We start from the raw sequence: 284,842 nt of genomic DNA on the forward strand, positions 1-284,842 counted from the left end.
TTTTAATTTTTAAAAATTTTTTAAATTTTTTAATTTTTTTAAAATTTTTTGTCTTTTTACCATTTCTTGGGCCGCTCCCGCGGCATATGGAGGTTCCCAGGCTAGGGGTCCAATCGGAGCTGTAGCTGCCAGCCTACGCCAGAGCCACAGCAACGTGGGATCCGAGCCGCGTTTGCGACCTACACCACAGCTCATGGCAACGCCAGATTGTTAACCCACTGAGCAAGGCCAGGGATCAAACCCGCAACCTCATGGTTCCTATTCGGATTCGTTAACCACTGCTCCACGACGGGAACTCCCCACTGTGATTATTTAACTCAGCCTTTTTACATATATACCAACATGCAAACACACAACACACACAAATAAAAACACTCACAAACACAGCTGTGCAGACACAAGCTCACGCACAAACACACCTGAAGCAAATCCCTTGTTTTTGAGACAAAATCAATACAATCAGAAGGTACTGGTAAAACCTGTTTCTCAGGGAAGAAAATCACTATTTTATCCTTTGTTTGTTTTTTTAGGGCTGCACTCTCGGCATATGGAAGGCCCCAGGCTAGGGTTTGAATCAGAGTTGCAGCTGCCAGCCTACACCCACAGCAATGCAGGATCCAAGCCGCGTCTGCAAACTACACCACAGCTCACAGCAGTGCTGGATCCTTAGCCCACTGAGTGAGGCCTGGGATCAAACCCGAGTCCTCATGGATGCTGGTCAGATTTGTTTCTGTTGAGCCACGAAGGGAACTCCATCACTATTTTGTTCTTAAAAAAAAAAAAGTACGTGTTTAAAATGGTAAAAAAAAAATCTGTTTTACTAGCAGAGGGGAGGGGAGGGAAGCTGAGGAGGGTTTCGTGGAGCGGCCGGCAGAATCAGGAGCTCAGCCTCCGTCTTCAGGGCAGCCTGATTGGGGCAAGGGTGAGGAGGAGTGGGGGGTTGGGGTTTGGGTAGGGAAAGGGGGTGGAGGCGGGGGATGGGGGCGGTCTCAGAGGCCCTTGTTTACCACTTGCTTGGTGGGCAATTTGATTGGAAAAAGAAAAGCATAGCATCAGTCTATACATAGAGACTGATGATAGAAGAGACCAAAGAAAGGAAAAATGAGGGCGTCAGAGAGCCAAGAACAGTGACAGTGGCTGTGGGGACTTCTGGGGGGGGAGAGTGCAGGGGAAATGGAGACCCAAGGCTGGGAGGAAAAAAAGAAGTGAGACGCACGGAAACATTTACACATCCTGAAACCGGTGGGGAGACGTCAACACGGAATGAAGTCTGTCCTCCGTGGGACACGGGATGTACAGGTGATAACAGTGAGGTGAGAGAAATGCTCAGAAATATTCAGGGGTTGTACGCTTAAGAGTGAGCCCCTTCCGGGAGCAGCCTGCAGAGGCCGTGGGAAAAGGGGAGACCCTCTTTTCTCTGGGGAAGTTCGAGCCCGCTTGCTTCCTCTTGACACCATCGGTCCCCAGCCCAGAGCCCCTTCCTTCACCCTAAGGTGGAAATGATGAAAGAAGAGCATACAGCTCTCCTGTCCCAGGGGTATCTGCACCTACTCAGGCCCCCACCCTTCCATTTCCTCCCCTCCCTTCTCAGGGCTAAATCCCACTTTCTTCTGGGACTCAGCTTAAAGGGCTCTGCCTCCAGGAAGCCTTCCCTGACGCTCCAACCTTCAAGACTCCTCCTGTGGCCCCCAGTCCTTCCCTCGGGACCTCATCCTGGGTGCAAATGGCCCTGAAGGACCCCCCTCTTCCCTCATGAGTTTGGGAGCCCCTTGGAATGGGGGTTGTGTCTTACTTTCCAGAGTATCCCCCAGTTCCTAGCTCAGGACCTGACACACCTAGACACTCAGCAAACCTAGTGAAGAAAGGGAGGACGGAAGGCCAAAGATCTTCTCGGGGCAGGCCAGGGGGCGGGTGACAGCGCACAGAGAATTGCTCTTCCCGGGGACTCCTGCTTTGCTTGAAAGGCTTATTTTAGGCTTGGGGATGTGGTGCTGGGAGATGAGACGGTATTTCTAGTGCCAGTAGCTGATGCACGGGAAAGATTAGGGAAGGAGGCAAGGGACAAGGAAGGTGACATTCTTGCATCCTTTGTGGGTATTCTCCCATCTGTAATTATCGACAGTCTTCACCAGAGACTCCAGAAGTGAGGGAGAGAAAAAAGGAGTAGGAAGAGGAGGCCAAAAGAGCGGTAGGAATTTGCTCCTCAGCAGCTCATCCTCCATAAGCATCCCTTGGAAAACAAGGAATGGTGGGCCCTTCTATTCTGCTGAGGGTCTCGGTCTGTTCATGTCACCAATATTTATGGAGCATCCACTATGTGTCAGGTGTTGTTCTAGGTGCTGGGAAAATAGCAATGAAGAAAATATGGTGCTTTGGAGTTCCTGTTGTGGCTCAGCAGGTCAGGTTAAGAACCTGACATAGACTCTGGGAGGATGCGGGTTCGATTTCTGGCCTCGCTCAGTGAGTTAAGGATGCTGCATCGCTGCAAGCTGTGGTCCAGGTGTGGTTTAGATCCTGTATGCCGGCCGCTGCAGCTCTCATTCTACCCCCTAGCCTGGGAATTCCATATGTCACAGGCATGGCCGTCCAAAAAAAAAAAAAAAAAAAGAAAGAAAGAAAGAAAATAGGTGCTTATATCTTGGGGGAGATTGCTATATGCAGTAAGCCAGGTGAAAATATATATTAAGGGGAAAAAACCCAGCAGGGTAAGTGGTTTAGAGAGGGGGGAGGGAGAGGCTGCTTCCCACAGGTTGGGAGGGAAGACCTCTGCCAGGGCTTGTGAGCAGACACTTGAAAGAAATGAGCGGAAATCAGTGGACACCTGGAGTGGCAACATTCCAGGCTGAAGGGACAAGTGCAAAGGCCTCCCCGAGGCTGTGCTGGGTAAGAGGAACTGCAGAGGCCAGCACAAGTGGGGCAGAGGGAGGGAGGACGAAGGGGTTAGGAAGGAGACTGGAGCGTGACATGCACTGGATCACTCAGCAGCCAGCAGGGCACGGCGAGGACTGGGGATTTTTCCTCTGAGTGTGGTGTGAAGGCCTGGGGAGGATGCGCAGCAGAGTAGAGGAGGGCCTTGAGCTGCCTAAGGTTTCACCAGGATCCCTCTAGCTGCTGGATGGAGAAGTGACTGCAGAGGGAATAGGGGTGGGTCCCGGAGACCCATTAGGATGCTGCTATTGGTGGTGGCAGGGGAGGTGATGAGAAGTGGCAGGATCTAGGAGTTCCCTTCGTGGCTCAGCTGTTAACAAACCCAAGTAGGATGTGTAAGGATGTGGGCTTGATCCCTGGCCTCACTCAGTGGGTTAAGGATCTGGCATTGTCACAAGCTGTGGTGTAAGTCACAGACTCGGCTCAGATCCTGTGTTGCTGTGGCTGTCACATAGGCTGGCGGCTGTAGCTCTGATTCAACCCTTAGCCCAGGAGCTTCCATATGCCACAGGTGCCGCCTTAAAAGAGGTTTCTGGCAGCTGGTAACTTTTTTTTTTTTTTTTTTTTGCCCCAACATGTGGAAATTCCCAGGCAGGGATCAAACCCCCTCCACAGCAGTGACCCAACCCGCTGCAGTGAAAACACCAGATCCCTAACCCCCTGAGCTACCAGGGAACTGGTAGGGAACTCCTAGTTGAGCTAATTCTCAGAGCTCTGCTCTCCCTCCACCTCTTCTTACATGAAGGTCCATGGCCACCCCAGCTGGGAAGGGGATTCGAACCCTGAAGTTGGCCTGTTTTATTTATTTTTTCTGGTTCCAAATCATACCTTGTGAGACTAGGACAGAGACAGACGATATTAATTCTCCATCATCAGCTAGAGGTGCCCTAAATCCTAAATCAGTCACCCCTAGAGGAGCTGGTTGAGAGGGCGGTGCAAAGCCAAAGCTTGTTGCAGACTGCCATCTGCTGGTCATTCTGGGACCTGGCTTGGATCTAAATCTATGCCTCACCAGGCAGTGAGAACTCGGTGGATTGTTAGAATAGTACCTGGCACCCACTGTGTTCAGTAAAAGTGGGCTGTCATCATTATGCCCATGGTTTGGAGGAGCATGGTCAAAACAAACAGTTTTCTCTGACTTCACACCCAACATTTATTTATTTATTGTCTTTTTAGGGCCACATCCAAGGCATACAGAAGTTCCTAGGCTAGGGGTCAAATCAAAGCTACAGCTGCTGGCCCACCCTACAGCTCGTGGCAACACCAGATCCTTAGCCCACTGAGTGAGGACAGGGATTGAGCCCGACTCCTCATGGATACTAGTCGAGTTCATCACTGAGCCACAACAGGAACTCTCAAATGGCGATTATTCTTGCCATGTTATGAGCCAACATGAGGAACTGCTTTCTGATCATTATGAGAGAAGCCAAGTGATCCATGAAGCTGGAAAGGGGGTCTATGGTTACACACAGGAGTAAGAGGAGTCTCCAGAGAACTGCGTCCTCCGGTATGGTAGCCACAAGCCAGCTGCATGAGGCTCTTGAAGTGGAAATAATTAAAATGGAATTAAATTTTTTTTTTGTCTTTTTTTAGGGCTATACCCGTGGCATATGGAAGTTCCCAGGATAGGGGTCCAATCAGAGCTGTTGCTGCTGGCCTCCGCCAGAGCCATCGCAACACCAGATCCGAGCTGCATCTGCAACCCACACCACAGCCCATGGCAACGCCAGATCCCCAACCCATTGATCAAGGCCAGGGATGGAACTGGCAACCCCATGGTTCCTAGTCTGATTCACTTCCCTCTGTGCCATGACGGGAACTCCAAATGGAATTAAATTTAAAATTTGTTTCCTGGATTGTCATGGCCACATCCCAAGTACTCAATAGCCACAGGTGGCTCGTGGACGGCATAGATGTAAAACAGTTCCATTAAGCACAGAAATTTCTGTTGGACAGCACTGCTCATCAAGGACTCAGCAGAACTAGGCATCATTGGAGAGATCCACAAGAGAAAAATTAGAAACCAAAGTTGTGGAGTTCCCATCGTGGCTCAGTGGTTAACGAATCCGTCTAGGAACCATGAGGTTTCGGGTTCAATCCCTGCCCTTGCTCAGTGGGTTAACGATCCAGCATTGCTGCAAGCTGTGGTGTAGGTTGCAGACAAGGCTTGGATCCCGCATTGCTGTGGCCCTGGTGCAGGCCGGCAGCTACAGCTCCAATTAGACCCCTAGCCTGGGAACCTCCATATGCTGCGGGAGCGGCCCTAGAAATGGCAAAAAGACAAAAAAAAAAAAAAAAAAAAAAAAGAGAGAGAGAGATAAACCAAAGTTGTGCTGGAGTTCCTTGGTGGCTCAGCAGGGTAAGAATTTGGTGTGTCACTGCTGTGGTTTGGGTTCAATTCCTGGTCTAGGAACTTCTGCATGCCACGGACACAGCCAAAAAAATAAAAATAAAATTAAAAAAAGGAGTTCCCATTGTGGCTCAGCAGGTGAAGAACCTGTTGTCTCTGTGAGGATCCGGGATCAATCGCTGGCCTTGCTCAGTCGCTTAAGGATCCGACATCGCTGCAAGCTGTGGTGTAGTTTGCAGCTGCAGCTCAGATCTGGTGTGGCTGTGGCATAGGCTGGCAGCTGCAGCTCCCATTCGACCCCTAGCCTGGGACCTTCCTTATGGTGCAGGTGTGGCCTTAAAAAGGGAAAAAAGAGGAGTTCCCATCGTGACTCGGAGGTTAATGAACCCGACTAGCATCCATGAGGACATGGGTTCAATTCCTGACCTCTCTCAGTGGGTTAAAGATCCAGCGTTGCCGTGAGCTGTGGTATAGGTTGCAGATACTGCTCGGATCCCGCGTTGCTGTGGCTGTGGTGTAGGCTGGCAGCTGTAGCTTGGATTCGACCCCTAGCCTGGGAACCTCCATATGCCACAGGTGCAGCCCTAAAGAGACAAAAGACCAAAAAAGGGGGGGGGGGAGAATGTGTAAGGATGTGCAGAGAGGGGGTACCATGTGAAATAACAGCACATACCAATGAGATGGTTAGATGAGCACAAATGCAGTCTATAATTAAATGCCAAAAGAAGTCACAAACGCACGCATGCACAATAATTGGTCCATGCAACCCTCCCTCCCCTGCAAGAGCCATCAAACTTGAGAATCCCCAAAAGGAAGCAGAATCAACAGAAGGCCGTCAGGGAAGGGGGAGCCACCGCTGGGGAGCACTGGGCCTCTTTCTGCCTTCTTCCTGGCATGGTTCAGTTTAACTTGTGGTACAAGTTTCCCAGTCTGACAGGGGGCCAGGAGGTAACGGTACTGACAGAGGAGTGTCTGCGATGGCCTAACTTGCTTAGCATCCTGGGGTACTTGTAAAGGGTGTATATGTGCTTGGTGAGGAAGGGCAGGCAGCAAAAGTGCAGGAGCATCCGGGAGATTTGGAAGACCAAGTGCAGGTAACCCAGCTCCTTGAACTGCTCTTTGATGGCCCCGTAGGTGAGCAGGACCACGGTGAAGCTGAGGAGCTCATAGGTGATGATCCACACAGCATAGCACAGCAGCCCCACGTAGTTGTTGACGTGGATGCAGCCAAGGAGCACGGAGCTGAGCACGATGGTGATGGTTGATAGGCAGATGTTGATGCTACTCTCGTAGGTCAGGACCCAAGAGACCAGCTTAAGGTTTGTCACCTTGTAGATGCTGAACTGGTCCTCGTAGCCAATGGATCTAACCTCATTCATTTCAAAGATGAGGAACTGGATGGTGTTGAGGAGGGAGAAGATGCCCAGCATGAAGGAGAACTTTTTGTCATTCATTTTGTAGGTGTTTTGCCAGAGTATCTGCTGCAGGGGACAAAAAAGTCATGGAGACACATGAGAAGATGACGGAGCTAGGAGTTCCCATTGCAGCTCCGCAGGTGATGAACCTGACTAGTATCCATGAGGATGTGGGTTTGATCCTTGGCCGTGCTCAGGGAGTTAAGGATCCTGAGTGGCTGTGGTGTAGACTGGCAGCTGTAGCTCCAAGTCAGCCCCTAGCCTGGGAACTTCCATATACCATGGGTGCGGTTGTGAAAAAGAAAAAAAATGATGACAGAGGCAGGCCTAGATGAATTTCTCTCAAGCCACTAGATGTAAGTGGAAGAGCTGTGGGTAAGAATGCCATATGGACAGGCCATGGGCTGGAAGTCCAGGGACATGGGCTCTGGTCCCTGCTCCGGCCTTGCCAGCTTCAGGTGAGCACATCACTGGGAGCCGTGGGCCTCGTCCCAAGGTACCATTGGATGGTCCTCAGGTAGCTCTGCGGTGCTTTAAGGTGGCGCAAAGAGCGCTCCTGCTGATTTACTCCCTGGGTCTCATCCAGAGTTGTCCCAAGTCACAGGCTTCCGTGAGCAGAGAAAGGAATGGGGGAGGCTGTGAGGGACAGTGGGGAACAGTCACACACAAGGGGACACGTGCAGTCCTCCGGCTGCTCTGTTTCCCATGAGGGGCTGTGGCCTCCTTCCGCTTTCTCCTCCTCACTTGCTCAATCAACCCCAAATATTCTTCTTCTCCTTTTTTAAAAATTAAATTACATTTTATTATTATTATTACTACTATTGGCTGCACCTGTGGCATGCGGAAATTCCCAGGCTAGGGTTTGAACCTGAGCCACGACAGTGACAACACCGTATCCCTGGATCCGTGGAGCCACCAGGGAACTCCTTTTTTTTTTTTTTTTTGTCAGTAGCAACAGTTTTATTGCTGTGGCAAAATGTATATAATATACATCGTCCCGTTTAACTCTTTTTTAGTGTACGATTCCGTGGCATTATGGATATTCACATTGTTGTGCAACCATCACCAGCACCCATCTCAACTTTTTCATATTCTCAAAAAAAAAAAAAAGGAATTTCCCATTGTGGTTCAGTGGCAATAAGCCCAACCAGTATCCCTGAGGATGTGGGTTTGATCCCTGGCCTCGCTTAGTGGGTTAAGGATCCAGCGCTGCCATGAGCTGTGGTCTAGGTTGCAGATACATCTCCGATTTGACCCCGAGCGTGGAAACTTCCATATGCCGCAAGCACAGCCCCGAAAAGCAAAAAACAAAAACAAAAACCACACACACAAAAAAAACCTCCTGTACTCATCAAACACTGATTTTTCCTCTTGCCTTTGTTAGTTCTACTTTCCGTCTCTATGAATCTGATTACTCTAAGCACCTCATATAAATGGCATCAAATAGTATTTGTCCTTTTGTCCTTTTGCATCTGGCTTACTTCACAGCATATTTTCTTTTCTTTTTTTTTTTTTTTGTCTTTTCTAGGGCCACACCTGGAGCATATGGAGGTTCCCAGGCTAGGGGTCTAATTGGAGCTGTAGCAGCAAGGCTACACCAGAGCCAACACAGGATCCAAGCCACATTTGCAACTTACACCACAGCTCACGGCAACCCTGGATCCTTAACCCACTGAGTGAGGCCAGAGATCGAACCCCAAACCTCATGATTCCTAGTCGGATTTGTTAACCACTGCGCCACGACGGGAACTCCCACAACATATTTTCAAGGTTCATCCCAAATATTTTTACACCTTATTCCTTACTTACTCCCCCAGCTGTGTGTGACTCCATAGTTTACTCCTTGATACACAAACCTTTCATTGCCCCCCAGGCTCGGAAGCGTCGAAGATGGGGTGACCGAGGTAGTGTGCTGGCTGGTGGAGAGCTGCACTGACACTTTCCTGTCCCCAGTAACCACACCTCACCTCATCCCTACTCACAGAGCCATTTCTTTTTTTTTGCTTTTTACTTTTATTTGCATTTATTTTTGTGAAATTTATTCCCTGGCCATAAATTTTTGTTTCTTTAGTTTCTTCTGGGATCTTTTTCTTCTGGTGCAACCTCCTCTTCTGGCTTAGGAACAATGTGCTCTTTTTCAGTCGGGATCATCTCAGTGGGACAGGGGGAGCTCATGTAAGGGTTGATCTGACCGTGACCATGAGGTCTGTTAGGTCCTTCGCTGTGTATCTTAGGAGCTTTGTTCACCTGGATGTGCTCAATGACCACAGAATCTGCATCAGGCCCTTAAATTTAACATTACTCTCTGCATTTTTGAGCACATGCAATAAAAATCAGCACTCTTTTTGGGCCACCAACCCTGAGTCCAGCCCCACTGTTTGGCCTGGGGCACATAACCAACTCCGCCACTGTTACGATGGACTGGCACACTTTGCTTCCGTAGAGGGACATCCTTCAGATGCTTGGTGGCTTTTCGAATACGCATACTCTTAATGGCCTGGGCAGTTTCATGAGGGTTCTTCAGGTGAACATGAAGATTTGAACCTCTTGATTTGCATGATCTTGTGGGGTTTTCTGGGTCCTGTACATAGCGAACCATTTTTAGAGATCACCTCAGGCTGCTTACCGGAAAAGCCACACACAGGGCAGTTTCTAGAGCATTTTTGCTTGTTTGTTTTTTAGGGTCACATGTGCTGCATATGGAAGTTCCCAGGCTAGGGGTCAAATCGGAACTGCAGCTGCCGGCCTACACCAGAGCCACAGCAACGCCATATCCAAGCCTCATCTGCGACCTACACCACAGCTCCTGGCAACACTGGATCCTTAACCTGCCAAGTGAGGCCAGGAATGGAACCCATATCCTCATGGATACTAGTCAGATTTGTTACTACTGAGCCACGGGGGGAACTCCCAATTTAATTTATTTTAATTGAATGTCAATGAGTTTCTTGGATGTGTTTTCAATAAACCTGAGAAGATTTCAGCCACTTTTTTCTTCAAATTTTTTTCAGTTCTTTTCTCTATCTCCTCTTCCAAGACTCCCATTACGCCGAGTTGGTTAGTATGCTTAATCACGCTCCACATTTCTCTTTGGGTCTGTTTATTTTTCTTTGTCTTTTTTCTCTCTGTTCAGATTGCATAATCTCTAGCCCTGGGGGAAAGGGAAGACAGGGGTCTGAGGTCTTGGTTTGCCTCTCCTGTTATTAGAACCACCAGCTTAACCTGGGGCAAAGGCAACTGGAGCACCCCAATTCTCAGTGGTGCCACACCTAAGGTAATGCCTCCATCCCATGAGAAGGGGCCAGGCATCAGAAGGGAGTCCCCGGCTCTTAGCCTCAGCGACAGGTTCCTGGCAGATGGGATACGAAATACCAGTGTCTGCTCCTCCTGGGAAGAAAACCCAGACTGCAGGGTGAGGGAAAGGGACCCCCATTTCTTGGCTGCACCAGTCTGGAGTAGAGTTTCTGCCAGGCTGAGCTGGGAGAGGAGAGGAAGGAAGTGGTTTGGGTTCAAATACCACAGAATCTCACTTTTCTTACCAAATCTCCATTGATTTTTCTAAAGAGATGTCTCTTCATTTGCTGCATACCCTTAGGGCCATTTCCAGAGGCTTTACAAGGGTGTGTGTGTTTAATAATTGTTATCAGTTTTACTGGGGAGGAGGTCCATGGATCTCCTTATACTGTCATACCAGAAATTGATCTCTCCATAATGCTTATTTTTTTTTTTTTTGTCTTTTGTCTTTTGTCTGTTGTTGTTGTTGTTGTTGCTATTTCTTGGGCCGATCCCGCGGCATATGGAGATTCCCAGGCTAGGGGTCTAATCGGAGCTGTAGCCACCGGCCTACGCCAGAGCCACAGCAACGCGGGATCCGAGCCGCGTCTGCAACCTACACCACAGCTCATGGCAACGCCGGATCGTTAACCCACTGAGCAAGGGCAGGGACCGAACCCGAAACCTCATGGTTCCTAGTCGGATTCGTTAACCACTGCGCCACAATGGGAACTCCTTTTTTTTTTTTTTCATAATGCTTATTGACAAAGGCTTATCTTTTTAAAATATGCATTGTATGTCCATTTATTTATTTTTGATTTTTTTGAGTTTTTAAAATTTTTTCTACTGTAGTTGATTTACAACTCTGTCAATTTCTGCTGTATGTATGTCCATTTATTTTTTACTTTGTTTTGGCTTTGTAGGGTCACACCTGTGGCATGTGGAGGTTCCCAGGCTAGGGATCAAACCGGAGGTATAGCTGCCAGCCTACACCACAGCCACAGCAACGCCAGATCTGAGTTGCATCTGCAACCTACACCACAGCTCATGGCAACTCCAGATCCTTAACCCACTGAGCGAGGCCAGGGATGGAAACTGCATCCTCATGGATGCTCGTCAGATTCGTTTCCACTGCGCCACAATAGGAACTCCTGTATGTCCATTTAAATGCAACTTAAAACATAAATTTGGAGGGAGGAAGCAAGGAGGGCAAAGTTTTATTATTTATTATGACTATTAATATCACATTTTTTTTAAATCCAAGAGAAAGCAAAGTCTCTTTACAATTTTCTTTGTCAGGTATATCCTAGTAAAGCTGGAAAAAATAAAATAAAAAGCAAAGCCTAAGGATCGGTGACCCCTGGTGGCTGTGATGTTTCGGTCCATCATGAATGCTGTGTGGAGTACTGTCTTGGCTCTTTGTCACATGTTAAAATCATACTTACCTTTCAAGAGATATCAAATCTGATCTCCTTATTGAAGTCATTAGTGACTATTGTGATCCTGACTTCTTAGGCAGACATCTTCCCCAACACCCCTTTAAAAACTCCTATTCGTGAGGTTTCGGGTTCGATCCCTGGACTCGCTCAGTGGGTTAAGGATGAAGCATTGCCGTGAGCTGTGGTGTATGTCACAGACATGGCTCGGATCCAGCATTGCTGTGGCTGTGTCTGTGGCTGGTGGCTACAGCTCCGATTAGACCCCTAGCCTGGGAACCACCATATGCCATGAGTGCGGCCCAAGAAAAGGCAAAAAAAAAAAAAAAAAAAAAAAAAAAAGGAACCATAAAAACTCCTATTGCAGGAGTTCCCATTGCGGCTCAGCAGTAATAAACTCCATTAGTATCCATAAGGACAAGGGTTCTATCCCTGGCCCCACTCAGTGGGTTAAGGATCCAGCATTGCTGTGTGCCGTGGTGTAGGTCACAAATACGGCTCAGATCTGGCGTGCTGTGGCTGTGGCGTAGACCAACAGCTACAGCTCTGATTCAACTGCTAGCCTGAGAACTTCACTAAGCTGAGGATGAGGCCCTAAAAAAAGCAAACAAGAAAACAACAACAACAAAAAATTTATCAAAATGTATTCTTTAAATATGTGCAGAGTTCCCATCATGGCTCAGCAGAAACGAATCTGACTAGCATCCATGAGGACACAGGTTCAATTCCTGGCCTTGCTCAGTGGGTTAAGGATCCAGCATTGCCATGAGCTATGGTGTAGGCTCCGATTCAACCCCTAACCTGGGAACTTCCATATGCTGCGGATGGGGCCCTTAAAAAAAAGTGCAATTTATCATATGTCAACTATACTTCAAAAAATCTATTAAATAAATGAATGCCTAACCTAATGTCTAATGTTAGAAGGAGAGGTTTGCCCAGTTTGTCTTCCACCCTGGCCTAAACTACTTCTGACAGTTTTTGAACCTGAATTCAAAGTGACGTTTGTTTTTATGTGATAACGTGTAATCTGGTAATCTCTTATGCAGCTGGCTAATTGATTCATAAGCAGGATTTAGTCTCTCCCACTAAACTGCAAAATCCTCAAGGTCAGGCTTCACATCTACTTTTTTGGTGTCCTCTTGCAGTGTCCAACACAATGACAGAAAAATTTACCAAACACCTTTTGATTAACCAAGTGCCTTTATGCTCCTTAACAAATTTGGGGGAGTTCCCGTCATGGCGCAGTGGTTAATGAATCCGACTAGGAACCATGAGGTTGCGGGTTCGATCCTTGGCCTTGCTCAGTGGGTTAAGGATCTGGCATTGCTGTGAGCTGTGGTGTAGGTTACAGAGGCAGCTCGGATCCCATGTTGCTGTGGCTCTGGTGTAGGCTGGCAGCTACAGCTCTGATTAGACCCCTAGCCTGGGAACCTCCATATGCTGTGGGAGTATGGCTCAAGAAAAGGCAAAAAGACAAAAAAAAAAAAAAGAAGAAGAAGAAGAAAAGAAAAGCATGGTGGATGCCACCTCAAAACACTTAGAAATAAAGGAAGAAAAATCATTAAAAAAAAAAATTGGGGAGAGGGGCAGGGGGTCAGGGGAGGGTGGGGTCAAGTCAGAGAATGAAGTCTGATTTTCCTCTAGTTTTATTCTGGAATATAATTTAGAGGACATAGGGTGAAAACCCATAGCACAAGGGCACATCAAGGCACCAACAATACTCTTTGTGTTACAATCTGAAATATAAATACAGATTTGCCTGTCCCAGCGTTAAGCCAGAGAGCTGTGGGTTGAAGGCTGATGAAGATATACCAAGATGAAAGAATGGCCAGGCTGCGATTCAGCTTCACTTCATTACTTGCCCTCTTCATTTTGACCAGTAAGGTGGCACTGACAAGAAAAGGAAAGGGGAAAGCAAGGAGCACTTGATAAAGAACCATGTCCTTTAAACGTCCTCAAGGAGCAGGATGTTCCAGTTGTGACCATGATCACATTTCTCTCCGTATTCCCTCCTAAGAGCGGCGGCGGTAGAGTCTCTACTTGCTGAAAAGTAAAAGAGATGGAAACTGAACCATGAGAACCGGGGAGATCTACCCCTCAGGGGAAAGAAAAGGGCCAACATCATTCATTATACTGGCGGGTCAAGTTGATTATCTTTGCTTTCCGCCATGAGAACTCTCCACTGCCCGTCGAAATCCGTCTATTGTAGGAAATGATATTGCTGGGGCTTTGATTTTTGTAGATCACGTAGGCATAGGTAATGACAAAGAACATCCAGAAACAGTGCATCAGTGTACGGGATACCAAACCAAACCAGCGCAGGATTCTGACCTCTTCCGGGTTAGAGTCATCGTTGGTGTGGATTTGTATTACAATGTTTACGGTTTCGTAGAAAAAGATCCAGATGATATAGATGAGCAAGCCCCTGTATATCTGGGTGTATATTGAGTAGAGGAGCAAGCAGCTGATGATGAGAGTGATGAAAGAAAGGCAGAAGACGATTGTCCAACTCCAGCAGATGATGGCTTGCTTTGCCAGCATCCCTGTACCCTTGATCTGTGAGGATAACTCAGTGCAATTGCCTTTCATTAAGTACTTGCGTTCAAAGATGAGGTACAAGTCGATGGCCATGATGGTAAAGACCCCTGATAACACGGAGCCCATTTTGGCGGTCATCCCACACCAGTGCTGCTGTCTCATGCTGAGACCTCCTGTGAAGACAAACTGTGGGGGGGACCTTTGCCATATACCTGAAACTAACACAACATTGTAAATCAACTGTGTTTTAATCAGAAAACAAGACAAAACAAAGTGGGGGGAGAATTCTGGCTCCTGCCAAGGTGGTAAATTACCAGGGTTTCTGCTGCCTCCCCCCGCCCCCCCAGCGCCAATTCACCTGAAGAAACAATAAAGAGAGAGATGGAAACCAGGCAGTAACAGCTTTAGGAAGACAGAAGTCTGTTTAAAATGGATTTGGGGAGTTCCCGTTGTAGCTCAATGGCTAACGAATTTGTCTAGGAACCATGAGGTTGCGGGTTCAGTCCCTGGCCTCACTCAGTGGGTTAAGGATCTGGCATTGCCGTGAGCTGTGGTGTAGGTCGAAGATGCAGCTCGGATCCCTTGTTTTTGTGGCTGTGGTGTAGGCCGGTGGCTACAGCTCCAATTGGACCCCTAGCCTGGGAACTTCCATATGCCTCGGGTGCGGCCCTAAAAAAGATAAAAAATAAAAATAAAATGAAATAAAATGGATTCGGGAGTGTGAGTGGGGAGGCAGGAGGATGCAGTCTGGGGCTGGTGGCAGTGAGCAGATAAATTTGGCGAAGCTCAACCCGGGCTTCACATTACAGTGACTGAAAGTTCTGGGGCCCCACCCTACAGCCATGAGAACATTCTCTGGGTGGGACCCAGATAGCAGTATTTTACTTTTTATTTTATTTTTTGGAGTTCCCGTTGTGGCTCAGCAGGTTAAGAACCTGGCTAATATCCATGAGAGCATGGGTTTGATCCCTGGCCTCACTCAGGGGTTAAGGATCCATCCTTGCCATGAGTTGTGGTGTAGGTCACAGATGCGTCTCAGATCCCATGTTGCTGTGGCTGTGGCAAGGGCCAGCAGCTATATATAGCTCTGATTCGATCCCTGTCCTGGGAACTTCAATATGTCATGGGTACGGCCCTAAAAAGACCAAAAGAAAACAAACAAACAAACAAACAAAACAAAAACCCAAACCCCAAAACCACTGTACCTTTAATCCACTGTGCCAAGTCAGGGATCAAACCCATGACACCACAGAGACAACTCGGATTCTTAACCTGCTGCACCACAGCAGGAACTCCTCTAACCCTCAGGTATTAAGGAGAAAGACAAGTGTTCCCCTTTTTTCCCTCTTCAATGGCTGAAAGGTGTATGAGTAGGGAGTCATCTCAGACCAACTGGGCAAGGACCTGATAAACAGAAGGAGTCCAGGCCTCTGAAAATGTACAGAGCAGAGATTTACATAGGCTCTTACATGAGAGAGGAAAGCTGTAAACTTCTATCATGTTTAAAGCACTGTTATCTTGGAGCCAAACTTATACGCTAATAAATACAATCGCCTGCACTCTTATAAGCATGCTTGAGGCGCTCCCAGTTCAAACAATCTCTCCTTTGACCCTGCGTTTTTCTCTCTAATTCATATTCAGTGTTTCTCTATTGTTAGAGCAATCAACAGATCCCAGCTCTTGGCTGACTTAAAGCAGAACAGTCGGGGCTCATAGACTCGTGGAGACGGCCAGTTATCTATGCCACAACAATGCTACATAAACAACCACAAAACCTCAGGGGCACAGAACAATGACCATTGCTTAGTTCATAAGTCTGTGGGGTTCAGCTTATCTGGGGCTGGGCTGAGCTGGGCTGATTTCAGCTGGACTCAACTGAGTGTCTGGGGTCAACTCTTGGTTGGCTAGACAGTTCTGTTGATTTTGGCTGAGCTCATTGATATGCCTGAGGGTCAACTGGCTGTTGGCTGATCTAGGATGGCCTCAGCTGGGATAACTCAGGGAGACTGGGCCTTGCGCCACATGTTTGTCATCATCCAACAGGCTAGCCTAGACATGTTGTAATGGCAGTGGCAGAGGGCAACAAGAGTGCTACAGATCGAATGTTTTTGTCCTTGCAAAATTCCTCCGTTGAAAACCTAATGCCTGAGGTGATAGCATTAGAAGGTAGAGGGTTTGTGTTTTGTTTTAGGTTTTGGTTTTGTTTTTTTTATGGCCGAACCCGAGGCATATGGAAGTTCCCAAGCCAGGGACTGAATATAAGCCACAGCAGCAACCTATGTCACAGCTGTGGGAACACTGGATCCTTTAACCCACTGCACCAGGCCAAGGATCAGACCAGCACCTCCGCAGCAACCCAAACCCCTGCAGTTGAATTCTTTTTTTTTTTCCTCTTCTTTTTAGAGCTGTACCCTGGGCACATGGAAGTTGCCTACGCCACAGCCACAGCAAAGTCAGATCCAAGCCACATCTGTGATCTACACCACAGCTTGCAGCAATGCTGGATCCTTAACCCACGGAGCAAGGCCAGGGATTGAACCTGCATCTTCATGGATACTAGTCGGGTTCTCAACCGGCTGAGCCACGATGGAAACTCCAAAGAGGAATATTTAGAAAGTGATTAGATCATGGGGGTGGAGCCCTCCCAAATGAAATTAGTGCCTTTATAAAAGAGGTCGAAGAGGAGTTCTCTGGTGGCCTAGCGGGTTACCAGGATCTGGCATTGTCACTGCTGTGGCTCAGGTTGCTGCAGTGGTGTGGGTTTGGTCCCTAGTCCAGGAACTTCTGTATGCTGCAGGCATGGCCCAGACAAAACAAAACAAAGGTCCCAGAAAGATCCTTTGCTACTTTCACAGAGAAGGTGGCAGTCTGAAACCCAGAAGATGACCTTTGCCAGAACCCTGATCTTAGATCTCCAGCCTCAACAACCGTGAGAAAATTCTGTTGTTTACAAGCCACTCAAGTTCCCTTCATGACTCAGCGGTTAAGGAACCCGACTAGCATTCATGAGGACTCGGGTTTGATTCCTGGCCCTGCTCAGTGGGTTAAGAATCTGGCGTTGCCGCGAGCTCTGGTGTAGGTCGCAAACACGGCTTGGATCTCGTGTTGCTGTGGCTGTGGTGTAGGCCAGCGGCTACAGCTCCGATTCAACCCCTAGCCTGTAGGTGCAGCCCTGAAAAGGACAAAAAAATAAAAATAAAAAATAAATAAAACAATCCTCTCAGCCTATAGTATTTTGTTATAGCAGTACGAACAGACTAAGAGAGCAAGTTGTAGTCACATGGATGCTTTTCAAACATCTGCCTATGTAATGCTTGCTAACATCCACTGATCAAAACACACAGAAGAGTGAGTCCAGGGTTAGAATGAGAAGGTCCCACAAGATAACACAGACACAGGGAGAGGCAAAGAAGGGGGGTATTAATGCAGTCAGTCTCCTACACCATGTCCAGAGGTTTTGCTTGCAGTAGGGTAGCCAGTGTCACAGAGCTGGGCCACTGAAGACTCTGCCACAGCCAGTGATGAGCGTTTGATGCCACAGGTGCACTGGGAGGCCTTCAAGTCCCGGACTCTATATGTTGCTGCTGCCACAGCTATTCCCCCACATTGCATACTGCTGTCACACCTGGCACTACCCAACATCAGAATGGATTCTCCTGTTTTATTTTTTCTTTGCATCACAAGCTCCTCCTGATTCAAAGCCTAGTTGGGAAATTTTTATTAACAGAGCCCATGACAGGTGCACATGACTTAGGTCACAAGGAAGATGGGAAAGTAAGAAGCTGCCATTTTATCTACAATACAGGCAGGTGGGCTCTGCTTCCTCCAAGGTTTCACAGAGTGAAAAATTCTCCACACATGGGAAAGGGGCTTATATTATAGGCAGCTAAAGAACTAAAACAGAACAACAATGATGAGAGAGAAGAGGAGGAGGAAGAGGAGACGGAGGAAGAGCAGACAATCTCTTTGCAGCTAAGCTTCTTGAAAGAGTACTCCAAGTACTCTTTCTTGAGTATTTCTTGAAAAGTACTCACTTTTCTCCTTTTCTTCCATTTCACTTCTGTTAACAATCAGTTATTGCCACACTAATGATGCAAAATACAGTGGTTTACAATCACAAGCATCTGTTTTTCTCACTCATGCTTCAGGCTGCAGGTCATCCTGAAACAACTAAATGCTCACCAGTAGTAACACAGATAAACTGTGCTACTTATAAAATGGAATATTACACAGCAATGCAAAATGAGTGAACTATAGCTATTATTAACATGGGCAAACCTCAAACCATACTGTTGTCTACAAGAAGCAGGCAACAGGAGACAGGATACAATACAATATCATTCATATAAACCATACATTATTTACGGTTACAAGCATAGATTGAAAAATATAAACAGAGGATGATTAATATAAAATCCTGCACAGAGGTTACACCTGAAGAAAGGAGAAGGGGGGATGCCCATAGGAAGGGACCTCCCAAAAGGTGTCTAAGATACAGGTGATCTTATATGTATCTTAGATACATTATTTATTGAACTATGCATACTGTTTTTCTTTCTTGGCTGCCCCACCGCATACGGAGTCCCCAGGCTAGGGATCACATCTGAGTCACAGCTGTGACATAAGCCACGGCTATGGCAATGCTGGATCCCCAACCCACAGTGCAGGGCTAGAGATTGAACCCAATGTGCCAGCATTCCCAAGACACCACCAACCCCATCGTGGGAACTCCCCAAACTATGCATATTTTATATTCTTTTGTGCATGTGATATATTTAACATCCCATGAGAATGACCGACTATGGGTGAGGATGTGAAGCAGTAGAAACTCTCAATCATTGCCATGAGGACCAATATAAACTGGGAAAACCATTTTGCAGAGCATTTTTTTTTTTTGTCTTTTTAGGGCCTATACTACAGCCACAGCAACACAGGGTCTGAGTCGAATCTGCCACCTATGCTGCAGCTCACAGCAAAGCCAGATCCTTAACCCACTAAGCAAGGCCGGGGATTGAACCTGCATCCTCATGGATACTAGTTGGGTTCTTAACCCACTGAGTCACAACAGGAACTCCTTGGAGAACATTTTGCAGTATCTAGTTAAGAGGAAATTGTGCATATTCTGTGATGCAGCAATGTTTTCCCTGAGTAGTCCTTGGTACCGTAAAGCAGTAATTTTTCAAACTTTCAAACTTTCAGAAAATTTGAAAAATTCTTTACTAAGAAATGCATTTTACATAACAATCAAGTATACACCTATATAAACACACCTATGTATAAGTGCATATAAAGTGGAAATAAAAATAAAAATTTTGCACAATGCTTTTTCCTGTTATATGATCTCTTCTATTTATCTTATTATTATTTTTTATTTTTAGGACCTCACCTGTGGCATATGGAAGTCAAGTGGGAGTTGCAGCTGCCAGCCCACACCACAGACATGCAACACTAGATCAGAGCCGCATCTACAAACTACACTGCAGCTCACGGCAACTCCGGAATCTTAACCCACTGAGCAAGGTCAGGGATTGAACTCTCATCCTCATGGATACTAGTTGGGTTCTTAATCCACTGAGCCACAGTGGGAACCCACTCTGACTCTTCTAATCATGTCTATTCTTTTTTTTTTTTTTCCAAGATGAGATATCATTGCCACAACATTGCATAACTTTAAGGTATAAATGTTCCCATCTATTCTATTTCTTTCAAGGGCCCAACCTTTACATTTATTTCAACTCATTAATAGTTGACAAACTGTACTTTTTTTTTTTTTTTGTCTTTTTGTTTAGGGCCGCATCCCTCGGCACAGGGAGTTTCCCAGGCTAGGGGTCAAATTGGAGCTGCAGCTGCTGGCCTATGCCACAGCCACAGCAACATGGGATCTGAGCTGAGTCTGTGACCTACACCACGGCTCACGGCAACACTGAATCTTTAACCGACTGAGCAGGGCCAGGGATCAAACCTGCATCCTCATGGTTGCTAGTGGGGTTCCTTTACTGCTGAGCCATGATGGGAACTCCAACAAACTATACTTTGAAACACACCACACTAGAGAAAATTTTGCACATGGTAATATGTAAAAGAATGTTAAGTGAACACTGTTCAGAATAAAAATATCTGGAGATGACAACTGAATATTTACATAGTGGGACACAATAGGGCAGTTAAGAGATGATCAAACTAGAGCTCCTGTATTGACAGAAGGCAGAGTGAAAACAGCCAGTTGCTGAAGCATATGTACAGTGTGTTGCTATTTATAAAGTTTCAAAACATGAAAAACATGTTGTTCACAAATACACGCATATATAGTAATCTCATCTCTTGGATGAGAGTGGATGGAGGTTTCCACGGGAGAGAGGGAGGAGTATGGGGTCAAGGAGAGGTGAAAGGAAACTTGAATTGTACTGCAAGGTTTTCTGTTTCTTCACCTTGTTCTTATACGTTATTTATTTATATTTATTTTTTGCCACCCTAAGGCACGTGGAGTTCTCAGCCTAGGGATCAATTCCAAGCTGCAGTTGGAACCTATGGCAAAACTGGATCCTTTAACCCACTGTGCCAGGTCGGGGATCCACCTGTGTCCTGGCCCTGTAGAAACACTGATCCCATTGCGCCACAGCTGAAATTCCTGTTATTTATTCTTCGTTCTTTACCGCAGGGGTTGGCAAACTACCATCCATGAGCCAAATCTGGTGCACTGTTTTTGTGTGGTCTGGAAACCAAGAATGTTTCTGTTTGTTTGTTTGTGTTTTCTTTTTGGCCCCATCGGAGGCATGCCAGGAATCAAACTCATGCCACAGCAGCAATTCAAGCTACAGCAGTGACCACACTGACTCTTAACCTGCTGAGCCAACAGGGAGTTCCACATTTTTTTAAATATTGGGGAAAAAAATGAAAGAAGAATGGTATTTTACACATGTGAAAATCATAAAATTTGAATTTTTGTGGTTACCAATGAAGTTTTATTGGAACACAGCTTTGCTAGGTTTACAAAGCCGTAAATGATTTGCAGACTGGCCCTTTACAGAAAAAAGTTTGCCAGGGGGTGGGGGGATGCACTGGGTGTTTGGGATGGAAATGCTATAAAATGGGGTTGTGATGATTATTGTACAACTATAAATGTAATAAAATTTATTAAAAAAGGAAAAAAGTTTGCCATCTGATAATTTTTTGTGTGACATATACTTCATAACAATACAAATGTACCATTACAGAAAAATCCTGGAAATAAAAAGATGTATAATTCTATTATCAAACAAAATTTGCTAAAGTTTTCCATGTTTTCTCCCACTCCTTGACAAAACCCATACCCATATATTTTTATTGAAATTAGGCAAAGATGTTTTACATTCTGCTTTTCTTCCTACCGCGCATCATTTCGTAAACTTTTTGATGCACTGTGTAGCATTCAAATTTGCATGATTTGATGACACAGCATGGTTCAAGTTTATAAACCTCATGTCATAATTTGTCTAACTGCCTTTTCATGTTTAAATTTATATTCTTTTGATTTGTCCCCTGTTTATCATTGGTTACAAGGCAAAGAACAACTTGGTACACAGAGGTTTTTTTCCCTCTCCTTTTGACTTACTTTCTTCTAATAAACTCCTAGGAAAGAAATATTTTTTTCTTTTTTGGCCACCCCGAGGCACATGGAGTTCCAGGGCCAGGAATCTCCTGTGGTAAAGCCAGATCCTTTAAGCCACTATGCCAGGCCAGGAATCCAACATGTGTCCTGGCACTGCAGAGATGCAGCTGATCCCATTGCGCCACAGTGGGAACTCCTAGAAAAGAAATTCTTAATCTTCCCTCCACCCCTTCAAACTCTACTCTCTCTTCCTTTTTTTTCTTTTCTTTTTTTCTTTCTTTTTAGGGCTGCACCTGCAGCATGTGGATGTTCTCAGGATAGGGGTCAAATCGGAGCTACGGATGGCATCCTACAACACAGCCATAGCAACGAAAGATCTGAGCCATGTCCAAGACCCACACCACAGCTCACGGCAATGGTAGATCCTTAACCTAATGAGTGAGGCCAGGGATCAAGCCTGTGCCTTCATGGATATGAGTTGGATTAATTTCCGCTGAGCCACAAGGGAAACTCCTCTCTCTTCCTTTCTTGACTCCTATAATCTCTTGCTTCTTCAATCTTTTTGCTTAGCCCTTTGCCTTCCCTAACAAAACTGATCTCTCTCAGTTGGCTCCTTCTACTGGTTGTTTAGGTTGTTTTGGTATAGAACAAGCTCTCCCACCTTCAGATCCCAGTCTGACCTCACCATCCCTTTTGTGGACCTGCCAGAGGCCAGCTCTGGCGGCCAGGGAGTGTACACTTTTCCGAAGAAGATGGACAGATGTCGGCTTTTGCATCAGAGACAGCCTCTTTGTCCCTTCTTTCAGGGCGCTGGACTGCTCAAACTTTATTGGCAACAGTGGTTGATTATATAGACAGTTTTTTACTACAGATTACATCACAGTGTTAAAAGTACATTGGTTAACTATTACATGGTATAGCAGCTATACATCATGTTTTAAGATCTCTATCTTAACTAAACTTAGTATTTTGAAGAGGCCATAGACACAAGAATTTGGCATTCACAAACCTTGTTTGTAGACTGGTGCTTATCTTCAAAGCGTTATGGCAGGGAGATAGTGTAAGTAAATATAAACCAACTTAACTAAACTAGCTATCACTTAAAAGCTTTTAAAATCAAAGACAAAACTCACAGCTAGGTTTTTTGGATAATATATGTCTAACTTTTATGAACCTCATTAAGATCCTAACTCTGAAGTTTACTATATAACTAGTTAATAAATAAACACTATGTTTTAACTAAGTTGGATTTAAATAGGGGAAAGTCCTTCAGGATGAAATTCTTATTATATTATTGTTGTAACTTTGTTAAATCACAAATCACCACAGGAAAATAAGAATGGAAAATAAGAATAATAAGTAAATAATCAGGAAAGACGGGGGAAAACTGAGTAACAAAACAACAGGAAAGACTAGGTCACCCAAGAAACAATCCATGTTCTCCAGTGCAAACATGGAAATTGTTTTCCCAGGGGAGCCCCAATTCTTCCCCATCAACATCAAAATGAGAGCTGTGTAACCTGAGGCCTGCCCTCGGCTTGTACCGAACAGGCAGGCTTTCATCCTGACCAGAAGCCCACCTTCGGCTTGTACCATTCAGGTGAGTTCCCTTCTTTGGTTAGGAACCTGCCATCAGGGTTTTTTTTTTTGCCATCAGGCAAGGTCCTTGTTTTGAGTCCCTGCATTTTCTCGGCTCCCCACATGGACCAACACACAGCAGTGCATTATGAGGGCTGCTTTCTGCTCTTCTTCCTTTAGTCCTTCCACTCAGCACAGGGTCCACTCCACTCCTACGGGGAGGTTAAAGTCTGCTAGCTATCTCCTTGTAACTAAGTCCAAAGGCCTTTTTCTTGATTTTTATCTCTCCCTGGAGCTGCTGCTCTGAAAGGACCTCCCTATGGTCCTTCAGGTCTTTCTCATTCCTTTCCTGCATGTCTCCACTCAGGGTTTATCTCTTCCATAGAGCTTTAGCTAAGGACTGGGATACGCCCACCTCTTTTGAGTCCACAGTCAACCCAGACACAACTCATTCCCTTTGCTCCACACTCTGCTCCAATCTAAGCTGTTTCACGCTCCTTCGAGGATTCAGTCAAAGAGAGAAAAGTTAAAAACTTGCTGGCAGATAGATGACACTGGGATCCTTCTACTTCAGTTTCAAAATAATCAAACGTTTGATGGAAGTTCCGGGTGTGGGTCAATGGTAACCAACCCAACGAGTATCCATGAATGCAGTTTCCATCTGAGCCTTGCTCGGTGGAAGAAGGATCCAGCATTGCCATGAGCTGTGGTGCAGGTCACAGATAAGGCTCAGATCTGGCGTGGCTGTAGCTGTGGCTGAGGCTGGTAGCTGCAGCTCCGATGTGACCCCTAGCCTGGGAAATTCCATGTGCCTCAGCTGCAGCCCTAAAAAGGCAAAAATGAAAAAATTTAAAAAGTGCTTCAAAGGAGTTCTCGCCTTGGCTCAGCAGAAAAGAATCTGACTAGGAACCATGAGATTTGTGGGTTCAATCCCTGGCCTCGCTCAGTGGGTTAAGGATCTGGCATTGCCATGAGCTGTGGTGTAGGTCAGAGATGTGGCTCGGATCCTGTGTTGCTGTGGCTGTGGCGTAGGCTGGCAGCTGCAGCTCTGATTTGACCCCTAGCTTGAGAACCTCCATGTACCGTGGGTGTGGCCCTAAAAAAAAGAAGAAAAAAAAAAGTGCTCCAAGGACCCCTTGGGAACCTCAAACCAAAGATTTTTTTTTTTTTTTTGGTCTTTTTAGGGCCACACTGCAGCACAGGAATTTCCCAGGCAAGCTGTAGCAGCCAGCCTACACCATGGCCACAGAGATGCCAGATCCGAGCTGTGTCTGTGACCTACACCACAGCTCACAGCAATCCCAGATCCCTGACCCACTGAGCAAGGCCAGGGATACTAGCTGGGTTCATTACTGCTGAGCCACAACAGGAACTCCAACAAAGACTATTTTAAAAAGTTATCACCAGACAACTAAAAAAAATTTTTCTGGCCATGCCTATAGAATGTGGAAGTCCCTGGGGCTGGGGATCAAACCTTTGTCACAGCAGCGACTTAAGCCACTATAGTGACAATGCCAGATCCTTAACTTGCTATGCCACGAGAGAACTCCTAGACTCTTTTTTTTTTTAATCTTGGATGGGAAACTGGCTTAGGAGTAGAAAATAAAGAGTAGGAATATTAACAGCTTCTCTGGGTTGAACAGTGTTAACAGTATCCCCTGGGAATCTGTGTTATTTAACATTTCATAAATGATTAAGAAAAAGGAATACTTTGAGACATTTTTAGGTATAACAGATTACACTCTGCTTTCCACATAGTGAAATGTCAAGTCAATAGGGAGCATCTTCTGGAACATTTCTAAAGTTATGTGAGGAGGCTAGAAAGTCACAGGTGATTTGCCATGTGGACACATGTAAGGCAGCTCACACAGAGGGGACAATTCAGGTGACACCTTTAAGACAATGAACTCTGAACTGCCAGCTTCCACTGAGGAAAGGGATCAGAAGTTGCTGTAGATGATCCCTTCAAGATATCAGCTCCTCAGTGTTCCTGTTGTGGCTCAGTGGTTAATGAATCCGACTAGGAACCATGAGGTGGCGGGTTCGATCCCTGGCCTTGCTCAGTGGGTTAAGAATCCGGCGTTGCTGTGAGCTGTTGTGTAGGTCATAGACGTGGTTCGGATCCCGAGTTGCTGTGGCTCTGCTGTAGGCCAGTGGCTACAGCTCTGATTTGACCCCTAGCCTGGGAAACTCCACATGCCATGGCAGCAGCCCAAGAAATGGCAAAAAGGAAAAAAAAAAAAAAAAAAAGAAAAAAGACATCAGCTCCTGTAAAATCCAAAGTGCCAGCAAAAGTTCTGGTGGTCCAGAAGGAAGACAAAACACCAACTTCAACGCAAACCTAAGGAAATGCCTTTTGGAGCTCAGTATGCAATGCTAGGCACTGCATCATAAGAAAAAGAGCCAAAGAAAGGCAGCTATAATGATTAAAAGGATAGAGGGGATTTTGTGTGATGGAGTAAATACCCATAAGGGTGACTCTGAGACAAGATAGGATGAAAATCAATGAAAACATGGGAAATTCAGAGCAAATTAAAATAGCCCTTTTTATATTGTGAAATTAGGGGACAAAAGAAGCTTGAAAATGGGCTTATGTCTATGTAGAAGTAGACCGTTAGAGGGCATATAAAAGAAGTTCCTTTAGACCTCCCAATATGATGTAGGACTGTGCTAGTACCAAGAGTGGAGAACATCAGCCTATCTCAACAGACCTTTGAGATAAAAAAAAAAAAAAACTATCTGGACTAGGGTGTCCTCCCTGTCCCCTCTACCCTCCCCCCATCACTGTGGCATACAACCACAGAAACTCAAAAGAGCAAAAACACCAACAAGATATGCGATAAAGAATTCAAAATGCTAGGAGTTCCTGTCGTGGCTCAGCGGAAATGAATCCTACTAGGAACCATGAGGTTGTGGGTTTGATCCCTGGCCTTGCTCAGTGGGTTAAGGATCTGGCATTGCAGTGAACTGTGGTGTAGGTTGCAGACGTAGCTTGGATCCCACATTGCTGTGGCTGTGGTACTGGCCAGAGGCTACAGCTCTGATTAGATCCCTAGCCTGGGAACCGCCATATGCCGTGGGTGTGGCCCTAAAAGGACAAAAATAAATAAATAAATTTAATTAAAGAATTCAAAATGCTAATATTAAATCTCATTCTGAGGATTTCCTGTGTGGCTCAGTGGGTTGAGTGGGTTGAATTCAGCCACTGTCACTGAAGTGTCTCTGGTCACTGCAGTGGCACTTTCCTGGCCTGGGAACTTCTGCATGCCATGGATGCTGCTAAAAAGAACCAAAACAAAACAAAACAAAAAACAAACTCTCATTCTGAGCCAAAAGTAGATTGAAAGTAAGGTCAAGGGTGAAAGATTTATAATGGATTAATAAGAGAAAATAAGGATGTTTCGGGGGTACATTATCTTTTTTTTTCTTTTTTTGCATCCTGCGGCATATGGAGCTCCTGGTCCAAGGATCAGATCCAAGCCGCAGTTGTGAGCTACACAGCAGCTGTGACAATGCTGGATCCTTAACTCACTGGGCCAGGTGAGGGATTGAACCTGCATCCCAGCGCTCCAGCTGCTGATCCTGTGGCACTACAGCAGGAGTGGGAACTCCGTTTGGGGGTACATTCTTAATATTTGTGATTCATGCCTTGGGGATGTGCTTTGTCCTCTCAGGAAATGTTACTTGGTATTCTGAATTGGATGGATAAAATAAGAATATTTCCTAAACAGTTTGTCAGCATCTGGATTCTCATGGTCAGAAAGTGGCAGTTATTGGTTGAAACAGAGGTTTGATCATTTGAATTTCATCCACAGCACAAGTCCTTTAATAGTGATCAATTACCTTAGGAGAGAGAGGCTCTTTTGAACCAACCGTTACTCATGTGTTGAACAGTTGGCAGCTCTGAGCCATCAGATCAGTATTGATCTTCCTCCATAGTTTACAAAATATCAGGGTACCAGGGCAACCGGGACGGGGAAAGTAATAACCAGAGTGTTGTTGAGTTGGGAGACGTTAAAAATGGGCTGCAACCCACTCGTGTGCCCTTATTTTTAGGTCAAGGATGTATGTATGTTCATATAATATGCTCTCTCTTTCCCCAAAATACTACACTCAGGAACCTCATTACTGCCCCCTCCCCCAAAGAAAACAGAACCCTCTCCTCCTTCCCGTAGGTCTCTTTCTTTACCTGCTTCTTCCCCAGCTTGGGTTAAGAACTTTCGGCCCCGCCTCCCTGTTCGTCCAAGCTCCGCCTTCCCGGTTCACCTGTGTGCCCCGCCCCTGACGTTACAGTTCGGCATCAGCGGCGTGCAGGATTCCAGCTCCCGATTGGCTCATCTGACCACGGCCAGCGCAGCCCACCAATGGCAGCGGTACTGGATGGGGGGTGGTGGTGCCCACATCCAAGATGGCGCTCCCGGGAGCTGGGAGCGGGTGACCGGCGGCTGGGAAGCGGCCTGGGCTGGCCCTGCGATTGCGGGGTCTTGGGGGCATCTGCTGGGTAGCACCCCCACCCCCCCGGCCCACCTACAAGGCCTTCCCCGGGCTGGAGCAATGGCCGCCGAGAACAGCAAGCAGTTTTGGAAGAGAAGCGCCAAGCTGCCGGGGAGGTGAGCCCAGGACGCTGAAAGGAAGAGGGGATTGGACCAAACCCTTCCAGATCCTAAACCCTAAATCCCGCGGGCCTGGGGTGCCACCGACCCCAGAAGGCTGGTTTGGGGGACCTGGGAGAAGGAGGTTGGGGCTGCCTGGTGGCGGCAAGACAGCTGTCAGGCAAAGGAGCCGGCAGCGAGCTTTGGAGATGGCTGGGTGTGGGAGCAGACCCGGGTCTGGGGGCGTAGGGCTTTGGAGGGGCTGCCCTCAGCCGGGAGGGGGCCGGTGGCTGGAGTTCTGGCATAAGGGACAGTGGAGTTGGGTGAGTAACTAGTGTCGGTCCTGGGTTCGGAAAGCCACCACAAGAGCTGCTTCTCACTTTAAACAGAACTCCTTCTTGCGGGGGGTGGTCTCCACCTCGCACAGGTGGTTGTTTGCTCGTGGGTGGCCCCTTCCCTTGCTCCACCAGCTCTGCACGTATGAATTTTTCTTCTAGACTCCTAAGAGGTTCTGATGAGAGCTTGGGACCGTCTGTAGGGGGACAAAAAAAGTGAGGAAAATTCTTAAGCACGATCTCACTTTATCCAGAGTTGGCTCTTTCCCATTGGGAATAATTACAGGGTGACCTAGAATCGAGATTATTTCTTTAGCATTTTATAAGGGTTTGTTCAAACTCAAGTAACCTTTTCCCCTCTGCCTGGTAGTGTACTTCTTGTGCAAATGCACTAAATTCTTTAAAGTTGTTTAGTTGGAGAGCAGACTTTTAAGTTACTCTCCACTCCCACCCCGACCCCCTTTTAGGCGTTTCTTGAGACTCTTAGCAACTCTACATTCATCAGTCTGTTGTTGGTTTAGTTTCAATTTGTTTGCAGTCCTGAGAAGTAAAAGGAGTGTATGTTTCAAATCTTAAATTTAAGATTTTTGCTATTCACAGTCCACTTGATGATGAAATTCATGTTTAGTTGTGCCCCCACGTGCTACCCTTTCTAATTGATTCAGGGATAGTAATCTTTTAAACCTGTGGCTTGTTTGTTTAATAGCAAGAGAGAAATGAGGGTCATTGGTGGCTATATGGCAGTCTTATTTCTGTTAGGATGCTGTTAAACATTTGGGAATCAGCTTTTGGTAATTTAGTAAAAATAGTGCAAGGGAATGCAGAAATAGCTTCAGATTAAAGTGTTGTGGAATCACAGTGTTAATAGGAATGCTGAAGACCTCTATGTTTTTAGACAGGCACCACTTCCTGCCAACTGATTCCTTTTCCTTCCTGGTCTAGGGAGCTCTCCAGTCTTGCTAACTGCTGTTCTCTGGGGTTTTCCATGGTGAGATCATTAAATTTTGAAGGTCTGAAGGGGTTATAATCAGAATCTATGGGAAAACTGTTAAATCAGGAAGTGGGGTTTAAGAGGTGGGACAAAACCTGATCTTTTGTGCCTACTGACTGCTGTGAGTTCATTTGAGTTTGAGTTTTAATACTTTTTTTTTTTTTCAGAGCCACACCCATGGCATGTGGAGGTTCCCAGGCTAGGAGTTTAATCAGAGCTACAGCTGCCAGCCTACGCCACAGCCATAGCAACACAGGATCCGAGCCGCCTCTGCGACCTACACCACAGCTCATGGCAACACTGGATCCTTAACCCACTGAGCAAGGCCAGGGATCGAACCCACAACCTCATAGTTCCTAGTCGGATTTGTTTCCGCTGCGCCACGACAGGAACTCCTCAGTATTAACAATTTTTGTTTTTTATGTTTCCTTTTTTGGACTGTAGGAACAGCCAACTTTTTGCAAAGCAGTACTTTTGTGAGATGGGGAGAGAAATCTTTGCAGTTTCCTCAAGTTTCTGGCTTCCTTTTTCATTTTGAAGAGGAATATTGAAGGAAAGGAGAGAACATTTGAGTTCAGAAAGACATTATTGGACAATTATCTGTATGATCAAGGACAGCCGATTTAATCTCTTTAGGCCTTAGTCTCCTTATCTGTGAAATAAGGGTAAAAATACTTTCCTCAAGGTCCCTGTGAGAACTGAATTAAACATCCTATTTGTGAAGAACCTAGGACAGTGTTTATTTAGCACATTAGAGCTGCTCAGTATATTCTAGTTATTAGTATTACTGTTATTATTATAGAAAGTAAACATTGAAAAGAACACTTCTCTGATCTTACTCCAGTATTATATTAACGTTCATCGCTTATCTTTTTTTTTCTTTTTTTTTTGTCTTTTTGCCTTTATGTGAGCCACTCCCGCAGCATATGGAGGTTCCCAGGCTAGGGGTCTAATCGGAGCTGTAGCTGCCACCCTATGCCAGAGCCACAGCAACTCGGGATCCGAGCCGCGTCTGCAACCTACACCACAGCTCATGGCAACGCCGGATCGTTAACCCACTGAGCAAGGGCAGGGACTGAACCCGAAACCTCATGGTTCCTAGTCGATTCGTTAACTTCTGCACCACGACGCCATGACGGGAACTCCCATTGCTTATCTTAAGGCATTAAAATGTTGCCCCAACTCATAATAGTTTTGAGCACCTTGCTTGTTGGTGAGAAATAATTGTTCAGCTGTGTGTTTTTAGCAGGGGTGCCCTAGGAGCCCCTGGTTATGGGATAAAACTCAAGTTCTAAAAAACTATTTTCTCTAGTACTTCAAGTTAGATAAAAAGGGGAAAAAGGTGCTTTGATTTAAGGAAAATGTTAGGACATTTTCTTGAGAATAGCAACTTTGTGCTCTTTCAGTCTTAGTGAAGAAAAACCTTCTCTGGGTGGGGAAGTGACACAGATAACGGTGTCGAGGTCCATGGCAACCAAGAAGTGAAACTAGTTTACTCTTTGCAAATTGGAAGGTAAAAATTCAAAGCCATGGCAGATTACTTTCAGTTTCTTTTGGTCATGATCCAGCAACCTTAATTACAACAACTAGCAATTTTATCAGGTAAAATAGCCTCAGTTCAAGATGAATTCAACAGCCTTTTGCAAAATAAGAGCCTTGTTGAGATTATGATTCACATATCATAACAGTTCACCCTTAAAGTGTACAATTCGGTGGTATTTAGCATATTCTTTAGAGTATAAATGATTGCAACCCCTCCCCACAAATTTCAGAGCACTTTCATCACTCCCAAAAGAAACCTTGTATCCATTAGTAGTTGCTCTCCATCCTGCCCTCTCTCTGGCCCCTGGCAACCACTAATCTTTCTGTTTCTATGGATTTACCTCTACTGAACATTTCATATAAATAGAATAATGTGATATGGAGCCTTTTGTGACTGACTTCTTGTATTAAACAGAATGTTTTCAAGGCTTGTTTATGTTGCAGCCTTTATCAGTATTCCATTCCTTTTAGGGCCAGATCCGATTCCATTGTAAGGATGTACCTCAGTTTGTTCACCCATTCATCAGTTGACCAACATGAGGGTGGTTTCCATTTTTTGGCTATTATGATGAGTAATGCTATGAAATTTATGTGCAGGTTTTTGTGTGAATGTATGTTTTCCATTCTTTTGAGTATATGTAGGACCGGAATTGCTGGGTCATATGGTAATTTGTTAGGATTAAATATCTTTTTAAGTTCTCTCAGTTATTCTTAAGAGCCATGTACTTAATACATTGAATGGTCCTTATGTGGATGCCTAGTAAGACAGGGGGATGCATGTACCACGTTGAGAACACAGGCTCTGCAAACTGGTAGATAAAGTTCTGGAGTGCTAATGGACAGCATAGTGATTACAGTCAACAACACTATATTATGAACTTCAAAGTTGCTAAGATACTGGATTTTTTTTTTTTTTTTTTTTTTTTTGCTTTTTAAGGCTGCACTCAGAGTTCCCATCACGGTGCAGTGGTTAAGGAATCCGACTAGGAACCATGAGGTTGCGGGTTCGGTCCCTGCCCTTGCTCAGTGGGTTAAGGATCTGGCGTTGCTGTGAGCTGTGGTGTAGGTGGAAGACACGGCTCAGATCCCGCATTGCTGTGACTCTGGCGTAGGCTGGTGGCTACAGCTCTGATTAGACCCCTAGCCTGGGAACCTCCATATGCCGTGGGAGGGGCTCAAGAAAAGGCAAAAAAAAAGGCTGCACTCAGGCATATGGAGGTTCCCAGGCTAGGGGTCAAATCAGAGCTACAGCTGCTGGCCTACGCCACAGCCACAGCAACACCAGATCTGAGCCATGTCTTCAGCCTACACCACAGCTCACAGCAACGCCAGATCCTTAACCCACTGAGCGAGGCCAGGGATTGAACCTGCAACCTCATGGTTCCTAATCGGATTTGTTTCTTCTGTGCCACGATGGGCACTCCAAGACCACATCTTAATTGTCCTCACTACAAAGAAGAAATGGTAATTATGTGACACAGTAGGGTTAGTGTTAACCAATGCTACAGTGGTAATCATATTGCAATATAGTCATCCCTTGGTGTCTGTGGAGGATTGGCTGCAGGACCCCCTTTGATACCAAAATCGGCAGATGCTCAAGTCCCTTATATAAAATACTGAGGGCAGTATGGTTGACCCTCCATATCTGTGAGTTCCGTATGCAACTGCAGATTCAACCAACTGTGGATCAAACTTCAGACTTTGGAGGGCCAACTATAAAGGTATAGGAACAACTCAATGTACCTCTTAAGCTTACATAATGCTATAGGTCAAATTATTTCTCCAAAAAGGAGGGGGGGGAACATGCAGGCTTTGGAACCTGACTGCCTTGTTTCACATCTCAGCTCTGTCACTTTCTAGCTGTGTGACTTTGGGCAACTCACCTAACCTCTCTGTGCCTTAGTTTCCTCATTTGTATAATGGGGACAGAGTGTCTACCTTACAAGGCTGCTATGAGATTAAATGAGATAATGCATAGAAGGTACTCAGTAGTATTAGCCATTATGAAAATGATAAGTTCAGATTACAGTATAAGTCCTATTTTTATTTGTTTCTCCTATTTGCTCTAAGTTCTAAAACTGAAACTGAAAAACAATGGTATGTCTGGAGCCCCCAGTGAGTCCTGAGGAGAAAATCACCACCTGTTATTAACTAGGCAGAGGGTTTATGGAAGCACAGAGAAGCCATAGAGTGGCTGTGGCTGTCAGGTGTTCATTAGCGATTAGGAGTATGGTTTTTAGCAATGGTTCTCAAACTTTAGTGAGCCACTTGGAAGGCTCATTAAAACATAGATTGCCAGTCTCCACTTTCAGAGTTTCTAACATAGATCTGAGGTGGGACCTGAGAAGTTAAGCTTCTGAGAAGTTCCCAGGGGTGCTGCTGCTGCTAATCTGGAAATGGGTATGGAGAACTACTGAGAAAAGAGCCTTGAATTTCGTTGAAAGAAGCCTGATTTCTGGTGCTGGAAGCATTTGCCACTGGATAAGGAGCAATTAAGGCATCTCCACTTTGCTGTTTGATAGGCACCTCTCCCTTACCATGTCCAAGGAGAACTCTTGATTTCTACATCTGCTCCCTCCTGCAAAGCTATGCTTTCCAGTTCACTTACTGGTCCCACCATTCACTAAGTTCCTCAGACCAAAAATCCTGACGTCTTTGATTCTTTTTTTTTTTTTTTTTTTTGTCTTTTTGCCATTTCTCGGGCCGCTCTCGCGGCATATGGAGGTTCCCAGGCTAGGGGTCTAATCAGAGCTGTAACCACCGGCCTACACTAGAGCCACAGCATCGCAGGATCTGAGCCGCGTCTGCAACCTACACCACAGCTCACGGCAACGCCGGATTGTTAACCCACTGAGCAAGGGCAGGGACCGAACCCGCAACCTCATGGTTCCTAGTCGGATTGGTTAACCACTGCGCCACGACGGGAACTTCTGATTCTTTTTCTCTTCTGGCCGCATCCAGTTCATCAGCAAGTCCTGTTGGCTCATCACCATGCATCCTGAATCTGAGCTCTTCTTACCACTTCTACCCCTACTGCCAGGATCAAACCGAGTCCTCTCTTGCCGGGACTACTGCTGTACCTTCCTAATTGGTCCTTCTAGCTTCTCTTCTTGCCCCTGCATAGACCTCTCATTTGTAATTAGTGGAAAATCCAAACTATCCAGGCCCTTCATTGTTGGAAAGATAGGCCAAGTTAAGGCCTGATCTTCTTTTTGACTGCACGCATGGCATACAGAAATTCCTGGGCCAGGGATCGAACCCGAACCACAGCAGTGACAACTTCATAGTCCTTAACCCACTGAGCTACCAAGGGAGCTCCTTGGTTCTGATCTTTATCCCAAGAGCAGTGGGATGCCATTTGGAGGTTGGTGAGGCTGTGACATGATCAGATTTGCATGTATAAAAATATTACTTTGGGAGTTCCCATCGTGGCTCAGTGGTTAACATATCTGACTAGGAACCACGAGGTTGCGGGTTCGATTGCTGGCCTTTCTCATTGGTTTAAGGATCTGGCATTGCCGTGAGCTGTGATGTAGCTCGGATCCTGAGTTGCTATGGCTGTGGTGCAGGCCAGCAGCTGCAGCTCCACTTCAACCCCTAGCCTGGGAACTTCCATGTGCTGTAGGTGTGGCCATTAAAAAAATATATAACTTTGGTTGCCCTGAGGGAAATGGCTTAGACCAATGTTTTCAACAGCTAGGGACACAGTTGGTGTTTCGGGTGGGTGAATTCTGGGTTGTACTAGAATCCAGGCAAATACCCTTTCCACGTATACCTACACATTTCCAAGCACTCAATCCCCTTTTCCCCCATCAGAGTGAGTATCAGTTGACACAGATTTGAACTACATGGGTCCACCTCTACACAGAATTTGTGCTGTGGTACTGCACCGTCTCTGATTGGTTGACTCCTTGGATGCAGGACCACAAATATGGAGGGCTGACTATAAAGTTATACCTGGATTTTCAACTGGGAATAGAGTCAGTGCCCACCCCTATTGTTCAGGGATCAGCTAGTTAGTTGAAGGCTACTGCAATTAGTAGAGAAAGAGGCCATGATGGCTTGGACTAGGGCAATGACAATAGAGGACAATTTGGGGAATATCTATAGGACTTGGTAAATCACTTGGGGAGTAAGGGAGAAGGAGGTGCCAAGGAGGTGTCACTCAGGTTTCTGGCCTAGGTGGTCATATCCTTAGAGAAAAGGCCACATTTTCAGGACAAAGTACTAGTTTCTCCATGCTAAATTTCTGTTTTTTTTTTTTAATTGGGTTTTTTTTTGTTTTTTTTTGTCTTTTTGCCTGGGGTGGTTCCCAGGCTAGGGGTCTAATTGGAGCTGTAGCCGCTGGCCTACGCCAGAGCCACAGCAACTCGGAATCCCAGCTGTGTCTGCAACCTACACCACAGCTCACGACCACGCCGGATCCTTAAGTGAGGGATCCCAGGAATCGAAACCACAACTTCATGGTTCCTAGTCAGATTCGTTAACCACTGACCCACGATGGGAACTCCTCAATTTCCATATCTATGAAATGAGAGGTTTGGGTTAAGTGAGCTCTGAGACTCTTAACCAGTTCTGAAGGTGAGTGTTAACATTTAAACTTAACCAACTCAGACTTGTATGGTGGCTAAGTCTGTTGCCCGTCACTCACAAAGGCACGATTGACAGGTAAGAGTAGATGGGAAGGGTGCTAAAGCTGGGCTTGTGCTCTTGAAAGTAAGTGAATTGCTGACCCCGCTGAACATCAGGAATGTTAAAAATTGTAGCCTGGGGAGTTCTCGTCGTGGCGCAGTGGTTAACGAATCTGACTAGGAACCATGAGGTTGCTGGTTCAGTCCCTGGCTTTGCTCAGTGGGTTAATGATCCGGCGTTGCCATGAGCTGTGGTGTAGGTCACAGACATGGCTCGGATCCCAAGTTGCTGTGGCCCTGGCATAGGCTGGTGGTTACAGCTCCGATTCGACCCCTAGCCTGGGAACCTCCCACATGCCGCGGGAGCGGCCCAAGAAATGGCAAAAAGACAAAAAAAAAAAAAAAAAAAATTGTAGCCTGTTAGTATTTGACTCTAAGAGCACTGCTGGTGAGGAAATTGAAACTGAAGCCAGAGAGGGAACGTGATGTGCCCCAAATCACACTGCAGATTTCCTGGCTCCTGGTTCATATTCGGCTACTGCTTTCCCTTCCCTCAGTCTCTGCTAAGATTAAGACACCCTCTGCCCAAGCACCTCATCCAGTCAAAGGGTGTGGACACTTTCAGTAAAAAGATGTGGATGAGGAGTTCCCTCTGCAGCACAGTGGGTTGAGGACCTGACTGCAGCAGCTAGGGTTGCTGTAGAGGTTTGGGTTTAATTCCTGGCCTGGCGCAGTGGGTTGGGTTAAGGATCCTGCATTACTGCAGCTGTGGCGTAGGTTGCAGCTATAGCTCAGATTTGATCCCTGGCCAGAGAACTTCCACATGCTTTGGGTGCAGCCAAAAAAAAAAAGGGATGTGGATGAGATTTGTAATAGGCAAACAAATGTGAGCCAAAGCCTGGCCCGTTTCCCACAATCTTATTTCCAGTCCTTCTGGATGGGCTTCTCCCTCTTTTTAAGCAACAGTGTTTATTGTTAAAGCCAAGGAGCTCTTTTCACATCCAGTGAAGTTGAAAAAAGTGTCTAATTACTTGAATGACTTAGGAGCGCATAGATTTTTAACTGAAACCTTCTCTGTCATTTGTTGTTTTTTTTTAATAACATTAATGATCTGATCGTAGACTTGGTGTGATAGTCCCAGCCTGTCTGGGCAGGTACGTCACACTCTATTCTTAGAGTGGAAATGCTGTACTGATAAAGTCAGTGACTAGGAGATACTAAATTTTCACTGGAACAGCGTCGTAGATCCCAGTTCTGAGAGACTTCCATTCCACCTAGTGTGTGAACCTGCATTGATTGCCAGCGTATTTGACTTTAAATTGGAAAGCTCTGTTACCATGTTTGCTTTAGCTCCTCTCTCAGTGCTGAGCAAACACCTGTTGACTTTTCCTTCCACGCGTTTTGCACTGTTCCGACTTACATAAACCAGCTCTGCCAAGACATTGTTTGGTTTGTTAAAGAGAATGACAGAGGTTGACTGAGACTTTTGCTTCATTTTCCCTTAGTTACAGTTCAGCTCATGACATTCTTTTTTCTCTGGGATGCAATGTGATTGCCTCTTTTTTTTTTTAGGTCCGGCTAGACCGGAGTCAGCTTCAACAGAGGCCTGGGTTTTGTATAGTTTTAGCCTTGACTCACTAAGTATTGTTAAGTGCCTGCTGATGTGTGTCACGCTCTGCCCCTCCGTGGTATGGGGACTACAGAAAAAGACATGGTGTCACCACTGCTCTCTAGAAGCTGAAAATCTGCCTGGCACTGCAGCTTCCTCTGGTGAGGATGCTGTGTAGTATTGTCTTTCTGGTTTTTCCACATAGCATATGTTATTTTTGTAATCAGGAAAACTTAAAAGCAGAGCTGGGTGAAAATTCATTGTGAGAAAAGCAAGATGTAGACCGATATGCCCAGTGTGTAGTCTTTTATGTAAAGTTTTAAAACAAGAAAATTGTATGTTTATGGATAACATGCGTATGTGTAAAAGTATACAAACATGGAGTTCCCGTTGTGGCTCAGCAGAAACGAATCCGACTAGGAACCATAAGGTTTCGGGTTCAATCCCTGGCCTCACTCTGGGTTAAGTAAGGATCCGGCGTTGCCATGAGCTGTGGTGTAGGTGGCAGACGCGGCTCAGATCCCGAGTTGCTGTGGCTGTGGCGTAGGCCGGCAGATACAGCTTCGATTGGACCCCTAGCCTGGGAACCTCCATATGCTGAAGGTGCGGCCCTAAAAAGACAAAAAGACCAAAAAAAAAAAAAAAAAGTATGCAAACAGATGGGAAAGGATTCATACCCACTTCAGGATAGTGGTTACCTCTTCAGGATAGAAAGGGGAACAAGGACTAGGGACTGCAGTTGGACTTCAGAAGTCTCTCTAATGCTCTATTTTCTTTAAAAAAAAAAAAAAAGAGAGAGAGAGAAAGAAATATGACAGAGTTCCTGCTGTGGCTTAGCAGGTTCAGGATCTAGCCTTGTCTCTGCAGCAGTTGGGGTTTGATCCCCAGCCTGGCACAGTGAGTTGAGGATCTGACATAGCTGCAGCTGTGGCTTGGATTTGATCCCTGGCCTGGGAGCTTCCGTATGCCTTGGGTGCAGCTGCAAAATAAAAATGTGACAAGTGTTAACATTTGTTAAATCAGATTGATGGGTTAATAGATGTTTGCTATATTTTTCTTTGTACTTCATGTTTGAAAATGTGAATCAAATGTCTTTTGCTCTTATTTTTTTTTTTTTTGTCTTTTGTCTTTTTAGGGCCACACCCATGGCATATGGAGGTTCCCAGCCTAGGGGTCTAATTGGAGCTGTAGCCGCCAGCCTACACCACAGCCACAGCAACGCCAGATCCGAGCCACATCTGCAACCTACATCACAGCTCAGGGCAACACCAGATCCTTAACCCACTGAGCAAGGCCAGAGATCGAACCGGCAACCCCATGGTTCCTAGTCGGATTGTTTCCCCTGCACCACAATGGGAACTGCAAATGTCTTTTACTCTTGTGGTAGAACAAATGTGTTTTGTTTTTATTTTTAAAATAAATTTTACTGAAGTATAATTGACTTTACAAAGTTGTGTTAGTTTCAGGTGCATAGCAAAGTAAATCAGTTAAACATATAATTCCTTTTCAGATTCTTTTCCCATATAGCTTAGAGCAGATGTATTTTAAATTTGTGTTGGAGAGATCAGTCAGCCAGCCATGGAATTAAATAATACTCCAAGTAGCATTTATGATTTAGCATCAAAGTCAGTCATAAATATAGTGTGATACCATTTATATAAAGTTTTTAAAGCTTGCAAAACAATACCATGTATTGTTTAGGGATACATACCTAGAAAATGTAAAAACAAAAATGAGCGTGAAAAATGCCAGATTCAGTAAAATGGTTTCCTGGGAAGGGAGAGAGGGTTGTGCCAGGGTTTCAATTCCATAATGTCTTCCTTTTTGCTCCCTCCTTGCCTCCCTTTCTTCCTTTCTTTTTTAAGGCTGCATACATATGGAAGTTCCCTGGGCTAGGGGTTGAATCAGAGCTGCAGCTGCAGCCATGGCAACACCTGATCCAAGCCGTATCTACAACCTACCCCACAGCTCAAGGCAACGTGGGATCCTTAACTCACTGAGCAAGGCCAGGGACTCAACTGAATCCTCACAGACACTGTAGGATTCTTAACCTGCTGAGCCGCAACAGGAACTCCATAATATCTTATTTCTAATGTAGGTGTTGAGCATCTACCTGGTGTTATCATAATACACCTTATATTATGGTCTAAATTTGGTTAATTTTTTTTGAGTTTTTGTTTTTTTGCCTTTTTTTAGGACTGCACCTTCGGCATATGGAGGTTCCCAGGCTAGGGGTCGAATTGGAGCCACAGCCAGCCACAGCAATGCTGGATCCTTAACCTACTGAGCGAGGCCAGGGATAAAACCCACAACCTCATGGTTCTTAGTCAGATTTGTTTCCGCTGTGCCATGACAAGAACTCCCTAGAGTTTATTTTTAAAATGCAATGTAAGCCCTGATTAGAAGGCATGGGCTAGTGAATGCCGAGGCTCAGAGAAAGTCCCATTGGAGAGAATGTGAAGGGAACGTTTCAGGAGGGATATATGTGGTTTTGAAAAGGAGAAGAGAGATGAGCCCAGTTTAGTATTTAAGGTACATTTGGAAGGTGAAGTGGAGACTGGCCTGCTCTAGAGTTGGGTTTGGGTTTGGGAGGAGATGATGGTGCAGGTTGATAAGTGAATTATTACCAGGAAATTGAGCACCTTTGTCACCAGGCTCTTTCAGTCTGTTTTCATTTTGTCTCTGTGATCATCTGGGTTTCTCTTCCTTTTCTAACTCCTTGCCTCTCCTTTTTGAGATTCCATAAACTGATAAATTATACAAAGTGTTCCAAGTACAGATACTTCGTGGTTTAGTTGAAGAATATGTTAGGTCAGTTTAGGCTCTGATAACCTTTGCTGATAAAGTCAATCATTTATTTTGGCCTTTCTGGCTGTGCCAGTACATTGGGCTGACTTTTTTTGGGTTTTTTGTTTTTGTTTTTTTGACCACAGCATACATTGGCCTGATGTGGATTCTTAGTTCCCAGATTGGGGATTGAACCCAGGCTGCAGGGGTGAAAGCACCGACTTCTTTTTTTTTTTTTTTTTTTTTTGACTTTTGCCATTTCTTGGGCCACTCCCGCATAATATGGAGGTTCCCAGGCTAGGGGTCGAATCGGAGCTGTAGCCGCCAGCCTACGCCAGAGCCACAGCAACGCAGGATCCGAGCCGCGACTGCGACCTACACCACAGCTCACAGCAATGCTGGATCGTTAACCCACTGAGCAAGGGCAGGGATCAAACCCGCAACCTCATGGTTCCTAGTCGGATTCGTTAACTACTGAGTCAAGACAGGAACTCCAGCACCAACTTCTAACCACCGACTTCTAACCAGGGACTCCCCTGGGCTGACGTCTTTAAAAAATATTCTGCCGTAATGTTAAGATCCTTTTCCTGGGTGGTTATTGATGGCTTTGGCCCTTAAACCTGCACAGTCAGGATTTTTTTTTTCTGCATGGATTACTGGCAGGTGGTAATACACTCTCTCTCTCTCTCTCTCTGTCTCTCTCTCTGTCTCTCTCTCTCTTTTTTTTTTTTTTTTTTTTAAATAAGGTAGTACTCTTTATGGAGAGAATCTAAGCATTCTTATTTTTCTACCTAGTCACCCAACCAACCCAGCTTGCCCACTGAGATCTTCCTGCAGAGTTAATTCTCTGATCTTTATATTTTACTAACGTAGAAGCTTGTGGACTTGGAGAGTTCAAGTGTACTCATCTTAGAGTATTTGCAAACATTAAAATATAAATCAGTGGCCCTTTGGATTTTCTAGTTTGTGTTTTTTGCTTTGTTTAAACTTTCTCTAAGGCAAACTTTCCTATATTTTCTTCTTCTTTTTTTTTTTTTCTTTTTAGGGTCGTACCTGCAGCACATGGAGGTTCCCAGGCTAAGAGTTGAATCGGAGCTGTAGTCGCCAGCCTATACCACAGCCACAGCAATGCCAGATCTAAGCCACATCTGTGACCTACACCACAGCTTACAGCAACGCCAGATCCTAAGCCCACTGAGGCCAGGGATCAAACCTGCATCCTCATGGACTCTAGTCAGATTCATTTCTGCTGTGCCACAGTGGGAGCTCTCTACTATATTCTTTGTTCCTCCTATTTTCCTCTTCTTCTTCTTTTTTTTTTTTTTTTTTTTTTTTTTGCTTTTTAGGCCCGCACCCACAGCATATGGAGGTTCCCAGGCTAGAGGTCGCATAGGAGTTACAGCTGCCAGCCTACTACACCATAGCCACAGCAACACCAGATCTGAGCCGTGTCTGTGACCTACACCACAGCTCACGGCAGCGTCAGATCCTTAACCCGTTGAGTGAGGCCAGGGGTCAAACCCACATCCTCATGATCCTAGTTGGGTTCGTTAACCACTGAGCAACGATAAGAATGCCTTATTTTCTCTTCTTTTCCTCTGCCTGGGAAACTCTAAACATGTTCAAGTAGTATTTGTATTTCTGTAATGTTTGTTTACAAGTTACTTAGCCTTTCAGAGAAGTTTAGGGAGTAGAGATTCTTAAAGCTACAAAAGTCAGGACCATTATCCGTAACTAAAGATCATACATAAGAATATTCCATTTGGAATCTTAGTAGAAATGAATGTGAAATGATTGAATTGGTTTAGTAGAAATGAATGTGAAAATGATTGAATTGGCTACATTTTTATTTAAAAGCAATCTTAGGATCACATCTGTTAGGTTAAAGAAGGTACTTGGTAAACTTGTTTTATTTTCTAAATGTTGGGTAAAGAGTAAATTACAAAAATGGGAGGGAAGATGAAAACCAGCATTTCATGGGCACTGAGTTTGTGCCAGGCAGTGTTCACCTCACCACCTGCTAGTGTTACTACCTGCATGAATTGTGCTAAAGGGCTTTTTACACATTGTTCTGTTTAAACCTCCCAACTCTCTTAAGATTGTGTAATTTCTTATAAAGGTGATCATGTACACAATACTAATTCGGAAAGGTACAAAAAGGTTTGCACTGAAAACTAAGTTTCTGCCACGGGGCCGTTCTTCCTAATCACTGCTGCCGGTGTCGTGTGTGTTCTTTTAGAGATACTGTATGAGTACATAGTCCTGATCCGATATAAATATGTGGATATGGTTTGTTTTTGTTTTTGCTTTTTTTAGGGCACCCACAGCATATGGAAGTTCTCAGGTTAAGGGTGGAATCGGGGCTGTAGATGCTGGCCTATGCCACAACCTCAGCCATGTCAGATCTGAGCTGAGTCTGCCCCCTGCACCACTGAGCAAGGCTAGGGATTGAACCTGCATCCTCATGGGTACTAGTCAGATTCGTTCTGCTGCACTACGAGGGAACTCCCCCTCTTTCTTTTTAATTGTGAACTTTTTTTTGGTGGGGGGCCACACCTGCTGCATGAGGAATTTCTCAGGCCAATGCTTGCCAAACAATGCCAGATCCTTAACCCATGGAGCCCCCAGGGAACTTCTTCTTCTCCCCCTCCCCTGCTTTTGGCCACCCCCATAGGATATGGAAGTTCCTAGGCCAGGGATTGAATCCAAGCCAGAGCTGCAATCTGTGCCACAGCTATGGCAATATAAGATCTTTAACCCACTACACCAGGCCAGGCTAGGGATCAAACTGGTGCCTCCACAGAGACAAGCTGGATTATTAACCCACTGTACCACAGCAGAACTCCACCAGGGAACTCCTAATTGTGAAGTAGTACAGAAAAAAAAAAGTACATAAAGCAATTGTGTGGTACAACTTGATAAGTAATCACAAAGCAAACACCCCAGAAGCCACCTGTGTCTGTTCTCTATCACACCGCCTTCCTTCCTTATAGAGATAACCACATCCTATTATGTTAATCGCTCCTTGCTTTTTTTTAAATATTGTTACTAATATGGGGCATTGCATTCCTAAACAATAGAAATCATTTTTGCCATTTTTTCCCTATATATAAAAATAGAATTATACAGTATTTACTCTTTTATTCTTTGATTGTTTTTTGGCTTAACATGACATTTATAGATTCATTCATGTAACTTGCTGCCTTCATATATTTAAGTTACTATAAAGTATTCTATTGTATGAGTAAATGACATTTTATTTCTCTGTTGATGGAAATTTGGGTTATTTCTAGTTTGGGGCTGAAAGGAATCATAATGCTTTGAGTAGTTTTATATGTGTCTCCTGGTACACATATGTAGACATTTCTCTAAAGAGGAGTAATTTGGCAGTGAGAAGACTGGGTTGTAGGGTATGCATGTTTTGTTTTTCCTAGATATGGCCAGACTGTTCTTTGAAGTGTGTGAAGTCCCTTGGGTCATTCTTCCCTTGATTTGTGGTGTTGCTTCTCTTTTAGCCCAAGTGATCTTTTGGGGTAGATGATATCCCCATTTTATAGATGAGAAAACAGATTTAGAGTGGTCGGGTAGTGTAAGTTACAGGGGTAGTGGAGGCTAGAGTTGGCATTTGAACTCTGCTCTCTCCAGCCCTCAAGAAGCCTTTCCAGGCTTCCTTCTTTACAGATAGAGCTTCCCAACAGGCAGTGACGTAGAGCACTGAAACCTCACCTGGGAAGATGAATGTTCTCAAAGACTTGATTTTAAAAGAGTAGGTTCCTTTCCTTTGGCTCGAATATAGTTGTTCTCGGAGGTAACCTGTTTTTCAAAGTCCCTTCCAGTTTTGTAATGCAAATGATACTCACCCAACATATTTACTTTCTCAACAACTTACTTCTTCCTTTTTCCTTGCTCTTAGCATCCAGCCTGTATACGGAGCACAACACCCTCCTCTGGACCCTCGGCTCACCAAGAAGTAAGTCGAGATCTTTTTCCTTTCATACATGTATTTCTTCTAAAACCCTTGAACCCTCTCCCACTTTGTTGAAATGACAGTTTTCACTTTGACCTTTTTTAGCTTCTCCTCTGCTTTTTTTTTTTTTTTTAATGCTGTATTCGTGGCATATGGAAGTTCCCAGGCCAGGGCCAGGGATTGAATATGAGCCACAGCTGCGGTAGCACCCACTGCACCTGGCCAGGGATCAAACTCATGCATTTGCAGCAGCTGGAGCCACTGCAGATGGGTCTTTAACCCTCTGTGCCCCAGTGGGAACTCGTTCCTGCTCTATTTTGGATCAGAAGATGAGCAATCTTTTTCTACCTCTAAACAGCTCACTACTAAGTGGAAAGTTAACTTACATCAGAGATTTTTTTTTTCCTACTTTGGAAGCTGATACTTCCAAGGTGAGACATGCACTTTAGAAGGGTTTGGTGTTGGATTCTCTGCTTTGTGAAAAGGTCTTTGCTGATTAAATATTGTCCTGAAAATGGGTGATTGATGGCCTTCTTCTAATAGGAGATCTGGTTTCTGGGGCCCATTGCTTCTTAATATAGATAGGTTTACCCTCTGCCTCACTTACTGAGAACTATGGCAAGTAGAGTGTAACTGTGGGGCGGGCATTCTTCAGGTCCTCTTTCTCTTTGACACCCTCAAGGAAACCCAGCCAGACCATGGAGTTAAAAGCTCCCTGGAGGCTATTTCTTCTAGTAAAATTCTTTTTTATTTTTTGCTTTCTAGGGCTGCACTCACAGCATATGGAGGTTTCTAGGCTAGGGGTCGAATTGGAGCTTTAGCTGCCAGCCACAGGCACAGCAACACGAGATGCCAGCCATGTCTGCGTGACCTACGCCACAGCTCATGGCAATGCCAATCCTTAACCCACTGAGCAAGGCCGGGGTTGGAACCCACGTCCTCATGGATACCATCAGGTTTGTTAACTGCAGAGCCACGATGGGAACTCCTAGTAAAATTCTAATAAGTTATTTTCAAACACAGCTGAGACCCTAGTTAAATCCAAGATGTAAAGGTATATATTTATACCCCCACTTAATGCTTTATCACACCTGTGTCACACAGGCCCTCACTCAGCCACGATAAATTTAAATGAGGAGATGCGTCTTCTCACATGTTCTAAGAACTTTAGCCTCTGTCTTTGAGCAGGCTTAATCTTAGAGACTTATTTTTAGGAAAGCTGTCACTTGTAGTGAAAGCTGAATGATTTGGGAGGTACAGGAGACCTAGATTCTCATCTTTCTGGGGCTTGTGTAATAATATCCACTCTCTTCCCTCACAGTCAGTGGAGAAGTAAAGCTAATGTGTTTATTAAAGGGTGTTGGTTTTTTTTTTGTTTGTTTGTTTGTTTTTTTGGCTACACCCATGGCTTATGAAAGTTCCCTGGTCAGGGATCAAATCTGAGCTTTAGCTGTAACCTTTGCCACAGCTGTGGTAATGCTGGATCCTTAACCCACTGCGCCAGGCTGGGTATTGAACCCGCACCTCCACATTGACCCAAACCACTGCAGTCAGATCTTTAACCTATTTCACCATAGCAGGAACACCTATATTAAAGTATTTTGGGAGTTCCCATTGTGACTCAGCGGTAACGAACCCAACTAGTATCCATGAGGATGCGGATCAGATCCCCGGCTTCACTCAGTGAGTTAAGGATCTGGTGTTGCTGTAAGCTGTGGTGTAGGCCAGCAGGTGCAGCTCCAATTTGACCCCTAGCCTGGGAACTTCCATATGCTGCAGGTGAAGCCCTAAAAAGCAAAAAAATAAAAAAATTTTTGAAAAGTATTTTGAATACCTGGAAAATACCATATCAAATATGCATTGTCAATATTTTAATATTCTTTTAATAACTGTGTGGGGAACTTTGTATAATTCTAATTCTTTTTGCAATTTGGCCAACAGGTAGAAAGTACAGTCTTCTGAACTCTACTGTAGAAGTCTGACTGCCGTTCATTTCTGTAAAATGTGTGATTTTTTTTTTTTTTTTTTTATCTTTTTGCCATTTCTTGGGCTGCACTCGTGGCATATGGAGGTTCCCAGGCTAGGGGTCGAATTGGAGCTGTAGCTGCCAGCCTATGCCAGAGCCACAGCAACGCGGGACCCGAGCTGCGTCTGCGACCTACACCACAGCTCATGGCAACGCCGGATCATTAACCCACTGAGCAAGGGCAGGGATCGAACCCGCAACCTCATGGTTCCTAGTCGGATTCATTAACCACTGCGTCACGACGGGAACTGTAAAATGTGTGATTTTTATATTAGAAACTGCTAGAGTGTAAACTCTTGAGGGCAGGGACTTTGTTTTGTTTGCCACTATACCCTTAGTACCTAGACCAGCAGGTGGCTCATAGTAGGCATGGAGTAAATATTTATGGAATGGAGTTCCCCTTGTGGCTCAGCAGGTTAAGAACCCAACTCGTATCCATGAGGGTGCAGGTTCAACCCCTGGTCTCACTCAGTGGGTTAAGGATCCAGCATTGCCACAGGCTGTGGCATAGCCTGGCAGCTGCAGCTCTGATTCAGCCCCTAGCCTGGGAACTTCATATGCTACAGGTATGGCCCTAAAAAAGAAAAAAAAAATTATGGAATGAAGGAATGAAATCCCCGCATTTATTTAGACAATGGGATTTCCTTTACTGTTTCTTGGTTTGTCCCTTGTATTAGATCTTCTTCAGGGGCACATGTTTTCTGTGATATTTCCATTAAGTATAATGAATTCTATCTTCTGGTTTTACTAATGGTGGACTGTCTGGTCCGATGGCCAGTGTAACAGGCACTGTTAATGACCTGCCTATAAGTCTTCCCTGCCCCTGCTTCTTCCTTGCTCAAGGATCATAGCTTTATTCAGCTTTTGAGCAGGTGACAATGTACTTAGAACGGGTATCTGGGTTAGTTTAAGCCTTTTATAATAATTCCTTGGTAATCCCAGTGGCAGTCTCAGGTGGGCTCATCTCACTGGTTCTGGCCAATGAGAGGTAAAAAGAAAGTCTTCCGAGGGAGGATGTTTGGAAAGATTTTCTTTTTTTCATCAGAGAGATCATTTTGTGAAAGAAGCTGCTTTTTACCTCCATGAACATCTTCTGCCTTTGAATGCGGTAGGGTGAAAATGAGATGCTAAAACCTGTACCAGCTAAATTGTAACCTGAGTGAAAGGCGAGAGAATTATAGAGATACTAGCTAGTGCCCTGACATCTCGGTCTTTGCAACTTAGCATCGTAGTTGAGTATCCTGTTCCTTGTAGCCAGTCCTGTTCATAGCCAGGATTTGTTGATTGGTAATAGACCTGTTCCAGTATAGTTTATGGCGGGCTTTGATAAACACATGGCAAGCATACAAGCCACCATCCACCTGTATATAAGGTAATGAGTTGTGCTATCCTATTTTACGTTTGAGTCAGAGTCAACATACCTTTTTTGCACCTGTCATCAACTGAGTTTTCCCCTATTCTGTATTTAGGTCAGGTCTTGAGGAATATCACCATATCCCAGACTGCCAAGGCAAACTTTATATACTTTTAAATAGGTTTTCCCCACCTATTAGTGATATAAAACTGTGAATGTTTCCACTGATCATTCAGCAGAGTTGCATTCATACTTACAATAGAAGTAGTTCTTCAGCTGTACAATTTGGGAAGAATGTAATTGTCGCTGAATAAATTGCATCCCTTCTTCATGCGTGTGGCGGCTTGGTATTACCACTCTACAATGTGGGACAACATCTAGGTCTGCACTGGACCATTGTGCAGTTCCAGATTGTTACTATAAAACATTTATCGCTCTTATTTTAGTACCTTTGTTGGGACGTTTTTATTACTTTCTCCGCTGCATGATTATCATTCCACTTCAGGCTGCCATTAATTACTGTGTGGTTAATCCTCATACAGCAGAAGCCTTTGCACTGGGTCTTCAATCATCTAAAGTGCATGAGCACAGAAGAGTCATTCCCCATCTGTGTATATTGACTTCAATTTGCCAAATTATTACCATTAGTGATAATATTGCCTGCAATAATTTTTATAGCTCAGATAAAACTAGTCTTACTGCAGAGCGGCCCCATTGGCCTCTTGATGGTATGATAAACTTCTAAATTTATTGTTTCCTGAATTGATATCCTAGTTCTGAGTTATAAATCTAATTTGCATGAAGCCACTCTAGTTATTGATAGGACCGGATCTACCAAATTCCCCACTTCCTTCACACCCCTTGTTGTGTCAAACGTTATTTTTCTAAATAAGTGTGTTGTATTTCTATTAAATGAACAGCTATGCCAGTAAAACAGTATAGCATTAATCGAATTACAGAATGATCGATCTTTTGTTTCCTAACCCAGATAGCCTGTAGGCACTCTTTCTCAAAATATTCTTGTGTTTATGTTATCATTTAACAAGTTATTATTAATCAAACAACAAAGTTTCTCTCAGAGTGCCATTTATTATGTTTTTTGTGAGTTTTTAGTGTCACACACCTGAACTTCTTGAATCCCATTTACTTCATCACTTACTAGCTCCAAGATCTTGGGCAAATTATCTAACCTCTCTGACCCTTCGTGCCGTACAATACAAGTAATGCAACTCACCTCATAGAGCTGTTATGAGGATTAAGTGAGGTATCTGTGAAAGCGCTTTTTTTTTTTTTTTTTTTCTCTTTTTAGGGCCATACTCACGGCTTATAGAAGTTCCCAGGCTAGGGGGGTCTGCCGTATCTGCAACCTACTGGTCGGGTTCATTACTGCTGAGACATAAGGGGAACTCCTGAAAGTGCTTTTTCAACTATAATTTGCATAAAGGTGTAAGGAGGTGTGGTGTGGTCTGTCAAAAGCCAGTTTGTTTGTAACTTTGATACAGTTCTGTTTAAGTAATTTTGGTTGAACGTCAAGCCACACTGTGGCATTATTATACCTTGGGTTAGTTATAGATTAGTTTGGACTATGTTAAGATGAGGCAGCCTAGGAGTTCCTGTTGTGGCTCAGTGTTTAACGAATCCGACTAGGAACCATGAGGTTTTGGGTTCAATCCCTGGCCTTGCTCCTTGGGTTAAGGGTCTGGTGTTGCCATGAGCTATGGTGTTGGTTGCAGGCACGGCTCGGATCCCGCATTGCTATGGCTCTGGTGTAGGAGAGTGGCTACAGCTGTGATTAGACCTCTGGCCTGGGAACCTCCATATGCCACAGGGGCCTCCTAGAAAAGACAAAAAAAAAGAAAAAAAGATGAGGCAGCCTATAATCCAGGGGCACCTCCAGCTAGAATTACCTAGATTGACTTTTTTTTTTTTTTTTTTTTTTTAAACTGTGACCGCTGGGATCAGAGGGAAGGAGAGATATTTCTCCGAGGACCACATCCCTAGATGTGGTTTCTTCCCATTCGAGCAGCCAACACACACACAGCCCGTTCTATGTAGACAGATTCTTCCTGCAAAGCAGAAATGTTAGGGCTGTCAGCTGTGTGCATTTGGGGACACTATAGCTGTGGTGTTATGTGCTCAGTTTGCTTGGCACCTCTTCCCAGGCTGCAGATCTACTAGTCCTCAACCCTCTTCTCTTTAACCAGTTTTTCAGGGTAGAGTAGTTAGAGAGTGCCTGCAGGCTCTGTGGTCCCATAGACCTGGATTTGGGCCCAGACTTCACTGCCTGTTCATGACCTCAGCAAGCCTCAGTTTCCTCATCTGTAAATAGAAATAATAATAATAGTACCTTGTAGGCTTATGAATGAGCATTAATAAGAAAATGGGTATATGTAAATATTAGTACAGAGCCTGGAACCGAGTGGCTAGCCAATAAATGTTAACTCTTATGAATTTATGTTATCTCTTCTTTTTTTTTTCTTTTTAGGGCTATACTCACGGCATATTGAGGGTCCCAGGCTAGGGGTCCAATCAGAGCTACAGATGCCGGCCTACACCACAGCCACAGCAATGCAGGATCCAAGCTGCATCTGCGAACTACACCACAGTTCATGGCAATGCCAGATCCTTAACCTACTGAGCAAGGCCAGGGATCGAACCCGAGACTTCAGGGTTCCTAGTCGGATTCATCTCCACTGTGCCACAACGGGAACTCCTAGGTTATCTCTTCTGAAGAAAATAACATTAATAAACATGGAAAAGCTTCAAAGCCTTAAATCTCCCCATCATTGTTGCTGGTCTGTAGACCCTTCTACTTCCTCCGAGTGGTAACCCAGGTGCCTCTTCACTCTCACACTCCTCTTTCATTCTGCTGATCTGTCCGTACCAACCTCTTCTTCCATGAAAGGAGAGAGCTGCCTTTTTTTAACTGGCTGGTGTGTTGGGGTCTTGTGAGGTAGGTATCCCTAAAATAACTTCTGGCAGCCTCTAAATGGTCAGCTTGAAAACTCTGGCATCTTCCTGTCACAGGTGATATAACAGCCTTTCCTCCCTTCCTTTCCTCTTCATTGTGTTAGAATATTTCCTTCCAGTTTCTTTTTGCAGAAGTCTTCATCTGAGTACATTCTAATTCTTTGTTGGTTTGTCTTTTTTTTTTTTTTTCCCATTTCTTGGGCCGCTCCGGCGGCATATGGGAGGTTCCCAGGCTAGGGGTCTAATCAGAGCTATAACCACTGGCCTACGCCAGAGCCACAGCAACGCGGGATCCAGGCCACATCTGCGACCTACACCACAGCTCATGGCAACGCCGGATCATTAGCCCACTGAGCAAGAGCAGGGATCGAACCCGCAACCTCATGGTTCCTAGTCGGATTCATTAACCACTGCACCACGACGGGAACTCCCATGAGTACATTCTAATTCTTAATCTAGTTCACTTATTTTGAACCTTCATCTGCTTCAAAAAATATAGTGAATTGCTTTAACTGTATAAAAAGGTGTAAAGAAAAAGATAACAAACACAAACCCACTACTCAGCTGATTTACCTTCTTCATTTGTATACAAAGTTCAGCTCCTGTCAGAAGCCAACACTCAGTGCTGCCCACCTCTTGGCGTAGTGTTTTAACGCATTCCAGGGTGTGCATGTGCGGCACCCCATGTTAAACTATCAGCATCCAGTCAGTTCTTTGACCTGAGTTGCAATTCAGCTTCTTGATTCATGGTTTATTTAAGCAATTCTTAAGATATCAAGAGGGTATTTAGGAAACATCAACCAGGGGGCAAAAAAGGGTAACCTTGGGATCCAGAGTTCTCCACATCACTCGGTTGGATTCATCACGTGCAGTCCGGAGTGAGGGACACATGGTCTCCAAGGAGGAAAGCAACAGTAATAAGCACATACTCCTGTGCAGCGTTTTTTGGATGGCAAATCTTCTTTCTCAGACATCTGCCTATTTGTTCTTGACAGTGGACCACCCCCCTCCCCCGAGATGCATACTGCAGGTTGTGGATCCTGGATCCTCTTTTGCAGAGAAGCAGTAGTCATTGTGATGGGTCCAGAACATGCAGCCTCAGCAAGTCTGCAGAGGAGTAATTTACCCTGGCTCATGGGTGGTTTTTTGACCTCCAGATTTTTGCGCTGCATAGCCTCGATTTTATTTTCTTTGATTTGTGCTCCTGTTCATTTTTGGTTTTGGTTTTGGCTTTTTTGCTTTTTAGGGCCACACCCATGGCATATGGAAGTTCCCAGGCTAGGGGTCGAATCAGAGCTACAGCTGCTGGCCTTCCCCACAGCCACAGCAATGCAGGATTCAAGCCATGTCCGCAACCTAAACATCAGCTCACGGCAATGATGGATCCCCGACCCACTGAGCAAGGCCAGGAATTGAACCTGCATCCTCATGCATGCTAGTCGGATTCATTTCTGCTGGGCCACAGTGGGAACTCCCATCTTGTTCATTTTTGATTGTTCATTCAGTTAGGTTTATAAGTATTCTTTCTTTGGAGACTGAGGGAAGCCAACAAAACAACCTTTTCCAGTGATTAATAAAAATAATATGCTCATTGTAGAAAACATGAATAATTCAGAGAAGTATAAAAATTAAATATCACTTCTAATTCCACAGCCCAGAGATAAGCAACGTTAACATTTTGATGCATTTTCTTCCTGGCCTTTTCTATGCATATACTTTCTTAAAAATATAGAGATCATAAAAAATATATAATAATTTTGGCTCAACTTTCACTTTATTGAGATCATTTTCTAGTGTTATTAAATAGCCTTGAAGATGTGATTTTCGATGGCAATATAACATTCCATCTGGTGGCTGAACCATAATATGTTCCATCATTTGCACTTTCTAGATGTTTATGTTGTTTGCAGTTTTTAACCAGAATAAATAATACCATTATAAACTATTTTAAATCATCTTTGACTCTCTGATTATTTTCTTATGGTCAGAGATTATGGACCACTTTAAGGCTCATAGTGTGTATGTTGCCAGATTGTTTTCTAGAAGGTATACATACACCCCCCACCGGTGATACTAGAGAGCTAGTCTCATTATACCTTGGTCAGCACTGAAGAGGATGTGTCTTTAAATCTTTGGTCATGTAATGGGTAGAAGATGGTATCTTGTTTCCATCACATTTGAACCATCACATCTTGTAATCTTAAAATATCTCTTGCATCTGTGTGATGTATTTTACTCAGTGTGAGACTGGTGTTTGAAAAAAATAATGCCTCAGTGATATCTTACTCCTTTTTGCTGTTAATAATAGGGATGCTCTGATGAGCTGCATGGGTTACCAGTCTGCATTTATCAATGTTTATAACAGATATCTTTGGAGTTCCCATCGTGGCACAGTGGTTAACGAATCCGACTGGAACCATGAGGTTGTGGGTTCGATCCCTGGCCTTGCTCAGTGGGTTAAGGATCTGGCATTGCCGTGAGGTGTGGTCTAAGTTGCAGATGCTGCTTGGATCCCACTTTGCTGTGGCTCTGGCGTAGGCCAGTGGCTACAGCTCCGATTCCACCCCTAGCCTGGGAACTTCCATATGCTGTAGGAAGCGGCCCGGCCCTAGTAAAGGCAAAAAGACAAAAAAAAAAAAAAAAAAAAAAAGCAAAAAATAACAGATATCCTTCAGAATAAATATTGGATGTATTTAGGGAGATGGGATGGATTTTGGACCACTCACCCCCTACCCCAAGGGAGAAAATATCTCCTGGAAATGGAGGCACTTCAGCTCTCCTGGCAGAGCCTTGTTTTTAGAGTTGCCCAGTCTTGTCAAGGGAAACAATGAAGCGTTTTAATAACGTTTTTACTCCACCACATTCCAGTCCTCAGGTGTAAACTTACACGAGACTCTACCCTTTGCTTCCCTACCTGGGTATGAGGGATGCTAGATAAAACCGAATTAGAAATGACCTGGAGTTCCCATAGTGGTTCAGCAGTAATGAATCCCACTAGGATCCATGAGGATGTGGGTTCGATCCTTGGCCTCGCTCAGTGGGTTAAAAAACCGGCGTGGCTATGAGCTGATGTGTAGGTCGCAGACGCGGCTCGGATCCCGAGTTGCTGTGGCTGTGGCGTAGGTCAGGGCTTGACCCCTAGCCTGGGAACTTCCATAAGCCATGGGTGCGGCCCTAAAAAGACAAAAAGAAAAAAGAAAAAAGCAATGTTCCAACCACATAGTCCCCTGGAACCAGACCTTAAGGGGAAGACAGAGGAAAAATTCAGGAAAGTAGGGATGACATGATTCTTAGGATTAGGCATTCTTTTCTCAACAAGTTAATGTAGTGTTTCTCAAACTTCCATCATGTATCATCTCCACAGGGTTTTTTTTATGGTATTCTATACTGTTATTTGCTAAATGCATTTGAAAAAAACACATTTTATATACGCAATAAGGTTTATTTTAAAAAATAAGTAGAAAACTTCTGTTAAGTGGAAAACCAATACTATTTGCCAAAAATAGAAAGTAACCTTAAAAATAAATACAGTGAAACACAAAACAATCTCATTCATTCTAAGCCAAACCCTGTTGCTTAAAAAATATTGATCCTGGAGTTCCCGTCGTGGCGCAGTGGTTAACGAATCCGACTAGGAACCATGAGGTTGCGGGTTCGGTCCCTGCCCTTGCTCAGTGGGTTAACGATCCGGCGTTGCCGTGAGCTGTGGTGTAGATTGCAGACGTGGCTCGGATCCTGTGTTGCTGTGGCTCTGGTGTAGGCTAGTGGCTACAGCTCCGATTAGACCCCTAGCCTGGGAACCTCCATATGCCGTGGGAGCGGCCCCAAAGAAATAACAAAAAAAAAAAAAAAATTGATCCTGAGGCTGCCCTTGTTTTTTGTTTTTTTTGTTTGTTTGTTTTTTTGTCTTTTTGTCCTTTTAGGGCCACTCCCTTGGCATACGGAGGTCCAATTGGACCCAGGCAAGGGGTCCAATCGGAGCTGTTGCTGCCAGCCTACACCACAGCCACAGCAACTCGGGATCCGAGCCATGTCTACGACCTACACCACAGCTCACGGCAACACCGGATCCTTAACCCACTGAGCGAGGCCAGGGATCGAACCCGCAACCTCATGGTTCCTCGTCAGATTCATTAACCACTGCGCCACGACAGGAACTCCTTTTTTTTTTTTTTTTGTCTTTATGCCGTGGCTTTGTTAAACAAAAGAGTGGCACCAAAGTCGTATCTCTCCTCGAGGGCAACAGGACCTCATCAGAGTAAACAGGGAACAGCTTGTTCATGGTGGAACTCAATGCTTACGAACACATAGGGGCTACCTAATATGATCTCTTGTTCTACCAGTAGTTGATGTCCTACTCAAAAAAAAAAAAAAGTTTATGTTGCTGTAACAGATGAATTCTGAAATCTCAGTGAACCGGAACGCAAAAGCTTACTTCTTGCTCCCCTTGGTCATGCCACTTGTCCAGGGGAGAGTCAGGTGGGTGTGGAGGGCAGGCTCTGCTCCCCATAGTCACTCTTTTTTCCAGCTGAGGGAGGCACCACCCTCTGGAGCCCCTCCAGTGATCACAGTAGAGGAGAGCTTCTGGAGAACTCACACCTGTTCTGTCCCTTGGCTTGGAAGTGACTGCCTCACTTCTCTCCTCAGCGCACTGGCCAGAACCAATCATACAGGCTCACCTGAGCGCAAGGGACTGGGAGGAGTAGAAGGGCACGCGGACTCTTTGGAGAGCACGGTGTCTTAGTTTCATCTGTCTCTGCAGCATAGGGCTGGCCTGGGTGAGGAATGGATGTGGATATTTTGTGTTTGAAGAAGGTAATGAGTGTGCATGAGACAGTTTGTGATGCTATTGATATTAAGCACTCGATGTTAAGATGTGTCAGACCATTCCCTTGGTAACGGTGTCTCCTTTCTTAAAGCTTCATTAAAGAACGGTCAAAAGTCAACACGGTTCCTCTGAAGAGTAAGAAGGCTTCCAGTTTTCATGAGTTTGCCCGGAACACCAGCGATGCTTGGGACATTGGCGATGATGAGGAAGAGGACTTTTCCTCCCCTGCTTTCCAAACTGTGAACTCAAAAGTTGCTTTGGCAACTGCCGCCCAAGTGCTAGAAAACCACAGCAAGCTGAGGGTGAAACCAGAACGGTCCCAGTCCACAACATCCGATGTTCCGGCCAGCTACAAGGTCATAAAGTCCAGCAGTGATGCTCAGCTGTCCAGAAATTCCAGTAAGTTCGTCCTGCTCCCCTCCATAGGTTCCACCTTTTCAGCAGAGTAGATTTTAAGTAAAACCAATTTTTCTTTAGAACATCCCTCAGATCTTGCATTGGATGATAAGTAAGCAAGCTCCGGCCTGAGAGGTGATGTCAGGGAACCTAACTGGTCATGAGCTGGCCTTGTTTCTCCCACCCCCACCCAAATGGCTGCCTGGCTCTGGGACCTGGGGCTTCACCTCCTGACACCCACCGTTGCCTGCCATTCTCTTCTTCCTTTCCCTGCGGTGGGGTCCAAACTTTTGTGGTTCGATTGCTTCGCATTGTTTTAGTCCTGGTCAGGTTGAAGAATACCCATGAAATGCAGTTCAAGTTGTTAGTGGCTGAATTTCATACATGTTTGGCTCTGTTGGTTGACCTCCTCAGCTGTGGAGAACAACCACCAGCATTCAGGTTGTCTTTTTCCTGTTCCTGAGGAACAGGGTCCCTGTGTCACAGCTCCCAGCCCACCAGGTTGGGTGGGGCAGGAGGAGGAGGTACCCCTTCTGCTTTTTCTCAGGAAACTGGCAGCAGTAACTGGCTGAGATGATGGTGGTTTTATCAGATGTTTGGGGTTGCTCGGTGTACTCTGTTAAATGTCAGAGTCTTAAATTATTGCTGTATTTAAGGTTGTCCTACAGGGTTTTATGAAAGCCAGTTATTCTGCGCTGAGAGGGAAGGGCCCTCGTCGGAGTGAAAGTTAAAGCAGCTGACTGGTAAAGGCTGAAAGGGACGCAGGAGGTCAGAGCCCTAGAGTGTGTCCCGGCTCACGTTGTGAGAGAGCTGCTTTTACAGTTTTGGACTGAGGCTGTGGTCGTGAAATTAGGCTGTAAGACCCTTTCCGATCATTCCATAGTCCCTTTCCATCACCGATTTGGGCCCCACCTGCACGCTGTGCCCGTTGCAGGCATTCAGGGTCTGTTGACCATGTGGCCATAGCTATAGGCTACAAGAAGTGTCCTCACTCCATGTTTGAGGGTCTCCAGAGGGTCCTAGTATAAGGAAGACCCCACCATGGTCCCTAATGAGCTGCCCTTGTTCAGCCAGACCGCCCAGAACATTCCCGTTATAGGGCTTCTTCCTGTGGACACCTGTCTGTGACCCCTGACTCCGGAGGTGCAGGTCGGCCTCACTCTGTGGTGTGTGGTCTGCGTCTCCCAGGCCCCATGTAGCACCAGGGATCCAAGCCAAGTCCTATGTGGCTCTTGTTCCTGTTAACCTAGTTGTGCTGGCTGAGGAGTGTTCACTGTTTAATTCTTGCTGTGACTACTGCTTTTTAAGGCCCAAATGCCTAAAGAATATGAGTCACGAAAGGACAGTCATGAGTTTTGTTGGGAGTAGTAAAATACAGAAGGGTTTTAGAGTCAGAGCTAAGGTGCTGTCCCAGCTCTCCCCACAGGTTACTTACCTCTCTGAGCTGCAGTTTCCTCCTCTCTAAACCAGTGGGGAACTCCTACCAAGTCTTGTAAGGACCAAATGAGAGGTCATGTGTGGATATGACCAGCATGATTTTTTTTTTTTTTTTTTAGGGCTGCACTCGCGGCACATGGAGGTTCCCAGGCTAGGGGTCCAGTTGGAGCTGTAGCCACCGGCCTTCGCCAGAGCCACAGCAGCATGGGATCCGAGCCACGTCTGTGACCTACACCACAGCTCACAGCAACACTGGATCCTTAACCCACTGAGCTAGGCCAGGGATTGAACCTGCGTCCTTATGATTCCTAGTCAGATTCATTAACCACTGAGCCACAACGGGAACTCCTAGCATGATTCTTTATGCATATTAAGCGTTCAGTAAATGTCAGTCCTCTGCTCATTTCTCTACCTGCCGTCTAGTTTAGAAGTTTCCAAACCAGACATAGAGTTCAGCTTGAGTCTGTGTTCCTGTTATTTCAATCACATCCTGGCAGAATTAAAAGCTGGCTTTTTTTGGTGAGAAGTGTAGGCGTGCAGAGGAACCGCAGCCACTCAGAGCGGGCCTGCCCCTGGCCAGAGCCTCTGGCCTGGTGTGCAGGGTACATGGTGGGCCAAGAACAGGTGAGAGTTGTGCCAGATGTTGAGCATCTCTGCCCTTGGGGCAGCCGCCTGGGGCGAGCAGCTGCCTCCGTGTGCTGCAGTGTGCTCCACCGTGTCCTTCTTTTCCATGCGCTCTGTGATGTGTGAACGGAAGGCCAGCCCTGCCTTTGACTGCATTGCCCCAAAGAAAAGTTCCAGGTTAGGGTAGAAAGAAAATGATTCATTTTCCCCCGAAGTCACCAAAAACATAGTCAAAGTTGCTACAGCCGCTGTGGTCTCCATTGACACACGAGGCACCTTGGTGTGGACGAGAAAGGGCTCTGACCAACTGCTTCCCTTTCACCCTCTACGAGTCAGCTGCTTTAACGTTCACTCCACTCAGGCCCTGGGCAGGCAAGTGGAGCTGGCTGGGTTTCCATCCCCAGCTGCCCCACATGAGCCCCCTCGGGCAGCGCAGAGCCCGTGCTGAACTGTCAGGTGTGGGGTCTCCCGATCACCACCTGCACCCAGCCTACTCTCCTTCTCTATCACATTCTCCCAGGTGACACGTGCCTGAGGAACCCACTCCACAAACAGCAGTCACTCCCTCTCCGACCCATCATCCCCCTCGTTGCCCGGATCTCAGACCAGAACGCCTCTGGGGCACCCCCGATGACTGTCCGGGAGAAAACCCGCCTAGAAAAATTCCGCCAGCTTCTCTCCAGCCACAACACTGACTTGGGTGAGTCCCCATGAGCCTCAGGCAGGCCAGGACCTCTTGGTGACTGGAATTCTCAGAGACCTGGAAGCTACTGCTCTTTATTCTTCCCTCTTTTACTTTTCCAGCATCTCCTGATCTGGTGCCCATTGAAGTGACATGCAGGTATTAAGTCAGAAATGTGTTACTAGAAATTAGGGGCCAAGTTAGGTGGGACTGGATTCTGTGGCCGGTAGACCATAGAGTGACGACTCTGGCTTGGGTCTCCCTCCCTCAAGGCGACGCTTACTGAAATCCACACCCATTGGTCTTTCTCTTCCCTCCGACTCTCATCTGTGAGCTGACTGGTCACTACTGCAGAACCGTGTCCTTGGCACCTGCCACTCAGGGCTGCTCTCTGGGGCTTTTTCCCTGTGCTTGTCGGTAGCTGGTGGTGGTGGTGGCGGTGCTGCTGGTGATGGCGGCGATGGTCTTACTGGGACAGTGGGAGGCACCAGGCAGTGCTGGCTAAGGCTTGTTTTGGGGCATTTGTGAGAAGGGCCACATCCAACAAAGCCATTGTCTGTTTGCAGATGAGCTGAGGAAGTGTAGCTGGCCCGGGGTTCCCAGGGAGGTCCGGCCTGTGACCTGGAGACTCCTGTCGGTGAGTTCTCCCCACCGTGCAGAGGAACACGAGTGCACACAGCCCTTCTTCCCGCCAGGGTGGCCTGGGCACCTTAGCCCTGCCCAGTAGACTTCTCCACTGCTACTTGGCATGACAGACTAGGGGACTGCAGTCCCATTTCTGTGCGTAAAGAAACACCTGCTGGGAGTTCCCGTCGTGGCACAGTGGTTAACGAATCCGACTAGGAACCATGAAGTTGCGGGTTCGGTCCCCGCCCTTGCTCAGTGGGTTAACGATCCGGCATTGCCGTGAGCTGTGGTGTAGGTTGCAGACGTGGCTCGGATCCCGCGTTGCTGTGGCTCTGGCGTAGGCCGGTGGCTACAGCTCCGATTCGACCCCTGGGAACCTCCATATGCCGTGGGAGCGGCCCAAGAAATAGCAAAAAGACCAAAAAAAAAAAAAAAAAAGAAAAAAAGAAAAAGAAACACCTGCTGGAGAGTTGCTTCCCACACGTGTAGAAGAGCACGTGTCTGTGCCTGTAGTCGTGGTCGTACCTTCTCTGCACCTCAGAGGAGGAGGAGGGTGGGGACAGCGAGGAGGGGGCGAGCTGCCCTTGTTTGGGCACATCCCACACTCCCTGTGCTTCCCTCCCCCTTCAGGAGGAATAACCAAGGTGGTTGAAACCCACTTTGCAGCTGTGAGCTGATAAATGGGCATCCCCCAGAAGCCTGCACTAGGCCCAGGCTTACTAAGTGATGGAGCACCGTGCCAGCCACTGTGATAGGAACATTCCGATTTCCTGAGCCTGTAAAATTCATTCATTCATCCAGCGAGGATTTACTGAGGGCCTGCCGTTCACCAGGCACGGCGCCAGGTGCCGTGAGGACATTCAGAAATGAGAAACCACAGCCTCTGCTCCCCCGGCGCCCACCTTGGAACTGCTGCTTAGCTGCTGACCAGAGGGAGGCCCTCTCCCCACTGCTCCCACCCCCAATCCCCAGTCTAGCCCTCATGTAATCATCGCTCCTGCTGCTTCTAATAAGTTTGAAATCTCTTAAAAGTAGATGTGGTGAGAACAGAGGGGAAGAGGAGCTGTCAAACTTGAGTGTGGAATCCACATCAGGGATGAGCATGACACTTGGCCCGGAGCTCTGGCCAGCCCCGGAGGGGGCTACTGCCAGAAATTGTGTGTCCGGGCGTTGCAGCTGCTGTGTCACAGATCCCATCCAGCTCCCTAAGCTGGTAATCCTGAGTGTTACGGTGGAGAAGAATGTGTCACTGGCACAGACTCACATAGCATGCCACCGAGATATGGCGTGACCCTTGGAAGGATCGCCTCGTGCCCACGCAGCCCAAGGAGATCCTGGCCGGGGTCCAGTTCCCTCCCCTTGGCCTCTGTCCCCTGCTCTGCTGAGCCAGATCCGGAGGGCTCCCCATCAGTGCCAACTTCTAGTGCAGCGCCAAGTTGCACGACTGAATAGCCCTGGGAGCGCTGGCCGGGCTTCCTCTGCCCACATGTGGGTCTCATTGAATAAGGAGAGGGCGGACCCTGGGTGGTCAGAACCCTTGTCCTCTTGGTAGCTGGCTTTCGTTCCTTTGATAGTTGCCAAGCCACTGCTCAAGCTAAAATCAAAATTCATGATTCATTCAGCCAGTGCCTGTCCGCATCTGACTAGCCGTCCTGTTTGCAGGGCTACCTCCCAGCAAACACCGAGAGGAGGAAGTTGACGTTGCAGCGGAAGCGGGAGGAGTATTTTGGCTTCATTGAACAGTATTATGACTCTCGAAATGAGGAGCATCACCAGGATACCTACAGACAGGTACAGTCATCACCTGCTGCCTTGCTGCTCACTGGTCCTAATCTGAAGGTGTGGTTCCTGGAAGTGCTCTCAGGATGCAGGTTCTCCACATCTCCAGGCAGTGGTCTGCTGGTTAGGGATTTATTCTCAGAACTGCTTCTCCTCTTTCTAATTCAGTAACTCTGATTTTAGCCATTTTAACTGGATAAATTGGAAGGGGCCCCCTGGTCAGTGGCAGTGCCTCTCAAACTTTAATGTGCATACCAATCACCTAGGATTTTGATAAAAATCCCACCAAGGGGTTATGATAAAAATGCAGATTCTAATTCAGAAAGCCTGGGGTGAGACCTTTACCTCTTAGGAGCTCCCCGATGATGCCAGCACTGCTGGTCCACAGACCACACTACGGGAGTGAGGGTTAGAGGCCACAAGATGAAAGATGAGTTCACCCAGGAGTGGTCCATCCCGCTGAACTGTGACCTCAGTGTGTCCTTCAGGCAGCCGCACCCCAGTGTTTCTGTCTGTCTGCAGGGGCCACAGCCATTAGCAGCCTTGGCTGGGAGCCTCTGTCATTGCCTGCAGTGGTCCCCACAGCCTTGGGGAAGGGGAGGGGGTGAAGAGAAGTCTGGTGGCTGCAGAGGGGAGCAGACTGGGAGACGCAGCTGTCCACAGGATGCCCCAAGAACTGGAATAGGCTCTGCCTCTGCTGACACAGTCCTCTGGATTCTTAGGCGTTAGGAAATCCTAAGGCCAAAACCAACTGTGGTGACCTCTTTGGTAACCTTTCCCCGTGGTTTCCTGTCCTGGCACGTTTTCGCAGCTGTCAGAGGTCTTTCAGTTCTTGGGAACCATTGATATGTAAGAACCTGAAAGAGGGCAACTCATGTTGATCACATCTGTTAAATAGGTACCAGCCCAGAGTAAAACAGACTCCAGAGCTCCAGGAAAAAGCAGGTGATTCTCTTAGGTTGTGAAGTCTATTGCTATTGGATGTAAGAGGTTTATTTGGGGAGGTTTTCTCATTGTTCAGGAAGCTCTTGGCGGCCACGGAAATGTATTCCAGATGGACAGGTAGGTTTAACTGGACTTTTTTTTTTTTTTTTTTTTTTTTTTTTTAATGTCAGTTATTTCTAAATTGTGCTCTCACTCCCTTGATCTCCCTTGATTCCAAGTTCTTAGGAAATAACTTCTCAAAAGAACAAACTGGCATTTGTGTTTTTGGATATGGCTTCTCTTTTTCAGATTCACATTGACATTCCACGGACGAACCCTCTCATTCCATTGTTCCAGCAACCGCTTGTGCAGGAGGTGAGGGAGACTCAGCATCCTCGGCCCTTCCCCCCGCCCCCACACTTGTGCGCGAGGCATCTGTCTGAGCGGATGAGAGCCTGGAGCTCCCTGCAGCCAGGGGCCTGTGTATGGCTACTCATGATCGTACCTTGTGCTCACACGCGGAACTTGGCCCTTTCAGAGCATTTTTCTTATGCATTTTCATTTGATCCTCATAACAAACCTGTGGGCTGAGTAGAACTTTGAGAGTTTTGCCTGGAGTCTTAAGTCGACCTGGTGACAGAATGAAGACTAGAAGCTACACCTTAGAATTCCTAGTCCTGTGTTTGCTCCTCTTTATCAGGTTGGGAGTAGTGTGTGTGTGTGTGTTAAATATGTATAATATAAGATGTGCCATTTTACCATTTTTAAGTGTACAGTTCAGTGGCATTAAGTATGTTCATGTTGTTGTTCAACCATCACCCTCATCCATCTCTACAACTTTTTTTCTTGTCCCCAAACCAAAGCTCTGTGCCCACAAGACAGTACCTCTCTATTCCCCAGCAGCTGCCATTCTGCTTTCTGGGCCTGTGAATTTGACTATTCCAGGAACCTCAAATAAGTGGAATTGTACAGTATTTGTCCTTTTGTTGACCAGCTTGTTTCATTTAGCATAATACCTTCAAGGCTTATCCATGTTGTAGCATGTATCAGAATTTCCTTTCTTTTTTTTTGTCTTTTTAGGGCCACACCCACGGCATATGGAGGTTCCCAGGCTAGGGGTCTAATTGGAGCTGAAGCCGCCGGTCTACGACACAGCCACAGCAACGCCAGATCCGAGCTGCATCTGCAACCTATGCCACAGCTCATGACAATGCCAGATCCTTAACCCACTGAGCAAGGCCAGGGATCGAACCTGCAACCTCATGGTTCCTAGTCAGATTTGTTTCCACTGCGCTGCAACGGGAACTCCAGAATTTCCTTTCTTTTTAAGACTGAAGGATATTCCATTATATCATAATACATAAGACATATCGTGGACCCATTCATCTGTCAGGGGGCCTTGGGTTGCTTCCACCTCTTGGGTGTTGTGAATGCTGCTACCATGAACACGGGCATACAGATATCTGAGTCCTTGTTTTAAATTCTTTTGGATATATACCCAGAAGTCAAATTATTAGTGATATGTTGAGACCTAGCAAATTGGCACAGCCTGTGAAAAGTTTCAGCGGGATTATTACCTTTTGACCAAGCAGTAAATTTAAACTCCTCAAGATTAGGAATTCCTTTGCATTCCTTTGCATTCCATTCCTTCTTTGAATTCTCAGAAGCAAGGACAGTGGCTAAAGGTGTTTTTTGAATTGTTTTCACTCATCCTTGGAATAAAGCAGGACTGTGATTAAAATTCTTGAAATAATTTCTGTTTGATTTTATATTCATAAATCTGTTTCAATATAATGTGTCTGCTAGTGGGATCCCTCATAACCTACCACTAGCATAAGAGAAGATTTTGGGGGTGACACCATTATTTTACCCAGAAGAGTCAGCTCAAAGGAACCTGAAAGCCCACTCGGGATCCCTTTGTGTCTCTCATTCAGTCTTCCACGGCTCAGCTCTGCCTGCTCCTCATTTTAACTTGAAGATGTTCTGGTACTTACTTTGTACCTATGCATGTGTACAGCTCCGAGATAGGGGAAGTATTTTATTTAAAAGGCTTCTCCTAGGAGTGAAACCTGCATATAAAGAAAGAAACTCAAACTCTAGTCTTTCTAATTTTTCGTGACTCACCTTTCCATCCAGCAGACTATAGTTACCCTAAACAGAATAAACTGACAACCAAGGAGCAGAAGATGAAATAACACTGAATATTGAAAGACTTGCTTTTGCAAACCTGAAATATACTTGAGAATTGACTGTAGCAAGTCAGAATTAATTACCCACCCCAGAGGAAGAGGTGTCTCAGAGGCAGACAAGACTGTCTCAGACTTTTTCTGTCGTGAAGATTCCATGGTCCCACCTGGTAACTAGGCTTGGTGCACTTCATTTTTCATCTCTTTGGCATTTTACCTGCACAGTGCGCGTGCGTCTGCACTGTCCTGTCCTTCCCAGAGAGGGGTTATTTCAGGTCTCCTGATTCTGAACAGCCTGCTTCCGTGAACTTGGCTGTTGTTAAGCTGCTCGCCAGGGGTGTGTGTGCCCCGAAGGGGCCAACAGTATGGAGTAAGACTGACTTGGAGGAGCTTTCAACAGACACACCAGGCAGACACAGGCCATAGGGGGCCTGGGGAGACAGAGTAGGACAGGGTATTCTTTGTGATCCTGAGCCACAGTTTCAAGGAAAGGAGGAGGTCATTTCGCAGCAGAGGAGAGCGTGTGAGAGAGGCCCCGTTGGAGTGTTGGCCTAACATGAAAGAGGGTGTCACGCCCTTCCCTCAGCCCCAGAGAGCAAGCGGACCAGCCTAGTGGAGGCAGAGAGGCCAGCTCCTTCCAGGCAAGGCTTTGCTCTCACTGCCTGCGAGCAGGCAGCTGTGTTCCTTGGCTCTCTGCCAGCCGGAAGGCAGACTCAATGCAGGGCCTGGGCAACCTCCTTTGCTATGTCTCCAGATAGTCCACTTCTCTCCTGCACTAGCTGGCCACCTCCAGAATCACCCAGCCCTTTGCTTTTACTTTCCCCTCTTGCACCTGACCTCTGAGAGGGCCTCTGCATTCTGCCTGCAGAGCTGGCTGATGGGGCCATGCAGAGCCAATGTGCCATGGAGACCCTCTGGTCTCCTGTCCCCCTTCCACCCCCTAGTTGCAGTCACCTCTGTCATCCTCTGCTGTGGTGCAGAGCCATGAGGCAGCCCGGGTAAAGCCAGTCTCAGGAATTGTGTCGGAGCCAGGAGTTGGGCTCAGCGGCTTGAAGCCAGGGGGTGAGAACTGTTAGGCGGAGAGGAGGAGAGAAATGCTCAGAGGGCCTGGTGGAAGCGCAGGGGAGTTAGCAGGTTGGGACAGGGCCGGACTCTGCAAGGGGACCTTAGTGATCTTTTCTTTCTCCCAGTCCAGGCCTCCGGCCTCTGGCCAGTATGCTTAACCCACAAGGCTTTCCCATGGAGGCCCTGTTCTCAAATTCCCAGCTGTAGGAATCCATAGGATTTGGTTATCTGACTTCCTGTCCCAGCAGACGCCTGGGCTGCGTCCTGATATGTGAAGTGACTTCCTGCATTTACAGGCTGTCCCGGGTTCCTAGTCAAGCTGGGTTAGAATGGAATCCAGATCTCCTTCAGTCTCAACAGGGAGAAAGGAGAGGGTGGTAGCGAAGGCATTTCCTCTCCAAACCCTGTAATGACCTAAAGAGATTTAGAAAATGTGTCACCACTTAGACGCTCTGCTGGCTTGCTCCTGGAAAGAGAGGAACAGCGTCTGCAACTGAGCGTGGTAGCCTGAATTAATGACATCCACACCAAACCTTTTTCTAAGCCACCGTTTATGTCACTCTTCTCTCCTTTCTCCAGTTTCTTAATCACAGCGACTAGATTCTGGAAAGAGAAAGGGCAGTAGGCCCCTACCCCTGCTTAAAAACATCTAGCACTTGGAGTTCCCGTCGTGTCTCAGTGGTTCTCAATCTGACTAGGAACCATGAGGATGCGGGTTTGATCCCTGGCCTCGCTCAGTGGGTTGAGGATCCGGCGTTGCCGTGAGCTGTAGTGTAGGTCACAGACGCGGCTTGGATCCCACGTTGCTGTGTCTCTGGCGGAGGCCGGTGGCTACAGCTCCGATTAGACCCCTAGCCTGGAAACCTCCATGTGCTGCAGGAGTGGCCCTAGAAAAGGCAAAAAAGGAGTTTCCGTTGTGGCTCAGTGGTTAAAGAATCCAACTAGGACCCATGAGGTTGCGGGTTCGATCCCTGGCCTCACTCAGTGGATTAAGGATCCAGCGTTGCCGTGAGCTGTGGTGTAGGTTGCAGACGCGGCTCGGATCCCGTGTTGCTGTGGCTGTGGTGTAGGCCGGCGGCTACAGCTCCGATTGGACCCCTAGCCTGGGAACCTCCATATGCCGCGGGAGCGGCCCAAGAAATGGCAAAAGGACCAAAAAAAAAAAAAAAAAAAAGAAAGAAAAGGCAAAAAGACAAACAAACAAACAAAAAAACCCAGCTATGTATATACTTCCTTTGTCCCGCAGTAGTTTTAGATTTTCCCTACAAACTCTGCAGCCGCCCTGAGTTAGATTGTGAGGCGGGTAAACGGAAGGAAGCAAAGCATCCCCCTCATTTAACGTCACGTCGTCTCTCTCTCTCTTTCTCATTTTCCTAGATCTTCGAACGAATTCTGTTTATTTGGGCCATCCGACACCCTGCCAGTGGGTATGTCCAGGGAATTAATGACCTGGTCACTCCGTTCTTTGTCGTCTTCCTCTCAGAATATGTGGGTAAGAAGCACGCGTCCCAAGTCGAACAAGCTATTGCTCTTTGTTGTCTGCGGTTTGTCGCTTTCTCCCAAGAGTGCAGCCAGTGGGCATATCTTGCTAAAAACGAGACAGTGGCTTTAGGATACACAGCCAAACCTGTTTTAACAGCAGTAGCAACCTGGAACTTAGCGCTCGAAATAGTCACAGGTCTCACCTAAAAAGAGCTGCTTTGCCACAAGAGCAATTAAATTGATATATTTATGTCCTACCATAAACAGATGGTTTGACAGTTTATCTGAGGTTATTTTAGGATTGTTTCGAACCCGTCTCAAAGCCAGGCCCTCATCCCTGGAAGCCAGGATTTTAGATTATACATCACGCCTTCACACTTGTGTTCACCTGCTGTATCTCAGGAGCAGGGGTGGCGCCAGAATCCAGCTCCTGTTGGAGGTGATAGAATAGGCCAGGGAGCGCTCTGGGACGTTGAGTTCTCCCTTTCCTCCATCACCCCCTACCCCACTGGCTTCTTTGCACTTTGAACAAGTGATTAGCCATCACAGGGGTGGTTAGGTTTCCTTACAGCCCCAGCCATCTCTGGCCAGGCCTAAATCAGGATCTTCCACTTCTCCTTCTGGTTTCCTTAATCTCTTGTGCTCACAGATTCACAGGAAAACCCATCTTTCATGGTCCAGTGATTTGTTCTCTTCATCAATCTAAGAACAGCTCTTGGGAATCAGGACATTGAAAAGGATTTTAGAAAACCACCGTCTACTCCCCGCATTTGACAGACGGGTTGTGCGATGCCTTGCCTCCTGGATAGTGGCAGGGCTCGGACTAGGACCCTTGTCTTCAGACTCTGGGGTGGTGGGGTATTGTTCTTATAGGAAGCCATTGCAGGTGTTCCTGTTGTGGCGCAGCGGAAATGAATCAGACTAGGAACCATGAGGTTGCGGGTTCAATCCCTGGCCTCGCTCAGTGGATTAAGGATCTGGCATTGCCGTGAGCTGGGATGTAGGTCATAGATGAGTCTCGGATCCCGCATTGCTGTAGCTGTGGTGTAGGCCAGCAGCTGTAGCTCCGATTAGACCCCTAGCCTGGAACCTCCATATGCAGCGAGTGCGGCCCTAAAAAGACAAAAGACAAAAAAAAAAGAAAACCATTTCAGGGGGTAGGACGGTGATGAGACGGGACAGGTGAGAGCCCCTTGGAGGGGAGGGCATAGGAAGTGTCTCACTTGATCCTTCCCATTCCAGTTTTCTGGTGGCACTAAAAGTGATGTGGTTTTGGTCTTTCATGAGCCAGCCTTTTTTTTTTTTTTCTCTCCATTACTCAAAAGTAAGGCAAGTGAATGATTCTGTCCCTTGTTCCTCTAAGTGACGGCAACCAGTTCAGGAAAGGGGGAAGGTCACTCGTGTCCACTCTGTCAAGCTAGTTAAGTGATCCTAAGCAAAAGCAAAACAAGTTAAAATTTAGCTACCGAAAGCTTGTAAGTAGGAGTTTCCATCATGGTGCAGCAGAAACAGTCCAACTAGGAACCATGAGGTTGTGGGTTCAATCCCTAGCCTCGCTCAGTGGGTTAAGGATCCGGCATTGCCGTGAGCTGTATTGTGGGTCACAGACGCGGCTCGGATATGGTGTTGCTGTGGCTGTGGTGTAGGCCAGCAGCTGTAGCTCTCATTCCACCCCCAGCCTGGGAATCTCCATATTGCTGTGGGTGCAGCCCTAAAAAGAAAAAGAAAAAAGCATATAAGTAAAGCTTTTGCTGGAGAACCTTCATTTTCCCTTCACAGTAATAGGTCAGTTTTTGGAGGCACCTTAATTCTATGTGTTTACCTTAATTAAAGTACAGTGTAGCTGATCTCTTGGGTTTGTGGGTTAATTCTTACAATAGTACTTTTCTGAAATAGTATTAATGGATGAGCCTAGGAAGGTATTAATCCATTCATTCATCTACATTTGAGGTCTGAATGCTGGCATGAAATCCTGCCAGTGATTATTGCCAGTTAAGGAAAATCCGCAGCAGCTGCATTTCTAATTGGATATTCATTATCTTGTTAGCTATCATTTATATTTTGTACCAGATTTTCCTTTACCTTGTAAAGGCGCTCATCCCATTACCACCTTAACCCCATCCCACCCGGTGCCTTTCTTCCATAGATACACGTGCATTCCGACCTTGGTGTTGGGTTTGTCAGCCCCACCTGCTGACCCACAGCCTTTACACAGTGAAGTGTGGGCCTGTCTGCCCCTTCTCGGCGAGGCAGCCTTTCTTGGCAAGGCTGCACTCAGACTCACTCTGCAAGACTTCAGATGGGTCTATGATAGCTTCTCCTAGAACTAGGAAGGTGGGGCCCGTACATTTTTGTTATGTTAAGTTTCAAACAGAAATAAAAGTAGAAAAAATAGTACCGTAAATCCTCAATATACCTGCCACCTAACTTCACATGTTGGCCAGCCTTGGGTCATTTACATCCCTGTCCATTCTTTCCTCCCTCATCGTTGTGAGTAAGTAAAGCCCAATATCAAGCCCCATATCATTTCATCCCTAAATATTTCCGTATGTATCTCTAAAAGATAATGATTAAAGAAACCCACAGCCACCATGCAGTTATGACATCTAAAATGATATAACAGCTCCTTAATATAATCTTATATACAACAATGTTCAAATTTTCTTGATTCCCATGAATAGATTTAGCAGTTTGTTTGAATCAGGGTTCATATCAGGTCCCCACATTCTGCTGATTGGTTGATATGCCTTTTAAGTCTCTCTTAGTCCAGTAGTTCCTCACCACCTCTCTCTTCCGAAGCAGTTTGTAGCTTTAGCCCTTGTTGATCTCGTTTTCAGAGAGGGCTTTGTCCTGTCAACCAGTACTATCCCCCTGATTTTTAAAGCACTTTACCATTTGCAAAGTACTTTGACTTCACCAATTTCATTTAGTAGCCCCCAATATCTCTTTAAGGTTGATGTATCAACCCATTTTATAGGTGAGGAATTGAAGGCTCAGATTTAATGAGTTTTCCAGCTCAAACCCAGATCTTTTGACCTAAATACCTGTATTCTTTATAGGACTTGGTGGTTATCTCAGCTTAGATCTATCTCACAGCTGCTGCTCCATTCTCTGCTCCAAAGCAGACAGCACATTTCTTATTGCTTCTTGCCTAAGGAAAAAAAAAAAAAAAGGTGCAGTAGAAGTACACGTTCCCTAAAAAACCCAAAACAATGTAGTAGTATTACCTCATTCCTCCCCCTTCCCCCCCGAGATGCCTACTATAGACCTTTTGGTGTGTGTTTTTCCAGATCATTTCCTATATGTGGTTTTAGACCTGCATATAGTATTTTTCTTTGTTCTGTCCAGAAAAATGGGATCAAACTATCCATACTTCCCCTGTCTTGCTTGCTTTCATTCGCAGATATCTGGCCAGCTTTCCAAGTTTGGACATAGGGATCCTAGCTCCTCATTTTTAGCAATTACGTTTATTTTCTTTAGGCTTTACTACTGTCTAGTTAATAATTTTTTTATAGTAGGATATTTAACACTTGTCTATAATTTTTAGCTATCATCAGTAACATTGCAATGAATATCCTGTGCGTATTTTCTTATGCCTTTATAATAAAGTGCATGTTTGTCTGAAAGAGAATCTGTTGAAGTGAAATTACCGGTCCTGAAAGCATGCCAAGTAGATACCACTAGATTACACTCCAGAAAGTTTGACAGCAGTTTATGCTCCAACCACTAATGTGCGGGTATACTTTTCTTCACATCCTTAGCAAAACTGGGTATAATTGTGTTTCACCAATCTGGAAAACAAACCATGGTTTGTGTTTCAATTTTTATTTCCACTTACTCATCAATGAGATACTTTATCTTTTCTTTTGGGTGTTAACATTTCTTTCTTGTGTCATCTGCTTGTTCAAATCTTTTATCTACTTTTTCCTTTTGGACTGTTGGTTTTGTTTTGTAAGAGCTTTCTGTAGATTAGATATATTTGTTTTTCAACTGGTGTTCAAACGACCCAAATACAATTGTTAACATTCAGAGTTCCCATTGTGGCTTAGCAGAAAAGAATCTGACTAGTATCCATGAGGATGCAGGTTCGATCCCTGGCCTCACTCAAGTGGGTTAAGGATCCTGCGTTGCCATGAGGTGTGATGCACCTTGGATCTGGTGATGCTGCGGCTGTGGTGTAGGCCAGTGGCTACAGCTCCGATTGGACCCCTAGCCTGGGAACCTCCATGTGCCACAGGTGCGACCCAGAAAGACCAAAAAAAAAAAGTTGCTAACATTCAGCCATTTGGGGAAAATGTTATATGGTTCAACCTAATTTTTTTTTCCTCCCAGACCATCATTTATCTTTTTAACTTTATTGCATCTCCTTATATAGCACTTCCTAATTTTTATGTAGTCAAATCTGTCCATTTGACAGGTATTTATTGAACTCCTACATGTGCTAGAGGATAGAGGTACTAAAATAACGTATATGGGCCTTGCCCTTGTGAAGCCTTCCTTTTAGTGGGGAGTTGAGGGGTTCACAAAAAAGTAAACAAGTTGATGCAAAGCAGAGGAGGACACCAAGGCAATACCTCTTCTTTTATGGTTTTTAGATTTGGTATTTTGTCTAAGAAGTTTTTCTTAGGAATGAAGGGAATAAAATAATCTGTAAAACAAGGACCAATGGAGTCCTTGGTGGCTCATTGGGTTAAGGGTCCAGTATTGTCACTGCTGTGGCGCAGGTCACTGCTGTGACATGGATTTGATCCCTGACCTGGGAACTTCTGCATACCACTGGCACAGCCAAAAAAAAAAAAAAAAAAAAGGAAGTCTTTTCTTCCCCACCCCAGTATTATAAAAATACTCTTCCATGTTTTCTTCTAATACTCTTATAGCTTTGGTTTTATATTTAGCTGTTTAAATTCCATTAGTCATTTATTTTCCTATACAGTGCAGGTTGTAGTTCAAAGTTGCTCTTCCAACTGGGTAGTTCATTATTTCAACATTGTTTATAGTGTATCCTTTCTTCACTGATGTGAAATCCCTCTTCATAATATGATATAAAGTCCTTTGTATACATGGTTTTACTTATTTCTGTTCCACTTATCTCCATTTCTATGCACTGGATTTTTGAGCTTTGTGGTGTGTTTTACCATTATTTCAAGGCCAGCCTCTCATCATCTCTTTTGAAAAATTGTCTTGGCTCTTCTTCCAGATGAACTTTAGTATCAACTTGCCAAATTCAGGAGGCAGGGGGTCCTTTAGAATTTTTATTGGAGGGGCAATAAATTTACAAATTAGCTTTGTGGGGGATTTTTTTCCTTGGATAGCAGCTTTATTGAGAGGCTATTCATATATCCTACAATTCACCCATTTAAAACGTACATTTCAATAGTTTTTAGTATATTTATTGGGTTGTATAACCACCACCACCATTTTAGTGTATTTTCATCAGCTCAAAGAGACACCCTGTACACTTTAGCCATCACTCCCGAGCCGCCTCTACTCCCAGGCAGCCACTAATCTACTTTCTGTCTGTGGATTTGCCTTTCCTGGACATTTCATAAACATGGACTCCTACAATATGTAGTCTTTTATTTCCAGCTTTCACTTAATGCCATGTTTTTGAGATTCATCCATGTTGCAGCACGTGTCAGTACTTTGTTCCTTTTTGTGGTCAAATATTCCATTGTATGAATAGACCACATTTTATTTATCTGTTCATCCATTGCTGGATATAACTTAAGTGTCAAAGAAGCAAGGCATACAGACTTCTGTGCAGCCTCGAGACCTTTCTTGAACATAGATTCAGCATTGTTTGTGGGCTTCAAGAATAGTTCTCTTGTCTGAGTAATAATGCTGCTTTTCTCCCCTTGTCCAATAGTGCCATATCCTAGTCAGGCAGCCGCTGTGAAGGGTGTTTTGTGGTGATCTCTCTGATATGACCCTCCCTACCGCAGGAAGCCTTGGGTACCCTTCACCCAAGGAACAGGCCAGGCTGTGCCTTCATCATCCTGGGCAGGTATCGCCACTGCCCCGCCTCACTGGGCTGCAGCACGGAGGATGTGCTGTGATAGAGCCGGGGATGTTGCCACTAGGACATTGGCCCCTCTCGTATCTCCTCCTCTGTCTGTTATTACTTTTATAAATCAGTACCTGAGCTTGCTTCATGCTTTGTGTCGTTTGTTCTAAAGTAGTTGAAAATAGGGAGGGAGATCCAGTGACACACACCCCCCCCCCCCCCGCCACCACAGGTTGCTAGAGCATTTTTTTTATAGCTAGCCTAGCCCCCTAGTCACTGCTTTATCTGCTGAAACCAGCTGCTTGCATAGAAGTGGGTCCTCAGTGGATAAGCCAGCTGTGTCTGGGTCCAGAGGTGACAGTGCTGGAGGGTCACCCCTGGGGAGATGGTCTCTGGACTGTGACTCCTGAGGCTGTGGAATTACCTCTAGATTCTCATCTCCAAAACCTTTTGACTTAGATGACATTATTGATCTAGCAGGGAGTGTATTAAGGTGAAATGTAATTGAAAGTCTGTGGTCATCACCAAAATAAGCTGCCTAACAGCAACTATTAAGTGATGTGAATGAGGAGGTCGTATAGAAGCGTGGGGCTCATGATTGTCCTATTTTCAAAGGAAGAGTGGTGCCTGGTGATTTCTTTCAGTACAAATGAAACACTGTCAGATGGCTCCCCCTCTTCTCCTCGGCATGAAGCAGTAGAGCAGGATTTTCATTTCTGGTTTTACTTAGAAGCATGTGAGCAGTGGAACTCCCAGAAGGGAAAGCCTCCCCACACCTCTGACTTGTGTTCCCTGTGTGACATTTCCACTTGGATGTGTCCTAGATGATCAGTTAGGATTAGCTGGGCTGCATTGATGGAGAACCTCAAATATCTCTGCCTTAAGCAAGAGAGAAAAGCTTATTTCTCTCACCTTAAACGTCAGGAGGTAGGAGTTCGCATTGTGGCTCAGCAGTTAGCGAACCCAACTAGCATCCATGAGGACACGGGTTCAATCCCTGGCCTTGCTCAGTGGGTTAAGGATCCAGCATTGCCATGAGCTATGGTGCAGGTCGCGGATGCCCCTCCGATTTGGCATTGCTGTGGCTGTGGCGTAGGCTGGTGGCCACCAAGGAGGAAGGGGTGGCAGTTACTTAGGGACAACAGCAGGCTTTGGTTTCCGTAGGCTCCTCAGACTCAGTGTTTGACCAATGCCTCTCCTCCCCAGACCCAGCCACTCTTTTCTCTCAGTTGCCAGCATTTCCTGCCACTAACGTCAGAAATGGTGACTTACTATTTTTTTTTCTCATTCTTCCATATCTAATCAGTTACAAAGCTCTGATGATTTCCTGTCCTGAATTTTTCTTGAATCTACTTCCCTCTCCATTCTTCCTACGACTACTTTAGCATAGACCCAGATTGCTGAGATGGCCAGGTGTGTTTCCACACCTCTGGTGTTTCTCCCCTTTAAACCTACCTTCCACACCATTTAAACACAGATGTACCTGTACAGCTCCTCTCTTAAAACTCTTCGCTAGTGTCCCAGCACCTGCAGGTTAAAATGTCCAGATTCTCAAGCTTGTTGTGCTCTGCTTTCTGCCTCACCTCTCAAACTCACAAATCCCAAATTGCCATTTTTAATCTAAAGCCTCATCCTGTACCACTTCTTCACCCCCTGGGCTAATCCTTGTGCATCCCGTAAGACTCCCCTTCCTCTGGAAGCCTGCCCTGAGACGTCTTCCCGGTGCCTGCCACCCCCCTGGTACTCTTTTCATAACCCTGTGCGTTTCCCTTGGCAGGATCTTACCACACCACTTCCCGTGTGAGTTTCCCTCCCCTACCCTCTGTCACCAGACCGTATGGTTCTTTGAGGCCAGAAACTATTTTAAACATCTTTATACTCCCAGTGCTTTCATCTTGGTGTCCACAATGGGCATTCTATACATGTTTAGATGAGTGAGAGAATGAAAACTTCGTAACTTTTTAAGATATGTAGGAAGTAATGGAGCGTTGCTGGGCTTGGCCACTGGAGGGCAGTGAATTACAGTCTTCTGATACTTGCCCACTTAGCCAGAAGTTCTCTCTCTCCTAAGGGATGGAGATGAAGTACTATCACTCATTCAGCAGATATTTATTGAGAATTACACCGTGCCAGGCACTGCTCTAGGCCCTGCAGATACGACCGTAAACAAAGCAGACAAAAATCCCTGCCTTTTACTTCTAGGTACTTATTCAAGGAAAATGAAAGTCCCTAAAAGACTGTACGGGAATATTCATAGCAACTCTGTTCACATAGACAAAAACCGGAACAACCCAAATATCTGTCAATAGGAGAATGGATAGTCATACAATGAAATAGTACCCAGCAATAAAAAAGAATGAGCTACTGAGAAAAGCAATAACATGGAATGACCTGTTGGCAAGAGTAGGAGCTGGAGCAGGTTTTTTTTTTTTTTTTTTTGTCTTTTTTCTATTTCTTTGGGCCACTCCCACGGCATATGGAGGTTCCCAGGCTAGGGGTCAAATCGGAGCTGTAGTCACCAGCCTACGCCAGAGCCACAGCAACGCAGGATTCGAGCCACGTCTGCAACCTACACCACAGCTCATGGCAACGCCGGATCATTAACCCACTGAGCAAGGGCAGGGACCGAACCCGCAACCTCATGGTTCCTAGTCGGATTCGTTAACCACTGCGCCACGACGGGAACTCCTGGAGCAGGTTTTGAACAGAGTGAGCCGGGATCTCACTGAGAAGACTGTGTCTGAACAAAGACCTGAAGGAGGTGAGGGAGCGAGCCCGCCCAGCTGATTTTTGCCGGTTAACACTCAGGTTTTCAGAAGAAAGGAGTTGTTGTCAGTAACTCCCCACATGCCGCATACCGTGGACCCTGTCACCAGGTCTTGCTCCTGGGCTGTTGTGAGGCTCTCAGATCTGACTCCGCACTTGACAGCCCCCCTGCCGATGCTCTTCCTCCCTGTCTGGCAAGGGGTGGAGGCCAAAGATGAAAGCGGACAGACGTCCATAGTCTCTCCTTATCTTAAGAGGACATTCCTTTTTTCCTTTTACTTATTTATTTTTTTCCCTTTTTGGCCACCCCACGGTATATGGAGTTCCTGGGCCAGGGATCAGATCGGAGCCGCAGCTGTGGCGATGCCAGATCCCCAACCCACTGTGCTGGGCTGGGCCGGGGATTGAACCTGCATCCCAGTGCTCCCAAGATGCCATCAGTCCCGTGGCGTCACAGCAGGAGCTCCCTCTTTTCCTTTTAAAATATAAACTTTGTACTGAGGTACAACATAAAGTTTAAGAAGTATGTATATGCGCACAGCCCAGTAATGTCCCCTGAGCAGTGAGCACCCATATGGAACATTCCCAGCGTTGCAGAAGTCCCCTTTCGTTCCCTTCTAGGCCTTCCCCTCAGTCCCACAAGGGTAGCTGTCTTACTGACTTCTGACGCCTCGACCGGTTTTGCCTATCGCTAAGCTGTATGTACGTTGAATTGTATTATAAGGGACATCCCACTTTCCATTGTAATGTTGTTGGTTTGGAGGGACCTGCGGAGTGGGGCTGATGCTGGATTGTAGCGCTTACCCTGTTTGGGACTCTACCCCTTTCCTCAAGACGCCTCCTGGCCCTGTCTTCATAGCTGGAGCAGCCTCTTGTGTGATGGACGGCCGAGGAATATTTAAGGCTCGTTCCAGCAACAGTCATAATGTGGGGACGCCCAGTCAGAGTGCTGAACTGAGTCACTTTCAGCTGCCAGTTGAGAGCAGTGTGTGTATTGGGGAGGATGTCCAGTGTTGGGATTCCTGTCATGAAGGAGGGAAGTTCTCCAAGGAACGGTTGTGGCTTGTCACCTCTGGGACTCTAAGACCTGGGCAGTGAGGTAGCACTTGCATGTCACTCACCCTTTCTCAGCTGACCCAGGAGTGAGTGAGAAATGGTAACAGAGGAGAAATTGAGGTGCCAACCTACCCAAGATGTTTGAGCCTCTGTGAGGAGCCCCTGGGCAGCTGATGTTGGCTGTCCCCAGAGTCTGTTCACATATACAGCATCTGGGTGACATGCTGCCTGTCTCTGTGGCGGTCTTTGGGCAGATCCTAGAAGGTGAAGTGTGTGCTGGACCCAGCCCTTGCCTTGCCCCCATAACCTGAATCTTCATGTAGTCCGGGGTCCTATAGCCAGCACAAGAGGCTGAGTTAACCAGCAGCCACTAATGTTTGTTAAATAGCATACAGGAACCTCAGGAAAGTACAGACAATTTGGTGGTTTGGTGGTTTTTAAATTTTATTTTATTTTATTCTTTTTTAAATTTTTTTGGCTGCAACCTCGGCTTGCAGAAGTCCTCTGACCGGGGATGGAACATGAGCCACGACAGTGACAATGCCCAGTCCTTAACCATTAGGACACCAGGGAACTCCCTAAAATAATTTTAGCCAGGCTACCCCCCAGTGAGGAATGGACAGCCAGCAATCATTCAGAGTTAACATTTACCTCTTAGTCACTATCCTGACAGACAGGAGGGGCTCCGTGGTCAGCTGCTTCTCTGTATCTTTGAAACAGCACATCTCCTCTCACAGGGTCTGGAACGTGGTCCTCATGAAACAGAACCACCTCGCTCTGGGTCTCTGCTCTATAGGAACCCTGGACATCGTCTCCCCTCTGACCTCCCTGAAGAGGCCAGCTCTCCTCACTGTCCTTTCTTGGTCAGGTGGTTTGACTTTTCGGGTTTAGCCGAGGGGCCCCTCCACCTTGTCCATGCTCGGCTGTTGTGGCCTTGTCCTGGCTGCTGCCATCAAATACTTGCCTGAAAATGCCAGAGGAATAACACCCAAGGATAAGTTTCTGTAGCACTTGAAACACTTAAAAATTATTACATACAGGTGATCAGATGATTTCCCTGATACTTCCCTTAAAACTGTGTTTTTCTGGATGAAATATTTTTGTTGTTTTGTTTTTTAGATGTTTTGTGTGTTTGTTTTTGGCCACACCCATGGCATGCAGAAGTTCCTAGGCCGGGGATCAAACCCATGCCAAATCCTTAACTGCTAAGCTACTGGGGAACTTCCTGGATAAGATAGTTCTTGTTTTATGAGGTTCTTTTTTTTGTTTGTTTTTTGTCTTTTTAGGGCCTCACCCACGGCATATGGAGGCTCCCAGGCTAGGAGTCTAATCAGAGCTGTTGCTGCTGGCCTACATCAGAGCCACAGCAATGCCACATCTGAGCCATGTCTGGGACCTACACCACAGCTCATGGCAATGCCGGATTCCCAACCCACTGAGCGAGGCCAGGGATTGAACCCAAAACTTCATGGTTCCTAGTGGGAGTTGTTTCTGCTGTGCCAAGATGGCAACTCCTTATGAGGTTCTTTAGATATGTGGCTGAAAAAGATTTATATTTTTCTTTTTCTAAATTGGTTTACTTTTATGATCAGAAGATATTATATAAGGTATTTTTATGAGTCCAGTTTAAAAAAAAAAAAGATGGGAATTGGGTAAGCCAGAGGCCTTGGGAAATAGAGGCTGTTTTAAGTCTGATGCCTTGAATCCTCTTGTGCCTGCCTGTTGGGCTGATTAATTCTGACCCAAGAGATCCCCAGATCTGGAAATTGCCCTTCGATCACAGGTGGTTCCTGAGAAATGCCTAGAGCAGCAAATGGACAGGTTACTCCAGCCAGTTTAAGCAAAACCAGCCCTTCCCTCCCAAGCCGTTGGGGAGTTTTTGAGATCTGGATTTCTCTGAAAAGTAGACTCTAGACTGGGGCCACCACTCAGGTACATTTTATCAGCTAATAATGCCGAGCTTGACAGCATGTTCTTGTCAAGCCCAGGGTGGGCAATTTGATTTTTATAAAGAGCTTTTGGGTTTCCTCTTTGTGGATGCTTTGCCTCTTAAAACAGCCATAAAATACCCTTAAAATCTCATTCCCTCCCATCTGAGCCCTGGCTGCGGAATGCTCCATAATGACAACCAGAGACTCTGCCCTCGTTCGAGGCCGCGTGGCTGGCACAGTTTCCCGTTCCAGCTTCAATTATATGTTGAATTTTCTCAAGTGGGACGTTTAATGATCCTTCTGAACAGACTGTTTATGCTAAATGAAGCCCTTCAGAGAGCATTTGGGCCTCCCTTTTTCTGCTGCTTTTTGCTGGTGCACTCAGCTCACAGTTTTTGACTGAATGTGTGAATTTTATCCTCCCAGCAGGCAGAACACTAGAATTAAACTCTCCTCCCACTCCCTGAAGTGCTGGTGAGCTCTCCCTCTGCCTTCGAAAAGCAAAGAGCTAGCAGCCAGGCCAGGCACAAGGACAGGATGTGGGGAAGTAAGAGCCCCCACCTCAAATCGGAGCTGCAGCTGCCGGCCCACACCATAGCCACAGCAATGCCAGATCCGAGCCATGTCTGCAACCTACACCACAGCTCACAGCAATGCTGGATGCTTAATCCACTGAACAAGACCAGGGATCAAACCCTGGATACTAGTTGGGTTGGCAACCGTTGAGCCACAATGGGAACGCCCGACTTTTTTTTTTTTTTTTTTGCTTTTTTAGAGCTGCACTTGGAGCATAAGGAGGTTCCCAGGCTAGAGGTTGAATCCGAGCTACAGCTGCTGGCCTATACCACAGCCACACCAACGCAGGATCCGAGCTGCGTCTGGGACCTACACCACAGCTCATGGCAACGCTGGATCCTTAACCCACTGAGCAAGGCCAGGGATTGAACCTGAAACCTCATGGATCCTAGTCAGGTTCATTTCCACTGCATCACTACAAGAACTCCCCAACTTTTATTTTTAAGATATGTTTGTAGGAGTTCCCATTGTATTTCCCGACTAGTATCCATGAGGATGCTGGTTTTTTCCCTTGGCCTTGCTCAGTGGGTAAGGGATCTGGTGTTGCCTTGAGCTGTGGTGTAGGTCATAGATGCGGCTTGGATCCTGCATTGCTGTGGCTGTGGTGTAGGCCGGCAGCTGCAGCTCCGATTTGACCCCCAGCCTGGGAACTTCATATGCTGCAGATGCAGCCATTTAAAAAAAGAAGTATGTTTTATGTTTGGAATTAAGTTGGGTTTGACTACAAATAACAAAGATCTAACATGACAGCACCCTACAGAAGGTAAAAGTTTACTTGTTCCTCATTTAATAACAGTAATATTAGCTAAGATATGCATAATTCTCATTTTATGCCAGGCATTGTTAGCACTTTCCATGTACTAACTTGTTTGATCCTTATAATGTCCACCGACCCTGGCAGGATATCATCACCTTACCAGGTGAGGTTTTGAGGCTCAGAGGGTGAAGCCGTTTGCCAAAAGCCACATAGCTCGAGAGTGACAGAGTCAGGTTTTAAGCTGTGAGGTCTGGCTCCAGAGTCTGTGCTCTTATCCCCATGCTATTCTGTCTGACAGCAAAGGGCTCATGTGGCAGCTGCGCTCCCCCTTCTGCTCAGGGACCCAGGCTCTTTGTCCCTTGTATGGGTTCCTTAGGCCATTGTTTGCAGTAGTGGGAGTTGCACCTGGGTGTCCATCCTTGGGGGACGGATGTGTAAAGGGGTGGTGGCTTCTGCAGGGCGGGAACTAGTGGTATATACAGCAATGTAAAAGGGTCTTAGCAGGAGTTCCCGTCGTGGCTCAGTGGTTAACGAATCCAACTAGGAACCATGAGGTTGCGGGTTTGATCCCTGGCCTTGCTCAGTGGGTTAACGATCCGGCGTTGCCTGTGAGCTGTGGTGTAGGTTGCTGACTCGGCTCAGATTCCATGTTGCTGTGGCTCTGGTGTAGGCCAGTGGCTACAGCTCCAATTCGACCCCTAGCCTGGGAACCTCCATATGCCACGGGAGCGGCCCAAGAAATGGCAAAAAGGCAAAAAAAAAAAAAAAAAAGAAGGGTCTTAGCACTGAAACATGAAGCAAAAAGTAAAGGAAGATTCTGAGCTGGGTCTTAGAGCCCAGTATCATTTAATTAAATTACTAATACATATGGCTACCGCCCTCCCTCACCCCCCCCCCGCAAAAAAAAACCCCACTATGTAATGAGTGTTAGGGAAAAAAAGTATTTCTTTTTTTTTTTTTAGGGCCGCATCCACAGCATATGGAGGTTCACAGGCTAGGGGTCCAGTTGGAGCTCTCATCCCAGGCCTACACCACAGCCACAGCAACACAGGATCCGAGCCACGTCTGCAACCTACACCACAGCTCACAGGCAACGCCGAATCCTTAACTCTCTGAGTAAGGCCAGGGATCGAACCCAAGTCTTCATGGATGCTAGTCGGGTTCGTTACCCCTGAGCCACAACGGGAACTCCAAGATAGTATTTCTTGGGAGGATTTTTTGTTTGGGTTTCTCAAATGGACCGTTACATATTATCCAAAGTCTTCCATTTCTGCAGGCTTAGTATTATATTATAGAATCTTTTTGTGTGTGTGGTGGTGGTAAAAGGAAGATGTAGTCGATTGCAGCCCCCTTTTTTTCTAAAATAATGTGCATTTTTTCTTGGCTATAAAAATTATGCTTATTGTAGAAATTTTGAGTAGTAAGTCTTAAAGAAAATAAAAATTCGTATCCCTGCCACCTGGGGAATAAGCACTGTAAACCTTTGTGATGTATTTTGTCTTTCCTCTGTGCTTATATAAACACATAAATACTGTATGTACACTAGTTGAGAATATACCATAAATAATTTTGTACCTTACTCTTTTCCTTTTACACTGACGTGCTTTCCCATGTCCTTACGAATTCCTAATAAACTTCATCTAAAATAAATTATATTGCGCCTACTGTGAGCCAAGCACTGTTAGCACTTTACTTGTATTAACTGTGGACTTTTACATTGTTCCCAGGGTCATAGCTTTTCTGACAAAACACCCCATCCTCCCCAGAAGGATTTTTACAGCCCTTGGGTGTCTTATTAAAAAGCACTGTTTATACAGGATGAGAATCCGAGGGTTGTCCCAAGAAGGTCCAGTTGTAGGACTTAATAGAGTAATAATTCTCCTAAACGAAAGGGCTGGATTCTGAAGGCATTTTGTCCCTTGCCTGTGTCTCTGCAGCACCAGGGACTGCAGGGGACATCCTGTTTTCAAGACAGGGCTGCAAGGACATAAGCTGCCTCTGGCCCAGAACCCACATGTGACCTCTGACCGGCACGTGGGGCCTGGGGGTTGAGACGGCCTGGCCTGTCTTGTCCACTCTCTCTGGCAGAAGGAAACATCACAGGGCCTCTTCCTTCTTCAGGTGTTCTCCCCACTTGCATCTCAGACTCACTCCCGTCACTTAGTGTGGGGTTTCCATGAGAAGCCAAAAGAGGTCCCGTGGCTAAAGAAGCCGGGGAGATGCTGGATAAGCAAGGTTAAGGAGATTTGCTTAATGCAGAATTTCTAGTAACTTCTCAAATCCTTTTGTGTGCTGTGATTGTCGTGACTCTCCAGAATGAGGACATGTAGCGCCGCATTTCTCACCCATATTTTCCTGTGGAAGCTCTTTTTTCTTGAGTGTCCTATAGGATTGACGTCTTGCAAAACCCAGCTTAATAACTACCAACTTGGTGAAGTTCAATCCTGGAAGCTCCTGCAGGTTTGGGCTGTGGTACTTCACACACTCACTTTTTTTTTTTTTTTTTTTTCTTTTTTTTTGGGGGGGGGCCACACCTGGGGCACACGGATGTTCCCAGGCTAGGGGCCAAATTGAAGCTGCAGACGCTGGCCTACGCCACAGCAACGCGGGATCCAAGAAACATCCACGACCTACACCACAGCTCATGGCAATGTGGGATCCTTTAACCCACTGAGTAAGACCAGGGATCACACCTGCTTCCTCATGGATACTAGTCAGGTTCTTAACCCAATGAGCCACAATGGGAACTTCTCATCTTCACTTCTGAGTGGTAAGGCCATGGGTCTGCCCAAGGGGGATTCCCTCTTGAAAATGAACTTTGGAGGCTACCTGATCCCAGCCGTTCTCACCAGTGTGAGTGTGCCAGACAGTTCAGTGAATTTCTGAAATCAGAGAATTTTTCCAGACCCTCTCCAGGCGGCAGGATATAGCTCATTGAACATGAGGCCTGAAGTGTTTCTCCTCAAACTAAATGAACACATGCAGTGGGAAAGAAAGATGTGTTGGACCCATCAAAACTGGTGTGAGAAATGGCCTGTTCAGTGTCCTAATGAGATCCTCAAGGGCCTTCCTGGGACACTGGGCCCACCTGACAAGGGAGGAGGAGGGCAGGCCCCGGTCTTTGGCATCACACCAGCCCAGCTCTCTCCTGGCCTCAAAGACCCTGTTGGAATACACCAGACTCCGTCCTTCTCTCTCCACGTTTCAGAGAAGACCCCTGGACTCTCTTCCCCTTTTGTTTTACAGAAGAGGACGTGGAGAATTTCGACGTGACTAATTTGTCTCAGGACATGCTGCGAAGCATTGAAGCCGACAGCTTCTGGTGCATGAGCAAGCTGCTGGACGGGATCCAGGCAAGGCACTCTGCCCTTGCGGGCCGCCCAGGGTGGGCCTTTGGGCTCCTTCTTACTCTTCTGCGCAGACAGGGCCCCGCCCCCAGCACGGCCCCTCCCCTTTGTCGCCCATGCCGCTTGACCTCTTTCTCTTGCTGTACAGCTTTCAGAAGGCAATGGTCTAGGATCCTCTGGAGCCTCAGGAAGTCTCCCCATGGCCCTGCCCTTGTCATCAGACTGTGCCTCTCCTTTCTGCTGGGCGCCGGGGCTGGGCAGTTGGCCTCCATAGCACCAGCGCCGTTAGGTTTCCCCACGCTCTGCAGTCCTGTAAGATTCCTTTGTCCCCCCAAACGCTGGCACCAGCTTTGACAAAGACAGCTTGTGCTTTTACACATATTTCAGTGAACTCGACTGTTTGGTGTCCCTGTTCACCCTGAGCTCTGTGTCATTTGCAGGATAACTACACCTTTGCACAACCGGGGATCCAAAAGAAGGTCAAGGCCCTGGAAGAGCTCGTCAGCCGGATCGATGGTAGGTTGAGAGGAGGCATTCTCTAGCCATAGCCCAGTACCATCCTGACCCAAGCCAGTGATGTTTGTGGGTGGTCCCCTCGGCCCCCTTCCTGGCCGCAACCCTTTCCTCCAGTTCACTCTGTGCTCTTGGCAGCACCAGCTTCCCTCCACATTTCAGCAGGAAGGTGAGGTGAGAACTCTGCTGTTGGGTCACATTCTTTTTTCTCCTTCGTTTTTTGTCACCGAGTTCTATCAATCCTCCTTCAGCATCTCTTCTCAGATTCCCTCTTTCTTCTCGATTTCCCTGGCCACAGCCCTGGTCCGGCCATGCTTGGCTTTCATGGCTTCCTCCTAGAAGGATTTGCCCCCTCCATACCCTTTCCCTCTCACACACCCTCTTTCTAGGGCACTGTTCTGGTCATATCCCTCTTCTGCTCCAAAACTTCCTCCCGTGCTCTCCACTGCTTTCAGTATCAAGTCTGTGTGGTTTGGCCTTGTCCTTCATGCTGTGATGTGACTCAGGACTCCTGGGCTTGGGACAGGGTCCTCAGGTCTGGCTGATACCCCAGCAGGACTTTCCATGGCTCCCTGTGACCTCTTGGGCAGGAAATAGGAGACGTGGCTTCTGGAAGCAGAATGAGGAGCAGGAGCCTTACAGAAAGTCCTTGGCTCTGGTGTGGGTTTCTGGAGGTTAGAACTCAAGGCAATTCTGGAAGCCCTACTGTTGACTGAAGAAGCAGCTGAGGCCCAGGGAGAGAAGTCGGAATTAAGTTCCGTGAAGATCGCCTCGCGGTCTCCTGTTAAGCGGGATCTCTAGCACCAATTAACCCCACCAATTACTCTACAACTAATAAACCCCAGTTTCTGGGTTTTGGTCTCACTAAAGCATCCCCACCCACCCTCCACTCCCCCTGGAGAGATTGCATCTCTCTCTCCTTTCCGGGGTTCTCTTTCCAGGAAAACCTCCCCTGATTCCACTCACTCGTTCCATTTTCCTTTTAGGACTTAGGATTTCAGTCTTCCCAGCTTGCTTGCTTATTTACTATTTTCCCCCCATACCTTGGACATGAGATGCTTTGTTCCTCTTTGCCCTGTTGCCCTGACCCAGCAGTTAGGGCTGTGCGTGGCCCACCTCCAGCTCTCTCGCCTCCCTCCCTCGGATCCTCATCCCGTGCCTTCTAGGCTGTCTGACAGGGCAGGTTCTAGGGGGCCTGGGCTGTGGTTTTTGCCATTTGCTGGCCTGTCCTTATTTCTTCTGCCCTCATAACTACCTGATAAATAAAGGCATAGTACTTTAGGGTAGTGGTTTGTAAATATATACATCTTTATGCTTGGAATTATAGAAGTAAATCTTGCTCGTTACAAAAACTCAGACAACTCAGACAAACACAAAATAAAAAGTAAAAATCCTCCTCCTTAAATTCTAACCCCCCCCCCAAATAACCATTGTCGATAGTTACTCCTTCAAAAGTGGTATTAAGTGTGTACCACAAGCCAGGGGCTGTTGTGAGCACTCTTAGGGTCTCATTTTCTCCTCCAAACTTTCTGAGGCATGAATGATTATCCCTATTTTGTAGGTTGGGAAACGTGGCAGGGGAGTGATGGAAGAGAAAACAAGTCCCACTAAGCTGTGATGTAGAGCAGGGTTGGGTTTGTTTGTTGCTGCCTCACGGGTGGGAGTGGGAGGGAGCAGGGTCTGAATGGGGCGCATCCCTATGTCCACGGGAGAGGCCGCCCCTGAGTGGAGTCAGAGAACCTCTGTGACCGGCTGCTGGCATCCCTGCCCCCGCCATCTGTCAGGAGTGCCAAAGAGGAATCCTGGCGGTGCCAGTGGCCAAGGTGACCCCCACGTTCTTTTCCATTCTGGCTCCTTCTCTAAGTAACAAGGTCAGGCAGCCATGTGAGCTTTCTGTCTCCTGCTGTGGCTCGAGCACCCCGCAAAGGGACATCACTGGGATGTTAAAATAGCTCTGCCGCAGGCGGGGCTGGGTCAGCCACGCGCCGCTGCTGTGAGGTGGGGAGTCAGACACGAAGGATAGTCAGCTGCCAGGGTGGCCCCTCTGCATCTGACCTCCTCAGTGGGGCCGGGGTGCACAGGGAGGGGTGTGTGAAAAGACATGGAAACGGCCTTTTTGGCTCGTGAGACTGATCCCTTAGGTTGCGCTCGGGGGCCAATGACACTTGCTGTTTCAGAGCAGGTACATAATCACTTCAGGAGGTACGAGGTCGAATACCTACAGTTTGCTTTCCGTTGGATGAACAACCTGCTCATGCGGGAGCTCCCCCTTCGCTGCACCATCCGCCTGTGGGACACATACCAGGTAAGAGAAGACCCCCCCCCCACCGCCCGCCCTTCCCTCGCCAGGCCGCCCCGAGCGCCCAGCCCCGTGCAATGCAGGGCTCAGAAGTTCCCCCCTTCCTTCCTTCCCCTGTGTCTGCCATAGCCTCAGGCGTGGGGCGTCTGCACCTCACGGAAGGATTGGACCCGAGGGCGTGGAGCCAGCTCTGGGTCAGGACTTGCAGACCTGACTCTGTTTTTCCCTTCCCAGTCCGAACCAGAAGGGTTCTCCCACTTTCATCTCTACGTGTGTGCAGCTTTCTTGATCAAGTGGAGGAAAGAGATCTTGGACGAGGAGGACTTTCAGGTGAGTGGCCCGGACCTCAGCCTGGGCTGCAGGGGAGCGTCAGAGTGGGAGTTACCCGGCGAGTGGGGCCCTGTAGATAGAAGGTACCTGGCTGGGAAGAGGAAGGGAGAAAGGACGCTCAGAAGAGGTTGCCCTCCCAGTTGGTAGGAGCCAGTGGGGCCCAGATAGTGCTGGGCGGGTCTAAGAGACCTTCGGGTCATCGCCCACAAGACATCGTAGTTGAATGTCTGCCACGTTCTGGGCGCCGTTGCCGGAGTGAGATCCACTGGAAGTAAAACACACATCTCTTCTGTAGAGCTTCCATGCTAACTGGGGAGAGACTAGAGTAAACAGAAGCATGGTAAGTCGTAAGTTAAAAAGAATAGTAGAAGGCAATACATTTTTTTGGAAAAAAAGTAGAGCAGGATAAAGGGATTATGAGGTGGTCAGGAAGGGACAGGTCACAGTTCAAATAAAGCAGAGGCTGGATAAAGGAGGTGACACTTGGGAAAGGCTGGGGGCAGGTGAGGGTATGAGACATGTGGACACCTGGGGGGAAAGCGTCCAGGCAGCAGGAAGCACCCTGCAAAGGTCGTAAGGTCACCATGTGCCTGGGCTTTGTGGAACCATGATGGTGGCCAGTGTGGCCTGGAGCAGAGTGGCCCAAGGGAAGAGTGGAAGAGGTGAGGCCAGAAGAGTCACAAGGGACCCAGATCATGAAGACCTCATAGCCAGAGTAAGGACTTGGGGTTTTCTCTGTGTGGAAGGGGAGCCGTGAGACATCTTGAGCAACGGAGGGGATGGTCTGCTCGGGGTTTCAGAGGATGCTCTGGCTTCTGTGTAGCCTGCAGGTGTGGGCAAGGGTGGAGGCAGGGAGGCCATCCAGGAGGCCTCCAGGTGAGGCCTGAGGCTGGAGTGGGAGGGAGGTGTGACATGTGGCCTCATCTTGGATATGTTCTGTCAGTAGAGCCAGCAGCGATTCCTGAGGAATTGGGTGTGGAGGATGACCAGGGACGAGTCAGGGTGACTTCAGTTTGTGAGAAGGCTGCAGGAGAAGCAGGTTAACGGACAGAGGTCAGGAGGTCATCTTGGGGTGTGTAGTATTTTAAATGCCATTAGACGTGGCTGGGTAGAATAAATCTTGAGTCTGGAATTAAAAGTGAGAAGGCTGGGCTGGACATTTAGGTTTAGGAGCCTTCAGCTTGGGGGTCCTTGAAGCCAGGGTGAGCTCCTGAGGAGCTATGAGCGGACAGAGTGAGGAGGGCCCAAGGCACCCTCCGCACAGGAGGCCACGGAAGAGAGGTGAGGAGCAAGGTGGGCACGCCGCATCCTGGAAGCCTGGGGTGGGGACGGGAATGTGTCAGTGATGTGTCAGGTGGTGGGAGGCCCAGGAGAGGGGACAGGGAGTGGGGATTGAGAGAGACGGCAGGCGCCGAGGTCTGCAGAGAGAGGCCTGGGCGTGGTTCCTGGTCATGAGGACGGCAGTGGGCTCTGTGCTTTGCTGAACTGAGGGATGGTTTGTTTGTTTTAAGGGGCGTGTATTTGTTTTAAAAGTGGGAGCGGGGGAAGCCAGAGAAGGTGGATGCTTTTCTGAGTTCTGGCTATTACCCTGGGTGTTCTCTAGAGCAGCAGCACCCCGCATGGCCCTGGGCAGACCCACTCTGTAATTGGTGCTTTCAGCTGATAGATGGAAAGGCAGGAAGGACTGACTTGCCCAAGGAAGGGCTTCAGAAGAAAGGGGCAAAGGGGGTCTCTGAGTAGGCGCTAGCTGTGGGGCCGAGGCTGCGGGCAGCGGGTAGAGAGCATTGGCTTCTGCCAGCCAGCAGAGTGTGTGATACCCTGGGACAGATGAGGACAAGGGGCTGGACTGGCCATGTGCATCGTGAGCTATCACTTTAGATAACATGGTTGAGGTGGAGCATGAGGTCTAATTGGTTTTCACGAGCCAGGCACAGAGGGCCTTGTCATGTGTAATAAAAGTGCCTCCCAGATTAGCTCAGGGAGGTGAAGGTGATTCCCAGGTGGCTTTCAGCAATTCACAGTGTCAGCAGAGCATAGGACAATAGTCTGTGACTTTAGGAGTCTCCTTGTGGTACACTGGGTTAAGGATCGGGCATCGTCACTGCAGTGGCCCAGGTCTGATCCCTGGCCCGGGCGCAGCCAAAAACCAAAAACAAACAAAAAATAGTCTATGACTTTAAAACTTTGCTAGACATTGAGGTATTCTTTACTGGGTAGCATCTTTGATTATCCGATGGGATTTGAGGTCTTTCTGCAGCAACCCATAGAATAACAATGGGACTCTTTTCTCCCTTCAAGCCACATATTTTAAAGTTTCGTCTCGATTCCTTTTTTTTAACTTTTTATTTTGAAATAATTTTACACTTATAAAAATGTTAATATCAACTTAATATTTACATCTTTTTTTTTTTTTTTTTTCTGTCTTTTTGCCATTTCTTGGGCCGCTCCTGCGGCATATGGAGGTTCCCAGGCTAGGGATCGAATTGGAGCTGTAGCTGCCGGCTTGCACCAAAGCCACAGCAACGCGAGATCCGAGCCTCATCTGCGACCTACACCACAGCTCACGGCAACTCTGGATTGTTAACCCACTGAACAAGGGCAGGGACCGAACCCGCAACCTCATGGTTCCTAGTCAGATTCATTAACCACTGCGCCACAACGGGAACTCCAATATTTACATCTTAAACACCATGCTGCAATTAACCAACCAGGAATTTTGTTGTGATATAGTGTTATTCATTTACAGTCTTTGAGTTTTACCAGTTTCTCCATTAATGTCCTTTTTCTGGACCAGGCTTCTCATCTTTGTTCTCCATGACGAAGAAAATTTTCAAAATTTTTGAAGAGGTGGTTAATTAGCTTGTAGAATGTTCCTTACTTTGGAGTTGCCTTACTCGTGGTGCAGTTGAGGGTCATCCTTTTCTTTCTTTTTTTTTTTTTTTTCTTTTTTTGTCTTTTGTCTTTTTTGTTGTTGTTGCTATTTCTTGGACCGCTCCCGAGGCATATGGAGGTTCCCAGGCTAGGGGTTGAGTCGGAGCTGTAGCCACCGGCCTATGCCAGAGCCACAGCAACGCAGGATCCGAGCCGCGTCTGCAACCTACACCACAGCTCACGGCAACACCGGATCGTTAACCCACTGAGCAAGGGCAGGGACCGAACCCGCAACCTCATGGTTCCTAGTCGGATTCGTTAACCACTTAACCACTGCGCCACGACAGGAACTCCCAGGGTCATCCTTTTCAAAGTGAAGAAACCACAGAGGTGATGTGCCATCCCGGAGACCGTCTTGTCCAGTCATCACTGCTGCCCTGACTGCTTGGTGTAGGCGGGTCTACCAGGCTTCTCCACTGTACAGTTGCTTTTTAACCCTAGGTAATTAATAAGTATCTTCAGGCGTTCCCATCATGGCTCAGCGGTTAGCAAGCCCGACTAGCATCCATGAGGACACGGGTTTGATCCCTGGCCTCACTCAGTGGGTTAAGGATCTGGTGTTGCTGTGGCATAGGCCAGCAGCTGCAGTTCCAATTGGACCCCTAGACTGGGAACCTCCAAATGTCATGGGTGTGGCGCTAAAAGGCAAAAAGACAAAAGAATGAAATAAGTATTTTCTGGGGAGACACTGAAATTTCTTTGTATTTATTTATGTATTTATTGGCCGAGCTTGCAGAATGTTAAAGTTCCTGGGCCAGTGATCCAACCCAAGCCACAGCAGTGACAATGCCGAATCTTTAACCACTAGGTCATTAGGCAACTCCAACACCGTCATTATTTATTTTTTTCTGTTCACATTGTCCCAGCTTTGGCCCTTGGGTGCTCCTGTAAGTCGACTCCTTTGACTCCATTATCTTTAAAGCATTTCTTTACTTTCTGACACCACAAAATGATCCCAGCTTATCTTTTTTTTTTTTGCCCCAACGTTGGAATCAACCACTTCCCCAAGGATCCCCAGTTAAGCTAGTTTTTTGCCACTAAAATATATTTAAAGGTGTCATGATGATTTTGGAAATAAGGTTGTAAGACAGCATTTGCATGAAGTTCAAAAAGAGACGAAATTAATTGAGGGTTTAGGTCAGGTCAGCGGTTGCAAAGAGAGTATCAACTGGGGAGGGATGTGAGTCTTTTGGGCACAGGAAATGTTCTCCATCTTGGTCTGGGTGGTGGTTACTTATGTAGAAAGTCATCCCGCTGTACACTTTCGATTTGTGTACCTGTATGCAAGTTATGCCACATTAAAAGTAATTTAAAGAAACGACAGGAGAGCTCTTGATAGGAGAAGAGCACGTAGTTCACTTTGTCATGAGGCCACTGATGGTGGGATGGGGAGTCCCCGCTGTCCAGTGGTTAGGACTCGGCACTCTGACCGCTTCGGCCTGGGGTCAATCCCTGGTCTGGGAACTGAGATCCCACATCAAGCCACTGCACACCACGGCCAAAAAGAAAGAATAATTTATGTTAAAGAAAAGAAAAATTTAGAACAAAGTAACCCACAGGAAGCCTGAAAACTGTTCAACTATGACATAATAGATCGAGGAAATTATTACCTCCGTTTCACAGTAAAATTAATCAGTTCTTCCAGATTTCCTTCAAACAGCCTTTTCTGTGATTTCTCTTGTTTTCATTCCTTCTCCATCATGCTCTGCTTCTCTCCTTGTTACTTGAGACAAGCAGGCCGTAGTACAGTGGTTATGAACAGAAGCCCGGGTTCACGTCCCACCCAAGCACTACTCTGTGACCTTGGGCAAGTTCCTTAACCTCTGTGCCTCCAGTTCCTCATCTGTAAAATGGAGATAATAATTTCCTAGATACATTATTTTATGTAAGTCAGAATAGCCACCTAAGTAAATGCCTGGTCACCTACAGCTTGAGAAGTCCCCTTGGGAAAAGAACAAGGGACCTCACAGAGATGTCTGGGTAGGTGCCAGGAAGCCCTCAGATGGCTCAGAAGTGATGTTGAGAAGCTCTGTACAGGGAACTCCAAGACTGATATTCAAAGTTCCTTTAAATACATAAAAAGGGCACTGAACTGGCAAGGGAGTTGGTAGGACCAGCTGATGCTCTAAACCAGAGTAGCACCTGGTGTCAGAATCCTTTGCTTTCATCTTGTAGAAGAAAACCTTGGCGAGATTTCCTGTCACCCTGAAAGTGACTTTTGTGGAGACAGGTCAGAGTTAGTCAATGAAATAGCACTAAGCCTAGGGGATGTTCCAGGCCTAAATAACAAACCGAATGTAAATAAATCCCCTGAGCCAGATGGCTTCCACCCACCACTTGTGCAGGAACTCAAGCCTAGGATTGTGGAACGTTGCCCAAACGTAGGCCCCATCTTCACAGGGATCCAGTAAATTGCCAGCTTGAGTCCTGTCCTGAAGAAGGGTTCAGAGGCAACCCTGGGAACTAGAGATCTTCCACGATGAGCAAGCTGGCAGGGGTGCAGCTCTGCAACACGTAAACAAAACAGGGGAAACTTGCTAAACCTATGAGGTGTGTGGACTCCAGGGGCCTATGAATAAGTTTGACTCTGAGAAAATTTACATACAAGGACATGTTTTTGAAAGTAATTGAAACCAAGGGAAGTGTTTTGCTACCTCGCTGATTCTCAAAACAAGAGAAATTTATTTCAAAATACTTATTTGAGGGAGTTCCTGTTGTGGCTTAGTGATAATAAACCTGACTAGTATCCACGAGGACGCAGATTCGATCCCCAGCCTCACTCAGTGGGTTAAGGACCCAGCATTGCTGTGAGCTGTGTAGGCCGGCAGCTACAGCTCCGATTTGACCCCTCTAGCCTGAGAACTTCCATATGCTGCTAGTGCAGCCCTAAAAAGACAAAAAAGAAAAAAGAAAAAAAAAAAAAAAAAAAAAAACGCCTTATTTGACTAGGAAAGTATTTTTACATGTCTGAGTACACTACTTTTGCAAAGAATGTTCTGGTATTGCTAGGTGATTCTGCACACAGTATAAATGTTTAATAGTATATAATGTGAACTTTTAAGTTCCTTTACTATTAATTATTACACGTGCTATGTTTTTTGTTTTTTGTTTTTTGCTTTTTAGGGCCGCTCCCATGGCCTGTGAAAGTTCCCAGGCTATGGGTCGCATCAGAGCTACAGCTGCCGGCCTACACCACAGCCACAGCAACGTGGGATCTGAGCCAAGTCTGTGATCTACACCACAGCTCACGGAAATGCCAGATCCTTAACCTCCTCAGCGAGCCAGGGATGGAACCCACAACCTTGTAGTTCCTGGTTGGATTTGTTTCTGCTGCGCCACACGGGAACTCCTACACGTGCTATGTTTGATTGTTCTTGGCCCTTATCCAAGTAGAATTAATCAGCTTTTCCAGACTTCCTTATGACTTCTCTTTTCATTTCTTCTCCATCACACCCCGCTTCTCTTCTTACTCCAGGCATGCGGTATATAGTTTAGTGGTTGTGAGCAGAAACTGTAGAACATGATTGCCTGGGTTCACATCTCAACCCAGCACTGCTCTGTGACTCCAGGCAAGTCCCTTGACCTCTGTGCCTCAGTTTCCTTGTCTGTAAAGTGGAGGTAATAATGTGTGCCTCGCAGAGTTGATGAGAGGGTTCAATGTGGTAATACAGAGTGCATGTACAGAACCTCATCTAATGAGCAATGAACACTCAATAAATGATAACTACCGTTGTGATGATCATCCTTCATGGTCCTCCTCTTCCTCGGCGATTCTTTCATCTGTGGACCTTCTTACAGCGCTGTGTGGGAGGTGCAGTTCCAGGGCATAGCCACCAGGTGGCAGAATGGTTCCTCACACCTAAGCCTCACTGCCTTGGGGGAGCAGGGAGGTAATTTGGTCAGGGGCAGAATTATTTCAAGGCTTCTGATAGGTTTCTAGCAAGACTGAAAGAATTGAAAACTACAGGTAGATGCTGTCTTAGCAAAGACTATTCTAGAGAGATCACCCCTTCGTTGGTTGTTCTTGCTTATCAATTATGTGTTTATAACCATTATAGAAAAACTAGAAAAAAAAACAGTAAAAAAAACCAAAAAGTACCTGAAATCTTACCATGATATATCTCCAAGACGTTTGGCCATGCAAATTTATATGAATAAATACGTATTGTATGTACATAACCATTAATGGAAACATTTTATATACTTTGTAACATCTTTTTATCACTTACAAAATATAGTGGATGTTCTATAATATCAAAAAGTATAGATCCAGGAGTTCCTGGTCATGGTGTAGTGGTTAACGAATCTGACTAGGAACCATGAGGTTTTGTGTTTGATCCCTGGCCTCGCTCAGTGGGTTAAGAATCCGGCATTGCCCTGAGCTGTGGTGTAGGTCGCCACCGCAGCTCAGATCCCATGTAGCTGTGGCTCTGGCGTAATTTCTCCCATTTTTGTATTTTTTGCACATTACATGAGTACATGTTTGTGCAAAAATTGTAAAAACATTAAAATAATAAGTTGGATGCAGGGTATTCCATTTTACAGATCTGTCTTTATGTAATGAAAGGTCACTCAGTGTGACATCTAGAGGTTCCCTTCCTTGGGACCTTGCTATTAGACCTGCATCCCAAGAGTGCTTTTATTCCTTCAAGGGCCTTTTAATCCTTCTAAAGGTTACCCCAAACCTGGTTGCCTTCTATAATCACTGAAGGCGTTTGTGAAAGTTGTGGGCCGTGGGGGTCCCATCCCAGGTCTTTAGAATCCCAAACTCTAGGAATGAGGCTTAGGCCCATGTATTTCTGAGAGTTACTGTCATCGATTCAGCTCTTGCAGCCTGGTTAGAACCACTTACAGTGATGCCAAGGGGACCATCACTTGAAGCCCTCCATCTCACTGAGGCTCCAGGGCCCTGGAATCTTCTTGCTTATGTTCTGGATGAGGTTACGAGTATCATTCCTTCCACACCCCTTCCATCGATGGCAGGAGCTGGCTCTGGGTCAGTGAAATATGTCCTCAAGAAATAGAATTGCACTTTAACCTCACCCAGCAAGTGGATTGAAAGTGGCAATGAAATTCTGTGCCAACAAAAGCAATTTGTACAAAAAAGGAAAGCTTTCTAATGAATGAATAAAGCTTAAAAAAAATTTTTTTTTCCCCCGGGGCTGCACCTGCAGCTAGGGGTCTAGTTGGAGCTATAGCTGCTGGCGGAGCTGTAGCTGCTGGCCTACACCACAGCGATAGCAACTCGGGATCCGAGCTGAGTCTTTGACCTACAGATTCACACAACAACGCCAGATCCTTAACCCACTGACCAAGGCCAGGGATCGAACCTGAAACGTCATGGTTCCTAGTCGATTCGTTAGCCACTGAGCCATGACAGGAATTCCAATAAAGCTTAAAATTTTAATGTTAGTGTTTTTAGGGTTTTTTGTTTGTTTGTTTTTGTTTGTTTTTTGCCTTTTCTAGGGCCACTCCCTTGGCATATGGAGGTTCCCGGGCTAGGGGTCTAATTAGAGCTGTAGCCACCGACCTATGCCAGAGCTACAGCAACTTGGGATCTGAGCCGTGTCTGCAACCTACACCACAGCTCACGGCAACACCAGATCCTTGACCCACTGAGCAAGGCCAGGGATCGAACCCGCAACCCCATGGTTCCCAGTCAGATTCGTTATCCATTGCGCCACCAGGGGAACTCCTAATGTTAGTGTTAATGTGGACCCTTAGTTGTTACACTAGACTCTGAAGGAAAGTTTAAGAGTTTTTGCTGATCGTGGTGTGGATGGAGAGAAGGGCAAGTTACAAAAGCCAAGGGGCTTGAATCTAAGGTCCATGTTTAGAAGTCAGGGGATCCCTAGACATTCATGGAAAAATAATTAGTTTTATTTTCAGTGACCCCTAAGTTAGCTTGTCCTTCAATAATGAATGTAGGCAACAAAGCACAGTATTAGCAGTACCTGGCCTTGTCACTAATTGCAAGTATTTTCATATCCTTTTAAGTTGTTATAGATATCTCAAAACGTTTCTGTTAATTACTTCTTTGAAATTGTGGTGGTTAATCTGCCATTAGATATTTTTATAGAATATGTTAATAAATTGCATGTATGATAATATCACAATTTGTTTTTAAAACATTTTGAGAACTACGTTTCAACTTATCTGGTCTCCTTTGTGATACTGTGTGTTTTATGTATTTAAAACTATTGTTCCAGAGAGTTCCCAACATGGCTCAGTGGAAATGAATCTGACTAGTATACATGAGAACAATGGTTAACGAATCTGACTAGGAACGATGAGATTGCAGGTTCGATCCTTGCCCTTGCTCAGTGGGTTAAGGATCTGGCGTTGCCATGAGCTGTGGTGTAGGTCACAGACACGTCTTGGATCCCTCGTTGCTGTGGCTGTGGTGTAGGCCGGCAGCTGTAGCTCCAATTGAACCCCTAGCCTGGGAACCTCCATATGCCATGAGTGCAGCCCTAAAAAGCAAAAAAAAAAAAAAAAAAAAAAAACCTATTATTCCAAGAAGGCATCCGTAGACTTCATCAGACAGCCAAAGAGCCTGAGGTACAGACAGGTTAAGACCTGGGTAACAGAGAGTCTGCCAAACCTAGAGCAGAAGTTGACTCCCTGGGGAGGATGCTGCTCAGTGGGTTAAGGATCCAGCGTTGCCGTGAGCCATGGAGTAGGTCGCAGATGTGGCTCAGATTCCGCGTTGCTGTGACATAGGCCAGCGGCTACGGCTCTGATTCAACCCCTAGCCAGTGGCCCTGAAAAGACAAATGACCAAAAAAGAAAGAAAGAAACTGAGGTGGGTGTAGGACTGAGACCAAGACAGAACCCAAGGAGACTTGGTACTGTGAGAAATGAGTGCTCCAGAGATGTTCAGAGCACCCAAGAGCGGGGGTTTTTTGGCCACCCCGTGGCATGTAGAGTGTCCGGGCCAGGGATCAAATCTGAGCAGCAGTTGCACCATCGCCCAGTCCTTTAACCCACAGTGCTGGGCCAAGGATGGAACCTGTGTCCTGGTGCTGCAGCCAATCCCATTGCACCACAGCAGGAACTCCAAAAGCAGGATTTTTAAAAACAGTGTTAGCATCTGAATGTTTGTTGACTGGCTGAGTGAGGGGTCTAGTTGAGTGCATTTCAGTAACAGTGATGTGATGGGAGGGGTGTTTACCTGGAGAGTGTGGGAAGGAGGGAACTGGAGGCCTGCATCCCTGGGTGGGGAGCGTATGGGTGTGTAGAGAAACACGCTGCCTGGTCGCTTTCTCTTTGTGCTCTTCCCGTGGGTTCACCACCATTTTGCCTTAGGGCTTCTTTTCTCAGGCTCGGACACTTTCAGGAAAGGGGTCCCAGTGGACACAGTTGCTTAATGAGAGTGTTCTGTGCAGGTAGAGAGCCAAGGAAATGAGCATCTTTCTGGAATGCAGTTTCTAGACGAGCCTTATTACTACCTTTCCAATCAATGTTCATGCCCTTTGACACGGTAATTTCATTCCTAGGAATTTAACCCAAGGAAATAATCTAAAATATGGCTTTATGCACAGTGATGTTCATTCTGATTTCATTATCGTGAAAAACCAGAAATGATTAAATGCTCAAAGAGGAAGATGTAGAGTAAATTGTGGTACATCTGCATCATGGAAAAATTTTTGGCCATTGAAAATGTCTACAAGGAGTTTGTAATATTAGAGGAAATGCTTATGATAAATGCTGTAACAAATTCAAAATTATTTAGAGAACACCTTTCAGCCACGTAAAATGTGCTGGAAAAGGACTGAAAGTGATACCGAAAGATGATGCCGGAATCTGGGTTCTTGTTCACAGTGGTCGAAGAATGAACTCCGCGAACACACAGGCAGCAAGCAATCAGATAGCTCCCAGGGTTACTGGGAGTGGGGAGAAGAGCCCCCCCCCCCCTCTATTGTCCTATAGGGGTTTTTATTCCTTAAAGTTGGTGGTGGGGGGGTACTGACGTGAGGTCCAGAGAGATGTAGTCTTCTCCCCATACGTTCCTAGGGTGGAAATGTCCTATTAGTCCCTTAGTTTCTTTGTCCTTTTCTTCCCGTAAACTGAGTCACAGGGCATTAGGGATTAATGTCCCTCTGGACGTAGGTACACTCCCTAAAGTAAACAAGGCCTGTGGGGATGTTACCCCCTGGAGCCCTTCAGCCACAAACGGTAATCAATGGCCATATCAAAGAATGCATCGAAGCCCAAGACCTGAGTTAATATTCTGCCTCAAAAGGATACATGCCAAAATGTTTAAAAGTGGCTTCCTCTTGATTATGAAATTAAGGATAATTTACATTTTGCTTTTTTACTTTTTACAAAGTACACAAAACTTCCACAAACTGTTTATTACTCATGAAAAAAAAAAAGGTTCTGTCCCACAAGTAATATACAAAGGCTTTATTATAATAATTAAAGAAGAGGCTCAAAAGATACAGAAATATGAGAAAAAGTGAAAGTCTCCCATCCCTAAAGTTACCCACTGTTAGCAGTTTTACCACCTAACTTTCTAAAATGTTTATGTCCATATGTGCATATACAAATGCATAGTTGTTTTTTCTTTTACCTAAGTGGGATCGTACTGTGGTTATTTTTCTGCCATTTGCTTCCCACCCCCGCCAAAAAATGTCTTTGATATCTTTGCACATTGGCAATGCAGCCCTGCTTCATTTTCTAGGTGCTGCCTTGTACTTCATGACATGGAAAACTGGTTTATCAAACCATGCCCACTGAGGGACACTTCCCTAGTGTCCTTTCCCCCACTGTTTGAAGCAGTGACAAGGTACAGGAGTACAGAAGTCACTGCACAGGAGAGTGACTCTTTCCCCAGGAGAGGGATGGAGAAGTGGAGATGCTGGATCAGAGACCATGTGCATGTCTGATTTTGATGGATAGGGCCTCCCGTGTTTGTTAAGATGAGGGAAACTTGTCTCCTGAAACCAAGACCTGAGCATAACAAAAACAAAACAAAATAGTTTTTTTACGTCTCTTCAATTAATAGCCAAAGTATGAGAGTCCAGGGCTGACATTATGGCACCAGAGTGGCAGGAACTTGTATTCCTTCCATTTTGTTGCTGTCAGCTTCAGCACAGGGCTTTAACCTTATGGTCGAAGAGGACTGCTTCCATCCCTCCATTCATATCCATCTTCTAGAAAGGGGAGAAGGAGTTCAGAGGAAAACCGGGAGTTGCACTGTCTCCAACACTGGCCGGAACCTAATCATACTGGCCATACATAGCAGTGATGTGCACAGCGGCACCTACCCAGCTACATTTCTGTTACCAAAGGAAGAATTTTTGCAAAAAAAAAAAAAATTGCAAAATCTCTACACTGAAAACTGCAAAACGTTGCAAAGACAAAGTGATAGCGTGCTGGTGGGCTATTGGTATTCTGTGCTTTACCTATTCGCATCTGTTTTTTCTATTTGGTTGTTTTCCTTTTTTTCTTACTGATTCGTAGGCACTCCTTTTATCATAATGGATATTAACCTTTTGTCTTTTATAAGTGCTAAATTTTCTTACAGTCAGCTTCTTACATTTTAACCTTGTTTTTGTGCCTCTTGACATATCAAGCTTTCAAAGTCACATCAAATCTGTCAGTCTCTCTTTTAAGTCTCTGGGTTTTATCTTGCTACTATTGCTTTTATAATCAGAAAAATTAAGAATATCTAGTTCAGAAAGAGAGACAGAACATAGAGCAGGAGCACCAGCGTGAGTAACTAAATTACGGAGACAACCACTCATTTTTTATTCTAATATCCTCCTTAATAACCTCTCTCCATGGAGCTGTTTGAGCAACTGGGGCTCTGAAAACTGAATAGGCTTTAGATAGGTAGAGGTGAAAAGGAGGTGTTCCAAGTGAAAGGAACAACCTAAATTAAACCCTGGAGGCACACATAAACCTGGCTGGATGAGGCATGTATGTTGGGGATGATGAGAGATAAGCTGGACAGGTAGGTTGAGGACAGTCTTTGGAGAATAGGGCAGAGGATAAATACAGTGATTCCAAGTGAACATTGGGGTTTAGGAGAAAGATGTCAACTGCAAAGGGATATGCAACAGTCTTATCAATAAAGGATTTTGGTTTTCTTTTTAATTAAGGAAACAAGGAAATCTAGTAAAAGGGAATAGTTAGTAAACTAGAGTATAGCCACATGATGGAATACTAACATTGAGAATAAGCTTTTTTGGTTGTTGTTTGTTGTTGTTGTTGTTGTTTTGTCTTTTTAGGACGTTCCCAGGCTAGGAGTTGAATCAGAGTTGTAGCCACCGGCCTATGCCAGAGCCACAGCAACTCAGGATCCAAGCCGCGTCTGCAACCTACACCACAGCTCACGGCAACACCGGATCCTTAACCCAGTGAGCAAGGCTAGGGGTCGAACCCAGAACTTCACGGTTCCTAGTCAGATTCATCAACCACTGTGCCACGACGGGAACTCCAAGAGAATAAGCTTTTTGAAGGCTGAGTGGAAAAACACAAAAATTATAGTTAAAAAAGATGATTAAAAACTCGTGAGGTCATGATTATGATTACAACTATTTAAAGAAATATGCATGTGAAAAAAGACTAAGAAGGGAGTTCCCATGTGGCTCAGCAGATTAAGAACCCCTCTAGTGTCCATGAGGATGCGGGTGTAATCCCTGACCTCAATCAGCAGGATAAGGATCCTGTGTTGCTGTGGCTGCGGTGTGGGCAGCTCTGATTCAGCCTCTAGCCTGGGAACTTCCATATGCTACAGGTTTGGCCCTAAAAAGGAAGAAAAAAAGGAAAAAGACTGAGAAGGAAATTAACAGGAGGTGTATTTGGATGATGAGTGATTATTTTTCTCTTTTAAATTTCCTCATTTATTGTGATCTTTGTCTATAATATTTTTATTTGTTTATTTTTCTTTTTTGGCTGCCCCGTGGCATATTAGAGTTCCCAGGCCAGGAATCGGATCCGAGCTGTAGTTGTGACCTAAGCTACAGCTGCAGTAGCCAGATCCTTAACCCACTGTGCAGAACCAAGGATCAAACCTGTATCCCAGAGCTCCCAAGACACCTCCAATCCTGTTGCACCACAGCAGGACAGCAGGAACTCTTTTTTTTTTTTTTTTTTTCTTTTTAGAATCACACCTGCAGCATATGGAAGTTACCAGGCTAGGGGTCAAATTGGAACTGCAGCTGCCAGCCTACACCACAGCCACATAGGATCTGAGTGGCATCTACCACCTACAGCACAGCTCACGGCAACAACACCGGGTTCTTTTTTTTTTTTTTTTTTTTTTTTTGTCTTTTTTGTTTTTTGTTGTTGTTGCTATTTCTTGGGCCGCTCCCGCGGCATATGGAGGTTCCCAGGCTAGGGGTTGAATCGGAGCTGTAGCCACCGGCCTACGCCAGAGCCACAGCAACGCGGGATCCGAGCCGCGTCTGCGACCTACACCACAGCTCACGGCAACGCCGGATCGTTAACCCACTGAGCAAGGGCAGGGACCGAACCCGCAACCTCATGGTTCCTAGTCGGATTCATTAACCACTGCGCCACGACGGGAACTCCAACAACACCGGATTCTTAACCCACTGAGCAAGGCCAGGGATAGACCCGCATCCTCATAGATGCTGGTTGGGTTCTAACCCGCTGAGCCACAATGGGAACTCCTATAACATCTTTAAAGTGGTAGGTGTCAATGGCTCAGAGACCCATCAGAGGCTTTTCAAGGCTTCCTGAAGGTGGACTAGGGGCCAAGGGCTGTGTGCTCCCTGGGAGGAGGAAGGCCACATCCTGGGGCAGTTGGCCCAGGAGAGGGGCCCCAATCCAGGACCTGGGGGTAACTTGGTCTATAGCCCCGAAATGATAAAAGTCCCTTCTCCCATTCCAGGGTCTCCTTATGCTGCTACAGAACCTACCTACGATACACTGGGGCAACGAAGAGATTGGGCTGCTCCTCGCCGAGGCGTATAGACTCAAGTACATGTTTGCTGATGCCCCCAATCACTACCGCCGATAGGTGCTGTCTCCCGCTGGGGACCCAGACCATCCCCATCTCCGATGGCAATCTGATCACTGTGGCCACTGTGCGAGCCGTGGACCCCGGCCAGGAACCACTCCTTCTGTACAAAGCTCACCCCCGCCGCCCAGGTCTTAACTTTCTGGCGTGCCTGTCCACCACTCCATGTCTCTGGAGGGGTCTCCGGGACCATCTCAGTATTCCATGACATGTGGATGGGCCCTGCTCTGGGAGAGGACAGAAAAGGAGATACAGGGTTGTCTGCCCCTTTCAGAGAAACTGGAAGGCTCAGGGTCTCAACTCACGTTGCCCAACGCGGACCGGCTGTCTCTTGGCTCCCAGCCCCAGCCAACACCGTTGCTTTTTTGTGACATAGTTGGATTGGATCACAGGTCAGAAACGCCTTATGTTTTCGGAAGAATCCCAGCCCCTCCCCTCTGTCCCCGTTTCCTAGCCCTTCCCCCCACCCAAGTCTGAGCCAGTGAGGGGCAGACCTTGTTCTCAGATGGAGGAGGCCCTCACTGATGCTCAGAACTCTGGGAAGAGGCCTACAGCCAAGGCGAGGAATTTGATGTTTCCTTTTCTCCCCAGATATCTGTATGTGTGCCTGAGTTTGCGTGTGTGCGTGGGTATACACCCCCGTCAGCATTTAGTTACACAGCTGAGTCTCTGTGTCCAGACCAGCCCCGTCACGGTCAGCTAGAGGGGCCCCAGTGACTGAGTGTCCAAGCTGACCTTGAGCAGGATCTGGGCAGGGGCGGGAGAAGGGACCTTTTTACCTCTCCACACCCCTTCTCCATGATGACCCACTCCAAGATATTATGTGTAAATTGTGTTATTATGTATATGGGTAAAGATGTACAAATATATGTCCTCTTTGTAGCAGATATGATTTTATATTTATAACGTGCATCAACATGTGAAAGCAATCTAGGTCACTAGCACAGATGAAGTTGCCGGGCAGGTGGCTTCAGCACCTCCACGTTGGTTTCTGGGTGCCCTCCTGTGAGTGGGTGCAGCTGAGCAGATGGGGCTGCCTCGAGGCAGCCGTCCCAAGCATCAGTGTCTCTCCTCTCCTGTCTCCCCACCCCGCCCCGGCCCTTGTGGAGCATCGGGCCCCCCTTCCGGTCTTGAGCAGTCAGAGCTCCCCACCCTCCACCCCGAGCAGCCTCCCAGAGAGGGCTCCAGAGGCAGAGGCCCTTCTGCATGTTTTTAGCCCCCACCTTTCCCCTGGAACCTGGGGAGGGCTTTTGTTTGTACATTTTAAAGTCAGCATTGTATTCCAGACAGAAGCTGTGATTGAGTGTCAGTGCCAAGGAAAGGGGTTTCCTGTGTGTCCTTGGGGTTTGGGGCTCTTCTCAGAGCCATTGGGTGTCCCACACTGTCACCATCACACCCCACACAGCCCGTGAGATGTGTGACCTTTGTTGGACGTTCCGTGTTTGGTAATGAAGAGGTGGGGGGACGGTGGCAAGGAGCCGTCATCCCCTTGGGAAGCCGGACGGTGTCCCCAGTGGGTGACGCCCTGAGTCTGCCAGTGCAGCCCGCCACGCTGGCAGGTTACATTTCTCAACGGGAGCTGTTTCTCAGGCATCCTTTCTAGCCCTTCCCTGTTCCCCTTCCGTGTGCCTCAATAGTCTCCCACAGAGTGAGGGGGCTGTGACCCTCCCTCGACTGGACTAATTAAAGAAAGACACTTGTGTTCCCAAGTGGTGGTTTTATTTTTTTAGTTTTTATGTTTGTATGGGAAATTGTGGATAAAGTGAAAGAATTGTAAATAAATAGTGTAATTCCTCCTCCACTGCTGATTCTTCTGCCATGGATTTGTATGACCCAGAGCCTAAAGTCTCCTTTTCTCAGATTCTTCTGGCCGTTATCAGTAAGTAGTGGGGACGAGCTTTCTGTAGGGCCAGCAGCAGATCAACAGAGGATCCGAAGGCAGCCTCAGGAGGGCGCCAGCAAGCACGCGCTGAGCACTGCTCTGTGAAGGATCCTGTGGAATCTGTGGCAGTGAGTAGCCTGGCTCCTCCCTGCTGACGTTGATAGGGCGCCTTGTCGTGTGCCAAGCGCTGTGAGAGACACTTCAGGGTTACTTCATTTGTCCAAAAGGAATACACCATCTAATGGAGGTAGGAAAATGGACTAGAATTTCAGTGCTGGACCAAAGCTTAGAGAGATCTAGTTCAACACCCTCACCCTTCACAGAGGAAAACCCAACCCAAGGCCAAGACAGGGAGCCTCGGGGCAAGAACTAGAAGACAGGTCTCCAGCTCACCTGCGCTCTTTCCCCACCAAACCATGAACTACCATGTGTTCAAAGACTGGCCCACCATTTAGGGTCTTCATTAAGGTTCTGTTTGGGGATGTTTTGTGTTTCTTTGGTTGTTGGTTGGTTTTTCTCAGTAACCTTACAGCAAAGTGTCTCAAGAAAGGCAGTGAACTGCATCTTTCATCTACAAAGAATAGAGTGGAACAGTGGTTTCTCCACTCTGAGCATCTTCTTCAGTGCTCTCATTGGAGAGGGCTTCTTGGTTTTAGTCATGAAGAGCTGTGTTAGTGTTAGATTTGGCTGTCTGTAACAGACACCAGAAATTACAGCAGGGCTTACAGAACGTGAGAATTTACTTCTCCCTCCCATAAAAACCAAAAGTAGGCAACCCAGGGCTGGTACGATGAGTCTGTTTCAAAGTCTTTAGGAACCCAGACTGCTCCAGATCTTCATGGTCAAGGTGGCAGCTAGCATTCCAGCTGCTACATCCACTTTTCAGGCAATAGGATGGATTAAAAAAGGGAGACAGAAAAAGCAGGAAGGATATGTGTGAGCAGTGTTTTATAGAAGGTTCCATAAAGCTGCTCCATAATATCTTCTCTTAATAACTCACAGGCCAGAACTTAGCCCTGTGGTAGATCACACCTAGTTAGAAGGGAGGTTGGGGGATTGGTCTTGTCCAGGCAGCCATATGCCTGGCTCAAAATCAGGATTCTGTACCATGGAGGAAGGGGAGAACAGATGTAGGATTCAGGTAGCAATCCCTACAATAACTTATGAAAGCAAGTTGAAAATGGAGACCAGACTTTCCCATAAGCATAGGGGGATGAGAGATGGATCTGACTGAAATTCAAGCGATTGTTGACAATTCACTTTGGGATTTAACCTTTTTCATAAAACCTGGTTTTTTTATTTCTTCTTGACATTGTTTGGTCCAAGGCCATTCATTGTTTCTGAGGCTAGTAGGGAAAATACTGATCTGGACTTGTCTTCATGCAAAAATTCTGTTTTTCATTTATGTAGGAAGTCAGGCATTTTCTGAAAGATGTTTGATCATGATTAGGAAATTGGTGAAACCTTTGGAACATAATCCTGGTATACTCTGACCAATAGTTTATCCAGTCTTTCTGCAGTCAGAGCCTCTGCATTTCTGCTTAACTAGGCCCTACCTCTGGCTTTATTCACCTGTGAAGGGAGAGTGGCACATATTCCTCAAACAGTGACCTCATTTGCTCCCAGAGGCATGAGCCTCTTGTCGTCACTTGGCTTGTCTTAGTTTTTTTTTTTTTTTTTTTTTTTTTTTTTGTCTTTTGTCCTTTTTTTAGGGTTGCACCCGCTGCATAAGAAGGTTCCCAGGCTAAGGGTCGAATTGGAGCTGTTGCTGCCGGCCTACACCACAGCCCCAGCAACTCAGAATCTGAGCTGCGTCTGCAACCTACACCACAGCTGATGGCAATGCCGGATTCTTAACCCAATGAACGAGGCCAGGGATTGAACCTGCAACCTCATGGTTCCTAGTCAGATTCGTTTCTGCTGCGCCATGACGGGAACTCCTTGGATTTGATTATATGTGTCAAGCAGCTTTGTAATGCTTCTAGGATTAGAGTCTGAACCTGAGACCCAGTAACTGTGCCCTTCATACGTCTCCCCAGGACTCCCAACACTCCCTTCCTGGTTGGAGACAGTCTGAAGGCTGCCACAGACACCAAGGAGAGGATTTATTAGACTCATGGTGGAAAAGATGAGATTCACACAGGATCAGAGAACATAAAGCACATTGTCCAAGACCAGACTCTAGAGCCTGTGCCAACTTGGTGGGAGAGCCACAGCTACAGCCAGTCAGAGCATTCCCTTATTTTGGCAAAGGCCAAATTAGAATTCTTGGAAGCAAGGAGAACGCCTGCCGAGTGTGGTTCTGCAGGTGGTTTGTGATCTGTGGCTTCTAGATGATGATGAGTGTCAGAGTCCCTGCTTGGATTGACAACTGAGGTGGGGAGTATGAGAGCCAGGCCCCGGGGACTCACTGCTTTTGCTGCCAGGATACCAAGCTTGTCTCCATAGTGACCCTAATACACCTGTCTCACCCCATCCAGCTATCCAAGAGAGGAAAAGCCAGACCTTCTCTACAAACCACTGATTTCCAAAATGTTTCTCCATCCTTTAACCTATGTCCTTATATCTAATGTGGGTTTCTTTATTTCTTTCTTTCTTTTTTTTTTTTTTTTTTTGGCTGTGAAGAAGCTCGCAAGCAAGGGATCACACCTGGGCCACAGCAGTGACAATGCCAGATCCTTAACCTGCTGAACCACCAGGGAACTTCTAATGTGGGTTTCTTAGGATATAGTTGGGTCTTATTCATCAATCCAATCTGACAACCTCTTTTGTTTAATTGATGCATTTAGACTATGAATGATAGTAATGTAGTTGGATTTAGGCCTACCATTTATCTGTTTTGTGTGATCCCCTTGTTTTTTTGTTCATGTCTCTCCTTTCCTGCCACTTTTTGAATTATTTGAATATTTTTTAGTATTTTTTAATATATCTATGGATTTTAGTTATATCTCTCTATTTTTTTAAAGTTGCTCTAAAGATTATTATATATCTACTTATAGTTAATATATAGAAGCTTCACAACCATATAGATCTTTTTACCCTTCCCCCCTTTATGTTATCACTGTTATGTGAATTATGTCAAGATACATTAAAAACCTTACCAGAGGGAGTGCCCCTTGTGGCTCAGTGGAAACAAATCTGACTAGTATCCATGAGGACGCAGATTCGATCCCTGGTTTTGCTGTGGCTGTGGTGTAGGCCGAGAGCTACAGCTCCAATTAGACTCCTAGCCTGGGAACTTCCATATGCTGCAGGTGTGGCCCTAAAAAGACAAAACAAAAAACAAAAAACCTTACCAGATACTATGTTTGTTTGTTTTTTTTCTAAAGGCCGCACCTGCAGCATATAGAAGGTCGATTCAGAGTTGCAGTTACTACTAGCCTACCCCACAGCCACATTGGATCTGAGCCATATCTGTGACCTACACCACAGCTTGCAGCAACACTGGATCCTTAACCCACTGAGCAAGGTCAGGGATCGAACCCATGTCCTCAGAGATTAGTCAGGTTCTTAACCTGCTGAGCCACAAGAGGAACTCCCTGTTATAATTTTTGTTCTCAACAGTAATGCTTTTTTTTTTTAAGGGCCACACCCACGGCATATGGAGGTTCCCAGGCTAGGGGTCAAATTGGAGCTACAGCCCCTAACCTACACCACAGCCACAGCAACACAGGATCTGAGCCATGACTGCTACTTACACCACAGCTCGTGGCAACACCAGATCCTTAACCCTCTGAGTGAGGCCAAGGATCAAACCCGAAACCTCATGGTTCCTACTTGGATTCATTTCTGCTGCGCCACTATGGGAACTCCAGTTATGCATATTTTAAAGAACTTAGACCTTTTTCTTTTTTAAGGGCCCCACCTGCAGCATGTGGAAGATTCCCAGGCTAGGGGTTGAATTGCAGCTACAGCTACCAGCCTACGCCGCAGTCACAGCAATGCTGGAACCAAGCCATGTCTGCAACCTACACCACAGCTCACAGCAATGCCAGATCCTTAACCCAGTGAGCGAGGCCAGGGATTGAAACCTGAGTCCTCATGGATACTAGCTGGATTTTTTTTTTTTTTTTTTGCTTTTTAGTGCCACACCCATGGCATATGGAACTTCTCAGGCTAGGGGTTGAATCAGAGCTGTAGCCGCCGGCCTCCACCATAGCCACAGCAATGCAGGGTACAAGCTGCATCTGCGACCTATACCGTAGCTCACAGTGACACTGGATCCTTAACCCACTGAGCAAGGCCAGGAATCGAACCTTTTTCTTGTGGTTACAAGTCAGATTCGTTTATCCTGAGCCATGGCAGGAACTCCCTAGTCAGATTCTTAACGTGCTGAGCCATGAAACTCTAGAACTTCTAACTTAAGAGGAGACATTTACTGTTTATTCCTTGATTCAAAGTTTCCCTCTGCTGTTATTTCCCTTCAGCCTAAAAAACTTCCTTGGGCACTCCTCTTAGAGCAAGTACACCAATAATTCTTAGTTTTCCTTCAACTGGGCATTGTCTTTATGTCACCTTCTTTCCTGAATTTATTCTCTCTGGATATGGTTAAGTTCCTTTCAGGTTTTTGTTTGTTTGTTTGTTTGTTTGTTTTTTGTCTTTTTGCCATTTCTTCAGCAGCTCCCATGGCATATGGAGGTTCCCAGGCTAGGGGTCCAATCGGAGCTGTAACTGCCGGCCTCCACCAGAGCCACAGCAACGCGGGATCCGAGCCGCATCTGCGACCTACACCACAGCTCATGGCAACACCAGATCCTTAACCTGCTGAGCAAGGCCAGGGATTGAACCCGCAGCCTCATGGTTCCTAGTCGGATTCGTTAACCACTGAGCCGCAACGGGAACTCCCTTTTCAGTATTTTGAAGATGTTACCCCACTGTCTTCTTGCACAGTTTCTGATGAGAAATCCATAGCCGTTGAAATCATTGTTCTATATGTAATCATTGTTCTCAGACTCCTTCTTAAAAAATTATAGCAAAATGTGTACACAATATAAAATTTGCCATCTTAATCATTTTTAAGAGTACAGTTCCATAACGTTAAGTACATTCATGTTGTTGTATAGCGGTTACCACCCATCCATCTCCAGACTCTTCCTCTTGCAAAACAAACTCTGGACCCAGTAATTGTTCCTTCTTCCCCCCTCCCTCCAGCCCCTGGCAGCCACCGTTCTACTTTTTGTCTCTAGGTGCCTTGTATAAGTGGAATCAGTAACTGTCTTTTTGTGATTGGCTTTATTTTACTAAGCATAAGGTCCTCGAGGTTCATTAGTGTTGTGGCATATGTCAGCCTCTTTTAAGGCTGAATAGTCCATTGTATGTTTTTGTTTTGTTTTGTTTTGTTTTTTCTTTTTAGGGCCACACCCATAGCATATGGATGTTCCCAGGCTAGGGGTCTAATCAGAGCTACAGCTGCCGGCCTACACCACAGCCACAGAAACTACCAGATCCAAGCCCTGTCTGTGACCTACACCACAGCTCACGGCAACGCTGGATCCTTAACCCACTGAGCAAGGTCAGGGATCGAACCCGTACCCTCATGGTTCCTAGTCAGATTCGTTTCCACTGCACCACGATGGGAACTCCCTGAATAGTCCATTGTATGTGCCATATTTTGTTTTTCCATTCATCTGCCAGTTGGCTTGCTTCCATTTTTTGGCTATTGTGAATGTGCTGCTGTGAACATGAGTATGTAAGTATCTCTCAGACCCTGCTTTCATTTCCTTGGGAGTCTATACCCAGAAGTGGGATTGCTGGATCAGATGGTAATTCTGTTTTTAATTTTCTGAGGACCTGCCATATTATTTCTCAGACTGCTTTAAGATTTTTTTTTTCCTTTGGGTTTGATTATGTGTCTGAGTGTGGGTTGCTTTGTTTCTTTGTTTTTTTGAGGGTTTGTTTGTTTTGGCATTTATCCTGTTTAAGGTTCACTGAGTTTCCTTGAATCTATAATTTCATGTCTTTCACCAAAGTTGAGAATCTTTGAGCTCTATCTTCAAAAAAAAATTTTTTTTTTCCTGCACCAATCTCTTACTCCTCCACTGGGACTCCAATGATCAGACACACAGGCCCTAAGACTCTTGTTTATTTTTTATTTTTATTTTTTTTAGTCTTTTTTTTCTTTCTGTTCTTCGGATTAGATACTTTCTCTTCACCTATCTTCAAGTTCATTGACTCCTTTTCTGTCATCTCCATTCTACTATTAAACCCATACAGTGAATTTTCATTTCAGGTATTGTGGGTTTGGGTTCTAACATTTCCTAAGTCTTTATACATTGAGTAGTTTTGTATTGTATCCTGGATGTCTTGAATACAGTGTGTGAGACTCTGCATCTTATTAAAATCCTCTAGCGGAGTTCCCGTCGTGGCGCAGTGGTTAACGAATCTGACTAGGAACCATGAGGTTGTGGGTTCGGTCCCTGCCCTTGCTCAGTGGGTTAACAATCCGGCGTTGCCGTGAGCTGTGGTGTAGGTTGCAGACGCGGCTCGGATCCCGCGTTGCTGTGGCTCTGGCGTAGGCCGGTGGCTACAGCTCCGATTCAACCCCTAGCCTGGGAACCTCCATATGCCGCGGGAGCGGCCCAAGAAATAGCAACAACAACAACAACAACAACAAAAAGACAAAAGACGAAAAAAAAAAAAATCCTCTAGAGCAGGGTTCAGCAAGCTATGGCATGTGGGCCAAATCTAGCTCTCCTCCTATTTTTGTTTTTTGGGTTTTTTTGTTGTTGTTTGGTTGGTTTTGGTTGGTTTGTTTGTTTATTTTTGCTTTTTAGAGCCAAACCTGCATCCTCATGGATACTAGTTGGATAATTTTTTTTTTTTTTTTTTTTTTTTTTGTCTTTTTGCCTTTTCCAGGGCCACACCCGCAGCACTTGGAGGTTCCCAGGCTAGGGGTCTAATTGGAGCTGTAGCCGCCAGTCTATGACAGGGCCACAGCAACGTGGGATCCGAGCCGTGTCTGCAACCTACACCACAGCTCACGGCAACGTCAGATCCTTAACCCACTGAGCGAGGCCAGGGATCGAACCTGCAACCTCATGATTCCTAGTTGGATTCATTAACCACTGAGCCATGACAGGAACTCCACTAGTCAGATTCTTAACCTGATGAGCCATAACAGGAACTCCTGTTTGTTTTGTGTTTTTTTGTTCATACTCATGGCATGCAAAATTCCTGAGCCAGGAAGTGTCCATGCCACAGCAGTGACCTGAGCCACAACAGTGACAACACCAGATCCTAACCCCCTGAGCCACCAGGGAACTCCCTCCTCCAGTTCTTATAAGTAAAGTTTTGGGTTTTTTTTTTTTTTTTTCTTTTTTACAGCCACACCTGCAGCAAATGGAAGTTTCCAGGCCAAGGGCTGAATCAGAGTTGCATCTGTGATCTATGCCACAGCTTGCAACAATGCTGGATCCTTAACCCACTGAGCAAGCTAGGGGCTGAACCTGCTACAACAGCTACAACAGGAATGCCTCTGTGTAAAATTTTGTTGGAACACTGCCCGGCCTGCTCATTGACATGTTGTCAATGGCTGCTTTGGCATTACAACTGCAAAAGTGAATAGTTGTTATAGACTATATGGTCCATAAAACCTAAACTATATAATTTCTGTCCCTTCATGGAAAAAGTTTGCTGGCCCCTGCTCTAGAAAACATTGATTCTGCTTTGTTTTGTTTTAGCGGGCAATCGGTCCAATTAGGTTCAAACTGCATGTCTGTCTCATCTTCTGTGAGCTGTTGTTCCATGTTATTTAGGTTTTTCAGAGGCTTTCCTGTGCTGCTTGTGGTTTGTTTTGACCATGCAAAACTTGTGGCCAGAATTAGGGGATCCCCCTTCTCTAGCTGGCTTCTCTCTGGGATCTCCCCCTATCCACCCTGCCTCACAGGGGCTCCATTTCCTAGTCAATTAGCCAGAATGTCAGTATTTCTCAAAATTTCAGCCTTGCTGCTGCAACCATTGCTTCACAACTGGTTGTGAGAGAAAAAAAAAATAATAATAATGGAAATCCTGACTTGGAAGGACCCTGTTCCCAAGTTAGAGAGATGAGGTTTGTAACATATTAAGAAATACATATTTGGTTTTGGCTTCCAGTTCCTGACACAGAGCTTCCAAAATACTTGTAATTATTTGTGTGATCAGAGTGTTAGGAATATCTTTTTTTTCTAATATTTGGTCTTTGGTTCCCCCCCACCCCACCCCCCTACCACCCCGGGTTTCTGACACAGATCTCCTAAATCCCTTGGAATTTCCTGAGTGGTAGGAGCATCTTTTGTTCTAATGAGATGACTCTGGGTGGGCTGCTGGAGGGCTGGGGATTGAATCGGTAATCAATTATGCCTACATGATGAAGCCTTCACAAAAAAATCCCTAGAGGTTCAGATGGGAGCTCCCATGTGGCACAGCAGGTTAAGGACCCAGTGTTGTCTCTGTGGCAACAAACGTTCAATCCCTGGCCTGGCATAGTGGGCTAAGGATCCAGTATTGCTGCACCTGTGGCTAAAGTTCAGTCCCTGGCCTGGGAACTTCCATATGCAGTGGATGCAGCCAAAAAAGTTTTTAAAAGGCAGGGGAGAGGGGTCCACAAATAACAGATGCTGGAGAGGGTGTGGAGAAAAGCGAACCCTCCTACACTGTTGGTGGGAAAGTAAATTGGTACAACCACTATGGAGAACAGTATGGCGGTACCTTAGAAAACTAAAACTATAGAACTACCATATGACCCAGAAATCCCACTCTTGGGCACATATGCAGACAAAATGTTCCTTGAAAAAGACACATGCACCCATATGTTCACTGCAGCACTATTCACAATAGCCAAGACATGGAAACAACCTAAATGTCCATCAACAGATGAATGCATTAAGATGTGGTATACAATGGAATACTACTCAGCCATAAAAAGAACAAAATAATGCCACTTGCAACAACATGGAAGGAACTAGAGACTCTCATACTTAGTGAAGTAAATCAGAAAGAGAAAGACAAATACCATATGATATCACTTATCTCTGGAATCTAATAAATGGCACAAATGAACCTTTCCACAGAAAACAAAATCCTGGACTTGGAAAACAGACTTGTGGTTGCCGAGGGGGAGGGGGAGGAAATAGGATGGGCTGAGAATTTGGGATTGATAGATGCAAACTATTGCCTTTAATGGATAAGCAATGAGATCCTGCTGTATAGCACTGGGAACTATATCTAGTCACTTATGATGGAGCATGATAATGTGAGAAAAAGTGTATATGTATGTGTGACTAGGTCACGATTTTCTATAGAAAAGCAACAGAACACTGTAAACCAGCTATAATGGAAAAAATAAAAGTAATTTTAAAAAGGTGGGGGTGGTTCAGAAAGTTCCTGTTGTGGCTCTGCATGGGTTACAAACCCAAGTAGTATCCATGAGGATGTGGGTTCAATCCCTGGCCTTACTCAGTGGGTTAAGGATCCAGTGTTGCTATGAGCTGTGGTGTACGCCTGTAGCTGCAGTTCTTATTCATCCCCTAGCCCAGGAACTTCCATATGCTGCTGCAGGTGTGACCATAAAAAGCAAAAAAACAAACAAACAAACAAAAAAAAAAACAGATAGAGTTCCCTGTTGGCCTAGTGGTTGAAGATTTGATATTTTCGCTGCTGTGGCTCGGTTTCTATCCCTGGCCCAGGAACTTCCACATGCTGGGCACCACCAAAAAAAAAAGAGGTTCAGAGAGATTCCTGGTTGGTGAACAGATCCATGTGGTGGGAGAGTTGTGCTCCCAGCTTCCTAGGGACCAGGTGCTCCTCCCATTAGGACCCTTCCAGACCTCTTTTTATGTACCTCTTCATCTGACTGTTAGTTTTTAATAAGCCAGTAAATGTGCTTGTTTCCCTGAGTTCTGTGAGCTAACACAGCACATCAGACCTGAACAAGGGCTATGGGAACCCCCAATTCGTAGCCGGTTGGTCAGAAGTAAAGGCAACAACCTGGCATCTGAAACAGGCTGTCTTGTGGGACTAAGCCCTTAGCCTTTGAGATCTCCACTAACTCCAGATTGTGTCAGAATTGAACTGTAGGGACACAGTTGGTGTCTGGAGAGTTAAGAGAATTAGTAGGTGTGAGAGTTCCCTGGTGGTGTAGCAGGTAAGGATCTGGCATTGTCACTGCTGTTGTGCAGGTTCAATCCCTGGCCCCAGAACTTCTGCATATCATGGGCACAGCCAAAACAAAAGAATTGGTTCATGTGGAAAAAACCCACACACACTTGGTGTCAGGAGTAGAAGGGAGCCGGAAGGAAGTGGGATGGACTGGGAGTTCTTTTAGGTTTCTCTCAGAGTTTTTGCTGACTCCGCCCACTGTGAAGCTCCCCTACTGGGGCCTACTCTCAGGTCAAAGCTATAAGAGAAAAAAGGAAAAAATTTAGAGAAACTCACCCAATACAGATGGCTTCTTCAGGCTCCTTAATTTGCCTGTTTTTTCACTTTTCAGTGTTCTAAGACAGTTGTATTTTGTGCAGAATATTTAGTTGTAACTGGTGGCAGAGTACTGATATACTGATATGGGCTCATTCCGTCTTATCTAGCACCAGAAGTCCTTCCAGCATTTAACCACAACCTACAGTAAAAAAAAAAAAAAAGAAAGAAAGAAAAGAAAAAAATGGCATTCCCATTGTGGCTCAGTGGAAATGAATCCGAATAGTAGTGGTGAGGGTGTGGGTTTGATTCCTGGCCTCACTCAGAGGCTTAAGGATCTGGTGTTGCCATGAGCTGTGGTGTAGGTCGCAGATGCGGCTCAGGTCCCGCGTTGCTGTGGCTCTGTCATAGGCTGGCAGCTATAGCTCCTATTAGACCCCTAGCCTGGGAACCTCCGTATGCGGCAGGTGCGGCTCTAGAACAAGGCAAAAAGAAAAAAAAAAAAAAAATTGCTGGTCAAGACTCATAAAAGGAGTTTCCGCTGTGGCATCTCTGCAGTACCAGGTTGCAGATTGGATCCCTGACCTGGCACAGAGGCCTAAAAGATCCAGCATTGCCACAACTCCTACACAGTTGTGTAGGTCACAACTGTGGCTCAGATCTGATCCCTGGTCCCAGAACTCCATATGCTGTGCGTGGCCAAAAAAGAAGAAAAAAAAAAAGACTCATTACTGAGTGTTAACCTGAGTTTGAAAAAGACAGCTCTAAACATTATTAAGGAAGTGAGAGAGCTAAGGCTGCTGCTAACTGCAATAAATATAGCACATTTCAGTAAGTCCTGAATAATAAAGGCTAGAGCTAATAGTACAATAAACTTGTGAGTCAAAAAATGTGATGAGAATTGCATAATAACCTTGGATTGTATAACTCAAGGTTCTCCAAGTGAGAAACAGTCCCCCTCTCAGCCATTTCCCCAACCTTGGATGAAGGTGAATTGAGTTGGGGATCCTTGTGATTTTTATAGTCTCAAAGTAGGCAACTCAGAGCGATATGATTCAACTGTAAGTCACCCCAAGCCTTACTTTATATTAGGTGCTTGGTACCAAGTACTACTTGCAAAATTAACAGTCTGAAGCCAGCTGCACAGTGAGAGAACAAGGCAGTAATTAGTGATTCCTGATTCCCACTGCCTTCTTTCCCTCCCTGTTGTCTACCTCCTTCTCCCCTGCCCCCTGATTTTATTAAATCAGATGGGTAGTAAATATTTGAACCGGATACTGATCCTTGGCAAATTAAAGGATGTAGATGCTTAAAGAAGCAGCCAGGGCCCCAACCAAAAAGGAACAAGGTGGTTTCCTATGGCACTAATTTCAAGTACCTCCAAACCATCCACTTTAATTACTGATTACCGGTAACTCCAGGATGTTAGTAAACGTGATGACTCATAAGTACCTGCAAAATAATAAACTTGATTAAAGGTATCAGAAATATCTTACAACTCTATACTTGAAGCTGTATGTTTATATAAAATAGCACTTAATGAACAAGCCATCCCAAGCAGATGGTTCTCTTCTCCCTCCTCACCCACTTCTGGGTTTCTAAAACAGTTCCCTTTTATAAATAAGACATCTTTCCTTGATTCCTTCAGCATAGAGAAGAGATGATGGGGGGATAAATGAGTAAGAAAACTGGTAGAATGAAAGCGAATGTGGAGGAGGAGTTCCTTTGTGGTACAGTGGGTTCTGGTGTCACTGCAGGGGCTCCAGTCGCTGTGGCACAGGTTCAATCCCTGGCCCAGGAACTTCCACATGCAGTGGGCAAGGCAAAGAGAGAAGGAAAGGAAGGAAGGGAGAGAGGAAGAGAAAGAGAGGGAGAGAGAAAGAAAGAGCTGTCAGCCCTCTCCTCTCCAGCCCTGCCGCACCCCAGACACAAAGGCTGGATCACCCCATCTGGGATTTTAACTCCCTTCAGTTACACTGAATTCCTCCAAGTCTAGGAGACCCACCTGTGCACTCACTGATCACCCCATCCAAGCATGACTAAATGGAGCAGTCTATCGAAAGACTGGCCTGTGATCTCAAGGTTAGAGAGTACTTAAGGGGAAACAGAGAGAGTTCCTATGGTGGCACAGCAGAAACAAATCTGACTAGGAACCATGAGGTTGCAGTGTTCGATCCCAGGCCTCGCTCAGTGGGTTAAGGATCTGGTGTTTGCCATGAGCTGTGGTGCAGGTCGCTTGGAGCTGGGGTTGCTGTGGCTCTGGCATAGGCTGGTGGCTACAGCTCCAATTATATTCCTAGCCTGGGAACCTCCACATACCGCGGGTGCAGCCCTAAAAAGACAAAAAGAAAAAGAAAACGAAACACAGGACTTTGCTTGGGATGCTACATTAAGACCCCTTTCTTCTCTATCTTTCCAAAACAATAAAAAAGCCCCACCTCACCCTTACTGAACCTCACACACGCCAACCATGCTTCAAATGAATTGGCAAAGCTGTGCCCCCAGAATGGATCACCCCTTGCTCACAGAACTCTTTGGTTTAGACGGTTTTTTAAAAAGCCATCTTGCTTGGAGATGGATAATAAAACAGTCTAACGTTGATTGAAAAGGTTCCTACTTTATTAACTTCACGCATTTAAAGAGAAGAAAACAATTTGTCTTCACGGCTGGACAAGGGAGCCTAGAAAACAAACAGGGAGATAAGAGTTTATACTGCAGAAGCTGACACTCCATTCTTCTACAACAGTAGCTAACAATTACTGGATACTTACTATATACCAAGTGTAACTATCTTTTTTTTTTTTTTTCTTTTAGGACCAAACCCTTGGCATGTGGAAGTTCCCAGGCTAAGGGTCGAATCGGAGCTACAGCTGTTGGCCTATGCCACAGCCACAGCAATGCGAGATCCAAGCCATGTCTGAGACCTACACCACAGCTGACGGCAACCCCAGATCTTTAACTCACTGAGTGAGGCCAGGGATTGAACCAAGTCCTCATGGTCGGACTCGTTTCCACTGTGCCACAATGGGAACTCCCCAAACATAACTATCTTACAGGAATGAACCAAATCAACTCTCAAAACAATCCTACAAGTTAAATGCTATCGTGACCCTCACCTTATAAATGGGGAAAGTGAGGCCTAGAGAGGTCAAGCAACTTGCTCATGGTCTCATATCTAGTAAGTTGCAGAGCTAGGATTCGAACTCAGGCAACTTAGCTCTAGACTTCTCATACCTCACTACCGTGCTGCAGTATCCTCTGGTTTACCACCGAATTTGAGTAGAGGCTGGCTTCCCGCAAAAACCACAGAGGAAGCAAAATGAGATCACTTATACTCCACCTTTTTATCCCACCTCTATTCCGGGGAGAGAAAAATGAAATGGGAGAGAAGTAGAAAAAGAGAAAGCTTTGTCATCGTCATCTTTTTGTTTTGTTTTGTTTCTTAGGTCTGCATCTGCACATATGGAAGTTTCCAGGCTAGGGGTCAAATCAGAGCTGCAGCTGCTAGCCTACGCCAGAGCCACAGCAATGCCAGATCCAAGCCGACTTTTCGACCTATACCACAGCTCACAGCAAAGTCGGATCCTTAACTCATTGAGCAAGCCCCAGAATCAAACCCGTATCCTCATGGAGACTAGTCAGGTTCTTAGCCTGCTGAGCCACGGAGCCACAACGGAAACTCCTCTGAATGAATTAATAGAAGGCTGTCCACCAGCGAGGGACACTGTACTGAACAATTATGTGAGTAAGAAGTAAACCTCTATTGCGTCAAGCCACTGAAATTTGGGGTTTGAGTGTGACAGCACCTAGCCTTACCCTAGCTAGTATCTAAAGCAGACAACCAACAACTCTCCAAGGGTGCCCCTACACACACAGTTCCTGTCCCAGTTCTTTATAGATGTGTAACAATATATCCCAAAACTTGGTGGCTTAATGCAACCATGGTATTATACTCACAAACTCTGTGGGTCAGGAGCTCAGATGGGGCACAGCAGGAATGGTTTATATCTACTCCAGGGTGCCTGGGGCCTCAGCAGAAAGACTCAAAGGCTGGTATCATCCAGGAGCCCCTTTGTTCCTATGTCTGGCAGTTGATGCTGGGTGTTAGTTGGAACCTCAGGCTGTTGGCTATGTGGTTTCTCCACTTTCTCAAGGTGACCACTTTCTAAGAGCATCCCCCAAAAAACAGGTGGAAATTTTATCACTTTTAATGGCATAGCATCACTTCTGTTGGAGTCACACAACCACCCAGAGTCAAGGGAAGGAAATAGATGCCATCTTGCAACGTGAGGCATGTCAGTGTTACATTGTGAAAGTATGTGGGATGGAGGATCTTTGCAATCATCTTGGAAAACAGTCTGCCACCCTTTCCCCTTGTGTTTCTCTCCTTTTCCCTTCTTGCCCTGTGTTTCCTCTTCTTATTGTTTTCCTTTCCCACTCCCAAGCCTCTCCTTTGCCAACCCTAACACTCCTCAGCTCTATTCAATTAACATTAATTGGGCAATGCAATGAGACAGGTGTTAGAGCCACAGGTCTAGGTAACATCCTGTTTTCCTGCTCTGTTGCCCTTCTATTTTTCCCTCTTGAGATGGGTATGAGGCAGAGTTTCTTAGCCTTCCCACTATTGGCATTTGGGACTGGATGATTCTTGGTGGGGGGCTATCTCGTGATTTGCAGGATGTTTTTCAGCATCCCTGGCTTTACTCACTGAATGCCGGTAACACCCCTACCCTGTCATGACAATCAAAAATGTCCCCGGACCTTGCCAAAAGTCCTCTGGTGTTCAAAAATCACCCCCAGCTGAGAACCACATAAGGGAAGATCTAGAGGAAGTGGAGCAATAAAATACCCAAATCTTAGAAGGCATTGATTCCAAACTATTTTATTCATACACTCTTGGTATCAAAACAAAGTCTGAGCATACAGCCTGGTATATGAATTTTTATTGATGCGTATGTCTAAAATGTCTGGAAGCAGTAACATCCCAGTAGCAATAAGCACACCTGGTGCCCAGATCTTGATTTCTAATGCCACTTTCTAATAAAAGGAACTAGGCTCCTTAGAGAAATGGCTCATGCTAGGTCTAGAGCATCTCATGCTAGAAAGTTAGGAAGTGCTCACTAAAACATAACGATGGGAGTGTATGTCAAAGGGACATACCTGAAAGAGCTCTCAACAGGCAAAGAAGGAACACTTTGAGCATCAAAATAAAGTGGTATTGGGTTATAGCACAAAGTATACAGAAGTTATTTATGAGTTCATAGGGATATAATAAATGACTCCATAAATCAACGGGGAGAAGAGACAAATTTCTCGTGCAGAAGAATTCCAAGTCATGTATATAGAAACCATACTTTTAAGGAACTCCTTATGTGTGGGTTGTGCAGTGCCTTCCTTCCAAAAGGCACAGTACAGAAAAGGGGGGAAAGAGTAACTTTATAGTAGAGAAACCTGACAAACACCACCTCAGCAGGGTTATCAAGATTAATGTCAGTAGTGATAATTCACATTGATAGCTTGTAACCTTAATGTGGCACTAGAATAGCACTCGACCTCTGTGGTCTTCCCAACACCTACAAGCCCGTCTAATCATGAGAAAAATATCAGCTAGATCCCAGTTAAGGAATATTCTACAAAATACCTGGCTCGTATTCCTTAAAATTGTCAAGGTCATCAAAAACAAGGGAAGTCCAAGAAACTGTCACAGCCCACAAGAGCTTAGGGAGACATGCCAACTAAATGTCAGGATGGCCTTACGTGCACTTGCTGATCCTGGGACAAAACACTAAGGTGGGATGAAAGCATAGCAGTCACCCTTCCAAAGGTTAGGGAAGCATCTCCGTGAATGCAGGTAAGTCTCCACCAATTTTCCTGACCCTCTGTGACATCAAAGGCTGAAATTTCTTTTCTTTTTTTTGGCCTGCCTGTAGCATGCAGAAGTTCCCTGGCTAGGGATCATCAAACCCACGCTACAGCAGTGACCCAGGCCACCGCAGTGACAATGCCAGATCCTTAACTGGTTGTGCCACAGGGGAACTACTGTCCCTCTTTTCTCATCATCTCTAAAGTAGGAATTATAATTGTAACCACCATCGTCACATCTTTTGTGAGAAGCAAGTAAAATAAATTATGCAGGGTGCTTGGTCAAGTCCTTAGTTCTCAATAAACATCAGCCACTTACTATTGCACTTTGTATGATTCATTTATAATACATTTTTTTCCTCTTGACAGAGTTTAAGAAAACTGTGAACCAGGTGTTGGAAAATCAAAACGACCAAAGGGGGCATTGAGTGATTACAGAGGTAGTTACTACAGGGAGCAGCTACCAGACTATTCTGGAGAATCAAAGGAAAGAATCTGAGTTTGCTGTTTTTTCATTTTTTTAATTAACAGCTTTATTGAGGATAACTTACACACCATAAAATTCATTGGAAGTGTATGCTTCAAAGGACTTTTTAGTAAATATATACAGCTGTGCAATCATTACCATAATCTAATTTCATTTTCACTTTTTTAATTGAAATGCAATTGACATACAATATTATGTTCCAGTGTACATCAGAAAGCAGTTTTAGAACATTTTTATCACCTCTGAAAATTCCCTCAACTCCATTTGCATTCGACACCCCCCACCCCCTCTTCCACACCTGGCCCCAGGTTAACACTGCTCTCTGCTTGGCAAGACTTGTCTAGTACAGTGTAAGTTAAAAAAATTCGGCAAAAAAAGATCGTGCAAACGAGATGCTATTTAGAAACAGGGTTCACGGATTTAAAAATGATCACAAGTTAAAAGTTGTTTATAATTTCAAATAACATAGAAAGCATCATAAAGCAAAATTTTTAAAAGCGAGAAGAAAGGTTAGAAGAGGCTCCAGTTTGAGGCAGCTAGAACTGAAGTTGGGGCGCTACAAAGGGAGAGTAAGGTGTCACATGGGAGCTTCAGAGTGTAGCGCACACCAGTACCGGGCCTGAGGCTACACCACCCTCACCTGGGCCAATCCGCCCCAGCCCTGGTCTCGCGCAGGCTCAGTGACTCCGGCTTGCCTGCGGGGAGCGGGCTGGGGGCGGAGCCCGAACGAGCGTTTGCATCGATCGCGAGCTCCTAGCGATTGCTTCTGTCTGTACTGTTAGTATGGCGTCCGCGAGAAAGCGGAGAGGCGGCGGGAACTCGGGTCGGGTTCTCGCTCTGTGCTGACAGCAACCTCGCTCTGTACTGACAGCAACCCAGGGCCGAGTGGGCTATGGGGGAGCCCGGCTCCCTGGTCACGGGAGGCCGCGCCGGTGACCGGAGCTGGTGCTTGCGGCGGGTGGGGATGAACGCCGAGTGGCTGCTGCTGGAGGACGGAAAAGAGGTGAGGGGGAGGGGTCCTACTGATGCGAGCGAAGGGGGTTGGAGGAGGTGGGGCAGGAGGGAGGCCAGGCGTCCCGACAGGGCGAGGTAGGGATGAATGGTAAAGAGGAGGTGGGGGAGGAAGAGGAGAGAGCGGTGAAGGCTGGGTCCTGGAGGAGGGAAAGTAGAAAGGAGTCTGGTGCGAGCTGTTGGGGTGTCTGAGGTGGGGGGTGTCAGGGGAAGTAGGACAGCCTGGGAGAAAAGATGGCCACTTCCGGAGCGGCCTAAGCCGGAGGGAAGAGCTGGGACCGATGTCCGGGTTGCGAAAAGAAGCCTGGAAGAGGGGCCGAAGGAGAGGTGGCCGTAGGGGTGGCCCAGAACCTGAGGACTGCTGGGGTTTTGTGGGGGAAGGAGGCGACTAGGTTGATGGGTTAGGGGTCTAGGACCTGTTGGGGTCGCACGAAGCTCTGCAGCCCCCTGCCAGGGAGGCGGAGCTGCCCCAACTTCGGAGTCAGAATGGCCCACGGTCGGGGGAGGGGGGAAACAGCTGCTGAGAGAGTGAACTTTTTCAAGTTTCTTTTAAAAAAGATTTCAAGTTTGGGTCGGGTCCCTTAAAATACTCAGACTATAACGTTAAAATGGCTTCTGTCTTTCCAACTCTGGAGGAAAATTGGCGCTTTGGTGTGGGCCACAATTACCCTGAGTCTGGGTACTGCCCATTGGCATTCTCTGAGATGGGTTGGGGTAGGTAGGGCTTCAGAAATATAATAATTCTCTCTAAAAGGCTGCTTATAATGTTCTCTAATGGAATCATAAATGCAAAATTTTCCTTCTTTTTTGTTTTTTAGGGCCAAACCCACAGCATATGGAAGTTCCCAGGCTAGGGATCAAATTGGAGCTACAGCTGCCGGCCTAGCCACAGCCACAGCAACCCAGGATCCTAGCAGCGCTGGGACCTACACCACAGCTCAGGGCAACACCAGATCTCCTCCCCACTGAGCAACGCCAGGTATTGAGCTCTTGTCCTCATGGATACTAATGAGATTCGTTTCTGCTCTGCCACAACAGGAACTTGCCAAAACAAAAATTTTAAAGAGGGTAGATTTGGCATGGTTTCAGTTCAGGGCTGCTAGACTAGGGTAATGGTTCTGGAGAAGGTGATGTTAGAGAGAAGGGGAGTAGAGAGAGTGCAGTCAGCTTGGGAAGTAGGGCTAGATCAGAGACCAGCTTGTAGTGATGGGAACCATTTGGGTTTGGGAAATGATATGTGTGGAAAATAAGTCTTTTGATTATAATGTATGTTTAAGTAGATTTTTCCTCTAAGTTACACAGTCACAATTCAGTTTCCCAGGTATTTATTGAGCACTTACATTGTATAGTGTACTATGAGAGGGACAAATCATAATGACTTCTGCTCCCCAAGAGTTTATTGCATGAATGGGGAAAGAGGATTTTTATACAATGAAGCCGTTTGAGAATATCCATGCAGACTGTTATCAAGTGCCAGGATATGGATTGTTTAGTACTATCCTAAGAACAGTGGTTCCTTAAGTCAGAGGAGAGATTCGGGTCCAGCCTTAAATGTTGCTAGAGTATAAAGGGTCACTTGTATGCTATGAATTAAAGACACCAGGAAGATACCTCTGTCCCCCAAATCTCTCTTCTATGCTGGTATCAGTGCCTAAAAGTCCACTTTTTAAACTTGAGCATTGCCTTGCATGGCTCTTTTCAAAAGCATATACTTTTGGGAAGTTTAATAAATGAAGATACTAACATCTGAATAATCATGACTATACCTGGAGTTCCCTTTGTGGCTCAATGGTTAATGAACCCGACTAGGATCCATGAAGATGCAGGTTCAATCCCTGGCCTTGCTCAGCGAGTTAAGGATCTGGTGTTGCCGTGAGCTGTGGTGTAGACCAGCAGCTGTAGCTCTGATTCGACCCCTAGCTTGGGAACCTCCATATGCCACGTGTGTGGCCCTAAAAAGCAAAAAAAAAAAAAGCGACTATACCTTATTTTGTATAAGGTTTGGGCTTTCATATACATTACCTGATCTGAGTCCTGCACGTGTACCGCCCTCACACACAACCCTGTAAGGAACTTAGTGATCATATCAGTTCACTCAGATTTAGTTGCTGTGCATTAATTCATTACTTCTGAAAAGCTTGGTAGCACTGGGAGTCTTGGGGAGGGGCCAGGCAGAAAGATTTAAAGCCCCTGCAGGAAGGGCAAGAGGACCCATAAAGTATTCGTACACATTTTAAACTATTGGATAAATTTGTGAGGCCACCTCTGTGGGGAGAGAGCCATACAAACCAGAGTGAATGGTGAAGGCACAGTGGGAAGACTGGCTTGCCTTTGAGCCCAGGTGGAGGAGAGGCCTGCCAGGTTTGGCCGTCTGCAAGGTGGGGTCTTAGGAAGTAGTTGGAGCATGGCCTGCAGTGTGTATGAAGAGAGGCCTGCGTCAAAGCCAAGAGAGGAAGTCTTACTCTAATGGACCCCAAACCTGAGCACAGGCTGGTGTTCACAAGATTTGAGGAAGTGTGCTGATATCATCTAGCTACAACAGCAGAGTAAGGCCAGTTTCTTGCCTTCTCAGTTCCCTTTAAAGTCTCAGATAATAAAATTGTTCTCGTTTCACTGAAGGGAATACTGTGGTAAATTGTCTCTGCCTGAATGGATGTCTTTAAAGTTTTTAAACGAGTCTAGAGAGTTTGGTAGAAAAACAATTTGATTTATTGCAAATTAGCTAGTGCCCAGGTCCTATAAGTATCTAGGCCTTTGGGGAAAACCATAGTACCTTCATTTTTCTCTTTCTTCTTTTGTGTTTGGTTTTTATGAAGAGCTCTGCCCTGGAGGGTTGGAAAAAGGAAAAGGATGGTTCAAGAGGATTTGTTGGTCACTTGGGAAAGAGCAGAGCAGTGGTGCCAGGGAGGAAAGTGTTAGTAAAGGTGGGTGAGGACAAGATGGTCTCGTAGACCAACCACGTCGGGAGGCGCAAAGCCTTGTAAACTTTTAAATGGAAGCACCTCCAGCTGTGAGTTGTCACTTTGTTGGCACTTAGTTCCCATGGAAAATCTAGTTTTATGTTATGAATGGGGCTGGGATATTTAGAAAGCCCACACAGACTCTAAGCAGACTCTAACCAGGGTGTAGGTGAAGTATCAATAGTTTCAGGGTAGAAGTTCCCTTCGTGGCTCAGCCGTTAAGGAACCCGACTATGATCCATGAGGACGAGGGTTCCATCCCTGGCCTCGCTCAATGGGTTAAGGATCTGGTGTTACTGTGAGCTGTGGTGTAGGCCGGCAGCTACAGCTCCAGTCTGAAATTTGACTCCTATCCTGGGAACCTCTATGTGCTGCGGGTGCGGCCATAAAAAGCAAAAAACAAAACAAAACAAAAAACAAAAAAAGTTTCAAGGTAAATTCTAGGACCAGACAGTAAAAAGAAGGATTTAAAAAGTGTGTTTCTTTCTTTTCCTGGATTCAGAGTTCATAGGAGGCACTTTCAGAAAAAGGCACTCATTTCCGTTTTTTGTACTAGTTTGTCCAGGCTACCCACAATGGCAGTCTGGCTGTTTCCCCTCAAGTCTGTTTTTGTTTTTGTTTTGGTCATAGTTTGCAGCAATGTGGGATCTTAGTTCCCAGACCAGGGATTGAACCCAGGCCACAGCAGTGAAAGCACCAAGTCCTAACCATTAGACCACAAGAGTATTCCCCTCAAGTATTAAAATGGAATATTGAATCCTTCCTTATTAGAAATAAAGCTACCTACATGGAAATTCTTACTGAATATGGATGACAGATAAACCCTTAAACATTTCATTTTTAAAGGATATGTGTGTTGGGAGTTCCCATTGTGGCTAAGCGGAAATGAATCTGACTAGTATCCATGAGGATGCGGATTCGATCCCTGGCCTCATTCAGTGGGTTGGGGATCTGCTGGGAGCTGTGATGTAGGTCAAAGACGTGGCTCGGATCCATCGTTGCTGTGGCTGTGGTGTAGGCCAGTAGATAATAGCTCCCATTCGACCCCTAGTCTGGGAACCTCCATATACCGTGGGTGTGGCCCTAAAAAAGGAAAAAAAAAAAGGATATATGTGTTAATTTGGTAGAACTTTTATAATTAATGGAATTTCTGGCAAACTGTTAAAGCATTGAAAAACTTCAAACTCAGGGTTTTGATGGGGGCCACTACAACATTTTAAAGGCAAACAAATAAGGTAAGGTTCCTGACTGCTGCTTCATGGTTTCCAGTAGTAATAACCCATTTTCCAACTTCTGACCGAAATATGCCCATCCTAGAATCTGGGAGGAATCATAAGCAAAATCTTTTTTTTCTTCCATTTATTCACACATATTTGCTGAGCACAGAAAGCCTTAGAAGAGTACGGAAATACAGATAAGCTCCCTGCTCTTGAAATTTATAGTCTAAATGTAAGTTTAGAGGAATAAATAAATAAAAGTATACAAAAATAAATGAAACAAGGAAGGTAATTTTATTTTATTTTTTAAATATTCAGTTTTTTATTATAGTTGATTTACAGTGTTCTGTCAGTTTTTGCTGTATAGCATAGTGACCCAGTTATACATATGTATGTATGTTCTTTTTCTCATATTATCCTCCATCATATTTTACCATAGGTAATTGGATATAGTTCCTTGTGCTGTTCAGCAGGACCTCATTGCTTATCCTCTCCAAATGCAATAGTTTACTAATACCAAACTCCCAATCTATCCCACTCCCTTCCGCTCCCCCAGGCATGCATGTATCTTTTCGAATGAATGTTTTGTGGGATATGTGCTCAGGAGTGGAATTGTTGGATCATATGATAGTTCTATATTTAGTTTTCTCAGGTACTGCCATACTGTTTTCCAATTTACATTCCCACCCACATGCAGGAGGGTTTCCTTTTCTCCATACCCTCTCCAGCATTTATTATTTATTTATTGTCTTTTTCTAGGGCAGCACCCATGGCATATGGAGGTTCCCAGGCAAGGGGTCTAGTTGGAGCTGAAGCCACCGGCCTACTCCTGAGCCACAGCAATGCCAGATCCAAGCTGCGTCTGCGACCTACACCACAGCTCGCAGCAACGTCGGATCCTTTTTTTTTTTTTTTTGTCTTTTTGCTTTTTCTAGGGCCACTCCCACGGTATATGGAGGTTCCTAGGCTAGGGGTCTAATCAGAGCTGTAGCCGCCGGCCTATGCCAGAGCCACAGCAACTTGGAATCCGAGCCACATCTGTGACCTACACCACAGCTCACGGCAACACCAGATCCTTAACCCACTGAGCGAGGCCAGGGATCGAACCCGAAACCTCATGGTTCCTAGTCAGATTCGTTAACCACAGAGCCACGATGGGAACTCCCAGCATTTGTTATTTGTAGTCTTATTAACGATGGCCATTCTGACCAGTGTGAGGTGGTACCTCATTGTAGTTTTAATATGCATTTCTCTAATAGTTAGTGATGTTGAGCATTTGTTCATGTGCCATCTGCATGTGTTCTTTGGAAAATAGAAAAGTCTATTTAGGTCTTCTGCCCAGGTTTCAATTGGGTTGTTTTTTTGCTCTTGAGTTGTAAGCAAGATAATTTTAGGTTGTGGTAAGTACATGCTAATAACATGGAAGAATGCAGTGGTGGGGGAGGGAGCAGACAGCAACTTTAGACAGAGTAATCAGCATAGGCCTCTGAGGAGCTGAAGCGTGAAAGATGAAAAGGAGCCTCTGTATATGACAGAGAAATGTTCTTTTTTTTTTTTTTTTGTCTTTTGTCTTGTTGTTGTTGTTGTTGCTATTTCTTGGGCCGCTCCCGCGGCATATGGAGGTTCCCAGGCTAGGGGTTGAATCGGAGTTGTAGCCACCGGCCTACGCCAGAGCCACAGCAACGCAGGATCCGAGCCGTGTCTGCGACCTACACCACAGCTCACGGCAATGCCAGATCCTTAACCCACTGAGCAAGGGCAGGGACCGAACCCGCAACCTCATGGTTCCTAGTCGGATTCGTTAACCACTGCGCCACGACGGGAACTCCAGATGACAGAGAAATGTTCTAATCAGAGGGGACAGGTGAAAATGCCCTCAGGCAGCAGTGACTGTTTCTGCTGCTGATGTGCGATAAGACTAAAGAGGTAGAAGGGTTAGGGCATGAAGGGCCTCAGAGGCTGTGGAAGGAAGTTTGGATTATTAGAAAATTTTAAGAAGGGAAATGATCAGGTTTAGTTTTTACATTACACCCCAGCTACTGTGTGAAGAATGGAGGCTAGCACAGGAGTAGAAATAGTGCTACTGGAGGAAGAAGTGTTGTTTGGATTAAGCTAGGAGCCACTGAGAGAGAGAGGGAGAGGGAAGGAGAGAGAGAAGTGAATAGATTTAGGACATATTTGAACTACAGCCAGTAGATTTTGCTGATGATTTGAATGTGGGCATGAGGGACAGAGAGCAAATCAAAGATGGCTCCTGGGTTTTGGGCTAAGCAGTAGGTTGGATGGTGGTGTCAGTTGCTGGGATGAGAGTTTATGGGGAGGAATAGATTGGAGCAGCGAGTCGTTCATGGTGGTCTTTAAGAGACTAAGGAGGACAGGCATGATTCTGAAAGATTTTCAAGAGGAACAAAAAGGGCAGCTTTTAGAAAACTACAGACATTTGGCTTAGTGTTCCCAGGTAAGGTCTGGATATGGGTCATTGAAGAGGGGCTTGTGCAGCAAGAAGAATAAGCAGGGCATTCTGCAAGCTGGATCCCGGAAGAATTTCATTTCCTTCCTTGACAGGGTTGTCATGAACTAGATTGGTCGGTCAGCAAAGTATGATGCATGTGAATTGGGTCGTCTTTGCAACCTTTTCCAAAGGCTCTCATGATGTTCTTGTGGGTAAGATGGAAAATACAGACTTTTCCATCTTTTGATTGGATTATAACTGGTTGAAAGTATACCCAGATTGTGTGTTAGAATGTTGGTTTTTTTGTGTGTGTATTTTTAGGGTTGCACCTGTGGCATATGGAAGTTCCCAGGCTAGGGTGTCAAATCTGAGCTGTAGCTGCTGGTCTACACCTCAGCCACAGCAAAGTGGGATCCAAGCTGCATCTGCAACCTACACCATGGCCATGCCGAATCCTTTAACCCACTGAGCAAGGCCAAGGGTCGAACTTGCATCCTCATGGATGCTAGTTGGGTTCAGTATCACTGAGCCACCATGGGAACTCCCTTAATTGTTGAATTTTTTTGTGTGTATTTTTAGGGTAGAATATTTGCTAGGCTTTCCTAAGAGCTTTGCCTTTGGCTACAACCTGTTTTAATCTTCTTAATCTGTGTCCTGAATGAAGGTACAGAGGCATCATATCAATTTGGTGGGTGACTTAAAGCCAGAATGGATATTGAGTGTGTCTGATAGCAGATTAAAAATTCAGAAAGGTCTTGACAAGCTAATGATAGGCTAAACTAACAAGATGACATTTAATAGGAATCAATGTAAGGTCCTGCACTTGAATCCACATTTGCCAGTTAGTCTAGGACAGAAAAGACATGACTTAGCATAGGAATTCTTTGGAGGGTTAGTCCAAGAAATTTAATCATTCCTAAGCCTAAGGGTATGCTGGCAGTGTGATAGATCTACTGTGAAAGCTAATGTTATTTATATTCTCCACTGATAACATCTAGAACTGGGAAAGTGATACTTGTATTCGACTATATAATAAAAAATCAAGTTTGTTTTTCTTGATATGACATCTAGGAATAACACCAAAAATCTCTTCACAGACCTATTAAAATGGCAAGAAGACTCAAACCTATGACATGGAGTTATGTCGAAGTAATGGGAACATAGGGCCAAGAAAAGGGAAGATTCCACAGATGCACTATAGCTCTCATGTGAAGGGGAACTGGAGATTTTCTGGTTGTGGCCAGGGCAGAGCTTGGGCCAGTGGATGGAAATTATAGGGAGAAAGATTCCAAGTCAGAGCCATTAAAAAGTTGGCGGGACTGTCTTGTATCATAGCTATAGTTCTTGGCAGTGTAGAAAACTAGTTAATGGGGTGTGTAGAGAGAATTCCTCCATCCCATGAGTGGTTGATGCAGGTGACCTTTCAGAGTCCTACCAACCCTGACACCCCATGATTAACTCCGTTCAGCTGTCTCTTGTCACAGCTTTTTGCCTTTTTCTTTCTTTCTTTTTTTAAACAAGTGGCCGCACCTGCAGCATATGGAAGTTCCTAAGCCGGGATCGAGCCACAGCCACTGTAGAAGCAACACTGAGCCACACGGGAAGTCCATTTTTTGCCTTTTTCTATCCACTGGCTTCTATGGCAGCTGAAGGAGATAGCCAGTGAGCTGCTTGCCTTTCTGCTCTGGTTTCCTAAGTCAAGACTTGTGGACACTGCTGGTTGACAAGATTGTAATGACCTCCCTTTTCAGCACAATGGCTGATTGTGTCTACGTTGTTGTTGTCTTCTTAGGTGACTGTAGGTCGAGGATTTGGTGTCACATACCAGTTGGTTTCAAAAATTTGCCCTCTGATGATTTCCCGAAACCACTGTGTCTTGAAGCAGAATGCCGAGGGCCAGTGGACAATTACGGACAACAAGGTAACTGCAGAAGACTAATAATGTTTATTGAATTTTTGTTTATTTTTAAGTTCCTTTATTTTTTGCAGTGGTAGAGAACTAAAAGACTCAAAAATATATCTTCTCCCCTAGCTACTGACTTGTCTTTCCCAGAGATGACTGCTTCTCTGTGCTGCCAGAGATTAGATTATGCCAAAAGAAGTTCTAATGACTTGAAGTTAGTTACTTTGAAGGGAACACCTGAATTGGGGCAGTAGGTCCTGTTCCAAAAAGTAGACTAAGTTACCAGGGGACTTGGTCTCTTGTGAGTTGAAGGTCCAAAGACCTTGGGAATCTTGACAGAGATTTTGGAGTGCTCCTGTGGAGGAGGGAGGAACTGAGCTGATTTCACTCGGGTCCTCTTACTGCTCCTTTTCTTTTTTTTTCTTTTTTCTTTTTTTTTTTTCTCCGCTTAAAACAAATTTGAAAACCACAGGTTTAGTGTGAATACTAAGGCAGGTGAAATAGTGTATAGAGCTGAGCAATTAGGAAGACCCTAAAGTACAGATATACAATCACCTGGGAATGCAGTGAAAATAGACACTGTGAAATGAGAGAAATTCCAATATAAACAATTAAGGATTAGGAAGTGTGAAATGTCTTCAGACACCATTTTGCACTACTCTGGTTGGAAGGCATATAAAGATACCTATTAGAAGGAAGTGTATGAAGATGGTTCTGAGATCAGTTCCAATGGATGTTGGGAGGGGGGAGATCTCCCCTCCACATACCACAAGCAGTGCGTACACCAGCTGGATGTCTTGCAATTCAACTCAATCCTCTTCTGTCTACCCGGAGATAGCATCAGATTCCACAGGTAGAGGGCTCCATCCCACAAAACCACTCTCCTCTCAGGTGCCATTCACAAGCCCAGGTTAACATCTGTGCTTCTGACACGTGAACCTATTATAGGTTGGAGGTTCCAAGGACCCCATCCTAGATCTCCAGGAGCCATTTGCAGGTCCAGATTGTTACCTGTACTTCTGACTGACTGGCTGTAAATCAGAGGTTCCCATGGCCACCTCCCTTTTTGGATTCAGTTAATTAGTTAGTTATTCACAGCCAGGAACACATTTATTTACATTTACCAGTTAATTATAAAAGGAAATGGTGAGGTGAGGGATACAGGTGAACATCCAGATAGAAGTGATACATAGGACAAGGTATGTGCGCAGGGATATGGAGCCTCCATGCCCTGTCCAAATGTGCCATCCTCCCAGTACCTCCATGTGCTCACCAACCAGGAAGCTCTCCAAACCCCTTCCTTTTGGGTTTTTATGGAGGCTTCATTACATATATATGATCCATCAAGTTAATGGCCATTGGCGATCAGTTCAACCTCTAGCCCAGGGGGCATTCTAAAAGTCACCTCATTAATATAATAGAAGATACCTTTATCTCTCACCACTTAGGAAATTTCAGGGGTTTGAGAAGAAGCTCTGCTAGAGATGGGCATAAATGCCAAATGTATATTTTTTATAATTCACAATATCCTGTAAGCCTGCCCAGCAGCCTCATTTTGCATGCACAAAACTGCTAGATTTTAAGCTGTTGGAGAAAGTACCTTCCTGTGCTAGGTTTAAATTGAGTTGGCATGATGTCGAAGAAGAGAGCTTAAGTACTAAGTAAATTGGTTCATCACTCTTGGCAAGGCACTGTGAGCAGAATAGAAATTGGCACCTAAAAGGGGACCTTGGAGATGATCTAGTGTAACCCCTTCTGTGGACAGATATGTCTGAGACCAGAAGAGAGAGAGAGTGAGCGCAAGAGCAAGGAAGGAAGGGAGAGAGAGAGAGAAAGGGAAAGAGAAAGAGAAAGAAACTGACTTGCCTGGGGCCTTCATAACTGAGTGAGTGAGTGAATGAGTGGGTCAGGGCTCAAACTCAAATGTATCTCTCTACTGTGCCCTGTTGTCGAATGCTATAATGGCTGCATGATTTTTAAAAAATTAATTATGCATATTTAAGACATGGCTGCAAGGTTTTAAAGCTCCTCCAATAGCTTGTATCACGGCACCTTAAGAAAAGATGTTTTCTTCATCAGAGCTAGGGCTATGGTATTAGAGGTGAGTTCTCTGCTGCTGCTTTCCTTGATGATGTGCAACACGGATGCGCTTCATTTATAGGATAGCAGATTTTGAGAGGCTGAAAAAGCTGCAAGCTGACTGATCAGTGTTCTGTGACCATCAGCCTCAGGCACAGAGGAGATCATGACTCTGCTCCCAGATCCATCTGCAGTGTTTGCTATGGACTCTTTCTTCTTGGGCTGTTGTTACCATGAGACTCCTTTTTCAGGTCTTGGATAAAACAGAGGAAGAACACATAGGCTTCTGATTCTTCCAAGTTGTTTCTGTACAGTTGGTCTAAGTTTCTTGGCTTTGATTCAGCTTGTGATGTAACACTGATGTTTTGAGAGAAGCTGTGACTGGGGTGTTTTGATGAAGCAACCTATACTTACAGGTAGAAACCCCTCCCACCTCTTTTTTGCTTTTTTCTTTTCTTTTTTCTTTTTTGGCAGCAGTGTGCAGCGGCTTGATGTGTGATCTCAGTTCCCAGACCAGGGATCGAACCCAGACCACAGCAGTGAACCTAACCACAAGACTACCCAGGAGCTCCCCACCATTTTTTTTTCTTAATAGATGCTCCTTTTCTTTCTGTCTGGCATGAGGCCTTGGTGGCCCCCTTCTGCTGATGAAGGATTTGAATTTCGGGTGTAGGATATTATTATTATGGTCATATTTGAAGTCATTTCCTAAATCTTTTTAAGGTGTAGTTACTTCGAATAATTCAAGACTGAGAACTGTATTCTTTCTTCATAAAATGATCTCTCTTATATGCTGGAACAACCAGAAAGTGAAAGCCAAGTACACATACAAAAGTTGTGACAAACTCAGTTTTGATTTAAAACTGGGTTAAAAATGAGTTCCTGGAGTTCCCGTCGTGGCGCAGTGGTTAACGAATCCGACTAGGAACCATGAGGTCGCAGGTTCGGTCCCTGCCCTTGCTCAGTGGGTTAACGATCCGGCGTTGCCGTGAGCTGTGGTGTAGGTTGCAGACGTGGCTCGGATCCAGCCGTTGCTGTGGCTTTGGTGTAGGCCGGTGGCTACAGCTCTGATTCAACCCCTAACCTGGGAACCTCCATATGCCTCGGAAGCGGCCCAAGAGATAGCAACAACAACAACAACAACAAGACAAAAGACAAAAAAGACAAAAAAAAAAAAAAAAAAAGAGTTCCTGATGTGGTACAGTGGAGTAAGAATCCAACTATAGCACCTCAGGTCACTGGGAAAGTGTGGGTTCAATCCCCGGCCTGGTGCAGTGGGTTAAATGTTCTGGCATTGCCACAGCTGTGGTGTAGGTCACACCTGCAGCTTGGATTCAATTCCTGGTCAGGGAAATTCCATATGTTGTGGGCACAGCCATGAAAATTAAAAATAAATAAAACTGGATTAAAAAGAAAAACCAACCTTGGCGGACTGCTAACTCTGCGCACAGAATATGAGGATGGTTGTTGAGTAGATTTCAGTGAATTCAGAAGCCCAGAGTGGAAGATATTTGCTATACACATAATTGTGAAGGGCTTGTACTGATATATACAGATACTCGGATATATACAGAACTCCAAATCAATAAGAAAAAGAAAGATAACCCAGTTTTAAAAATGAGCAAGAGCCAGACATGTCACAAAAGGTTCTTTCCAAATGTTCAATATCCATGAAAACGTTCAGCTTCATTAAAGTTGGGCGGGAGGTGTATATGTGTGTATGTGTAGTGACAGTATTTTTACTATTAGGGAAACAACTCGAATGTCTGTCAGCAGTAGCATGGATAAGTAAACCGGAATATCTTACAGTGAAACACTATACTGTAATGAATATGAATGAACTACTACTTTATCCAACAACATGGATAAATCTCACAAATGTGATATTGAGTGAAAGAAGATAGACACAAAAGAAAGCGTATTATATGATGCCATTTATATAATGTTGAAAACCAGGCAAAACTAATGTGTGATGTTAAGCCAGGCTTGTAGTCACCTTATTGAGGAGGAGGGGCTTAGTGGCTAAAATAAATTTCTGGAATGCCAATAATGTGAGTTTTTTTTTTTTTTTTTAATCTTGTGGTAGTTAAACTGAGATGTTCACTTGGTGATATTCATCTAGTTGTGTATTTATGATTTGTGCACCATTCTGTTTGTATGTTTTAGTAAAGAATTTTGAAAAATAATTGACTAATAGACTTATTAGAATTGCTGAAATTAAACACTGCTAAATGCAGGTAAGCATGCAGAGTAACTGGAACCCCTTTTTAAAAAAAATTTTATTGGAGTATAGTTGACTTAACAATGTTGTATTGCAAAGTGAATCATATATATGTATATGTATACATAGACACATTGTTTTTTTCTTTTCTTTTTTTGTCTTTTTGCCATTTCTTGGGCCACTTCCGCAGCATATGGAGGTTCCCAGGCTAGGGGTCGAATCAGAGCTGCAGCCACCAGCCTACACCAGAGCCACAGCAACGCAGGATCCGAGCCGAGCCTGCAACCTACACCACAGCTCACGGCAACGCCGGACCGTTAACCCACTGAGCAAGGGCAGGGATCGAACCCGCAACTTCATGGTTCTTAGTTGGATTCGCTAACCACTGTGCCACGATGGGAACTCCTCTTTTTTTTCTTTTTCTTTTTTTTTTTTGCTTTTCAGGGCTAACCCGGAGGCATATGGAGGTTCCCAGGCTAGGGGTCTAATCAGAGCTGTAGTTGGTGGCAGCCACAGCAACATAGTATCCGAGCCGCATCTGCGACCTACACCACAGCCCATGGCAACTTCTGATCCTTAACCCACTAAGCAAGGCCAGTCAGGGATTGAACCTGCGTCCTCATGGATGCTGCTCACATTCGTTAACTGCTGAGCCACAATGGAAACTCCTGTGAGTTTGTTTCTTGTGTATCGTTTTTATTAGATTCCACATGTAAATGATAATATATGATATTTGTCTTTCTCTATCGGACTTAATTTCACTTAGGATGATAATCTCTAAGTCCATCCATGTTGCTGCAAATGGCATAACTGGAACTCCGTTTTTGTTTTTTGCTTTTTAGGGCTGCACCCGCGGCTTATGGAGGTTTCCAGGCTAGGGGGTCTATTCAGAGATACAGCTGCTGGCCACAGCCACAGCCACGCCAGATCCGAGCCACGTCTGCAATCTACACCACAACTCACGGCAACCCACTGAGCGAGGCCAGGGATCGAACCCAAAACTTCATGGTTCCTAGTTGGATTCGTTTCCACTTCACCACAATGGGAACTCCCATAACTGGAGCTCTTAAACATTGCAAGTGAGAAAACAAAATGATATTGGCACTTTGAAAGACAGTATGGCAGTTTCTTACCATTAAATATACACTTACCCAGCAATCCACTGTCTAGGACTTTACCCCAAATTAATGGAAACTAATGTTCTTACAGAAACTTGTTCTTGAATGTTTGTAGTGGCTCTATTCATAATCACCAAAAACTGGAAGAGCCAACTAAGGAAGGGAGAAACAAACCAGTGCACCCATACCCTGGAGTACACTTAGCAATAAAAATACTAAACTACTGGGGTTTTTTTGGTTGTTGTTTCTGTATTTTGATTTTTAGAGCCGCATTTGTGGCATACAGAGGTTCCCAGGCTAGGACTCTAATCAGAGCTGTAGCCACTGGCCTATGCCAGAGCCACAGCAATGCCAGATCTGAGCCACATCTGTGTCCTGCGCCACAGCTCATGGCAATACCAGATCCTTAGCCCACTGAGCAAGGGCATGGATCAAACCCAAAACGTCATAGTTCCTAGTCGGATTCGTTTCTGCTGAGCCACGATGGGAACTCCAAAAATACTAAACTATTGTTTCTTTGTTTTTTTTTTTGTCTTTTTGCCTTTTCTAGGGCCGCCCCCACAGCATATGGAGGTTCCCAGGCTGGGGGTCTAATGGGAGCTGTAGCTGCCAGCCTACACCACAGCCACAGCAACGTGGGCTCCGAGCCGGATCTGTGACCTACACCACAGCTGATGGCAATGCTGGATCCTTAACCCACTGAGCAAGGCCAGGGATTGAACCCGCAACCTCATGGTTCCTAGTCGGATTCGTTAACCACTGTGCCACGACAGGAACTCCCTAAACTACTGTTAATGCAACTAAGTGGACACATCTCAAAGCCATCATGCTAAATGAAAGAAGCCACACTCAAAAGGGGGGATACTGTGTATGATTACATTTATACAGCATTTTGAAAAAGGCAAACTTATGTGGGGCAGAGAATAGATGAGTAGCCACCTGAGAGTGGATGAAGGGTTAACTGCAAAAGGTCTCTGTGTCTTGATATAGTTATACAGAGTGTTTGTATATAAAGCTGGCTTTAAAAGTCCTGATAGCCTGGTTCCCATCTCAGACCAGGTAATTCAGTCTGAGGGTGAGACGGGCACTGTCATTTGTTTTAAACATTTCAAGGTGATTTCACTTTACAGTTAGGGCTGAGAACCACCAAGCTGCATAAATCATCTGGAAAACTGCAGAGAAGCATTGCCCTTTGGCTTTGGGTTTCCACTGTCCTCAACAACCGATTAAAAACACTGGACAGGAGTTCCCGTAGTGGCACAGTGGTTGATGAACCACTAGGAACCATGAGGTATGGGTTCAATCCCTGGCCTCGCTCAGTGGGTTAAGGATCTGGCATTGCCATGAGCTGCGGTGTAGGTCACAGACGAGGCTCAGATTCCACGTTGCTGTGGCTGTGGTGTAGGCCAGTGGCCACAGCTCCGATTAGACCACTAGCCATGGTCCATGTGCCATGGGTACGGCCCTAGAAAAGACAAAAAATAAAAATAAAAATAAAAATAAAATAAAAATAAATAAATAAAAACACTGGACAGAGGGATCTCCCTGGTGGTCTTTTGGTTAGGACTCAGTGCTTTCACCACTGTGGCCTGGGCTCAATCCCTGGTCAAAGAACTGAGATCCCACATCAAGCCACTGCTCGCTGCAACTAAAAAAACAGCAAAAACACTGGACAGAGATGAAACATCAAGTGAAGAAATTAGTGTTTAAGGGAGTGTGGGTTATCTCACCTTTTCCCCATTGATGACAGAGATATTGGGCAGGCTTTTCTTTGGTTATCATTTTCCTGCTGCTGACATTTCCAAACTGGTGATTATGAGAACCAACATTAAGAAAGTATTGAACAGAGTTTGATTTATTTTAACCATTATATTTGATTTGGGGGGATTTTTTTTGTTTTTGGTTTGGCCGTAGCATGTGGAATTTCCCAGGTCAGGGATTGAATCCTCACCACAGCAGCTACTTGAGCCACAGCGGTGACAACACTGTGGATCCTTAACCACTAGGCCACCAGGGACCTCCAAAACCACTGTATTTGAGATCCTTTCCTGGGCAGCACTTGATTGTTCCTATAGAGCCATGGTATTTTCATCTCTTCTAGTCTCAGCCTGTGGTCCAAATTATACCACTAGGTGTCACCAAGGAGTGATTAGTGGGTAAATACAGAGCTATCCAAAGATAAAATATGTTGGGAAAATTTTGAAAGCCTATTTCTCAGACTTAAAAGATTCTGGAGGAGGCAGGTTAATGCAGAGGATCTAGTGGAGGGCTGCCATATGTCCTAAAAGTTCGCCTCAGCTTTTTGAAGACTCCTTGTTCTCTCCCATCTTGGGATGCTTCTATAACCTTTTTTCTTTCTTTCTTTGACCTTATCTTTGCCCTTGAGTTTTTCTCAAATGTCTATACCCTGATATTAGGTTGCCTCTGTGTTATATTGCTTTCCCTGAGGCTGTTCTCCCATGTAAAATCTAAAATTGACCATTCTGGGAGTTCCCTGGTGGCTCAGTGGTTAAGGATCCAGCGTTGTCACCACCATGGCATGGGTTCAATCCCTGGCCTGGGAATTTCCATATGCCATAGGTGCAGCTGATAAAATAGAATTGACTATTTTTCTGTAAAATTATTCTCACATAGATTCTTCTGGCCTCTGCCCCCCTCCCTTTTCCTCCACATTATTTCCTCATGTGTTGTTTCAGAAGTCTGCAGAACTGATCACTCCCTATAATTTCTCAGGCTGCATATGAATGCAGTGGTTCGGAGAAGGTTGGCAGGTAAGCCAGGTTAGGTCCAAAGCAGGGAGTTAAAGCCAGTCTTTCTGTGTATTTCTATGCTTGTCTTTCTCTCCCTCTCCTCACTTGAGCCAAATAGCATAGAACCAGAAACAAGGGCCTAATACCAAACCAGAGCTGAGATGGCATCTCTTACTCCCTCTGTGCCTTGTAGTCAAGCTCCCTGTCCTTCATATTTGGGTTAACTGTTAACTGTTTTGTCTAGGTTAGAGTAGATGGCTCTTGTTACTGACATAAACATATTAGCCCTTCGTCCCAGTCAGATGTGACCTCACCTCTGGCCTGTCCCCCCACATTAAGTCCTTGATATGGGTTAAAACACCCACTTGTCTCTTTAGACTTTAAATCCTGCCTTTCTTTCAAGTCTCTTTTAGGACCTGTCGTCCCCATTGAGCATCTCTTCGCTCACCCTGCTCTACATGATATTCCTTTGCATTTATGGGCTGTGCTGTGTAATCCCACATTTGCTTAAATAAGCCCTTGTGTTTTCCCTTCCACAGTCAGCTGCTCAAAGTTGTTTTCATATCTTTTGCTTTTGTGCTCAGTATATTTACCTTGCAAGATGCTGAGCATGGAATTGAAGTGATTGTTGATAAATCAGTTGAACCAGAACACAGTAAGAGAAGCAAACACTTAGATAATGCTTACCATGTGCCGGGTACTTTTCTAAGTACATTGCATATGTTATCTCATTAAATCCACACAAACACCATGAAGAAGAGACTATTATATCTTCCATTTTATAGATGTGGAAACTGGCGCCTAGAGAGGTTAAGAAACTTGCCCAAATCATGCAGCAGTTAAGTGATGGAGCAGATTACACACCCAGACAGTCCTGTCCTGGGGTCCATGCTCTTAACTCCTACACTGCTTTTTAATTTAAACCACAGAAGTCCATATGGAGTATTCATTACATGTGAGTCACTCTGCTAAGTGTTTTATATGTATTAGCTCTGTCATTCCTCACAGGAGAAGTATGAGGCAGAAACTGTATACTATCCCCATTTTACGGACAAAACTGAGGTACAGAGAGATTAAGGAAATTGTCCAGGCCCATGCGACTAAGCCCAAGGTGGTGCATTTGGGCTGGAAACCCAAATTTGTCTGAGTCCAGGTCTTAACCACTATGCCCATAGATCTATTAATTGGATCATATCCCCTGTGCAATTTGACCCCAGCACAAGGTACTGGTGCTTTCTTTTTTGGTGTGTATATCCTGGGAAGGGTTTTCTCATTCACCAATGTATTCAGGGGCCGCATCCAGAGAGAGTACTTGCATGACTTTCTTGGCCAAGTGTACCTTTGGAACCTCATTGTTAGACACTGCTTCCATCACTAATAGCAGCTTTTCCAGTCTTGGGCCATTGCCTCTAGTTTAGGCCAATAGGAGCTATTCAGTTTTGCTTTCTTTTAATCCGGCTGCATTTGTTTGAATAATTTATCCACCAGTAACAAGGAGATCCCTGCCTATTAGACAGGCAGTTGTCTGGAGGTGTGAACATCACAGAGGTAAAAAGCCAGAGCGCTATTTAAAAAATGCTGTTTGTAAGGATGGCGGTTTATGAACCTTTGTTTCTATTTGTTCTTAAGGGGTTTCCTTGAAAAGACAGAAGGTTTTGCAGCAGCAAGAGAGAAATTCTATTAGAGGAGGAAAATCATGAAGCTTATGTTATCTTTTTTTCCCTTTCCCCAGAGTCTGAATGGTGTTTGGCTGAACAGAGAACGTCTAGAACCTTTAAAGGTCTATTCTATCCATGAGGGAGACCACATCCAGCTTGGGGTGCCTCTGGAAAATAAGGAGAATGCGGAGTATGAATATGAAGTTACCGAAGACGACTGGGAGAGGGTTTATCCTTGTCTGTCCCTAAAGAGTGACCAAATGATGGAAAAGAATAAGGGCTTGAGAACTAAAAGGAAGTTTAATTTGGATGAGTTAGAGGGTTCTGGAGCTGAAGGCCCCTCAACTTTGAAATCCAAAATAAGTAAAGTGTCTTGTGAACCTGGTCAACCAGTGAAGTCACATGAGAAAGGTAAAGTGGCTGGTCAGCTCAATGAATATTTGGATCCTAAGTTGACTTGTCTTCAGCCAAGTGGGAAGGCCCTGGGGGCTCATGTTTACCCAGTCCCTGCAAAAGTCGTAGAGCTTCAGCACAGGAAGCAGAAAGCCTCAAACCCTTCAGCATCTCAGAGCAGCTTAGAGCTGTTTAAGGTCACCATGTCCAGGATTCTAAAGCTGAAAACACAGATGCAGGAAAAACAGATCGCTGTTCTGAATGTGAAAAAACAAACCCAAAAGGGAAACTCAAAGAAAATTGTGAAAATGGAGCAGGAACTGCACGATTTACAGTCCCAGCTGTGTGCAGAGCAGGCCCAGCAGCAGGCCAGAGTGGAGCAGCTGGAGAAGACTTTCCAGGAAGAGCAGCAGCACCTGCAGGTACCACACAGCAGGGAAGGACAGAGGGCCCTTTGGGGGTGGGCAGGCCTCTGTGAGCTTCTGGCCAGAGTTCTCTGTTTCTGCATCGGGGACCAATTGCTGAGTGCCAGGGACAGGAGATGTAATGGGAAGAGAAAATGTTGAAGTTCAGCACGATGATCCGATCAAGAGCCAGATGGGGTAAGATGACTGGGTTCCAGGGTGGGGTAAGGTGACCAGCAGAGCCAGCCAGGATGTAACAGGATGTAAACCTGAGGCATCTCAGAACTGAGGTAAATTCTGAGCAAGGTTGGATGAAAGTCAGTCTGCCCCAGACTACAGCACACCCTGGTCAAAGCAGTAGTTGTCTTTGTGGGTGGTCTTGCTCTGCTCTGTGGTCAGAGCAAATCCCTGCACCCAAGGCTGGTTACTCTGTCCTTGATTTCCCTTGCAGTCTAGGTGGTGGGAGGCTAGAAAGGCAGAAAATGTTTGTTTCTGTCCCGAGTAGCCAGCACAGGAGGGGACGGACGGGTACACTGGGACTTGGTTGTTGAGTGATAAGCCACCTTCCATAGGGCCTTTGGTAGATAAAGTAATGACTATCTTAGTTGTGTCAAAGTGAGAGCAATTGTGTCCACACCCCCAGTTCATCTGTTTAGATGACAGGCTCTTGCACAGAGCTTCTAGACTAAGGCTGATCCTGGTCCCTGCTCCAAATGTCAGTTCCCATCTGGCAAAATCCACACGTTTTACTCCCACCGACTTGCTCAGGTAATACTAAATGTCAAGAATTCCCCATTGTTGACTTAGAACTAAGAAGGGCCAATCAGGATTGAAGTGAATAAGCCTTTATCTTTTGTTTACCTTGCTCAGGGTAAGAAACAACCAGTTGTGTTGGCTTATTTCTGAAGAATTTATAGATTTCATTCTAATCTCTGCTATCCCCTTGAACTGGTGATCTTAGCAAAGACCATGAATTAAATGGATCTAAGGGTATACAGTTTTTGCTTACATGTCCCTTTTTGCTGCCCCTATCCAGCCTGGACTAGTTCTTGAAATCAGAGAGAGGTTTTTCTCTGCATACTTAGTGTATTAATGACCCCTTCTCCCTAACAGAACTCTCTTTAAGGCTAGTGTGTTCAGGAGCAGGAATTACTGTTAATATTTGTGGCCACTTTGGGTGTGCTTTAAGATATAGCTGTAAAATATTTTTCTGTACCAGAATGGTAAAGAAAGGCAAAAAAGACTATTTTTGAGAATTTCTCCAGGAAAAAGGTCATAGATAAATTGCTCATAGTGAAGCACCGTCCTTTATTGTTTTGTTTTTTGTTTTTTGTTTTTTTAGGGCCATACCCGAGACATATGGAAGTTCCCAAGCTAGGGGTCAAATCGGAGCTGCAGCTGCTGGCCTACACCACAGCCACAGCAATGCAGGATCCAAGCTGTGTCTGCAGCCTCACCACAGCTCATAGCAATGCTGGATTCTTAACCCACTGAGCAAGGCCAGGGATCGAACCCCTATCCTCATGGATACTAGATGGATTCGTATCTGCTGCACCACAACGGGAACTTCTCACACAGATTTTTTTTTTTTTCCGAGCACCCATGTTGCTTGGCACTGTACTTGGGTTTGGTTGATTATAAAGATGTTTAATAAATGGTTTTCGCCATTAAGGAATATACCTTGTTGAGGAGACAAGATGTATAATACACACAAAATAATCAGAAGAGTTTTCAGTTGACATATTGGATGGGTAGGTAATTCTTAAGGCGGGAAGGGCCCAGAGGCTCCTGTGGAAGGAGTGAAGGCGTGGAAGGCATCCATGCACGAGGGGGCTGATGGAGGAAAGAGAGCCTAAGCTCAGGCAAGGCAGGAGGGGGAGCAGTTTATGGGCCAGAAGTGGTCAAGAGACTCCGAATGAGAGACGGAGGGGCCAGAACTGAGGAAGGAGACACGGTGGGGCTTGCAAGTGCCAGCCTGGAGGACTGGATTTCCATTTAGATGCTTGGTGACTCAGAAGCTTTCAGTTTACGTCCCTTTGGGAGTCAGCATTAGCCGGTGAAGGGGACTTGGAGTATTTTTTTTTTTTTTTTTATAATTTTTTTATTTTCCCACTGTACAGCAAGGGGGTCAGGTTATCCTTACATGTATACATTACAATTACATTTTTTCCCCCACCCTTTGCTCTGTTGCAACATGAGTATCTAGACAAAGTTCTTAATGCTATTCAGCAGGATCTCCTTGTACATCTATTCTAAGTTGTATCTGATAAGCCCAAGCTCCTGATCCCTCCCACTCCCTCCCCCTCCCATCAGGCAGCCACAAGTCTCTTCTCCAGGACTTGGAGTATTAATCCAGAGTTTCTCCAGAACCCCCACAGTGGTGGCCTGAAGGTGACAGCTCTGAGATATGTGGTATTTGAGCAGTTTAACCCTGCTCAGATCCCTTACTGCCAACAGCTTGAAGTAAAACAGGAGATTTTCCACCTGCCTCCCTGTCCCCTGTTGTTTGCAGATGCTCATGCCAGTGGGTCTGCTCTGCTTGTTACTGGATTTTGTTCCTTTTTCCCCCTTCCTGCAGGGAAACCTTCCATTTTGTTTTTGGTTTTGCAGGGTTTGGAGAAAGAGCAAGGAGAAGAGGACCTGAAGCAACAGCTGGCCCAGGCCCTGCAGGAGGTAACATCTCTTGCCATTGTCCTGAGATTATAGTGGGCTGTGGAGTGGGGGCAGCCAGGCTTCATGTGGCCACTGGCTGCCTCTGCCGCTTAGCATACACCTCCGCGGCACCTCCAGTCTGTAGACGGAGCAGGTGGCAGCTGCTCATGCCATCAGGTCAGAGATTTGGAGCCCAGCAGACATGCCAGACCTCAGCATGAAAGCTTACATCTTCATCTGAGCACAGGTTGCTCTAGTGAAGATGAACAGAGGCTGTAGCAATTAGGAGGCTCTCTGGGAGAGTGACTGCATTTCCAGAAAGGTGAGGGCAGGCAGCAGGGCATTGAGAGCTAAGACTTGGCCCCCAGGGCCTGCAAGGGCCTCCATCATCTCACCATTCCTGAGCGGAAGCCATCCTGAAACCATTCAAGAATGTTCCAATTAAAGCATTTTAGGTTAGCTTGAGAATGTGCATTTTAACAGTCAGCAAAACATATCACTTTACTGACAGGGCAAGGCTCACAGGAATAAAATATCGTAAAAGATTGCCTGTAATTTATTTAATTTAACTTAACTACCTCTCTATTTTTTTATGAGCCCTTTTGCATCTTTAAAACCTGCTTTGTCTTCTCTCTTTTATGTGTAATGATGAGTAGTTTGTTGTAAGTTAAGTCAGGAGGTTGATGGAATGGTTCATATTTCCTTGAGAAAAATGAACAATCACATTAGAATTTGTTCAGGCGAATTTATCCTTAGGTTCTTTTATTGTTTAGCTACCTCCCAGCCTTCCTCCGGAGCTAACAGCCACAACTCGTGTAAGCTTGGGAGGGTGCCTGCCTTGATTTACTTGGGTGCACAAATAGCCTTGCAAAGAATTAGGTGAAAAATTGGCTTTTTGGAATTTTATTTTCTAGGGTGGGAGGATAGGCATGTTTCCCATTTAGAGAATTATTAAATTAATATTCAGATAATTGTTTGGAAATAGACTGGAAAAGAGTAGTGTTCTGCCACTTGTAATCCCCAGGGGATCATTGAGTACTCTACACCCTCCAGCCCACACCCTCTCCTGAGATGGACAGGAAAACACATTGTTGTGTAGCGTAAGGAGACTTGGCCAATCCCCACTCATTAGCCTAAGATGGGATACTTTTTTTTTTTGGTCATGTCTGTGGCAAGTGGAAGTTCCCAGGCCAGGGATCAAACCCATGTCAACCAGCAGCGACTTGAGCTGCTTCAGTGACAACACTGGATTAAAATGAGATACTTTTAGGTCACGGTTCAATAACAGTATGGCCCTGGGGACCTACTGCTTTCAAATCATCACGCTTGTTTTTTTGGTCTACCTAAAGCTGTTCTTTTTTCATTTTCCAGGCTTATAATAATTTGTGTTTACATAGAGCTTTAAAAACTTTCCTGAATGCTTCCAAATATGTCATTTTTTTTTTTCTGATTAACCCCTATATAATATGGGCATTTGTTTTCCCATTGTATAGATGAGAAAGTTAAGGCACATGCATCCAGTTAGTGGTCAAGAGGACTTCTGACATAACTGCTTTTGTGGGGAGACCACACATTTTAAATTTCATTTCTTGAGTAGTATCTTTTCAGAAATACTGCCTTCTTTAAAAAGAGAATTTGAAATGAGATTTAAAGTATAAGCTATACTTAAATATGAAGGAGCTCAGAAATCATGTTTCATAGAAATGGAACCTCTTGGCATTTGGTATAGGCAGTTAGTCACAGTGAAGGAGCTGTTAGCTCTTGGGCATGCCAGCTTCCAAGAAGACCCAGGCAGGGTTCGGGCAGCGCTGCCTTATGAGCATGTCATGTGTGATTTATCGAATAAATAGGTTGAAGATCTTTTTTATTTCAGTAAAAATGATTATCTGGTTTTCCTGAATCCCATTTCTCCCTGATTATTTCTTAAAAGCTATTCCCCATGCTGGTGGTCTCAGTTACTAGTTCTGGAGCGTTAGTTCCCAGAATCACCTGGGTGGCTTTTTTTTTTTTTTAATGCACATCCCTGGACCCCCCAAAGCCAAACCTATAGACTCAGACTCTCTGGAAGGCATTGTAAATTCTTCATTTGGTTTAAATGGCCACAGAGGTTGGGTTGTTTCCAGAGCCATTAATAGATTTGATGGCCTCCCTCCCTCTCTGCCTCTTCCCCTGGAAAAAGCAGCGTGTTAAATGAGAAGTCCTCAAGGAACAAGAGCAGTACTTTGAATTGCCAGTCCATTGATCTCTTGAACCAAAGCCGCTGACAAAGGGAGGGACAGTGACTAGGGGAGGGACAGGCATGTGTGGCTGAAAGGAACGGTACAGTGCAGCTCATCTTGAGTATGTATCTGCTGTGTTTCTGCAGCATCGGGCTCTGATGGAAGAGCTAAACCGCAGCAGGAAGGACTTTGAAGCAATCATTCAAGCCAAGAACAAAGAGCTGGAGCAGACCAAGGTACTGGAAAGAAGATGAAGGTTTAGAATTTGGTTAGTACATGCAACTCAGCATTTTCAACAGTGCAAGGGTTGCTGTGGTTTATGCAGGGAGAGATTATGGCTGTTTCCTGTCTCAGGGGAAATAATCTATAAACGTATTTAGGCCTGTAGACGGTTCTGCCTGTAAGACAGCATCTATTTCCTTGCCTCAGTCAGAAGCAAAATGCTGGGAATAAGACACCCTGCCATCTAGTCTAGTCCGTTGTCTGTGGTGGATGCCCCTTCAGAGCATGTCACTCACACAGGCTAAGGAGTGGTGCAGTTAGACTGAGAAAGAGTTCATCTTCACGCATTTATGGAATTACTTCCCATGTCCATTCAGTGGAACTCTTAAATCAGAGGTTGTAAACTCAAATGCCCCCTGAGGTCAGGCCGGCAACAAGTTAAGTGGCCTGGGAGAAAGAACACAGTGGGGAGCTGGGAGGCAGAGGCACACTGGAGAGGGGCACCACCCCACCCTCACCTCCACCCCAAGAGGGCAGCTCTTCTCTGCTGCAGCCAGTCCCTGCCTTCCCAGAATGCAAGCCCGGTGTTGTCAGAGCTGAGTTTCCCACAAAAGATGGAAATCCAAATGTTTAAGTGAAATATCCTGGTTTTCAAGGATTGGCAACAGTTCGGTTTTTTGATACCATGAGTGACAAATTGAATAAGCATGCAGACTGGGTCCAGTCCCCCGGCCACCACTTTGCAACCTCTGACCTGGAATTAGTGCCTGAGTCTGACCGCATCTCTCAGCCCACCCTGCCTCATGGGCAGACCTGTAGTGGAGGACAGAAAGGAGACACTCACTTTGCACCTGGGTCGATATTCGTATCCTCCCTGTAAGTCCCATGGGCCTTCTTCCCCAGCCTCCCAGAAACCAGCACATCTTTTTAAACATAGTAGTTCAAAAGTTTTCAGGAATCTTGACTCTAATTAGAAATGGATCCAGACCCTCTTTGCTGCCTTAAGCAGTCGGACAGTCTTACTTTGATTAGAAGAGAAAATAAAACATGAAAAATAAATCAACCACTCAAATATACCCCAAATGGCTTTTCTTCTCCCCCTCAGGGGCTTCTGATCCTTTCTATTTTGTAATGATTTTTATTTTTCCCGTTATAGCTGGTTTACAGGGTTCTTTCAATTTTCTACTGTACAGCAAGGTGACCCAGTTACACATACATGTATATATTCTTTTTTCTCACACTATCAGGCTCCATCATAAGTGACTAGATATAGTTCCCAGTGCTATACAGCAGGATCTCATTGCTTATCTGTTCCAAAGGCAATAGTTTGCATCTATTAACTTCAATTCCCAGCCCATCCCATTCCCTCCCCCTCCCCCTCGGCAACCACAAGTCTGGTTCTCCATGTCCGTGATCCTTCTGTTTTGGAGATGAAGTGCTAACTTAATGAATGTTGGCTTCAAGAGAGCACGCCTCTATCCTCCCTAAAATGTGTGTCCACAGACAAGAGGTCTGACCTCTTAGGGAAAGCCCAGGGAAATTGCACTGCAGGAGTGGGAAGTGACAAACATCATAGAGTGTGGGGCCTGAAGGTACTTCACGAGACCATCTCTCCAGCCTCCCGCCTGTAGGGAGCATGGGTATTATCCTTATTTTATAGGAGAGGCAGCTGCAAAGCATACAAGGGACCTTATACACTAATGCAAGCATCCTCCTTTATAGACTGTTCCCGTTTCTTTCTTTTTCAGTACGTTCTTGGTTTCTTGGGATGATTTTATGTCACCTCTGAACTGCAGTTTGCTATAGGATCTTAATGCCTTCTTCTGGTCTTGGGTGGTTGGTGGGGCTGGTATGTAAATTTTGGGAAGGAGACAGACTACGGTGCAAATACATACTGAAAAAGTGGAGAGAGAAAAAAGGCATGTGGTGCCCTGTATTAGAAAGCAGTCCTGAGAAACAGCATCCCTTGGGGAAAGAGTTTTAATCTCCTGTTGCTGCGCCAGGGTGAATTTTTAATTTAGACTCCTTCTGAGTCCTACTGTAGACTATTAACCCTGCTCCCTGTCCTGTTTTGCATTCTTATTGGTTTTCCCGAATGACAGATGGGGGATGTGTGTCTTTGCAGGAAGAGAAGGAGAAGGTGCAAGCACAGAAGGAGGAAGTTCTTAGCCACATGAATGACGTGCTAGAAAACGAGCTTCAGTGTATTATTTGCTCAGAATACTTCATTGAGGTAACCGTGAGCAGTGGCTCACACTTTCTCACTCTCCCAGCCCTGAAGGGAGCCTCGTCTACACCGGCTGCTTCTGCTACAGAGAAACATTCTGAAGAGATATTTCTTTCAGGAACTTACTATAGCTCTTTGACTTCAAAGTGACCTCTAGAAATGGCCACTTCTCATTTTTTTTTTTTTTTTTTTTTTTTTTTTTTGCAGTCTTCTTTGCCTTCACTGTCTTTTTTTCTTATTTCATTTGTTCTTGTTGAGTCTCTGTTTGGTAGAATCAATATTTTGGCCTGTAATAAAGCCTTTATCTCTTTGTTGATGGGGAGAAAACAGCTTGATTTCAAAGAACCACTGAGAGCTGCCCCACCCTCTCCAGGTCAGAATGTCCCGTGTTTTCTACTTTTCTGACAACTGCGTGCTGTTGGATTTTGTGCCCAGTGTTTTGCCCCCATAGGTTTTTTTTGCCTCTAAGGAGCCACTTGATTCTGGTGGAATCCAGAATTGAATGGCATCAGAATTTTGAAGTATCAGAATAAAGCTGCTCAATAAAGCTGTTCTTTCTTTGCTCAGAATGGGCACAGTGCTGAGAGTGTCCATGCAGTGCAGGCTTTAAACAGAGGGGTAAATGTCATTGATGCAAGGTCACTGGGAATTCATTGGCCAAGTGGAGCATATTTCAGGGACTCTGAGCTCCTTATGAAAATGAAACACCTCCCCAAGGTTACCATTTGTTACACTCTTTTGTTTCTGCACAGACTTTTTTTTTTTTCACTATTTCTCATTTGTGACCCATTCATCTTAACACCACAGGTGTTAGACTCAAGTTGTTAAATAAATAAAAAAGGAGTGCTTTTCAGATTCCTTTTTGAATTTTTTTGGCCATACCCATGGCATGCAGAAGTTCTTGGGCCAGCGATCAAACCAGCGCCACAGCAGTGACAATGCCAGATCCTTAACCCCCGATGGGCCATGAAGGAACTCCAGGCAGACTCCTTTGAAAAAGAGATCTCATACACACACTGCTGCTTTTTTTCTAGTGGTCTCTAGGGAGACGCAGTGTGGTAGCCTCCTGAAAAGTCTCTCCTGGATAGACCTGGTTCTTTTGCTTTAGATCCACTTTGACTCAGATCGTCATTTCCCCCAATTTCTAGTCATTTGATTTCCTACTTTGGAGAAACTCAGTTAGTGTTGTTTTGTTGGGGCTTATGGGCTCTAATAGAGGAAGACAAGAGGGATTGGAATGGGTGCTAAGTTAGGTAATTGAGAGCATCTGTACAGCATGAAGAAGAGAGAACTTGACCTGGGTTTGATTTGCAGGTGTGCCTGACCATTTCTGCTGATCATCTCTTAAAGTCCGTGTTGGGGAGTTCCCGTCATGACTCAGTGGTTAACGAATCTGACTAGGAACCATGAGGCTTTGGGTTTGATCCCTGGTCTCACTCAGTGGGTTAAGGATCTGGTATTGCCATGAGCTGTGGTGTAGGTCGCAGACATGGCTCGGATCCCTCATTGCTGTGGCTGTGGTGTAGGCCGGCGTTACAGCTCTGATTAGACCGCTAGCCTGGGAACCTCCGTATACCATGGGTGTGGCCCTAGAAAAGACAAAAAAAAAAAAAAAAAAAAGTCAGTATTGGGAAGAGGTTTCTTTTTTTTTTTTTTTTTTGTCTTTTTAGGGCCATACCCGTGGCATATGGAGGTTCCCAGGCTAGGGGTCTGATTGCAGCTGTTGCTGCCGGCCTTCACCAGAGGCATAGCAACACAGGCTCCAAGCACTGTATGCAACCTACACCACAGCTCACAGCAATGCTGGATCCTCAACCCACTGAGCGAGGCCAGGGATCGAACCTGCAACCTCATGGTTCCTAGTCAGATTCGTTTCCAGTGCGTCACAACAGGAACTGCAAGAGGTTTCATTTTAATCATGCAGGTTTTTAGTGCTGTTTATGAGAATTGATCTCATTCTTTACTGAGAACTTCTCCTAGTTGGCTTTCTGGTCTCAACTTGGCATTTGGAAAATACGTAATTTCTGTGTTATTTTCTGCTGCTGTCCTGAAAGCCAGAATGAGATTTTTGAGCCTCAGAAAAAGTTGTTTCTTAGGAGGTATACATAAAAGGGAGTAATGCAAAGAATGGCTTATATTGGGGGAGTGAAAAGAGCCTGGGCAGAACTAGCTGATCATTGGGGTTCCTCAGAGGAGCTGCTCAGATTCAGACTTGCTTCTGCTTTCTCTCTTCTCATAGGCTTTTTTACTTAAGGCACTCTCAGTTGAACCCATTACATTTCACCCCCATTTTTAGTTCCTTTTTTCCCAGCTTAAGTTCTCTTTTCTCTTGCATCTATTAAAATTGAGTTTGTAATTCCCCATTAGGATGTACATTTGTTTTTCATGAGAGAATTAACGGTGTATTTATACCAAACACTCACAGGCTTACCAGTTGTTCTTATGTCTGGTGACATTTTTTTGCACAGTAGCTGGTACATGTTGGCAGCATGAGATACCTGAGTTTGGAACAGAATAGGCAAATCAGCCTACCTGGAAGCCAAGTCTACGAACTTAACTTTGAGAGAGAAAAATGAATCATCTAACATGAAGCTTAAAATTTCCCATTCCTAGGAATGATTCTGATACCCTTTGTAAACCCCCTGGATGAGGCTGTGATTAAATTTCCATTTGGCCTTGGGAATTCACTTCTGTCTTAGTTCAAGGATCACAACGGCCCTGGGGAAGTAACCATGACAGTTCTGATGTGTGTGTTCACCTTCCCATTCTAGGCTGTCACCTTGAACTGTGCCCATAGTTTCTGCTCCTACTGTATCAATGAGTGGATGAAGCGGAAGGTAGAATGCCCCATTTGTCGGAAGGACATCAAGTCCAAAACACACTCCCTGGTTCTGGACAATTGCATTAATAAGATGGTAGATAATCTGAGCTCAGAAGTGAAAGAACGACGAGTTGTTCTCATCAAGGAACGAAAAGGTGAGTGGGTCTGAACAAGAGGTGAGTCCCCTCAACCAAAGGCTTAGGATGATTTTTTTGGATGGAGAGGAGTCAACATAAATGATTCTTTTGTTTTGTTTTGTTTAAAGATTCTTGAGCTAAGTGAGAATTGGAAGAAATGGGGGAAAGTAAAGCAAGTTAAAGATAGTGAATGTGTAAGAGTTGAGGTAGAATAAACTATTATTTGAGCAGCAGGGAATGGTATGGCTTGGGTGTACATGTCTTGGTTGCTGGCATAAAGATGTGATTAGAAAACAGTTTGCTGTGCTGGTCACTAGATGGTGCTGTTGTTCAAGACAGTTTAGTTGCTGTCCATGTGTCATTAAAAACCTTGGGTGTATAATAAATTATAAATAGGATGTGTACGCGTAAAAGACTCACACCTTGGAGAATGCCAAGAAATGTGAGGAAAACATATTTAGATTCACAGTAAGAGTCACAGCTTGATTACACAAATTAGGCATAATATTAATCAAAAAGAAATCAGTTTAATCCTACTGTGTTAACTTTGGACATCCTAATATATTTACCAACAAGTTTCCCAGGCAGAGAGTTTGGATAAAGAGTTTAGGGAAGGAGCGGGTGAGTTTCCTCAAGTAACCATATTTGTGTAGTGACTATCTGCTCATTTAACTAAGTGAGGTCATCACATCTGGCGCCTGCACTGCTGAGGGTTGCAGAGCCACTCTGCATGAGACTTGAATGTCGCTGTGGCAGAAGAATGTGTCTCCTGGGGCAAAGCACAAGGAAGCTAGTGGATCAGAAGGATTGGTTACTGGGTGGGGAAGAGTGCCTGGAGGCAGGATGGATCTGATTATCATGTTCAGTCCCTTTAAAAACCCAGTGGGATTCCCACTGTGGCTTAGTGGTAACAAACCCAACTAGTATCCATCAGGAGCCAGGTTCGATCATCAGCCTCTCTCAGTGGGTTAAGGATCCAGTGTTGCCGTGAGCTATGGTGTAGGTCGCAGACATGGCTCAGATCCTGTGTTGCTGTGGTTGTGGTGTAGGCCGCAGCAACAGCTCCGATTAGACCCCTAGCTTGGCAGCCCTAAAAAGACAAAAATAAATAAAAGTTCACCTCCCTTCCAGGTGCTTCCCACCATCTGACTGTTGGGAACCCATGTTCGTGTGTGTGAAGTTGAAGGTTTAAAAGCCACACTGCTAAGAACAAGATCATCTGCCTACTGCATGCTTTCTCCTAGTCCTTCAGTAGATAACAGCCACTTTGAGGAGGACCAGAAATCTGATGCTGATGTGCATAGCTGTGGGATGGAACTGGCCTTCAGTTGGTCAGAGCGGAGGCAGCAAGCCTGTCCCAGGGCCAGGTGTTGAGTCTCTTATGGCCCAAGGAAGACATTCTGCCCTGGGGGAGGGTGGTGCGGCCCTCGGGTGGTTCTTTGAGACCAGAGGGTTTTCTGCTTTCTGACAAGGATGTGCCATTTGACTTTGTTCCCAGTGTTGAGCCTCCATAGGTTTTTTACCTCCCAGGAGCCACTTGATTCTGTCAGAATCCATTGCTCTTCCTCTCCGCCTCCTGTCACTCATGAGCATTTGTAGGAACACTACACTACACAGTGGGACAAAGAGAGGAAAGTGAGTATTGTCTCAGCTGTCACTGTCCATGGAGGAGGCAGAAAAGCAAGTAGGTAGTATGACAAGTTCCATAACAGGGTGCTGGAAAACTGCAGAGGAGAGGACATTCTGTTTGGTGTAGGGGTGGGAGAAAGCGTCTTGGAGAAAGTGCCATTTGAACCACGTCCTAAAGATTCCCTAGGGACACAGCATTCCAGGCAGAGGAGTCAGCACAAGCAGAGCACAGAGGCCTGGGAGGCAGCGACCTGCTTGTTCTGGCCCCTCTTGTGGCTCAGATAAGACATGGTGTCTGCATGTTGCCAGAGCAGCATAAGACCAGCCAAGATTTAGGAAGTGTCCACGGAGGTGTTGGGAATACCTTCTGTTCTTCTCTCTTCCTTTTCTGAGAGGAACCCTGGGACCTCAGATTTGAACAAGGTCAGCCTTTGAGCTGAAGTTTGCTGGGTCTGTGTTTGGGTGGGGTACCTTTATATTTTCTTTTTGTTGTCGTTGCTTTGGGGGGGGGCTTTTTTGTTATTTTTGCTTTGTTTTGTTGAAGTTTAATTGATTTACCGTATTATATTAGTTTCAGGTGTACTACATAGTGATTTGATATTTTTATGCATTACAGAATGGTCACCATAATAAGTCTAGTTACCATCTGTCACCATACAAAGTTACTATAATACTACTGACTATATTCCCTATGCTATACATTATATCCCTGTGACTTTACTTGTAAGTGACAAGTATTTTTGTACCTTCTAATCCCCTTCCCCTCTCTCACCCATTCCCCCTTCCTTCTGGCAGACGACCGGCTTGTCCTTTGTATTTATGAGTCTATTTCTGTTTTGTTATATTTATTCATTTGTTTTATTTTTTAGATTCCACATAGAAGTGAAATCATATGGTAGTTGTCTTTCACTTAGCCTAATACCCTCTAGGTCCATCCATGTTGTTGCAGATGTAAAGATATCATTCTTTTCTATGGCTGAGTAATATTCCCTTGTTTATATGTAGGACATCTTTATTCATTCGTCTGTCAATAAGCTGCTTCCATATCTTAGCTATTATCAATAATGTTGCAGTGAACATTGAAGGTGCATATATGTTTTTGAGTCAGTATTTTCATTTTCTTTGGATAAATACCCAGAAGTAGAATTGCTGGGTTGTGTGTTAGCTTTGTTTTTAATTTTCTGAGGAAACTCCATACTGTTCTCTGAGGTGGTTGTACCAGTTTACATTCCCACCAGCAGCACACAAGGGTTCCCTTTCAAAACTGCACACACTTGTATATGCTTTCTTCCCTCAGCCCACTGACTGGGTTTCTTCTAAGCATGCTAGATGGAGGCAGCCATTGGAAAGGGAAAAAAGAGCCCCATGTCCTAATTCATCTCTGACACCCCTCACACAGAGTTAATACTGCAGAGTAAGTAATATCAAGCCCCTCTCTTCTCTCCAGAGCCTAAGGAGGGGGCCTTGCTGCCTTTCTGGTACCATTAGGAGCTGACACAGTAAACCAGATCCACTGGCTGAGAGCAGTTCTGGCACCAGTCTCGAGTTTCTGCAATTATCACAGCGAGTGCAGCTTTGAGGTTTTCTCCAGAGACAGACTGAAGGTTCTGAGGCCCAATTTAGGGAAACATGTGCCAGAGCCATCAACAGCTTCGCTGGGCTGCAGTGTGGGGTTTAGAGAAAATTCTCAGTTCAAAATACCAACCTTCTTTGCCAGCTGAAAGCTGGTTTAATCCCCAGTGTATGGGAATTTTTTAAAGGACCAAATGTAGGATCTGTAAACTAGAATTGGCAAGCCCACAACTGTCGCAGTTCTGACACAGGCAGGACCACTTTCCTCGTGGGCAGGGGTTGCTCTTATCACAAGTTCAGAGAGGGGGTCCTGCTGTCAGTGGCAGCAGAACCTCTAAGCCCACCAAGCACAGCCCCACTCCAGGCGCCCTGGCTGGCTGTTGTCTTGACAGCCCATCTCGCTCAGGACTGACTGGCCACGGATCCTTTGTAAAGTCTGTGAAGCCAGATTAGCTGGAGGAGAGCGTGAGGGTGTCCTGGAGGTGATAACAGGTGTCCAGTCAGTGCTTGTCGCAGGAGTCGTTGTGGCTCTCCAGGATATTGGCGTGAGGTTTTGCTGAAGGGAAGCCCCCTTTGGACAGCTCTGCCCAGAGTCTCCCCTTGGAGCTGGTGAGGTGCTGGCACGGAGTCCTCTGTAGCCGCTCTCCCTTCCCCGTTTGTTCTGCTCTCATTAAGTGTTAGTTGCTTGACAAGAATGTTCACATTCTCACTTTAAGCTTTTGCTAGCAGTTTCTCTGGGTTGTTCTCAGAAAGAAGAAAGCAGATTATCTGGAAATAAAATCTTGTTGGTCCTTTAGAACAGTGATTATCAGTCCAGGGGCTTTTTCAAACCACTCCACAGCACCATCGATACCATAATATTTGTCAAAGAGAGTAGCCCTCAGCAAGGTTGGTAGGGGGTGGGGTGTCCACATATATGCCCTCAAATACTATGTACCACTGGTCTGTTTATTTATTGCTTTTTAGGGCTGCAGGTGCGGCATATGAAAGTTCCTAGGCTAGAGTTCGAATTGGAGCTACAGCTGCCAGCCTACACCACAGCCACAGCAACACCTGATCTAAACCACATCTGCAACCTATGCTACAGCTCATGGCAGTGCTGGATCCTTAAACCATCTGAGCGAAGCCAGGGATCGAACCCACATCCTCAGGTGCTGAGTTGTAGCGGGAACTCCTCTTTATAATTTTTTAAGGGGTTCCTGTCATGGCTCAGCAGTTAATGAACCCGACTAGTATCCATGAGGACTCTAGTTCGATCCCTGGCCTGGTTAAGGATCTGGCATTGCTGTGGCTGTGGTATAGGCTGGCGGCTACAGCTCCAATTCAACCCCTAGCCTGGGAACCTACATGTGCCGTGGGTATGGCCCTAAAAAGACCAAAAAAAAATTTTAATTTTTGAGTTAAAAATTCATCCTTTGCAAAATTTTCATGGGATTAAAAGTAGTAGACTTGGAGTTCCTGTCGTGGCGCAGTGGTTAACGAATCCAACTAGGAACCATGAGGTTGCGGGTTCGGTCCCCGCCCTTGCTCAGTGGGTTAACAATCCGGCGTTGCCGGGAGCTGTGGTGTAGGTTGCAGACGCGGCTCGGATGCTTCGTTGCTGTGGCTCTGGCGTAGGCCGGTGGCTACAGCTCCGATTGGACCCCTAGCCTGGGAACCTCCATATGCCGCGGGAGCGGCCCAAGAAATAGCAACAACGACAACAAAAAAGATAAAAGACAAAAAAAAAAAAAAAAGTAGTAGACTTGTTAATAGAGCTTTTTCTCTTATTTCTCCATCACTAACCCCACCCCCATTTTTGCCTTTCTCTTTTTCCTTTCCTTCTGTTCTTTTGTCACTTACTGTTCTTCCTTGCCATGTCCCTTGCTGGGCATTTCCCCTGTAACCCTTATTGTCATCCCAGAATGTTCAGTTGGAAATGACAAGGACAGCATAGGAACCATTCACCCAGACAGGGATGGGACGGTGATCTGAGTAGAAGTAAGCTGTGGGAGTAATTGCAGCAATGAAGTAGCAATCCAAGAAGCTCTGGAACCTCATGTTTCCTGTTGACCCTGTGGTCTTTGGGATTTTGGAAAGGTCCTTTCATCAGAAGGTAGGAAGCCTGCTCCTGGCTTTAGTTCTCTGGGGTGCAGTGTCTCCTCCCTTTGCACCAAAAGCTGCTGCCTCCCTACAGGCATCTGGAAAAGCTTTCACAGCTTAAAAGAGTGTCCTTCCTAGATGCAGTTAATGATCCTGAGTGCACCCGATGCATGGGCGGCTGAGTGCGAGGGAACCGTGCATGCCAGAGGGAGGAGACGCAAGCTGACCTTGATACCTGGCCCTGAGTCAGGGACTCTGGAGAGCCCCACCGCCCTGTCCTAAAGAGGAAGACGGTACTTGTTGGCCCAGGCTTGGCCACCAGGCTGGGGAGCGGGGCCTGGAGGGGAACATGAGCACACACCAGAGCTTCAGAAGGACAAGTGTGAGCAGTCCTTGCCATCCCTGAGAGTCCAGCAGGAGGGGCTTCAGATTATTATTTGTTCTTTTCACAGCACAGGCGTCTCCTCCCTCTGGCATGCATGGTTCCCTCGCAGTCAGCCACCCATGCATCGGGTGCACTCAGGATCATTAACTGCATCTAGGAAGGACACTCTTAGGCTGTGAAAGCTTTTCCAGGTGCCTGGAACCCAGCACTCTTCACTTGACCCTTGACCTTTACCTAGCACCTGAGCACAGATGAGAATTTGTCTTTCTTTTTTTTTTTTTTTTGTCTTTTGTCTTTTTGTTGTTGTTGCTATTTCTTGGGCCGCTCCCTCGGCATATGGAGGTTCCCAGGCTAGGGGTCGAATCGGAGTTGTAGCCACCGGCCTACGCCAGAGCCACAGCAACGCGGGATCCGAGCCGTGTCTGCAACCTACACCACAGCTCACGGCAACGCCAGATCGTTAACCCACTGAGCAAGGGCAGGGACCGAACCCGCAACCTCATGGTTCCTAGTTGGATTCGTTAACCACTGCGCCATGACGGGAACTCCAGGATTTGTCTTTCTAGCAGGAGGGCACATTCTCTGTTTTATAGGGAGAAGAATTTCGTGTGGGAGGCTGGGCAAGGAAATTTGTTTGAGGGGAGTCAAGAGAACTTCTTATGGCTTCTGTGTTCTTCTGTGAGCTGTTAGGTGAGGCTGTTAGCGGAGAGGACGGGATGCTTGCTTGGTTCTCTCAGCTCTCCAGCGCCGAGGCCCACCTGCTCAAAGGCTGCCCAGACAGGGGAGAAGATAAGCTTTTATAAGCCTTCAGTCTGCCTACCAAAGCCTTCCAGACTTTAATCTCAAGTGAGGCCTTGAGATTGCCCTTGGTGTAAGCCAAGCTCCCTGCTGCCTTGGGATCAAGGAAGAAGAAGTTGTTGAATCTTCTAGAGGCCAGTGAACAGCCCCTTCTCCCTCCTCCCATTCTAGACAGAGGGAGAACTCACACCTCTCCCTGCCTGTGCTGTGTATGTAATTCCTTCCTTCCTCTAGCCTTCCTTATTTTATTTTACTTTATTTTTTTGTCTTTTCTAGGGCCGCACACATGGCATATGGAGGTTCCCAGGCTAGGGGTCCAATCGATGCTGTAGCTGCCGGCCTATGCCACAGCCACAGCAGCGTGGGATCTGAGCTGCGTCTGCGACCTACACCACAGCTCATGGCAACGCAGGATCCTTAACCCATTGAGCGAGGCAAGGGATTGAACCTGCAACCTCATGGTTCCTAGTCAGATTCGTTAATCACTGAGCCATGACGGCAACTCCCGGCCTTCCTTATTGAAGGCCAGCTTTGTGCCAGGCACTCTTCTAGGTATGAGGAATAGAAAAAGAAAAGAAAATCTAATAAGTGATATGGGATTTGTGCTGTGGAGAAAAATAAAGGGCTTGGGAGCGATGGGGAGAGCATGGGCAGTTTTTGATGGGCAGTCAAGAAAGCCCCTGAGAAGAAGGTGCTATCTGAGTAAAGCTCAGAAGGCAGTAGCCGTGCTGCTGTCTGGGGAGTGGGTGCCCCAGGCAGAGGGAATAGGAATGGGGCGTGTGCCTGGGGTGTTGGAGGAACAGCAAGGAGGCCGGTGTGGCTGGGGTAGGGTGGGCAAGGGGGAGGGAGTAGGAGGTGCGGTCCGGAGGTTGTATATGGGCTTAGAGGCCTTTGGCAGGACTTGGGAGAAGTGAGGAGTGGGCTTTGAGCAGAGGGTGTGATTTGACAGGTGTTCTTGGCTCAGCATGGCTGCTGTGTGGGGAAGAGGCTGAGGGTGGCAGCAGGGAGGCCAGGAAAAGGAAATACAGGCTCCTTCATTTCTTTTTTTTCTCTCCAAAGCCAAGAGACTGTTCTGAAGACCGTGCTCCAAGGGCTTTTGAAAGACTGCCAGGCAGTGGGAGCTTGGGATGGTCCGAAGGATTCTCTGTGGACAGGTCTTGGGCCTCCCTGAGGCAAGCGTGGGACAGAGACCCAGTTAGGAAGTCCTCCGTCGGGCACCTCCGTGTCGGCCAGCCCTGCTGCCACCATGTCTGAAGGGCCAGTATTCACTACACCGACTGCTTCCGGGTGCTTGAGAGACTCTGCTTCACTACGGGTTGAATGGGTTATATGTTTCTGTTGTGTTTTTTAAATTTGTTGTTGTAGTTGTTGTTATTGCTTTGGTACCTCAGAAGCACCTCTGTTGACATTCGTTTGGGGCAGGTTGGGGGCACCCCCGTGGCTGCCCCTTAAGGCGAAGGCAGCCTCTATTCAAGAGGATGGTATACCTCTTCTTTGTGAAAACAAGATGTCATTTCCCGGAAATAAAATGTAAAACCTCTCAGTTGCTCAGCTGGGCTTTGGCGTATTTATCTTCCTTCCCTTCCAGCTCCCAGACAGTCTCACAAGTAAACACTGGCAGCTCATAAATTGCAACCAAGAAAGTGACTATATCAGATGATAGACTCCAGTGAATGTCAGCCTAAGAAGCCGGGCTGGAGATCATGGCCAGGGCGGAGGGCTCCGTTAAGCCCCTGACTGGTGCATCTCCCTTCGTTCCAGAGATGAGTCGCTGCTGCCTGGTTTGGGGATGGGGTGAATTCCCTTCTTTCATCTGCGGTTCTGAAATGGTTTCCAAATTTGTTTTCCCCACTGTCAGAAAATACAGGCAGTGTTTCTGAGACCTTGATGTGCCTTCTCTTCTTTTTTAAATTAAAAGTCATTTCTCTTTTGTTGCTTTCCCTTTTTAAATGAAGAAAACTAGTTTGGTGTTTGGGAAATAGAAGCTTAGGAAAACCTGCGGTATCCTCGGTTACCGGTGATGAGAATGAAGGGAAACAGAGGAAGCTGAAGAGTAGTTGTTTGAAATGGGGAGCGCTCTAGGAGGAACCTGGCCGTGCATTATGTCATTCAGTGATTTGCTTTCCCTCTCCCTTTTGACTGCCTTCCCAGAGAACCATTCTTTGTAGTTCTTTTTGTATTCTCCATGTGTTTCATGGGGATGGTAGGTTTTCCCTTTGTTTAATCCTGTGGATATTGGGATTCTGCCATCCTCGGTCTTCATTTCCATCTTTATCAACAGGATTATTGATGGAAATACTGGTGTAGTCAAGGAAGAAGTAATTTAAACAAAGGAAATAATACTTTAAAAATAGCCATTATGGGAGTTCCCGTCATGGCTCAGTGATTCACGTTTCTGAGCAGGAACCATGAGGTTTCGGGTTCGATCCCTGGCCTTGCTCAGTGGGTTACGGATCCAGCATTGCTGTGAGCTGTGGTGTGGGTCACAGATGCAGCTCGGATCCCCCGTGACTGTGGCTGTGGTGTAGGCCGGCAGCTACAGTTCCGATTAGACCCCTAGCCTGGGAACCTCTATATGCCTCGGGTGTGGTCCTAGAAAAGGCAAAAAGACAAAAAAAAAAAAAAAAAAAAAAGGCCGTTATGGGGAGTTCTATTGTGGCTCAGCAGTAATGAACCGGATTGGCATCCATGAGGACTTGGGTTTGATCCCTGGCCTCACCCAGTTGGTTAAGGACCCCATGTTGCTGTGAGCTGTGCTGTAGGTCATAGGCACAGTTTGGATCCTGTGGCTGTAGCATAGGCCAGAGCAATTAGACCCCTAGCCTAGGAACTTCCATATGTCCTGGATGTGGCCCTAAAAAGAAAAAAGAAAAAAAAAAGAGCCATTACAACCAAATCAAAAAATTCTGGAGACAGAAAATACAAAAAGAAAAAGGAAAAATTCTGGAGAAACAAAGAAGGAAAAGATTATTACCATCTTGATGCAGTAGTCTCGTCTTTCTCCCACATGTTTTGCGTATACAGTTGCATGGCATGTATAAATTTTTAGAAGAGTACAGATAATACATTTTTTTAATAGGTATTTAGTAGAGCCACATGTTTTGAAATGGGAAGGCACAAAAAGACCTAAAGTGAAAAGCCTGTCACCCCCTTTGTCTGCCAGTGACCACTTGCCTGCACAGAGGTGACAAGAGATGCCATTTCCTTGTGTTATCCTTCCAGAGATGTTCTCTGTCTGTACAGGCAACACACTTGTCGTCCTTTCTCATCTTTTCCACAAATGATAACAAACTACACTGTTTTGTCCTTGCTTTTTTCAGTTATATCTTGGTGATTGTTCCAAATCAGAATATAGGAATTTCCTCTTTGTTACAGCTGCCTGTTATCCCATTATGTGTTTGCACCATGATTTGTTTATTCCAGTTTTGGGGTGTTTTGTTTTGTTTTTTTTGTCTTTTTCCCTTTTCTAGGGCCGCTCCTGCGCCATATGGAGATTCCCAGGCTAGGGATCTAATCAGAGCTATAGATAGCCACCAGCCTACGCCAGAGCCACGGCAATGAGGGGTCCGAGCCGCATCTGCAACGTACACCATAGCTCCTGGCAACACCGGATCCTTAACCCACTGAGCAAGACCAGGGATCAAACCCGCAACCTCATGGTTCCTAGTTAGATTCGTTAACCACTGCACCATGACGGGAACTCCTCCAGTTTTTTTTTTTTAATCTTTAAAGGTGTCTTTAAACCTTTTACTCTTTCTTTTTTTCATACAGCTTTCAAACAAAGTCCTATTAAATAAATCTTAGACTATATATTTTTAACTAAAATAACAAAACAAAAATAACAGCAACCAAAAAGACATAGAACCCATAAGGTGAAATGTGAAGAAGGAAAAAAGGGAAATCTGGAAACCCACCTATTGGGAGTTCTCTATTAAAATCAAAGAGGCTCAATCTGTTTCTTTTAAAAAATATTTACAAATACAGCTTCTACCAAATGTTTTGTTAGTAATGGTCTAGTAAGTCTGGTTCCATAATAATCTGATATAACTACTTCCATTGGAAGGTCTAATAGTCTGCATTGAAATAAGGAAATCAGGCTCTCAATTCCACAAAACCCTACAGAGCAAAACTTCAATAAAACCAAGGTAGCATATCCAAGTTAAACTCAATCTGCTCCCAACCATCCAAAAAAAAAAAAAAAAAAACCAGTGCAACCAACAGACTTGGTATTAATAGCCTCTTACTTTTTTTTTTTGGCCACACCCCTGGCATGCAGAAGTTCCTGGGTCAGGGATCAAACCCAAGCTGAATCCTTAATCACCAGGCAACCAGGGAACTTAATAGCCTCTTACCTTTTAACAAGATACAGCTTGAGAAAAGCAACCTCATTTCTAATAAGATGTGTGTCATTGCCACTGAAATCCTTATAATTTATGTTGTTGGTGACTACAAATGAGCTGTGTCGCTTGTGTGGTGAACTGGTTCTTGCATAGTCAGGTGGCTATCATGTTGAGGCTCAGTGCTTCCCCTTTTTCACTCTTTAAGACAATACCGCAGGTGAACACCTGTATACGTCGTTAGAGGAAAGCTCCTCAAAGGAGACACATCTCACCTCAAAGAGCCTGAAGGTGGTTCTCAGAGAATGATCCTTCTCTCCCTTGGCTGCGGGACCCAGAGTGACTTGCAGCCTCTCCTTGCAGAACACCGCATTCCTCTCAAGTGTCAGGAGAAACCTTAAATACAGAGTTTTATTCTGAAAAAGGAGTTCCTGCTATGGCACAGGGTTAAGGATCCAGTGTTGTCTCTGTGGCAGTTCAAATTCGATCCCTGGCCTGACACAGTGGGTTAAGGATCTGGCATTGCTAAGCTGTGGTATAGGTCACAGCTGGGGCTCAGAAACGGCCAAAAATAAATAAATACATACATGCATAAATAAAACACAGAAGGAAAAGAAAAGAAAGGAATTCCCTTTTGGTGCAGTAGGTTAAGGTAAGGATCTGGCATCATGGACTGCCACAGCTCAGGTTGCTTTGGCATGGGTTTGATCCCTGGCCTGGGAATTTCCACATGCCATGGATGCAGCCAACAAACAAAACGAAATAAAAAAAAATTAACATTTGAAAGTGAGGCTAGCCAGGTTTGGATTCCAGCTCTGCCGTTTGTAACTGTGTGACCTTGGGCAAGTTCCTCAGCCTCTCTGAGCCTCAACTGCTTTATCTCTAAAATATCCTGATATGTTATTGTGAGGCCTGGATAGTTATTTCAGTTATTGCCCTGCTCATGAACATAAACTTGAATGTCTCGTTATTAAAGGACACAAACCAGAAATTAACCCAAACTTTTGCATCATTTCTCTGAGCTCCAGCATGTTGTTTCCTGGAGAGAGATCCGATATTAAACACTATCTACATTTTGCTTGCGTAGAAAGATGCATGGTAACTTTTCTGCCTTGCAGCACCATACCACTGTATAGCTGAGCACCACCACTGTGCACTCTGGCTCTAATTAAAGGCCTGTTCTCTGCAGCAGGGCTCTGAGAAACTGGGTAAAGAGGGTTTGTTTCAGCTTCTGGCTTTATTATAAGCAGATGAATGCAGTCAGCCAGCTCTGTGAAGTGCTTGGCAGTGAATGGCAGGTGTCCCACATCCATCGATTACGTTAACCTGGAAAGGGCTCACTCCCCCTCGAGGCAGGCTGCATCCCGGCAATCAGACGGTGCCAGGGGGATGGACCTTGCCCTTTGTGGGTTGGGTAGCTGGATACCTGTAATCTGTTTTTTCTGCTTGGAATCTGCTGTTTTTATTGAAAGACCTAAATCCCCTCATTATCTCCAGCCCTTCTCACTGTTTTACTCTGTGAACAACCATCCAGGCAGTCTCCACAGCTGCAGGAGTGCCTGGGGTGGGCATCTCTCTACAACTGCCTGTTTGCTTTTTGTAGCCCGAATCTGTGTAGCATCCTCTCACTTTCATATCGAAGGGTAACTCAAGGGTGCCCTGGGTGTGTTTGTCTCAACAACTCATCACCTAAACCTCTAAAAAAATTTTATAGTGAAGTCTATTTGACATAGAAATTAGGAGAAGGACCATCTAATTTGCATTGTGATCCTAACCAAAGAAGAATTTTTTTCTTTTTTTTTTAGGGCTGCACTTGCTGCATAGGGAAGTTCCCAGGCTAGGGGTCCAATCAGAGCTGTAGCTGCCGGCCTATGGTACACCACAGCCCCAGCAACTCAGGATCTGAGCCATGTCTTCGACCTCCACCACAGCTGATGGCAACACCAGATCCTTAACCCATTGAGCAAGGCCAGGGGTCAAACCTGCATCCTCATGGATCCTAGTCAGGTTCATTAACCACTGAGCCACAATGGGAACTCCCCAAAGAAGAATCTTAAGAATGTTAGCATCCTGGAATCACTGTTTCTTACCCAGAGAGATGGTCGTGTTAACAGGTGCAGGGCCTGATTTGAGCTGAGTGCTGACACTGGTGACCAAAGGCCAAGGGCTTGTTCTTCTGAACACCAGTAAAGCTTGCCACCTGGTCAACTTTTCCAGCTTTTTTCATAAATGTGTGTTGATGCAGGAGGAGCGGGAGCTCCTGAGGAGATGGGGCCTTGTGTCAATGAAAAGTAATGAACTGCCTTCTTAGCTGATTTCTTCATTTTAGAAGAGCCTATGAATCCTGCACAATAAATGCTCAGATCTTGGAATTCCTTCATCTGCAGCGTCCCCAGGGGTACCTGAGCTTATTCATTGAATCTCCAAGTAGTATTTTCATCTTGTCACTTTACCAAAGTCCAGCCCAGATCCCCACATCAGATCCAATTTCCAGATCCACTGTCCCTGCTATCCACCTCCCTCAGGCTCTATGACTACTTGAATCTGGTGTGACTTTTTTTAAATCTCGTAGCTATTTGAATTCTGGATGGTTCCAGTAAATTCTGTATGCTCCCCTCCACTGTCCACACAAATGTTAATTTTTCCCCATAGTCGCCTGGACATCATTTTCCAGAGCAATGACTGGAAGTCATTAAAGTAGTCCAAGGTGGCTTTTAGGGATTCAGTGTCGTTAGGTGGACTTGAGAATTTACTCTGCTGTGATGCCCAAAGGTAAAACGTTATTAAATGTGTCACATGGTAACAGTCCAATATCCACTAAGTTGGTTGTCAAGATAAATATTCACTAACTGGAGTTCCCATTGTGGCGCAGTGGAAACGAATCCGACTAGGAACCATGAGGTTGTGGGTTCGATCCCTGGCCTCACTCAGTGGGGTAGGTCAGCGGCAACAGCTCTGATTAGACCCTCCTTATGCCACGGGTGCGGCCCTCAAAAGACAAAAAAAAATTCACTAACTGGAAGAGTGTAAAGGGCCAGAGCAGAACTGTTGATTCAAGGTCTCTCACCCACAAGGTTGTGGAAAAATCCATGTGTGAAGAATATCCAGGTAAGCATTGTGGTTGACATTTGCAACAAGAAGAAATGCCCCATCAAGTAAGTGATCTTTTTTTTTTTTTTTTTTTTTTTTTTTGTCTTTTTAGAGCTGCACTCAGGACATATGGAAGTTCCCAGACTAGGGGTCGAATTGGAGCTACAGCTGCTGGCCTATACCACAGTCACAGCAACGCAGGATCCAAGCCCCGTCTTTGACCTACACCACAGCTCAGGCAATGCTAGATCCTCAATCCTCTGAGCAAGGCCAGGGGTCGAACCTGCATCTTCATGGATACCAGTTGGGTTTGTCACTACTGAGCCACAGTGGGAACTCCTATTTTGTATATTTTTTACAAACCCAATTTAAAATGAAATGTCAAAGAAAAGGAAATGAGATGACAGCCATATATTACACTGTTTCACTTGCCTTACTGAATGTGTTGAAACCTGAAAGCCAGAGTGGGGGGTGTGTGTGTGTAAAAATGAATGCGACTTGAAGTATAATGTCAGCAAAATTGAAAGAGCTTCTTACATCTGCCCAGCCCAAAAAGGGCATCTAAATAAGATGAGTCTCAGAGTTCCCTTGTGGCTCAGCAGCTTAAGGATGTGGCGTTGTCACTGCAGCGGCTCAGGTCACTGCTGTGGCACAGATTCCATCCCAGGCCTGGAAACTTCTGCGTGCTGTGGGTGCAGCCAAAACAAAACAAAACAAAAAAACAAGATGTGTCTCTCCACCGATATCTTTCAGTGTAGCCAGCTCCCTCTTTTTGTTTCCTATACTCATGCTGTTACCACCAAGGAAGAATTCTTATTTTGTGAGTCCTTTTGGAAACTACAAAGGCTGTGAACAATTTGAAAATGGTAAACATATTGTTTGCCCAATAAAACTTTGGAAAGAGAACTTCATATTCTATACCAACACATAGAGCCCCTGAGATGCTTGGTAACATATCTAGTTTTGCTACTTTCAAATAAGAAAAATTCTTCACATCACTCATTGTCTTTTTACACAGACTGACAAAAGGAGTCTTCTAACAGCCCTGAAAAAGAAGTTTTGTCAACAGCCATAAATACCATCGATTTTATCAGAGGCAGATCTTTGAATCAAACACATTTTAAAAATGTTTGTAAAGATAGAGCAAAATATAGATTCCTTTTCTACCACAGGGAGGTTTGCTGACTTTCACAAAGATATATACCTTCAAGCACTTTTGCAAACCAAGGGAAGAAGCTTTACTTGAAATTTTAAAAAGAAAGAATGAAAAGAAAATTCACTCTTGGGACATTATGAGAAATGTTCTTCATGTATTGGCTTACCTGACATGTATACCTTTTTTTTTTTTTTCTTTTTTGGCTGCCCCACGGCATATAGAGTTCCTGGGCCAGGGATCAGATCCAAGCAGCGGTGGCAACCTACCTAAGGATACTGCTAGATTCTTTTTTTTTTTTTTTTTTTTTTTTTTTTTTTGTCTTTTTGCCTTTTCTAGGGCCATTTCCCATGGCATAAGGAGGTTCCCAGGCTAAGGGTCTAATCAGAGCTGTAACTGCGGGCCTACGCCAGAGCCACAGCAACGCGAGATCCGAGCCGCGTCTGCGACCTACACCACAGCTCACGGCAATGCCGGATCCTTAACCCACTGAGCGAGGGCAGGGATCGAACCCTCACCCTCATGGTTCCTAGTCGGATTCGTTAACCACTGAGCCATGATGGGAACTCCAGGATACTGCTAGATTCTTAACCCACTGTGCCAGGCCCGGAATCACACCTGCATTCTGGCACTGCAGAGATGCCACCAATCCTGCTGAGCCACAGCAGGAACTCTGACATTATTTTTAATTTTATGAATGTGTTAAACCTTTCAATTCAGTGTTGTGAGGTCAACATTATAGATGCTTCTTAAAAAATTAAAAATTCTCAGTTATCAACAAGAAACTGGAAGATGTGCTTTCCTAAGATGAAGTTGTGATACAAAATGCTGTCAGTTTCGGAGTTCCTGTCATGGCTCAGTGGTTAAAGAATCCGACTAGGAACCATGAGGTTGCGGGTTCGATCCCTGGCCTTGCTCAGTGGGTTAAGGATCCGGTGTTGCCGTGAGCTGTGGTGTAGGTTGCAGACGCGGCTTGGATCCTGCATTGCTGTGGCTCTGGCGTAGGCTGGCAGCTACAGCTTCGATTAGACCCCTAGCCTCGGAACCTCCTTATGCTGTGGGGGTGGCCCAAGAAATGGCAAAAAGACAAAAAAAAAAAAAAAAAAGTTATTTCTGTCTTACAGCTTCTAACTTGAACCATAGATCTGCAATCCATTTCTTTCTCTTTCTCTTTCTCTTTTTTTTTGGGCCATGCTGGTGGCATGTAGAAGTTCCAGGGCCAGCAATCAAACCCATGCTACAGCCACAACCCAAGCCGCTGCAATGACAATGCTTGATCCTTAATACAGTGCCTCACATGGGAACTCCTGAGGATGAATTTATTATCTTAGAACCAAAAAAATGCAATTGGAGTTTAACTCAAATATTTTTGAAGAGTTCTAGTACTCCTTGAGAAAGCATTATTCTTTTTTTTTTAATTTTTTTTATTTTATTTTCCCACTGTACAGCAAGGGGGTCAGGTTATCCTTACATGTATACATTACAATTACAGTTTTTCCCCCACCATTTCTTCTGTTGCAACATGAGTATCTAGACATAGTTCTCAATGCTATTCAGCGGGATCTCCTTGTAAATCTATTCTAGGTTGTGTCTGATAAGCCCAAGCTCCCGATCCCTCCCACTCCCTCCCCCTCCCATCAGGCAACCACAAGTCTCTTCTCCAAGTCCATGATTGTCTCTTCTGAGGAGATGTTCATTTGTGCTGGATATTACATTCCAGTTATAAGTGATATCATATGGTATTTGTCTTTGTCTTTCTGGCTCATTTCACTCAGTATGAGATTCTCTAGTTCCATCCATGTTGCTGCAAATGGCATGATGTCATCCTTTTTTATGGCTGAGTAGTATTCTATTGTGTATATATACCACATCTTCCGAATCCAATCATCTGGCGATGGACATTTGGATTGTTTCCATGTTCTGGCTATTGTGAATAGTGCTGCAATGAACATGCGGGTGCATGTGTCTCTTTTAAGTAGAGCTTTGTCCGGATAGATGCCCAAGAGTGGGATTGCAGGGTCATATGGAAGTTCTATGTATAGATTTCTAAGGTATCTCCAAACTGTTCTCCATAGTGGCTGTACCAGTTTACATTCCCACCAACAGTGCAGGAGGGTTCCCTTTTCTCCACAGCCCCTCCAGCACTTGTTATTTGTGGATTTATTAAGAGAAAGCATTATTCTTGCCTTGATTTAAAAGAAAAACTTTAGAAGCTTTAATCCCATTTGCAAAAATAACCTTTATGAATCCACAAATGGGAATTTTTAGCACTTCTGACCATCGAAACAAAAATTAAAATTGAATTTCCAACAAAATGTGTCAAAGACCATCTCACAATTTTTTAAGTTAAGCAACAGCTTTCTCACTGTTAAATATATATGTTTATAAATATATGTGTATATTGGATACTTTTTTTTTTTTGTCTTTTTGCCATTTCTTGGGCTGTTCCTGCGATCCTTAACCCACTGAGCAAGGCCAGGGATCAAACCCGCAACCTCATGGTTCCTAGTCGGATTCGTTAACCACTGAGCTACGACGGGAACTCCCTGGATAATTTTTTTATTGAGGTAAATTTTACAACCAGTGAAATCACAGATGTTAAGTGTGAATAGTTCCATGAATTTTGACAATGTGTATACCTGTGTAACCACCAAATCAATCAAGATAAAAAAATACTTCCCCAGAAAGTTTCCTCATACCACTTTTTCCTCAGCTGCAGCTCCAGTTCCTCCTTTATTATTTTTATTATTTTTGCTTGTTAGAGCCGCATGGAAGTTCCCAGGGTCTAATCGGAGCTACAGCTGCTGGCCTACACCACAGCCACAGCAACACAGGATCTGAGCTGAGTCTGCAACTTACACCACAGCTCACGGCAACGCCGGATCTCCGAGGCCAGGGATTGAACCTGAAACCTCATGGTTCCTAGTCGTATTTGTTTCTACTGTGCCACAATGGGAACTCCTCTAATTCCTCTTTTAGACTGGGAACTTCTATATGCTGCAGGTGCAGCCATTAAAAGAAAAAAAAAAGTTCCTGGAGTTCCAGTCGTGGCGCAGTGGTTAACGAATCCGACTAGGAACCATGAGGTGGTGGGTTCGATCCTTGGCCTTGCTCAGTGGGTTAAGGATCTGGCGTTGCAGTGAGCTGTGGTGTATGTTGCAGATGGAGGCTGGGATCCCACGTGACTGTGGCCGTGGTGTAGGCTGGCGGCCACAGCTCCGATGGGACCCCTGGCCTGGGAACTTCCATATGCTGCGGATGCAGCACTAGAAAAGGCAAAAAATATATATATATATAATAATAATAATAATAATAATAATTCCTGGGCCAGGGATTGAACCTGTGCCATAGCAGTGTCCAGAGCCACTGCAGTGGCAATGCCAGATCCTTAACCTGTTGCACCACCAGGGGACATCAATTTTGACTGTTCTTGAACTCCATATACATAGTCATAGTATATATATTCTCCAGTGCTTGGGCTTCTTTCAATTATCATTATATTTTTTCAGGTGATTATAAACAAAGATGCTATGAGCATTCCTGTACAAGTCTTTTTGTGTGCATTTGTTTTCATTTATCTTATAAATACCTAGAGGTGAAATTGCTGAGTCATAGAGTAAGTGTATGTTTAACTTCATGAGAAACTGCCACACTGATTCCAGGTGACAGATGAGGGTGGTGGTTGCTCCATACCCTTATCAGCATTTGGTTTTGCCTGTGTATTTAATTTCAGCCATTCTAGTGGGTGTGAAGTGGTATTTCACTGTAGTTTAAATTTCATGTTCTTGATAACTAACAATGTGTATAGTTAACTTGGTTTTTTTAGTGCACAGTTCTGTAAGTTTTAATGCATGTAGATTAATGTAATTACTGCACAATGAGGATACAAAACAGTTCCATCACTGCAGCCATCCCTTCTGCATCCCACTTGATTTTATGGTCAAACCTTTCCCCCGTTCCTAACTCCTAACAATCACAAACCTATTCGTTGTCCCCATAGGTTTGTCTTTTCTGGAGTGTCATGTAGATGGAGTCATACAACATGTAACCGTTGGAGACTGGCTTCTTTCACTCAGCTTGTGAAACTCTTTCATGTTGTTGCATTTGTGAATAGTTTGTTCTCTTTATTACTCATAGTTTGTGTATCCATTTTCCTACAGAAAGAACACTTGAGTTCTTTCTAGACAATTATGAATAGAACAGCTCTCTCTATAAACCTTTGTGGGTTTTTTTGTTTGTTTTTTTGTTTTTGTGGTGGTGGGGAGTGGGCATGCTGGTGGCATGCAGAAGTTTCTGGGTCAGGGATTGAACTGGTGCCACAGCTGTGACCCACACCACAGCAGTGACAATGCCGGATCCTTAATTGTGAGGCCACCAGGGAATGCCTGTATTTGGTTTTTGTGTGAACATAAGATTCACTTATATAAGGCAAACAGCTAAGTGTGAGTCCTGGGTAACAAGGTACATATGTATTCCAGTTTATAAACTGCCAAACTGTTATCTAGAGTGCTTGTACCACTTTGCATACCCATCAGCAATGGATAAGAGTTCCAGCTGCTTCACATCTTCACCAGCACTTGGTATTGTCAGGTTTTTTTTTTTTTTTTTTAATCATAGGCATTCTAATTGGTGTGTATCTTACTGCAGTTTTAATTTGCCTTCCATAAGAGCAAATGAGATTGAGTATCTTTGGGTGCTTATTTGTCATCCACATATTTTATTTGGTGAGCTAGCTGCTTAAATCTTTTGCCCACTTAAAAAATTGTATTATATTGGAGTTCCCATCATAGTGCAGTGGTTAACGAATCCGACTAGGAACCATGAGGTTGTGGGTTCGATCCCTGGCCTTGCTCAGTGGGTTAAGGATCCAGCATTGCCATGAGCTGTGGTGTAGGTTGCAGATGCGGCTCGGATCCCGCGTTGCTGTGGCTCTGGCGTAGGCTGGCAGCTACAGCTCCAATTAGACCCCTCGCCTGGGAACCTCCATATGCCGTGGGAGCGGCCCAAGAAATGGTAAAAAGACCAAAAAAAAAAAAAAAATTGTATTATGGAGTTCCCATCGTGGCTCAGGGGAAACGAATCTGACTAGTATCCATGAGGACGCAGGTTCAGTCCTTGGCCTTGCTCAGTGGGTTAAGGATCTGGCATTGCCATGAGCTATGGTGTAGTTTGGATCATGGTTGGATCCCATGTGGCTGTGGCTGTGGCATAGGCTGGCAGCTGCAGCTCCAATTCGACCCCTAGCCTGGGAACCTCCATATGTTGCGGGTGCAGCCCTAAAAAGACAAAAAGACAAAAAAAATATTGTTTTCTTACTGTTGAATATGGCCAGTTCTTTATATATCCTGGATACAAATGTGTGGGATATATGATTTGCAAATATTTTCTCCTAGTCTGTAACTTCTCTTTTCATTTTCTTTCTTTCTTTTTTGTCTAGGGCCACACCCAAGGCATGTGGAATCTCCCAGGCTAAGGGTTGAATTGGAGCTGTAGCTGCCGGCCTACACCACAGCCACAGCAACAGAGGATCTGAGCTGCATCTGCAACTTATACCACAGCTCGCGGCAACGCCAAATTCTTAACCCACTGAGCCATGCCAGGGAATGAACCTGCATCCTCACGTATACTAGTTAGATTCATTACCACTGAGCCACGACAGAAATTCTCTTTTCATTTTCTTAATAGTATTTTTTACAGAACAATAGTTTTTTATTTTGATGCAGTCTGATATATCAATGTTTTATTTTATAGATCATGATTTGACCCTGCAGACGTTAGAATGGAAATACTAAACATCTCTATACATATAAATGAACCAATTGATGTGAATCAATTCCTTAAAAACTACAGAATACCATCACCCAAGAAGAAATAATTTACCTGAATAGTTCTCTGTTTTTTTTTAATTGACTTAATAGTTTTAATTTTTGAAAAATAACTTAAATGGAGTTCTCTTCGTGGCTCAGTGGTTAATGAACCCGACTAGGATCCACGAGGATGCAGGTTCAATCCCTGGCTTCGCTAAATGGGATCCAGCATTGCCGTGAGCTGTGGTATAGTTTACAGACACGGCTACAGCTCCAAATCAACCCCCAGCTCGGGAACCTCCATATGCCTTGGGTGCGGCCCTAAAAAGAAAAAGGAAAAAAAAAAAAAACCTTAAAAATTGAGGGCCAGATGGCTTCGCTGTTGAATTCTACAAAATATATAAAGAAGAAATTACACCAATCCTACACAATCACTTCCAGAAAATAAAAGAGGAAAGAACATTTTCCAAAGTATTATAGGACATCAGCATTATTCTGATACCAAAACCAGATAAGACAAGAGAAGAAAAGAAATTTGCAGACAAACATCCTTCACGAACATTAGAAGCAAAAGTCCTAAACAAAATATTAATGAATCAAATCCTACAATGTAAAAAAGAGTTCTACACCTTGGCCGAGTAGGGTTTATCCCAGGAATGTAAGGCTGTTTAAATATTAAAATATCTGGAATTCCCATTGTGGCTCAGTGGTAACAAACCCCAGTAGTATCCATGAGGATGAGAGTTCGATCCCTGGCCTTATTCATTGGTTCAGGATCCGGCCTTGCTGTGAGCTGTGGTGTAGGCTGGTGGCTGCAGCTCTGCTTTGACGCCTAGCTTGGGAACCTCCATATGCCACACATGTGGCCCTAGAAAGCAAAAAAATAAAATACATAAAGTGAAATAAAATCTCAATGAATGCAATTCATATTGTCAAACATAAAAATCAAGCTTCATGATCACATTAATTAAAGCAGTAAAAGCATTAGACAAAATTCAATAATCATTTATGATTAAAAACTAGTAATAAAAGAGAAGGGTATATATATATTTAATTATCACAATGTAATATGCTTACATATACATTTATATGTCTCTCTCTCTACACACACACACACACACACACACACACACACAATCCTATATAATGATTAGAGTCTGAATGCTTTTGCACTGAGAGTGTAAGAAACCTGAAAAACAAACCTGCCTCTATATTGAATCTATTTCTTTAGTTCTAACCTTTGTGCTCTCTGGCCTGTGCTTAGTCATTCTGTCTCTGCTCTTCTGTAAAGGAATGTTGCCTATGGTCTGAAGTATACATAATAGCCCTTTCTCAAGGCTCTGCTTCCCAGGCTTGACCTTTAAAGGTGTAACACTTTTCATTCATATAGAGATATAAAGTTGCAGAACAGAGAATAACATTTGCCTTGTTGGAGGTTTTCCAGAAACATCATGGCCAGACCTACATGTATAACTGTAAGAACAAAGGATTATCACTTCCCCTCAAGGGTCTGACTGCACCAAGAGGTTTGCAACAAACAGCCACACAATCTCCCCTTTTAGTATAAAACAAGCCTGAATTCGAACTTGGGTAAAACGGTTCTTTGGAACACTAGTCTGCCAGCTTCTCAGCAGTCTGCTGACTTTCCAAATAAAGTTGCTACTCCTTGCCCCAACACTTTGTATCTCACTTGGCCTGTCCTGGGGTGGCAGGGTGAGCTGGGACTTGGTAACAAGATCAGGAACAAGGCAAGGATAAACACTTAACACTCAATCAAATGCTACTGGAAGTCCTAGCCAGTGCAGTAAGGTGGTGGTGGGGGGGGAGGTATTGATTGGAAAGGAAGAAAGAAGAGGATTCCATAACACAGGACATGAGGTCTACATAGAAAATCCTAAAAACTCTACAAAAAAAGTTCCTAAAATTAATAAGTGAGTTTTAAAACTTTGTAGAATTCAAGGTCAACAGACAAAAATTGATAATTCTATACATTAGCCATTAGCAATTGGATATCGGTTTTTTTCTTATGGCCTCACCCATGGCATGTTGGAAGCTCCCAGGCCAGGAATCAAATCCAAGGTGAAGCTGCAACCTACACCACAGCTGCAGCAACACTGGATCCTTTTAACCCACTGCACTGGGCCAGGGATTGAATCCGCACCTCCACGGCGACCCAAGCTGCTGCTGTTGGGTTCTTAATCCACTGTGCCACAGCAGGAACTCTGGATATTAAAATTCTTAAAATACCATTTACAAAAGCCTCAAGAAAATGAAATGTTCTAACAAAGCTTGTTCAACATATGTCTGCTAAAAAACTACAAAATTATGATGAAATAAATCAAAGACCTAGATACAGGTAAATACTACATTAAGGGACTGGGTGCTTCAATACAGTTAAGATGTAAATTATTCTTAAAGGATCTATCAGTTTCATGCAATTTCATTTAAAAATTCCAGCAGGGGAGTTCCCATCATGGCGCAGTGGTTAACGAATCCGACTGGGAACCATGAGGTTGAAGGTTCGGTCTCTGCCCTTGCTCAGTGGGTTGACGATCTGGCGTTGCCGTGAGCTGTGGTGTAGGTTGCAGACTCGGCTCGGATCCCAGGCCGGTGGCTACAGCTCCGATTTGACCCCTAGCCTGGGAACCTCCATATGCCGCAGGAGCGGCCCAAGAAATAGCTAAAAAAAAAAGACAACAACAACAAAAAAAACCATTAAAAATTTCAGCAGGAATTTTTGTAGACATAAACACACTGATCTTAAAATTTATGTGGAAAGGCAAAGGAACTTGGATACCAAAAACAATTTCAAAAAAAAGGATAAACCTGGAGAATTCATAATATCTGATTTTTTTTTTTCTTTTGTCTTTTTAGGGCTGCACCTGCAGCATATGGATGTTCCCAGGCTAAGTGTCCAATCAGAGCTGCAGCTGCTGGCCTATACCACAGCCACAGCAACTCGGAATCCGAGCTAAGTCTGTGACCTACACCACAGCTCACGGCAATGTCAGATCCTTAACCCACTCAGCGAGGCCAGGGATTGAACCTGTGTCCTCATGGATACTAGTCGGGTTCGTTAACCACTAATCCATAATATCTGATTTTTAAGACAACTATTAAAAAGATTTATTACAAGACATTATAATAATGGTAAGGGATAGTCACATAGTCAGTGGAATAGAATAGAGAGTTTAGAAATAGACTCAGCCTATTTCTTTTTGACAAAAGTACAAAGACAATTCAGGGGAGAAAGGATTGTTTTTTCAACATTAGGTGTTGGAACAACATTTAAACATCCATATACAATCATCATCATCATCTTCAACTAAACTATAACTTTATACAAAAATTAAAACTGGAGTTCCCGTCGTGGCTCAGTGGTTAACGAATCCGACTAGGAACCATGAGGTTGAGGGTTCGATCCCTGGCCTTGCTCAGTGGGTTAAGGATCCAGCATTGTCGTGAGCTGTGGTGTAGGTTGCAGACGAGGCTTGGATCCCTCATTGCTGTGGCTCTGGCATAGGCCGGCGGCTATAGCTCCGATTCGACCCCTAGCCAGGGGACCTCCATATGCCGTGGGAGCGGCCCAAGAGAATGGCAAAAAAAAAAAAAGACAAGAAAAATTAAAACCAAAATAGCTCATTATCCTAAACATAAAACTCTGAAACTTTTAGAAGAAAACATAGGAGAAAATCTTCATAATCTTGGGTTAGACAAAGAGTTCATAAATATGACATCAAATCATGATCTATAAAATAAAACGTTGATATATCAGACTGCCTCAAAATCAAAAACTATTGCTCTGTAAAAGATACTATTAAGAAAATGAACAGAATTTGTCTTTCGGCCTCGTAAGTTTATTTCTTTTACTTACTTTTTCAAAGAATGAGCTTTTGGTTTCATTATCTTTCTGTTTGGAATTTCATTGATTTTTGCTTTTATTTTATCATTCCCTTAATCTGCTTACTTTGGATTTTATGTATTTATTTTTTTTGACAGGAAAGTAGGATTTATTGGTGAGCGTTAAGGAGGGGACAACGCTGTCAAGACTCTCATGTGTGCATGGCCTGCCATTTGTCCAGGGGGCCGAGATAGGAATGTATTTGACCCCACAGCCATCCGGGCTAAGCCGCTTTTCTGCCACCATGTTTTCAAATTCATCTGTGTTGAACTTAGTAACTGCCTGGAGATGTGGATCTTCCGGCGGCCAGGGAACTTGAACTTGGCCCTGTGTAGTGCCTCAGTCACATGCTCCTTGTTCTGCAGCTTGGTGTGGATGGACATTATGACTTGGCCAATGCGGACCCTGGCCACCGTGCCCTGGGGCTTTCCAAAGGCACTGCACATACCTGTCTGGAGCTGAGATTGGAGACAGCAGGCCAGTCGTGACTGTCCACTGGAGAGGGCTGTTTCCAAGGTCCCTTAGGGCAACCTATAAGCAACAGGCTGCATACACTACCTAGGAGGCTGCTGTTTGCAGGCATTGCACACCGGACTCCCATAGGGAAAAGAGCCGTTGGCCTAACTGGCTGCAAATACTTTGGATTTACTTATTCTTCCTTTTCTAGTTACTTATGATGGAAGCTTTGATTATTGAATCGTGACCGTTCTTCTTTTCAGTTAGAACCACTTAACACAGTAACATTTACTTCTAAGCATGACTTAGCTGTCTCCTGTAATTAAAAAAAAAAAAAAAAAAAAAAAATTGGGAGTTCCCGTCGTGGCGCAGTTGTTAACGAATCCGACTAGGAACCATGAGGTTGCGGGTTCGGTCCCTGCCCTTGCTCAGTGGGTTAACAATCCGGCGATGCCATGAACTGTGGTGTAGGTTGCAGATGCGGCTCGGATCCTGCGTTGCTGTGGCTCTGGCGTAGGCCGGCGGCTACAGCTCCGATTGGACACCTCGCCTGGGAACCTCCATATGCCGCGGGAGCGGCCCAAGAAATGGCAAAAAGACAAAAAAAAAAAAAAAATGTATTTCCCATCTTGGCTCAGTGGTTAAGGAATCCAACTAGGAACCATGAGGTTGCAGGTTCGATCCCTGGCCTTGCTCAGTGGGTTAAGGATCCGGTGTTGCCGTGAGCTGTGGTGTAGGTCACAGACGCGGCTTGGATCCCAAGTTGCTGTGGCTCTGGTGTAGGCCGGCGCTGTAGCTCCAATTTGACCTCTAGCCTGGGAACCTCCATATGCCACAGGTGTGGCCCTAGAAAAAGACAAAAAGAAAAAAAATTACTTAAAATTTTTTTACTATAGTTTATTTACAATGTTCTGTTTGTTTGTTTGTGGTTTTTTAAGGGCCGCACACACAGCATATAAAAGTTCCCAGGCTAGGGGTCAAATCGGAGCTGTACCTGCCAGACTTTGCCACAGCCATAGCAACACCAGATCCAAGCTGTGTCTGCCACCTACACCACGGCTCATGGCAATGCCAGGTCCTTAACCCCCTGAGCAAGGCCAGGGATCAAACCTGAATCTTCATGAATATTAGTCAGGTTCACTACTGCTGAGTCACAATGGGAACTCCGCATGTAATTTTCGATGTTGTGTTTTTATTTTCATTTTGTTAAAAAAATTCTCCAATTTCCCTTGAAGTTTCTTTTTGACCCATGGATAATTCAGAATAATTTCCAAATATTTGGAGATTTTGCAGTTATCTTTCTGTTATTGAGTTCTACTTTAATGCTATAGAGTCAGAGAATTTAGTTTATATGATTTCAATTATTTTACTATTTTTTTTTGCTTTTGGGGCTGTATCCATGGCATATGGAGGCTGCCAGGCTAGGGGTCTAATCAGAGCTGTAGCTGCCGGCCTACGCCAGAGCCACAGCAACACCAGATCCTAGCCACATCTGTGACCTACACCACAGTCACTGCAACGTCGGCTCCTTAACCCACTGATTGAGGCCAGGGATCGAACTCACAACCCCATAGTTCCTAGTCAGATTCATTTCCACTGCACCACGACAGGAACTCCTGATTTCAATTATTTTAAATTTGCTAAGGTTTGTTTTATGACTCAGGATATGGTCTATCTCGGTACATGTGTGTACTTGAATGTGCAGTGTGCTGTTGTTGGGTGAAGTGTTCTGTACGTGTCAAGTAGATCCAGTTGGCCAATGATGCTGTTTGTTTTTCTGTATCCTTGCTGATTTGTCTCCTGTTCCATTGATTACTGAGAAATGAAGGTTGAATTCTCCAATTTTATTTGTGGAGTTGTCCATTTTTCCTTAAATTTCTACCAGTCTTTGCTTTTATCTCGAAGCTCTGTTGTTGGGTATATACCTATTTAAGATTGTTGTGTCTTCCTGATGTGTTTATTCTTTAACCATTATGCGATATTTCTCTTTCTCCCTGAGAGTCTTCCTCACTATAAAGTCTGCTTTGACGCTACTGTAGATCTTTTAGCTTTCTTTCTTTCTTTCTTTTTTTTTTTGTCTTTTTAGGGCCACACCCATGGCATATGGAGTTTCTCAGGCTAGGGGTTGAATGGGAGCTGTAGCTGCTGGCCTGCACCACAGCCACAGCAATGTCAGATCTGAGCTGCGTCTGTGACCCACAGTACAGCTCACAGCAACACCGGATCCATGACCCACTGAGCGAGGCCAGGAATTGAATCTGAAACCTCATGGTTCCTAGTCAGTTTCCACTGCACCACAACGGGAACTCTGACAATCTCTTTTTTTTTTTTTTTTTTTTTTGTCTTTTTGCTATTTCTTTGGGCCGCTCCCGCAGCATATAGAGGTTCCCAGGCTAGGGGTCGAATCGGAGCTGTAGCCACTGGCCTACGCCAGAGCCACAGCAACGCTGGATCCGAGCCGAGCCTGCAACCTACACCACAGCTCACGGCAACGCCGGATCGTTAACCCACTGAGCAAGGGCAGGGATCGAACCCGCAACCTCATGGTTCCTAGTCGGATTCGTTAACCACTGCGCCACGACGGGAACTCCCAATCTCTCTTTTTTAATTGGTCTATTTAGACCATTGATATACACAGTTATTGATATGTTTGGATTTAGGTCTGCCATTTTATTAATTTTATTTGTTCTCTCTGTTTTTCATACTTCTCTTTCTTTTTTCCTGCTTTCCTTTGGATAATCTGAAAAAAAAAATTTCTTTGGCCTTGCCTGTGGCATGCAGAAGTTCCCAGGCCAGGGATCAAATCTGCAGCATAGCAGCAACCTGAGCCATAGCAGTGACAATGTGGGATCCTTAATCTGCTGGGCCACTAGGGAACTCCTGGATTATTTAAAAAAATTTTTTTTTTTTTTTTTTTTGTTATTTTGCTATTTCTTGGGCCGCTCCCACGGCATATGGAGGTTCCCAGGCTAGGGGTCCAATCAGAGCTGTAGCTGCCAGCCTACGCCAGAGCCACAGCAACTTAGGACCCAAGCCGCGTCTGCAACCTACATCACAGCTCATGGCAACGCCGGATCGTTAACCCACTGAGCAAGGGCAGGGACACAGGTCAGATTCGTTAACCACTGCGCCACGATGGGAACTCCCCATTTAAAATTTTAAAACAGTCCATTTTAGGGGTTCCCATCATGGCACAGTGGTTAACGAATCTGACTAGGAATCATGAGTTTGCATGTTTGATCCCTGGCCTCGCTCAGTGGGTTAAGGATCTGGCATTGCTGTGAGCTGTGGTGTAGGCCGGCAGCTGCAGCTCCGATTAGACCCCTAACCTGGGAACCTCCATATGCCATGGGTGCGGCCCTAAAAAGACAAAAGACAAAAAAAAAAAAAAAAAAAAAAAAGAAAGAAAGCAAGAAAAGAAAATAGTCCATTTTAATGGGCATAGTGAGTTTCTTACTATCTCTTTGTGTATTTTAAAAATTCCAATTATTAATTTTTTAAATAAGAAAATAAAAATACATCTTCACATGTTACCTCTGACTTTGCTTTCTGATTAGGAGTCAGGGATCAGTATGATGGGGAATATAAGACAGAACTCTGAATGTAATTTCTTTATTGTTTTCATTTGCCTACTCCCAAAATGGAATTGAGGCAAACTTTTTTGGTGTTATATATTTCTTTATGTAGATTCAATTTACTGTCTAATGACCTTTCTTTCAGCTTGAAAGACTCTTTTCAATATCTTGTAAGGCAGTTCTCATAATGACAAATTATCTGGTTTTGTTTATTTGGGAATGTCTCAATTTTTCCTTTATGATCCTAGCCACCCCCCAGTTTGGTTTGGTTTGTTTTTGCTGGGGTTTTGTTTGTTTGTTTGTTTGTTGCAGGATAGTTTTACTGGGGATAGAATTCTTGCTTGAGAGTCTTTTCCTTTCAGCACTTTGAAAATGTCATTCTAGTGCCTTCTGGCATCCATGATTTCTGAGTTCCCATTGTGGCACAGCAGTTAGGGAAACCGACTAGCATCCATGAGGACACAGGTTCGATACCTGGCCTCACACAGTGGGTTAAGGATCTGGCATTGCCGTGGCTCTGGCATAGCCTGGCAGCTGTAGCTCTGATTAGACCCCTCACCTGGGAACCTCCATATGCTGTGGGAGCAGCCCTAACAAGACAAAAGAAAACAAAAATCTAGGACTTCCCACTGTAGTGCAATGGGTTAATGATCCAGCTTGTCTCTGTGGCATTGCTGGTTCAATCTATATGCCCTGTGCACTGGGTTAAGAATCTTGCATTGCCGCAGATGTGGCAAAGGTTGAAGATGCAGCTCAGATTTGACCCCTGGCCTGGAAACTTCCATATGTCATAGGTGTGGACAAAAAAAGAAAAAAAATTCCATCTCTTTATTGATGTTCTCTTGTTTTGTTGTTGTTTTTGTCTTTTGTCTTCTTAGGGCTGCACTCGTAGCATATGAAAGTTTCCAGGCTAGGGGCTGAATTGGAGCTACAGCTGCTGGCCTATGCCACAACAACACTGGATCCTAGCCATGACTGCAACCTACACCACAGCTCAGGCAAATGCCAGATCCTTAATCCAATGAGCAAGGCCAGGGATCAAATCTGCAACCTCATGGTTCGTAGTTGGATTCATTTCCACTGCGCCATGACAGGTACTCCCTATGTTCTCATTTTGGTGAGGCATTGTCTTCATACTTCCTTTTAATTTTTTTTTTTTTTTTTTTTGGTCTTTTTAGGGCTGCACCCTTGTCATACGGAGGTTCCTAGGCGAGGGGTTGAATTGGAGGTATAGCTGCCAGCCTACACCACAGCCACAGCCACACAGCATCCAAGCCATTCTGCAACCTTCACCATGGTTCATAGCAATGCCAGATCCTTAACCCACTGAGCAAAGCCAAGGATCGAACCTTTATCCTCATGGATACTTGTTGGGTTTATTAACCACTGAGCCATGATGGGAACTCCCGTTTTAAGTCTTTAGACATTTTTTTAAAACTCTTTTAATGTATTATAACAGTTGATTTAAAATCTACTGGGTTCAACTTCTGGCGTTGTCAAGTATAGCTTCTATTGACTGCTTTTTTCCCCTTTTGTGTATGGGCAGTAGTTTACCATTTTTTTGTACATTGAAAACTGCATATTGGAGTTCCTGTTGTGGCTCAGTGGTTAACGAATCTGACTAGGAACCATGAGGTTGCGGGTTTGATCCCTGGCCTCGCTCTGTGGGTTAAGGATCCGGCGTTGCCGTGAGCTGTGGTCTAGGTTGCAGACGTGGCTCGGCTCCTGTGTTGCTATGGCTCTGGTGTAGGCTGGTGGCTACAGCTCTGATTAGACCCCTAGTCTGGGAAACTCCATATGCCACAAGTGTGGCCCTATAAAGCAAAACAAACCTGACTATTTAAAATAATGTAGGGGAATTCCCCATCATGGCTCAGTGGGAACGAATGTGACTAGCATCCATGAGGACTCAGGTTTGATCCCCGGCCTTGCTCAGTGGGTTCAGGATCTGGCGTTCCCTTGAGCTGTGGCATAGGTTGCAGACATGGCTCAGATCCCAAGTTGCTGTGGCTGTGGCATAGGCCAGCAGCTTCAGTACCAATTCGACCCCTAGCCTGGGAACTTCCATACAGCACAGGTGTGGTCCCAAAAAGACAAAAATACATAAATAAATAATGTGGCAAATCTGGATAAAAGATTCCCCCCGTTTGTTTTTGTTGCTGTTTTTTGTGGGGTTTTGTTTGTTTGTTTTGGCTGCCCTGTGGCATATGGAGCTTCCAAGCCAGGGATCAGATCTGAGTCACAGTCTCCACCTAAGCCACAGCTGTGGCAATGCCAGATCCTTAATCCCACTATACCCAGTGCTCCCAGGATGCTGCTGATCCTGTTGTGCCATAGTGGGAGCTCCTGTTGCTTTTGTTGTTGTTTCGTTTTGTTTAGTGATTTTCCTAAACTAATTCTATAAATTTTAATTTTTTTTTAAATTTTTTGCTGTATGAGCACCCTCTAAGGAAGCAGTCTTTATTTGTATTTTAAGAGAGTGAACACATATGCTGTTATTATAAGACACAGCCGAGTCCCTTTTTACCTGGATTCCTGGGGGAGAAAGTCAAAGACATGGGGAAGCAGAATAATGGAATGCAAACATAGAAACTACCTCTGTTCACCTTAGGGAGTAAATGATGTGGCCTAACTGCAGCCATTCCCAAGAGTGTCTTTGCTCACAGTAAATACTAAGTAAATGAAACGTATTCTTTGTCATGCATGGCCACTGAAGTCTCTGTTTTCTTAGCCTAATGGTCAGCTGATGACTGGACAGATTTCCTTAAATGCTTTGAGCCAATAAATCTCCTTGTCTTTGTCAGGGTCTAAGTATGGATGTTGGGGCGTGGGTTCAATGCTTTAATAGGGAGTTTACAAGTCTGCCTTAGCCTTCACCTCCTGCTTGTATAGAGCCTCACAGTCAGTCAGAGGTGAGAGATTAAGGCCTTCTCAGGTCTTCCCTGGGCATGTGCACAGCCCTGCACATTCATGTAACCTTCTTGATACCTGGGAATATTCTGGGGCTTTTCAGAGATCTTTATGGGCAACGCTTTCCCAGATATTTCTTTTTAAGGTTTTGTTATCTCCAACTGGTAATGCTGCTTCAGGCAGCTGCAGTGTGAAAGAATTGCCACTGAATTTAATTTTTATAATGCTTTGCAAATAGGGCTGTTTGCGTAGAGTGAGCTCTGAATTACTCAGAAGATAAAATGAGACAAACCCTGAGATTTTCAGCAAGCTGCCCGATAGGTCAAATAGTGACGCTTCTTTGGGGTAGGGCTTTTGGGGAGCTCCAAACCTGTTTAGTCCTCTTAGGTGGCTTCTAGGTTCCTAGTTTTCAAGGATTGGGGCAAGTTAAAATGTCACAAAGGGCACTGTTCTTTTTTTTTTTTTTTTTTTTTTTGTCTTTTAGGGCCACACCTGCGGCATATGGAGGCTCCCAGGCTAGGGGTCCAATCGGAACTGTAGCTATGCCAGAGCCATAGCCTATGCCAGAGCCATAGCAACACAGGATCGGAGCTTCATCTGTGATCTACACCACAGCTTACGGCAACACCAGATCCTTAACCCACTGAGCGAGGCCGGGGAATCCACTCTGCATCCTCATGGATGCTAGTTGGGTTCACTAACCACTGAGCCACTGTAGGAACTCCAGTGGCACTGTTCTTACTGAGACCATTTTTCTTGCAGAAACACTTCTTGGATTGTTGCAAGTCTTTGGTTAATTTCCAGAGTTCTGAAAAAGTTGATTTTGATAAATTTTTCTGTGTTTTCATTGCTTTTATGAAGGATTGTATTTTCACAGGTCCTTACTATGCCATTTCAGAAGTTAGAATTCCTGAATCCTTTTTTAAGAAATTTTTCTAGGGATTATAATGTATATAACTTTTCAGTCTATTTAGAATTAATATTTTACAACTTTCAGGGGAATGAATGTAGAAACCATATCACTATGTGGGTCCTTTTGCCCTCCGCATTTGCATTAGAGCTGTCATACCTAGTACCTCTATATACACTGAAATCCCCAATAGACAATGCTTTTTGTTTTCAACTGTCAGGTGAACTTTAATGAACTTAAAAGAAGAAAAAAGTCTATTATATTTACCTAGATATTTTATATTTTTATTTTTGCTTCATTCCTGAAGTTTCTTTTCTTCATTTGGAACTTTGATGACATGAATGGTAGAACTTTCAGTATTTTTCGATAGGCTCCTGAAGCTCTTTTCATTTTTTTCTCTTTTTTTTCCTCTTTGTTGTTCAGATTGGATAGTTTCCAACTGATTTATCTTCAAGTTCAATGACTCTCCCTCTGCCATCTCCATTCTGCTATTGAGCCCATCTAGTGAAATTTTTGTTTCTCTTACTGTATTTTTCAATTCTAAAATTCCCATTTTTTTTAATCTTTTCTTTTTCCTAGTGAGACTTACTCTCTTTCTATTCATTTTAAGAGTCTTCATGCATTTTTCTGGTTTTTGTTTTTGTCTTTTTTTTTTTTTTTTTTTTTTTTTTTGTCCTTTTAGGGCCGCATCTGCGGCATATGGAGGTTCCCAGGCTAGGAGTCTAATCGGAGCTGTTGCTGCCGTCCTATGCCAGAGCCACAGCAACACCAGATCTGAGCCAAGTCTGCAACCGATGCCACAGCTCACAGCAATGCCAGATCCTTAACCCAGTGAGTGAGGCCAGGGATCGAACCCACAACTTCATGGTTCCTAGTCAGATTTGTTTATGCTGCGCCACAATGGGAACTCCTGTTTTTTTGTTTTTGTTTTTGTTTTTGTTTTTGACCATGCCAGTGGCATGTAGTTCTTGGGCCAGGGATCCAACAGCTGTGACTCCAGCCACTGTGGTGACAATGTTGCAGAAACTGTGGCAGCAGAAAGAGACAGACGGCACTCAGAGACGTGGAATAGCCAGGTTTATTCAGCACCAGTGTGGGCTCAGAGGCGCCTCCAGAGTCTGAGCACCAGGTCTTTGTTCTGGGTGGCTTTTATACAACACAGACTTCCAGGTCTTAAGGTTTTCCCACACAAGCAGTCCTGGCCCTCCCCCTTCCCCGAGCAGACGGAGTTCCTGCCTAAGAAGCTGAACAAACAAGATTCCAAAAGCAAAACTGATAAGCAATGCATGGTGCACGGTTAGCAGGGCTGCTAGCAAGGACATAAGGTACATAGTTGCTGCACGATTACAAGAAGAGTGGTATGTGGCCAGCAAAGCCTGCTGACAGTCATATAGCTGCCTCTTCAGCTGGAAGGTTGTTTCTCTAGTTAAAACTCTGATTTCAGCAATGCCAGATCCTTAATCTGCTGTACCACAAGGGAACTCCATGCCTTCTTCTTAGATTATGATTATAATAGCTGTTTTTTTCAATTGTAGTAAAAACCAAATGTCATAAAATTTACCATCTTAATCATTTTAAAATGTATAGCTTAGTAGTGTTAACTATATTCATATTGTGCAGCAGATCTTTAGAACTTCGTCATATTGCAAAACTAAAACTCTTTACCCATTGAACAATAGCTTCCATTTCTTCCTTCCCCTAGTCCTTGGCAAATGCAATTCAACTTTCTGTTTCTATGCCTTTGATTACTTTAGATACTTCACATAAGTGGAATCATACTGTATTTGTCTTTTTGTGACTGGCTTACTTCACTTGCCATAATGCCTTCAAGATTTATTTATGTTGTAGAATGTGATAGGACTTCCTCCTTTTATAAGGCTGAATAATATTCCATTGTATGTATATACCACGTTTTGTATATTCAGTCATCCTTTGATGGACATTTGGGTTGTCTCTACCTCTTAAATGTTATGAATAATGCTTAGGGCACATGGGTATGCAAATAGCCCTTTGAGACCTTGCTTTCAGTTGTTTTGGATATATATACCCCTAAGTGGAGTTGCTAAATCATATGGTAACTCCATTTTTCTTTTTTTTTTCTTTTTCTTTTTTTAAGGTCGCACCCGCAGCATATGGAGGTTCCAGGGTCTAATCGGAGCTACAGCTGTCAGCCTAACCCACAGCCACAGCAACGCAGGATCCGAGCCATGTCTGCAACCTACAGCACAGCTCACAGCAACGCTGGAGATTTAACCCACTGAGTGAGTCCAGGGATCAAACCTGCAACCTCATGGTTCGTAGTCATATTTGTTTCCACTGTGCCATGATGGGAACTCCTTGTAACTCTATTTTTAACTTTTTGAGGAAACTCCATATTGCTTTCCATAGTGTACCATTTAACATTCCCACCAACAGTACATTAGGTTTCCAGTTTCTCCACACCCTCACAACACTTGCTATTTTCTGGGTCTTTTTGATAGTGGTCGTCCAGGTGAATGTGAAGTGATGAAGTGAAGCAGTTTCTATAATGATTTATGATATTGAGCATATTTTCATATGCTTGTTGGCTATTTCTATACTTCTTTGTATATTCAATGCTTTTGTTATTTTTTTTTTTTTTAAGGGCCGTATGTATGGCATATGGAAGTTCCCAGGCTAGGGGTCGAATCCAAGCTATAGTTGCTGGCCTATGCCACAGCCTCAGCAACTGGGGATCCGAGCCAAGTCCATGACCTATAACACAGCTCATAGCAACACCGGATCTTCAACCCATGGAACGAGACCAGGGATCGAACCTGCATCCTCATGGATCTTAGTTGAGTTCGTTAACCACTGAGCCATGAAGGGAATGCCCGCTTTTGTTAATTTTTAAATTGGGCTATTTGTTTTTGTTGTTGCTCTTGTACAATATCTGTTATAAAAATCTTTGTCTCTTACAAGATACAAGAATAATAGACAAAAGTCAATCACTTTCCTATATACCAGCAATGAACAAATGGGATTTGAAATTAAAAACACAATACTATTAATGTTAGCATTCCCTAAAATGAAATCCTTAGGTATAAATTTAACAAAATATATACAAGATCTATAGGAGGAAAATTATAAAACTCTGATGAATGAAATCAAATAATTAAATAAAACAGAAAGCTATTCCATGTTCATGGATAGGAATACTCAATACTCTTTTAATGTCAGTTCTTCCCAATATATCTATAGATTCAACAAAATTCAAAATCCCCACAAGTTACTTTATGGATATTGACAAACTAAATCTAAAGTTTATGTGGATAGACAAAAGATCCAGAATAGCCAACATATTATTGAAGAAAAAAACCAGGTTTGAGGACTGATATTACCCAACATGAAGACTATAAAGCTACAGTGATCAAGATATAGCAAAGGGGAGTTCCTGCTGTGGTACAGTGGTTTGGCGGCATCTCTGCAGCAGCAGGATGCAGGTTCAATCCCCAGCACAGCACAGTGGGTGAAAGGATCGGGCATTGCCGAAGCTGGGAAATAGGTCATAGCTGCAGCTGGGATCTGATCCCTGGCCTGGGAACTCCATATGCTGCAGGGTGGCCAAAAAAGAAAAAAAAAGATGTAGCACAGGAACAGACAAATAGATTAATAGAAATAGAGAGCCCAGAAATAGACCTGCATAAATATAGCCAACTGATTCTTTGACAAAGGAGAAATGGCAATACAATGGAGCAAAGATAGTCTTTTCAAAAAATAGTACTATGGAGTTCCCGTCGTGGTGCAGTGGTTAACGATTCCGACTAGGAACCATGAGGTTGCGGGTTCGATCCCTGCCCTTGCTCAGTGGGTTAACGATCCGGCGTTGCCGTGAGCTGTGGTGTAGGTTGCAGACGCGGCTCGGATCCTGCGTTGCTGTGGCTCTGGCGTAGGCCAGTGGCTACAGCTCCGATTCAACCCCTAGCCTGGGAACCTCCATATGCTGCGAGAGCGGCCCAAGAAATAGCAAAAAGACAAAAAAAAAAAAAAAAAAAAAAATAGTACTAGAACAACTGGATATCCAAATTGAAAAAAAATGAACCAAGGTGTTCCTGTCGTGGCTTAGTAGTTAATGAACCTGTCTGGTATCCATGAGAATGAGGGTTTGATCCCTGGCCTTGCTCAGTGGATTAAGGATCCGGTATTGCTGTGAGCTGTGGTGTAGGCTGCAGACATGGCTTGGATCCTGTGTTGCTGTGGCTGTGATGTAGGCAGTTGTAGCTCCAATTTGAGCCCTAGCCTGAGAACCTCCATATGCCATGGCTTCGGCCCTAAAAAGACAGGAGACAAAAAAAAAAAAAAAAAAAAATTAGCAGAGACACAGATCTTGCATCTTTCACAAAAATTAATTCCAAATGGATCATAGAACTAATTGTAAAACACAAAATTATGAAACTTTTAGAAGAGAACTTTGGCACAAACGTAGGTGACCTTTGGTATGATTATAAATTTTTAGATACAACATCAAAGGAATGATCCATGAAAGAAATAAGTGACATACTGGACTTTGTTTTTTGTTTTTTTTTTTTGTCTTTTTGCCATTTCTTGGGCCGCTCCCACAGCATATGGAGGTTCCCAGGCTAGGGGTCCAACTGGAGCTGTAACTGCCAGCCTACGCCAGAGCCACAGCAATGCAGGATCCGAGCTGCCTCTGCGACCTACACCACAGCTCACGGCAACTCCGGATTGTTAACCCACTGAACAAGGGCAGGGATCGAACCCGAAACCTCATGGTTAGTTGGGTTTGTTAACCACTGAGCCACTATGGGAACTCCAGTTTTTTTTTTTTTTTTTTTTTCTTTTTTTTTTCTTTTAATGGCTTCACCTGCAGCTGATTGAAGTTCACAAGCCAGGGATGGAATCCTAGCTGCAACTGTGACCTACTATGCAGCTGCAGCAATGCTGGCTCTTTAAGCCACTGTTCTGGGTTGGGAATCAAACTGACAGCCTTAGCAGATACTCTGGCTGCTGCAGAGACAATGCCGGGTCCTTAACCTGCTGTGCTACATCAGGAACTCCAGTTGCTTGTTTGTTTAAATCACTTTGGTTTTGGGGAGAATGCACTACAGGGATCCCAGCTGGAGACAGGCACAATGATTTGGAGATTACTGGAGAAATTCTGATGAGAAAGGGTGACTGCACCATTGGTGGCAATGGGAATGGAGAAGAGTGGACAGATTTGAGAATTAGTAGGTAAATTAATTAGTAGGTAAGTGCATATTGGTGCCTACAGGGAATGAGGAAGGTTGGGCCCCCCTCATATTTATGTTTGGACCAATGGTGGTGACTCTGACAGGAAAAAGAGCAGGCTTATGGGTGAACAGAAGGTCTGACCTGAATTTATGGGTGTGAGGTGACCGAGTGGGGATGTTCGGAAGACTTTTGGCTACGTTGGTCTGAAGATTGGAAGAGAGGTTTGGCATTGGAAGCCATCTGTGTCCATATGGTAAGATGGCATAGGTGGCACTCCTTTTTTCCTCAGGATCTTTGTTCCGTATCTGCAGTGGATGTACCATATGCTGCACGTTGGGGATACAACGGTGAACAAGAAGACTGGGTTTCTGGAGTTCCTGTCATGGTGCAGCAGAAAGGAATCCGACTAGGAACCATGAGGTTTTGGGTTTGATCCCTGGCCTTGCTAAGTGGGTTAAGGATCCGGTGTTGCCCGTGAGCTGTGGTGTAGGTCGCAGACACAGCTTAGATCTGGTGTTGCTGTGGCTGTGGTGTAGACTGGCGAAACAGCTCCAATTCGACCCCTAGCCTGGGAACCTCCACCAGCGGCCTAAAAAAAAAAAAAAAGACTGAATTTCTGCTCTCAAGTGTCTTAATCTATAAAATTAAAATGATCTATAAAATCAAAATAATAGTGATATTAAGAGAGATGAGTTGGAAGTTCCTGTTGTGGCTCAGCAGCAAGACGTCCGACTAGTATCCAGGAGGATCCATGAGGACGCGGATTCCATCCATCCCTGGCCTCACTCAGTGTATTTCCGATCCTGCGTTGCTTGAGCTGTGGTGTAGGTCGCAGACACGGCTTGGATCCTGCGATGCTGTGGCTGTGGTGTAGGCCCAGGGAACTTCCATATACCGCAGGTGCGGCCCTAAAATGCAAAAAAAGAAAAAAGAAAAAAAAAAGAAAGAGAGAGAGAGCTGAGTTGAATTCCGTTCTCGTTCCCAGAGCAGAAAAAGATACTTGCATACTTTAGCTTTTATAACCTGTTCGGGCTGGGTCTTTTGCGCAGGCGCCCTGGACTGCCCTGGGGGCAGGGGGTGGGGCGGGCCTGAACCGAGAGCTCTGCCCCGGGGCCTGGGCCCGGGAGGGTGGAGGGAGTGGGCTGCCCTGACGTCATCAAGCTGCGCGGCCCGCAGGGCGGGACCCAGAGCGCGACAGCGCGGCCGGCAGATCCGGGCGGGCTTGTGGGGAAGCGAAACTGAGGGAGGAGGCGGCTCTGGCAGCGGCAGGGCCAGGCCTGGTGGCGGCGGCATCGGCGGCCTGATTCCCCCCTCTCCGCTCCTTGGCAGCTCGCCCTCTTCCCTCAGCGTGAGTGCCGACGCGCGGCCCGGGGGGAGCGAGCGGGCGGGCGCGCGGGCTCAGCATCCACTCCTCTGCCGCTGCCTCGGCCCCCCCACCGGCGGTCGTGACCCTCACCGCCCCCTCTCTCTCCTCTCCTCCCTTATACCCTTTCCCCCCGCGCCCTCTCCCCAATTCTCCAGCTCCGCGCAGCCCGAGCTGCTGCTGACAAACGTCTTGCGCACACATTCACACACTCACGTTATCTACAAATGAAGACTGGCCCGGGGTTTATGGGAGCTCTTCTCTTACCCGTATGAATAGGGATGGCAGTGCAAAACCGAGGCCCGGGGAGGGAAGACTGGAGAGGGAATTTGAACCCTTAACCTTGGGGAGCAGCAGGTAGAACCAGGCCTTCTGCCTTCCACGTAGAAGTTCCCTGCCAGGACACATTCTTTTGCCCTGTGTAGGTCACTTGAGCTGGGCACTGGTTAGCTGTGTGGCCTTACCCTCTCGGGCCTCAGTTTTTTTTTGTAGTGGAAAAGGGGAAGGTTGGGTGAGGTGATTTAGGAAGGCCCAAATCTATGGTGGTTTGGGAGGAGCATCAGTCTCCTGCTTTTCGCACACTGCTTCTCCTTTCCTTTCACCCACCTAAACCCAGTTACTGAGTGCTTCCAGTCTCCCGCAGAGTCGCTAAGAATCAGAAGGCCAGTTTTTGCTTAAGTTATAGGCCTTTTGGGGGGCCTTTTTTTTGGGTGGGGGGGAATTTAAGACCGCCCTTTAAAGTGAAATGTGGCGCAGCCTGGTTTTGCTTTCTGTTTATTCAACGGTCTCCCGTTCTTTCTACTGGCCCAGGGTAGCTCCTGCCTGTCCCTAGTAAGAGGCTGCCTCCTTAGGAAGGATGAGATTTTTTTTTGTTGGGTTAGCCGACTCATCCTTGAGCTGGAGAGAAGTGAAAGGTGATTCATGTTTGAATCATGAAGGGATCAGTGGTATCTTTGGATCTCATCACTCTCTCGCTGCTGTGACCCATGCACCTCTCCTCTACCAAGGAATTGCAGCCCAGGTGGTCACCCACCTGTTTTGAGTACTTTCTCTTTTCTGAGTTCTCTTACAGCAAACAGTAGAGTGTAAACCACACTGTATTCACTTCTACTTTTGCTTTTTCTTTAATTTGATCGTTCATTAAGCTTTCAGGAATCTCATCATCACTTTATTTCATCTCATTTTTTTCCCCCTTCATGCCCTCCTCTCATGCTTACTCATGGGCATGGATGATGGTGACATGGTGCCTTTGCTGTTTCCATTCTTTTTTGTGGACGTGGGGTTCTTGTCCTTAAAATTATTGTTTCGGTACATAGGTCCTAGGATAGGCTATCTCCGGTCCCACTAGTTTTCCCATTCTTCTGTTTTCTCGGTCCTAAGTCAACCACAGCTTCCATTCCTTACTCTGTTTAAAAAATTTCCCAATTCTTCCATGTTTTAAACATCCTGAAGTAAATCAAAACCCAGTATTTGTATCATACTGTGTAATCTCTCAATTGTCCTGGTACAATAATAATAGTGATGAGAGCAGTCATTCTAGGATGGTCTTCTCAATCTGGAAATATATTTTCATTTTATGGCCACACTCGTAAGCATATAGAAGTTCCCAGGCTAGGGACTGAATCTGCGCCAAAGCTTCAACCTGAGCTACAGCTAGGGCAATACTGTCCTTTAACCCACTGCACCTGGTCAGAGATTGAACCCATGCTTCTACAACACCCAGAGTTGCTGAAGTTGGATTCCTAACCTACAGCACTACGGCTGGGAACTCTGGAAATATTTGTGGATAGTCATTAGCTTTCACAGTTAATTTCCATTGTACAGTGGTGTCACACATGGGCAATGTTGTATGAAAAATGTAGAATAACAACCGCCTATGGTGTTTTTCCCTCTATGGCTTGTGGAGTTGATCTATGACTTTGGTATCTAACACCAGTGGCCCAGGGGCTTCTGGGTCTGTGAACACCACATTATCCAATAAATTCCACATTTTTCAATCAGAGCTTGGCTAGTGTCCTTCTTGGACCTCATTCTGAGGAAGAAGCTACTCAAGTGCTGGCACTGCAAGCTGTTTGGGGTTGCCAGCTTTCATCCCATTGATGGTTTGTATTTTGGAGTCCCTGCTGTGAGCCTTGTGGCTCTGACAAGGGCAGCTGACTATCTGGATTTGTGGTTGCAGTAACAATGAAGAGGAGAAATGATCCAGAATGCACTGCCCCTATCAAGAAACAGAAGAAAAGAGTTGCAGAGCTTGCTCTGAGCCTCAGCTCTACGTCTGATGATGAACCTCCCTCCTCAGTCAATCATGCGGCAAAAGGTAAGCCTACCTGTGTGGTCAGAGGCCACTGACTGTCTGGTTGTTTGAATCCCTGATGCCTGACTTGGGCAGAATACTGTCCACGGCCCCTTGAGGAAAATTAGGCAAATGCTACAGAGATATTGGCGGCAGACTCTCTTCCCTTCTACCATCCTCCTGCAAAGAGTGGGGAACTTGTTTTAACTAAAAAATTGGAATTTGGGCCGCTGTGTCTTAATTCTGTTGCTGGTCCTTCAGCAGGTGACACTCTCTTGCTCCCTTAATCCAGGTGGAAGTAGTGGTGAGCATCGAGGGCCCTGTGCTCTTAATGCTGTTAATGATCCTGGGGCTCTATCACAGGGCTGGGCTCTTTGCTGCGGTGATCTGCTCTCATTCCCCTCAGGTTTTTGCATTCTGTTTCCTCAATTTTCTTAGTAGTTAATGGTCAGAAACACATCCAAATGAATTGGAGCATCCTGTATTCACTGTTTATATTAAGCTCTAAGGATTTCACTGGTCTGGTTGAAACTAGCACTTTGCTTTGCCTGTTTTTTAGGGTTGTAGATGTTCACAGTTTCCAAAGGTGCTTTCTGTGAGAAATTATAAAGTGTGTGTCTTGAAGCTTGCCTGAGATACCAGACAATTGGAGGTGGCTCCCTTTGCATTTGCCTTGACTTGCCAGCTGTATTAATTTCCTCGGGCTGCTATAACAAAATACCACCAACTGGGTGGCTTAAGACAACAGAAATTTATTTTCCACACTTCTGGAGGTTAGAAGTCTAAAATCAAGGTGCTGGCAGGGCCATTCTCCCTCTCAAGTCTCTTAGGAAGAATCCTTCCTGACTGCATCTAGCTTCTGGAGGTTGCTGGCAATCCTTGGTGTTCCTTGGCTTGTAGCAGCATAACTCCAATCTCCTCCTCTGTCTTCCCTCTGTGTGTGTCCGTGTTCGGATATCCCTGTTCTTATAAGGACATCATTTAGTGGGTGAGGGCACACTCTAATCCAGAATGCCCTCTTCTCAATTTGATCATATCTGCAAAGACCCTGTTTCCCAATGCCATGTTCCCAGGTGCTAGGCGGTCATGACCCTCGGACACTGTTTAACCCAGTGCACCAGCAGTCTTGCATTTTGGATCCTCTGGTGGATCCCTGGTAAATTGAAGTGAAATTTGGTGACAGATTGGTGACTGAAAGAGTGTGAAAAATCCATGGAGTATGGTAGAAAATAGTTTATTCTCAAGTTGTGGGCTAACTGTAGGGCAGTTACTTATCAGCTGTACCAAGTAGCTGGTCCAGAAAGGAGAAGCTTGACAGGCCTTAACAGCTAATGAAGCATTTGCTGCAGTGGTAGTCCTGGCTGGGGAAGAGACTGTCTTATAATCTTGTGTGTGGAGATATTCATGCCTTTAAAGTTGCCATGGTGGATTCTGGGGGGCGGGGGTGAGAAAGGCTGTATGTAATTGAGATTACTAAGTGGGAAGGCAAAACTATATTGGGTGTATTGGTTCTAAGGGCTGTCAAGGAAAGGGAGTTTCACTTGTTACCTGGGATTAGAGCACTTTGATGAAGGTTTCATGTCCTTGGGCAGGGCTGCGGGGTTGAGGGAGAAACGGCCTGCAAGGGAGAAAGGGAGAGCATGTCTGGGGGAATAAATGATGCTTTGATGGTGGAAGTATCTTGTTTTAAGTGAACCTTGGGGGATGTTTGCTCTCAATAAGATGACTCCAAGTTAGAGGAAGGGATATGGTGAAGGATTTTTCAAGGGAACCAGTTGTTTGTTTGTTTGTTTGTTTGTTTGTTTGTTTTGGCTGCCCTGAGGCATATGGAGTTCCTGGCGCAGGGATCAGATCCAAGCCACAGCCACAAACCAAGCCGTAGCTGTGGTAACACTGGATCCTTAACCCACTCTGCTGGACTGGGGATTGAACCCGCATTCCAGTGCTTCCAAGACACTGCTTATCCCATTGGGCCATGGCAGGAGCGCCTTGAGGGAACCAGTTTAATTTAAATTTCAAGCTTTTAAAAATGTGACTGTGCTGAATTTTATAACTGGCAAATAGAACCAGAATATACAAATGTGTTACTCTCATTTAATCTGAGACTGTAACTACTATATACTATTGAAGTTTGTATATTAAATGGTTGTAAAGGTAACATTATATTGACTATAACTTCTGTTCAGGAGCGTTTCTATGCTTGGAAATAACTAAGATCCATATTCATAAAAAAATGTGACTGTGAACTGAGACTGTCTTCCTCCCTCCCACAAACTTCCTTTTTATTTTTTTGTCTTTTTAGGGCCGCACCCGTGGCATATGGAGGTTCCCAGGCTAGGGATCTAATCAGAGGTGAAGCCACTGGCCTACGCCACAGCCACAGCAACGACCGATCCGAGCTGCATCTGCAACCCACACCACAGCTCATGGCAATGCCAGATCCTCAACCCACTGAGCAAGGCCAGGGATGGAACTCGCAACCTCATCGTTCCTAGTCGGATTCGTTTCCCATGCACCATGGTGGGAACTCCCCTCCCACAAACTTTAATTGTACCAAATGGCTTTAACCTTTCCTAGAAGTAGCACCATATGACTCGGTCAGGATTGCCTCTTGCTGTTGTGTGTACAAAATGGAAAGCTAGAGGTGGCCAGTACCTTGTATGTGTCTGGCAATAGGCCAGCTGCTCCCTTTTATTTGCAGAAAATGAGGCAGGAGGCAGAGGCAAATAGACCTTGCTAGATTTCTCCCAGACCAGCTAATTTTAGGAAGGGACAGCTCCATATTGACACAACAACTCTGAGAGCGGGAGGCTGGTGTCTTCATCAGTAAGACTGCTGTCTGGGCCTCTCCTCCTGCAGTCTCAGGCTGGGCATGGAGTAAATGCTTAGTAAATATTTACTGAATAGAACTGAGAGAAAGTAACAGTAGTATCTTTTCCAAGAAGCTTAAGATGCTTTGCCTCTTTCATTTTGCCTCTCCCTCCTCAGTCTACAGAGGATCATTTCATTAAGTACTTAGCATTTATATCATCTCTGTTCTGTCTTGGCTTCTCTGAGGCATCCCTTGGACAGTGTGCCCTGGTAGTTTACTGTCTTGCCAGCAATTCCATATCCCTTGAGATCTGTATGTCGCTTTTCTATTCAAGTCATTGCGTTAAAGCAGGTGTGTTTCCTGTTGCTCCAAACACCACTACCTGGATGTACTGCTGAACAGATGATTGAAAAATGCTCTTTAGGGAGTAGAAATAGAAAAACAAACAGTACATTGCCGTTTCTGTCTGTCTGGGCCTTGTTTGTGCTTCCTCTGCTCGATCAATGTGATGACTCATTAATAAATCTAGTTTAATCACTTTGTTTATTTCACATTACTGACAAGGGAGCATTGCCAGTCAGACTGACATCTGACCAGACTAAAGAACAGGGATGTTGTTTTCATGGCCACTGGGCCATCATGTCTTCTTTTGAGTATTTTAAGAGGAATTTGAAGGCAATTTCAAGCCTAAGCAAACTCTTGGAAATTTGCCATTACATAACAACCTTTTGAAGCAGGGAGAGGCAGATGGAGGTCATTTTGTTCTTTCTGATTATTCGTTACAGGGAAACTGAGGTCTAGACCCCAAGGCAGTTTCCTGGTCTCCTCCACTGTTGGATCTCCTGTGGGCTCTTGGCCCTCCCACAGCCTGTTGCTTTGGAAATTGCCAGGTTCCTTCGCTGGCACCACACTATAAGTGCTTTCCCTTCCACTAGGTTTAATTTTTCCCTAAATAGGCTATCTTCCCCGAAACACCATCGCCTTCCTGTCAGCCCAGATTCATGTCCTTAATCAAAAACTTCCTTTAACGGTATCTGTTTAAATTGCTCTAACGAGTTACCATTTGTCCAGCATGAAGGAGAATTTGAGTCTTTAAACAGGAATGAGTGTGTTCCACAGCAGTTGTTAGGCAGGATGTGAGGTTTATTAAAATCCATAATTTATTCTTCTGTATCTGTGTGTTGCTCACCTTGGCCATTAGTGCCTAGAGCTGCCCCTCCTTGTGTGTTGTCACTTGTATTTTTCAATCTTGGCATGTTTGACCTACTGTTCTGTTATGAAAAATTTTGCCAGTAGCTGGAAAACCTCTGATTCTTCTATAAAATGAACCTTTTCTTCTTTGAAATGATTTGAGAGTAAAGATTTCTATCAGGTAGAGAAGAAATCTTACATGAAAACTCTAAATAATGTTTTGGGCTCTCTAGTAGGTTTTAGAAGGGAGCTCCTAGGGAGTTAAATGGGAATGCCACCCAGCTTTGGCAAGTTCTTAATGAAACTAATGATTTTAATAGACTGACCTTATTACTTCTCTTAATTTATATCCTCATTACAAGATTGTTTGCTCAGTGTTTGCTAAATTCTTATCAGTCTTGGGAGGTTAAACCTCCTCTTTAAGTTCCTGCTGCAACCAAGACAGTTGCCTCCTTTTCATTTGAAAAGAGTGGCCCCAAAGGCCCAGGGGTGAAAATGAGTAGTGGCTGTGGCTGTCTCTGGACATCAGGACTAATCTAGGGAACTTTATCTTAAATCATGTCAGGCTAAGAATTGGCTTTCAATACCAAATGAAATAAAATAGAGAAATAAAGCTTATCTGTAATCCAGCACACTTCTTGACCTCACAAAGAACAGTCTAGTAGGATGATTGCTGTCCTCTGAAGATATGTATGGAAAGGAACCAAATTCTTTACAAAGCTTAGAATGATCCTTTATTTTTTATTTATTTTTTTCTTTTTTGGCTGCCCTGCAGCATATGGAGTTCCTGGGCCAGGGATCATATCCCAGGTGCAGCTGCGACCTATGCCACAGCTATGGCAACACCAGATATCCTTTAACCCACAGGCTGGGGATGGAACCTGCATCCTGGTGCTGCAGAGATGTCGGTGATCCTGTTGCAACATAGCGGGAACTCCACTTTATTTCTTTATAGCTTTTTTTTTAAACTCTAATTTTCAAAATAGTATATTGTCATTTCTCACCTTGAAAATGCAGAAAAGGGAAAACAGAAAATAAATATCACAGCACCTCTCAGTTTCCATGGTAACTCACTGGTAATGTTCTGGGTCTTTCCTTCTGAGGGGCACTCCCTGGCACTCTGTGATGTGTGCTGCATTGGTCCACGTAAGCAGCTCAGCTTCTTATTGAGGGAATTAGGTAGCCACCTTAAGAGGACGAAGGGAGATTTGTTGTCTCTCATTCAGGGATATTTTCAACCAGAATTCCTCCTTGCTGACTGCTTAGGAGCCAGGAATTTGGTTGTAAGTTTATTCTAATTTTTTCACCCATATTCACCTGCCTTTCTTTTGCAAAATGTTATAATCCTAAAAAAGGCATATTTATCTTAGCTATTGGATTCTTAAGCCCTCTGAAGGTAGCATTGTTACTTTTGGATGGTATTCCTTTGTATATAGAATGCACCTTTTATTTTTTTGTTTCTATTTTAAAATTATTTTATTTTTGTTTTGTTTTATTTTATTTTTAGGGCTGCACCTGCAGCATATGGAAGTTCCTGGGCTAGGGGTCCAGTTGGAGCTACAGTTACTGGCCTGTGCCACAGCCATAGCAACGTGGGATCCAAGCCACATCTGTGACATATGCCTCAGTTTGTGGCAACACTGGATCCTTAACGCACTGACTGGGGCCAGGGATTGAACCCTCGTCCTCAAGGAGATGGTGTTGAGTCCTTAACCTGCTGAGCCATGACGGGAACTCCCTAGCATGCACCTTTTGTAAAACACGTCCTGGACCAGAGTTGTTGACATTAAGCAATATTAGTGTTTTGTTCTCTGGGAGACCTGACAGATGTTCTGTTTCATTCAGCCTGCTGGAGTGCAGGGTGCCAACTAATAGTCCAAGGGGTCTCACTCAGTTCTCTCTTGGATATAAGTATTCCATTCTCATGCTTAAACTCTTGTTGAATCTTTAAAAAAAATTTTTTTTTAGAACATCAGATTTTTAGAGCACTTTAAGGTTCATAGCAAAATTGAAAGTACAACAGTATCTCCTACACCTCCTGCATATGCAGAGCCTCCCCCATTAGCAACATCTCTTACCAGAGTGGTACATTTGTTACAGTTGATGAACCTGTGTTGATACAGATTATCATCCAGAGTTCATAGTTTATATTATGCTTCATTCTTGACTTTGTACACTCTGTGGGTTTGAACAAATGTGTAATAACATGTATCTTACATTTCTTGGGGCTAAATGTCTTGCACTACAGGTGTGAGGTGTTATAAGAGGGAATGTCCTAAGGAGCTGTACACTTAGTAGGCACTTAGTAAAGATGACAACTGGGTGGCAATACTTTAAATTCACTACAGTGAGCACTTAATTAATTTCTGTTAAATGCGAAGCCTCAGTTCAGGTGTTGGAGATAGAAAGTTGATTGTGGGCGTTCCTGTCATGGTGCAACAGAAACGAATCCAACTAGGAACCATGAGGTTGCAGGTTCGATCCCTGGCCTCACTCAGCGGGTTGAGGATCCATTGTTGCCGTGAACTGTGGTGTAGGTTGCAGATGTGGCTTGGATCTGATGTTGTTGTGGCTATAGTATAGGCCAGAAGCTGTAGCTCTGATTGGACCCCTAGCCTGGGAACCTTCATATGCTGCAGGTGTGGCCCTAAAAAGCAAAAAAATTAAAAAGTTGATTGTGACTCCAGCAGTGACCCTGTCCAGTGGTGGCATGTGGTGATAACTAGCTCTCAGGCAATGTGTGAGTGCTGTGCTGATGGTGTGATGCTGGTGCTCCTGGAGCACCATGGAAGGGAGAACTAGGCCTGGGGTGCTGAGGAAGGCTTCTGTCTTCTCTGAATGGCAGCCCTTAGCGAGTTTGTGTTCTCATGGGGAGGTGGGTAGATCAGGGCAGGCAGGCTTTACAGTGAGGATGTAATCCTCAAGTTATGAACACCTATATAGTGCCCATTTGGGGTATATAAAGAATCATTTTACATGGCTGCCCTCTGTGCCTTTTCTCAATGTTTCCCATGAGCAGCCGAACTTTGACTCATTTCAGGGACTTCCTTTCTTAAATGGATTGTGTTACATTGCTAAGTTAATTTTTTTCTTTTTAAACATTAAAAAAAAAAATTTTTTTTTTTTTTTTTGGCTTTCTAGCGCTGCACCTGCAGCATGTGGAGGTTTCCAGGCTAAGGGTCAAATCGGAGCTATAGCTGCCAGCCTACATCACAGCCATAGCAACGCCAGATCTGAGCCAAGTCTGTCACCTATATACCACAGTACACGGCATTGCTGGGTCCTTAACCCACTCAACCAAGCCAGGGATCAAACCTGCAACCTCATGGTTTCTGGTCAGATTTGTTTCTGCTGTGCCCCAATGGAACTCCAAATTTATTTTTATTTTTATTTTTTGCTTTTATAGGGCTGCACTTGCGGCATACGGAAGTTCCCAGGCTATGGGTCAAATCAGAGCTATAGCTGCCAACCTACACCACAGCAACATGGGATCTGAGCCGTGTCTGTGACCTACACCACAGCTCATGGCAATACCAGATCCTTGACCCACTGAGTGAGGCCAGGGATTGAACTTGCCTCCTCCTGGATACTAGTTGGATTTGTTTCTGCTGAGCCACAACGGGAACTCAAAAATGTTTTTTTCTTATTAGGTCTGCACCTGTGGCATATGGAAGTTCCCAGGCTACGGGTGTAATCGGAGCTGCAGCTGCTGGCCTGCGCCACAGCCATAGCAATGCCAGATCCCTGCCGCATCTGTGACCTATGCCACAGCTCACGGCAACTCGATCCTTAACCCACTGAGTGGGGCCAGGGATTGAACTCGCATTCTCATGGACCTTAATTGGATTCTTAACCCATTGAGCCAAAATGGAAACTCGTATTTTAAATTTTAATAGATAATATATTCTTATTGTTCATAAATCAAAAATATAAAAAGATAGCCAATATAAACTCTAGTGGTATAAAAATATAGCAACTTTCACTTTTTTGGGGAGTTCCCACTGTGGCTTAGCAGTAACAAACCCGAGTAGGATCTATGAGGATACAGGTTTGATCCCTGGTCTCGCTCAGTGGGTTAAGGATCCCGTGTTGCCATGAGGTGTGGTGTAGGTTGCGGTTGCAGACACGGCTTGGATCCTGCATAGCTGTGGCTGTGGTATAGGCTGGCAGCTGTAGCTCTGATTTGACCCCTAGCCTGGGAACTTCCATATGCCGCAGGTACAGCCCTAAAAGGTGAAAAGAAAAAAAAAGTTTCATTTCTTGCACTTCCACTTGTTCCAAGTAATCATTTTGGTATTCTGTTTCCATGCCTCAACCCTTACACGTATGGATAATCATGTTTATTGGCCTTATATATTTTTCCTTCCAAAAGCTCTTTTTGCAATTATAAGAAATAAAAACATATATTCTTTTAAAAAATTTTTTAGGAGTTCCCATCGTGGCTCAGTGATTAACGAATCCAACTAGGAACCATGAAGTTGTGGGTTCGATCCCTGGCCTTGCTAAGCGGGTTAAGAATCTGGCGTTGCCGTGGGCTGTGGTGTAGGTTGCAGACCCAGCTCAGATCCCATGTTGCTGTGGCTCTGGCGTAGGCCGGTGGCTACAGCTCTGATTCGACCCCTAGCCTGGGAACCTCCATATGCCGCGGGAGCAGCCCCTTAGAAAAGGCAAAGAGACAAAAAAAAAAAAAAAAAATTTTTTTTTTTAATTTTTTGGCTGCACTTGGGGCATATGGAAGTTCCCAGGCCAAGGACCAGATCTGAACTGAAGCTGCGACTTATACCACAGCTGTAGCAATGCTGGATCCTTAACCCACTGTGCTGGGCCAGGGATGGGACGTGTTATCACTGCAGAGACAATGCCAGATCCTTAACCTGCTGTGCCACAGTGGGAACTCCCATAAATACATATTCTTTTTTTTTTAATTTCTTTTTTGGCTGCCCTGCAGCATTGGGAGTTCCCGGGCCAGGGATCAGGATCCAGACTGTACTTGCATCCTACGCCATGGCTGGGGCAATGCCAGATCCTTAATCTGGTCTGCCAGGGCGGGGATTGAACCTGCACCCCAGCACTGCAGACACGCCCACCAGTTGTGCCACAGTGAGAACTCCAAAGATACACATTCTTGTTGTCCCTCTTTAGTACAAGAGTTAGGATGCCATACTCATGAATATGGTCTAGGTTTTCTGTTACTCAGTTGACGGTGTGTCTTGGTGATCTCACCATTTCCATACATAGAATGAAGGTTCCCAAGTTTCCTTGGTTCTTGGCACTCTTAGTGGTGCCCTAACTTTTTTCACTGTGCCTCTCAGAAACCAAAAGAAATACCTACTGGTTTATTAAGTACATAGATCTAAATAACAAGCATTTATATCCTAACAATAAATAGGTATTTAAAAGAATAATGTTAATAACTTGAAGACATTTAAAAAATTTTATTCTTAAAAAACAAGGACATTATTAATGAGATTTCTGTGCTGTTGCGCACAGTACAGCTTCTCAAGCCTTGGGATCAGATTGGGCACCACCACCCTCATTTCCTTTTCAGCATTCCTCCTGGCTTGCAGTTTATAACCATTTTCAATGGAAATATGCAGAAATTGTTTACCAAATCTGTTTCCAAGTTTGCCTGAGAAACTACCTGAATAAAATTACATTGGGTTGAAGTATCTTTCAGGAGATTCATGGGTCTGAAAAAGAGAGAAAGGCCCAGTCACAGTGACTATGGATTATCTAGACTATGGATTATCCACTTTTGGGCAGGAGGCAGTTAACCCACCACTCTGGCACTTGTTAAGGTTGGTCTTATTCAGAGTCCTTTGGCAACAAGGTTGCTGACCACAAAGGTAACGGCTTTGCTCACTCGGGGGGCAGCTCCCTCCTGTAGCGCTTAGGAGCAGCTCCTCTACTCTTGGCCTCTGTTGGTGCCACTGCCTGAGTGCCCCATCTTCCCTGTCTCCTCTTTCCTCCCCTTCCTTCTCTTTTCGTTTGTTCCCTGTCTTCCCCTTCCCCCCTCACGGCTCGATTCCCCCCCCCCCCCCGTGAGCTGGCTCTTCTCTGGGGCTGTGCTGTAGACCCACCCTCTTTATCTGTACGTTTCAAGGACATTGAAAACAGGAAATTAGGAGATTAAACAAATCAGAAACTGTGAGTCCCATGATAGAATTGTTGAAAATAAAGCCAGGGAGTTCCCATCGTGGTGCAGAGGTTAACGAACCTGACTAGTAACCATGAGATTTCGGGTTCGATCCCTGCCCTTGCTCAGTGGGTTAAGGATCCGGCGTTGCTGTGAGCTGTAGCATAGGTTGCAGTTGCGGCTCGGATCCCACGTTGCTGTGGCTCTGGCGTAGGCTGGTGGCTACAGCTCCGAATTGACCCCTGGCCTGGGAATCTCCGTATGTCACGGGAGCAGCCCAAGAAATGGCAAAAAGACAAAAAAAAAAAGAAAGCCAGGTGTCAGTGTTTGGAAATTGATGTTCAAATAAATAACAGCAGAAATAACAATCTTTTCTTCAATACATATATTTTATATTTGGCAGTGTTCTTTCAAATACATTATTTCATTTAATCTTCAAACAAGCCTATGAGGAAGGTACTACCATCCCACTTCGAACTCCCGTTGTGTGTCAAGTACCACTAGGAACCTTCAGTGAATTGCACAGTTTGTAAGAGGCAGAGAATACATTGGACCTGGGTCATTTAATGAACTTCACGTGCATAATACATGTATTGAACCATTAGTTGCCTAAGTGAAACTTGGAATTCTGGAGACTGTGCTGTGCCATAAACACACCAAAACATTTTCCTTTTTTCTTTTCCAGCATGCGCTACAAGCCTAAGTGGGTCTGACAGCGAGACCGAAGGGAAGCAGCGCAGCTCTGGTTCTTTTGATGATGCGTTCAAAGCAGACTCTCTTGTGGAGGGAACTTCTTCTCGCTATTCCATGTATAATAGTGTTTCCCAGAAGCTTATGGTATGTCAGTGCTTGGGGTGGGTTTCTAAAGCTCTACCAGCAGAGTGTGAAAAGAGAAACTCTACTGGTATGAACAGAAAGCTAGGGCATGAGTTTTTCCTCTGCTTTCCATCTACTACAGTTGAGTAGAGAGTCTGTCCCCTTCTTGATAGAAGTGTCACATTTGAGTCTTCCATGGGACGTGGCTGCTCAGGCTTGCTTCTCACGTCTTGTTCAGAGTTGGATCTCCCTTTGGTGTCCTTAGTAATGAATTCTTAGGCGCATGTGTGGAACACATAGATGTGTGTCGATGGATAAAGAGGCTTCATGCTGAGATTTTTGCTCTAGTGAGTGAGCTCAAAAGAAATGACTGAAATCCTGCTCACTCCCAGGTGTCTGGAATAAATGGGAGTAGCACAGTTTTCTGTATTACTTCTAAAAGAGTATCCAGTTTTCCTTCCCAACTTTTGCATCCCATTGATCTACCACAAGAAGGACAGTGAAAAGGAAGACTCCCTTACCTTCCTCATCAGATTGTGGTGTATGTGCAAAGGTTAGGGCAGCCCAGGTTTGCCTTCTGTCTGGCTTCAGGAATATTACAGTTGACGCCTCCATTTGCTGTTGGATTCACTTAAGAACTGCCACTTCTGAAGTCATCGTCAGGATTCTGGTTTGGGAGCCAAAAACGTTGGGGGGATATGGAAGATGAGGTTTGTGACTCAGTCATACTCTGACCTGGGGAAAGATTTGTGGCTACTGTAGGAGTTTCATCCAGCTCTTGAGCTGGTAATGCCCCTTCCATAGGGAATATAGACCTTCTAGGGGAAATCACATCTTCTTAGGATGGGGGTTCTTTTGTTAGACAAGGGTCTGTGGGTTTGGGGGTTCAGGTCTCTGGTTTGGGGGGTATATAACCGGGCCTAGTGTCTCTAGAGTGTAGTGTAAGCTCTTTAGTTAGTTGTGACATTTAAAAAAATGTTTCTGTCCAGAGTCTTATAGTACCTTCCATACCTCAGTTTTACATGAAGTGGTTTTTCAGTTAATCTCTTGATTAAGACCCTCCAGACCCTCATTGTCCTTGCCTGGTAAGACCATTTGGCTGGCTAAGGGGTGAGGTTTAGAAGTTGCCGCTTAAAGCAGTGCTGTTTTAAATTATGGTCTCTTTATCAACTCTACTCTAGATCTACTTCTCACTTAATCAGACAAATTAGCTGGAAGGATAGTTGTGCAAATGTCCAGTGAGATTCATTATGTACTCTTGGTGCCTTTAATTACAGCTATGAGGTCCCTTCTCATTTATCCAACTTCTAGTTGCCCTAGACTTTCACCTCCAGAATAGACAGCCACCGGGCCCATAGTTAAACTGCAGTTATTTATTTATGCTTCTTTTCATTAGGCTAGAAGGAAAGCTTTACGCCTTACTCATTTATATTTCTCAAATAACATGATGTCTTAACACAAGAGGGCTAAATAATTGCTTATTTATATAAATGCTCCAATATTATCTGTTTATTTATATAAATGCACCATTATTTCTCTTTTTCAGGCCAAGATGGGCTTCAAGGAAGGTGAAGGATTGGGTAAATACAGCCAGGGTCGGAAGGACATTGTTGAAGCTTCTAATCAGAAAGGTCGACGAGGCTTGGGTCTTACACTGCAAGGCTTTGACCAGGAGCTGAATGTGGACTGGCGAGCTGAGCCAGAGGTAACTGCTGTGGAGAGGAGACCGGAAAGCTGTGGTTGTGTGACGTTACATAGCCGTGTTAGCAAACTAGTCCCCAGAGGCAGTGTGATCAGGGTAATTAGCGGGGATTAGAACTAGTTTCTTACATGGGAGATGCTGGGGGTGTCCAGAAAGGAGAACAAAAGCCAGGAGGAGATATGGTGGGAAGTGGATTCATTTCCTGTTGCTTCATATAGGACTATCTGTGACCAGTGGGTAGAAGATGCTGGAAGGCAGTGTGTCTCCACAAAGGACTTTAATAAATAGATACAGCTTTCCACCAGTGACAAAAGTACCTAACAAGGTAGTACGCTCCCTCTGCTGAAAGGATTCAAGTGAGGCCCCCTTTCGTGCTGGGTGAGTGACTGGATCAGGTGCTCTCCCAGGTCCTTGCACCTCCATAGGTTTATGACGTCCCAGTATGAAATAGGTGTTTGTTTATTCCATATAGCTTTTCTGTTGTGAGTTTAGTCTGCTTATCTACTTGAGGACCAGTTTGTTTTAACCCTGAATACCAAAAGAGACTCCATCCCTTTTCATGGCACAGATAATGTTGAGCTTTTTTTTTTTTTTTTTACTATTTATTTATTTATGCCCTGTCTTATTCTACAGAGGATTTGAAGTAGGCATAATAAAAGCACCTAAAACTAATGGTGATGGAGTTCCCGTCTTGGCTCAGTGGTAACGAACCTGACGGTAACCATGAGGTTTCGGGTTCGATCCCTGGCCTCACTCAGTGGGTTAAGGATCTGGAGTTGCCATGAGCTGTGGTGTAGGTCGCAGATGAGGTTCGGATCCCATGTTACTGTGACTGTGGTGTAGGCCGGTGGCAACAGTTCTGATTAGACCCCTAGCCTGGGAACCTCCATATGCCTCAGGTGCGGCCCTCAAAAGACAAAAAGACAAAAAAAATAAAAATAAAAAAGATAAAAACAATGGTGAAATATTACCATTATAGAGTTGATATTAGAGAGAATAGAACACAAATATCTAGCCTTCCACATCATCGCTGTAGTTGAGCTTAAGATGTGGCTCTGAACTCTGGAAAAAATTGATATTTTATTTGTCTCCTTGATGTCCCAGTTCAGGAAAGAATTCCTGTGAACCTGTGCATGATGAAAACCTAATAAGGGAGTTCCCATTGTGGCGCAGTGGTTAACGAATCCAACTAGGAACCATGAGGTTACGGGTTCGGTCCCTGCCCCTGCTCAGTGGGTTAACGATCTGGCGTTGCCCTGAGCTGTGGTGTAGGTTGCAGACGCGGCTCGGATCCCACGTTGCTGTGGCTCTGGCGTAGGCCAGTGGCTACAGCTCCGATTAGACCCCTAGCCTGGGAACCTCCATATGCCGCAGGAGCGGCTCAAAGAAATAGCAAAAAGACAAAAAAAAAAAACAACCAAAAAACCTAATAAGATGTCAGATTGTGATGCTGACAAGTGAGAGCTAATGGTTCTAGGGCTGGTCCTGCTCTGTTGCCTTTTAGTTGTCAAGACCCGCGGAATAGCAGATGAGACAGTGCAGAATAGGGCAAATATTTGTAATTGGGTGCTAGATGTAGGTTTTTACCTCAGAAATACTTAGTGATTTCCATGTCCTCATTTGTGTGAAAACAAGTGAAGAGTCCCTATCCTCTCAGTGGGGCAGAATTGGAACTTACTTTGCTAAACTCGGAATCTGAAATTTGTTCATCTTTCTCTCTCTCTCTCTCTCTCTCTCTTTTTTTTTTTTTTTTTGGCTTTTTAGGGCCTCACCCGTGGCATATGGCAGTTCCCAGGCTAGGGGTCGAATAGGAGTTACCCCTGCCAGCCTACACCACAGCAATGTGGGATCTGAGCCAAGTCTGTGACCTATACTACAGCTCACAGCAACGGTGGATCTGGACCCACTGAGCAAGGCCAGTGGTCAAACCTGCATCCTCCTGGATACTAGTTGGATTTGTTTCCACTGCGCCGCAATGGGAGATCCCATATATCTCTCTTTTGAACAGAGGCAAGCTATTGAGTTTCTTTTTTTTAAGGCAAGGCTGTCCTAATTACCACTTACCATAGTACACTTTTTTTCTTACAAAAGATGCCCTATCTATTGGGTAGGAGTTTGGCTCAGCTGTTAGTTGGTGGCTACTTCTTTAAGGTGGATGAGTCTGGGCAGCCTGAGGTGAATGTCCAGTTCCTGGAGTCAGTGCAGGGAGAGTGCTCAGTGGCCACTGCAGCCTAGGAATATGGAGTGTGAGGCGTGACTCTTCAGAGTCCACTTTGTAGGTGGCCATGGTGTTCAGACTTCCATGGGGAGATTGAGTGCTTTTCACCTCCTAAGGGGTATTCGAGGTGTTTGTGTCCTTCTCTTCAGAGTTTATAGTTCACAGCTATTTATACTTAAAGCAGTGATAGATTTGAGCAGGGGGAAAAGCCATGATTCGCTGCCAGATTCATCGACAGTCTTCAGTATTTTTTGGGGGGGACGCGCTATGCCCGTGGCATGTGAAAGTTCCTGGGCCAGAGAGCAAACCTGTGCCACAGCAGTGGCAATGCTGAATCCTTAACCACTAGGCCACCAGGAAACTCCAGTAATTTTTCTTTTAAACTTTTTCTCTATTGATGGTGGTTGGCTTGTCCTCAAGACCTTGCATTGTGTTACCATTTTGTGCCTTTCAGAGTGTATATGTAATATTACCTCTAATCTCATTGCTTCCATTCACGATGGTGAATCTCTTCTCCACACTTGCTTGGGGGGGGAACGTGTGGAGCTGCCATGCAGGTTAGCCACCTGTTTAGGTTTTATAATTCAGGTCCTTCTAGCCCAGTGAACTTAGCCCTAGCTGCACATTAGAATCGCCTGGAGGCTTCTAAAAATGTATTTACACCCAGTCCCCACCTCAGACCTACAGAATCATATTCTCTGAGGATGGGGCCCAGGCATCAGTACTTTTTAATTTTTTTTTTTTTTTTTTTTTTTTTTTTTTGCTTTTTAGGGCTGCACCTGCGGCATGTGGAGGTTCCCAGGCTAGAGGTCAAATCCGAGCTCTATCTGCCGGCCTACGCCACAGCCACAGCCACAGCGGTTCCGAGCCACATCTGTGACCTACAACTCATGGCAACTCCGGATCCTTAACCCACTGAGCGAGGCCAGGGGTTGAACCCGAAACCTCGAGGTTCCTAGTCAGATTTGTTTCTGCTGAGCCTCATTGGGAACATCAGTACTTTTTAAAAGGTCTGCAGATGATCCTAATGTATAGCCAAGATGAAACCCACTGTTTTTAGCTTGCTAAGGAAAGCAGTTGAAAAATCAAGAGCAAGCAGCATTAGAGATGCCTGTTTCTGCTCTGTCTTGGAATGAAAGGTTTCAGGAGGTGAGACTCGTTGCACTCAGTCTTCCTGATTTAATTACCTCATCATGAACTTAGTCTTCTGTGTACTTCACTGGGCCTCCACTATTCTGCATATAGGCCTCTTGAGTTAAGGACCATGTCTCTGCATTCTGAGCACTTAGCCCATAGTAGGTATTTATCAAATAATATTGGAACAAATGAAAGGAACTTTGAAAGTTGGGGAACTTTCTAAGGATTCAAACCAGAATTGGACCTGGTCTTCAGAAGTTAAACTTTAAAATTCTGGCTCTCAGTTCTCATGTCTGATACTGCTTTTGGCCCCAGCTTCCTGGACCCTTTTCACTCTGAATCCCTCTTATTGTCTTGGGGAAGCCCTGGTGGGTTGTGGCCTAGCCCTGAGGGTCTGTCTTACCTGACTTACTTGCCTCTCTTTTGTTTGTAGCCCAGCGCCTGTGAGCAGGTATCATGGTTCCCAGAATGTACCACTGAAATTCCAGACACTCAGGAAATGAGCGACTGGATGGTTGTGGGAAAGGTAGGACTTCAGGAAAATGTACCCTGAATTCTTAGCAGTTATCTCCTGACTTTTCTCCTCCTCAGGTCCAGTATGTACATCTGTGTATTCATGGTTTAAGAAAAATGTGACTCTGAGCATTCTGGCAGGAATAAAGCTGCATCAAGATTGTGTGTCGTGGAGTTCCCGTCGTGGCTCAGTGGTTAACGAATCCGACTAGGATCCATGAGGTTGTGGGTTCAATCCCTGGCCTTGCTCAGTGGGTTAAGGATCCAGTGTTGCCGTGAGCTGTGGTGTAGGTCACAGATGCGGCTCGGATCCCACGTTGCTGTGGCTCTGGCGTGGGCCGGTGTCTACAGCTCTGATTCGACCCCTAGCCTGGGAACCTCCATATGCCGCAGGAGCAGCCCAAGAAATGGCAAAAAAAAAAAAAAAAAAAGTGTGTTAGGGGCTTTACAGTTACCTTCCTGGGAGATAAGGCAGACAGGGTTTTTTTCTCCCAATCATTTAATGTGCAAGGCAGCACAAAATTCATAACTTCTGTCTTCCTTGTGGATGCTTTTTAGAGTAGCTTATTATACATCTGTGTATTTTCTGGTCACTGTTGGGCACTATTCCAGGTAGATAAAAAGACACTATCCCTGTCCTCAGAAAGTAATGAGGAAGTTGTTACAGAGGGAATTTGTTTAATCTCCTTCTGGAAAATAGAATAAAGTAGCTAGCTATACCACGTCAGCATCATCTGGAGAGCAGTTCTCAAAGTTTAGGGGCCCCCAGGGATCTCCAAGACCCTTTTGGGGGTCTACCAGGGAAAGATTATTTTCATAATGATACTGAAAGTTCTTTGCCTTATTCATTCTTATTCTCTTAGAAGTGTCTAGTGAAGTTTTCCAGAGGCCATGACATGTGATAGCACATCTCATTGAATGCACAAGTGGCCAGGAGAATCTAGCCGTCTTGTATTAAGCCAGATATTAAAGAGATTTGCAAAAATGGAAAACAGTGCCACTCTTCCCAATATGTTTTTATGAAATATAGTTATTTTTCATAAAAACATGTTGTTTTTGTTAATGTAACATATTCTTTTAAACTGACTATTTAAACATTTTTACAGTTTTAATTTCTTTTTCTCTCTTTTTTTTTTTCCCTCAGGGTCACACCTGTGGCATATGGAGGTTCCCAGGCTAGGTGTTGAATCGGAGCTATAGCCGCTGGCCTATGCCACAGCCACAGCAAAGCTAGATCTGAGCCGGGTCTGTGACCTACACCACAGCTTACAGCAATGTCAGATTCTCGACCCATTGAGCAAGGCCAGGGATTGAACCACTGAGCAATGCCTCCTCATGGATACTAGTCGGATTCATTTCCGCTGAGCCATGATGGGAACTCCCCAGTTTTAATTTCTAATAATAAACCTCAGTATATACATATGTATATATACATATATATGTGTGTAGATAGATGTGTGTGTATGTATATAAGTATGTATGTGTGTTTGTGTGTATATATATGTACATATATATATTTTTCTCTCCCATAAGCTAAAGCTCTTTGGGGTCCTCAGTGATCTTGAGGAGTGTAAAACCTGAGAACACCAAACTTGAGCATCATTGCTTTAGAGGTAGCCTCATTCAGACATGAGGTGTTGGGCTTGACATCCCCATGAGGCTCCCTCGCCCTCGTTTTCTATGGCACTACCAGGTCAGTGGCTGGTGTCCTGCCTCCGTACTCATCACAAGTCAAGAGGCTTCCTGGTTGAAGGACAGGTTTCTGTCATCTGGGGCGATCCCCATCCTTCTGCCTCCTACTTTGGGGACAGACAGCTTGGAAGGCTCCTCCTGTCTGCTTTTCTCAGCCTCGGCATTCATGAGTCTTGTAGCCATATGGTGCTCTAGTCATAGCACCCAGGGGGCTGCTTCATCTTCCAGCCATCTGGAGAAGAGCCAAGGGGATTTAGGATTTTCTCTTTCCTGCCCCTCAGGGATTGATATTCTTTGGCAGTGACTCAAGCCACTTTTTGCTCTACTCACTCGGAACCATAGTGCTTCCATTCATCCTCCCAAATGCAGTTGCACATGGTTGTTATTTTTTTTTGCAACACCCACAGCATATGGAAGTTCCCTGGCCAAGGATCAAATCTGAGCCATAGCTGTGACCTCTGCCATAGCTGTGGCAATGCTGGATCCTTAATCCACTGTGCCACAGTGGGAACTCTGCACATGGTCATTATTGATTGTTTTCTTCTCCCTGTAGAGAAAGATGATTATTGAAGATGAAACAGAGTTTTGTGGGGAAGAGCTGCTTCACAGTGTGTTGCAGTGTAAGGTAAGGCCTTGTGGCTAGAGCTGGAGTTGAAAGTTTTGTGTGAGGGGCTGTGCTGGGCTTTTTTTATTCTTTTGAGTCAGTTGTGGGGAGGCTGAAGTTTAGCTAAGATTTTTCCTGGAGTTCAGATGTGTAGCTTGGCACATTTTTGTGAGGTGTCCTTTTTTCCTGGTGACTGGCCTGACCTGTAATGTGCTGTCCCTGTGGTCAATAGCCAGGAAATGATCTATTTAATTTCAGTGGGTCAGTGTCGGTTCATTGTAATCCTGAAGGGGGGCTGGCACAGTGAAAAATCTGGCATCATTCTTTAGCATCGGATAAATCTTTAGCATCAGATAAATCTTTAGCATCAGATAGGGTTACATTCAAATCCCACTTTTGCAGCTTTTGTTGTTGTGTGACCTTGGGCCAGTTGCTTTAGCTTCTCTGAGTTTGAGTTTCCTCATCTATAAATTGGGGAGAAAATACTTCTCAGGGTTGTTGTGAAAATTAAAAGAAATATTTGATGTCATTTGGCCTAATTTGGGATCAGGAAGTGCATTGGCTGGGGCAGAATGAGCCAAAGAAACTGTGAGGGGGAAATGGGTTGGAGGAGAAGCAAGGCCTCAGACTAGCCTCATAGAGCTTATTTTTCTGGCAGACAGAGTGTTGGGAATATCTTTAAAGTGACTGGCTGTCAAGTGAAGTGAGGCTTTCTTTTTTTCAGAGAGAAAATTAGAGAAGGGAGAAGGGGTCCCTGCTGTGTGATAGGTGCCCTCAGAAGCCCTGGTCCCTTGGGAAATTGCACCTGGAGTGGAGAAGTGGATTTGCTGTGAGGATTAGCAGTGCCAGGAGGTGGCTCTGTGCCAACTTAGTAACCATTTGCCATGTACCAGGCACATACCTACTTCCTTTTGATTTTTTACCATTTTATAGGTGAGATCATTGAGGGTCAGAGTAATTGAGCAGCTTGTCTAGAGTCACACATCTGGTCATTACAGAGCTGGGACCCAGCAGGAGCCTAGCTCTTCAGAGGGCTGTGAATTGAGCTCCTCAAGCTCTTAAGGCACCTGTTCCATCCCAGAGGGCGATGCTCACCTTGAGGTTCTGGTTCTCTCTGGGCAGAGTGTGTTTGACGTCCTGGATGGGGAGGAGATGCGGCGAGCTCGGACCCGGGCCAATCCCTACGAGATGATCCGAGGAGTCTTCTTCCTAAACAGGTTGGTTGGCATTTCCTTCCTGTCCCCTGATGTGCACTTTTCCACCTTTGCCTTTCCGCCCTGCTCTCCATATGTCTGCTGCTGAGGTGTGCTTTTCTGTCTTGTTTTGTTGCAGGGCGGCAATGAAGATGGCTAACATGGATTTTGTGTTTGATCGCATGTTTACAAACCCGAGGGACTCTTATGGGGTGAGAACAAGATTTTGCTTCTGAATTCATAGTGCTAAATGGGCTTAAGCTTCAGTGGCTCAGAAACTGCCACTTGTGCAATGCTAGGAGAGTATTCCTGCTAGGTGATAGAGATGTATTTTGTGGTAGAGATACATTTTGCTTTGAGCTCTTCCGATAGGGTTCCACAGTGCTTCCTGTGGTCCCAGGATTGCCCCAGTAAGTGGCTGTCTTTAGGGCTTTAGGTGCCAAATACCAGCCCCCAACTCTGCAGGTCCTGCTGCTCACTCCCAGTGGAAGAGGGCAGGGCTCGCAGCAGTGGAGAAGGGACATTCCTGATGAAATCAGCAGCTTTGGCATCTACAGGCCTAGGGAGCAGGGAGGTGAGGTTGGGAGTTAGGGCATAGATCCGCCCTCCTGCATTCATTATACATGTCTTTATCCAAGCCCCTGCTTTGTGGCGGGCAGAGCGCTAGGCCACAGTGCCATCCCCTTCCCCATGGTTAGGTTGTGGACATTCTGCTGGACTTGAGAGCTGATAAGGGTACAGGATTGGATGTTTGTACAGCCTTTCTGTGCTCGTTGGTGTGTGGAGGCCTGTTGCTGCCAGGGAGCTTCAACCTGCCGCTTCCTACCACGGATGAGGTAGAGAGTAAGCATAGTCAGCTCTGCTGCCTATAGGTTCTGCACCCTCAGGTATAGAGGGCCAACTGTACAGTGTCATTTTATAGAAAGGATTTGAGCATCCACAGATTTTGGTGTCCGCAGAGGGTCTTGGAAGCAGTCTCCTGTGGATACTGAGGGGTGACTGTATACTGTCCTTACAGTGGAAACTTGTGACATCATCTGATTTGGTTGCTGTTTGTGGTATGAAAAGGCAGTACTCTGGGAAACGTTTGCGTGTTGCATGAAATGTGGATATCTTGGGTCTTTCATTGTTCTTTTTAAAAATCAGTATCGTGTCTGAAGATCTAGGCTGTGACCAGTGAGGCATGAGGGCAGGCGGGTGGTGTCATTTAGGTTCCTACTTTCTTTGGGTCTCAGCTGCCTCTTTTCTGAGATTAGCCCTTCCAACCTGGGAGGGCCGGTTTAGGACCAAAAGGCTCTTAAGATTTGTTCCAGCTCTAAGATCTGTGGTTTCAATTGTGGCCACTTTCCCTTTCTGCCTCTCTGAGCAAGCTTTGTGTGGGATCATAATTACCAGTCTTTGGCCCTTCTCAAGAAGTGGTAGAGCAAAATGATTTCCCTCTTTGCTACATCATTTTTCTGAACACAGTCCTTCCATAATGATAGAGAATGAAAAAAGGAAATTTCATTCTAGCATTCCCTTCAGGGTTTCAAAGCCCTTTTACTAAGTCCTAGAAAGTTAGTTCTCTTTGACAGTGAAGGGGCCCGGAGCCGGCTGTTTTTGCTTCACTCACCCTCTTTCTACTAGGCCTTCGATTATCCACTGCTTAAAGAAACTTATTTTCCAAGTTCTTTAATGTTGCAGCTTAACCTGCCTTACTGCTTCCTCCATGCTGGCAAAACTGGCAGGTAGACCCTTTCAGCCTTTAGTTATTTCTTTCCCAGCTCTCCCTCCCCATTTTCCAGTACTAGCAGGCTGCACAAAAGGGCTCTTGGAATTAGTGTCCTGAGAAAATTAGGTTGATATAATGTTGATTTAATTTTCCGAGCTCCATGTGATTTCCTTTAAACCCCTGCCTGGCAGAGGAACTCTGTCAAGCTGATGGGAAGTCACAGCATCATTTTGGGCTTTTGAATGTAAACGCCTCCAGCAGCTGGTATTTGGTTATTGTCTTTTGCTGTCATGAAAATGAAGTAGTCATCAGGGTTGTACCATTCAGGTTGAGGGTGGAGCTGTTAGTTGCATGGGAAAAGGCCGCTGAGTTTGTGATGCTTTAGGCAGTTTCTTGGCTTGAATTGATTGATAGTGGCTATGGAGAATTGCCCTTTCAGAGATGTTCTTCTGCACTCCACTATAAAAAGTGATTTCTCTTCAGCTCCTAGTGTTTCCTTCTCTCTTTTCACCTCTGTTTTCCCTGGAGGACCAGAGTGACAGCCGAGCCCAGCAGGCTTGATGTGTTTTTCAGGCAAACAGAGACACTCTAGAGCAGTCCCCAGTAGAGATGGGAGTGGTGGAAGCCCCAGGCACATGCCCAGGTTTGCTAGGGTCTCAGTGGCTCTTAGATCAGGCAAATTATAGAACAAAATGTGGAGAAGCCTGGGGAAGTGTGAGGAGGTTGGAGGTAGGAAGCCAGAGGGAAGGTCTCTGAGATTTTTCAGTGTGTTTCTGCTTCTGCAGGTTGTGGTGAAAAGGAGAGAAGAGGCTAGGGTAGGGAAATAAAGAAATTGTAAACAAGAATTGAAAGGGACCAGGGGCAGAAGGGAATTTAGATTCTTTGGGTATATGGGAGCATATTATAAACCAGAAACATTATGTGAGAGATTTGTGGGCCTGAGGTTATGGTTGAGGTAAGAATACACTGGTTGTGAAGCATAACAGGAGACAGAAACTGAATGTAGATCTTTAATGAATGTAGATCTTTAAGCTTCAGTGCTGTCTTGGAAGAAATTAGACAGCGCTTACACAAAGTGCCCCTGCGTGTGGAGCATTGCGCTAGGCATTACAAAGAGAAAAGGATGGAAGGGACAGAGCTTTGTCTCTAAGGAAGTTGCTCTTGTTGAATGTAGTGTCATCTTATGTTTGTTTCGTATTGTACAGTTTCTAAAGGTCTTTGACGTGTGGTACTTTATTTAATCCTACAACAGCCTTAAGAAATAACCTACATTAGTCCCAGTGTACAGTGGATGAAGCTCGAGCTTCAAGACATAAATTGTGCTTGCCTTGGATTGCAGAGCCTGTGAATAGCAGGGGTGAGAACCCCAGCTGTCCTTTCTGAGAAAAGACCTTCTGGCTGTGGTCTGTGAGGGCTACACACATCTTGAAATCACAGAACAGATTGTGTTTATGCTCTCCTTTTGGAGATGTGATACCTTCATTGATTCATTCCCCTTCCTTCTCCCATTCTTTCTTTGGCCAGTGGCTCACCCGGAGAGGCTGGAGCCTGGCGCTAGGGCGTGGCCAGTGGTGAGGAAGGTCGTTTTCACTCTTTCCAGTGGGCGCAGCCTTAAACTTGTAACCCCTGCCTCATAGCTGCTTTGCAGTCTGGGAAGTGCTGCATGGTGTTCTTGACAAATGCCATTAGGTCTCTTTTTGTGTGTAAATGATTATAACCCAAAAATATGAGTAACTGATGGCTCGGGAACAAAGAATGCTAGTGTGGAGTGGCAGGGAAAGGGAGAAAGAGCTAATATATCCTAGCATGCCAAGTGCGCTTGTCACAGGATGATGAAGTGTATTTTTAGCTAAAGTCACTTTCTCCAGGGGCTTTTTCACTGTTTTGATGAAGCTAGATAACCGTCATCAGAGGCAAGGCCCTTGTCACCTAAAAAGTGACTGGACTGTGAACATTAATATTTCCATTTCTTTCTTATAACTGTTTCCCCTGAAGCTTCTGATCATTATCTAGCTGTTACGGAGCCCTGGCCAGGCACCCAGCCATGCCAGATCTGCAGAGAGGGAAGGCTGAGTGGCCTCCACCCCTTCCTTTTGGGTGTTCGTCAGGTCCTCTTCTGCTCCTCTCTAGAACTCAGCCTCTTGTCACCAGTGCAGATGGTATGTCCTCTCTGCTATGGAGGGTTGGGAAAGTAGAATTCATCTCCTAGGACCCGGGTGTGTAGAAGAGAAGTGTAAACACAGTATAGGCCAGTGCCGCATTCAGATTAGATATTAAATTTTAGGTTAAGAGTTAAAGCCACTCAAGTGGCCCAAACTATAATCCAGTACAAATACAAATGGTGATTGTAATTTAGTTATTCCTTAGGTGGGCACTCTGATGGCTGCCTGGAAGCTGCACACCAGTCTCCTATTCTTTCTACCTTGTCAGTGCCCAGCTGTGCCCTGCCCCAGGCCCCTGCTACCAGAGGGGCAAAGGCCAGAGAAGGGGGAGTGTGAAAAAGGAGGGCACTCCAGGCACGGCAGTATCTTGGCTGGGGTTGTGGAACAGGATGAGGGCTCTGGTGAGAGCTGAACCAAGTCTGGAGTTTAGTTAATAGTAGTTGCTGGTTCAGTTTCTTAGTTTTGACAGTGCAGGATGTTAACAAAACTGGGTAAAGGGTATGTGGGAACTTTGTCCATACAATTTGGCTGTAAATCTAAAATTATTCTACGATAAAATGTTAATTGGAGAGTTCCTGTTGCAGTGCAGTGGAAACAAATCCAAGAGTATCCATGAGTATTCAGGTTCGATCCCTGGCCTTGCTCATGGGTCGGGGATCAAGCGTTGCAGTGAGCTGTGGTGTAGGTCGCAGATGTGGCTCACATCCCGCATTGCTGTGGCTGTTGTGTAGTTTGACAGCTGTAGCTCCAGTTGGACCCCTAGTTTGGGAACTTCCATATGCTGTGGGTACAGCCAAAAAAAAAGAAAGAAATAAAAAAGGGAGAGCCTAGGAGGAAGAAGAGAAGGGAAGCAGTGGCTCTGATCTGGAAAGATAGACCTGTGGCTGGGAAGGGGTGATTGAGAGCCCCTGAGACTTTGGTGGGACAGGAAAGGCGAGTCTGATGGTCAGGTGGATGGGATTCTGACTGAGCTTTGTTGCAGAGTGTCTGTGAGCTGGTTGCTTTGTGTCTTTTTCCCTATCTCTGATATGGGGGATGGACCATCTATTCCGCTCAGTGGGACTCTTGTAAGGCAGGATATGGTGAGGAGAAGATGCAGAGAAATAAAAAATGCATACTGAGATGCCCATTAAGTTGTTTTTATTGAGTCTGAGCTCAGCCTGGTTGTGTGAAAGGCATCAGGTATTTCAGGTCAGATGGGCAGCCCTAAAGGGCGGTGATCACAGGGGACACGTTTCTTGGCTGTGGTGGCCCTGGCAGGAACTCTGCATTGTGCTTGCTGAAAGGTGTGTTTACTCCCCCTGCCTTCTCTTTCCTGTTCCCCATTGAGCTATCTTTTTTCCCTTCCTCCCCTGTCTTTCTCTTGCCTTTGTAGAAACCACTAGTGAAGAACCGGGAAGCTGAGCTTCTCTACTTTGCTGACGTGTGTGCAGGCCCAGGGGGCTTCTCGGAGTACGTGCTCTGGAGGAAGAAGTGGCACGCAAAGGGCTTCGGGATGACTCTGAAGGGGCCTAATGACTTTAAGCTGGAAGACTTCTACTCAGCTTCCAGTGAGCTCTTTGAACCCTACTATGGTAAGGACGTGGAGGAGGGTATCAGGGGCTGTGAGGGACAGTTCTTGGTGGGGATATTAGGTCAGAAGTAGTTATTATCCGGAGTTTCCATTGTGGCTCATCAGGTTAAGAACAGATCTTGAGTTGCTGTGGCTGTGGTGTAAGCCGGCAGCTATAACTCCAGTTCGACCCCTAGCCTGGGAATTTACATATGCCAAGGGTGTGGCCCTAAAACAAACAAAAAAAAGTAGTTATTATTCACTTGCCATGTTTGCTTTGCTAGGCCCCTCAGCTTGGGGTTCCCAACCCAGGTTGTGAAGGTCTTGGTTCTCTTAGACTGTCCATTTTTACCCCAGGCCTGTGGGATACAGCTTAGACACTCCACTAGGCAAACCCTCAACAAAGCCGTATTAATTCCTCCTATCTTTTCTTATGGTGATGGGAGATAATGAAACTGCCCGATTTTCAGCTGAGAAGTGGCAGAGTTATTAACAGATACAACCCCCCTGCCCATCTCCAGCCCTGTGTGCTGGACAGCTCAGCACCCCCAGCAGTTCCCTCCCTTCTGTCTTGCTTTTTGTGATTTGGCAGCAAATCCTAAGTCCTTTGTTAACAGTTCTTACTAAGAAATTGATATTGGTACCTACATGTAGGTGCTTTAAACACAACTTTGGTCTTGAATATAAAGACCTTCTGCTTCAGTTGCTGACTCTTGATGGGTCAGCTCCTTTGGAACTCTGCTTTTGTACAGCAGGGCCCTGTTTTAGCCTCCTGGTCCATCACTGCAAGGCAGCCTTCTAGGATAGGCCCTTCAATGGGTTGCTCCTCACAGGGGCTTTTCTCCTGAGGTCCACCTGGTACCTGTGTTTACTGCCCCAGGGATCTTGTGTCCCAGCTCCTGGGATGCACAGAGCAGATGAGCTGAATGTGAATCTTGTGTCCTGTCAGGTGAGGGTGGGATCGACGGAGATGGAGACATCACCCGCCCGGAGAACATCACTGCTTTTCGGAATTTTGTCTTGGATAACACAGATCGCAAAGGTGTCCACTTTCTGATGGCTGATGGGGTAGGTGACCTCTTCTTCATAGGGTGATGCTTTAGGGATTTATTATGTTAGAGGCTTGAGAATTGGTTTTGTTTGGTTCTTTAGCTGCCCTGGAGGCTGATAGCTCGCTATTCTGATAGGAGGGATGTGTGATACATGTTTTTATTCTTTTTGTACATATTTCCAATGGTAACTTTATCAAAGCTGTGATGTTGTGGACGTCTTTGCTTGGAGCAAGTGGACCTTCTCAGCCCATTTCTTCAAAGGGCCTTGGTTGGCTGTGAGACATGGTGAGGGTGGACCTTGGCTAAGACGAGCTGGGCAGGACTGACCAACAAGAACATCTCCATCATTTGTCACGTGGGTGCTACTCCTGGCACAAACTGTCTATACATGGCTGCTCCTAAGCCTCTGGATGGGTGACCGTATAACCAAAGGCAGCAGCTCAGGAAGCTCCACAGGAGGCTCTGTCAGTGGCTGGGCTAAAGTGAATATTCGAGTTGCCTGTTCTTTGGGCAATTGCTTGATGAATGGGGGCAAGCACGCTGCAGCTTTCTCACCTAGTAGTCTGATGCTGCAGGCAGTCTTCCCTAGAGTGAGCCACCAGTAGTGTAGTGGAGGGCCAGAGACGTGGCTCCAGGGTCACATGGCTGCCAGAGTTGACCGAAGTCTCTGGAGCCCCTTGGGTGGCTTCTCAAGCAGTAGCCATGTGGAACGGTGAAGAAAGGTCGAGGATGTCAGCATAGTATCTGGACGTGCCCTCTCTGCCCTCGCTCAATAGAGCTTTGTACACAGTGGGGAACAACAGGCAGGCTTGGGTGGAGGGGCGGAAGGGGGAGGGCTGTGACAGTGCTTGGGAGGCAGCCTTGCAGTGTGTCAGCTAGAGTAGCAAACTCAAGGATTGTCCTTCTGGCTTAGGCAACATAGACTGGTAACCTGTGTGATTTTTTTTTTGTTTTTTATGTTTTTTTGATCCTATAAACAGGCATGCATTTGAAGAAGCATTTATAAATCTGGAAGATATTGCTAAACGTTTTTGATGCTGGACACTTAGCTAGGCTGGGGTCAGCTTAATGGAGGCCAGCATCTTTACTTTTCTTAATTATTATGATTAAAAAAACTACTAACATAAAATTTACCATTGCAGCCGTATTTAAGTTTACAGTTCAGTGGGTGTTCAATATATTCACATTATTGTGAAACAGAATTCCAAAACTTTTTTTGCAAAATTGAAACTCTGTACCCATTAAACAACTCCCTTCTCTTCGTATCCCAGCCCCTCGCCTCTACTTCTGTGTGAGCATGGCTCTCTGCTCCCTGTTGGGATCTCACAGGGAGAGAGGCCAGTCCAGTAATAGCAACGTGTGGTCTTTGGACAAACACCCTGGTCACAGACCCTGCCAGCTGCGGGGAGAAGCTCGTGGTCTTGGGACAGGAAAGGGGGTTTTGCAAATAAATCCTTGTTCAGCAGAAAAGGAGGCATGACTGACTGTCCAAGTTGTGCTAACTTTTCTTCTGTCACCAGACTGGGGCCTGTCCAGTGGCGAGCCCAGGACTGAGTGAGCCCATCTGAGTATTTAGGCCACTCTACTGCCTAGGTCTCACTGGACTTAGCAGGGCATTCAGTTTCCTATCTGGTAGTTGGCCTGTGACTAGTGTATTTTTCGTCTGTTCTGCTGTGCTCTTCCCTTGGATTCCTAAATGGATTTTAAACATTTTGGACCATCTCTGGAGTGATTCCATCCAGACTTGGTTCCATCCCTGGAGTGACAGGGCAGGAGAACAGCACTGGCTCAATAGTTAGGCCTGGGTCTTAGGTGCCATCTTCACCCCAGTGAGCCATGTGACTGTGCCAGATAGTGGAAATGTCACGCTGTACCTTTATTGGCCAGATGGTCAAGGTCAGTGAGAAGACTTGAGGAAATCTCAGGCAGGATGAGGTAGGAGTATTCTTTTCAGTCCTCCTCACTTCTCTTCCCCGCGCTGATCCCTGTGCTCTCCTTTCAGGGTTTCTCAGTGGAAGGGCAGGAGAACCTGCAGGAGATCCTCAGCAAGCAGCTGCTACTCTGTCAATTCCTCATGGCACTCTCTGTTGTTCGGACAGGTGACACCTCCTCTGCCGTCTCCCCACCCAGACCCACTAGAGACCCTGCTAGACAAAAGCATGTATAGTGGTGGGCTTAGACGTTAAAAAAAAAATCTGCTTAGTTCTCTTGTGGCACAGCAGGTTAAGGATCCGGCATTGTCGCTGCAGTGGCTTGGGTCGGTGCTGTAGCATGGGTTTGATCCCTGGTCTGGGAACTTCCATTGGCCAAGGGTGAGGCCAAAAAAAAAAAAAAAAAAAAAAAAAAAATCTGCTTGTATCAGGTGACAGGTGGCTGAATGAGGAATTTTGGGGAAAAAAGTGCTGTAGAATCTCCAAAGTCCTCTCTAAAACTGAATCTCTCAGGTGCTGAGTCCCTGACTTTGTCATACCCACTGAGACTGCCTTACCCGCTTCCTGGAATAGAAGCTGCTGATTGCTGTTGGTGTTTTCTCTCTAATCCAGGAGGCCACTTCATCTGTAAAACCTTTGACCTCTTCACACCGTTCAGCGTGGGGCTTATCTACCTGCTGTACTGCTGCTTTGAACGAGTGTGTCTCTTTAAGCCGATTACCAGTCGTCCTGCCAACTCAGAGAGGTGAGATTTTCCTTTCACTTTAATCAGACTAGTTGGCCCAATGTCAGAACAGAAAATCCTGGTGCATCTCTGGCAGGACAGTCAAGTCACGTGGAAAACCTTGACTTTAAAAAAGTCACTGGAGCCAAGAGGAGATAGGATTTAGGAGTACTGGTTCTTTGATGTGCCATTCAGTCTCTGCCTTCTCCTCCACAGACCTTATTCAGCACACTCACAATCCTTGCCCTGGCCCTGGAGGGAGAAGGAGACCAATAAGGGGTCACTTGGAGTGACATAGGCTGGGAAAGGGCAAGTCGACCACCACCCAGAGGCAGTGCTGGCGTCCCGGATGGGACACAGTGCCTGTGCACAATGTGAGAGAGGGTCCGGCCAGTCTCAATTGCTAGGTGGCTTATTAAGAACACAGATTGCTAGAAATTGGCACAACATTATAAATCAACTATACTTTAATTTGAAAAATAATAAAGCTATAGAACTGAAAAAAACCAAACCAAACCAAACCACAGATTGCTGGAGTTCTCTTATGGTGCAGTGGATTAAAGATCCAATGTTGTTACTTCAGTGACTTGGGTCACTGCTGTGGCGAGAGTTTGATCCCTGGCCTGGAAACTTCCACATGCCAAAGGTGCAGCTGAAGAAAAAATAAACAAACAAAAAAACCCAGGTTGTTGGGCCCCATCTCTGGAAAAGTCTGATTGTCTTGAACTTAACAGACTCTCCAGGTGACGGTGATGCAGCCAACCTGGCACAGGGCAGTTGGGAACCACTGCCACAGAGAGTAGAAGTAGAGTGCAAGGTAAAAGGGAAGGATTTGAGGTGAACCTCACAGCACACAGTCTGTGCTGCTCTTTGTGCAGACAGGAGCCTTATGACTCAACAAGTGGTTTGGGGAGGAGGAATGGGGGAAGCCCTTGCTCTGGGGAGTGACACTTATCTCCTGCCAGGTATGTGGTGTGCAAGGGCCTGAAGGTGGGCACAGATGACGTACGGGATTACCTCTTCTCAGTCAATATTAAGCTCAACCAGCTGCGGAACTCCGAGTCTGATGTCAACCTTGTGGTCCCCTTGGAGGTGATCAAGGGAGATCATGAATTTACCGATTACATGATACGGTCCAATGAGAGGTAAGAAAACTAATATGTTTTGTCTTTTTCTTTTTTTCTTTTGGCACCACTGGGTTATCAAGGAAGACTAGAGAATGAAGGGCTAAGTGCCTGGGTCTTGGTATCATTTTGTCAATTTTGAAAAATTGGTCACGGGGATTGGTCTGCTTGTTCCGCAGTTCCCTGGTACCTTGGGGACCCGCATCCTGCTCCCATGCCATGTCACAAGGGTGGCCAGTGGGAGTGTGGCTGACGTAGCCTTGCTCATAGAAGCCTGAGTATGATAGTGAAACCTGGCAGAGCAGATTCGTCCCTATGTCCTCGGAGGATTAATTTCCTTTAATTGCTTCTGTTTGTAAAAGGCCGTCATAGTCCTTCTAAAAGGACTTCATCAGGTTGCCCTGTGAAGTCCCATAATTGTATAACATGCTTTGAAAGTTTCTGGTACCAAAGTTTTTGCCAGTGCATGAGTTCCCCAAGTGGGCCATCTGAGTTCTGTTTTATTTTCTAATTTTTTAAACTTCTGTAGTTGTTTCCCCCCTCCCTGTGAGTGGAGATAATTTAAAGTTATGACAGTTGGCTCCGTTTCTAAGTGGGCAGGCCTTATTGAACAGTTTTTTGAAGTAGGTTGGAGAGTTGTGTAGTAGCAATGAATCAGCAGAAGTGCTTTCTTAGGGGGCCAAGCAGGTGTTGGAAAGGTCATTTCTAAGAGTGCAATCCCAAGTCTCCCAGGGACGGTTGAATGTATAGGTGGTCTGAGGGAAAGGTGAGAGGAGAGGAAGTCTTTATCCATCTTGCCCATCATCTCTCAGAATGTCAGCTTTCCTTGGTACTGTCCCATGAGTGCTCTCATCTTGATGGAAGGCTAGGTATCAGGGTGGAGCAGATGCTCATTTTCAGCATGTTTTTATTTTTTATTTTGTTCTTTCTGCTTTTTAGGGCAGCACCCATGGCATATGCAGGTTCCCAGGCTAGGGGTCTAATCGGAGCTACAGCTGCCAGCCTACACCACAGCCACAGCAATGCCAGATCTGAGCGGCATATGCAACCTACACCACAGCTCACGGCAGTGCCAGATCCTTATCCCACTGAGCAAGGCCAGGGATCGAACCCACAATTTCATGGCTCCTGGTCAGGTTCGTTTCTGCTGCACCATGATGGGAACTCCGAAGCTACTGATTTTTATCACCATAAGTTAATTTTGCCTATTCTAGAACTTTGTATATTTGGAATCATACATATACACTTCTGTGTCTGGTTTTTTTTTTTTTTTTTTTTTTGGCCTCACCATAATGTTTTATTTGAGATTAATTCATGTCGTATGGGTTTGTTTCTTTTTATTGCCGAATAGTGTATAGTCCATTATGTGGATATACCATGTTTATTCTTCTGTTGATGGACACTTGTAATATTTCCAGTTTGGGGCTGTTATGAATAAAGCTGCTACGGTGTTCTTGTACAAGTGGACAGGTGTTTGCATTTCTCTTGGATAAATACCCAAAAGTAGAAATTATAGGTCATAGGTAGATGTTTATTTAATTCTAATGATGCCATGTGGTTTTCGAAAGTACTCCCTTTAGCAAAGTATGAGAGGTTTTTTTTTTTTTTTTTTGCTGCACCCATGACACAAAAAATTTCCCAGGCCAGGGTTCAAACCCAAGCCACAGCAGCAACCCAGGCTGGTGCGTTTGACAACAGCAGATCCTTAACCTGCTGTGCCATAGGGGATCTCCTCATTGTGGTCTTAATTTGCATTTTTGTGCTGACTAAAGATTTTGAGCCCCCTTTTTTATGTGTTTATTGGCTATACGCATATTTTCTTTTATGAAGTGTCTCTTCAAATCTTTTGACCATTTAAAAAATTGATTTGTGTTTTTAAGTTGTAGCAATTATTTATATATTCTGAATATAAGTCTGGTATGTTGTGAATATTTTTTCTCTATCTGTGATTGCCTATTCATCTTCTTAATGGTGTCTTTTTTTTTTTTTTTTTGGCCATGCCCATGGCATGTGGAAGTTCCCAGGCCAGGGATCAAACCCATGCCACATAGACACCCAAACTGCTGCAGTGACAGTGCCAGCTCCTTAACCCACTGTACCACAGGAGAACTCCTCGTTGCTGTCTTTTGAGTCCTTTTTTTTATTGTAAAGTATACATAAAGTAAAATTTACTGTTTTAGGAATTTCCTTGTGGCACAGTGGGTTAAGGGGCTAGAGTTGCTGTAGCTGTGGCACAGGCTGCAGCTGTGGTGCAGGTTTGATCTCTGGCCCAGGAACTTCTGCATGCTGTAGGTGTGGCCAAAAAAAAGAAAAATACGTATAATTCATTGGTATTGAGTATATTCACGTTGTTGTGCAACCATCACCATAATGCATTCCCAGAACTTTTAAATCATCCAAAGCAGAAACTTTGTGCCCATCAAACAGTAACTCCCTATTGCCTTTATTCCCAGCCATTGGTACCCTCTGTTATATTTTCTATCTCTATGAATTTGCTTAGTGCAAGAACCTCATATAAGTGCAAGTACCTCGTATAAGTGCACTCATCCTTTTTGGTCTGGCTTATTTCACTTAGCATAATGTTTTCAAAATTCATGTGTTGCACTATGTGCTAGGATTTCATTCCTTTTTAAGGCTCATAATCCATTATATGTATGTAGCAGTTTTGGTTTATCCATTCATTTGTTGATGGACATTTGGGTTTTCCCCACATTTTAGCTACTGAGAACAATGCTGCCTTGAATATTGGTGTGAAAAGTGTAATTGTTTGTGTCCCCACTTTCAGTTCCTCTGGGTATACATCCAGAAGTGGGGTTGCTGGATCATTTTATAATTCTGTTTAACTTTTTATTTTTATATTTATTTATTTATTTATTTATTTTTTTGTCTTTTTGCCTTTTCTAGGGCTGCTTCCACGGCATGTGGAGATTCCCAGACTAGGGGTCTAATTGGAGCCATAGCCACTGGCCTTCGCCAGAGCCACCGCAATGCTGGATCCTAGCCGTGTCCGCAACCTACATCACAGCTCACAGCAACGCAGGATCCTTAACCCACTGAGCAAGGCGGGATCGAACCCGCAACCTCATGGTTCCTAGTCGGATTTGTTAACCACTGTGCCACGACGGGAACTCCCTGTTTAACTTTTTAAAGAACAGCCTTGTAATTTGCCACACCGTTTTACATTCCAACCAGTAATGCTCCAATTTATCCACATCTTCACCAACACTTGTTATTTTCTGTTTTTTTTTTTCCATAATAGCCATCCTAATGGGTGTGAACTGGTATCTCACTGTACTTTTAGTTTGTATTCTTCTAAGGACTGATGATTTTGAGTATGTTTTCCTGTGTGAATTGGCCATTTGTTTGTTTATTTTTTGGCCATGCTGTTGGCATATGGAAGCTCCTGAGCCAAAATCAAACCTGCTGCCACAGCAGTGACCTTAACCACTGCAGTGACAATGCCAGATCCTTAACCCTCTGTGCCACAAGAAAACTCTGAATTGGCTACTTGTATATCTCCTTTGGAGAAATGCCCATTCAAGTCCTTTGCTCGTTTGTTATTTTTTTAAATTTTACTCATTCTTTATTGAGGTATAATTGACTTACAGTATCATATTAGTTTCAGGTGTACAACATAGTGATTTGATGTTTTTATACTCTACAAAATGTTCGCTATGATAAGTCTGGTTGTCCTTTGTCCCCATAAATAGTTATGATATTATTGACTGTATTCCCTATACTGTGTGTTACATCCAGTTATTTATTTTATAACTGGAAACTTGTACCTCTTAACCACCATCTCTGATTTCACTAATCCCCCCCACTCCCTTCTCTGGCAACCCCAGTTTGTTCTTGTATCTATGAGTCTGTTTCTGTTCTGTTCATTCATTTGGTTTGTTTTTTTAGACTCTACATGTAAGTGAAATAAAACAGTGTTTATCTTTCTCTGACTTTAATTTTACTTAGCATAATACTCTCTAGGTCTATTCATGTTGTTGCAAATGGCAAGATTTCACTCTTTTATGGCTGAGGGCCACACCCATGGCATATGGAGGTTCACAGGCTAGGGATCTAATTAGAGCTATAGCTGCCAGCCTCTGCCACAGCCACAGCACTGTGGGATCTGAGCCACATCTGTGACGTACACCGGATCCGTAACCCACTGAATGAGGTCAGGGATCGCAACCTCATGGTTCCTAGTGGGACTCGCTTCCACTACACCATGACGGGAACTCCAACATCTTCTTTATTTATTCAACCATTTATGGACACGTAGGTTGCTTCTGTATATTGGCTATTGTAAATAACGCTGGACTGAACATAGGGGAGGTGTATATATTTTTGAATTAGCGTTTTTGTTTTCTTTAAAAAATTTACCAAAAGTAGAATTGCTAGATCATATGATAATTCTGTTTTTAAGTTTTTGAGAAACTTCCATACTGTTTTCCATAGTAGCTATACCATCTCACATTCATTGAGTGTTCCTTTTTCTCCCTGTCCTCCTCATCACTTGTTATCTTTTTGATAATAGCTATTCTGACAGATGGGGGGTGATATCTCATCATGGTTTTGATTTGCATTTCCCTGGTGATTAGTGATGTTGGACATCATCTTTTCACGTGTCTGTTGGTCATCTGTGTGTCTTCCTCAGGAAAATGTCTATTCAGATCCTCTCCCTATTTTTAAATCAGGTTTTTTTTAAAAAAAATTATTGAGGTATAGTTGATTTACAATGTTGTGTTAGTTTCTGGTGTACAGCAAAGAGATACACACACATACAAACTTTTTCAGGTTCTTTTCTGTTATAGTTTATCACAAGATATTGTATATAGTTCTCTGTGCTATGCAGTAGAACCTTGTTGTTTATCTACTTTATATACAGTAGTTTGTAACCCAAACTCCTAATTTTTCTCTCCTCTACTTCCCCCTTGGGTACTATAAGTTTGTTTTTAATATCTGAGTCTATTTCTGTTTTGTTCATAAGTTCATTTGCATCATTTTTTTAGATTCCACACTAAGTGATACACGATATTTGTCTGACTTACTTCACCTAGTATGATAATCTCTTGTCTGTCCATGTTGCTGAAAATGGCATTATCTCATTTTTTATGGGTCAGTAATATTCCAGTGTGTGTATATGTGTGTGTGTGTGTACACACACACATCTTTATCCATTCATCTAGGTGTTTGGGTGTGTTTTTTTTGATGTTGGATTATATGAATTCTTTGTATATTTTAGATTGTAACCTCTTACCTGATACATTGTTTGCAAATATCTCTTCCCATTCAGTAGGCTGCCTTTTTGTTTTGTTGATAGTTTTCTTTGCTGTGAAAAAGCGTTTTAGCTTTTGATGTAGTACCATTTGTTTATTTTTGCTTTTGTTTCCCTTGCCAAGTAGATATATCCAAAAAAAATTGCTAAGACTGATGTCCAAGAGCATACTACTGCTTATATTTTCTTCTGAAAGTGTAATGGATTCAGGTTTTACTCAGTCTTTTTTTTTTTTTTTTAATGATCATACCCATGGCATATGGAAGCTCCCAGGCCAGGGTTGAATTGGAGCTTCAGCTGTAACCTATGCTGAAGCCATGGCAATGCTGGATCCTTTTTTCTTGGTTTTTTGTTTTTTTCTTTTTTTAGTGCTGCACCTGTGGATGATGGAAGTTCCCAGGCTAGGAGTTGAATCAGAACTGCAGCTGCTGGCCTATGCCAAAGCCACAGAAACCTGGGATCCCAGCTGCATCTGCAACCTATACCACACCATGTGGCAATGCCAGATCCTTAACCCACTTAGCAAGTCTAGGGATTGGACCTGCATCCTCATGGATACTAGTCGGGTTCTTAACCCACTAGGCCACAATGGAAACTCCCAGCACTGGATGATTTAACCCACTGCACTGGGCCAAGGAGTGAACCCACACCTCCACAGCATCCCAGTTTGTTGCACTCGGGAACTCCTACATGTAGTCTTTAATCCATTTTGAGTTTACTTTTGTATATGGTGTGAGAAATTAGATGAGTTTGATTCTTTTGCACATAGTTATCCAATTTTCTTAACACTATTTATTAGAGAGGGTGTCTTTTCCCCTCTGTATAGTCTTCCTTCCTTTTCTTTCTTTTTTTTTGGTCTGTGCCTGTGGCACATGACTAAATCCTGGGCTAGAAATTGAACCTGTGCCACAGTGACCTGAGCCACTTCAGTGACAGCACTGGTTCCTTAACTAGCTGCATCACAAGGAAACTCCATTTTTGCCTCCTTTATCATAGATTAATTTCCCATATATGTGTGGGTTAATTTCTGGGCTCTTTGTTCTGTTCTATTGATCTATGTGTCTTGTGTGTGTGTGTGTGCCAGTTCCATACTGTTCCGATTACTGTAGCTCTGTAGTATAGTTGGAAATTAGGGAGTATGACACCTCCAGCTTTGTTGTTATTCTCAAGATTGTTTTGGAGTTCCCGTTGTGGTGCAGTGGAAACGAATCCGACTAGGAACCATGAGGTTGTGGGTTTGATCCCTGGCCTCAATCAGTGGGTTAAGGATCCAGTGTTGCCGTGAGCTGTGGTGTAGGTCACAGATGTGGCTTGGATCCCATGGTGCTGTGGCTCTGGCTTAGGGTGGCAGCAACAGCTCCGATTAGACCCCTAGCCTGGGAACCTCCATATGCCTTAGGTGTGGCCCTAAAAGGACAAAAAGTCCAAAAAAAAAAAAAAAGATTGTTTTGGCTTTTTGGGGTCTTTCATGGTTTCCCACACATTTTAGAATTATTTGTTCTAGTTCTGTGAAAAATGCCATTGGTATTTCAATAGGGATTGCATTAACTGCAGTTTTCCTTGGGTAGTATGGTCATTTTAACAAAATTCTTTCAATCTGTGGACACAGTATATCTTCCCATTTGTGTTGTCTTCAATTTCTTGAATGAATCAGTGTCTTACAGCTTTCTGAATATAGGTCTTTGACCAGCTTGGTTAGATTTATTTGTAGTTATTTTACCTTTTTTGGCATTTTTTGGCCATGCCTATGGTATGTGGAAGTTCCTGGTCCAGGGATTGAACCCACCCACAGCAGCAACCCAAGCTGTTTCAGTGCTGATGCCCGATTCTTAACCTGCTGCCACTCAAGAGAACTGTAGCATTTTATCTTTGTCATGCAATTGTAAATGGTAATGTTTTCTTAATTTCTTTTTCTGATAGTTTGTTGTTAGTATATAGAAATGCAACAGATTTTTTTTTTTTTTTTCTTTTTAGGGCCATACCCAAGGCATATGGAGGTTCCCAGGCTAGGGGTTGAATCGAATCTGTAGCTGCCAGCCTATGCCACAGCCACAGCAATGCCACCATATCCAAGCTGCGTCTGTGATCTACAGCACAGCTTGTGGCAACGCTGGATCCTTAGCCCACTGAGTGAGGCCAGGGTCGAACCAGCATTCTCGTGGATACTAGTCAGATTCATTTCTGCTGAGCCATGATGGGAACTCCCTTTTTTTTGGGTGTGTGGCCTCTCTAGGATTTTCTATATATAGTATATCATGACATCTGCAAACAGTAACAATTTTACTTCTTTTTTCCAACTTGGATACTTTTTGTTTCTTTTTCCTGTCCGATTGTTGTGGCTAGGACTTCCAATATAATGTTGAATAAAAATGACAAGAGTGAGCATTCTTGTCTTGTTCCTGATCTTAGAGGAAAGATTTTCAGCTTTTCACTGTTGGGTGTAATGTTGGCTGTAGATTTGTCATATATGGCCTTTGAGGTATGGTCTCTATCTACCAACTTTGTTGAGAGTTTTTAATCATTGATGGATGTTGAATTTTGTCAAGAGCCTTTTCTGTATCTAGTGAGATGATCATATGATTTTTATTCAGCTTGTTGATGTGGTGTATTACATTGATTGATTTGCAGATATCGAACCATCCTTGCATCCATGGGATAAATTCCAGTTGATTATGGTGCACAATCTTTTAAATATATTGTTTAATTCAGTTTGCTAATATTTTGTTGAGAATTCTTATACCTGTGTTTTATCAGAGACATTTGGCATGTAATTTTCTGTTTTTTTTCATGTCTTCAGTTTGGTATTGGGTGATGCTGGCCTACTAGAGCAAGTTCAGAATATTCTTTTCTCTTCCTTTTTTAGAGTAGTTTGAGAAGGATAGGTGTTAAATCTTCTTTCAGTGTGTTCTTAGAATTCACCTGTGAAGCTGTCTGGTCCTAGACTTTTGTTTGTTGGGAGGTTTTTTTGTTTTGTTTTTTCCCTGATTCAGTTTTACCATTGGTAATCACCCTATTCATATTTTCTGTTTCTTCTTAATTTAGTATTAGGAGCTTTTATGTTTCTAGGAATTTATCCATTTGTCCTACGTCATCCATAAAATTATTTGTAATGTCTTATTTCCTTTGTATTTCTGTGGTGTCAGTTGTGACTTTTATTTCTAATTTTATTTATCTGGGTCTTCTCTCTTTTTTACTTAATGAATTTGGCTACAGGTTTATCATTTTTGCCTATCTTTTCAAAGAACCAGCTCTTAGTTTCATTGATCTTTTCTGTTGTTTACTTTAGTCTCTATTTGATTTCTTTCTGTTCTGATCTTATTTTTTTTCCTTCTACTAACGTCAGGTTTTGTTTGTTCTTTTTCTAGTTCTTAAAGGAGGCGTAGGTTTAGATTGTTTGATATTTTTGTTTCCTGAGCTAGGGTTGTATCGTTATTCCCCCCCCCCCCCTTAGAACAGCTTTTGCAGTGTCCCACAGATTTTGGATCATTGTGTTTCCATTTTCATTTGTCTCCAGGTTTTTTGTTTTTTTTTTTTCTTTTTCCTTCTTTCTTTTTTTAATGGCTGCACTCATGGCATATGGAAGTTCCTGGGCCAGGGACTGAATCCCCACCACAGCTGTGGCCATGTTGGATCCTTAAACCCACTGTGCTGAGCTGGGGATTGAACTCCTGCAGTGACTCAAGCCACTGCAGTCAGTCTTTTTTTCTTTTTCTTTTTTTTTGCTTTTGAGGGCCACACCCAAGGCATATGGAGGTTCCCAGGCTGGGGGTCACATTGGAGCCACAGCTGCCAGCCTACTACACCACAGCCACAGCAATGCAGGATCCGAGCTGCATCTGTGATCCACACCACAGCTCATGGCAGTGCCAGATCCTCAACCCACTGAGCGAGGCCAGGGATTGAACCCGCAACTTCCTGGTTCCTAGTTAGATTCGTTCCTGCTGCGCCACGACAGGAACTCCTGCAGTCAGTCATATTCTTAATCCACCCTGCTACAATGCAAACTCTTGTCTCCAGGTGTTTTTTGATTTCCTTTTTGATTTCTTCAGTGACCCATTAGTTGTTAAGTCACATGCTGGTTTGTGTTTTTTGCAGTTTTTTTCTTGTAGTTGATTTCTAGTCTTACACATTATGGTTGGAAAAGATGCTTGATGTTATTTGAGTCTTTGTAAAGTTATTGAGACTTGGTTTGTGGCCCAACTTGTGATCTATCGTGGAGAATGTTTGACATACACTTAAAGATAATGTATATTCTGCTATTAAGTCCGTCTGGTCTAATGTGTTATTTAAGGCTATGATTTCCTTATTTTCTTTTTGGATGATCTGGTCATTGATGTAAATAGGGTGTTAAAGTCCCCTACCCATTACTGTGTTACTGTCAGTTTCTCCCTTTATCGTAACTTTTGCTTTATGTGTTTAGGTGTTCCTATGTTGTGTTCATATATATTTACAATTGCAGTACCTTCTTGTTGGACTGACTCCTTTATCATTTTGTAATGTCCTCTATCTCTTGTTACAGTTTTTGTTTTAAAGTCTATTTTGTCTGATATAGCTATAGCTACCCTAGCTTTCTTTGGGTTCCAGTTTCATGAAATATCTTTTCCATCCACTTGTATTCAGTCTGTGTGTGTCTTTAGATTTGAAGTGAGTCTTTTATAAGAAGCATTTAAATGGGTCTTTTTTTTTTTTTTTTCAATCTGTTCAGCCACTGCATGTCGTTTGATAGGAGCATTTAGTCCATTTGCCTTTAGAGTAGTTATTGATAGGTGTTTATTTATTGCCATTTTTTTCATTTTGTTCTAGTTGTTTTTGTAGCTTCTTTTTTGTTTTGTTTTGTTTTGTTTTTTAAGGGCCACACCTGCTAGGGGTTCCCAGGCTAGGGGTTGAATCAGAGCTGTAGCTGCTGGCCTGTGTTCACAGCCACAGTAACACCAGATCTGAGCTGCGTTTGCAACCTACACCACAGCACCACAGCACCACAGCTCATGGCAACGCTGGATCCTTAACCCACCGAGTGAGACCAGAGATTGAACCACATCTTCATGGATGCTAATTGGGTTTGTTAACTGCTGAGCCATGAACCTCTGTGTGTATGGTTTTTTTTTTTGTTTTTTTTTTTTTTTGGTTCTTTTTTTTTTTTCTTTTGCTCTCTTCCCCTGTGATTTTGACTGTCTTTAGTATTATATTTGGATTCCTTTCTCTCTTTTTAGGTGTGCATTTATTATGTATAGGTTTTGGTTTGTGGTTACTGTGAGGTTAATATGTAATTATCTGTCTGTCTGTGGTTATGAAGTTGATGATCTCAGAGTTTGAATGCATTCTAAAAATCTTGCATTTTCACTCACCTCTTCCCATTTCCACCTTTAATGTTTTGACATCATGTGTTACATTTCTGTTTTGTATATCCCTTAACCCCTCATTGTGGATAAATATTTTTTTACTACTTTTGACTTTAACCGTTCCTACTAGCTTTATAAGTGGGTTATATAATAGCTTTATTGTCTATCTGCCTTTACCAATAGGATTTTTTCCTTTTGTTTTTTGTTTTTTTGGTTTTTGGTTTTTGGGTTTTTTTGCTGTGCATGAGGCATATGGAAGTTCCCAGGCCAGGGATTGAACCCTGCACCACAGCAGTGATGATACCTCCTTTTCCACTTTACATTTCTTGTAAAGCTGGTTTAGTATTGCTGAACTCTCATAGCTTTTACTTTTACTTTTTTGTAAAAATCTTTATCTCTCTTTCAAATCTGAATGATAGCCTTGCAGGAATGATAACCTTGCAGTATTCTTGGTTATAGATTTTTTTTTTTCATCACTTTGATATATTGTGCCTTTCTCTTCTAGTCTGCAGTTCTTGCTGAAAAGTCAGCTGACAATCTTATGGGAGTTCCCTTGTATGTAACTAGTTGCCCTTCTCTTGCAGCTTTTTAAGATTCTGTCTTTATTTTTTACTTCTTGTCATTTAATCATAATGTGTCTTGGTGTGGAGCTCTTTGGGTTTATCTTGTTTGGGACTCTCTGTGTTTCCTGGACTTGAATGTCTATTTCCTCTCCAAGGTTAGGGAAATTTTCAGCTATTATTACTTCAAATGAGTTCTCTGCCCCATTTCTTTCTCTTTTCTTAAACTGTCCTCATTTTTAAAAATTCTTTTTTCTGTTAGCTTGGGTGATTTCTACTATTATGTCTTCCACTTCACTGATCTGTTTCCCTATACATCTAATCTACTGTTGATTCTTTCCAGTACATTTTAAAGAAGTTATTATATTCTTTAGCTCTGATTCTTCTTTACATTTTTTAACTTTGTTAGACTTCTCACTATGTTCATTCTTCTCACTTGGTTGAGCTTCTTTATGATCATTACTTGAACTCTTGATCAAGTAGTAGATCAAGTGCTTATCTCCACCTCTCTTAATTCTTCTGGGGTTTTAATCTTGTGCTTTCATTGAAATATATTCCTCTGTTTCCCATTTTGCCTAGTTCTATGTTTATTTCTGTGTATTAGATAGATTGGTTACATTTCCCAATTAGGGAAAAATGGCCTTATATAGGAAATGTCCTATGGGATCCAGCAACATACTCCTTTCTGGGTGTGGGCTACATAGGCCCACCTGTTGTGACAGGATTGACCACTGTGGGTGTGCTATTAGGTGGGGCTGGCCCCTGACCTGGTTGGGTACCAGGCCCTGCCTTGTGTGGTAGTTGCCAGCCTTCTGGTAGGTAGGGCTGGGTCCCATTGTAGGGCCCTGGGGTTGGTGCTGACCCTTTGATGGATGGGGCCTAGTTCTGGAATAGGTGGCTGTGAAGCATGGGACAGCTGGCTCTGGGTTCTGGGGGGGCCCAAGGGCTGGTGTAGTCTGCTTATAGGTAGGCTTAAGTTCTGGGGCAGCTGTCAGAGAGACTAGGGATTCCTAGGACTGGTGCCAGCCCATTGATGGGTGGGTAAGCCCTCAGCATTAATAGGTAGAGGGAGGACACCCAAATAGTGCTTGCCCCACACCAGTGTACTCCTATTAGAACAAGCTCCCCATAAATGGCTGCTGCCAGCATCTGTGTCCCCAGGGGGAGTCCCAGTGGGCTTCTGTCTCTCAGGGAGACTCTCCAAGATCAGCAACTGGGTCTCACCCAGGCTCCTTAAAAATTACTGCCTGAGGAGTTCCTGTTGTGGCACAACAGAAATGAATCTGACCAGTATTCATGAGGATGCGGGTTCGATCCCTGGCCTTGCTCAGTGGGTTAAGGATCTGGCACTGCCATGAGCTATGGTGTAGGTCTCAGACATGGCTCAGATCCCGAATTGCTGTGGCTGTAGTGAAGGTTGGCAGCTGTAGCTCTGACTCAACCCCTAGCCTGGGAACTTCCATATGCTGCTAGTGTGGCCTTTAAAAGCAAAAAAAAAAAAAAAAAAATTACTGCCTGACTTACATCTGGACAAATTATAATTCAAAAAGGTATATGCACCCCTATGTTCATAACAGCACTATTCACAATAGCCAAAACATGGAATCAGCCTAAATGTCCATTGACAGATGAATGGATAAAGAAAATGTGGTCCATACACACAAACTGGAATGCTACTCCAATATTACAGCCGAAAAAGAATGAAATAATGCCATTTGCAGCAACATGATTGGATGTAGAGATTTCATCTTAGGTAAGCCAGAAAGAGGAAGACAAATACCATATAATACCACTTGTATGTGGAATCTAAAATATGATACAAGGAGTTCCTGTGGTGGCTGAGTGGAAAGGAATCTGACTAGCATCCATGAGGACACAGGTTCAATCCTTGGCCTTGCTCAGTGGGTTAAGGATATGGCATTGCCATGAGCTGTGGTGTAGGTTGCAGACATAGCTCAGATCCTGAGTTGCTTTGGCTGTGGCACAGTCCAGTGGCTACAGCTCTGATTTGACCCCTAGCCTGGGAACCTCCATATGCCACAGGTACGGCCCTTGAAAGACCAAATAAATAAATAAATAGAAAAATTTTTAAATAAAAATAAAATATGACATAAACTACTGTATCTGTAGAAATTATTTTTCTTCTTTATTTTGTTAATTCAATGAAGTACATTGGATGATTTTCAAATGATGTCTGTATTTTTTGATAAACTCCAGCTGGTTATGAGCATCAATCACTCATGCTACATTTGATTTACTAATATTTTATTAGGGGTTTTGGAGGGTCTGAAATAAAAGAAGTTAGGAGTTCCCTTGTCGCTCAGCAGGTTAAGGATCTGGCATTGTCACTGTAGCTACTTGGGCCACTGTTAAGGCACAGTTTTGATCCCTGGCCCAGGAACTTGCACATGTGGACATGGGCAAAAAGAAAAAAGAAAGAATAAATCAAAGAAGCTGGAAAGAAAAGCACAAATCAAGTCCAGAGTAGAATAAAGAACATAATAATTTGCTCTTATTTCATTTTTTTAATATAATTATCTGTAGCATTTAAGTAAATATATATGCATACATATTTTTTCATTTTTTTATTTGTAATGATTTTTATTTTTTACTTTATAGCTGATTTACAGTGTTCTGTCAATTTTCTACTCCACAGTAGGGTGACCCTGTTACACATACATGTATATATTCTTTTTTCTCACATTATCATGCTCCATCATAAGTGACTAGATATAGTTCCCAGTGCTCTGCAGCAGGATCTCATTGCTTGTCCATTTCAAAGGCAATAGTTTGCATCTATTAACCCCAAATTCCCAATCCATCCCACTCCCTCGCCTTCCTCCTTGGTGACCACAAGTCTGTTCTCCAAGTCCATGATTTTCTTTTCTGTGGAAAGGTTCATTTGTGCCATATATTAGATTCCAGAGAGAAGTGATATCGTACGGTATTTGTCTTTCTCTTTCTGACTTACTTCAGTTAGTATGAGAGTCTCTAGGTCCATTCATCCATGCAGATGACATTATTTTGTTCTTTTTTATGGCTGAGGTAGTATTCCATCGTGTATATATACCAAATCCATTCATATGTTGATGGACATTTGGGTTGTTTCCATGTCTTGGCTATTGTAAATAGAGCTGCAGTGAACATGCAGGTGCATGTCTTTTTCAAGGAAAGTTTTGTCTGGATATATGCCCGAGTGGGATTGCTGGATCATATGGCAGTTCTATGTATAGTTTTCTAAGGTACCTCCTACTGTTTTCCATAGTGGTTGTACCAATTTACATTCCTACCAACAGTGCAGGAGGGTTCCCTTTTCTCCACAGCTGCTCCAGCATTTGTTGTTTGTGGACTTATTAATGATGGCCATTCTTACTGGTGTGAGGTGGTACCTCATGGTAGTTTCAATTTGCATTTCTCTAATAATCAGTGATGTTGAGCATTTTTTCATGTGCTTGTTGCCCATCTGTATATCTTCTTTGGAGAACTGTCTATTCAGGTCTTTTGTCCATTTTGGGTTTTTGGCTTTTTTGCTGTTGAGTTGTGTAAGTTGTTTGTATATTTTAGAGATTAAGCCCTTGTCTTATATGCATACATATGTATTTATTAAATGCTATATATTTTTCTTTAAGGACAGCTTTAGCTCAGTCTCCTATGTTACCTCTTCAGTATTATTTGGTTCAATTTTTTTTTTTTTGGTCTTTTGTCCTTTTAGGGCTGCGACCCCGGCATATGGAGGTTCCCAGGCTAGGGGTCTAATCAGAGCTGTTGCTGCTGGCCTACACCACAGCCGCAGCAACGTCAGATCCGAGCCACGTCTGTGATCTGCACCACAGCTCACGGCAGTGCTGGATCCTTAACCCACTGAGTGAGGCCAGGGATCGAACCTGAAACCTCATTATTCCTAGTCGGATTCATTTCCGCTGAGCCATGGTGGGAACTCCCTGGTTCAAAATATTTAAAAAATTTCCCTTATGATTTGTTCTTTGATTCATCGATTATGAAATGTATGGGATTTTTTTTCTTTTTGGTCATGGCATATGGAGTTCCCGGGCCAGGGATCAGATCCAAGTAGCAGTTCTGACTTGTGCTGCAGCTGTGGCAACACCAGATCCTTTAACCCACTGTGCCTGGCTGGGGATCAAACCTGTGTCCTGGCACCGCAGAGATGCCACCAATGCCCTTGCCCCACAGCAGAAACTCCAAATGTGTGGTTTCTAATATCCAGATATTAGGGGATTTTCAAGATACGTATTATATTTAGTCCCATTGTTCTCAGAATGTACTCTTTCTGATTTTTCATCCTTTGAAATTTATTGGGCTTTCTAATGGCCCACTGTATGATCTGTCCTGGTGAATATTCCATTTGTAGTTAGTTGGTTTCTTTTTTCCTTTTTCGTTTTTGTTTTTTTTTTTTGCTTTTTAGGGCAGTACCTGTGGCATATGGAAGTTCCCAGGCTAGGGGTTGAATCAGAGCTGCAACTGCCGGCCTACAACACAGCCACAGCAACACAGGATCTAAGCCACATCTGCAGCCTGTAACCACAGCTCACGGCAGTGCCGGATTCACAACCGCCTGAGCGAGGCCATGGGTCGAACCTGCATGCTCATGGATACTAGTTGGGTTCATAACCCACTGAGCCCCAGCAGGACCCCCCCCCAGTAGTAGTTGGTGATTATAGTGTTCTATATAAATGTTAATTTGGTCACGTTGGTTCATAGTTTTTCAGATCTTCTATATCTTGGCTGATATTGTCACCTCTGTCAGTTGTTAAAAGGAGGCTGTTAAAGTCTTTAACTATGATTGTTGATTGGTCTGTTTCTTCAGTTTTGTTATTTTTTACTTCATGTCTTTGGGATCTTTGTTATTAGGCACATACATTCACATTTAAGGTTGTTTTGTTTTAATAAATTGATCTTTTGTTGTTATATAAAATAACCCTTTTTATCTCTAGTAGTACTCTGTCTTGAAGTCTACTTTGTTATTATTATAGCCACGTCAGCTTTTGTTTGCTTAGTATTTGCGTGGTTTATCTTTTTTTTCCTCTTTTTTGGCTATACCCCCAGAATATGGAAGTTCCTGGGCCAGGGACTGAGTCTGAGCCACAGTTTCAACCTCCACCACAGCTGCAGCAATGCCAGATCCGTGACCCACTGCACCAGGCCAGGGATCAAACCCGCACCACTGCACAGACTGCTGGATCCTTAACCCACTGTACCACAGTGGGAACTCCTTGTGGTTTATCTTTTTATGTCTTTTTATTTTCAACCTTTGTCTTGGTAAATAACATATGGTTGCTTCTTACCTTTTTATCCCGTGTGACAGTCTGCCTTTTAATTGAAGTGTTCAGGACACTTACATGGAATATAATTTTTGATGTGTTTGGGTTTAAATCCTTTATCTTGGTTGTTTGATTTCTGTCTCTCCTGTCTTTTCTTTGTTTTCTGTTTCTTCCTTCTTTCCTTCCTTTTTTGGGTGACAAATTTAGTATTTTTGTCTGTTTGGATTTTTTTATTTTTATTTTTATGGTCACACTTGTGGCATATGGAAGTTCCCCAGCCAGAGATCAAATCCAAGCCACAGATGTGACCTACATTGCAGCTGTGGCAACACTGGATCCTTTAACTCACTGCACCTGGCTGGCGATTGAACCTGCACTTCCACAGCCACCTGAGCTGCTGCAGTCGGATTCTTAACCCACTGTACCACAGTGGTAACTTCTTTTTATTCCTTTTGTGTTATACTTTACTTGTTGCGCTAGAACTTACAATGTGCATCTTTATTATAATTTACCTTCAAAGGGTGTTTTGCTGCTTCATGAACAGTGTAAGAACCTTACTAGAGTAAACATGCATGCAAAGTTCTTTTGCTTTTGTGTTCTTGTTTTATATAATCCTTACTTTACTTTGCTCTTGTTTTTATTTTAAACAGTCTATAGTTGTTTTAACAGATTTAAAGATATACACACTTATATATGTACATCTCTCTGTCTTGTTTTTAAAGGTCCTTGATATTTACTGACATACTTAGCTAGTCTGGTGTCCTTCACTCCCCCCTGCAGAACCAGGTTTCCTCCTTCCTTCTTCCCTCCCTCCCTTCTTCTCTCTCTCGTTTTAGGGCTGCACCTGTGGCATATGGAAGATCCCAGGCTAGGGGTTGAATTGGAGCTGTAGCTGCCGGCCTACACCATAGCTTACAGCAACGCTGGATCCTTAACCCACTGAGTGGGGCCAGGGATGGAACCCCCAGGGATTGAACCCACATCCTCACGGTTACTAGTTGGGTTCGTTACCGCTGAGCCACAACAGGAACTCCAGAACCGGGTTTCTATTTGGAATCATTACCCTTCAGTCTAAAGAATTTCTTTTAGCTTGCTTTTTTAGTGCAAGTAATTCCTGCAGGCTACTTCTTTCAGCTTTTGTCTTTTGAGAATGTATTTCTCTTTCAAAGGATATTCTCATTAGATTTAGAATTTGAGGTGTTTTCTTTCACATTTTAAGGATATTGTTCCACTGTTCTCTGCCTTTCCTGTTCTTGATGAGGAGTCAGCCATTAGTCCTATCATTGTTTCTGTATATATCGTATGTCCATTTTTCTCTGATTGCTTTTAAGATTTTCTCTTTATCTTTTGTCAATTAATCTGTGAGAAAGGAAGCAAGACTATACAGTGGAGAAGATAGTCTCTTCAGTAAGTGGTGCTGGGAAAATGGTCAGCTGCATGTAAAATATGAAATTAGAACATTTTCTCGCACTATGTACAAAAATAAACTCAATATGGATCAAAGACCTAAATGTAAGACTGGAAACCATAAAACTAGAAGAAAACAAGGGCAGAACTCTCTTGACATAAATCATAGATGTTTTTTGGGGGGGCGTTCAGTCTCCTAAGGCAAAGGAAACAAAAGCAAAAATAAAGAAATGGTACCTAATTAAACTTAAAGCTTTTGCGTAGCAAAGGAAACTGACGAAACAAAAAGACAACCTAGTGAATGGGAGAAAATATTTGCAAATGATATGACTGATAAAGGGTTAATATCCAAGATGTATAGACAGTTCATATAATTCAATATCAGTAAAAATGAACAACCTGATTAAGAAATGGGCAGAAGTGGAGTTCCCGTCGTGGCTCAGTGGTTAACGAATCAGACTAGGAACCATGAGGTTACGGGTTCGATCCCTGGCCTTGCTCAGTGGGTTAAGGATCTGGCGTTGCCATGAACTGTGTTGTAGGTTGCAGATGCGGCTCGGATCCCGTGATGCTGTGGCTCTGGTGTAGGCCGGGGGCTACAGCTCCGATTCGACCCCTAGCCTGGGAACCTCCATATGCCGCAGGAGCAGCACAAGAAATGGCAAAAGACCAAAAAAAAAAAAAAAAAAAAAAAGAGCAGAAGACTTGAAAATACGTTTTTCCAAGGAAGACATATAGATGGCCAATAGGCATATGAAAATATGCTCAACATCATTAATCGTCAGAGAAAATGCAAATCAAATGATATCATCTCGTACCTGTCAGAATTGCCACCATCAAAAAGTCTACAAGTAACAAATGTTGGTAAGGATGTGGAGAAAAGGAAATCCTTGTACACTGTTGGAATGTATATTGGGGCAGCTACTATGGAAAACGGTGCAGAAATTCTTCAAAAAAATTGATTCAGCATATGATCCTGCAATTCCACTCCTAGGTATCTATCAGAAGGAAGTAAAAGCACTAATTTGAAGTAGCACCCCAGTGTTTGTGGCAGCATTATTTACAGTAGCCAAGATATGGAAGCAACCTAAGTGTCCATTGATGGATGAATGGATAAAGAAGATGTGGTGTATATATATACAATGGAATAGTAGTCATAAAAAAGAAATTCTGCCTTTTGTAATAATATGGATAGACCTAGAGTGATGGAAATCACTTAGTGAAATCAGACAGAGAAAGATAAATACTGTATGTTTCACTTACATGTGGAATCTAAAAAATGAATGAATAACAAAACAAATGGACTCATAGACTTAGAGAACAATTTAGTTACTAGTGGAGAGAGGGAGGAGGGATGGGGCAAGATTGGGGTAAGGGATTAAAAGGTATAAACTTATGTGTAAAATATATAAGCTATAAGAATAGCTAATATTTCATAGTAACTTTAGAGTATAATCTAAAAATTTTGAATCAGTATGTTGTACACCTGAAACTAGCATAATATTGAAAATTGACTATTTCAGTAAATTAAGTCATTTCTAATATAGTTTTCATTTCTAGTATTTCTCTTTTTTAAAAATACAGTTTTTGTATCTCTGCTAGTATTCTCCATCTTCTTATGCATGTTATTTTATACCTTTTCCACTAGATCCTTTAATATGTTTTTCATAGTTTGTTTTTTTTCTTTTTTGGCCTGTGGCATATGGAGTTCTGGGCCAAGGATCACACCTGTGTCCTCGTACTGCAGAGATGCTGCCAATCCCATTGTGCCACAGTGGGAACTCTCATCATTATTTTGTAGGTTCTGTCTGATAATTCCAACATGTGGACAATTTCTGGGTCTTGTTCTATTGGACTGTTTTCCATCCTATCAGTGGGTCACATTTCCTTGCTTTATCATGTCTCGTACTTTTTATACAATGTCTGGTTTTTAATTTTTTAAAAACAGTTATGGAGACAAGTAGAAAGGGCAGCCATTAGTTTAGGTGCATCAGTTTAGTGTGTAGTTAAACTAGGTCTGGGCTCTGCTGTTGCTTCATTTAGAAACAGTTCACTCCTGTTTTCAAATTTTTAAGGATGAGATCAAAACCTTCTTTTTAGGTGGACTTGGGATGTGAGTGCCTGGAGGGTGTCACTCACTTATTCTGCTTCACCTTAAGCTCTCAGGAGGGCCCATGTAACTGTACTTTTGGGTGTGATTGAAGGGGTTCTCTTTTTGAGTCTCTAGCCCTTCCTCCAAACATAGATTGCCACTGCTCTGGCTAAACTTCCCTGTCCTGGTATCTTTTGGCTGTCTTCTGAGATCAAATCTTTTTTTTTTTTTTTTCCCTTCTAGCCATTGTAGTCTGCAGATCAAAGCTCTGGCCAAAATCCATGCCTTTGTTCAAGACACGTGAGTGTTGCCGCTTTTCAGAATTCACCTATTTCAGGGGAGGCCTTTTTGTTTGTACTTTCCCCAGAGCTCTTTGTTTATATCATTTCTACAAACAGTTAAAAATGCCTGTTTTATCCCATACCTTGCCATGGTCTAGGAAGGATGCCAGAGAAGCATATGACATGAACTTTGCCCTCAAAGATTTTATGTGGTCTTTCAACAGTTAACAGTAACCCAGCAAAAGGATACAAGAGAAGTTAGGGAGAGTACATCACAGGGTGCAGGGTGGCATAGCCTGAGTAGAATACATAATGTTCAGGGGACACAGAGTAAAGAGAGGTCAGGAGAGGAGAGGTGCGACTGGTCAAGGAAGACTGCTGGTAGGGGCATTATAAGCTAATTCAGCTTCCTGGGGCATGGTGACATCCACCGGCCTGTGTCAGCAGAGGATGTGCCAGTGGGGAACTGGAAGAAGGGTGTGTGGGGACCCAGGCACCCACGATGGTCTCCTTCCCTTTGGCGGGTTGAGGAGATAGTCTTGTCTGTGTGCACGTGAGCTCCTGTCTCCAGGAGGCAGAGCTGGGTGTTACAAACACCCTGGGCTGATGGCAGCGTGGCCTCGTGTGTACACACACGTTCATTCACATGGACCTCCTCTCTCTGGGGTTCTGATGGGCATGCAGGAGGCACACTCCTTGTACCTGTTGGAAGTTTTAATCATTTGCTGGCTTCATGTTCCTAGGACCCTGAGTGAGCCTCGGCAGGCAGAGATCCGGAAAGAGTGCCTTCGACTTTGGGGGGTGAGTGTCGCCCCAGCCCATTTTTGCTCTAGGGCAGGGAAGCTTTAGAGAAGAATGGGATTGACTCCTGAGACTGTCTCCTTAGGGTCGCCCCCTGCTGCCTGTTGTCACAGCACTCCAGAGCAGGGTGTCTCAGCCTTGTTGAGACAGGCCTTCTTGGCCCTGTCATTGCCAGTTTAGCCCTACAGCTGGGTTGGAAAGGACAAGGGTGGTTGGTGAACAGGCTCGTTTTCCTGCTGGTGACCCTGGGTAGCAGCAGTGACCACAGAAACCCCCAGGGAAAGGGAAGTGGCCCCGTAGGGTGTGCTACTATGGGCCTGCAAGGGAGCAGGGCCTGAATTAGCCATCTCCAGCCCCTTCTTTCTAGCTTCCTTTGTTGCATTTCCTCCTCCCCAGTCCCAGCTTGTGCTCTTGCCTGTGTAGTCACACACGGCCTTGGTTCGAAGTGCATTTGGAAACCAAAGCTCTTTGCTATTTTGTTTCAGATCCCTGACCAGGCTCGAGTTGCTCCTTCTTCCACAGACCCCAAATCTAAATTCTTCGAGCTAATCCAGGTAAATTTGGTGTCTGGTGAAAATAAAAAAGAGGCCTCATTAGATGTGGTGTCACAGGTGGAACTTCTGCTGTAGGGTGCTGAGTTCTCGGAGAGCCCATCAGGCTGGCTGAAGATTCTTGGCCCGGGATGTGGTGTGTTCAGCACCCCTACTGCCCACAGGGTGGTGCTAGTAGGGCCCTGTGAGATGTCCCTGCAGGGGAGACATGATGTGTGAGATGATCTTAGGGGAGCTGGTCAGAGGGCCAGGAGGGGCTGCCAGGAGCACTCCACAGTGGAGCTGCCCTAAGCTTAGGCTCCCTCTTCTGTTTCTGGTGAGTGGTCCTGGGAATTCTTCTGCCCCATGTTTTCCTACCCCTAACTTCCTGCTTTTCCCCGGGCTTCATTTAAATCCAGCCCAGGAATTCCTGTTATGGCTCAGAGGAATTGAATCTGACTAGTATCCATGAGGACTCAGGTTTGATCCCTGGCCTCACTCAGTGGGTTAAGGATCCGGCGTTGCCATGAGCTGTGGTGTAGGTTGTAGACGAGGCTTAGATCTGGCATTGCTGTGGCTTTGGTGTAGGCCAGTGGCTACAGCTCCGATTGGACCCCCTAGCCTGGGAACCTCCATGTGCTGCAGGTGCAGCCCTAAAAAGCAAAAAAAAAAAAAAAAAAAAAAAAAAAAATCTGGCGCAGATCCTGGGCCATTGTGTTGGTTTTGTGGGGTCAGGGATTGTAGTATAAGGTTCAAGATGGCCTCAGAAGAGAAGCATGTGTAGGAAGTTCCCATGTGGCACACAGCTGGTTAAAGACCCGGTGTTGCAGGTGTGATGCAGGTTGCAACTGAGGTGCGGGTTTCTTCCCTGGCCCAGGAACTTCCACATGCTGAGGATGTGGCCAAAAACAAAAACAAAAAAAGGAAAAGCACATGTAAATTTTTCTTACCTGCTCTCAGACCAACTGCTAGTGAGTCTGTGCCTTCAGTTTTATTGAAAGGAGGCTTTTACATTCCGGTGACATTTCCTTATAGCTCTGGTAGATCGATCTGCACTGGGGAACCCAGTGTGCTTTCCTTTCCCAGCCTCTCCTAATAGGTCCTGAAGGAATGCTCGAAGCAGGCGAATTAGATCCCAGTCAGAGCGCCGTTAGGTAGAGCAGGAGCATGCTTCTGCCAGCAAGTGCTTCTGTCCCTCCCCTCTCGCAGCCTGACCCCTCTCCCCCAGGCCACCCTACTGAGCACCTGTCCCTCCCCCAACCCAGCCCTGTTTTCTCTGACCCGGGGCTGCAGGGCACTGAGATCGACATCTTCAGCTATAAGCCCACACTGCTTACTTCCAAAACCCTGGAGAAGATCCGCCCCGTGCTTGACTACCGCTGCATGGTGTCTGGCAGTGAGCAGAAGTTCCTCATCGGCCTCGGGGTAAGTCTGCAGCTGGCTTCCTACCCAGCCTGGGGTGGCAGAGCCTCATTCTCTGGGAATCTGGACAGCTGCCTGCCACACTCCATGTGTGTTCTCTTGACACCAAGGACCTGGAGCTTTGACCCCAGGGAAGGTGTTTCTTGACGCTTCACCTCCTTTCTTCCTCTTGAGTTAGCCATTCATTCATTCTTTCTTTCACATATTCATGTATTTGCTTATTCATCTCTGTGCATTGCTAAAGGGGACACTGCCTCTTTTCTTGTAACGTAGAACTTCCTAGGTGAGCAGGCTGAGCTGGCTTGAGTCCATGCAGCCATTTCTTTGCAACACCACCACCACCCCATGTCATCCCCTGTCTTGCAGAGACACCACCTATCCTTACTCTGGTGCCTTGGAGTCTAAGATGAGGTGAGGGAAAGCCTTGGCAGTTCTGTGTCTTAACTGGGTAAAGTCCTCATTGCTCTTTCTTTCCACTCTGACTTGTCCTTCTATATATGGTTTTCTCTCTTCTTCCTCGATTATTTTGTGTCCTCTCACATTTTCTCTTTTTCTCTTTTTACTTTCCCTGCTTTGCTCTCTGGACCCTTCACCAAACCCACTTCAGACATGCCAAGCCTGATCTTTCTTGAGCCTCTGGTAGTGAACTTGGGCCTCTTGAATGGTGCCCAGGCTTGTTCCCTCCCACCAGGACAGAGGCAGAGTCCCCTCTTGCACTGAGGCAGTGGAGGACAGCACTGTATTATCCCTGAAGTATAACTAATTTCTCCTGGATGTCATCTCTGGCATTTCCCAGCCCCGTCAGCTTGTAGCCATGCACTAAAAGCCCTTTTGTAAACTGAGCCTCCCACCCCTCAATCTGTATGCCTGCCTGACCTGGCCCTCTCTTTGTTCCCATAGAAGTCTCAGATCTACACGTGGGATGGCCGCCAGTCAGACCGCTGGGTCAAGCTGGACCTGAAGACTGAGCTGCCCCGGGACACTCTGCTCTCTGTGGAGATTGTCCATGAGCTGAAAGGGGAGGTCAGAGGTGGTTCTGCTCATGTATTACGGCTCTGCCATTTAGGGAACTGGGGCATAACTGAGCCTGGCCCTTCCCCCCAACACCCCAAGTTAACTGGGTTACATCGTATATAGTGTTTGACAGGGCCCAGGGCCAGGTAAAGGCTTTGTGATTATTCCTTCTCCTTGAGTAGTTGCTCTAAACCACAATCTGGGTAGGAAAGGACCACAGTCTCTGTGTGTGTAGGAGAGCTTGATCATCCCCATGCACCGAAGGCCCTGGTGGACCTGCGGGGTGCTTTTTAGCTGCTGATAATTTTTGACCAAGATCCTATGGAGAAGCAGCAACGTAGTATTTCCCACGAGCTTTGGGTGTTAACAGTCTTATGGATAACTTTCAGAACAGTCAGAGTGGGAAGCCAAGTCCTGCTGGAGTGCCATGGCAGCAGCAGTGGGTTTGCGGTTCCAGGGGGCTCATCATCCAACCCTCAGATCTCTGTCTGCTCCGAAGCAGGGGCTAGTCTGGTGCTGAGGATTGGCTGGGGGAGGGGAGAGAAACGCCCTGTGCAGCGCCCTCTCCGCCCTCCCCCCATGATAGACAGAGGCCAGCATGCCGCAGTGGGCACAGTGGGCTCCAGGCTGCTGCCTGGCAGGGTGGGCAATGTTCTTGTCCTTCTAGGGGAAGGCCCAGCGGAAGATTAGTGCCATCCACATCCTCGATGTCCTCGTACTGAATGGCAGCGACGTGCGGGAGCAGCACTTTAACCAGCGGTCTGGCCTGGGCCCTGGGCACGGGGCAGGGTGGGCCAGGGCACTCTGTGGCAGCAGCCTCCATGGCTTGGCCTGTCACCTGGGCCTTCTCTGCTTAAGGATGTCCTTAGAGTTTCCTTCCTTTACCTACTAGCTGGCTCTAGGGCAGGGTGAGAAATGGGTGTTGGCACTTCAGTTTACCAGGGCTTGGGCCTTGGTTTCATAGGTGCCAGCACATCTCCTTTTCCTCACTGTTCAGAGCAGAGATGTTTGTGTTAAGCTTGAGCAGGAGGGTGACCTTATGGGGCGAAGGGAGGGTCTTCTCTGAAGAACATGTTTTATACTTGGCAGTCCCCCTTAAGTCAGTTCATCTGGATCCCAACTCCCTCGGGAATACCTTTATTGGGGGGTGGATGCCTAATTAGTGTTTAAAGGCAGGGGTGGGGACATACAGGAGGGACGTCTCATAGCCCATGTTGCTGGTGTCACTCCTAAGCTGGGCCATCTGGGTGGGGGCACTGTGGTGCCTGTGGTTCAGGGCGATGGAGCAGACAGACATGATAAAGATGGTACCTGAAGTTCTGGTGGAGGTGACTGAGCTCAGCCCAAGTTACACTTCAGGAGACCCAACCAAGATGTAGTGAAATTAGGGGTCAGAATCCAGAGAGGGGATCTGTGAAGATGGCATTGGAGGACAGGGTGGGCTTCCAGAGGGGCATGAGGGCTGCCTCTTGGAGCAGTTGTGCTGCAGATTCAAGAGTTCCTCCCACTGGTGCCATGAAAATCTGCCCCGCACCCCTGGGCGGGGCGTAATGCTGGGAGAGGTCCCCTTACTTGCCTCTGAGAAACTCTGTTTGGATTATAGAATTCAGCTTGCGGAGAAATTTGTGAAAGCTGTTTCCAAGCCCAGTCGGCCTGACATGAACCCCATCAGGTGAGCAAATCACCTCTCCCTCCAAACCCTGCTTCCCTGTTGCTTCTTCCTGGTCCATGCCTGCCCCCTTCTCCTCCCCCGTCCTGTGATGGGCGGGAGAGCTCCGGGGGGAGACCGGGCCAGGCTGACTGCTGTTGATGAGTGACTGGCTTGGAGGTGCTGGGTGGGTGGCCCCTTTTCCAGGAGTCTTTCCCATCCTGCCTGTCCCAGCTGGTGAAGCTCCATGGACACTCCGTTCCTGGGGTTCCGGTGCCCTCCTTTTAGAGGCACATGCTTCTCACCCTTGTGAGCCACACATTCACACTTCAGTATCATTAGCATGTCAATCCTGGCCTTTTCATTTTTTTCAGATAAGGAAAGGGTGCTAAGGGAATGGGCGTTTTCGAACTTGAAGAAGAGAAGGCGTGGTTTGAGGTGATAGGATCTTTGGTGCTTGGAAAGGTGGCCAGGCTTTGTTGCCACATTAGGTAGTGTGGAAGTTCCAGGCCCTGAGGGAAGATGGGGACAACAGTCCCGGAGCAGACAGACGAGAACAGACTTTTCCAGGCTGGGCTGAGGTCTGAAGTTATTACCTTTGGGGTTTCATGTGACTACTAGAGACTGAGGTGTCTGTTTACACTTTATCAAAATTATTTTCATTATTCTTTTGAATGTAAATTTACTTAGAATTGGAGTTCCCATTGTGGCTCAGTAGTTAACAAATCCGACTAGGAACCATGAAGTTGTGGGTTCGATCCCTGGCCTCGCTCAATGGCTTGAGGATCCAGTGTTGCCGTGAGCTGTGGTATAGGTTGCTCGTATCCTGCAGTGGTGTGGCTGTGGTGTAGGCTGGCAGCAACAGTTCTGATTCAACCCCTAGGCTGGGAACCTCCATATGCTCCAGGTTGGCCCTAAAAAGACAAAAAGACGGTGAGAATGAACTTTATAGAAGTCTTCTGAAAGTACTTTTTGTCCTGCGCTTTAAGATGTCCTTGTCTGCCAGGTTCTGAGAAGCAGCTTTTAAGGACGCTGCTTTTGTTGTTTGGGATCTGGCTGCTCGTTCTCTGGGCATCTTAGCAGTGATGTTTCCAAAGGCATGTTCAAGGGCCCCCAGAGAAGGAGGGCTGGGCATCAGACAGGAAGTAATTCTGCTCTAGCAGGGCCTAAAAGCCATGTAGACAGACCCAGGTGAGAGCCTGGCCCTTGCTTGTGGCCTCTAGTGACAGTGACAGTGACATGGGGCGGGAACACTTCCTCTCTTACCCTCGCCTTCCTTAACCATGGCTGCACTCCCTCTTGCCCTGGGGCAGCCTCACGGGGGTCCTTAGCTTGTCTGTGGAGGACACAGCGTGTCAGGCTGGGATCGTCATGCTTGGTGGGTTGGGTGGTGGGTGCAAGGCTGGAGGCCTCAAGTGAAGAGGGGCTGCTGCCCAAACAACTGCCCCCCAGGAAGCCTCTGTTCTCCTCTGTCGCTCTCCCACAGGGTGAAGGAGGTGTACAGGCTGGAGGAGATGGAGAAGATTTTTGTCAGGTGAGGAGCGTGGGACTGGAGAGGAGTGGGGGTGGGGGCACCGTGTGTCTGTTCCCTGTGGAGATGGACTCGGGCTGTTACCCCTCCTCCCCTGCTCCTGCTGTAGCTAGGAGCCCCCCCGGCGGCAAGCCGACTCCGCATCCTGTCTCAGCAGCCTGTCAGAGGGGAGCAGGGCAGCGTGAGGCAGAAGCACGGGCTCGTTGATGCTGTAATAGTTACAACGGTCCCTGCGAGGGCAGCGCAAGCTGCTTCAAACCCTGTGAATCCCAGCTCCTGGTGCTGCCGGAGAGATTGAGCCTGGGGTTGAGGGGGCATAACTGCCTCAGTGCTCTGGATCTGTGGGTCTGCTGGCTGCTCACGAGTTAACTCTTTAGTGGCCACACTGATGCCTTGGGTGGTGGGCTGAAGACACAGTGGCACTTATGGTCTCAGATCTTACCCTTACGGGTGTCACCCTGACATCCCCCCAAAGAGCAGCAACATAGCAGGGCCATGTGTCACTCCCCTGCCTCCGTTGCTTAGTGCGAGTTCAGAGCCTGAGTTCTCAACCCCACATCACACCCACTCACTTGCTGTGTGGCCTGGAGCAAAGCCAAGTCTCTGCCTCAGGATCTTCTGCTGAGCTGAGATGAAGTACTGCAGTTGGGTGGTTTTGACTGACCTTAGGCTCCCTCTCTCCCACTCCCACTCCCTGTTTGCCCGCCTGCTCGGGGAATCCAGGTTAGAAATGAAGATCATCAAGGGCTCCGGCGGCACCCCGAAGCTCAGCTACACGGGGCGGGACGACCGGCACTTTGTGCCCACGGGCCTCTACATCGTCAGGACAGTGAATGGTGGGTGATGAGCGACTGTTCCCTCCCTCCCCCTCCCTCAGACAGGGTGATGGGCCCAGACTCTGCCCACCGAGCCTGAGGGGGCAGCCCGGCTGGCCTTGGAGGTGCATGCTGAGGGGGACGGTGTTCCCTGCGCCTCTTTGCTCTGGGGGTGGGGCTGGAGACTTGCTCGTGCCCGCATGGCGCCCCCCATAGGCAGCAGCAGATGCAGAAAGTCAGGCCTGGCCATCTGCATCCCCTGTGGGATGCCCTCTGGCCCACAGCCCCGCTTTCTCTGCCACAGTCCCAGGGATGTTGCCCTGGTGGCAGGGTAGCAGGACTGGGGTGGGGTTGTGAAAGTCACTGTCTTACTCATCTTCCTGGAGCCCCTCTGGGCTGGTGTCGAAGGCTGTGTCCTCACAGGCTTCTCTTTGCTGCTCTTGGCGGGGTGGGGGGTGAACACCAGGAGTGGAAGAAGGTACTGACCTGTCCCCTGTGGGTATTCTGTGTCCTTTCTGGGCTGCTTCTCCCTTCCCTCCTGTCAGAGCCATGGACTATGGCATTCAGCAAAAGCTTCAAGAGGAAGTTCTTCTACAACAAGAAAACCAAGGACTCTACTTTTGACCTCCCTGCAGAGGCCATTGCTCCATTTCAGTAAGCATCCCTCTTCCAGGCCCGCCCCCTCAGCAGCCCCAGGCATTCCTGCCAGGATTCTTGGGGCACACCTGGGCCCTGAGACCCACTGCTCCCCAAGAAGGTGGGGATGCTGGCCTCTGCAGGCTGTGGCTGGGGGTCCTGGGTGTGGGAACACGCTGAGGGCCCCCAGCCGTGCCCTCAGACCCAGGGTCCACTTACCAGCTCGCTGGTCATAGATTTCAATAGCAGCCGGCAGCCCTAACGTGCCTGTAACTAGTGTGTCACCTCACTAATACTGCTCTGTTAGAGCTGCAGAGACAAACCGGAACATCAGTCATTGGGGGATCCAGTGGGATGCATTTAGCAGAAGTAGCTGTTGGGAAAAGCTGGTTCTGGGAGGCAGGGAGGGGTGGGGCCTACTGGGTGCATCTTGGCTGCTGGAGGCAAGACCCTCAACTGGAGTCGTTGCTGAGACAAGAACACCCCTCCCCAGTCCCGGCTGCCCAGGTGGGTGGTGATCTCTTGGTCCTGCTCTACCGGGTGCAGCCCTCTGACCTTCTCCCCCTGCCCTCTTCCCCTCCCCAGCATCTGCTACTTTGGCCGGCTCTTCTGGGAGTGGGGGGATGGCATCCGTGTGCACGACTCCCAGAAGCCCCAGGACCCAGACAAGCTGTCCAAGGAGGATGTCCTCTCCTTCATCCAGACACACAGCGCCTGAGGGCCTGGGCCCCGCCCCGCGGATGCCCTGTCATTGCCTGCGCCTGGGCCCACAGTGCTGCTTCCCTCCCCTTCTCAGAAAGGGATGGGAGGCAGCGCCTCTCTCTCTCCGAGAGCTCAGTTGGGGCCCTCAGAGGACACTCACATGTTCCTTCTGGGACACTTTTGGACTCCTCTCTCCGGAGACCTGCCAGGATCAGCCTGAAGGATGTAGCTCCGACAGCAGGTTTGAGGCTGGGGCCTGTGGCCCGTGGCCCGTGGGGCCAGTGGAGGTCACGTCAGTGCAGTGGGGCTTCGGCTCTGTCCTTCTCTCCTGTATTCTGTAGACTCACTTTTCTGAGTTTGTGCACTGCCCCAAGGGCGGCCATGCCCCTGCTTTGCTCAACTTTTTACTGGGCCAACCCTGAGTGGGAGGAGGCCCACCATTGTGAGCTGGTCAGGAGCCGCTGCTGTACACATCAAGGTTTTGTTTCTTTGAACTTGCTGTTTTGATGCCAAGTTGGAAAAGATTTTGTCTCCCCCCGCTTCCCTCCCTGTCCTGGTCTTCCTTGGAGTTCTCAGCCCAGAGCTCTGCCAGTCCTGCAGGCCGGGAAGGGAGGCGTGTGGACCCCACGTCAGGATGCAGATAGCACTGTCTAGTGGGGAGTGTGACTGCTTCCTGGGTCCCACTCCCTCTAACGTGAACAGCTTAGAGGCGGAGGAAGCAACCTTGAAGACCTGCTTTTTTCTATGCCTGGCAGCAGAGGCCCTGCCGTAACAGAGGGTACCTCCGGGGCTTGGCCGCACCCCTGCCAATCATGGCACCCCATTTGCCCCAGCTACCTTGCTACCCTCCCCCTCCTTTTTCTTCCCTTATAACAGAAGGCACAGTTGCTTTTGTCTTTTTGTGGTCACTCCATTTCCTCTATCTTGGTGGGCGGAGGGGGAAGAGGGGAAGCTGGGCAGTAGCTTTGGGTAGGGGAGGGAACCTGTGGTGGTTTTTAATGGGAAATATCTCTCAGAGATGCTCTTATGGGCTCCCCCGGCCTCATCCCAGTGCTAGACTGGTTTCCATGGAGATAGGGCATCAAGGCTCCAGTGAGGTTGGAACTGACTCCACCTCAGGGGTCTCCAGCCAGCATCCAGCCCCTCCCCCCAGGTTGGTAGCAGCACCATTGAGATGCTGTATTTCCACCCAGTTCTGGGTATATCAGTGTGTCTTGCAGAATCTTGGATCATTAAAGATAAACATATTTTTAATGCCTGTGTGGCTCTGTACTGGGGCTGCTGCTGTTTGTCCTCAGCGCTTTGTGGTCTGGGACTTGCTTGGATGAAACAGCTTGGGCTGGAGGTGAAGGGGAGGAAGCATGACTCAAAGAAGAGGGGAGAAAAGAGGGTTTCTTTAAACAGAGCCTGGACAAGGCTCCAAGGGCTGCTGCTACTTGCTGCCGGAGAGGGGCCCCAAAGAAGAGTCGGGAAATCATGTTAGAAGCAGGGATTGGAGAGTGAATGAACCTACCGGCCAGCAGGGCAGGGAGGCACCTTCCCCCTCACATAAATCACACAGCTCACTTGGTGTCGCACCGTGACAACCCAGGATCGGGCTCTGTGACTAAAATAACAGAGGCGTCAGACCAATTAGTGCCACTAGATGGGGAGGGAGGGAGAGATGATTTTGCCGACCTGGGCCAGACTCCCCTCCATTCTGCACCTGCACCAGAGGTTCGGCAGGTGCTGGTGGCGCCTCTCCCCTGCTGCTCTAGGCTAGTGCTTCTCCACCAGTCACTCCTCCGGTGCAGGTTCCCCCAGAGCCTTAGCCCCCGTGTTGCTTGGCTCCTTTACCCTGGCCCCCAGGGTCCTTCCTTAGCTCCCAGGGCCACCCCTTTCCTGGCTTTGACTGACTCAATTGGTGTGATCTCTGTTCCCAAACCCCTTTGGCCTTTTGGTTGCCCTGCTTGGCCTTGCTCCAGCCTCCCAATCCCAACCCTCCTGAGCCCCGGGTTCAAGGCCTGCAGGTGTTGTCTGTGTCAGCCACTGCTGGCCACTCACCAGGAGCCTGGTCATTACCGTGGCTCTTGCTGTCCTCTGGCTGTGCCACGCCTCACCAGACCTGCTGCCTCTTGAAGATGGGTTGACTCCATACTCCCGTGGGACCACCACATGATCACTTCAGGTCCCCAAGTTGCTCTTCGCTGAAAAGACTGATTTTTTTCTGTCATGATCACAGACAGTGGCCCTGACTAGGGGGTAAGACAGCGCGTGGTGGGGGTGGTGTGAGGGCTGCCTCTCAGCCACAGCAGTGCCCCAGGCTCCAGTTTTGGCTTTGGAAGTACCCTTATTCCCCGTGTACGCTGTGGGCTTACGTTCTCCCCCCGTTCTCCCCTCTGAGTTCTAAGCACTTTCTCTTGGACACTTCTTCCGCGATTCCTGAAGTGACCCTTCTGCCCCCCAGCTGCCATCAGACCGTGACATTTACTCAGCACACGGGAGCAGATGGAATGTTCTTTATTGCCTTTCCCTTGGGCTAAGGCAGTACAGGGTCCTTCTGGAGACCCCAGCCCCACAGCAGGACCGGAGACAAGAGGACGCCCTGCTCTAGTGTCTGGGTCAGGGAGAAACGGCCCTAGGACCTTGGTCCTCTTGAAGCTTGAAGGGCCTGCTCGGCCAGGACCATGGAGCTGAGGGGAAGCCCGCGCTGCCTGCGGAAATCTCAGGCTCACGTGGTCCAGTAGGCGTAGAGGAAGGTCAGGAGGATGAAGATGACCACGGAGAGCAGCATGTTCTTCCGGTTCTCCTGGCGAAGCAACTTCAGCTCCTTCTCTGTGAGGGAACACGGTGGTGGGGTGGAGGTTTCGAGCGTCCGCTGCTCCGCCCATCTGTCTCTGCCTGACCCACAGGACTGCACACCCTGCTGAGCGCAGAGGTATTGCAGCCGTAGAGTCCATGAGAATGACTGGCCTCCCTCTCCAATTAGCCCAGATCCTCACAGCCTTTTGGCTACAGATCCAGGCCCAAACTTTTCTGCAAATTCAGTAAAAGAATGTGTGAGGGGGTCACCAAAAAAGGCCACACCTGAAAGCCAAGGTAGATGGGGAGAGGTCTCACCAGCTGAGTCCTCTGGCTTAATGCTGGGTGGCTCCAAGGTGCTTCTCCTTTTAGGGTATCTCATCTGGCCAACTAGAAACTCTGAGACCTGCTGGGACTGCCTCAGGCCAACAGTGGAGTAGGTACAGGGTGGGGCCACACCACCAGGGCTCACAGCCCTGCTCCCTGGTGGCCACCCAGCTGAGCAGGTACTAGGGATGCTAGGAGGCGGCAGTTTGTGCCCATGGGGTGGTCAGGCTGCCTGTAGAGGAAGGCAGCCTCTTACTCTGCAGCCAGTGTACCCGTTCAGATGACACTGCTGCGTGTCCTCTGTGAGGCCTAAACTCAGTGGTAATGCTGCAGTTGTGTGTGAAAATTGCTGCTCTGAGAGGAAAGCGATGTCCCCTCCCTGTGGGTGAGGGCGCAGAGAGACACACCTGCAGAGCAGCTCCGGGGTGGCCAGACGGGACCCGAGGAAGGGAACACGACGTGCACTGTGCTTAACTGTGCTGATTCACGCTGGTTCCTTGGGGAGGCCACCTGCCATGGGGCTATTCTAGGGCTGATTCTCTCAGGGTAAATGGAACAGACAAGTCTGAGCCTTTGCAGACCCTTTTCCTCCCTGGCTGCGGGGTGAGGGGAGCGGGTGCAGCCTTCCTCTAGCTCCCAGTCCTGTCTGGGCTCTACCCCGTTCTGCCCCCATCACCCAGAAGGTGGCAGCATTGCTCCACCCCACAATAACCCCTCAGGCACCCAAGCCGGAGGTTCATCCTCCCCTGCTGGACCCCTACTGGCACCACACCACCACAAGGTTTTCTTGGGAGGAGGAATAGGGAGGACAGCACCCCCCGCCCCAGGTCAGGGTGGATGCGAAGCTCTCTCCTGGACCTGGCACAGCCACACCCCTTCATCCCGCAGGCCTCGCCGTCTCTCTCGGAACCAAGAGACAAACCTGCTCTTCCAGGCTGCTGGGCCCTCAGTGGGTCCTGCACCCTCCTTCCTGAAGAATGCCCTTGACGCCCTCACTCTGTGGGCTCTGCCCCCTCCTGACCCTGGGGCTGGGGGGTGGGTGCTAGTAACAGGAGGGACCCTTCTTACCATAGTTGGAGGCTTTGCTCATCAGGCTGCTTTTCTCCTTCTCCAGGGACCTCCTGTGAGGGAAAGGGGGTCAAAATGGGCTCAAAGCCCTCTTCCTTCTTCCCGCCTCAGGAGTAGCTGGCACACCAGGGCAAGTGGATAGGAGAACCAGGGCCCAGGTCTCCAGTGGCAGGGGGGTGGGAGGGATGGAAGTTGAGGGCCAGGGCCCAGGGCAGAGATGAAGGGCTGGGGGAGAGGGGGGAGCACTACCTGGCTTCTGGGCTCAGCTCTGCCCCATAGAGCCTGGAGTTCACGGCCTCCAGCTCTCTCCGACACTGTGACAGCTTCTCCTCCAGCCCATCGATCTGAAAGACAGCACACCCAGCAGGAAGAGATGGGTGACAGAGCTTTTCCATTTTCAAGATGGCTGGGATCCTGGGGTGGGGAGGAAGGAGCCTCTAGGAGTCTTTTTGGACACTGTCCCTGCCCCAGGACCTAGGTTTGCTGTCCTACACGTCCATGTGGTGCAGCCTGAGTCCTGCTGGAAACAGTTGTGGGTGTTGTTCAGGGTCTCACAGCTGCCCTGACCCCCTGGGCCAAGCACGGGCTGGGGACAGACAGAAGCAGCCCCTCAGCTGTCTCCCCAGCGCCTCTGGCATCCAGCCTGTCAGCTTAACCATTCTGTCCCACAGCAGCAGCAACCAGAGCCTCAAATGGCAGGCATCTGCCACACAGGCGGATCCTAGAATGAAAGGAGATAATGTGGGAAGGTTTTGCCTTTCCAGAGCACTCCACATGCGTTTGGACGGCTAAGGACCAAAAAGCAGAGGCATATTTTCGCACTGGTATACTTTATCTTAGTGTCATCTAAGTTATAATAATGCACATTTTCCCATGAGATTCAGTAAAAGTTACTGAAAACACAGCTCAAAAACTCTTCTCTTTCTGACGTGGTTCTTGTGCAAAAACATTAACCATCATCCAGGCAGCAGTAACTTGTGGGACACACTAGTTAAGCTGAAAGGCTGGATGCCAAAGGTATAAGTTCTCCCATTTGTTTTGATTATAGTTTCAAAGATGTGTTCTTGGGGAAATAATCTGAGTTATGGGAAAATGTTTTAAGGAATACTGGACCGGGTCATCCACGGTCCTGCTAACATGCATTTGGCTCTGAAAGGTCACCCGTCTAATCGGCCACCTCCCTGGGCTGTGGCTGCTCTTCCTGCACCTCCGCCCTGCTGGTCGGAGCCTAGTTTTCAGTGGCTGGGAGTTCAGAGGTCCCTGAATAGTACCTTGGGTCCAGCTAATGCTCCGTTTTCCATCTGACTTCCCTCATTCTCACCACATCCCCGAGAGGGATAGCAAATAGGACCTCGATTTCACAAACGGGAGAATGGGCCCCCTAAATGGAGTGACTTTTCTGAAGACTCAGAGTGGAACACCTTTCTCCTTATCAGTTTCAGCCAGTTCTCTGTTCCAGTCCTTTCTGGAGTGGCCCCTGTCCAGACGGTAATCAATGACTACAAGTTCCTTATCCCAGAATTCCTGGCAGGTGTTCTGGGGCCGGTGTCAAGAGTTGCACTTGAAAACCCTGGGCCTTCTGCCCCACTCCCTGGCCAGTACCCACGCCGGTCCTGCTGGGTCAGCCACTTTCCCTCGTCCCAACACCCAGCCCAAATGCCACACCATCTACCTGCTTCCCTACAGCCCAGCCTGCTGCCTACTCCAGCTCTGGAAGCAAGGCCCTGTGGGAGGGAGCAACTGCAGAGCCTCGAGTTAATTGCCTGGTTAATTGTGTCATTTCTCTGCTAATGGGCACCAGAGGGAGGGCTGTCCTGGGAAACAGCCCCAGCCAGGAGACGGGGCTGTACCTGGGGAGGCCAAAGGCTGTCCTGGAACCTGAGTCAGAGGGAAATGAGCACCGGGGAGCCAGACTCAGGCAACAGCACAGTCTGATGGGATGGTTAGTGGAGCTGGAACCAGGAGGGGCAGGGCTTCGGGCTGCCATGCAGCCCACCCTTTACAGCAGCACCCCCAGCCCACACAACTCAGCCCCTCCCTCAGGACCCCAATACTTGCTGTTTCCATTTCCTGGTGTAAAAACCACAATCGGCACCACATTCCGCACTAGATCCCACACAAAGTGTGATTCTCGACGCTCTGTTCCCTCCACTGGGCCTTCTCTTCTACCCTTGGCTGAAGAGGCACTGCCCCTTCCCCTGGTGCACCAATCAACCCTCCTCTCATGAAGCTGAGCACACATGATGTCACCGTGCCAAATTCTGGGTGCCCCTAGGGTAGATGATGTGAACTTGCAGCCCAGGGTCAAGCCTAGCCCAGACTGGCCCATCCCACCCGTGTATGTGACTGCCTGGCCTCAAAGGATGCTTGACTTCGTAGTTCCTGTCCTAGAAGGAAGGCATGGTGGCCGCCTGTCTCCTCTTTGTGGCCTGCAGCCTGGCCCACTGCAGCCTTTGTGTTTGTAGCCATGGAGGAAAGAGTGGAGCTGGGCCTTACGTAGCACTGGGAAACTGAAACTCTCCCCTCATGCCCACAGAGGAGGGGGGAAGCTAGGAGATGCAGTGACACAAGCACAGATGGATTACCCACTGCATGTTTTCGTCCCGGGGTAGATTTCTCCCTGTGGCCAGGCCCTGGCTTGCCTGTCATTCTGGGGAGGAAGTTTGGGGACTGCCATCCCTAAACACCTCTAGAAGGCCACCAGGGGCTTAGACAAGGGATAATGGGCCCAGAGCAAGGTCAGCAGCTCATGCTAAGCAAATTTCCAATTGAGGTTGGCAAACCACAACTGGCCATGCCAGTCTGTCATCATGCTCTGGGCTGTGCCCGTGGAGCTGGCAGCCAGAGGCCTTTATCTGATCAAGTCCAATTTATCTGCAGTTCCAAGAATACCCCACTTTCACTTACCACTTTCTAATGAGCTTAAACAGGCTAACACAAATCAAGGTTTTAGGGACTGAAGCTCTAACCTCCCTCTATGAATATTTATGTCCTACTGAAGCTCTGATTCCCTTCTAAATAGCAAGTTCTCTTCTTTATAACCCAGCTGCTTGATGTGGGCTGAGCAAGGGGAGTCTGGACGTCTGGAGGCTCTTTAGCAGGCCTCACACTGATCCTCGGGGGATCCCACGGCAGTCACACACCCTGCAGCACTTGCTGAAGCAGAAGCTAATTCTCGAGCAGCTATAGTGATGGGTGAAGAAATGCTGGTGACGTACCGGTTGCAGATAATCAGGGAGGGAGGATAAGGATGCATCTTTCAGCCGTGACTGGGGTCAGGCAGCGTGGCTACAGAGCAAAGACAGACCCAGAAAATGAGGGAGAGGACCAGGAGAGGGGGCCTTAAAGAAGCCCCTAGATGGCTTTTCCATCAACTCTCAAAGACATGCACATGAATGATGCACTTTGCAGATGCCCCCGAACAAATCTACAGTCCTTGGTTAGTTTCGTCTCTGCCACCAGACTGAGCAAGATAACCAAAACCAGAAGAGAAGACACAGGTTAGGACCAGAATAAGGAGACACATGCCAAGAAGATTCTGGACACACAAGGGCCAGAGCTGGACAAGCAGTTGGAAGCCCCAGTGCCCCAAAGCCTGAAATAGCAGTTCCTGAAGAGCACCGTAAGCAGGAGTGTGGGCTGTCGTCAGGCACCTCCTTGACTCTGTGCTTCAGTTTATTCACGTGCGAAGCAGGTTTCATGTGCAAAGAGCCGCTCTAAGGATAAGAAGCAACACTGCAGAGTGCTGAGAAGGGTGCCTCACACACATGAGGGTTAAAGCGTGTTTGCTGACATTATTATCAGAGTGTTTTGCACTAGATCTTTAGGGAATAAGAAGAAAATGGAGCTAACTTGTGACGAGGGTAAGAGGAGACAGAAGTGATGCGCGATGAAGAGAACCCTGCCTTGGTCACTGGCTGGCAACAACAGGAAGGGAGCTGAGAGGGGTCAGCAGGGTGGGGCCTGCAGGGCAGACCACGACAACAGAAATGCCACCACAGGCCAGCCTGCAGGGAACCTTGGTGTTCTGCCCAGGGATGAGGCTGGGGGATAGGGGGGTTCTGAGGCCAGGGCCAAGCTGAAGAAGCTGGGCCTGGTGGAAGCTGAGGACAAGAGGCCTGGAGCAGCATCTCAGGTGTGGTCTGGGCCCCAGTGGGCACCTCAGGAGACATGGAACAGCAGGTGAAACCCAGGTTCATGGATATGGAGGCTCCTTAGGGCCTGGCGCCCAGCTAAGCTGGGAGCAGGAATGCAAAGCCCCAGGACTAAGGCAGAAAGAGGCGCCTTCAAAGAGATCCAACCACCTTGGTGGGAAGAAAAGGTTACACTTGAGAGGCCATGGAGGCGCCCAGGACTCCCACCTAAAAGGCTGGACAGTAGGTGAGGTGGCAGGAAGCCTGGCTCAACTGGTTCAGTTCTTGGACTTTCTTAGAGCTGTGGGGGGCAGCACTGCTGGCTGTGTGTGTCACAGGTAAAGTGACAGCCAAGGTGGGGACTGAGACAGGCACTCATTCAGGCAGCATGGGAGCAGAGAGCGGAGGCCCTCGATGTACAGTAACACGCACACAGGACGCATCCACACGTTACCGTTACACTCAGAAGACCAAGTGTCCATTTTTGTACAAGGAAAGAGAACAGTGTGTCTGTGTCATTGAGACGACAGTCAGGGGGTGAAGCACGGCTGCAAAGGGACCTGAGGAATCAGAGGCAGTGGTGTGAGCTCCCTACCAGCAAGCAAACCGTGCCTGTGGCAGGTCACACACAGCCGAGGACCTGGCAGGGGTCATGTAACCCCGTGTGCAAGCAGTTCAGGGGACCGGGAAGCAGGAGCGCAGGATGTCCTTGACCCTGATACCTGCAGTGGCTAAAACCTGCCCCGGGGGCTGCTGGTCTGAGCCAGGCGGGAAGAAGAGAGAAGAGAGGGAGGGAGAAGCGGTAAACGGGGCAGAGTGGAAGGCACGCCCCTCTGGCAGGAGGAGTAGAGGCCCTGGGGGAGGCCTTGGGGACGGGATGCAAGAATCTATACTCTGACAGGAAAGGCCCACAGGGACTCCTCCACCCTCAGGCCAGGAGCCACTGCCCTTCTTGTCCAAGCGCGGACTGGGGGATCGGAGCCTGCTGGTGGCTTCGGAGCAGGCTCAGTGAGAAGCCTAAGGCCAAGCATTCTCCACAGAGGTGGGGTTTCCGACGAAGAACTGAAAGATCTGCAGCCCGACGGACAGCCAAGGTCGGCAGGGGCCCCGACCCCAGTCAAGTGGGGCCAAGGGAAGAGAGGTGGGTCGCTCCTGCTAGTGGGTGCCAAGGGAAGAGAGGGCGCCTTCCCCTCCAGTCATGGGGCAGGGCCCCTTCCGCAGGTGCAACTCTGAGCGCTGTGAGCTCCCCTGGCCCCAACCCGCTGGTAAAATGGCCCCTGCTGCTTGACTTGGGGAATAACACCCTATTCTCAGAGCCTCAGGGAGGTCTCCCTGGGTCCCATGTGCCATAAAACCACTGTGTTAAGAGAAACTGTAAAATTCACCCGTAATCCCTGGAGGCATCTTTTCAGGAGTATGGAGCCTCCTGGAATGGAAGCCCCAGTGAGGCCTCTTTGGGGTCAGGGAAGGTCCTCGCCCTCGTGAGGCCAGGCCTGTGGGGACCAGCTCCAGGGCTGGTTGCTGCCCGGCCTCACCAGCAGCTTTTATGCTGCTGATGAGCATGGGCCACAGGCTGTGGCTCTCCTCCTAAAGAGTCTCCTCCCGAAGGGGGCTGAATGGTGCTCCCAAGAGCATCCTGACAGCCTGGGAGGGGGCTCCCTGCCTCCTCCCTAAGGAGCCACTGTCCAGGGCCAGACTCTCTTCTGGGAAAGGCAGAGGCCCCCCTGGGGCTGGGCACTGCCAGGCAAGCCACTGTGCTTTCTGGTTTAGGCAGTAGTTTCCCATCTTGCTGGCCTTGCTCTTGGGACCTTCTGGGCTGTGAGTGACAAGAAGTGGCTGGGAGTGAGTTAAGCTCAGGAGTCAAGGAGCAGTCATGGGGCATATCCTGCGCCTGCCTGGCTGGGTCCTTGCTGGGCACTGAGACCTAATAAAGAGCACAGGGTTGAGGTACTGGAGCCCAACTCAAATCATGGAGTTTCACGTGTCTGGCTGGCACAGCACGAGCATCCTCTGGAAGCCCAAGTCCACAGTAATACCAGTAGCAGCCACGGCTTCTGCAGCAGGCAAACGTGCCAGGCACCGCTCTAAATGCCCCACACGATTCGCTCACAGAAGGACTTGCTCGCAGCATGCGCACAACCACCCTGGGGGGTGAGGAGGAGGAGCATCAGTATCCACATTCTGCAGATGAGGAAACTCAGCCTGTGGAGATGAAGCAACTTGTCCAGGGTCACGCAGCCAGGTCCCGGGGGAGCAGGCTGTGGGAGTCTGTGCTGCGAGCCACTCTTAGCCCCTGGATGTAACGTAACAGTGGCTCCTTAAACCCTGGGCACCAGGCAGCTTGTGGGCAGCTTCCCGCACGCTCCTCAGTGTCTGCATCAGCTGTGCAAGGAAGGGACTGTCCCCATTTCACAGAGGAGCAAACTCCTGCATGGAGAATTTAAGCAACCTGCCCTGGGTCGTGTTACTGGGAAGTGGCAGAATTGGGGTCTGAATTTGAGTTTTTCTGCTTCAGAGCTTAAGCTCCGTCTACCACTTCAAGCTCTTCTTCCAAAATCCCTCGTGAAAACATTCATGACAAAGAAGCGGTCTGTGGAACAAAATCATCCCACATCCCAGCTGAAGCCCATCGAAGCTTGTTGATCTGGCTTTACCGGATCCTCTACTCTGAATAATCTTGTACAAGAGCGTCACTCGGTTTCTGTCCACATAACAGATACTCGCTGTGAGGGAAGATCCTGATTGAAAGCCACTTGGAGACAGTGAGATGAGAGCCCAGCATCTGTCCTCACACAAGGCAATTACCCTCCAACTCCCAGCGTCGCAGTCACCCAGGCACCTCCCCCAAATCACCTCTGCTGCCAAAGTGCGCTCTAAACGCACACAACACACAACACGGACTTGGTTGTGAGAAGGAGAAAGGTGGGCTAGTTGAGCCCAATAAGCCCTTCTTTCCCCAAAGCCTTTCTTCTCACTTGCCAACAACTCATAGCCCAGAGAGTGGTGTCAGCTGTTTCATCTCCAGCCCAGCAGTCCGGGGACTGGACTGCTGCAAATCCACTTGTTTTCACACGTCGGGGAGGCCCTGGGATGTTTATTATAATGGGCAGAGAAGCCAGCCCACCTGCCCAGATGGTCTGTGGCAAGAGTGCAGGGGCTCCCCATCTGGGGCCTGGAGGCCACACAGCCAAGTCACAGGGGTCACAGGCTCTGATTTTCCAGGTGACTAGCCTCAAAGCCCAAAGGCCCGATTACCCGGACACTGGTTACGGGATGTTTCTCTGTGGGGGCAGAGAACAAAAACCTTCACCATGGGGCCTGAATCATCAGAAGTTTCTTTCCCAGGATGGGCAGATGAAGAGAGAAAACCTCCGTTTTTAATCAATGAACGATCTCAGGAAAAGCAGAGAGCTAAGGGGCTTGTCATTTCTCTGGAGCATCACCTCCTGTCCCAGGTCAGCAAGGCAAGGGGCCCTGCTGAAGCCCACGCAAGCTCCGAGGCCTTCTGAGAGCACCTGGCCTGCTGATCAGCCCTGCGAGCAGAGCCACGCCAGTCCTTGTCTGAAGCCTTGAGCAGCTGTCCCTGGGCCAGAACGTTGTTTGGGGTTTGTTTTCTCTTCTTTCCCCCAATATATTGCTTTTGATAAATTAGCAAAAGCTTCTTCATTGCTGAAAGGCTCAAAGCACTTTTCAAGAATTGGCATCCACCCTGCGTCTTATGAATTCATTAATTAAGATGCTGGCAAACAGCCACTCCACACATGCTGACATCCAGCCGTGTTAGGTAATGAGGTTTTAGTCTCCTGACCCCCGTCAAGTGCAGTGGGGCCAGACGCAGGCTGCCGAGAGAAATCACCTGCCCAGTGGTGACCTGCCACTTGTGCCTGGCAGCAGGTGAGGCTCATTTAATGGTCAGCCACCCTTGAACAGTGCCTGCCTGCTGCAAGCCTTTCTCCCAGCCCCTGGCCGGGCGGCTCCCAGCAAGATGGGGTCCAGCTGCCTGCTCCACTTTGGCCTCCCGACCTCTGACCAACAACCCCCTCTGCTGGGCCCAGAAGTCAGAGGTGAGGGTTCAAATGCCCCTCTAGCCACTCAAGCCAATTCTATAAATACTTACTGATGGTCCACTCGGCTGCCTCTATCTTTTGTCTCAGAAAATTGGTAGGTTCCCATTAGCCTCGTCCACAGCCTGTTCCATAATCGGAGGCTGTCTTCATCCACACTCAGTGCTTCTGTCCCTCCCTTCTCTGAGGGAACTCATAGCAGTGGCTGATGTTATGCAAATAATTATAAGTATCCAGGCTCTTCTCCTGCTGCTGCTCATCATTCCTGGGCTATTTTCTCCTCTCAACCTACCTACGACCTCTCCTTCATTTTCACTGATCCTGGCCTCTTTTTCCGATAAGAATTCCAGTGATTTTTAAATGACTCCCGTTAACTTTTATTCCCTCTAGCAGATACTATTAGTTAGCCAACGTTGATTCCCAACCCCTCTTCCCTCTGTCTGCCTCTTCCACTGAGGTTAGAAAAGCTCAATAGATGCCTTCCCAGACTCACTGCAGCTAGAGGTGGTCAGGAACCAGTTCTGAACATCTTCCAGATGTTCCAGAAGTCAGCTGGGAGACTCCTGGGAGAGCTTATGCTTTGCAGATAAAAGGGACAAAGAGAATCACAGTTCTATTTTCTTTTTTCCCTGACTTAAAGTTGGATATGATGACTGGAGCTGTGGTAGCTATCTTGTGACTAAGAGGAAACAGCTAAGAGAATGCAGAATTACCAGCCCTGACATAGCTGAGGTTTTGAACCAAAGCCAGTAGCCACCTCCCTCCAAATTTCTTGTGATGGGGAAAAAAAGTATACTCCTGTTCACTTAGGTCACTGAGGTCATTTTTCTGTAACTTGTAGCTAAAAGCTTTCCAAACTGATAGATTTCTGTACTAAAGACCAGATCCAATGGACTTATCCCCTTTATGACATTAGCTAAGACATTGCATGTGTTGATTTAAAACCAAGTGGCTGTTGGAACATCTAAAGACACCTCATTGAATGGCCCAGCTGTGGAAAAAAGTACAATGACTAAGTAACAGCTCATTACTATCAGGTATTAAAAAACAGGCCTCACATCAGCCCAAATCCTTTCAGTTTAGACAGAAATGCAACCTTTCCCTCAGCTAGAATCCTATGAGTTTAGACTGAAATACAACCTTTTCATCCACCCACACAACTTGAAAAAGAGTACCAGAGCCAGTGATTTTCTCATCTGAATTATAATTCTCCCTTGTTATTCAGAAGAAGACTCATAGCCAGTTTTTCCCAAGTCTGAGATTTCACAAGGTGGCAAATAAGTCTGATAAAAAGGCCTTGAGAGGAGCCACAAGGAGGGGAGGTTGGGAGGTGCCTTGGTGTCTGAAGAGGTGACTGCCCAGGACAGCTGGCCTGAGCCAGCCCTCAGGGGGAGTTCCGCCTGCTCAGTAATTGCTTCACTACAACAAGAGAAGACTGTTTGCAGGGGCTGAGATCACTCACTTGTGGGGGTTTTATCGCACTCATCAGATTAACAAACATTTTTGATTAAATCACCACTTCATTGGCTCTGAGCACACGACTTTTAATAACAGGACAATATCTACTGCTTCTGAGCACCAGCACACATTCAGTACTCAGACCCACAGAGGGCAAAGGAGGAACAAGGTGAGGAGGACAGCCAGATGCCAAGTTTTTCTCGGGTGCACAGCTGCTGAGCTCAAATATTAGAATATCCAAGCTAAAGGTAACCTAGACCCCAAGATGACCAATGTAAATATATTGATATTGGTAGGTTAAAAAAAGTGGGCAAGGAGTTCCTTCTGTGGCACAGTGGGTTAAGAATCTGACTGCAGCAGCTCAGGTTACTTTGGAGGCACAGGTTCAATCCCCAGCCTGGCACAGTGGGTTAAAGGATCTGGCGTTGCCACAGCTGCTGTGGCTCAGATTCAACCCCTAGCCTGGGAACTTCCATATGCTGCAGGTGTGACCATAAAGAAAGAATAAGTGGGTGGGCGAATGTGACTGGTATAAGCCACTAGGAAAGCATGCACCCCACCAAATTCAAAACACTGCCTAAAACCCATGTCAAGGATGGGATTAGGATGGAAAAGTAGAAGGACTGGAGCTCACCTTCTCTCATAAAAACAACAAAATTACAACCAACTGTTGAACAACCTTCAACCAAATGGACTGCAAACTTTCAAAAAAGATATCCTACTGCAGAAGACAAAGAGGAGGGCACATCAAGGCGTGGGAGCAATTACACGATATAAGCAACCCCATACCTCCCAGTTGGGAAGCCCACAGGCTGGAAGGTAACTGTATCACAGAGACTCACCTACGGGAGTGAGAGTTCTGAGCCCCTGCAACATCTGGCATTGAAGGCCAGTGGGGCTTGTGTGCAGGAGCTCCATGGGACTGGGAGAAACTGAGACCCCATTCTTGAAAGGCGCACACAGGCTTTCATGTGCACTGGGTCCCAGGGCAAAGCAGAGACTCCATAGGAATCTGGGTTGGACCTGATAGCAGTTCTTGAAGGATCTCCTAGGAAAACAGGGGGTGACCGTGGCTCATTTTAGGGGAAGGGCATTGGAGGCAAAGTTCTCTGGAATAATCATCAGCATGTGTTCCTCTAGAGGTGGCCATTTTGGGAAAACCTGGCCCCACTCATCAGCACTGAGAAACCCCAAGCCAAACAATAATCCAGGTGGGATCACAGCCCCACCCATCAGTAAACTTGCTGCTTAAGGACCCCCACCAGGCACACAGCCACTTCTAATTGCACCCAGAGAAAAAGCCCCCCCCACCAGAGGGATAAGAATCAGCTCTACCTACCAAAGGGCAGGCACCAGTCCCTCCCATCAGGAAGCCTACAGCAAGCCCCCGTACCAACTTCAGCCACAAGGTGGGTAGCCGTCAGAAGCAAGAGAGGCTACAACTCTATTGTCTGCAAAAAGGAGACCACACCGAAAAAAAAAAAATTAAAAATTTAAAAAATAAAAAAGATAAAATAGAAAAAAATAAAGGAAAAAAAAAAAGAGAGAGACAGAGACCACACCAAAAACCTATACAAAAATGAAAAGGCAGAGAACTGAAACTCAGATAAGAGAGCAAGAAAAAAAACCAGAAAAACAGCTAAGTGATCTGGAGATTATCAGCCTCCAGGAAAAAAGACTTTGGACTGATGATAGTGAAAATGATTCAAGACATTGGAAATAAACTGGAGGCAAAGATTGATAAATTACAGCAAACATTGAGCAAAGAAACACAAGATTTAAAGCTTAAGCAAGCAGAAATGCAAAATACAATGACTTAAATAAAAAATTCATTAGAAGCAACCAACAGCAGAATACAGGAGGCAGAAGAATGAATAAGTGAGGTGGAGGAAGACTAGTGGAAATCACTGATGTGGAACAGAAAAGAGAAAAAAGACTGAAAAGAAATGACAATCTAAGAGAACTCTGGGACAACCTTAAACACACAAACATCCGTATTATAGGGGTGCCAGAAGGAGAAGAGAGAAAGGAACAAAAAATATTTGAAGAGATAATAGCCAAAAACTTCCCTAACATGAGAAAGGAACCACTCACTCAAATCCAGGAAGCACAATGAGTACCATATAAAATAAACCCAAGGAGGAACACCCCAAGACACATATTAATCAAACTGACCAAAATTAAAGACAAAGAGAAAATATTTAAAACAGCTAGGGAAAAGAAACAAATAACATACAAGAAAACCCCAATAAGGTTATCAGCTGATTTTTCAGCAGAAACTGTGCAGGCCAGAAGGGAGTGGCACGGTATACTTAAAGTGATGAAAGGAAAAAATCTCCAACCAAGATTACTCTACCCAGCAAGGCTTTCATTCAGATTTGAAGGAGAAATCAAAAGCTTTACAGATAAGCAATAGTAAGAGAATTCAGCAACACTAAACCAGCTTTACAACAAATACTAAAGGAACTTCTCTAGGCAGAAAAGGCCACAACTAGAAACAAAAATGACAAGGCTCACTAGTAAAGCATATATATATATATATATATATATACATACATACAGTAAAGGTAGGGAATCATCCATGCACAAATATGCTACTAAAACCAGAAAATCGTGAGGAGGGTACAAATGCAGGACCCTGGAGATACACTTGCAATTACGAGACCAACAACTTAAAACACACACACACACACACACACACACACACACACACACTTCTATATCAAAACTTCAGGGTAAGTGCAAACCAAAAATCTACAATAGATACACAAATACAAAAAAGCAATTCAAATACAACACTAAAGACAGTCATCAAACCACAAGAGAATGGAAGAAAAAAGAGCAACAAAAAAAATCCAAAGCAGTTAATAAAATGGCATAAGAAACATACATATCAGTAATTACCTTAGGAGTGCCTATCAGTGGAAGTGAATCCGACCAGGAACCATGAGGTTGCAGGTTTGATCCCTGGCCTCGCTCAGTGGGTTAAGGATCCGGCACTGCCGTGAGCTGTGGTGTAGTTGCAGATGTGGCTTGGATCTGGCATTGCTGTGGCTGTGGCACAGGCCAGCAGCTATAGCTCCAATTAGACCCCTAGCCTGAGAACCTCCATATGCTGTGGGTGTAGCCCTAAAAAGTAAAAAAAAAAAAAAAAAAGAAAGAAAAAAAGAAAAAATTACCTTAAATTTAAATGGACTAAATGCCCCAACCAAAAGACAAAGACTGGCTGAATGGATACAAAAACAAGACCCACTCCATTTCTAGGGACATATACAAATTGAAAGTGAGAGGATGGAAGAAAATAGTCCATGCAAACGGGCATCAAAAGAAAACTGGAGTAGCAATACTCATATCTGACAAAATAGACCTTAAAATAAAGAATATTATAAGAGACAAAGAAGACATTACATAATGATCAACGGATAAATCCAAGAAGAAGATATAACAATTGTAAATATATATGCACCCAACATAGGATCACTTCAATATATAAGGCAACTTCAAACAACCTTAAAAAGGAGAAACTGACAATAACACAATAACATCCCACTTACAGCAATGGACAGATCATCCAGACAGAAAATCAAAAAGGAAACACAGGCCCTAAATGAAGCATTAGACCAGAAGGACCTGATAGATATTTATAGGACATTCCATCCAAAAGCAGCAGAATTCACATTCTTCTCAAGTACACACAGTATATTTCTCTAGGACTGATCACCCTCTGGGCCAAAAATCAAGCCTCAGTAAATTTAAGAAAGCTGAAATCATATCAAGCATCTTTTCCGACCACAATGCTATATGACTGGATATCAACAAGAAAAAAACTACAAAAAACACAAACACATGGAGACTTAACAACATGCTACTAAACAACCAGTGGATCACTGAAGAAATCAAAGAGGAATTAAAAAATACCTAGAAGCAAATGACAACAAAGACACAACACTCCAAAACCTATGGGATGCAGCAAAAGCAGTTCTAAGAGGGATATGTATAGCAATACAAGCCTACCTCAGGAAACAAGAAAAAGCTCAACCCCTCCCTACAAAAAAAACCCTAACTTTACATCTAAAGCAGCTAGAGAACAGACAAGACCTAAAGTTAGCAGAAAGAAAGAAATCATAAAGACCAGAGCAGAAACAAATGAAATAGAAATGAAGAAAACCATAGAAAAGATCAATGAAACTAAAAGCTGGTTCTTTGAAAAGATCAACAAAATTGACAAACCCTTAGCCAGATTTATCAAGAAAAAAAAGAGAGGACTCAAATCAATAAAATTAGAAAGGAAAAAGAAAAGTTACAACAGACATCACGGAAATACAAAGGATAAGAGACTACTACGTACTAGCTCCCTTTGTGGCTCAGTGGTTAACGAATCCAACTAGAAACCATGAGGAAGGGGTTGGATCCCCAGCCTCACTCAGTAGGTTAACAATCCACTGTTATATGAGCTGTGGTGTAGGCCGGCAGCTGTAGCTCTGATTCAACCCAGAGCCTAGGAACTTCAATATGCTGTAGGTGGGGCCCTAAAAAGCAAAAAGAAAAAAAGGCTATACTACCCAAGGCCATCCACAGATTCAATGCAATCCTTACCAAATTACCTAGGACATTTTTCACAGAACTAGAACAAAATATCTTAAAATTTGTTTGGAAGCACAAAAGACCCAGAATAGCCAAAGCCATCCTGAGAAAGAAAAATGGAGCTGGAGGAATCAGGCTCCCTGACTTCAGACTATACTACAAAGCTATAGTCATCAAAACAGTATCTAACTGGCACAAAAACAAACACTGATCAGTGGAACAGGATAGAAAGCCCAGAATTAAACCCATGCACCTATGGTCAACTAATTTATGACAAAGGAGGCAACAATCTCCATTGTATAATGGAGAAAAGATAGTCCCTTCAATAAGAGGTGCTGGTAAAATTGGTCAGCTACATGTAAAAGAATGAAATTAGAACAATCCTTAACACCATACACAAAAATAAACTCAAAATGGATTAAAGACCTAATATAGGACCACATACTATAAAACTCTTAGAGGAAAACATAGGTCAAACACTCTCTGACACAAACCACAGCAATATCTTCTCAGATCCATCTCTCAGAGTAATGACAATAAAAACAAAAAATAAACAAATGGGACCTAAATAAACTTAAAAGTTTCTGCACAGCAGAGGAAACCCTAAACAAAACAAAAACACAACCCACAGAATGGGAGAAAGTATTTGCTAATGAAGTGACTGACAGGGGATTAATTTCCAAAATATATAAACACCTCCTGCAGCTCAATACTAGAAAAACAAACAACCCCATCAAAAAACGGGCAGAAGATCTAAACAGACAGTTCTCCAAAGAAGACATACAGATGGCCGAGAAACACATGAAAAGATGTCCAACATCACTAATTATTAGAGAAATGCAAATTAAAACTACTATGAGGTACCACCTTACACCGGCCAGAATGGCCGTCATCAAAAAGTCTACAAACAATAAATGCTGGAGAGGGCGGGAGAAAGGGAACCCTACTACACCATTGGTGGGAATGTAAATTGGTGCAAACACTATGGAAAAGAGTATGGAGATTCCTCAGAAAACTGAAAAAAAGAATTACCATTTGATCCAGCAATTCCACTCCTGGGCATCTATCCAGAGAAACCCATGACTTGAAAAGACCTGTACCCCAATGTTCACTGCAGCACAGTATACAATAGCCCAGAGGTGGAAACAACCTAAATGTCTATTGACAGAGGAGTGGATAAAGAAGATGTAGTAGATAAACACAATGGAATATTACTCAGCCATTCAAAGGGATGAAATAATGGCATTTGCAGCAATATGGATGGACCTAGAAATTACCATGTTGGGTGAAGTTAGTGGGACACGAATGTCATATGATATTACTTACATGCGGAATCTTAAAAAAGGATACAATGAACTTCTTTGTGGAATGGAAACTGACTCACAGACTTTGAAAAACTTATGGTTACCAAAGGAGACAGGTTGGTGGTGGGGGATGGATAGGCTGGGGTTTGGGATGGAAAGGTAAAACTGGGTTGTGATGATGGTTGTACAACTATAAATAAAATTCATTGAGTTAAAAAAACAACATGTCAGCCAAACAAAACACACGATTATCTATGATTGAGATTTGGACCACAGTCAGTGAGTCTAACCCCTGGTGAAATTCAAGTTCTTCATGTTACAGATGAGGAAACTAAAGTCTAAAAAAGGGGGATGACTTAGCTATGATGGAAGGATGCAAAAGAACTACACAGGCTACTGATAAGAAAGCACTGTTGTTATCCACCCTGTGCTGCATGTGCGAGGCACTTTACATATATTGCCTCATTTAATCCCCAAAACTACACTGTCAGGTAAATGCAGTTTGCTGGGGAGACTCAGGCTGTCCACTAAAACACACTTGCCGGTTCTTCCACAGTAATGGAGCCATAGTTGGGCACATGTCCTCCTGGCTGATGAATGTATTTCCCAGCTGGCCCTTGCAGTAAGTGAGGCTTTGCATCCTAGCTACATCTTTGTTGATGCAAAGTGAGCACTTGGGCCCAATATTCTCCTTCTGTTTTTGTTGTTGTTGTTTTATTTTTAGGGCCGCACCCTTGGCATATGGAGGCTCTGAGGCTAGGCTTCTAATCAGAGCCACAGCTGCCCGCCTACGTCACACCCACGCAGGATCCAAGCCGCATCTGCGACCTACACCACAGCTCACAGCAACACCAGAGCCTTGACCCACTGATTGAGACCAGGGATCGAACATGCAACCTCATGGTTCCTAGTCAGGTTCATTTCTGCTGCATCAGAACAGGAACTCCTGGGCCCAATATACTTAAAACAGTGGGTGTGCTTCCTCCACTCTTTTTCCCTGGCAGTAGACACCTCAATGGGGGTACGATCTAGTTTTATTAATGAGGTGACAACATGGCCCTGGGGGATGGCCAGAGCCACTACTGTCCGGGTATTCGAGACCAGGGAATGGCAAACTATGGCATATGGGCCAAACATAGTTCATGATACGTTTATGTAAATAAAGCTTTATACTTATTTTTCTTCTTTTTATGGTCGCACCTGTGGCATATGGAAGTTCCTGGGCTAGGGGTTGAATCAACAGCAGCTGCCAGCCTACACCACAGCCACAGCAGATCCAAGGTGAATCTTCGACCTACGCCATACCTTGCAGCAATGCCAGATCCTTAGCCCACTGAGCAAGGCCAGGGATCAAACTGGCATCCTCACGGACACTATGTCAGGTTCTTAACCCACTGAGCCACAACAGGAACTCCTGAAACACTCATTAATTTATATATTTCCCAGGGCTGCTTCTGTGCTAAGGTCACCTATCCGAGTGTAGTTGACTTTCATTATTAGTGGTAGTTATGTTCTGTAAAGTTGCCAACAATGAATTAGCAAATACTGAACCAGGTTAGGTTCCTGTGAGCCTCTGGTCACAACATTTTAATCAGCTGATCAATACAAAACCTTGTTTTGTGTGTGTTTCTGTTTAAAGAGACCTTATATAATATATAGTTGATTAACTGACACTGAGCTCACATCCAACAGCAGCATAACTCATGCCTGAGAAAGCTTATCTAAAACACATTCTCCATAAGGCATGTCATAGCCTTCTTGCACCTTGGAAAACTAAACAGCACTTCAGTACCACACTTGAGGGCCATTTTAAACAACAAAATCACCAACAAAAAAGCACAAAAAGGCAGGAAACTTGGCATTAGAGACGAGAAAAAGGATACTTATTTGCAGCACAAAGAAGAGTGGAAAAAGACATAGCCTTCTTCTACCTGAACTGGCCATGTGGGCCTCGGTCGGATGAATCAAATCTTGCCACTTTCAGTTAATTACTGTGAAAGTATTTCTAGTATTGGTCTAGAGGTTACAAACCCATTTTAACAAGCAAATTCACAAATACAGAATCTGCTAATAATGAGGATCAACTGTAGTTGCAACAGAGCCCATATGGCCGACAAGGCCTAAGACAGTCACTCTCTGATCCTTTACAGACAACACCTGCCAATCCCTGCTCTAGCCTGTTAGGAAAACAAACAATTTTCTTGTTCTTGAAGCCACTGACTGAATTTTGGGGTTTCTCTGTTAGAGCAGCTTATCGTGTCCTAATACAGGCTATAAAGCCTATGCCCTTTCCGCTAAGAGTGTCATCTCTTTTTTGCATCTGAATTTTCTTTTACAAGGTGATTCACTTTTCCATCAAGCTTTTTTCCCACCAAGTATGCCAGTATTTCTCAAGGGGTGGTACTAAAACCTGCATAAGCATGTGTGTAGCTTGTTAAAAATGTAGATTCTTAAAAAAAAAGGAAAGAAAAAAATGTAGATTCTTTGTTAAAAACACACACCCAAGTCCTACTAAATTACTCAAGATAGAGGAGAATTCAACTGTCCATTTTTAACAAGACGTTTCTTCATGCATTTTTAAGACTGAGAACTGATGAACTAGTAATAAGCTCAAGATAATTATCCAGTATCTTTCTTGCAACTCCTGGGAGGGTGATTTAAAGGAACTGTAACACAAGAGAAACAAGATGCACCAGGAGGCAAATCACCTGGGCTTGATTCTCCATGCTTCAACCCCTTCAACCTGGACTCTACTTGGAACCTCAGTTTCCCCATCTATAAAAATTTCACAGGCTTGTAGTGAGGATTAACCAAGAATGCAAATAGAGTAACAAAGGCCAGTTGCTCAATAGACATCAATTTTCTTCCCCTTCCATGTGCAGTCAATTATTTGTAAGCTCTTTGGGAACATCACCATTCCAGAATTCTCTACAAATTCCCACAGGTTCCCATAGTATAATTTTTAAGCGACACGCTTCAGTACCCCAGAGGAAAAACTTCCCATCTCAGGGGGCAGTTAAGCCATCGGTAACAGATTAAACAGTATGGGCATCCCCACCTTTCCGGGTCCCCTCATTTACAGGTCTCTACCCCTCTGGGAAACCCTCACCACGAAGTACAAGCCCCTTTAGGGTTCCCCTCATTTAAAAGTCGCCCATCAGGGCCCCCTGATTTCCGTCTCGCTCTCCTTGGGGCTCCCCTTCCTCCAGAGGGAAAGAGACACGGATCTCCGCGTCTCGTACTCTCACCTTCTGTTCTCAACCCCTGTGGCCCCTCAGGCTCTCCAACCTTCGGATCCTCGTATTCCTCACCTCCGGGCACTCCATCTGGCCCTCTCACCACCCTCGCGGCCCTCTCGCAAATTCACGTCGCCCTCACTTCCTCCCCTCACCCACTCCTCCAACCTGCAACCGGGTGGACCCACTACCCCTGCATGGAGAGAAGGCAGTTAACCGTGTGGCCCACCCCCCATTTCTCCCCTCACCTCTAGAGCTACGCCCAGATTCTCCCGCTTCTTTTTGGTCATGTTACTTGCTGGGATCTCCGAGTCATTATTGGACGCGCCCACCAGTAGCACTACGCATGCGCAAACCCTCGTGCTTCTCTCTCATTGGTCACCGAGATGGCTGGCCGCGGGACTACTGGCGGTCGCCATCTTATTGAGGGGCGTAGCCGGTTGGGCCCGGCCATGTTTGTGAGGGGAACCACTATTTGAGGCTTCAAGCTAGGGGGCGGTGGGAAGAGAATGAGCCCATTGGCGCGGGAGGAACAATGGCCCGCCCAGGGGTGGAGCTGCCCCTTTCCTTACTAAAAGAAAGCCACTTTACCGCACAGAAAGGGTCATTTTCTTTCACCCCATCTCCTTCGTGTCCTTCATCCTTTTTGTAACCACCCCGCTCAGTGCGAGGCCAACTCCCACCCTTTAATTCTGTCAAGTTCTTCTCAACCTTCAAGGCCCATCCTGAAGCGCTGTGCCTCCATGAGCCCCTTCGCCTTTGAGGATGTTAATGACTTTCTGTTGTTGTTTCTCCGTTGTGTCTTGTTTGTACTCATTTTTCTTGTTGTGTCGGAAGAACAGCCTACAAACATCATAGAAAACTTTTAAGTGAAAAGCAGCATCCTTTATCCGACCACTCTTGGAGTTCTCTTGTGGCTCAGGAGGTTAAGGATCACTGCAGCGGCCCAGGTCACTGTTGTGCTGGTTCGATCCTGGCCCAGGAACTTCCACTTGCCACAGGGGCGTCCAAAAAAAAAAAAAAAAAAAAAAAAATCCTGCCACTCCTAACACAGGTCTAGCTTTGTTTCTGAGTATTTCCTTCCAGGCTTGGTCTCAGTCACAGTATTTTATACCGTTGTAATCCTAATGATGTAGACTCTTTGAAATGCTTTGTGATCTGACGATTTAAAAAAAAAAAATTTGTGTGATGTCCCAGTTACTCATATACGCTACACCAAAATTTCCTGATAAGCAACTTTACCACCTGCAATACTCTCAAATATTTTCTAATCTAGTCTATTTAATTAAAAAATAGGTTGGTGACAGGATACTTATTAAGCTTATCTCATAATTAATGGATACTGAACTGCAATTTGAAACAGACATTTCCCCACACCTTGAAATCATCATTTGTGATGGCTGCATATGCCACCACATGAATATATCCCATTCTTACATTGGATATTATTTTATCAGACATTACCTCCAAATAATGCTAAAGCAGATATTTTTTGTGTACATAGCCCTGGCTGAATTATTTAAGATAAATTCGCACAAGTGGAATTATTGGGTCAAAGACTATAAGACTGGAATTGAAGCTGCTTATTTTCTGACGGGTTATCTCTCTGTTGGAGTCTGTGTTTCTGTGTGTGAATAATAACCCCAACTCTGTGTTTGGGGAAAAAAAGTGTTTTTGGATCTGTGTTCTCTTCTTGATAGAGTCATTGAATGATGGAGCTGGAGGGGACCTGAGATACAATCTTGCCTGGCTGCCTGACTGAGGCCCACAGAGGGAAAGTGCAGTAAATTCTGTTTGACCAGGAAGCACGCTGCTGAGCAGTTGTTTAGTGCAGTTCTCAGCTAAAAACCCAGCCCAGGAAAAACTTACTCAAGAACATTGTCCATCAAGTGTCAATCAACAGCATTTATTGTCAGAACACTCCTCACAGCATTGGTTCCAATCCCAGAAAAACCAGACTCTGTGCTTCCCAATTATCACAGGCACAGGCCCAGGGGAGGTGAGAAGAGAAGGAAAAACACTGTGTTCTTTTAAAAGTGGCTCCTTCTGCGTTTGTTTGGCACCAGGAAAAAGCCACAGAGATCTGGGTATACTTCATGTCAGTCCCTTGTCACTCTTCCCTATTCCCCAGGAAATGATGGGCAGAGCTGGCATCCTTCTCCTCAAAGAGCCTCAGATTTTCCAGACCAAACCTTTTCCTACAAGGTTCTGACAATGGGACAAAATACTTGACATGGGGCTGGAATGCAAGCCTACATGGGTTTTAGCGAAAGAGGGACTTGTGGCGAGGCCAGCCTGGATTGCAGTCCCAGCTCTGCTACGTAGAGTGTGATTTGAGGCAAGATACTTACACTCACTGAGCTTTGGTTTCCACGACCATAGAACAAGCTTGTTGTCTCCAACTTACAGGGTCATTTTGAGAATTACCAAGTGGTTGGTGCTGTGGCTTGTGAATAACCAGGAGAGAGTCAGCCGTGCTAAGCTTTTCAACAACTCACTTAACAATTGTTGCCATTTGTATTTTTTGGTATTGTTTTGATGCTGGTTTCTATCAGCTTTGACATTATTGTAAAGCATCTGTTGCTAGGAGTTTGGGAGCAAATACTTGTGCAGGATGAGTAGTTTACCACAAAAGGCAGCCACCAACATGCACAAGTGTCTCTCTTCAGAGAGGAGACACCTTCTCCACCTCTCTACTTGTTCTTCCTGATGAGACCATCAATTACTGGTCTCGGTGCCCAGACATTACAGATGGTGGTGATCCCTGTGGCGCTGGGGAGGCTGAAAGAGCCCCAGGTAACCCACTGAGGTCCCACTGAGGTCCTTTCATCCCTGGTACATACAAAACCCAGCTTTGATTCCCATGGGGGCTGTTTGCTGGCAGCTTGGCCTGGCTTTGTGCTGAAGATTCCGCCCACACGCAGATGGATTACTGTGGGCCAGCTGTATGTCTGTCTGACTTTGTTCTCCAGTGAACTGTGGTCCTGAACTGTCCATTTGGGAGTTTTAGAGCTAAGTTTTTAAGGGAAATTGAGCACTGTATTGGCATTTAGAACTGGGTTCATTCCTGGCTAAGGTAAGTTCTCACTATATGACCTTGGGTAGGTCAGATCTCCTCTTTGGCTCTCAATTTCCTTGTCTGTGAAATGGGCACTGCGGGGGGAGAACTAGACAGCCTAGCCACCCTACGATTCTGTTTTTAGTGACCTTGTTGTTAGGTGCCCAGATGTAAGGCAGCCTCATTGGCTGTAGGTAGACATATAAAATAAGAACCAATCATTACCCTCAAGATATCTTCAATCTAGTTAAAGAGACAGACTGACAACATGAAATAGTGAATGCCAGACAACATATAATTAAAAGCCAGCTGTCTGGTACTTCCTGTTGATGCATTAGGAGCTCAGAAAAAATGAGGATGCTGTGAGTATTGGGGGGGTGGCTTTGTGGAGGCTATGGGTCCTGAAGGATAAATGAGATTGGGTTAGATGAAGATGGGGGAGAGGGCACCCCAGATGGGAACCGAAGGGCTTCCTGTGCCTATAGAGGATGCCCTTTTCCGTTCTGCACAAAAGCACTGCATAGGCTACCCACATCCCTGGCTTATTTGTCATGGAGAACTTTAGGTCCTTTCTTCTATGCCTTGTCCCATCCTGAGCTAACCTGACCACGGGGCCCAGACCTGGGACACCTCCCCACCTGCCTCGAGGGCACCTTCTCAGAGCAGGAGTGGGGGAGAATGGAATCTTTCACTGTCAGAAGCATTTCGGGCAGGAAATGAAGAATTTCGTAGGTGGTTAAAAATACAGTGGAGGCTGATTTATGTTTGAATTTTGTTCCAGGACAGCAGATTATAGCCCAGGTTCTGAGGCAAAGGCAGCCGTGTCTTTATGGCCTGCTTGGATCAGTTTTATGTCTTAGTGATTTTTATGTTTCAGCTAAGCCAAGATGCTCCAACTTTTTTGTCCCATCCTTCATTGGGGAATTCATGTACCACTCCTTGCACACAACCTCATTTCCCCATAGAGAAAACAGCAAAAGAGATGAAAAGAATGGTTTTTTACTTACTATTCTGTTAGTATCCAGTAATTTTTAACTAAATTAAATCAAATCATAAATAGATGATGAACTTACATGAGACCCTGAAGTAGATATCTGGTGACATTGTGAAGATAAAAGGACTGGAATCTAAATATTGTTGAATATGCAGGTCACTCCATCCCATAATATTTTCTTGATAAGAAGAAATTTCTATCAGACGTCAGTGCCAAGATAAGCTGTATGACCTTTCCCGGCATGCTGATATGTTTTTACCTTATGGCTGCTGTACCTTTTGTAACTGATCATGCTTCATACCTTTTTTGCTCATGACGGAGCTTGGCTCTGAACTTCAGGGGTTTTGAGCACAGGTTTCCATGTATTCCCTGGCTCTATTCTCTTTTTCTACCCTTGTTTTCCCATTGCTCTTAGCACTTTATTTATTTTTTTGGTCTTTTTGCCTTTTCTAGGGCCGCTCCTGGGGCATATGGAGGCTCCCAGGCTAGGGGTCTAATCGGAGCTGTAGCCACCGGCCTACACCACAGCCAGAGCAACTTGGAATCCAAGCCGGGTCTGCAACCTACACCACAGCTCACAGCAACGCCGGGTCCTTAACCCTCTGAGCAAGCCCAGGGATCCAACTGCTGTCCTCATGGATACTAGTTGGGTTTGTTACTGCTGAGCTACAACGGAAACCCACTGAGCAAGGCCAGGGACCGAACCCGCAACCTCATGGTTCCTAGTCAGATTCGTTAACCACTGCACCACGATGGGAACTCCATCACTTTATTTTTTTATCCCGCCGTATTGCATGCGTGCATCTTGGTAAACTACCTCAAATCTTTTTTTAGAACACAAAGGAGTGTAAATAAATCAATAAATACATCCTGTGTTTGTAAACATGGCACTTTGTTCTTTCTAAGGCAATTTTCACATCCTTTAGCTCCATGGGTCCTCACACAGCTCCTTAAGGAAAGTCAGACAGTCTCAGTCACCCCATTTTTGCAGACAAGGAAGCTGGGGTACATCCATGAGTGAAATGGTTTGCAGTGGAGGGCACACCCACTCCTCCATCTGTATGGAAGAGCACCTGAACCCTGAATAAGGAGATAGGAATATGAAGCTAACAGGTGATTTTTTTTTTTTAACTAGTAGATGAGTACTGAGAAGGAGGAAAGGTTGGGGGTCACTAGTTGGAGAGGACACAGGTTGGGGTGACCATTGGCTCTTCAGAGATTCCTCCAGAGTCCATATCTTTGTTGCCATCTCTACTGTCCCCCACCCCTTTCTGATAACAGACCCACTCCCACAGGTCACATGGGTGGCATATGACCCAAGCTGGAGAGTCAATCATAGAACCACATGCTCCTGGGTATAGTGATTGGTTCAGAGGAGAGAAAACATGACCCAAGCTGGGCCAATAGGAGTTCTTCATGAGATCTTTTAATTAATTAATTAATTTTTAATTTTTATTTTTTGGTCCTGCCCATGGCATGCAGAAGTTCCCAGGCCAGGGACTAAACCCAGAACAGCAGTGACCTGAGCTAGAGCAAGTGACAATGCCAGATCCTTAAACCACTACACTACCAGGGAACTCCTTCACTGAGATTTTTAGTCTCTAGCTGGGAAATGAAATCTCAGCTAAGCTCTGGTTACAGAGATGGTGGGATGTGATCCTGAAACTGCTAGAAGCTGTGCTTTCTTCCATGAAAAGAAGCTCCCATGGAGGAGTATGAGGGGAGGCAGGCAGCATGTATAAAGCATTGGCTATGAGAGATGGTGAGAGAGAGTGCCTTGTGGATGTTTGACCTCAGAATGAGATGCTGTTCTCAGCCCAGAGAGGAAGGGATGCAGAGTCCTAGCAATGGTCCATCTCCTGGAGCACCCCTTGGGTGTCCTCCCAGCACTGCCCACCCTTTATACCTTTCCCCTTCAGTTGGGGAGTTTTGAGTTATTAAAATTTTTTTCCTTCTTGCAACAAAAAAATAACCTAAACTGGGTGTTCCTATTACGGCGCAGTGGAAATGAATCTGACTAGTATCCATGAGGATGTGGGTTCGATCCCTGGCCTCAATCAGTGGGTCAGGGATCTGGCCTTGCCGTGAGCTGCAGTGTAGGTTGCAGAGATGGTTTGGATCCCGTGTTGCTGTGGTTTTGGTGTAGGCCAGCAGTTCTAGCTCTGATTCGAACCCTAGCCTGGGAACTTCCAAATGTCGTGGGCATGGTCCTAAAAAGCAAAACAACAAAACAAAACAAAACAACCCCTAAACTAAGACTGTGGCCGAGCTGAAATTAAAACCTAAGTCCGCTGGCTCCTAGATCTGTGTTTTTTTTTTTTCCTTCACACTGTCTGGCAGCAGAGATGCCCTCCCAGGGAGCTCTCAGAACTCTGGCCTTCGGATAGACCAAACAAAACCATGCCATCCAAAGGGCTTCTCAGCCTTCAGAGAGGGGGTCTCTAGGAGGCACCAAGTCCCTTGATCTCTAGAGCAGTTGCCTTAGGGGTGTGTGTGATGGTTTCCAGAACAGCAGGCAAGGACAGTGATTAAAAGTTCAGGCCCTGAAGCCAGACTGCCTGAGTTCACATCAATCCGGGTCTTCCACCCATTAGCTGTGTATCTTGGGCAACTCACGTTTCTGTTTCCTCCTCCGATATTTACACCCATGGGGTTGTTGGGAGGCTCCGTATCTGTATAAAGTGCTTGAAATAGTGTGCAACAAATGCTAGCTATTTACTATGCAAGCAACCTGCTTTTTTTAGATTGCATTTCCTCACAAAACATTCCCAGACCCTTAGGGTTTAGCTTTCACTCTCTTCTCTAGCTACTGCTAGTCCCCTGAGATCTCCCTTGGTCTGATCACATTTTTAGCATAAAAACAAGTAGCATTCAAAGTGCAAGTCAGACACCCACATGAAAGGCAATCAGTCTCTGACCTTTTACACACCTTGATGTGTGCATTGTACCTGTGATGAGTTAGTTGTCTCAGCTCATTTATTCCTCTAGGGCAGGAGCTGACCAGCCTGATTAAAGTTTCTCTTCAAAGCTTCATTCAACAATTATTTATTAAGTGCCTACTATGTTTGAGCTCTATAGTGGGGCTAGGGGACAGGGGCTCTTTGGGTGGTGACGGACTAAAAGATAACTACAATGCCATGCTACCAGTACTGTGAGAGAGGCAATCATAGGAGCTATGGATGAATTGAGAACATGGTCCTAGTTCAGGCTGAGAAGTTAGGGAAGGAGGCTCAGAGAAAGGAAAAGATGAGTGAGGCAATGCAATTTCACACCAATCAGATCAGCAGACAACTGACAGAACCAAGTGTTGACAAGGATGTAGAGCCATGGAAACTCAAACTCCTGGTATAAATTGGTACAAAACTTTAGAAAACAAATCAGCATTAACTCGAAGAGCTGAAACGCACTGGTGCACCAATTGACATATTATAATCATGCATTTGTTGCAGCAGCAAAGAATCAGAGACAGTTTAAAGACTCTTTGTATTAGTCAGCTACTGCTGCAATAATACTATGTAACAAATAATCATGAAACTATCTCAGTGACTCACAGCATTTACTCCTTGCAGCAACAGGATTTCAGGTTAGCTGAGGTGATCCTGCTCAGGTCTGCACTGACTCATCTGAGGACTCAGGCTGAAGGGACAACAGTTTTCTGTGAGCATGCTCTTCTCATGGCAAATGGAAAGCAGCAAGCCAAGTGATACCATTCGGTAGTATTCTGTTGGTTAAATTTCATTATTCCAAACTCAAAGTTAATGGGGCAGGGATATATTCTCCACCCACTCTACATGGCAAAGGATGTGAATGTATTTTTTAATTAATTAATTAATTAGGGAACTTTTTGGCTGTGGCAAAAAAAATTCTCAGGCCAGGGATCAAATCAGAGCCACAGCTGTAGCAATGCTGGATCCTTAACCCACTGTGGCACAGTGGGAACTCCAGGACCTGTGGCGTATGGAAGTTCCTGGGCCAGGATCAAATCAGAGCCACAGCTGTGACCTATGCCACAGCTGTAGCGATGCTGGATCCTTAACCCACTGCAGCACAGTGGGAACTCCTGGATGTGAATGTATAGTTCTATATAGTTGTGGAATAAAGAGTTGGGAACAATAATCCAATGGACTATATCCATCAATAGAAGCATGGATCAATAAAGCATAGTGTGATTATATAATGATGGCCTAAAGCAGGGTTCTGGGTAGCTCCCACTGTACCACAGTGGGTTAAGAATCTGAACACAATGGCTTGAGTCACTGTAGGGGGGTGTGGGTTCGATCCCCAGCCCAGGGCAGTGGGTTAGAGAATCCAGTGTTGCCACAGCTGTGGCTCAGATTCAATCCCTGGCCAAGGAATTTCTAGGTGCTCTGGGTGAGACCAAAAAAAAAAAAAAAGGCAGGGCTCAGCAAACTACAGTCCACTGGCCCAATCCAGCTTGCTGCCTGTTTTTGTAATTACAGTTCTACTGAGACACAGTCACATTTGCTCATTTACATATTGTCTATGGCTGCTTTCACATTATAATGGCAGAGTTGAGTAGTTGCAACAGAAGTTTAAAATATTTATTGTCTGTCTCTTCCAGAAAAGTTTGCCGACCTCTGATCTAGAGCTACACACATCAACACAGATAAATCTCACAATATTGTATGAAAAAACAAGTTGCAGAGGAATATAAACCATATGATACCATTTCCCTCAAGTTTCAGACACATGCAAAATATTCAAAACAATACTGTATATTAACTACTCAAACATATGCCAAGTATCTTTCTTAGTAATCTATGATCTTTTTTTTTTTTTTTTTGGCCGCGCCTAAGGCATGCAGAAATTCCTGGGCCAGGGATCACACCAAAGCGACAGCAGTGACAATGTTGGATCCTTAACCCACTCAGCCACAGGGAACTCCGGTAATACTTCATTACTTTCTTTTCTTTTCTTTCTTTCTTTTTTGCTTCTTAGGGCTGCACCTGTGGCTCTGATTCAATCCCTAGTTCCCAGGCTAGGGATTGAATCAGAGCAACAGCTGTCGGCCTCCGTTACAGCCACAGCACCGCAGGATCTGAACCTCGTCTGTGACCTACACCACAGCTCACGGCAACACCGGATCCTTAACCCACTGAGCGAGGCCAGGGATCGAACCCACAACCTCATGGTTACCAGTCGGATTCGTTTCCACTGCTCCACAACGGGAACTCCCAATGTTTCATTTCTCAAGTTGAGTGATGCTGGCCATATGAGGGTATTAATTTTATTATTATTTATATCTTTTAGGTAAGTCCTAAGTATTTCATAAAAGAAAAAGAGTTCGGGGAGCACGGGCGATGGGTGAAGGGTATTCTAGGCCCAGGATCAGGATGCAAAGATGCAAGAGGAAGAATAGGATGACTGAAGCCTGGAGGGAATGGGGAGAGGAGACTGGGAAGACAGGTAGGGTCTTTGGACCATTCTAAGGAGTTTGATTCCTTACCGAGCAGAGGGGTATTCCTAGGCAATTCTGAGCTTAAGCGGCACCATATTCAGATTCGTGTTTTAGAGGCATCAGCTGGTTGCAATATGGGGGACAGTGGGGAACAGGGCTGCAACACAAAGTGACAGAGCACCTCCTAATATTTTGCTCCCCTCCAAGTGCCTTGCTCACTCACTTTACTCTCAGCCCTTGTCTGGGGAGGGAGATGAACCTGGAGGCAGGGACCAGGTTAAGAGGCTGTGGTGGTGATCCAGGGCCTAAGCCAAAGCAGTCACAGCAAGGATGGGAAGGAGGTGACATCTTGAAGGACTGTGAAGGAGAGGATCAAAGAGGGAATGTGGAGTGTAAGAAAGGGGGAGAGCTTATGAAGCCACCCACCTTTCTGCCTTGGACCAATGGGTGGTGTTGCTGTTTGTGGGGCCAGGAAAGCCAGGTAGAATGGCAGATTTTGGAAGAACAGTAGTGAGTTCAATGGAGCAGTAGCCCCGAGGACTGGGCTCCAGAGTGTAGCCGGAGGGCTGATAGATGGAGTGTGTGTGTGGGGGGGGGGGGGCAGGTGAGGGAGCCTGAAGTTCTTTGTTTTCTTTATGCTCCGGGAGGGGAGCAATGGGCATTGGGATGGGCGTGGAGACACTGTGTACCACCTCCCCCGCAGCATTCCTCCTCCTTTGCCAGGAGAGCCCAAAATGTCTTCAGGAGTCAATGTGCCCAGCCCTGAGATGAATCATGATTGGTCCAAACCAATGATGACCATCTAATCCCCTCTTCTAGCAATTGGCTTAGGAGTAGACATGGGACCTCATAAGACATAAGGGATGATATTCTGGGACTCTAAGGAAATTTTCCCTCTATGATAAGAGACATGTGAGAAGACAATCTTGTCTTCTCACTTTACATATTCGTTTTCCTCTGCCTAATGCCTTCATTTCCTAGGAAGCTGTTGGGAGTGAGTGTGAGGCTTGGAACGGCAGCAGCCATCTCATCATCATGAGGAGACACATCGAGGATGGTAGAGTGAAAAGACAGGAAGAGCCTGGGTTCTTGATACATGTGAACTGCTAAACTAGCTTTAGGACCTACTACCTTCAGACACTTGTCCAGTACATAAAATGTGTCCTTATGATTTGAGCCACTGCAGTTGGTTTTTCTGCTATTTGTGGCCAATTACACACTAATCAGTACAGGGGATGTGAAATTTTGAAATACTTGAAGTGTGGTTTGAAAGAGGGAAACCAAATACAGTGTTAAGGGTTCAGTTGAGGAGGAGGAACTTCACAACTGGATCATCACCACCTCTTTTTCACTCTCCTTTGCTCCCTCGACCCCAGCTACACTGGCCTTTTGCTGTTGCTCAAACTGCCAGGCACCCTCCCGCCTCAGCTGCTCTTGCTCCAGATGACTACATGGCTCCCTCCTTCACCTCCTTCAGGTCTTTACTCAGATGTCACTTTCTTGATGAGATCCTCAATGGCTATTCCCTTTTTTTTTTTCTTTTCTTTCTTTCTTTCTTTCTTTCTTTCTTTCTTTCTTTCTTTCTTTCTTTCTTTCTTCTCTCTCTCTCTCTCTCTCTCTCTCTTTCTTTCTCTCTCTCTCTTTCTTTCTTTCTTCCTTCCTTCCTTCCTTCCTTCCTTCCTTCCTTCCTTCCTTCCTTCCTTCCTTCCTTTCTTTCTTTCTTTCTTTCTTTCTTTCTTTCTTTCTTTCTTTCTTTCTTTCTTTCTTTCTTTCTTTCTTTCTTTCTTTCTTTCTTTCCGGCTGCAGATATGGAAGTTCCCAGGCTAGGTATTGAAT

General features: G+C 45.6%; 6 protein-coding genes, 2 long non-coding RNA genes and 1 other non-coding gene across 31 annotated transcripts; 3 read left to right on the forward strand and 6 right to left on the reverse strand.

The window, feature by feature from the left end:
- Nucleotides 1–6,177: 6,177 nt before the first annotated feature.
- Nucleotides 6,178–6,732, reverse strand: TMEM217B (transmembrane protein 217B). The gene has a single exon (XM_084967976.1). The coding sequence runs from the start codon at nt 6,730–6,732 to the stop codon at nt 6,178–6,180; it is 555 nt and encodes a 184-aa protein (XP_084824102.1).
- Nucleotides 6,733–13,030: 6,298 nt separating this feature from the next.
- TMEM217 (transmembrane protein 217) lies at nt 13,031–27,368 on the reverse strand. Its single transcript, XM_001927644.6, has 2 exons — nt 27,296–27,368; nt 13,031–14,158 (listed from the first exon to the last, which is right to left on the reverse strand). The coding sequence occupies exon 2, from the start codon at nt 14,100–14,102 to the stop codon at nt 13,524–13,526; it is 579 nt and encodes a 192-aa protein (XP_001927679.1). The 5' UTR covers nt 14,103–14,158; nt 27,296–27,368; the 3' UTR covers nt 13,031–13,523.
- A 137-nt stretch (nt 27,369–27,505) lies between these two features.
- TBC1D22B (TBC1 domain family member 22B) lies at nt 27,506–102,246 on the forward strand. Of its 2 annotated transcripts, XM_003128372.5 has the most exons (13): nt 27,506–27,716; nt 43,507–43,563; nt 54,830–55,137; nt 57,716–57,895; nt 58,444–58,514; nt 60,167–60,295; nt 61,517–61,582; nt 65,836–65,950; nt 82,277–82,383; nt 82,818–82,893; nt 85,068–85,195; nt 85,424–85,519; nt 100,317–102,246. In XM_003128372.5, exons 1-13 carry the CDS (start codon nt 27,661–27,663, stop codon nt 100,443–100,445), a joined length of 1,518 nt encoding a protein of 505 aa, XP_003128420.4. In that variant the 5' UTR covers nt 27,506–27,660; the 3' UTR covers nt 100,446–102,246. The 2 variants fall into 2 exon arrangements, 1 of the variants encoding a protein (XP_003128420.4); XR_014810005.1 differs by lacking the exons at nt 82,277–82,383; nt 82,818–82,893; nt 85,068–85,195; nt 85,424–85,519; nt 100,317–102,246 and having other exon boundaries at nt 61,517–62,288; nt 65,561–65,950.
- Nucleotides 87,970–92,549, reverse strand: LOC146401526 (uncharacterized). Its single transcript, XR_014810073.1, has 2 exons — nt 89,066–92,549; nt 87,970–88,511 (listed from the first exon to the last, which is right to left on the reverse strand). It is a non-coding gene; the product is annotated as an uncharacterized LOC146401526 (long non-coding RNA).
- A 17,581-nt stretch (nt 102,247–119,827) lies between the features above and the next one.
- On the forward strand, nt 119,828–157,526 carry RNF8 (ring finger protein 8). Of its 11 annotated transcripts, none has more exons than XR_014810024.1 (9): nt 119,828–120,068; nt 128,498–128,626; nt 138,509–139,249; nt 141,842–141,904; nt 144,249–144,370; nt 146,450–146,557; nt 149,323–149,527; nt 150,641–153,707; nt 156,283–157,526. XR_014810024.1 is itself a non-coding variant. In XM_005665930.4 (8 exons), exons 1-8 carry the CDS (start codon nt 119,958–119,960, stop codon nt 157,049–157,051), a joined length of 1,464 nt encoding a protein of 487 aa, XP_005665987.3. In that variant the 5' UTR covers nt 119,828–119,957; the 3' UTR covers nt 157,052–157,526. The 11 variants fall into 11 exon arrangements, 2 of the variants coding, with proteins under 2 accessions (XP_005665987.3, XP_020954315.2); XR_014810016.1 differs by having other exon boundaries at nt 144,249–144,338; nt 150,641–154,173; nt 155,690–157,526; XR_014810019.1 differs by having other exon boundaries at nt 144,249–144,338.
- A 17,240-nt stretch (nt 157,527–174,766) lies between these two features.
- Nucleotides 174,767–174,897, reverse strand: LOC146401527 (small nucleolar RNA SNORA70). The gene has a single exon (XR_014811724.1). It is a non-coding gene; the product is annotated as a small nucleolar RNA SNORA70 (small nucleolar RNA).
- Nucleotides 174,898–188,504: 13,607 nt separating this feature from the next.
- CMTR1 (cap methyltransferase 1) lies at nt 188,505–251,834 on the forward strand. Of its 4 annotated transcripts, XR_014810080.1 has the most exons (25): nt 188,505–188,673; nt 190,868–191,005; nt 201,806–201,957; nt 203,483–203,641; nt 207,427–207,519; nt 209,752–209,823; nt 210,925–211,019; nt 211,135–211,207; nt 216,244–216,442; nt 217,370–217,488; nt 219,475–219,571; nt 220,016–220,148; nt 221,093–221,272; nt 241,444–241,500; nt 242,225–242,282; nt 242,768–242,836; nt 244,106–244,237; nt 244,601–244,645; nt 245,135–245,257; nt 245,916–246,007; nt 246,852–246,920; nt 248,383–248,430; nt 249,151–249,263; nt 249,788–249,896; nt 250,464–251,834. XR_014810080.1 is itself a non-coding variant. In XM_084968011.1 (24 exons), the coding sequence occupies exons 2-24, from the start codon at nt 190,873–190,875 to the stop codon at nt 250,594–250,596; spliced, it is 2,508 nt and encodes an 835-aa protein (XP_084824137.1). In that variant the 5' UTR covers nt 188,505–188,782; nt 189,168–190,872; the 3' UTR covers nt 250,597–251,834. The 4 variants fall into 4 exon arrangements, 2 of the variants coding, with proteins under 2 accessions (XP_084824137.1, XP_001924245.4); XM_084968011.1 differs by lacking the exon at nt 244,601–244,645 and having other exon boundaries at nt 188,505–188,782; nt 189,168–191,005; XM_001924210.6 differs by lacking the exon at nt 244,601–244,645.
- On the reverse strand, nt 249,148–273,861 carry CCDC167 (coiled-coil domain containing 167). 9 transcript variants are annotated; one of them, XR_014808898.1, is made up of 5 exons: nt 273,784–273,861; nt 255,006–255,100; nt 254,757–254,809; nt 252,642–253,394; nt 249,148–252,186 (listed from the first exon to the last, which is right to left on the reverse strand). XR_014808898.1 is itself a non-coding variant. In XM_084966103.1 (4 exons), exons 1-4 carry the CDS (start codon nt 273,823–273,825, stop codon nt 252,815–252,817), a joined length of 858 nt encoding a protein of 285 aa, XP_084822229.1. In that variant the 5' UTR covers nt 273,826–273,861; the 3' UTR covers nt 249,148–252,814. The 9 variants fall into 9 exon arrangements, 6 of the variants coding, with proteins under 6 accessions (XP_084822229.1, XP_084822230.1, XP_084822228.1 ...); XR_014808897.1 differs by having other exon boundaries at nt 255,006–255,170; XR_014808896.1 differs by having other exon boundaries at nt 252,094–252,186; nt 252,624–253,482.
- On the reverse strand, nt 265,338–267,455 carry LOC146401528 (uncharacterized). The gene is made up of 3 exons (XR_014810102.1): nt 267,316–267,455; nt 265,751–265,862; nt 265,338–265,459 (listed from the first exon to the last, which is right to left on the reverse strand). It is a non-coding gene; the product is annotated as an uncharacterized LOC146401528 (long non-coding RNA).
- Nucleotides 273,862–284,842: the final 10,981 nt, after the last annotated feature.

The sequence above is a fragment of the Sus scrofa genome, chromosome 7 (assembly GCF_054392235.1).
Source record: "Sus scrofa isolate SSC_HxYL_T2T_F1_AM1 chromosome 7, Sscrofa_HxYL_maternal_Yorkshire_Landrace_v2.0, whole genome shotgun sequence".
Lineage (NCBI taxonomy): Eukaryota > Metazoa > Chordata > Mammalia > Artiodactyla > Suidae > Sus > Sus scrofa.

Excerpts from the sequence above, each read along its gene's own strand:
- TMEM217B (XM_084967976.1), bottom strand. The coding sequence starts at position 6,732 with ATGAATGACAAAAAGTTCTCCTTCATGCTGGGCATCTTCTCCCTCCTC.
- CMTR1 (XM_084968011.1), top strand. The coding sequence starts at position 190,873 with ATGAAGAGGAGAAATGATCCAGAATGCACTGCCCCTATCAAGAAACAG. Across the intron at positions 211,208-216,243 it reads ACCCGAGGGACTCTTATGGG|AAACCACTAGTGAAGAACCG; the intron begins GTGAGAACAAGA and ends TTGCCTTTGTAG. Across the intron at positions 221,273-241,443 it reads ATGATACGGTCCAATGAGAG|CCATTGTAGTCTGCAGATCA; the intron begins GTAAGAAAACTA and ends TTTCCCTTCTAG.
- TBC1D22B (XM_003128372.5), top strand. The coding sequence starts at position 27,661 with ATGGCCGCCGAGAACAGCAAGCAGTTTTGGAAGAGAAGCGCCAAGCTG. Across the intron at positions 27,717-43,506 it reads AGCGCCAAGCTGCCGGGGAG|CATCCAGCCTGTATACGGAG; the intron begins GTGAGCCCAGGA and ends CCTTGCTCTTAG. Across the intron at positions 58,515-60,166 it reads TGACCTGGAGACTCCTGTCG|GGCTACCTCCCAGCAAACAC; the intron begins GTGAGTTCTCCC and ends TCCTGTTTGCAG.
- RNF8 (XM_005665930.4), top strand. The coding sequence starts at position 119,958 with ATGGGGGAGCCCGGCTCCCTGGTCACGGGAGGCCGCGCCGGTGACCGG. Across the intron at positions 128,627-138,508 it reads GGACAATTACGGACAACAAG|AGTCTGAATGGTGTTTGGCT; the intron begins GTAACTGCAGAA and ends CCCTTTCCCCAG. Across the intron at positions 146,558-149,322 it reads GCTCAGAATACTTCATTGAG|GCTGTCACCTTGAACTGTGC; the intron begins GTAACCGTGAGC and ends TTCCCATTCTAG.
- TMEM217 (XM_001927644.6), bottom strand. The coding sequence starts at position 14,102 with ATGAGACAGCAGCACTGGTGTGGGATGACCGCCAAAATGGGCTCCGTG.
- CCDC167 (XM_084966102.1), bottom strand. The coding sequence starts at position 273,825 with ATGACCAAAAAGAAGCGGGAGAATCTGGGCGTAGCTCTAGAG. Across the intron at positions 255,101-273,783 it reads ATCTGGGCGTAGCTCTAGAG|ATCGATGGGCTGGAGGAGAA; the intron begins GTGAGGGGAGAA and ends GCTGTCTTTCAG. Across the intron at positions 254,810-255,005 it reads GAGCTGAGCCCAGAAGCCAG|GAGGTCCCTGGAGAAGGAGA; the intron begins GTAGTGCTCCCC and ends TTTCCCTCACAG.